The sequence below is a fragment of the Haliotis asinina genome, chromosome 14 (genome assembly GCF_037392515.1).
Source record: "Haliotis asinina isolate JCU_RB_2024 chromosome 14, JCU_Hal_asi_v2, whole genome shotgun sequence".
NCBI lineage: Eukaryota > Metazoa > Mollusca > Gastropoda > Lepetellida > Haliotidae > Haliotis > Haliotis asinina.
The window spans coordinates 44,163,710-44,452,067 of NC_090293.1; the positions used below are offsets into that span (position 1 = coordinate 44,163,710).

Sequence of the window (288,358 nt, forward strand, 5' to 3'; positions counted from 1 at the left end):
TCTTTCGTTACGACCGGCGGGAAGATAGATTATTCCCATCATACACTAAGTGGTTGCATTATTGTTCTTCAAGCCCGTGGCCTTTCAGTATGACATAAGGATTGATTACATGCATCAAAATGTACAATGCCGTGAAGAAGGGAGGATTATATGAGTTTAGTTTGTGGTGACGTTTTCAGCAAATGTTAGATGACAAAATATTGCGCCTATAACGACAACCATTGAAATGTCCTGTTTAAAAGAGTGCACACACAGTTTCTTCCGGGTGTGCATAAGCTATGTCCTGGTCTATGTTGAGACACCAGGATGTGAGGAAGATGAAAAGATCCGCCTTAACCAATATGGTTTTTCATTCCTCCTCGTATTGGTGCTGGGTTAATGCGGCATAAAACCAAACGCACTCACTCATATTTGACAGTAGGATGATAAAACACTAGACAAATACCGATAACTTCCGCGTCATCTTTCCATTTTAATTTAGACTGAAGTTTACAGGATGAAACTTGTCTTCAGGCATTTCAATAACGTTGCACCGAGTCACACATGTACAGAATAGAGAATCGACCCTCGCATGTCGAGCTCCAGACAGCGACGTTTTCTTCTCAGTTGTATATCACAGTATTGCAGCGCAGTGACGCGGAGCTTGTTGCGCTGCGTTGCAATACTGCTTTACAAACAACCCACAATAAACAAAAGTAAAAGAGCCATTTCTACATCCATTAGAAATCTCTGCTAAAGGTTGTCGTTTATGCGGTTGCAACTACATTGTGAGCATATGTTTGTTTGTTTGTTTAACCCCTCACTCAGCAATAATACACCTGTACGATGTAGGTCTAAACAACTGCACCTGGACCAGATAATCCAGTGATGATTTCAGCTGTTTTCGAAACAGTGATCGAATCCGGCATCACTGTCGTTTGCTAGGCAACTGATTGCTTGTGAAAATCCGTCAATGGGGAATTGAATCCAGTGTCATTTTAATTATCACTCACGACTCCCTGAACTTCACTGAGACCGTTTTGTGACAGCTTTGTGAAAAGAGCCTACCCCGAAAGTTGTGAAATGTACACACCAGAAACTGGAACTATTAGAGTATTGCTCGCCATTAAGGTAAAGTTGGCTGTTAGAAACAGAAATAGACCCATGTGTCTTACAGGCTTGTGGAGAGTGTGTTGCAAGTCGTTGTGAATCTTTATATATGTTTAGATTTCAGAATGAAACATATGAGTTTGTCTCGTGTGTTTCCTCTATTTCAACCCGTACAGATCCGGGTTAGAATTGCAAGGACTTCAGCAACCCATGCTTGTCGTAAGAGGCGACTGAAGGGATCGGATGGTCAGGTTCTCTGACTTTGTTGAAACGTAATCGTCTCCCATTTGCTGATGCTGTGTATAACTTAAAATATAAAAAAAATCAAACCTAATTTAAACAAAGTTATCAATTATTCATGATATAAAAAATGCATTGCTGATAACGAAAATACAAATAAACAAAGTAGTAAGAGTATAATGGCAAATCAAAAGTGCAATACCGAACCCAGTCAGAGCCGGTGGGTGTGCTGTCAAGCGTAACGAACCTTTTTCGTTGGCCACTGGTTCACTTCCAGATACGATCTTTGTTTATGGCTTTTAAGCCCTATAGATGTAAACTGCATATGGCCAGCTATTGCATATTGCAACTAGCAGACAGGCAGACAGGCAGACAGGCAGACATACAAGTGCCAATAAACCAGACACTGAGTATTCTCTGTGACAGAGGTTGCCTATCACAATCAACATGTTTTGTTTTTTTCATATAACGAGTTGATTATTTACTTGTTTGTGTACACAACCAAGATTAGATTACTGCTCATGACCTCATACTCCGGACAGGCATACTGTTTCAAGTTCCGCGAATTTAACGCATGCGTTATGAGCGCAGCATAGCTGTTGAAACCACTTCTTGACTGATCAGCGCTGGGGGAAATTTAGTGAATCGTTTGAACTCCCATTTCGCTGGCTTTTTATTCATCTCGTTTCATTACAACTTTATTGGTTGAATTGGCATTTTTGATGATTTAATGTTGCGGTAAGTGTATACCGAAAGATATTCGAATTTGCAAAGTTGTATTTTACGTTGCATGTGACTTTTAACATTCGCTAACGCTGTTGTAGAGTTCGGGCGTCCCGACGAATTATCATACGCAAGCCAGTTTTGTTAGCTGAGTAGAGTACGCAGGGTATTATAGACCTACTGGGTTTTCAGTAATTCTCATGCGTTTTTTGTACTCCCAGATTTTTAATTAATTGAGTAAATGTGATTTTTATTGTGTAAAATACGCAAATACTCGCCTTATCTGGACCTCTGTGTCTAATATATGATGACCGACAATAATTTATGTTGTGTTTCTCCAGAATTATCAATCAAATAAATTCAATGTCTGTTTGACTTGATAGGTATTCAAATGATTTTGTGTTGTGCGTATTACTCAGATACACTTAGAGTAAAGCTGAGTCCGTCCCTGAATATATGTTATGTGGATAATTTTTTACAAGAAGTGTCATGAAATTCAAAAGAAATTGGTACGTGTGGGGATTGAGTGTGATTTCAATGGAGATGCACATATTTATAATATAGTTTAGGAACTGCATAGCACTGGTGCTTTCTCATACGCTGAATAGTAAATTAGTTAATTAGTTAATTAGTTAATTAGGTAATTAGTGTACTTAGTTTACAGACATTTTTAAGTCGAAGGAGTGATTATTCACAGTTTGTTTAACCACGTTTTGTCCTGAAAATATGCATTCAGGAATCTAAGTGTATAGAATGTCTACACGCACGGGCTTCTTTCAACTACATAATACCACTTATTAGTGTGACCCTCTCTGGTCCTGACAACAAATAAAGTGTTTTGAAATTGGGGATAGATAAATGCCCCTTCCCTTGCCTTCTAGTCTGGAACCGAGCGCTTTAACAGCCGAACCAAATATCGATAAAGTTCCGATATTGAACGTAATTATAAGCATTGCTGACAGGTCACTGACAACCATTGTTGAATGTAGGTTATCACTCGATCGATTCATGTTGGATTTTTGTCAGAAGGCTTGTAAACATAGACGTACCAAACTGGCCATTCCAAGAATCTGTGTCAAAACGCCACACTCAGTAAATATAAGAAGTCATTGAAAATACAAATTGTTTGCTTAGTATAAGATCCCGATTGACCGCAATGCCGTATCGATGAATCGTATGCGAAAAGGCGGGAAGACTCAAAATGTCATTATATGTGACTGGTCGAGTCATCGCGCATGTAACCTGGGCCCTGTTTCACTAAGTTGTCGCAGCTACGACTGTCATAAGTCTATGTTAAAGTATCGGGGTTATGGAGGGGTAACGCTGCGACAGCTTTGTGAAAAGGGGTCTCGTGTTCCATTACCCGATTCAGGAGATGTAAATAGGTCACGGCACTTTGCGAGACCGATGACACACAACGTGAACTTGGTCCAGTCTATTAATAAAGTCATATTTGGCGGTTGTGCAATTTGGAACTAGAAATGTTTCTTGAATATACGCTTGTCACCGGAAATTTGATACAGGAAGTAAGCTAGGGGTGGGATTGTTTGTCTGTATATTTCGTATGTTGCTTTACGCCGCACTCAGCAATATTCCAGCTATGTGGCGGGGGTCTGTAAATAATCCAGTCTGGGCCAGACAACCCAGTGATCAACAGCATGAGCATCGATCTATGCAAATGGGTCACGGGTACGTTTCAACAAAGTCAGAGAACCTGACCATCCGATCCCATAAGTCTTCTCTTACAACAAGAATGGGTTATTGAAGACCAATTCTAACCCGGATCTTCGCGGGTAAGGAAGTATTATGTGTAAGTTTACGAGAGAGTAGCAGCGATGCTATTTTCGAACTGACCATTTACTATTTTGGGGACAGGATCTGCTAATCCGGATCTTTAAGGTATAAATTGAAAACAGCATATGCTGCAGATATTTAAGCATTATTCACCGAGGTAGAATCCTTGTAGACACGATGCCTTGATTCAGGCAACAAGAGGTCTGTAAGTGCGGTCGTGTCCGCAGCTTAAAGAGCTACCTTGCTAATTACGACCACGGGACATCACACTAGTCCATCGCACAAATACCACAAATGTAAATATAGAAACGATTGGACACGCACATATGCCCGCACAGGCGTATAGTAATCGCAATGCAAGCTTTGCATGAGAGGTTTTTTTTAGGACCTCAATAAGCCCATACTGAGACAAATCAATGTCCTATCATGCTGCATAGAGTTGAATGAGCGAATTTGATCCTAGCTGCTTTTAGCAATGTTCCTGCAGTGCCACTGCAGGGACACCAGAAATGGGTTTCGCACATGTATCCGTGTCGTAAATCGAACCGGGTCTTCTTCGCGACGAGCCAACGCTTGAATTGGAAATATTGAGAACAATTAGCCCATGCCCGTTCATTGGGTATATAGTGATGCGTTGAAGCGATCGATCATTCGTTAGTGTGAACAATGGCCTTTTTAGTAAACATAGCTCTGGCCAGATAAGGCTGGACTTCATTTACTCACCCGCTGTGACCACAGCTGTTCACTTTCTCCTCCCTTTTGTAATAATACAGTTATTAAGCCTATTAGCAAACTCGCGCATGTCAGGCAGAAAGATTTCGTCAAGACTTATACTCTTCTCTCGGAAAGATTGCAAACTTAACGCTCAGAGGATAAGGCAAAACGGGGGTTAACGGACGTATGAAAAGTATACTGAACAGCAAAAGAAACGCAAGTTTCGAAAAAATAAAATCTCATAAAAGTAAACGTTCATGAGTATGTCTTCTGTTTGAAAACTTGATGAAACGCCAGTGTTGTGTTTCCTTTACTGTTCAGTATATTGTTGTGTATGGATCAGCGGGGTACAAAGCATGCAAGAGTGCGAAACATATGCTAATTACTGACTCGCGTATTTTTGTTTGTTCTTTTGTTTGCATAACGGTGCATTCAACAATATACAAGCAACATTGACGTCATGAGCATCTATCTAGGCACTGGAATACGTCGCCCTGCATCAGCCAAGTGAGGGAGTCGCAACCCAGCGTTCGAAATGATCTCCGCCCTGTATTAGGTCGGTATTTCCAAATATTTGCAGGTCTTTGTGGCCTGCTGAGAATTATTTGTCTTTTTTGCTAACTGGAATCGTTCCCTTTTTTATCATTAATAACGTTCGGCAATCATCCATGATCCGCAATGTTACGATAACTTACACTATCGTTTCGGGGTATTTCAGCACTAAAATAAGGCGCATAGGAATGTCCATTCTCTTTCAACAGAGGTTTCTTGACATACCTTTCATAGGAAGATCTTTCGTAGGAAGATATGACAAGAAGTCTGTGGGAAGAGAGTGAAGAATGTCAACACCAGTGTTTGATAAAGGAAAACGTCTCTCTGCGCAATGGGCCGCGCTAATTGATTTTCCAGAAACGTGTGAAACTGTGTACAGCTTTGTCTATTTTTGTATCACCTTTACAAAATGAGCCTGCTGATTTCATTCATGGCCTGTAGACTTTAAAGTCTGCAGGGGACAACAGGGGCCCGTTCCACAAAAACTCTCGTAAGCCTAAGATCTCGTAACTTTTCTCGTAGCATGTTGCACCTCTTGTGTTACAGTATGCCAGGTACAAGAGCTACGAGAAAAGTTACGAGATCTTAGGCTTGCAAGAGTTTTGTGAAACAGGCCCCAGGCCCTGATGATTAATTGATAAATTAAAGAACTGCAAACAGTGCCCCGGTCCCCGGGCCAATTACAAGTATGGGCTGCTCAAGACCAGGTTTAATCCGAATCTTATAATGGTGTGTCGGGGTTTTATTGATCTTTTTTCTAATATATTCAATTGGGGTATCGAGGAATTAACAATATACATATGCTTATGATATTGTTAATTCTGGTACAAGAATCAGCTGAATAGCGAGAACAGACATACTGGCACGCCTTGTCTTCAGAGATGTGCACGCACAAATGCATACTGAAAGGAAGGCACAAAGTTACCATGCACGGTCATGTCCACACACAGATTGTGCGCAAGCAAGCCCTCACGCACGCACGCACAGGCACACATGCATGCACAATGCTGAGAATAGAAACTTCCAATATTTTCTGTTATGAAGGCACTTTCATGCATTATATCAACTGGTGTTTCCATGGAAATACTGACGATGAAAGTCTGAAATTCGATATAGCCCTCAAACGGTTGAAATTGCACATTGACACTGAACTAGTCAAAATTATACGTTCTTTCTTGACGGTGCCTCATCCTACAACGACTGCTATTGGTTCCGATTTCTTTTCGTTTTTGAAATACTGTCAGTCGTCAAATCAGTGTGACCGTTTTAGACGCCACTTCTGACAAAGAACATGAAATGTTCAGCTTCTTATTATGATGGGCCATGTCACGCTGCCAAGCTTTCTACACAAAACCAGTGCAGATACAAATGTTTAAAACAGTCGTTGTTGAGACTAAACCGACGTACAAAAGAAAGAATACATCTGGTGCTTTGGAAATATTTCCTAAAGTGTGAGATTTGAAACCTTCGCACGTATAGTTTCAGAGGAGGAGATTTTGGCAGACAAGAACCGTTGAAAAACTGATGTGAAAAAAATGGATGTCCATGAATTGTTAAGACATGTCCTTGAGATATTACCACATGCGTTTTGAAATAAGAGGTGTGGATTAACACCGATTTATATATAGAGTTATGTCCAAGTCTCGAAGAAGGTCTTTCATCGTCGACAATTAAGTACGGACTCTTTATCGTTGTCGGGTAATATACCAAGCTGGAGATGTATAGTCTGTTCCGCTCCGCATTATTTCCCCGTCTATCAGTTTCTTTCGGAAATGCAAAAGCACTAAAAATGTAGTAAGTCCAGACTTCAGGGTTCCGATCCACAAAGCCTTCGTAATGTTACGACCTGTCGTAACTAACTGTTTACCGTAGGCTTGCAAATGTCGTACCCACTACGAACGCTTTGCGGATAGTGACCCTGAAAAAGAGCCTACTGGGTCTCTCCTCGCAACTACCGTGCCTGTCGTAAGAGGCGACTAACGGGATCGGGTGGTCAGTCTCGCTGACTTGGTTGACACATGTCAAGGTATCCCAGTTGCGAAGATCGATGCTTATGATGTCTGGTCCACACTCGATTAATTATTTACATACCGCCTTATAGCTGGAACTCTTATGAGCACAGTGTTGAACAACGAACCAACCAAATCTTTCCAATTTATTGTAGTTGTTTGTTTCTATGAAAATATATATTTTCAGAAACTAATCTTTTGTGTATATTTTTAGCCGCTTTTACATGAACACGTTAACTTACAGGAGTATATTTGCTTGTGCAAGTAAATTTACCATGTAAACATCATAAAACGAATTTACTCACGGACGCACGTATTTATGCGCTTGGACTAAATTTACACCTGTTCCGGGGGTAAAGAAAAAGTATATTTACTCCTGGAGTATTTTACCCTGCTTGCTTAAAACAATTCAGCCTCTGCCGTAAGGGTTTTAATGCATATCTACCACGTTCCATACATAAAATATCGCACATCAGTAGGTACTAGTCGCTTATATATCATATCCGCGCTTTGTGCATGCACAAGTTGCAACGTACATTTCTACCCCTGTCACTGGACACCATTGTACAATCCGATTCTCTTTTCTATACTTCTTGAGGACCATAGAGCCTCGCTACATATAAGGTGCTTAGAGAACTAATGGCTCACGTTGTCAGTGTTATGACTATCTATTTCACAGCTGGGTTCTCAGCGGACGGAGATGCCTTGTTCGTGGATATCACTCAAATGTTTCCGCCCGGGAGTCAAACCCCGGTCTTGATGGGCCGTATCCACTTCACTATTGCTTGAAGATGTAACTGGGAAAATGATGTTCATAAACAACAAGTATACCAATGTAAAGATACGATGATATTGGTGCTTTAGTATGTGGCAAAGAACTTGTCGTAGATAGGTATATGTTCTAATTTCCACGACACATCGTTAGCTACTTTTCAAATCGTCAAAAGGTTAACAAGTTTTAATATTGAACTGATTCAGGTTCGTGCTACACGTCCTTCATAATTAGGGTCCCTGTTTTAACAAACGTTTTTTAATTATCCGAAAATGCTATACGCACTGGTCATCATCACAGGTGCATGCCTTGCAACTATATCTCTCAGCCAGGTTCTTGAACGGGTCCTTGCCCAATCATTCTTGTCCTTTGTCAGACCTAGGACAAATCCTGTTGTAAAGGAATGCTGCAGATGACCTCTGCGTTTAAAATCAACAGCTCGCTCTTTTTATGCCTGATGATTAAATGACCGAAGTTCTTCAAAACCAGATGCCTACCTTCGCACCCTACCCCACCCTGTGTTTCTTTATGCATTCTGACTGATTGATTGAAAGCATAGTTTGTCTAGATTTTTTCCTGACCAACAAGTCAGGGTTTCCCCATGCCATTATAAGTTACAGGGAACAGATGACATTAAGTATCATAGTCACAACTATGTTCACCACGATGCTTTATCATATAACCAAGGGCGGGTCGACATCTTCATTATCATGAAGTCAGTGTTACAACAAGAGACGGTTGTTATTCCACACAACCCAATCATGACACCTTCATCGTGCAAATGGGCTTCTTTCTCCTGTTAAGCCTAATTTCATTGGCTTCGTTACCGTCTATGGTTAGTTGTGTTAGTACATTGCTCCTGCCGCGTGGAAACTGATCACGCTGCGCATGCGTGCGTGTGTGTGCGTGCGTGTGTGTGTGTGTGTGTGTGTGCGTGCGTGCGTGTGTGTGTGTGTGTGTGTGTGTGTGTGTGTGTGTGTGTGTGTGTGTGTGTTTTATGACTACCTGCCTGTATACAGTGTATTGTAGTAACATGTGCGCGCGTGTGTGTTTTGGTGCCATGTGGTATGACGGTTTGTGGAATGGTGAACATCGACACGCGTGGTGTGTGTGTGTGTGTGCGTGTGTGTGTGCGTGCGTGTGTGTGTGTGCGTGTGTGTGTGTGCGTGTGTGTGTGCGTGTGTGTGTGTGTGTGTGTGTGTGTGTGTGTGTGTGTGTGTGTGTGTGTGTGTGTGTGTGTGTGTGTGTGTGTGTGTTATGACTACCTGCCTGTATACAGTGTATTGTTGTAACATGTGCGCGCGTGTTTTGGTGCCATGTGGTATGACGGTTTGTGGAATGGTGAACATCGACGCGCATGGTGTGTGTGTGTGTGTGTGTGTGTGTGTGTGTGTGTGTGTGTGCGCGTGCGTGCGTGCGTACGTGTGTGTGTGTGTGTGTGTGTGTGTGTGTGTGTGTGTGTGTGTGTGTGTGTGTTATGACTACCTGCCTGTATACAGTGTATTGTTGTAACATGTGCGCGCGTGTGTGTTTTGGTGCCATGTGGTATGACGGTTTGTGGAATGGTGAACATCGACGCGCATGGTGTGTGTGTGTGTGTGTGTGTGTGTGTGTGTGTGTGTGTGTGTGTGTGTGTGTGTGTGTGTGTGTGTGTGTGTGTGTGTGTGTGTGTGTGTGTGTGTGTGTGTGTGTTATGATGTTATGTAATTAGGTTATGTAATATCTTATGTAATTGTCATGATGAGGTACCTAACACATTCGGCACTAAAGATACATCCATAATTTGAGAGCACACGCAGTTCCCACTGGTTACAGGTTGGTACATATTATCATAAAAGCTAAAGGATAGTCACTGAAATTAACATATTTTACAGGAATAAAAGGTTTATAATGATATAACGAAACGGAACCAGAGACTTTCTTTATTTTCCCTGAAGCTGTGGAAATCAGAGCTTACCACATATTCTAGACTTGAGCGGGCTTTCTTAGATACATTTGTTAGAGGGTCTGCACTTTGATATTTATATCATCATAAAGTTTTGCAAAGCTTCTTTTTGTAGATCTGCTTCCATTTATGAGAACTCCCAGTTGTGAGACACCCACTTTTGAGACAGTGGAGTGGGTAATTAACAACGAAAACACACCATACTGAATTCGAAAAGCATTTAGAACCAGAAAGAACATGAAGACGTGACACATTTTATGGACGACAACTTCGTTTTATTCTTTACACGACATTTCAGAGCTAATGACAAATCGGGGTGGGGTGTGTTGATAATAGGGGCGAGAACGTACAAAGGTGGCAATATAATTACGTAAGAGTCATATTATCATTTTTGTACAATCTCGCTCCTATCAACACACCTCACCCCTATTCTTGGCGTTGTCATTATAACATAGCGTTTTCTTTGTGCATTAATCCAGTCTCACTGGTGTCGTAATTCCATTACTATATATACTTTTTCTTTGTACTGACGCAGCGCTGCTTTCATCTGAAGAAGGGGCAAGAATTACCTCGGAAACGTTGTTTAAAGAATACAAAGAGTTTGCTTTCCATGAAACGTGTCATGTATTCAAGTACAGACATTGTATTCTCAAAAAGCACATAGTAACACAGCATACCGATACATATTAAAACACTGAAAACAAACTGTTACATTAGATAAACACATTTTCCCATATTAGGGTGTTTACAGAAATATTGGAAAAGAAATTGATGTCTACGGAAATTTAATTCCGGACAGAATAATAAAATGAGGAGTTCATCTCAGATGATGTATAAAATTGTCAGATCTTGTTACATCTTCCAATGTCGTAACACGATCCTGTTTCAATAGACAACCAGTGGTTTGAAATTCTAAATGTAGGTCAATGTAAGAAATACGGATCTAAAAATAGTGAATGCTCATACATTGTACATTATATCGTTATAACCCGATGACTTCGGGGTAGACTAACAACTAGTCTCTGAAATGAACATATTTTACTGAAAAAAAAAGTTCATAGTGAAAAAAATTAATATAACGAAATGGAGCCTGAAGACATTCTTCATTTTCAGTTGCCACATTGTCTAGACTTGCGTGGGCTTTCTTGGATATATTTACTTCAGGGTCTGTACGACAGATTGACTTCGGGGAGTCAGCTAAAGATGGCCACTATCATTGAGAATGACTTGCACAAAAAAGTGTTAGGTACAGCTAGAGTGAGCGAAATATAATACAATCCTGTTGGACGCGATACGCTCGACACTTGATTACAATTTTAGGTAAACTGTACATACATTCCAAAAATGGTATTTAATTTGGCCTTACAAAATATTATTTTCGTCCTATTTGATTTAATTCTTACTTCTACGGAAATAATTGATGAGGTATCTACCTAGTTCACCGTAATTGATAAACCTAATTGCAATAACTGGTTTAACTATAGTTAATATACAGTGGAAGCTGTCTAAACCGGTTAACCGGCACTCATTGGGAATGAAGAATCTGGTTTAGACAATGTGCCGGATTGTAGAGCTGATGATAAATGTACGAGCCACGAACGGGGCTGAGATTTTATGCCAGTGTTGACAACTTGCCGGATTGGACAGATGCCGGTTTTGACAGCTTCTACTGTAAGTATATTTATCAACTTTTGACTGCTCTTTTCGATCACCATACTATGACATACCTTCAGCAAATACCTGTGGCCTCGTCGCTCGAGATCCGTGTCTTTGATAATCGATTTCAGTATATCTGTGTCTATCGATGCTCTTTATTGAAAACAAGCAATGCTCTCTAACGAACAATGTCTTCTGTCAGTAAACTCATAAATGAACCATGCCCCCAGTGTGTACCCTTCAGCAACGGGGCTGTTCCCACTTTCAGTGTAGGGATATGGAAACACCACCGACGTGCACTCAACCATTAATTAATGTGTCTCACAAATGGGAGGACACGATTTTGGAAACTCGAGAAAAAATACAATGAAAACTATAAGCATGTTATAGTATTCACCTGAATATAAAGACTCACGCTAACATTCTCATATTAAAATTAGGTTCAATGTGTAAATTAAATGTAGGAGCAGGGTTTATAAACACATTAAATATACACACATTAAATTGTAATATTTATATTTGACATTTTTCAGCTGCAGCACGAAATTCTATCGTGTTATTGTGGCCGTTTATTTATTCAAATCTGAGAGATACTCTGTGAGTCCTATTAAAATGTTTAGACCTTTCAGCTAGCGTCACTAACGCTATCAGTGTTCACGTCGTGCTTGTGAAATCCCATGGAACACATGCAAGACGCACTTTGATTTCACCGATAGAAACTTTCTTGTCACTGAAGTGCACTGAATACTATTAAGACACGTAAGCAACAGTAATTCCTCTGGTGTCTTGCTCCTATATGAAATATGATACAAATTTGTTTTTCAATCTATTGTGCAAAGGTTACATAACATTCGTCTGAGGTCCTTGGTTCTTATAAAAACTAGTCGGAGGAAAGTACCACACGTAGAGTATGTACACAAACTAAAATGGTCTTTTCAAAACTGTGTCAAACGCATGATCTCTCATATGCACACACATCTAGCATGTGTTAACAAATCTCGTTTTAAAACTGGTCGAAATGGCGCATACACTATTCGAAAAGTAAAATCATGTTGACGCATGTTCGCGAACAGTTGAACAAGACACTGACACACCGATATGTATCGAGTTGTGAGTGAACTTGACCTAGACTCGTGCCTTGTGGTAAGGTCAAGGTCAGACCAGCTGTTTGTCACGAGAGGTTATGTTCGGGGGTTTTCACTGGTAACTGTCATTCGGCGAAGGAGTTGATATGTAATATTCGTCTTTTATGTGGAATATGTGAAATATGACGGACCGTTGTTACAATGTTTTCTTCATCGGACCTGGCTCGTAGAAATAGACAGGTAAGAAAGGGCACCTGTTGCCTTTGATGTCGCACATATATCTACATGTCGTCACAATTCTTCTCATTCTATTCGTGTTCGCATAAGCGCCAAGACCTTCCAGGTGAAATTATGACAGGGCTATGTAGTTATGGAGTATTATGCCGGAATTTTTACGCCCTATCCCACCGGTGAATTGATGTTCTTTGCTCGATCTCACACAAAACAGCGTTTTAAGTTAAAATTAGAACTAATTACAGTGCTGGGACACATGCACTGACTGACGTAATCAGCTGTTTAATAGATAGGTGAATGGGTCAGTGGGACCCGGCTGTCAAATCCTATTTCCTCAAGATGAAAAACGGTATTGGATTTTAATGTATGTATGTTTGCATGTATCGATGTATGTGTGTAGGTACGCAGTTCGACAGATATTGGTATATATATATATATGTTCCTGCATGTAAGTAGGTAAGTTTAGCTATGCATTGGTACATGTATACAGGTTTGTAATGTATGGGTGGATGACACATGAATGGATGTCTTGAAACAATTGATTAAGTTGATTATGCCATTAAATTTACTACCATTTTCACAATCTTTCATGACTTCCTATTTGTCATTTATATGCAACCATAAGCCAATGGGAAGGCATTAGGTATGAGCATTGCAGTACCCAACAGCTTCTGAAATCATCTGTATGCATACTTTAACATATTAACAGACTGACTGATATTGTTCAATGCTTTATGCACATATTTGATGTCATTGTTTATGTGATGCATAAATCGTAGAATGGAATATGAATGGAATGTGTCATGTTGTCTAATGTGTTTGTGGGAATGGGATATAGGCTAGAAAATTTTATGGAAACTGATATTTATGTGGGCAGTTGTAAGGTAACACGCATGGGCATTCGAAACATTTAGATTGTGCCATTTGTTGGATATTTATTTATATAAATTTGTGTGCTTCAGGATTTAACATTAACAATTTTTTTCCACTAGACTGGTCAAGTGTGTCTTGGAATATTCTAGATCTCATCTGATGTCAACAAGACCATATTGTTGGAAAACAAAATAAGGATAATTTTCATATCAGCAGGTTTATAGATACATAATAAAACAACAAACTATATTTATCAGAAAAGTATGTGATAATATTTTTTGTCAATTATGAATGCTATATACTTTTACTTACAATTTTTCTTAAGAATGTTTTTTTTTTCATTAAAGAGTAGCTTCTTAGGTATCTTTAGACTTAAATAAGTTCAATCACAGTCTTTATGATGCTCATTATAAATAGATGACTCATGCAAACTGAAAAAAACCCAAATAGTACCTACAGAGATTTGAAACAGCGTTCATTAAATAATGCATAAGGCAACCCTTAACTTTTGGTTTTTCTGAAGAATGTTTTTAGTTAAAGCTGTTATGGTCTTTTACATTTAAATAACCTCAATGACAGACTCTGTGATGCTCATAATAGATCACATTGTGCAAGGTGCTTATAAACAAATATGTTGATTTGAAACTGTGTACATGAGCAGTTGGGCTTGCAAGATATGATTTTAAATAGACCGGAGCAGCTATTTACCAGGCAATGTTTTTCAGACATGCCTTAGAGTTGAACCCTGGGGTCAACACAGGAGATGCTGCCCAAGATGAGACACACAGGAGTAATTTACTGTTGTTTAAAGCAGTGTCAGTTTTGTCCGTTAGCATGTTTCCAGGTTTTATTTATATTTGTATGTTTACCACCCATCAAACGTTTCAACTGTCTTGAAGCACTTACTATATGTTAATTTATGTATGTATGTGGTCACATTGAAAATGAATTTCTCCACACACTTGGGGAAACCAACTGCAGACTTTATGCAGATAAATTACTTGATGATCATGCATCAAATTGCAGAAAAGTATTTGTAAATATCATGCATGTGAATAGCCATGTCTTGGTGTAAACTGATGTCATGAATTCACCTATTTTCACCGAGTTTCATCGTTTAATGAATCTATTACAGTAATTTTTGCAATGTTACGACTTTGTTTTCCAATACATCAGTTCATGTGTAAACAGTGCCAGTTAACACTGTATGGTATTTTTAAGATATAGTTGAGAACAGTTGACAGAAGTAAGTGGCTATGTTTACACTAGTGAGTCTAGTGGGTGGTATATTTATATACAAGGGAAAACATTATTTGAGTGTAGCTATGGCTGAAGTGTACATTTTCATTCAGTGATATTGTATCCCTGCACATTTGAGTGAGTTTAGTTTTATGCTGCTTTTAGCAATATTCCAGCAATATCATGGCGGGGGACACCAGAAAATGGGCTTCACAAATTTAATGACATTAACGCTTTATATGATGCACGAATAGCACATGATGCACTCGTGTGCTTAAACCAAATAGAGTGTATCTGCACATGATCACTAATGCATATGAGATGAGCACATGCCTAAAATTCCTCAGAGAGAGTTTATTATTTTTCATTTAGCCAGTCAGTATTTCATTTACTAGTAACCAGTTAATATTTCATTCACCCAGTTAGTATTTCATTTAACCATCAGCATTTTAATCAACAAGTCAGTTTTTCATTTAATTCGTCAGTATTTCATTTATACAGTTAGTACATAATCAAACATGTCAGTATTTCATTTAATCTTCCTGTATTTCACTTAACTAGCTGGTATTTCATTGAATGAAAAGGACAGTCACCAACCTAGCTGCTAGCAAATTCATGTTTCCCTCGAGCAAAAATTTTAAGCATGAGTGACACCAAGCCATTACTGTCTTTACGAGAGTTTGAAATCACCAACTTGTCAAAATAACTCTTCTAAAACATGAAAGTGGCACAGATCAAATTTCAAATTCGCTTCATGCATAGTCTCTGGTTCTTGTAAATCATTCACTTGGTGAAGGAGTAAGGATATTCTATGAAATGTCATGTTTCTTAAATTACAGAAGTTCACATCTATAAATTTTCCTTTATGGGCATGCCTTCTAAATGCCATTCAAAGACTTTAAACACTTGTTTGTTTGGACCATATTTTATTAAAATCTCATTGTTTAGCATTTTGAATCAGATTCAGAAGAAAGATGTGGTAGGAACTTGTTCCAGAGGTATTCAAAGCATGGTGCCATGGCCCAAGACTCACTGACTACTGAAAGATCAAGTAGGATCTGTTTGTTTGTTTGTCTAGCTATATGGCAATGGTAAAAACGTTTCTTGATCATGCCGATGACCAAGGTTCAATTTTGCACACAGATATAACATGTGAAGCCCATTTCTGGTGTCCCCTGCCGTAATATTGAATGAATATTGATTTCTAAGGGGGTGTAAAACCAAACTCACTCAAACACTGTATATGGTGTATATGACAATCCAGTGATCAATGGTATGATCATTGATCTACCCATTGGGAACAGATGACATAGGTCAACTAAGTCAGCAAGCCTGACAGCTCAATCCCTTTGGTCATTGTGGGATTGGGGGGAGGAGGTGGGGGCGGGTTTAAAATATATACTTGCCATATTTGGAAACAAGCCATCGCTGATTACTTTGCCACACTGAATCATGCCCAATTTTACCACTTGCCCAGATTTGATGGCACTGTATGTGATGTTAATGTTTACTGGACTATTTATGGAAGAGTGATAATTTCACTCTCTACTAGTTCTACTTTATTATTATTGTGAACTTCAGTATGAGCAATTATGAAATGAAATCCTAGATTATTTTCAGTTTGAAACCATAAGTGGAAAAATTATATGGCAGTCCATGGACAAGTAACATACCATCATTTGATTGCCTGAAATGAAAACTGACTTGTCCCATGCATCGGGTGATGGTTCTTTGAACCCTAGAAAATTGCTCGCTCACTTAAACCAGCACTAGTCATTCTGGTTTAGATGTAACAGAAAATCTGTAAAGTTAGACAAAGGATTAAATTTTTCTGACACATTTACTACCTAGAACAGTTTAGATGTGAAGGATCAAAACAGACTCTGAGGTTTTGATCTAACTTATGAAACGACCAAAAGTATATATTTAATGTTTGGTATTCACTCTCGAAATCAAATGGGATGCAACTAGCAGCTGATACCTTGTCTTGCATGCTCAGTGCACGTGTTTTGTACATGCTGTGCATGTCCCTTGCACATGAGCTGTCTTGTGAACACTTGGTTCTTTCTTCACAGCAATCCTTCGTAGCCTAGTGGATAAAACCACCTTACTCAATAGCGAAGGGTTGCAGGTGTGAAACCAGGCATTGATTCAGTACAATATATTGGATGTTTTAAAAAATGTGATGTGTACGATTGTATTCAGTAACTACAAGACTAACTTTATCAATCTGCAAATGTTGTACCGGTAACATGATTCAAAGTCAAGAACCCTATTCCCCAGGAAACCTCGGGCAATTCCTCAGTAAATTCCCTGGCATTTCTTCAGAAAATCCCCAGGACCTGGTCTTTTCTGCAGAAAACCCCCGTGATTTCTTAGAGAATGCCCATGATACTGCCCGGCAGGACATTGGATTGATGTCCCTTGAGATGTATAAAATATGATTGTAAATCTTCAGAAGTTTGTTTCAATTTTTGACATGAGTCACAAACATCTTGTTTTTCAACAATTCCATTTTATAAGAAACAGTTTTACTTTATTTGTCATGAAGTTATTTATGATAACGTTATCAGATTCCAAAGGAAGGTGTGGTCTGTTTATCTTTATTTCCTGTAGATTCAGGTTACCATGGCAACAAAGCCTGTCAAGTGGTCAGACAGAGTTATTGTTCATGGAACAAGATAGCATGTGCTGATTATAGATAATGATATTTTGACTATATGTTCGTGAAGGACATGTAAAGGACCCCTATGTTTTGAGGATTTGATTGTACAGTCAGGCCGCGTTAGTCCGGACCCCGACAATCTGATTCCCGCGATATTCAACCAGTAGCTGGCTGTAACCAATCTTGTTTACTATATAAACTCATTACCTGTTGATTCATTAATCCGATGCTTCAGTCTCCGTGTCCGAACGTTAATTAGCGGTAACAGATTGGCTAATTACACACGGTTTTGCTTCATTAATCCGGCGGTACATCAAAAAGGTTCAAATAATAGTCTTACCTCGTGCGCGCCTGTGATTAGCGCTGGTCTACATCGGCTGACTTCAATTGTAATTGTTAACTGAGGTGACACCTTTGAGTTGAGCATGTCATTAGTTTGTGATTTTAATCAGTTAATAGGTTTCACTTTTGTTTAGTTTTGTTTAGTTTGATACATGTATACGTTCATGTGTTCTTGTCTCAGTATGTCAAAGGGAAGTAACTCTCCTGAAGTGGCGTTTGCTTCAGTAGTCCCTATGTTTCACTATCCGAACGTTTTTGATGAAAAACAGGGCCCCGTTTCACAAAACTCTCGTAGCCTAAAATCACGTAAGTTTTCTCGTAGCCATAGTACCTCCTATACTGTAACATAGGAGCTATGGATGCTACGAGAAAAGTTACGAGATCTTAGGCTTACGAGAGTTTTGTGGAACGGGACCCAGAAGTGTTCGGATTAACGCGGTTTGACTGTATTTTGATATTCTGTGTACTGTCTCAAATCATGAAGTTAGTCTCACCAAAATCTGATGTGCGTTCTCACTGGTGTTCCACAATGATATGATGGCATCCAAGGTTCGATACAAATATCACAATATCAAGAAATTGCTAAATTTGGGATCATTTTGTAGAAAAATGTGTCCTGAATTATGTAATAAAAATAGCAAATCACCCCTTTATTTGTTTATGTCATGTCATGTCATTAGTTTGTGATTTTAATCAGTTAATAGGTTTCACTTTTGTTTAGTTTTGTTTAGTTTGATACATGTATACGTTCATGTGTTCTTGTCTCAGTATGTCAAAGGGAAGTAACTCTCCTGAAGTGGCGTTTGCTTCAGTAGTCCCTATGTTTCACTATCCGAACGTTTTTGATGAAAAACAGAAGTGTTCGGATTAACGCGGTTTGACTGTATTTTGATATTCTGTGTACTGTCTCAAATCATGAAGTTAGTCTCACCAAAATCTGATGTGCGTTCTCACTGGTGTTCCACAATGATATGATGGCATCCAAGGTTCGATACAAATATCACAATATCAAGAAATTGCTAAATTTGGGATCATTTTGTAGAAAAATGTGTCCTGAATTATGTAATAAAAATAGCAAATCACCCCTTTATTTGTTTGACAAGTGGCACTGTCTGTAAAAAGTACTATGTCAGCACAAGTTCTCTTAAAACTAACTTTCAGGGATTTACAGGATGCAAATACCTGCATCCTATACGTTTAAAAATTGACAACGGGCAGTATGAAAAAGATTAGAGCATCCACATGGACGCAGAAAAAGTCAGTACACCTACAGAATGCTGGATACCTGTCAACCATATTGTTTAGTGTCATGTCATCCCAACCCTAATGCTAACAGTACCCTAAACTTTACCCCAGAGACCCTATGGAAGATTGCTACAGATCTGTTATATGGTCTCTGGTTACCTTAATGCTAGCCCTTACCAAAAGTTGCTTCCAAACATGATGGAATGTAGCCGGTATTCTGTAGTTTTACCAAAAAGTCCAAATACCTTTTTTCAAAATATTGATCAAGTGACAATAAGTTATCACTGAGTCTGCTACTAGTTGGGTTATGATGTTATTTTCAGTTTAAATGCTATGATGATCATGATTCGCAATGCAATAACAGTAACTGAACTGCAACAGTATTGTAAAGTAGTATACTGATAATATTTAAGTGTCTCGGACCCCTATTTTTGTAATCCTGAAAATTAAGAGCATTAGTCCGAGGAACCCTCAAATACAGGGCTCAAGGTAAATTCCTGTAAATTGTTTACTTTTATTGTTCAGTATGTGTTTTTTATAAATAATTTTGGTATTGATATAAAATAATCAGGAAAATCAATTTCCAAGGCATCAGATAGGATTTCACACATTAATTAACTTCTCTAGAAACAGGAGTTGGAAAAACATAATTGATTCATCAATGAAATTTTAAAAATATTTTTATATTGTAAATTCACACTAGATTAATTTTCAAAAATAGAAAATAAATGTTACGAGAGAGTAACCAATATCATCTCCAATTTAAGACAGCCTACCCAAATTAAATTTGATAAGGGGAGATCATTTTTGCCCAGGTTTAACTCAGGATAAATGCTTGTGTAGCTAAAATATCACAGAGTATGATTAGAAACAAGACAAAGGGAAATAACTGCATAACATAAATACTCACTACTTCTATCACATCCTGTCACATACAGTATATGCACAAATCGGGGTATCCAACCTCTTTAAGTATATATCAGTGAACATTCTTCCATTAAACATTTGAAACGTTCCATGGTAGGAAGAACTGATGTACAATCTCATCTAGCCATTAAATAATGTTGTATTCGTTCAGTTTTCAATTTCTGAATCGAAATCTTCGTCGAAAATCTTTGCAGAAAGAACGCTGAAATAGATATAGTTTTTTTGAAACCACAAAGACTGAGATTGAGAAATTGTTACAATCATGTCATGTTGTGGACGTCATGTTTGCCTTCACGTAGGTTGTGAAAAGTTTGTAACATTTTGCTAAAGGTCGTTCTTACAAGAAGGCTGAAAGAGAACTGACGTTTGTGTGTCTAGTGCCATAAAGACGGAGAAATCTGTCTGGATGATATTGACTTCACATTCCATCAGTTGCTGAAAGATTGTAAAAGGTCGTTTATATGTGTCCTGTAATTTGATATCCCCAGAACTTTGGGTGTTTGTAATATCATTGAGTCGATTTGTTTCATAAATAATTCTGCTTGGAATGGCGTTTCAGATGACTTCCAGTGAGCAACTATTCATGAACAGGAATAAGTCTTCAGTGATTTATACTATATGTTATAGAAATTTTTATTCTGCACATATATATAACTTCAGTTTCAGCTATTTCATGAAATGGCTAAGAGGGTCAGCCATTTTGCTTCATTTTGTGAAACAACAATGAACATACTTCAGTCATATCTTTAAATTCCACTTAATAACTTAATATACAAAAATGGATCACAATTTCAACATTACCTATTGCCACTAACAGTTAAAACTATTGTGGCAGCAGCTGTTGCATTTCAGCTTGGCTTTGAAGCATTTTTACCTGTGTGTTTGACACTTGCTGTGTCCAGAGAAGCTACCACCTCACAAACCCCTGTCCACCACATATAGATGAAATGTGGTCAGACTCTCTGACTTTGTTGACACCAGTCACCTGTCAGTTGCGTTGATGGAGGTTCATGCTATCGATCTCTAGATTGTCTGGTCCAGTCCAGACTTGATTATCTACTAACTACCACCATATAGCCAGAATATTGCTGAGTGCCATGTGAAACACTAAACAAACAAACTTCTCTGACACATGTTGTGTTCCAGTGGCATGAATATATGCTCATGATTTCAGTCACTGGATGGTCAACTTGTACCCAGATGTTTGAAAACCTGTTTTCACTCTTTACTAAGTAACTGGAGAACTTGTGACCCAAGAATATATCGAATCCTTTTCAAGTGAAAAAATATGTAATTTGAAACATTTGAAGCCATTTAAGTTGTTTGGTTATTATATCAAGGATAGGAGTTAACGGTTAGTTTTGCATCGCTTTAGAAGTATTCTAGCTGACTAAGTATCATGGCAGGGGACACCAGAAATGGGCTTCACACACTGTACTCATAGGGAATCAAACCCAGGTCTTCGGCGTGTTGAGCAAATGCTTTAACCACTAACCTACCCCACTGCACCTCATCTGTAAGAGTGAGTGAGTGAGTTTAAGTTTTTCTGCACTTTAGAACTATTTTAGCAATATCATGGCGAGGGGCACCAGAAATGGGCTTCACACACTTCACTGTGATGGGCGAGCGCTTTAACTACTAGACCTCCATCCCTCACGAATAAGACCTTGGAGTGAGATATCGGGTTGATGGCACAGCTAATGATGCTCTCAAGTGACTGGGTCACTTGTGGGCAAATCATGGACATTGACTGATTTGGCAGTTGAGGTCACTGGAGGACAACAACAAGGCACTGACACAGTTAGTTGATTGCTCATTCACTAACTATATATATGAAACTGTGACATGTTGATTCCAAAGTTGAATCCGAAATCTTTCCAGAAAGGCTGGCTCGTTAGTTTGTTGTTTAATGCAGCCCTCAGCAATATTCCAGCTACAGTATATGGCGGCAATCTGTAGATAATAAAGTGCAGACTACAGAATCCAGTGATCTGGAATATTATGCATCATCACCTTAACCACTCACAGTCCAACCAATCGAAGAAATCTTTGTATCTAAAGATACGACATGTGTATCAGCAACTCAAATGGCATATTGTTAACATGCAGGTGTTCGGCATTATCAACATCGCTTCCAATTGTAATAAATATCTGTTCATCCAGACATCTAACCCTTGATGAGATCTTCTTTATCCCATAAAGAGAATTTTAAAAAACGTTGCATAATGATTCATTATCTGGTACTGCATCAATAATAAAATGAAAAAACTTTTAATAAAACTACTTATGAGAAGTTTCAACCTCATCAACTAACATTGAAATACATTTGTATTTTCATACTTCTAAAGACCTGGAAAAAGGATAACGATTCCTTAGATCAATAGATATGTCTTTTTGCTGAGTGAAATAACACCCTTAGTTAATAGGTGAAGCGTGGGTTTGTTCTATAATAGAAACTTAAGTAAGTAGAGAATCTCTCCCTAGTGTCATTAATTTGAAAAAAATTATCTATTTAAGTACAACCCTCAAAAGCTTGAGGTGCTTTTGCATTTTTATCTAGAAGTCATATTTGTCAAAACTTTTGTTAATCATTATTTGGAAGAATAATGCATTAATTTAATGACCCAATTTACTTATAATTCTAGTATTTTGAGGATTACGGCAGATATTTGGGGAGTTAATGATTTTAATAGAGCAGCTTCTGGTGAATTGTTAACACATAAAATGCTTGCATTGTTAGTTTGTTCATCATCTCCAGGTTGAATCTGAATTGGTAGCGATGAAATCTAATGACCAATAGTAGCATGTAATCATAAGCAGCTGTTGTGTCATCGTCAGTGTGAAAAGAACCACTGTTTTATTTTTCTTAACTTTAATTTTATAGGTTACCAGACACATAAAGGAACAGGTCTTGAATAAATACATATTAATGAGAACAATACTTTAGGAAACTTTTGACCGGTTGTAGCTAAGGGAATACCCATTTGCTTTCAAGTAATGTATTTATTATTTGTAATCATAGTTAATTTATAAGTACAATTATTAATTGTATAATGTTCCTTCTTCGTATATAATACATGTACTGTTGTTTGTTTGAAACCAAATTCCTTTCTGAATGACCTGAGAAGATCTGGGTTAGACTAGTCGACAGTAACCCATGCTTGTCGTAAGAGGCCACTAACTGATCGGATGGTCAGGCTCGCTTACATGGTTGACATATGTCATCTTATCCCAATTGTGTACATATTGCTGAAATAGTGCTGAGTGTGGCATTAGACGAAAAACCAACCAACCAGCAAGACCTCTAAATATAGCAAGTATACATTTCACTGGGGACCCTTGCTTGTATCATAATTATATGTTTTCAGACACTATGTGTTAGCATAGATGTAAGTCAAAATATGTATCTGCGTGGGGTTGTTTTTCTTGTCATCACAGATGTATCACCATGTTGTAATGTGAAACCTTCACCGCTTCCTTGAGTGAGTGAGTTAGTTTTACGCCACTTTAACTGTTCTCCAGGACAGTGTTTGAAATAATCACCAGCCCGGAGACCCAGCGCTGGTTGTTTTTGCAGTTTCAAATGGCCATTGCAGGCCCTTGTGTCCTTCAGTAAATTATCTGTCTTTTTTCACAACTGGAATCTTTCCCTTGTTTTTTCCCTTTATTAACATCCAGGAAACATCCATGATCCATCATGTAATGATAACTTTTCACCTCCTGGTATCTCAGCACTTTTCACTTGTGAATGTCAACGCCATTCTTTAACAAATAAAAATGTCTGCGTCATAGGGTTCACTAACTGATTTTGTTGAAATGTAGTGAAACTGTGTACAGTCTAATGTTTTATTGGCCTGACTTCACGAATTGGGCCTGCAGATGTCATTCTGGGCCTGAAGATTTTAAAGCCTGCAGGCGGCTTTAGGCTCCGTGTTCTGGCAATATCATGGCAGGGGATACCAGAAGTGGACTTCATACTGCTCATTCTACCCAATATGGACAATCAAACCTGGGTCTACGGTGCCACGCTTTGACCACTGCAGCCCCACCACAACTGATACCTTCAATATTTAGTCTAAGATCAAATCTGTTTGAGGAAGTGTTGTATTGTAGTCATTGAGAAGTCTGGATTGTTCTAGAAAAATAGGATGGCGATGCTGGAATATTATTGACATAAGGAAAGCTGTATCATACCTGTCACCAGAGCATGAAGCTCCCCAAAATTTCAGCCAGACCACAGGGCTGGTGAGATAGTGAAATGTGAAACTTGCCAGCCTTGAGTGCATGAAGCTCCCCAAAATTTCAGCCAGACCACAGGGCTGGTGAGATAGTGAAATGTGAAACTTGCCAGCCCCCAGTGTGTGAAGCTCCCAAACATTTCAGCCAGACCACAGGGCTGGTGAGATAGTGAAACGTGAAACTTGCCAGCCCTCAGTGTATGAAGCTCCCAAACATTTCAGCCAGACCACAGGGCTGGTGAGATAGTGAAACGTGAAACTTGCCAGCCTTGAGTGCATGAAGCTCCCCAAAATTTCAGCCAGACCACAGGGCTGGTGAGATAGTGAAACTTGCCAGCCCTGAGTGTATGAACATCTCAAAATTTTCAGCCAGTCCACAGGGCTGGTAAGACAGTGAAATGGTTAAATGAAGCTTGCCAGTCCTGAGCAAAACTTACCTGCATGCAAATAATTTAGGTTTGACAAGCAACATAGTTTATCATCCAATTGGAATTCATCATATATTTTTACGATTGAATTAATAATGATTTACTATCCTGAAATATGATGAATATCTTCATAAACATGAAATTTTAACCCGACCGATGGGCAGGTGAATTTGAGAATCTGTGGGTTTGTGTTGAAAACAACTTGTCCCCTGCAGTCAGCAAGCAGATATTCCAAATGCTGCTGTATCTTGTCCAACAGTGGAGAGATATTTTGTTTCTGTTAATTATCGCGCTTTGATCTGTATATGAAACAGTCGAGATGGTATTACATGTCCCTGTTTCACATGTCTGATGGTGTCTCCGTTGTTTCTGTCAACAGTTTTAATGAATAAAAGTGGGATTGAATTTAATAATGTTTTCTGACATCATACGTTCTAGGATGACTCTGTTTAATCATGCATTAGTGTGGTGTGTTGCATTGCAGCCGACATTGTAAGTACTTGTCATAACTGAACTGATGGGATGTCTTGTCATAAGTTACAACTACGATGTTGGTACGATTATTATTGAGAAAACCCTGCATGTTTTAAGCATCTGAAACACAATGGATATATACGATAAACACTGTCAGTTGCCATCTGCACTGAATTTCACTAGTTTATGTTATTTACCAGAGTAAACGGATTTGTTGATGAGCTATTTTCGATTTCATGAAGGGGTGTGATCACAGTTCAACTTTTTTATCAGAGCAACGGATTACCCAATGGTTTAACTGAATCCACGGTATCTCGAAGTGCGTTATTGCAAGGGATTAGTTCCAGCTCAAGGAATATGTTGATGGAAGGGATCAAGACTCACACACTATTTCAGAAAGGTTTTAGGTCTTTGTGATGCCATTAACTGTTATGTCCAAAAGAGGAGTATTCTATATCCATGAAATTGGCATGGAGCAGATAAATTCTGTGTAATTGTAATCTTTCATCAGTATTACATCGTTAGTATTGTCATTAGGGGAATTTTGAACAAACATGAGACCCAAGGTGTTTATTTGGCATTAGGTTGTATATCTCGTTTGAATTGGGGTTGCCTTGGTTACTGATTCATCCTCGATGAAAACACCCTAAAACCATCCGCACTGTTTGGCATCTGATGTTGTTAAGGTGCACAGTATGCCTGTGACCTGTGACCTGTGACCCAGTATCCATAAAATCGTAAAAAAATCGGGAGAACTAAAAGTTAGCACGGCAAGACCTTGAATAAGGTGATCACAAAACTTTCTAGTTATCTAGGTCATTTAATTTCATGCTGACAGGATAGATGAAAAGGAAATGAACTGAATTATTGCATTGAGTGCAGAGAAAAGCTACCTCCTTATTTATGTGTTAGGATAATATTGTCCTTCTTAGTGTCTTGCCCATTTTCCTTGGAAGAAGCACACACTAGAAAAGGTTGGATAAATCCCTTGTATAGAGTTTTGGATGTTATAACTCATTTTTTTCTCAGCTGATCTGACAAGTTTGTTTCAGGATCCACTCGCACAAAGCAATCTAAAGGGTGATCATAACTTTATCTTAGACTTACAATTATCATAGCACGAAGATCGCTTTGTGTGGGTTTGTCTCAAATGTTGGGTGTAGGTATCAAGTCATGTTGATCCCTGAAATAGCACACATGACAATTTTTTTCTTGATGTCCACAGTTCTTGAACACATTCCATTAACTTTGATAACAGTGAGCAGTCAATTAACATTTGTAATTTTAACAAAGCGTGTAGTATTTTTAGTTTCTTTAGTCTCAGCTGCTTCATGTCTAGTCTGTCATACAGACCCTGAAACATAAATATACATGTCTAGTCGGTCATACAGACCCTGAAGCATATATATCGATGTCTAGTACAGATCCTGAAGCATATATATTCAGGAAAGCCCATGCAAGTCTAGAATTCCACACCTTCTAAAATTGAAGAAAGTCTCTGGACTCCTTTTTAATGTATTTATGATTTTAATTTAAAAACTTTTTTTGTGCAAAGTATGTTCATTGCAGAGACTAGCTGTTGGTCTGCTTCATGTCCGGTAGCCCAATATATGTCAACTTCTACTGACAAATCTTCTGTGCAGGATAACATTGATTACCAACTACCAGTTAACCCTTAATTGATGTGTCTTGCAGCTCAGCTGATCATATCTGTCTTAGTGAGCGGCTATGTACATATTACATAACATACAATACATTAACATGTAATACCTGAATATTAAACCCTGTTAGACTGAATAATTACCCCAGATATGAGAAATATAAACCACTAATTGATCACCGCCAGGGAAGAATGGTATTTACTTGGATTTCTGGTCTTTCTTAATTAAATTGGGACTACTTCAGATCATATCTGTAATAAACTTGTAAACTGAGCGTCATGTTCTTGTTAGCGATTACAGAGGTGTAGGCTTGCATGAAGCGTAGATGACAAGGCAGTTGTGACTGTTGGATCATTTATACATGAAGGGTTAAATGCAGCTTTCCTAAAACTCAAGAGCTGATTCTGTTGTGAGTATGTGAAGTAAACTGATTTTTAACATAAACTAAACGATGTTGGTTTGGAGAAAATACAAAACGTATATATAAACGTAACTGCAGTACATGCTCATTTACTTTGTTTATTATGCCTTGCAACAGATATTTCAGCTGGATTAAAATGGACTCTCTCCATCCATGCAAATTCATATTTTCTGGAGCAGAACATGAAAAAACATTTCTTTGACAAACTTTGCACATAAGTCAGGTGGTGAACTGGTACCTTTTGATAGTTTTAGATTTCTGAATAAAATAAATTTCGTGTTTCCATGGCAACAAGTTTGACTGAAATTGGTTGCAGAACTTTAAAACCCTTAAATGTCGGCACATATATCTGTGGTCTGATGGTGAAACCTTTCAATACTCTCCTTCCACTTTGTGGGTATCCAAGAACCAACAAGTTCAACTATATTCATGCAGAGTAATTTACAACTGCAGGGGAAATTGGTGACTTTGTCTCATTTTTCACAATGCCTTGACCAAAGCAAAGTTTTTGTGGGGAAGGAAAAACATGTTCCATGACCTCCTTCCTGGATATTGTTCATGGAGCATTCAATTTATTTCTAATGTATTTCAACTGAATGCACATAAAGCACAGACTTGGCACCTTGTGACTGCTGGGAATTTCTAAACCACTGAAACCACAGCGAAAAAACTTCCAATGAGTTTTTTTCTTCTGAGTATTGCTCATAAATAATTATTAATTATTTGTATACTGAAAGTGTTGAAGCTTAGTTGTTGAGTTGTTTTTTTAGAAGTTTTGCTTTGAAAAGTTGTGTTGAGTTTCAAATGAGAGTTGCTTCTTGATGTAAGTCATCATTATGTTGTTATGTGAATGTATTTTCTGTAATTTGTATTATCACTGATTAAGTGATAGTTATCATTGGGTCACAATGTTAAGAGTTTTGTGTGTGAATTGTGGGCCACTTTTCATATCATGTATGTTTGATGACAAAGGTATTTTCATACCACTCCAGTTACCTGCCCTTGGCAGTATATTGTTTACTTCCTGTGCATGAACATTCTGACATGAACATGACTGGCAATAAGACCATGGTTTGCTGGAATATTCTCGAATGTGTGTCGCATATATAAAGGCTGGTTGTTGTATTGAGGGACACACACACGGACCTACACTCAGAATTATTCCGGAGTTCTGCCTCTGCCTGTCAATGCCTTCTTGTCAATAACATCATCTGATCTACATCACCATCGTTTGACATGGTCTGTCAGACTACTGACTTTGTAGATAAGCATGATTTAGAATTTCTGCACTTTCTGTCTGTAATGCCAATATTCAGGTTAGTTAATATTTGATATTTATGACCCATTATGTTAGATTTGTGACTCAGTTGCATTGTACTAGATATCTGTATTGTGATTCATTGTAACTTGCTCATTGTATTCTCAATATGTTATTGAATATTTTAGACTTGTCTGTGTTATATTTTGCTGGTTCAAAGGGGATTTCTTATACCTTTTGTCGTGGCAGTTTATTAACTGAAACAACGTTAATATGTTAATTGTATCTGCAAACCGGTTAGGAAAGATGAAGCATAGTGTATGTACTTTGTTTGATTAATGCATATATTTGATATATACACTGTATAAAAATGCATTCACCTTTTTTTTAATTAACATCTGATATTTGTATGCATGAACCATGCACTGGCAAAGAAACAGGTTATATAAAAAGTAAAATAAGTAAAATGTTTATTTTTTATATCTTTGAGTATAAAGATATCACATCTTTACACGATAACTGATATCAAAATATGAAACACAGGATCAAAATTAATCTTAAACATCCTGATATCAGTGCTTTCAGAAATGATTATCTGACTGAACAGGCTTCCTCAGAAGGGATTCTTTTTAGCTTTCACCATTGTTGTTGTTGGTTCTAATTATTTTGAAGAAATGAATGAACATGTGCTCTTTGTGATATCTCAGTGTACGTATATAGATCATGGAAAGCCAATGAAGGCTCAGTAATGGGAACAGATATTGCCTTGAAGATTCTATTTCAGTTGTATTGTTCATTTGCTAATGACTTCAAGCTGCTCAGTATAATACGCTCATGGTGACAGTGAAGGACAGAGGGCAAGTTCTAGATGCAGACTACCTACTGTTCTACCCAAAATCAAATTGTTTATGAAAATGAAACAAAACAATACAGGTATTCTTTGGGTAGTGACTAAGAGCCATTATTTTTATTATATACAATCTTTTTTATTATACTAGACATTTGTGTAGCGCCGATATCCAGTTCGCCAGTTCAACTGCTGGAGGGTGCTTGTTTTTCCCATGATCATTGGATGTCCATCACAACGGGACATCAGATTTTCTGTCTCAACTCCCTGGGGAGCATACAAGTATCATTTATTTAAGTGATGATGTTAACCAAGATATTTCCAAATGAACAAATATTTGATAATAATGAAACATACTGTTTTATGGATACCAAATTCTGTTTTATTGCACAGAGTGACATTTTGGTGTAGATCTTACACCAATATCTCTCAGTGCAATAAACAAGAGCTTGTTATCAATGAAGTTGTGGTCTTAATTGTTGACTCCTCATCTTTCAGAAAGACCAAACAAAAAAAAAATCAGCTGAGATGGATGTTTTTTCTCAATATTTTTTTTGTTTTGGTGTGAAAGCCTGTCTGTTGAAAATTAAAAGGATAGTGCATTATGATAGTCAAAGTGTAGGATTTGGGGCTATAATGTAACAGAGATAGTATTGCTAGGATTACACACTATGATATTTACTGTTGGTATGATGTTCATCATTTGTTTGAATATATCATGAAGATCCAGATGAGAATTGATCTTCAGTAACCCATGCTTGTTGTAAGAGGCAACTAAGGGGATTGGGTGGTCAGGCTCGCTGACTTGGTTGACGTGTCATCATGTCCCAGTTGTGTTGATTGATGCTCATTCTGTTGATCACTGGATTGTCTAGTATAGACCTGATTATTTACAGACTGGTGCCATATAGTTGGACTATTGTTGAGTATGGTGTTAAACAGCAAGCAAACAAACTGACAACAAGCTGAAATATTTTTTTGAAATGCATGTACTGTAATAGGTTTTACAAATACACTAATACTTTGTCTACTATATGCCATATAAGTAAAGTAATTCAAGTTTAATTGAAAAGTAGCCCCATTGAGGGAAATTCTGAACCTGAAGAATAAAAACTTGCTTCATTTAGGACTTAAAACATTACCAAAAGGGTGGAAGGAAAATAATGTGCTGTGGGGACTGTGAGACAGACTAAAGTAGGAAAACTACAGTTGGTTCAAGGTTTCTCTTTTTATTTCACACGTCCTATAAACTGAGTGAAATCTTGTGCTTTGTTCATACAGTTCATGTTTTTTGAGATTGTTGTCTTACTCTGGCGTAACTGTGAAATTATATATATAATCTTTTTTTAATTACTAATTATTATTTGGGATATCTATATAGCATACATATCCATGCAATTATTGCTTGCTCAAGGCGCTAGTATTTGTTTCCTTCGATCATTGGATGTCTGTCTTAGTGTCACATTGTATTATCCGTCTCAGCTCCCTGGGGAGTATACAACTCTTGCTACCACTAGGCGCACTGAGTTTATTGTGGCTCTCTCATCCTAACGAGGTACCCAATTCACAGCTGGGTGGACTAGGACACATAGTCACAGTACTTTGTCCAAGTTTACAGCACGTTGGTGTACCCGCAACTAGGTGTATACAAGTATTCATGTGGCCATATACCAAGGGATTCGTGGGTTCTTTTAAGTGCACACTAGGGGTTCTGACAACATGGAAAGAGTCTGCACAAAAAGGTGACTCCAAGGTTTTTTACTCTCGGTCACAGGTGGGTTTGACCCTGACATTACTCTACCTTGCTGGATCACTAGCCTGGCGCTTTAGCCAGCTCGCCCACCACACCCCTATATATAATCTACATAGAGACTGGGAAAGATATTTACTTAATCATGTTAATGAGTCTATAGTCCAATAATTACATTTTTGTGGGGATTTTCATCATAAATATAACATGAATAAGACATTTTATCCTTTATGACCATGAATGGAAGCATGTCAGATAATCAACAGAGGCTCTTTTAACTTACAGAACTACAAACCAGTGAATGGCACCTTTCATGGCTCTACAAATTTGCTTGAACAACAGGTTTTAATGGCTTCTATGAATTTCAGTATTTTTTTCCACAGTTATCAAGGCATCAGGAATCATGTATCAACAAATCTTTATTAAATACTGAAATTTGATCTCTTCTGTGTGCAGATCTGTAGAATATATGGTCATGTCAGAACTGTATCAGCTAGCTATTATTTATAGCAAACATGATCAGATTACTTCTGTTGCCTTGAAAGTCACAATTGTCATACTGTTACATGGTATTAGTGATAGTAGTAATTGTCATACTGTTACGCAGTATTAGTGATAATAATAATTGTCATATTGTTACACAGCATTAGTGACAATAATAATTGTCATATTGTTACACAGCATTAGTGACAATAATAATTGTCATGCTGTTACGCAGTATTAGTGATAATAATAATTGTCATATTGTTACACAGCATTAGTGACAATAATAATTGTCATATTGTTACACAGCATTAGTGATAATAATAATTGTCATACTGTTACACAGCATTAGTGATAATAATAATTGTCATACTGTTACACAGCATTAGTGATAATAATAATTGTCATACTGTTGCGCAGTATTAGTGATAATAATAATTGTCATACTGTTACGCAGTATTAGTGATAATAATAATTGTCATACTGTTACGCAGTATTAGTGATAATAATAATTGTCATACTGTTACGCAGTATTAGTGATAATAATAATTGTCATACTGTTACGCAGTATTAGTGATAATGATAATTGTCATACTGTTACGCAGTATTAGGGATATTTATTGCTGTTTGACTGGAATTTGCTAAGATGATGATTTTTTAAGAAATAGCAAAAGAACTTAAATCAAGTGGTGACTTTAAATGTTAATGTGAAAATTATCTTCTTGTATCTTCTTGAATATTGTTCAACACCAACACGTCATCTAGCAATGTCATGTCATGTTTTGGAAATTTGAGATGTTAACAAATAATGATATGGTATTATCAAACCTATTCCTTACAAGTAGTATCACTGAGCAAAGAATGTCTGTGACAATCCAGTGATCAACAGTATTAGCATCAAGCTATGAATTCGGATATAATGACATATGTCAACCAAGTCAGCGAGCCTGCCCCCCCCTGATCTCGTTATTTGCCTCATAAGACTAGCATGCTGGTCTTCAGCAACGCATGTGTAGATTGCCCTTCTTCACTGGGGGCTTTTACTTTGTTAGCACCTTTTACCGTACTCAAATACTGTAGTTTTGTTGTAAAGCAAGTCTCATTTCATTGGGATGTACAGCTTGTTAGAATTGATTAGTCTGCCAACACAAATACAAATACGGTACTGAAAACATCAAAGGCTAGATTTAAATTCTTAATATCTGTATTTCAGTCACTTGTATCAAATTCAGTGACAGAGGAAGCAAAGCCCTCATATGTAAATGTTTCTTTTATGGTCTGGGAAACAAGTCTTCCACATTCACACACTTGATCGTGCAAGCTTGTCCTTGATTCTCATCCAAGCATGAAAGCCTCTGTTTCCTATCATGATCGACTGCTCACATTATCGGCAATACAAACCTTTTCTTTTCCCTTTATAACCTGCAAGTGTTATGCCATCCATAATTAAACAATGGCCATCAATACACTTTCCTTTTCCATCATATATATCAGGTTAAAGGTTTTAAGTATTCTGTTCTTCCTTCAACAAAGGCAATTTAACAAAGGCCATTTTGACCTATGACAAGATGATGTTCATGATATGATATTTTTTATTCTACATTTTTTGTGTTCATCTACTCATCAGAGTATTTTGTGGTGAAGCATCATTTACATCAAATAATTCAAGTCAGCAAAACTTGCCAACATATCTAACATGGTTCTTGAGTAAGTCAGCAACGAAGTGAGGTTTTACACTGCTTTTAGCAATATTCCAGCTATGTCCAAACAGGGGACACAAGAAATGGGCTTCACACATTGTACCCGTGTGGAGAATCAAACCTAGGTCCTCTGTGTCACAATCAGATGATAAAACCACTAGGCCACCCACCCACGTCATCAGTTCCCAGTTGTGTAGATCAGTGCTCATCATGTTGACCACTGGTTTGTCTGGTCCAGACTTAATTATTTATGGACCACCATCATATGCTGGAATATTGCTGTGTGTGTCATTAAACAACAACCAGTCAATCGAAAAACCATGAACTGACAGGTCATTTCCACGCTGCATGGCTTGGTAGTTCAATGATCTCCAGACTTACTGGTGGCATGAATTATTTATCATCTTCAGCATGTGGTACCTGTTTTGTTTTATGATTTAACATAGTGGTCTTTAGTCATGGTGTCAACAACACCAGATCAATTAAGGTTCATCTTTGGTTTGTTTGTTTGTTGTTTATCACTGCGCTTAGCAATATTCCAACTATATGGCGAGGGTCTGTAAATAATCAAGTTTAGACCAGACAATCCAGTGCCCAGAATTTGGGGCCCATTTTGCGAAGCCTCCTCAGTTATATGTGGCACTGTCACTATTTTGTCTTTTCACAAAATATCATTGAAATGTTTCAACCCAGTTACATGATGTTACATATTGACCTTTTTTCATATTCCACATCAAGGGACGTAACTCTAAAACATAAAGCTCTATCTATTAAAGTTTCGAGTGTTGGTGTTTGTTCATTTCTTATCAGCTTAGTAACCGGGCAATATGGTTCATATGGATATTCAGCCCTTGAGCTGATTCGGCTGGTTTGCATTTTCAGCCTGACTGGTCAATATGGACATATGCAGATGACCAGTATTGTAATGAGAAATGGTCCATTATTATTCTTAAGCATATGATAAATATTTGTACTCATTACCATATATTTTTTAAGCATATCATATTTGCCACAAACAGTATTTGTTATTTGTTGCAGTGATACTGACTAAACAATGATAAAGAAGCATTGATTTGACTTTTAATGATACTTGCATTTTCATTAAGGGGACCCGTGAAGGTCCCGGCATAGAATAGGCCTTCAGCAACCCATGCTTGTCGTAAAAGGCGTCTAACGGGATTGGGTGGTCAGACTCGCTGACTTGGTTGACACATGTCATCGGTTCCCAATTGTACAGATCGATGCTCGTCCTGTTGATCACTGGATTGTCTGGTCCAGACTCGATTATGTACGGACCGCCGCCATATAGCTGGAATATTGCTGAGTGCAGCGTAAAACTAAACTCACTCACTCGCTAATTAAGGGACAGGTGATTGCTTTGTGATCCGTTGACAAAGGCTTTGTAGTTTCTATGAGTTTTGTTGGACAAACGATTGTGTTGATAACTAAATCATATGATATGTTTTCTTGATTACAAAATCAGTGGAATCTTTTCAGATTTAATGTGGAAGACCAAAGTAATTCTTCTTTCATATAAATAAGTTACTAAAAATGACAAAATTCCCAAAAGATCAGTCACTTTTGGAAACAGCTATTGAGACTCCTGAACTCCTTAGATTTGAGACTGATAGAACAGATCACAGCCCAGATATACATAACAGAATTAGCTTGCATAATTCATTATGGAATGGTTAATTTCTATTCCTGACAACAGATGGCATCTTGAAAATAGGTCATTGGGATAAGTACCTAAATTTATGGGAGTCATTGATTTTGTCACAGTTTATGGTTGTCTTGAGGGTAAAATAATGATCTTACCGAGGTTCCATTTTTGCTTCCTGCAAATTGTATGTAGGTGGTTCCTCACAGTGTACTGATCACAAATAATTCTTACAAATACTTCCATCTAATACTGTGATAAGTCAGGATTATTGTCAAAAAAAGCCATTTACTTGATCCTTTACGTCCGTATCAGTCTGGAACATAATCAACAATGATATTACAGTCGAGAACTGTTTTGTCAAACTCGGATAACTTGATATCTTGATGGTGTTGACATAACATCTCAGTCCTGGCAAAATCCTTTATAATTTATCATTATTCCAGCTTTTTTAACTCGATACTGATGCCTCGATATTTCAGACATCTCAATATCGTTTCATGGCCCCAACTACAAAATCGCCCTTTCAACTCAGTATTTGCAAAGAAACTTCATATTCACTCACTTTTCACCTACAAAATGATATCAAATGATATCAAAAGATATCAAATGATTTGCAGTACAGTTATCATCATGCCTGAACAATCAAGGGACTCACCTGTGGTTATGGTAGGGGGATAACTAATTAAAGTTAAGAACTGAAGTTTTGGAATTCCTTTTTTTCGTATGTTGAAAAAATCCAACTTTTGTGTCATTCAAGATAGACAGTTTAGCATAAGCTGTATTGTGTGTTATTGCAATCCCTGTGAGTACTGAATATGAAAATTAATATGCATGAAATCTTCTTTTTGTTTTGTTTCCTTTTTTAATGTTTTGTGAGGATATGCTCCCGTCGGATGTCTTGAAGTTCTGATAGCTCTATATTTTTTCTTGGTCCCACGAATATTGAGACAACGGTGCTTGACTGTAATTCTTAATATTCCACAACTAACGCTTGAGTGAGTGAGTTTAGTTTTATGCTGCTTTTAGCAATATTCCAGCTATATAGTTGCAGGGTAGACCAGAAGTGGGCTTCAGCCATAGTACCCAAGTGGGGAATCGAACCCGCTCTTCAGCATGACAAGCAAACACTTCAACCACTAGACTGCCCCACCATCCCAGAAGAGTAATGGTACAGGTGATGAAAGATGAGGATGAGTAGAGATAGTTACTTAAACATCATTGAGTTGTGATACATGTTATGAGAGAGTATTTTCCGTGATTTGAGTTGTTATTTCAGGTGTCCCCGCCGTGATATTGCTAGAATATTGCCAAAAGCTGCGTAAAACTAAACTCACTCACTCTGAATGTCCCTTCTCATTGGAGATCCTTTCCAATTCAAAAGGAATTATTTTCTCTATCACAATTATATTCTTCAGAGGCATTTAGAAGTTGGTGAATAAATAGTGTTACGAGAGTGTATTTTCCGTGATTTGACTTATTATTAATTACTATTGCTATAGTTGTAATTAGGTCACAATATTTAAGGTTTTAGTGTTAATTATTATGGGTCACATTTCCTACAGAGAATTATTCAAGCGGCATGCCTCTAAGGTAGTACTTTAGAGTTACCTCCCTTTCAAAAAACATATAAACATGACTTCTGGTGCTTTCCACGTGAGTGGCGATGGTCGTATGTGCTTGAACTTTGGGGAAATGACAGAATGTAAATATAAATGCTAGCTGCCATGTTGGAGATGGACACATTCACATTACTGGAGTATACTTCATCAATCGCTGCCAACACTTTATCTTCATTAAAGCTGCCGTCAGACTGCTCACTGTGTTACATTCTGCACAACTGTTTCTCTTTTGCACTAAGACTTTGGTGAGTTTGCTATATATTTTGTGGCCCACTGCCTTAGATTTTGTCTCACTTGTATTGTATTTGAAATCGGTATTGTGAAATTGACTTGTGACTTTGTATAACTTGCTCTCTTTGCTAAATAATAATATTTGAATGTTTTAGACTTGTCTTTGTTCTGTTTTGCTGGTTCTCAGGGAATTTCTTACACCTTTTGTCATGACAAATTTTTAACTATAACATACACTACAGTCAGTCGGTATCACATGTTCCTGTTTTCCAGTTATTAAAACTGAACTGGGTGGATACGTGCACATCTGAATTTCTGCTATATGATTAAAGGGATACTATTTGCCAAGGATGGGGCAGTAGGTTAGCGTAGTGGTTACAGCGTTCATACGTTACACAAAAGACCAGGGTTCGATATCCCACATGAGCACAATTTGTGAAGCCCAGTTCTAGAGTCCCCCACCATGATCTTGCGGGCATGTTGCTAAAAGTAGGGTAAAACTAGACTTCCTCACTCACATTTATTTATCATTTGTCTAATGGGATTGGGTGGTCAGGCTCGCTGACTTGATTGACACATGTCATTGGTTCCCAATTTCTCAGATTGATGCTCATGTTGTTGATCACTGGATTGTCTGGTCCAGACTTGATTATTTACAGACCGCTGCCATATAGCTGTAATATTCCTGAGTGAGGCATAAAACTAAACTCACTCACTACTTATCATTTGTGAATAGTGCCCCGACACGTCACAAAGTCATGTCACAAAGGAACATTGTGACAAGGAAGGGCAAGCTTTCATTGTAAAAGAATACTTTCAACATGCTTGCTGGGAGTGAGACTGCCCCACTTTAATGTCGGGTATGAACTCAAATTAATAACCTTTGTAACCTCTAATTAATACCCTTTATTAATGCTAATTAATCACCTATTTTACCTCTAATCAATAATTGTTTTAGCTGAAGAAATTAAATGTTAATTTACAATGCAAACTCAATTGGAGATGCTGGACTGTCTTTTTATGCATATTGTATGCATGTATACAGTTTTATTTCAGAAGAAATGCAACTCAACCTGACATGCTGGACTGTCTTTAATATGCATACTGTATTAATTATTTTGTTGCAGAAAAAATGTCACTCCAACCTTGTACCATGAAGGCACGAGGAACTTTCTTGGAAAGGTAAGTGTATTAACTCTCTATTAACTTTGTTTTCCTCTTGACAGTGTTAGTCAAGGCAGGTACTGTTAGTGAAAATTCTGCAAACTGTGTGTGCTTTGATATATTCATCATCCGCTTGTGGATTTGAATTATTACTGACATACTTCTAAAGGAAAAAAGAAATTGTTTCTGCTTCATATCTTAATTATATCTTATGCGTATGCTGGTTTTATCCAAGGGCAGGTAACCAGCATTCCTTACCGGGATTTATGGGAAGCAAGTTCCTGCCTTCTATACTCCTAAATATTGACAAAAGACACTGCGAAATTTAATAGCACATCTACAGGGTTGCATAAAAAGACCAAATACTTTTTGTAAATATTTTGATAAAGTAACAATAACTGTGTGCTACTCACCAGTTATCATTTGTTGTTAAATTGCTGTGACAATGTGATGATCAAATATAGGATTCAAGATATAGACCATGCCAGTAATATTGGACCACTTGATGTCATTTTCACAGACTTACATGTTATTTCAGAGTAGAAGTAATTTTTCATTTAAGTGAGTTTAGGGTGGATCTTTGTAAACACGACAAATGTGAAATCATCTCTGCTCTGTGTCCGTAATTTCAGTTTTCTGACAACTTTTTAAGAAATGATGTCACATTAATCAGCTTTTGTATTGTTCCACAATACACAATCCAATAGGCCACCATGTTAAAGGTCACATGCAACCAAACAATCAAATATAATTCAAACAGTTATCACTTGTTCGTGACGTATAAAGTGCATTGGTGATTGTGAAAAAACAAATAAACAAAATTGTAAGTGCATAATCCCTCGAAACGAAGCAGCCGTGATACCAAAGTGCACTCAAGTGTAACGATGCTTTGTCATTCGCCATTTGTTCATTTGCTGATACGCTTGCCGGCTCCTTGTTTATGGCTTATAAGACTGGTAGGTCTTAATTTCAAATTGCAGATGGTCAGTAAATGAAGTTGTGCATTGCATATTGTCATTAGAAGACAGGCAGGCAGACGTGTAGGTGTCAATAAACCAGACATTGAGTTTTCTCTGTGACAGAGTGTGCTTATCACAATCAACATGTTTCATATGTAACAAGTAGATTATTTACTCGTTTATGTACACAACCAAGATTAGACTAGTGTTCATGACCTCATACCCCGGGCAGGCATACTGTTTCAAGCTCCGCGAACCTACTCACTGCGCATGTATTATGGGCGCAGCGCAGTATAACTGCAGAAAACCATGTTTCCCCCAACGCTAGGGGACAATTTGTGAATCGTTTGAACTTTGATTGTAGGGGCTTTTTCCATCGTGTTTTTTTGTTTTTTTGTTCAACTTTATAGGTTGAATTGGCATTTTCGATGAGTTGTTTTGGTAAGCGCATGCTGAAATTTATCAGAATCTGCAAAGTTGTGTTTTATGTTGTATGTGACCTTTAAAAGAGTTATTGGAACTACATATGTTAAATAACTTGTTGCCATTTGATAAATAAACAACGGAAAATTAAACAGAAGTTATGTGATGTAGGTAAGATGATTCCTCACAAATATGCCAAATTTGACCTTGCTCTTCAGAGCTCCAGATGATTTTTCAAGCAACTGAGTATTTACTCCCATATCTGTTTATGTTTGAATCATTGCATTTTTGAGGAGTAACTAGCATTTTGTATATTCCTGTTAGTTCAAAGAATTGAGTACTTTTACATAGGGTTTTTTATCCTTTATGGGTAATTAGCACTTTTAAGTATTTAATAAAATGTTTCTCAGTAGATCAACGTTTTTAATAACTCTAACATTGCCAAATAGTTGAAAGATATTTTTAAACGCTTAACATGGAAGAGACATGACTGTTATAGTAAACTCCGGACAGTTGCTTTGGCTGTAATAGCATATGCATATATAAGCATTGCTTAACATTCGCTAACGCTGTTGTAGAGTTCAGGCGAATTATCATACACAAGTCAGTTTAGTTAATTGAGTAAAATACACAAGGTATTATAGACCTGTTGGGTTTTCAGTAATTCTCATGCATTTTATGTACTTCCAGATTTTTTATTAATTGAATAAATGTGATTTATATTGAGTAAAATACGCAAAAACTCGCCTTATCTGGACCTCCGGCTCTTATGGTCACTATGAAATTCACATTTTGATACAGAGGGTAACTACTTTTTGTTCAATCATGCAAATCAGCTTGCCCCAAAAATATATTAAAAAATATATTAAAAAAATATGTTACATTATTTATCCGCCAACACAAAAAGTCCAGAAGCACAATGCTTTTGGGAAGGCCTTTTGACCCACAGCTTGTCGGAACAAAACCAGTACTTGTAGGTTCATCAAAGTTTTAGCATCCGTGAAATGTCATTCTTCAAATGTTAAGCTACCTGGAAATAATATCTATGGAGCACTGTTGGCAACAGCTTTAAATCAGGATGTTACAAGTATAATTTGGCAATCTGTGAAAATGTCTATGGTAGAGATAGCTCTGGCGCTTTTCAGGTTCCACGTAAATCTGAAAAATGCATTAGCTGTGATAGTGATAAGACATGGGACCTTTGTGTCCATGAAGCCAAAAGTCAGCACAGGTCTTGCGGTTATCTTTGACATCAGGCAACACAGATATTCTTCTATGTTGTTTCAGAGTAAGTACCGTACTACTTCTGATAAGCGCTTGGGTTTGTAGTTTTTCAATATTCTTCCAGACCTGATACTTATTAGAGACCCAGCACTTACTACACTTACTGGGTGTACTGTCATTAATTGTTAGTGAGTCTTTTGTCTAAGTTCTGGACCATTCATTAATAAATGAATTTTTTTATCAATGAAGTGTACATTTATGAAAAAAAGTCCTGGCACATATTTCTGAAACTGCTGCTTTATCCCTGTGCTTAGTAGAGACTCGGCTCGTATTACAGGAAATACGGTACATGTATATTGGAAAAATGTAGTAAAAGTAATAAAACCGTTGCCGCTAGAATAGGGGAGCAACCTCTTGATATTCTGATCAGAGCTAGGCCTTTGTACGTGTTGTGTGGTGCCTGGATATTTTTTCATGGAGCTGCGATATCAGGTATTTATTTTAATGAGTCTAAATATTTTTTCGAAAAAAGTCATGACTAATATGTTTTTTGGTCTCAAGCATTTATGGGACATTATTAGTGTTTTCATTAATTGTCTGCTACAAATAATTATCTTCAATAAAATATGAACTCGCACCATTTCTGATTGGTGAAAATAAAACTTGAAATTAATATGTATGAAAGGGGAAGTGTGCATGAACAAATCATGTTTTTTCTTATGTGAAATACAACTACATTTTGGAACTAGTTAATATTTATGTTTGGAAAAATAAGAACATTATCTCACATTGATAGTAAAATGCTCTTTGTAAGTGTTATTATAACATAACAGTCGTGTATGTTGCATGAGTGTATAAACAGTGTGCATGATAGCAGAAAGTTTGCATCAGGTTTCACATTTGCCAGGATCCATTAAGTTCCGTGTTACAGTGTTCTTTAGTAACCCATTCTTGTCATAAAAGGTGACTAACGGGATCAGGTGGCCAGACTCATTGACTTGGATGACACATGTCATAGAATCCTAAATGTGTACACTCATTCTGATTAAAAGGACGCATTTGTGTCACAGTGTGCTGTGTTTTTAGTGGATTCTTTTGTATTTTGCAACATGTCACCACCCCTAGTAATGATTTAAACATTACATGTCTGCCACATGTCAGGAATAAATGAAATATATCTAATCGATTGTTAAAATTGAAATGTAAATGTCCTGTCACGCAACTACTGTGCAGACCTCAAAGGATAATCAGTATGTTATTTTGAGTACAGATAACCCATGAAAAAAGACCGTAGTATGTTACTATGGTAGACATTTCATTTGCCTAACAAAGAAACTAAGCAGGTACTGGTAGTTAAAAAACTCTATCGTCAGATTTAAACCGTCTGTCGCCCGTTTGTAATTTTCAAACATTTGTTAGTGCTTTCTTTAGTTTATAATGGATTTGGGGGACTGTGTAACTTATATGTGAGAATAATACATCCATTTTGAGGCAGCCATGTGAAAGAGCTGTGGAAATATGTCTCACCAATCCTAAAAGTTTGCATGTTTCTGCTGTCCCTGTTTGTACTGGGCCTGTCAAAAGCATATGGTTAAGAATGTAACGTACCTGACTATTATAATATCAAAGTAAACAAGACATATCCAAATTTAACTTGCATGGTGACTGTAACATTTATAGTGTTATCATGATATCAACATTTTGTGATCAATACATAACAAATTTGAACAGATATGGGGAAATTGTTTACCGAAAGAAATGTACGTTACTGAAATAACGATACCAGTAAATTCAAATGTAGTATTCCAACATTGTCCAGCCAACTATTTTTGCATACGTCACTATTTTGACCCACCAAGTGCCACAGAGTCTTTAGACAGCAGAACAATGAATAAACATTTTCAGAATCGCTCAGAATATGATCAACTATTGCAGGAAACCTTGGTACTAATATGCTTCTGTGTCTGACATAAGGGAAACACAGAAACCTGCTTGTTCACATAATCCATTCCTCTGGGGTCAGTTAATTTCCGTATCTTGGTTGTGGCTGTTTGTGAACTATGGTTGATGAACTATTGATGTAAACTGATAGAGAACTGTATATTACACTTGGTAACGTTTATTTCACCATAGTTATCCAGTTGTTTATGGACATTTAAAGAAGACATCCCTTAATCTTTACTATTATGAAATGCTTTTGCTGTTTGAGTAGTATGCTGATTGGATTAAGCAGAAGTGTCCATGCATTTATCATCTTATGTCTGGAATTCAAATGAAAACAATTTTGCTGAAACATATTGATTTTTAGGCTTTTTGAATTTTGGAAATTGCCACTGATACTTGCATAATCATACCAGGTCGTTGGCGGAATTGTTTGTAAATAACATATAAATGTAACTACAGATACCTAGAGAGCATTTGGGGTCAAACATGAGAATATGTATGATGGTAACACACATTTCAAATGTGTTTCAAGCAGAGGATAATGAAGTGGACATATCCTTTATAGGAGAAGTGAGGTAGTGAGTGAGTTGGGCTTTACCCTGCCTTTTGGAATATTTCAGCCGTATCATGGCTGGGCATGCCAGAAATAGGTTTCACACATTGTGGCAATGAAGAGAATCAAACTGAGGCCCTTGGCGTAACAAGCTAAAGCTTTATTAGCTGGTAGACCCTACTTCCCCTTTTTGGCGAGGAAAAAGCTGATTTTTTAGTGGCCTAAACGAGATAATGTCACATGGATTCTGATGTCATGTGCAAGATAGATGAACCTTTAGTCAAATTTCAAAGAATACTGAAATTGGATACTATTGAAAGGCAGAGAATGTTGTGTTTGTCGTAAATATTTCAAGTAAGTAAAAGAGTTTTTGCTTGTTTCTCGGTCAACCCTTACCGATCATATGGAGTATAACAGTTCATAGCGCCATAGTCGTATAGGATCCATTTAAGAAACAAATGTTTCATTTTGAAATACAGTCGAACCCCGTTTACCCAGACCCCACGTATCCGGAAACCCTGCCTTCCGGACGATATTTATGTGAAACGAAACTTACGTTCATTAATTGTACTCGCTTAACCGGACCCTGCGCTTCCGGACCCGGACGGCGAATTTTAAAAGCATTCCCACACATTTCCATTGAAAAATGATCCAGTTATCCGGACGGAGAGATCTGTGCAACGTGCATGTGTATGTGTCACGTCAATACCGTTTACCACACGACTATGTGATTTCTTAATCTATCACAAGGCATTTGGTCTGAATTGATTAATTAGCCATCAGAACACTAGTGACGCGTGTCACTCGACTTGTCCATTAGGATTGGCGCGTGTGAGAACATCTCATCAGTAACGAAAACACATGTTAAGTAGGATTAAGGGAAACTACACTAATTGTACTGTATATAAAACTTATAAATCGACCCCTGCTATCTGTCATGATGCAAGTTAAAAATAACCTGCCACATGATAAAGTCATGTGATCCTGTCAGGAAGTTTGCTTTCTGCAGACAGCATAAATTCGATATGATGTTGTATGTTTTTAGGGCATTTAAAATTAACAAAAGAATATGCAATTTCCAAAATGCAAAACACTTATATGTTATGATGATTTACTGTTATTACTACTGACTGTTGATTTATTGATAGACGTATGTGAATATTTTCTGCTATCACTTAATTTTCACGTTTTTGATGTTTGATCAAGTTAACCGGACGTCTCGCTATCCGGATTTTCGAGTGAAACCAAAACGTCCGGATAAACGGGGTTCAACTGTAATTGCATAGATTATACTTTAAGTATGTACTTCTAAAAATGTTTTTGTCTCCAAACATTTGTATTAAGTAAATATCACACAAACCAAATGATGAAGTTTGAAATTAAACGGATATTTTTGTAGGCTGAAAAGATAAGTGCCCTTTGCAGATCTCAACTGCAACTCATTTTTTATATTCATGACAGTTATATGGGCTTTTTGTCACCACAACATTCTCCACTACTGAAAGGAAGACAAAAATACATCTTTAATGCCTTCTGTTTAATACTAAGCCTTACAAGGAAGAATCGATTTCATTTTAACATGCATTTTTGGAAACTCAAAGCATTACTTCAAGTCACAAAATAATATGTTTAAAACAAAAATTACTTGACAAGTCTTGTTGTATATTATGTTCCGAAAACTACACTCTGAAATAAACTTATAGTAAATGTATATATATTAATTTTATTTTTCGACTTTTGATATAGTCAGTTGGGCCCATTTATTGAGACAGTGCTTAGCAGATGCTGGATCACTGGATTGTGTGGTCCAAAATCAATGAGTTGATCACTGAGGAGCGAATCTTTCAATGCCAAACGTATGCTTGGTAGATAGGTCGGTACAAATGGCTTTCAGATTTTCACAATGATTTTCATAAGATGTTGTCAGTAACGTAAGTGAGTGAGTGAGTTTAGTTTTACGCTTTTAGCAATATTCCAGCAATATCACGGTGGGGGACACTGTGAATCTTAAATAATTTGATATTACACAATATATAAGAAGAATGTAACAATGTACCATATTACCTTGAATAAGTGTCCAGGAGCATTTTTCTTTTTTTGAGACCTGGTGCTTATTTCAAAATTTCCAGTGCCGTATGGAGGACAGGAAATAATGACTAAAGAGACCATTCTTTAATAAATCTATTTTTGAATCAAGGAAATATACGTTGATATCTTGCACTTATTTCTTAAACATCTGGTACATATTAAAGACCTGGCTGTTTTCAGAGACTTGGGGCTTATTAGAGGAAATATGGTATTGGTTTTAATACCACAACCTTATCACAGGGTGTCACTAATTGGTTAGTCTGTCGTACAGACCCTGAAGTATAAATATCCAAGAAAGCCCACGCAAGTCTAGAAAATGTGGCAAGTCTAGAAAATGAAGAAAGTCTCAGGGCTCCATTTCATTATATTATTTTTTTTTCACTATGGACGTTTTATCAGTAAAATATGTTCATATCAGAGACTAGCTGTTAGTCTACTAATTGGTATACTGAGGTAGCTTACAGACAGTGAAAGGAGTGTTAGAAAGTTCTCAGTTCATCGAGACACAATACCTGTACCTTTAACAGGTGAAAGGAGTATGATAAGGTTGAATGACGTCATTTGTTACCAGTTGGCATAGTGCTGTCGTATTGCAATGGCCATTTTTTTTAAATCTCAGTAAATGTGTAAGAGGTAATTAGTTACATATCTTTGTTGTTTTGGTGATGAAAGTTCAAGATTTTAATGTTGAATAGTGAAGGACCAAAAAGGTATTTACGTATAAACAAGCGCTCAGTGTGCTGGTTCTGTATGTCAAACACAAAATAAAGCGTATGAGTCATTGCCATGGCAACAGACACCTGTATCAGATGGGTTAAACTCATATGACAAAGACACATAATGATGGAATCCTATCAGTGCTTGTGTCCAAAGGACTGAGATGTCCGGCAAGTGACCGGCAAGTGAACTTCGTGGATAATTGCGTGTACTTGTCTTGTTTCACTTGTGTTGAAGCATCACTGATTGTACAGTAGTGTGAATGCTGATTGAATTTGACTCAGCTCATTATCTTGTTTTCTTGCTAGGTCTGGAAAATTTCAAAACAATATTTTGCAATATATTCTGAGACAACAGTATGTATTGTGACTAGTCTACTTGTAAATAGCCATTATTATTAATTATAGATTTTCATAAGAATTGTGTATTAAAAGTTAGAGAGTTTGATAGGGTGAAACGGTTCACTAGTACAGTCTGTTTGATTTCATTTGAGACCTATGAATTGCACACTAACACAAACCTAGATAATTGCCACAAAAACAAATTTTGCAGTCACAAGAATTTGACAGACTACCTTTCATGATTTGTCTCTTAACTTTGGACACCTGGATAAAAAACTTCTTTAACAACCTACCATTGTTATGTTGTCACTTTTTGCCATTTCTTTCAAGGGGGACCACTTGTTGGTAGAATAACCAGGTATCAACAGGCACATAAATTTCACACATAAGTCTCGCACGTCAGGCTTTTCTAACGGCAAGTCTTCCTCATAATAATAATAGCAAACAATATTTCTCAGTGAAGTCTGCTGGAAGTAAGAGGTGACAAAGAGGATTGGGTGGTCAGTATCGTTGACCCAGTTGATAACATATCACCTTCTCCAACAACATAGATATTCACCCATGATATCAATCACTATACTATATAGTCAAGACATAAATACTAACAGGCAGCAATAAACAAAAAAATAAACAATCGGGGACACTTTTCTAAACACCAAAATGCTCAAAAGGTATTCTGAAAGTTGGATATTTCATTAGGTCACGTTTGAAAAATGTCAAAATGTATTTCAATTCTGCTATTTAAACTTGATGTATAAAGAGAAGTCGTTTGTCGAATTGCTTCAAGCTTTGTCGGTATCACAGATGCTAATATCAACTCTGAAAAGCATTGATCAAATATGGCTCCCTGCATTGTAGTGACTGATATAGCTACCGTTCTCTTATTTTCTTGACATCATCTCGCCGCTTACCAACACGCCCACGGGTGTCGGGAACTATAAGATACTGCCTACGCATGTTTCAAGTCGGATGTTTTAAAGCTGTATTGATTTTCAAGTCTGTTTTGCAAATTGGCCAGATGATTACTGAAGTGAGCAGTATTTTACTGTGAATCTTGAAACAGAACGTTTGTTGTGAGTGGACAGAAATATTAGAATGATTATTAGTTACAAGTGATTTGAATTAATGTCAATTTGCTTGAAACAGAAACAACCTTCATTAGCTGGGCGACATGGAACTAGTTAAATTTTCGGAAAAACTATGCAAATTGTGTATTATGATACTCGCAACTTTGTGATTTAGGCTAACAGTCAGGGCATGTCATGTCCCTCTAAATGATGTGTATTTGCCCGTTAAAGGAAAAGTTTATTTGCCTATTGCAAATTCATTCTTTGCTTGCCGTCTGTAGCCATGTTTACTTGTGCATATCTGACTTTTCAGTCACCCCATGAATCAGATATTTTTATTACATGTGTTGAACACTTACAGAACTGTCTAGAACAATGAATTTACTTCTACTCATCATATTATATCACGTACGTAAGTTCATTTGAAGTGTTGGAGAATTTTCGTGATAATGGCAGAATCAGGTCTCAGATCACCACCAACATTCAACATGAACACTCGTGACTTGAGTATTGAATTCAAGTCGTGGCTGGAATCTTTCACATTGTTTTAAATGTCCAGTGGAGCTGATGAAAAAGAAGATGAAGTGAGAAGAGCAACATCAATTCATTGTTTAGTACTTCCATGTCAACCTATATATCACACGTTACCTGGTGAAAAAGACTCATAAGCTTCAGCTGTAATGGCTTGGGAGGATTGTTTCTTTCCAAAGAAGAACATTGTTTCAGAATGTTATAGCTTTAGATCACAGAGCACAGAGTTCTGATGAAAGCATTGCTGACAGATTTACCTTAACTTGTTAAAGCATGTGACTTTGGAACTTTGAGTGATGAAATGCTTCATGATCAGATAGAAAGGTATTATTCCAAACGTTTGACAGAGAAACTTTCATTACAAGATAATTTGACCTTGGAGTCAACTTTGAAGATAGTTGGGTTATATAAGAGCCATGGAGAATTCAAAAACATTTCCTGGAAGTACTTTTGTGAATAAGGTTATAGGTTTTTTTTTCTGATCATGATCCAGTGGCATGTGGATCTATTTGTGCAACTTGTCAATCTTGTTAAAAGAAACACTGAACTGGTTCAGAGATTAAGAAAGATTTTTCAGAAGCGTAGAGACTACAGTTTGAGGTTGAATAACACGAAGTGTAAACTTGGACTAACAGAGATGGAAGTGTTGGGATATGTTGTATCACCTTCAGTAATTAAGCCTTACAAAAAGAAAGTACAAGAAGTAAAAATAGCTTACTAACCAACTTGCACAGTTATGTGAGTGAGTGAGTGAGTATAGTTTTACGTCGCACTTAGCAATATTCCAGCTATATGGCGACGGTCTGTAAATAATCGAGTCTGGACCAGACAATCCAGTGATCAACAACATGAGCATCGATCTGCGCAATGGGGAACCGATGACATGTGTCAACCAAGTCAGCTAGTCTGACCACCCGATCCCGTTAGTCGCCTCTTACGACAAGCATAGTCACCTTTTATGGCAAGCATGGGTTGCTGAAGGCCTATTCTACCCCGGGACCTTCACGGGTCTGCACAGTTATGTGAGCCATTGAGAAAGCTGACCAGATCCAGTATTCCATGGAAGTGGGATGCTTATGTTGAAACTGCATTCAATACTTTGAAGAGAGCTACTAGTGAAAATGCTTTTTTAGCATACTATGATTGGAATGCTACTACAGCTCTCATTACTGAAGCTAGTCCAGTTGGTCTTGGTTCTAACTCGTTACAAGATCAGTCAAATAACCCCATGAATCTGATACGCTTTTGCAAGTCGTTCTCTCAGTGAAACAGAGAGGAGGCATTTACAGATTGAACATGAAGCGCAAGGATATGTGTGGTCAATTGAACAAAATTCTAAACATAGGAAACCCATCAAGGAATAGTCAGGACAAAACAGTTTCTTCAATCAAGATTCTCCTGGCTGAAGATGTATTCAGATGTTGAACATTGAATCAATAACTGTACATCATGTGCATTGAATCAACCACTACAGGACAATACTCTGTTACAGCCTGTTGAACAGGCGCCTGAAATTTGGTCAAAGGTTGCCATTGACATTGTTGGACCTATTGGATCAGATTATTTATTAACTGTTATTTGTCTTAGCCGCATGCAGTGGTGATTAGAGACATTACATCATCTCTAGTGATTGAGAAGCTTGATAGCATATTTTCAGATCATGGATTTCCTGAAAACATTGTTACTGCCAATAGCCCACTATTTTTTAGTTCAGAGTTTTGTAAATATATCAGGATGGCAGATATTTCTCACATCAAATCTTTTCCATATTTCCTTTAAAAGCAGTGGGAAAATAAAACGTTTTCACAGATACCTTAAGAAGTTTTTCCGAACTGGAACCATTGATGGAAAGGACCAAAAAGTACATCTTCCAAGAATTCTGCAAACTTACTTTTAAGTTACAGAGCAACTCATCGTGCAAGTGGAGAAACTCCAGCTATATTGTTTCTTAACAGAGACATTAAGACAAAATTACCTGTCTTGTTTGAGTGGCATTTTAAAAGTTGAGGAGTACAAATAGAACAAATTGTTATGGATAACAACTTCTTTATTACGTGATTACGACGTTTCGATACAGATTCTTGTACCGTTGTCAAGCAGGAATGATGCATAAATCCAGAACTTGTATATATGTATACTAATTAAAACAATGAGATAATATAGTATACAAAGAAAACACAATTGACAACTGGAGCAACATAATGCCATGATTGGAGAAGCAGAAAGCTGGAGGAGCCAGTTAGTACACAAAGGATAGGGATTGGAAGCCAGCCATGTACAAATAAAGGGGGTTACAATGAATGAATTACAATGGAGGATGAGATGTTTATACAACTGATTGGGCTTGGTAGAGGAGTGCATCATAAGCAGATGGAATGAAATATCCTTGGTCACGGTTGATGGCGGGCTTGTGGCGTTTGATGTGAATGGCTTCGGTGAGCTTGCGTTTGGTGGAGTCTGTTTGGTTGTTGGCTAGGATTGTGATGTTCAGACCACTCTATTTGATGATCAGGGTTTTCTTTGATGTGGTCCGAGATGTCTGAATTGCTGTCCGAATTAGTAATGGAGGTGCGATGTTCTTTGACTCAAGTTTTGATGGGTCGTGATGTTTCACCAATGTAGCTTTGTCCACAATCACAGTTTATTTTATATATAACACATTTCAGGTTGTTGTTGTTGACTGTGGGTTGTTTTCTTCCGTTAGAATGGAGAAGGTTGTTGAGGCTGGGGGACGCTGAGAAGGTTGTGTCAATGTTAGCTTGTTGTTTCAAGAGCCGGCTTATCTGATGCGATATTTTGCCAACGTAGGGAATGGATATCTTGATTGGGACTGATTCTGGTTTAGGTCTTTTGGTAGGGGTTGACAGTGTGGCTTCAATGGTTTGGTTGACTATTTCGGGCGGGAAGTGGTTACGTTCTACAAAGACTTTCCTCAGGTGTTCAATTTCCTCATGTAGATTGGTTGAGATGTTTTTGGCTCTTCTGGTCAATGTAGAGATGACGCCGGTCTTGACTTTGGAGGGATGGTTGGACTTGTAGTGGATGTATTGATTCGTATGGGTAGGTTTTCTGTACACAGAGGTCTGGGGTTGGTTACAGGAGGTGCGGGATACAAGGACATTGAGGAAAGGTTGTTGTGCTCTGGTTCAATGGCAAATTTGATGTGGGGATGTAGTTTGTTGAGAAGGGCGAGAAGCTGGATAGGATCTTGCTCAGGTAGAAAGACAACGAAGGTGTCATCCACTTTGCGGTACCAGCAGGAAGGTTTGGAGGGTGCTGTTTCTAGAGCTTCATCTTCAAGGTCAGTCATATAAATCTCCGTTAGGATGGGGGATAGTGGGGAGCCCATAGGTAGTCCATGGATTTGCTCATAGATGGCATCACCCCAGGTGAAATAGGTGGAGTTGATGCAGGCAGAGGTGAGGCATATGACAGAGTCGGTAGAGAAGCTGGTGTTGAGGGGTTGTTGAAGATTGTCAATTAGTGCCCGGCTTCTTCACGAGGTACATTGGTGAATAGATCCACGTCATAACTGGTCATGGGACCTGGGTTGGTGATGTCACGGATCTTGGTACAGAAGTTGGTTGAGTCGCTGATGAAGGAGTTGGCAGATTTACCTAGTGGGGAGAGTACTTGGGTAAGGTGCTGGGCAGTACTGTAGAATACAGTGTCGCGGGAACAGACTACTAGACGAGTTTTGATGGGGACCTGTGTTGAAATCTACAAAGACTGATCCTCTATTATCTAGATATTTGGAGTATGCAGAGAAAATGAAGACCTATACTGAGGGAGAGATATCAGAAGAGACCATCCAGGAACTGGTGCCCTGAGCTCCAAATATACATGTAGCATTAGCTGTTCCACAGCAACCTAAACCTGCTGACACTTCATTATAGTGAAACAGAACATTCAGATGTCAAGACGAACCAATATCGAGAGAATCAGAGAAACAGAAAGCAACCAGAACAATTTCATGGCTATGTCTGGAAATAAACTTTGAACTGTCATCAGATATATCTGAATGACAGAAAAAATTGAGAATGAGTTTATTCTTACACTTTCTGTACAATATGTATACAACATATCAGGAAGTGAGTTCTTGGATATTGGGCTGATATTTGTAAATTGACTGTTTGGTGTCACTTGATATTACATATTGTGTAATTATTTTGTCTTGGTAAATAGAACGAAAGTATGTTCAGTTCACTGTTTCAGGTATCTGAAATAAAACACAACAGTATATATTGGTGCAACATTATTAATATGCTCTACAAATGTAATATATATTCTTTCATATGGACATTTTACAGTTGTTGAGAGAATGATGAGGACCAGCTCATTTGTGCAGCGTGTATATGATTAAATGTGACAGGAATGTAGCATAGTGAGATTATACGTCATGTGATGCAGTGCGTATTCGGGAAGTAAAGGTTGTATCATCAACATTTAGTTATGTTTTCTCTCCTCCTAGGAACAACTAGTCATGAAATGAAGAGCCCCTCACAGAATACTACATTGATATATATTCCAATCTGTAGCAAAACAATTCATTCTTAAACTGCAGTAATAAGTGTTTAGGCTGTTAAGTGACAAAGTTTCATTCTAGGACTGAAGCGAAACAATTCTTTCTAGAACTGTAGGATATCAGTTAATTCTTTGGCTGCAGTAATACAGTTAGTTCTTAAGCTGTTGAGCGACACAATTCATTCTGAACAGTAGCAAAACAGTTCATTCTTTGGCTACAACAACAATGTTAGTTCTGGGACTGTTAAGCGACACAATTCATTCTAGAGTTGTAACTAAACAGTTCAGTTTGGGGCTGCAGCAATAGAGTTCTTGGGCTGTTTATATGACACCATTCGCTCTAGGACTGAAGCGAAACAGTTCATTGTTTAGCTGCAGCAATAGAGTTGTTGGGCTGTTAGGACTGAAGCGAAACAGTTCATTGTTTAGCTGCAGCAATAGAGTTCTTGGGCTGTTTATATGACACCATTCTCCCTAGGACTGAAGCGAAATAGTTCATTGTTTAGCTGCAGCAATAGAGTACTTGGGCTGTTTATATGACACCATTCTCTCTAGGACTGAAGCGAAACAGTTCATTGTTTGGCTGCAGCAATAGAGTTCTTGGGCTGTTTATATGACACTTTTCTCTAGGACTGAAGCGAAATAGTTCATTGTTTAGCTGCAGCAATAGAGTCCTTGGGCTGTTATGTGATACAATTCTTTCTGGGACTGAAGCAAAACAATTCACTCTTTGGCTGCAGTGACACAATTAATTCTTGGGTTGTTGAGCAACAGAATTCACTCTTAAGAACTGTAGCAAAACAGTTAATTCTTTGGTTGAAGTGATGTCACAATTCATTCTAGAACTGTACAAAAACAATTTGTTCTTTGATTGCATGCTTCTTGGACTACCACATGACACAGTTAATTCTAGAACTGTATCAAAATAGTTCAGTCTTCGACTGTAGCAACCTAATTCATTCTTTGGCTACAGGGATCACAATTCATTCTGTATTCTACAACTTTCGAATATGATAGAAATGATTTAGAGGTACTATAGAGGTGAGTATTGGTTTATCTCCAAAGATCCTCTTGCAAATAGAACATCAAATATGGTAAAATAAGGATGACCAATATGGTTATTTTCTCTATTGTGATTCTGTGACAATAGTATCTCACACTACTGCTTCAGTATTGCAGTAAGCCAGAATGATGATAAGGCTTGATAAGTACAAAAATCAATACAATAAAAAGCAATGAAGAGTTGCTAACAACGTCACTGTCGGTCCAGATCCTCTCTGCAGCTGCTCGAATTGAAGCAACTTGAATCTAAAGATGTCATAACCCACATTTGAAATTTGCATAATATATGATTTATTTATTACTATTTGCAACTATTGAACTATTATGCATACTATCAACAAAACTGTTGATAATTATACATTTCTCTCAGTGCCCTATTTAAGGCAAACAGTTGATAGCTCTCTATGTCAATATCTTCTCTGCACGTTTACTACAATGAAGGAAGCTATTGATTTTAATGGCTGGTAAGAACTTACTGAAGCCTTAACTTCATAGTTTATGGCCAGGAGGTGGTGATGATTTTAATGAACCACGCACACACCTTTCTCATCATTTTGAATTTTTTTAATATAATTTGTAAAAAATTTCTGACATCCAAGTACACATGTACAAAATGGATGACTTTCATTTGTATCCAGAATAAAATGGGCAACCCCCACCCTCCATGCATTAAGATCATCCTCACACAACCCCCACACCCATAGTCATAAGTTATGGGTGGTCCCTTATCGCTCGTTCAAGGACAGAATACTTTGCATCCATGAATGTATCATTCAGTTTGGTAGGACATATCAGTGATATTTGCTTGTGTATCCACCTGTTTTAGACGACAGATCTGCCACTGTACCTGAAATGATGCGGGTTTAAGACCTTTTGCCATCAACCAGCACAGATATAATGCTGACAAACCATGAAACACACCTGGTGGAAACTGAGATTCAAACCGACTTTGAAAGGATGTTGGTGTTCCAGGGGAAACAACTCTGAATAATGAGTTCTCTATGTATGAACTGGCTACTAGTATCACCTTAAAGTGAGTGAGTGAGTTTACTCTCAACAATTATGCTGCTATATGGCGATGGTTTGTAAGCAATTCGAGTCTGGGCAATCCAGTTATCAACAACATGAGCATCAATCTATGGAGGGATGGGCTTCGTTTCTGGAGCACAACTCGAAAACCATTTCATATCTCTCAACAGGTCTGGCAGATATATCAGACAGATTGTGAAATAGTGCCTTTTGCTGTTTACAGATATATGGCATTTATATTTTTCATGATTTCCATGGAAATGATTCAAACTTAGCCTGAAACAAACATCAAGTAACTGTCAGATGATTTGTCCTTTAAAATGTGTGGGGGTTACTCACTCACTCACCCACTCACACACTCACTCACTCACTCACTTCCTATAGAATCATAGTTGAAACATCAATCTGAACAGAAAAATCATATTGTTTGTAAGTGAACATATAATTCAGAATCACAGTTTTTTATGTTGCCATGGTAAAATCTTTCCTTTAGCCATGCATTGCAAAAAGGCTAAACTGTCTGGCTGCTATCTCAGGTGCTTCCATCCACACTTAACAGCAGTTATCTCCCTTTTCAGTTTTATCTAGCACTGCTGCAAAAGGAGTGTCACATGATGAGATTATTTAAGTTGAAACTAAAAACAGGTGAAAACAGCAGGTATTTAATAATTTGAAGTTATTTATTAAATATGGAATGCCCTGAAATGTTATCTAGAGAAAACAGCTTTACCAGGATATTTCAACCATTCCAGTGTTTTAGTGTAAACTTTCTGTTTATTTCTTGTAATCTAGTCAATATGTACATGTTTTGACTGACATGTTGTATATATATTTATTATATTTTGTTGTAATTTTCAGTGTACATTTTAGTGACCAATGGCATAAACAGTTTTTCAGTATGGAACAAGAAAATTCATGTTTGTGTATTTTGTACATATATGGCAGAAAACATTAGATGTTTCAGCAGCATTTAGAACTGGAGGGGTATTCCCCTGATGATGAGGCAAGAAGTGTCTCAGAAATGTTGTGTTGTAAATATTAAAGAAGTTGTAAATCCATACCATTGGTTGTCAGAAAACATTAGACTTTTGATAAATGTTTGTCAGTTTCAAGAAGTGTGTGATATTGATTTTCTTTCAGATCACAAGTTACATTGCTGAAAACTGGAACTTGAAAATTATCAGTGTTGCCAGCTTACTGTGAATAGTAATCCAGATTGTGAATATTGTTCAGAAGATGGAGTGTTTATTCTTGACTTGAAGTGAACTTCATTTGTGGTGACGACATTGCAGCATAGAATTCGGTTTGACTTCATTTCAATGGCTGAAGCCATCTTTGAAGTACACTTTCCCGGAAGACATATTACAAGCAAATTACAGGTTAGCATTCTTATACCTTTATATGCATTTTTACATGTCTGTATTTGTGGGATATTAAAACAATTTATTGGTCTGGAATATTTAATAATATGTTATTAAGCCAAATGATTCTAATCATAAAGATATGTTGTGTTTATATGGGCATAACAGCAGGAAGTTGTTGTGTTAATGGTTTCTATTAATGAATGTGTTGAAAGCATGAAATTACAAACAGTTTGCTTTCAGGGAAATACTCTGACTCCTAATCTGTGTACAAGCTTGAGTCACATGATGTAATGTTGTCTCACTGGAACATAACGCTATATTATTGTAAAATTTGAAAGTGAGGCTGAAATGTGCTATTGCTGCCACCTACTCCCATTGGCATCATGGAACTTCACAAAATTGTTTTCAAAGGTAGTATTAAAGGTTTAATTACCACAAGTATTTAAAAACACTTGATTTGACTTAAAAACAATCACTTTCAGGGATTTACGGGATGCAAATTCCTGTGTCCCATACACAATAAAATTGACAAAGGACACTACAAAATTTATTAACACATCCTCAGGGATGCAGCAAAAGTCCAAATACTTTTGTGAAAAAATTCAAATCAACCAGCAATTACTTATCACTGAGTTTGCTATTAGCTGGGTTATGATATTATTTTCAACCCATTCAACACCGTAGACTGGAAAACCAGTCAAGACAAGTCACGAGCCCCCTGACACCATAATAATAATAATTAAACAAATCAAATGGACTGAAGACTAAAATCAACAATAGTACTCATAAAAGTTATTGAACGAACATTATAACTTACCATTTCTATCTTTATTATTCGTCACTTTGAACTTAATGCTCGGACACAATGTTTCATGGTAAAATATATTCATAAAAGTTTCTCGTCAGAGGTCATAACCTAGATCGATACGTCCTGGAAGTTCTGTATTGGTATTGAGTTTTTGTACTTTTGCCTGAATCAACAGGTTTTGGTTTATGATCCAGTTGATGTTTTCTGATTGGCTGACTTAGGTCACATGTTTGATTTTGACCAATCACGATCCTTATTGCAGGCAAAAAAGCGTCATTAGAAACCAATCTTTATCCAACAAAATTCCTCCTTACAACTGTGAAAATAAATACTCTTGGTAAGGGTGCAGGGTACTGTGGATGATGAGCTTTCAAATGATACCCGCCATCTGACGAATCGCACCACATGTTATTCATATGTAGCTTTGAAAACGGATATATTTCACACTGTTGTATCATGTTACCGAGTAAAATGCCACTGATTAAGTTAAAATGAAAAATCAATAGAAAAGGTACAGGGATATTATAGCAATGTTACAATCGAAAGAAATTTTTCTCCCTGCGCAGTGTATCTGGACATTGTAAATGTGTAAGCGTGAGTTTTCCATTAAATATTAAATTACTTACATAAATAGGATAAAAAATAAGTTCCATAATAAAAGTAGAATTATACCTTTTAAAAAGTGTATGTAATGTAGTAGCACTAATGTTTTACAACCTGATATTTTCCTCGATAAACATGGGTTTCATCAATGACCTCAGAGTCTCTGGGAACTCAGTGTCATGGTAGTGAATGCTGGTTGTGAAAGAGTTTACTTACGAGGGCTGGCTGAAAAGTTCTCAGCCTGAGTGGTTTTTCCCCACCAGGTGGAGACAGGTGTTTGCCACCAATGAGGACAATCATTTAGTGAATCATAGACACAAGAACTACAAACGTACTAATAGTTTTATCTCAACTACAGCTCTTTTGGTAAACCTACCCTCTGAAATCATCAGAAATGGACAAAACTGAATACAGGAAAGTCATCAAGTACTTGCAAAAGAAAGGGATGTCCCCAACACAGATACATGCTGACATGGTCTCCACTCTAGGGGATGATGCTCCTTCATTTTCCACAGTAAAGAAGTGGGCTGCAGAATTTAAGCGTGGCAGACAAAGCCTTGATGATGACCCACGCTCAGGAAAGCCTTCAACAGCAACCACTCCAGAAAACATCACGCGAGTGCTCGATATGTTGATGGATGATCGACGATTGACTACTTGACATATTGCTAGTGTAGTGGGCATCTCTCATGAGAGGGTTGAGCATATTATCACCAACGAATTAGGAATGACGAAAGTTTCTGCAAGATGGGTGCCCAAGCTCTTGACAGCAGAGCATAAACGTGTCAGGTTCCAGACGTCCCTTGACAATTTGCGTCGTTTTGAAGCAGGTTTAAACAGTGGAAGCATCCTGATTCACCAGCTCCGAAGAAAGCCAAGTCTGTTCCTTCAGCTGGAAAGGTGATGGCATCAGTCTTTTGGGATTCCAGGGGTATTCTGCTCATTGATTATCTTGAAAAAGGTCAAACTATCAACGGCAGATACTATGCTGATCTACTGAACCAGTTGCGAGAAGCAATCAAAGCCAAACGACGAGGGATGATCGCTAAAGGTGTCCTCTTCCACCAAGACAATGCGCCTGTTCACAAATCAGTGGTGGCCATGTCAACAATCCGTGATTGTGGCTTTGAACTCATTGACCATCCTCCTTATTCACCTGATTTGGCTCCTTCTGACTTCCACCTGTTCCCCAAAATGAAAAAGGAACTCGCCGGTCGCCATTTTGCAAGTAATGATGACGTCATTTCCGCTGTGAGTGATTTTTTTAGGGTAGCTGAAGAAGATTTCTGACCGGGATTCGGGCCTTGCAGCATCGCTGGCAAAAGTGTGTGAACTTGGAAGGGAACGTGGACTTTGTAACTTTTTTTCACAGTGAGGCTTAGAACTTTTCAGCCAACCCTCGTAAAGGTCACTTGCAACCAAAAAATCAAACACAATTAAAACACAGATATCACTTGTTCATGATATATAAAATGCATTTCTGATTATGAAAATACAAATAAACAAAATTTTAAGCATATAATTGCAAATCAAAAGTGTAGTATTTTGTTTACCTCCCTCAAAACAAAGCAGCCACAGTACCAAACTCAGTCACAGCTGGTGGGTGTGCTCTCAAGTGTAACAAAGCCTTTTTATTGGCCACTGGTTTATTTGCTGATACACTTAGCCAGGTCTTTGTTTATGCCTTAAAAGCCCGATAGGTGTTAATTTCAAATTGCTTGTGGTCAGTGATTGAAGTTGTGCATTGCATATTGTCATTAGCAGACAGGCAGGCTGACATATGGGTTTCAATAAACCAGACCTTGAGTTTTCTCTGTCACAATCAACATTTTTTTTATGTAACAGGTAGATTATTTACTTGTTTGTATACACAGCCAAGATTAGACTACTGCTCATGACCTCAAACTCCGGGCAGGCATACTGATTTAAGCTGTGCGAACCTATTCTCTACGCATACGTTATGAGCGCAGCGCAGTGTAGCTGGTGAAGCTGGGTTTTACCCCAACGCTGTGGGAATATTAGTAAATCCGATTTTGCGGACTTTTTCTCATTGCATGTTTTTCAACTTAATAGGTTGAATTGGCATTTTTGATGATTTGGTAAGTGCATACCGAAAGGTATCAGAATCTCCACAGCTGTATTTTACAACTCATGTGACCTTTAACGACTAATGTGTTGATCATGATACACACTACAATAACAGTGTCGGGGACCCTCATTTTGTAGTCCAGGACCCCTGAAAATTATAAACATGAGTCCAAGGGACCATCAAATAGAGGACTTGCTGTAAATCTGTGCGCTTTAATAACATTTATCAACTAAAATAGACGCTAGTAGATTGATTTAAAATGTTTGTTCCTTGATGTAATCAGCAGTTAAGTGTAGTCACCAGTCATGTGTCATGGGCAGATGCAGAGTGGGGTTGCAGGGTGCACACCTCCACAAACACACATCCCACCCCACCCCTCCCCACCCCCTGAAATTTTGTTAAGCGACTATTGAGACTTGGTTAACTGTGAAGTGTGCATGGAATCTTCATTTTTTGCTGACTGTAATTAAACTATAAATAACACTTATGAAATGCAAAAACTGTTGTGGGACAGATATTCAGTTTAGTCAATTGGGCCTGCTGTCTAATTGGCCAGGACAGGTAATGGAATATTACAGGTAATGGAAGTGCTATGTGTTGCTTAATTGCCCTTACAAAGTAGTTATTTAGATAAACTCAGTTTATTTGAATAACAATTGTAGTATGCTCTTGGCATGTAAGATGTTGAATCACTCTTGCTATCATAGTTATTTAAATAAATTCTGCACGGGTTAAAGGGCTAAAGCCCTCACAGCATTTATTTAATTAACTGCCTCAGTGGGGGTGATTAATGGCGTACACCACGGGCCTATTTATTTAGTACCCATGTAATGTATTAGACATGATGAAGATTATCAAAATATGTATAATTTTATGTTTTTTAAATAGAAATATTTGCCCAAGGTCAGTTAATGCTAATAGAACACTGGCCATAACTCGTACAACGTTGGATGAAATTTCATTTTCATTAAATGTAACCTGCACACGGGTTTTCATTAGCTGAGGTTACAAGACACAAGACACTCACATCCTCATTGTTAACATGATTGGAAACACTGAAGGAAGCACCAGTAAAATCTTCTCTCAGCAAGTGTTTCAATGGTTACTGAGTGAGTGAGTGAGTTTAGTTTTACGCGGCTTTTAGCAATATTCCAGCAATATCATGGCAGGGGGACACCAGAAATGGGCTTCACACATTGTACCCATGTGGGGAATCGAACCTGGGTCTCTGGCGTGACAAGCAAATGCTTTAATGACTAGGCTACTCCACACCCCTAAATGGCTACTGAAAGCATACAAATATGATGCACTGTGTAAGAAATAAGGCCCGTCCAACCATCTGATATGGGCTAGATATCTGACAGATAGTCTGAATTTACAATGGTCCAGTAAAACATTTAGATAACATGTTTCATCAGAGTAATTTTCTTTGGACTGTCTGGTTTGATTAAATCCATTTGCAGCTGATAACATTTTGAAGTTACCTGCCCAGATGTCTTATTGGTTGGGGGCTTATTTCATGCACTGATGATGGACCTATATCATGAAAAATATACTGGGTAATGTGCCTTTTAGATTTTTTTCCATATGATAGTCATTCCTGTCTCAAAATATATATTTGACTTTCAAGAAAATTGTGAAAGACCTGGGCCTAGATTTTCGACGCAGTCTTCGCACTGAGATAGTCAAGTGCCATACATCAACATTAACTTATGACTATCTTAGCGCTAAGAGAGCTTTGAAAATCTACGCCCTGTAATATCCAAGTTTCTTTGAGAGTGATTCTATACCTCTGAAGCATATTCTGATATAGGCTTATGAAAATGAGACAGCACAGGGTTGGTTTATTTGATGTAAATATTTAATGGTTTTAGCAAACAAATCATTTCTTCACTGAGGAAAACAATGTTATTAGCATATATTTCTTATCTTGAGGTGGATTAACACTGAGATTTTTTAAAAGTAATAGATGCATTAAGAGATGTGCCATCATAATTCATGTGTTCAGAATTCTCCTTACAATGACTGAAATAATATGAATCTTGTTTTTTTCTGAGTCTTTCTTGAGTAGCCATCTATTAGCCCAATTACAGAGAAGTTCTAAGTCACTGTTTATTCTATGTCCTGTCATTTGTATATATAAAGCTGATGTATGACTTGAATGATTGATGACCAGTAGAATTCTCTAAATTATATGCAGGATCATTAATGGAAGTCAAAAATAAGAAGGGGCCTGGGATTGAACCCTGTGGGACGCCAACTTCAGAAAATTTTAAAGACGAAGAACTACCATTTACAAATATGTCTGTGATTTATTTTGAGGGATATTAGTGAGTGAGTGAGTGAGTGAGTGAGTGAGTGAGTGAGTGAGTGAGGTAGTGAGTGAGTGAGTGAGTGAGTGAGTGAGTAAGTGAGTATGGTATTCCAGCAACATCGCGGTGGGGCACACGAGAAAAGGGCTTCACACATCGTTGCCATGTGGGGAATCAAACCTGGGTCTACACTAGCAAGCGAACGTTTCAACCACTAGGCTACCCCACTGGGGGATAATAGCTCAGAGTAACAGCTTTTGTGTTATACCATATTTTACTAGTTTCTCAAAACGTTTACGCCAAACTCAAAGCTTTGCATACATCACAAAATACCATACAATAATGTTTGTGCTCACCAACAGATAAGACATTTTTGTTGTAATTTTATTTAATTGGGAAGTTGAAAGAGTGTCATGGAACAAAACCTGACATATTAGTAGTTATGTAAGTGTTGAAGGCGAATCTCTCCTGTAATTTTCAAGGACTTGTACAAGAATGGGATTTAGAAGTAATATTTTATCACTTTCTTCAATAAAGACATGACTTGAGATCGTTTCCAGTATGTAAAGATCAATTCATTTAGTGATTGATTATAAATTATGCATCGTTGAAGAACAATACTATCCAAATCCGTTCGATTTATGGAAGGTAGTAAATTTATGAGATCACTTGTTCTGATCTATAATGAAATAATATCAAGGAGAAAGCTGATCAAATCTGGCAAGGATTGATTACCACAATCAATGTTCTAAAAGTCATTACTGAGTGTAAGTTTACAGTGTCAATAAATGCTGTAGGGGTCAGTGACGCTTTGGTAATGTTTTACTAATTTTTAGTATTTTTTGTGTTGAGCCCAGATATAATTCTTATTATAGCTACTGGCTAACAAGGGTAAGTTGAAAACTGACCTGGTAGTTGACATATATTTGTATGGTGCCACCCACTGGCCCTTGCCATTGTAAGCAAAGAGGACCCAGGTTAAAATGTTTGAGACTTGCTCCACCGACCACATGAGAGTACTAGTCTTATGAGCAAGGCGTGTGCAGCTATGCAGAATCAATTTCATTGTCATGCACTGCTTATGCACTATCCTACATCTGCTCACCCTTTCACAATCCATGGCCAGCTGGGTTTTCTCATTGCTGCGCACTGCCTACTTCATGTAAACGCATCCTTTGTGCAAATCCAACTTATCCTTGTTTGCCAGTAAAACGATATTCCTCTGTCAATTTTTTCATATTGTTAAGTGATGCTTCTTTGCCTTTCGTAAGGGTCAAAATCACTTAAGTTACCACTTCATAATGCCTTTTTTCCCATAACAATCCCCAGAGTTTGAATATTCATATATATAAATTAGGCCTTATTGAAGCACCATATTTGTTGCTGACTTGGTTGGCACATGTCATCGTATCCCAATTGCACAGATTGATGCTCATGCTGTTAATCACATGATTGTCTGGTCCAGACTTGATTATGTAATGACTGCTGCTGTATAGCTGGAATATTACTGCTGTGTTAAACTTATTAAAATTATTAAACCCACACTTTTATGTTATTATGTCACATAAGTGATAGCCTTGTTAAAGCGTCCGCCTATCAAACTGAAGACCTGGGTTTGATTCCACACATGGGTACTATGTGTGAAGTCAATTTCAATTTTCCCTGGTGTGATATTGCTGGAGTGTTGCTAAAACTCATCCTCACTCACTCACATATGTGATGAATGTTCATATGGAAAAGAGTTCACAAATACTGTTTCTGAAATGTGATCTGGACCAGTCCAGTATTCTTCAGGGGTGTCAGGTGTGTGACAAAGGTGACAGAAGAACATTTTTCTGTGGTAGGTTAATATGAAATCACACAATTTCCAAATTAAATACTTCGAAGTCGTTCAATACTTGACTCATACTAATCTGTAAAATATTCAGTTATACCACATCAGACATGGGCTTGACATTGCAAGACATGTAACCATGGCAGTTTAAACTCTACTGTCATCTAAGTTTAAACACACGATGGAACCCATGGCTACCAAATGTCTTTTGGGTGAAAATGCATCCCACAAATGGTGAAAAAAGCACAATACAAACCAGGTATCTTGTAAATGTTTATTTTCACTTAACAATATATGGACGTCCATGTAATATCATGTTTGTCTCACCTTAGAACTTATCTGCTTTTTTTAAAAATATTTAATAAAAATCTATTGAATAAACCTGCATTTCTCTTATTCATAAAGGTCAAGGATATTGATATTTTTCAAAGATTTTTTATTGCTATGATTGAAGTTTCCATTATTGTGCCAGACATTATGGCAAGATGCACCTGAACTTTGTGAGAACCTGTCTAAAGAATAACATAATAATTTGATTCTGGAAAGATTCCATGTTCAAACGTCGTCTCACAGCATGAACATGTCAGGTCCTGAACAGCTCAGGGAAACCATGGTCCAAGTGAACCTTCAGTTCCAAAGGGTAGAGGTCTTGGGGTAGCCTAGTTTTTAAAGCATTAGCTTCCCTGAGGCCCGGGTTCAATTCCCCACAAAGGTATAATGTGTGAAGCCCATTTCTGGATTTCCCTGGCTTGATTTTGCCTGAACATTGCTAAAAGCTGCATAAAAAGCATACTCACTCGCTACTTAAGTATGTAATTTACAAAAAAGATCAGACAATCAGATTGCTGACATGATAAGCATTAATGAATACGACTAGAATACAATCACACCCATCAACCAAGTCAGTGAGTCTGACCATCCCTTTAACTGCCTCCTACAAAGAGCAGGTTTGCTGAAGACAGAACACAGTTTTGACATTATAAAAGACCGCTGAATTCAGAAAATCACATATTTAGTTTTCGGACAGTGTTGAAAATTGCCACACGGTTGATTTGCAACTGTCATCCATATAATTTGAGAAAAAAGCGGCATAAACTAAACTCATTCACTCACTGCAAAGGGTAATAACGAGGATTGCACCTTGATATCGCTATATCGCTATATGCCATATGCCTTTCAAAGGATACGTAATCCATAGCTCTCTCGTCAGATTATCTGTATGGTTTAAAGAGGCTGAAGCTTCAGTTCTAATTGATTGACAAAACATAATTTTACATAGTGCATACAGCTTCAACAAGAAAACCTAATATACGTACTTCAAAACTAAGTCTAAATTTGAGATGTTGAACAAATTTTATGAATATTAGCTCTTTTTTTTTGTGAGTGCGACATTTCGAAACAGATTCTGGTACTGCTGTGAAGCAGAAATTTTGAACTAGTCTTAACTTTCAAAATGCCACTCAGAGAAGTTAAGCCTGAGATTTCTGTGATCACAGTAATATAACACATATTTTGTAAGTTCAAGATTTCTGTTATCACAGTAATATAACACATATTTTGAGGCCATGGGAAATAGGCTGTGCATGTACAACCATTTTTCAATACACAGACCTAGTAATTACTACTGCATGCAGTCTTGATTTATTGAAGTCTCAAGTTCTTTAATTCCACTCCTAGTATGATGCAGAGTCTCCCTTGTTAATACTTATCAGTAATTCATTGTTAGACTAACATCTGGTCTCCAAAATGCTCCTAAATATAACTGTAAAATGTAATGAAAAAGAATGCAGAGACTTTCTTCATTTTTAGAAACTATGGAAATTATCATAGAATTATTATTTATAAAAAAAATCATTATTATTTATTACCACTCTAAGTATTATATATTAGGATTCAGATGTTAGAAAAATATGCAATATTAATTTCATCATGATAAGTAATGGCTTTGAGAAAGACTCCTGTCAAAAGTGATAGAACCCATGTCACAGACATGCTATTGAAAAAGGTATTAGTTACAACTCACAAATTCACAGATCTGCTAGACAGACATTAGCCTGAGGTATTCAGAACTCTGCTGTTAGATGAACCATTCAGTAAGACAAGAGTTATAACTAGACAATTTAATAAACTGCTTTGATGAAGTAAACATGTCATAACATTAGAATGATATGGTGCAAACACTTCAAATTAGGGTTATTAAGCGCATCTATAGTATTCCAAGTCATAGTCTACACATCAAATTAAATTTGTTAAGATCTGACCCAAGCATACAGTAAGTGTGCCAGCGGGATTAGTGCCACTTGAGATAGAATTAGCAGGATTAAGAGCACTCCCTCTGCCTGGTTATTCCAGTAGGTCACACCCCTCTCTGTATATTCAGTAGTTCATTGGCTATTATAAGGCACACCCATTTTGTATCATTTAATGAATTGTAATCTTTTTATTGTTTCAAGTTTAGATAAGTAAGTCACCAGTTCCAAGTATTGGACATTAGGGTTTAGACTTCCAACACCTGTCAGCTCGTGTCCTCAGCCCAAGTGTACCAACTCTCTGCGGCCACCCATGTCATTGTATTTCTTGTTAATGAAATTGTAATTGTGACTTTGGACTCTCTGCTGAGCTTACTCCCCATAAGTAGGAATTTGCCATATCTAGTTTGAGACATCAGGGTAAAAATGATGATTAATATCAGGAAATCAGCAAGTCTTTTTAAATGGCATTGTGTAATCAATCATACAGCGAGATGAGTTTGACAAACTGGGAATTTTTTTCAACCAAGTTTGAGACATGGTGGTGCGATTGTAGTTTAGAGCTGAAACTGAGACAAATTCTGTTTGGGTTCAAAAGAAAGCGTATAGAACTGGAACACACAGCAGAATGCCATCAACTGAAATCATTTACTCCTAAATTCCAGACAATGGAAGACCTACATTGCCAATATTCTCATAAGTTTGTGTCATTTCAGTTTTGGCAAAAGATAGTTATCTACCAGTCTGTTAACTGTAGGTGTGTGGAGTTCCAGTATTACTTTTGCTTCAGTAAATGAATTTACATAAACTATCTGTAAGTCCTCTCTTGAAACTGGTTGGTGAAAATGAAATACTTAAAATTCCTGGAAAATCATAAGTGAGCAAGAGTTACCTCCCTTCCTACATTTCTTCTGATCGGCTGAGCCAGTGTCATTGACATTGGACCTACAGGGAACAGGACATGGGCTTTTAATACAGAATCTCCCATGTGATATTTTCCATTGCTTCCATGTATATGGGAAGCCTTTTTATGTCACCCCCTACCCACTATAATTATTGTATTTTAAAAATTATAATGTTTCATCTTTTCATACCCCTATCAAGTTGTGATAAATTTAACACCCATGTCTTTAACTGGTATCCTCACATCACCCAACTTTAAGCCGACTCCATATAATAACTGACCAATCCCTTAGTTTATTTTGTTAAAATAATGTAATTAGTTCTTTCAGAAGAAGATCTAAAGTAAAATAGATCTTCAGCAACCCATGCTTGCCACAGAGGGCCACCATGCTAGTAAGAGGTAACTAACAGGACTGGGTGGTCAGGCTCCCTGACTTAGTTACACATACCATCGGTTCCCAGTTGCACAGATCCATGCTCATGCTGTTGATCATTGGATCGTCTCTGTGTTGTCTGGTTGGTCAATACTCAGTTATCTTACTGTTGGTTAACTCCTAACAGCATTCGCCATGAACACCATTTTGCAATTTGATGACACTTTTAAAACATTAGTGGCGGTCCCAAGGTGCATTGACTTTATGTCACATTAACATCCCGTTAACGGTTAACAGAGTTTTCAACACCAAGGTAACCATCTCTTACTGGTTATCAGTCGGTTAAATGTTCTTAACGGCTGCTTAAAAGATAACCAAGTTTTGAACAACCAGGCCAAGACTTGATTATTTACAGACCATCGCCATATAGCTGGAATATTGCATGAAATTAAACTCACTCACTCACTCTTTTCGATTGATTTTGTAGTAAATGACTTGTCAATTGAAGAGTAGTCAGCCAAACTAGTATATATTCTTGAACCATGAAGTTACAATACAGACAGGCCACCCAGATGTTTTCATGCAATCTGTGATACTACTGTCATTAAAACTACTCTCAGTTCACATTTGCTTATTGTACACAGCATCATATAGTATCATATCTAAATTCTACAGATCTGTTGAACAAATTCATTTGTTGTCTCCGATATTGCATGTCTAAGATATTAGTGAAACAATTTCACCTTCTCAAAATTCAATTTCTATATTTAAACAAATCTGATCATCGATATTTACTGCGTTGTTGTAATTTTCGTGTACAGAAAGGTGACACTATAGAATGGACACAGAGATACAGTATTACATCTGACATACAGTATGATTCACTGTAAAAGAAATCTAGAGATTTGAAGTGAATAGCCCCCAGCAAAATATGTGGGTTTTATGTTGAAAATTAACTGATCATCTCTGTGTTCATCAAAGCTTTCTTACTATCAGTCACTCGGATGTCAAGATACATGATTAGGTCGTTCTCATCAAACGGAGAAGTAAGTCTAGGTTTACATTGCTTTCAGCAATATGCCAGCAACATCATGGTAAGACACACCAGAAACGGACTTCACACATTGTTGCCATGTTGGAACTGAACCTGGGTCTTTGGAGTGACAAGTAAATACTTTAACCACTTGGTTCCCAGTTGTGCAGATTGATGCTCATGCTGTTGATCACTGGATTGTTGGGTCCAGACTCGATTATTTGCAGACAGTTCCCATGATAGTTTGAATATTAGGTAATATTGTGTGGCGTAAAACTAAACTCACTCTCAGAAATTTTGAAGTTTGTGGTGCTGATGAATATGATCCTGGTGTATGTGGATAAGAAATTCTGTTGCATCAGCAGGATTTTGATGAAAATTCTTCTCTGATCTCGTCCTCTGAGGTCACTGATCACTGCTCGTTGTGGCAAATTCGAGCAGACGTTGCTACTACGGGTATACTCGAGGTGTCAGTCAACGTGTTAAACATGTCACTGGTTCTCTAAAAACATCTGAATTTCTAACTGGGGTTGTCTTTAAGCAAATCTATTCTGTTATTTGAATAAATCTCCAATCATGTCGACTAAGTTATTTAATGCCTGTTTAAGTATCTTTTTAAAGAGTACCCCTGACCCAGGATCCTGTCAGCTAACAATGAAAATTGATAATCAATGTTTGGAAGCTCACAGTATTACAGTACAACTGATAGGCAGAGTTGATATGTATCAAAGGGATGCATCGGAAAAGTGGGCTACACTATTGAAACGTGTTCCAAGGTCAAGTGTGTTAACTGCAGAATATTGCTAGTATAAGGAGAGCTACCTCCCTTTAAGGGTGGATTATCTCCCATTCTCAGACAGCAGCAGTTCAACCAAGTTGCTAACACCCGTCTGCAAACTCAGTGTATGATTTTCTGAATTCAGCTGTCTTATATGATGTCAAAACTGTGAAATCTCTGGCTGGGATTGGTCTTCGGAAACACTTGTGTTTTGAAGCAGGTGGTCAAAGGGATGGTCAGATTCACTGACTTGGTTGACGCATGTCATTGTCCTCCGGTCATACTGATCAATCCTTTTAATAACTGGATTGTCTGATCTTTTCTTAATTGTATGCAGACTGCAGTAGTGAGTGACTGAGTATGGTGTTACACTGTTTATAGCAATATTTCAGCAATATTATACTGAGGGCAGCAGAAATGGGCATCACACGTGAGGAGAATTGAACCCAGTTGGTCATAATGAGCATACGCTTTAACCACTAGCCTAGCTACCACAGGGGTTAAATAATGCCATCACCCTACGCCTGGGACAAGTCAGTTTTCATTTTGGACAGTCAATAATTTCCGCTTACTGTTTCAAACTTGAAATGAACTTGGATTACATTTAACATGTGCCCTAAATGTAGCTATTAAATTTCGCAGTGATAATAAAATAGGGTTATCTTTCTTTGTTATTTATCAGTTTTCAATAAACAGACCAGTAAAAATTAACATCAAATACCTGTTGATTTTTCTTTCGTAATTTCACCATCATGAATGTCATAAAAACAAAACAATGGAAAATTCATCCGCACAAGTTACCTTCTTAAAGTTGCTTGCCCTGTGGCAAGTGGCCTTTAAAACAATTTTTGAAGCCAAGCACCACACAGCCTTAAAGACAGCCGTTACTGTGTAACTTGAATATCCAGAATGGAACATTAAACAATAAACGTATAAACAAACAAGCCAACAAACAAACTTTAATGATTTACAGTCACTTGGTGTCATTTACTCGAGTACTCAACGAGTAATTGCTAATGAGTACGTAAATATTGACTTTTCTGTGTACTTTCCCCAAGTAGGTTGTGACTTTTTCTGCACTTAAAAACATTGAGGAACTGTTTAATAAGTAATGAAAGCATCTAAACAGTTCAGTGCATTAAAAAGACTTATGGAAGATCCATTGATCTTCTTCTTTTGAATGAGAAACAGTTCACAGTCAGTTGTTGGGAATCAGTCTACAATTGATTTTTTGAGGACTTGACGTGAACTATTATTGGTTTTAATTGAAATACTTAACTTTTTAAATTAATAACCAATTTTATGAGTTTTCCCCCAGTTTTTTTTTTAATTAATATTTTTTTATAACTAATACTGTCTTTCTGTCTATTTATACAACAAATTTTTATCTGTATAACACATTACACTCACAATAGATGTAAATTTATTCATAGACAGGTTACAGTAATCTTTACCATTGTGATGAATACAAAACTAACAATACAGTGCATTATGGCTTTTCGCTGTTGTTCTTGAATATTCATCATATGGTTAGTTAACTTCATTCAAGTGTGTCATACTAAAACAAAATTCTGATTAATCGAAAATATGTTTTTTAACAATGGCTGATTGCTTTTAATCTTTCATTCAACTGATTTTCGATCATTTTCCATCATCAGAACCCCACTATCACAGTCCAACCTCAAATGTCATGTATTTGATTCTCTCTATACTGACTGAACCAAACAACTTTAACTAAAATGAAAATATATCTGCATATCTGATCTGTAGTGATATATTGCTATAAACAAGAATACTCTTTTACCAAAGATGCTTCCTACAGATCCGTAATCTATTAAAGTTTAAGTATTCGAAGTGATGCACAAAAGGCAAGAATTTTATGGATGTCAGTCTCTTTAAATTGAGGAGCGTGACATTTCAGAGTACAATGAAACCTGCCAACACAGGCACCTGTCTAATCTGGAACACTGTCGAAACCAGCATAAAAATTAGGTCCCGCCGTTTTACAACAATGTTCTGACCATTAAAGCATTGCGTAATCTGGTTCCAGTCTATTGCATATTCCGGCTTAACTTTCCGGTCCCAAGAAACAATATTTACTGTAATTAACACTGTCTGTACAGTCCAATCAACTTTTTAGGACCAATAATCCGGTGTGAGGATAAATCCTCTTGGCACTCGAGATAATTAGAAAGTAGTGATTATGATAGGAGTCAATGAGTAGGGGAGCTAAGCGGGCATGTTTGGAATTTACACTTGTTACCAAAATTTGATCAAAGGCAGTGTAGAAATAAAGAGATTGAGGTGTGTAAATGGCAGCCATTTTTGAAAATGACTGTCACTCTACGTTCTGGCACCCTGTCAAAACCAGCTTTATTCCCCCCATCTCGGTCCATGGGGTGCAGGTTTAGACAGGTTTCACTGTCCATATGAAACAACAACAGAAATATGACAACAGCAACTAGGAAGCCACTAGTTAATTGGTGCTGATTAGTAATTGCAGTGGACAATTAGAAGCCATGGAATTTTAGATGTATGGTTTTCCCTTACCTTACAGGAAACCTTTCATGTAAAATACTTGATACCAGTATGTTTTCTTCATCCTTTTGTGCCCTCTGTAATGAAATGATAAATATATAATTTTGAAATGATTTGCTTATGCAGTGGTGGAACTTGTTGTCATTCATCTGTTTTACACACTAAACAGTGTTTGTTCACTCTCTCATTCACTTTCTCTCTCTTTCTCTCTCACTCACTCACTCACAGCAGGATGCATAAAGTCTGTGTGATGCCAGTATCTTTTATCATGTTTTGGATGCTATTTTGAAAGCACTTCCAGTTTCTTGCATAAAGACAGACCACAAATGAAAATATACGCCATGAAGCTGTGCCTGATGTGTTGTCTTATTGGAGAGAGACAGTCAACAGCGTGGCCTTGTTCAAATATTTCATATCTGTGTACTGAGGTTGAAAGTGTTTCTAAGTATCATGATGTTTGCAGTATTCAAATATTTCACCCTACTATCTAGCATGGCTACAACACCTGCATTCAGGATTGAATTAAAAAAACATTAAAAATATTATTTTATGGAAAGGACATGGTACCTACAAATCCTTCCTTACCAGTTTCCATATTTTACTTATCTTGGTGTTTGTTTGTTTGATAAAAGGCTAAGTAAAATCAGGGGTAAGCAATTTGAAATGAAAGAACCTCAGAAATGCATTCAGAAGTTTGGGATTTCTGAACTCACCTAGTGGTACACATGCACCCAAATTCATCTTGCGTTCATGTTCAGTGTAAAGTAATGTACTGGAGAGAAATAAATTCTTTTTTAATGGAAAATAAATTGTTGCTATATTTGGGATTTATGAACTCACTTAGTGGTACACATGTACCCAAATTCATCTTGCATTCGTGTTCGGTATAAAGTAATGTACTGGAGAGAAATAAATTCTTTTTTGATGGAAAATAAATTATTGCTATATTGAAAGTATCATGATGATGCAAATATTTCCATTATGACTGAAATTAACTGAGTGAGGTAAGTTTTATGCCGCTTTTAGCAATATTCACGCAATATCATGACAAAGACACCAGAAATGTGCTTCATGCATTGTACCCATGTGGGGAATCGAACTTCTGTCTTTGGCATGATGAGCTAACACTTTAATAACTGGGCTACCCCACTGCCCCACCAGTTATAAGAGATCTTGTCCAAATAAGAATAAAATAGTTATTGAATAATTGCTTCTTCCTTACCTATATTAATCTAAACATCATTATATTTAGTTTTGGTGAACTACCTGCCATATGTTGATGTCATCGATATGATATTTTGTCAAAATAAAAGTCAAAATAATTGTATAATTACTGTGACATTATATCCAAGCTTCTTTAACAAAGTAAAATTTCTCAAGTGTACCTATATTGATCTAAATGTCTAAATGCAGGTTCAGTGAACTTGGTTGATGTTATGGCATGTCGGTTCTGAGACTATGTACCTGGTAACTACCTGCCATTTGTTGATGTCATCGATAAGTCCTAGTTGCTTGCTACTTCAGCCAAGATGAAATGTAAATATGCAGTCAAGGTCGTTCCCCGTGGATAGGTACAACATTGTTTCTGTTTAATTATTAAGATTTCGAAGTTTAATGGAAGTGCCACAAAGCGGAGAGATATTGGTCTTGTATCGACATTACTGTCGCTGTTACGCTGTTTGACAACCTCTTGGGGGTATAGAGCTTTGTAAACACAGCTTGAATTTGCTTGTTGCTATTCCTGATTTGTGTTTTAAGCAAAGTATCTGTCTAAATCCTTGGAGGTTTGACCATGAGCTTGACGCCATGGTGTTACCTCCCCCTAGTGGTCCGATTCTTTACATCGTTTCCAAACTTTGTTTCAAAGGAGACGCGGAAGACATTCACAAATATGCGCACGGTTTCTGTGTTTATGGGGTGGGGCCTGCCACTGGTATCTGATCGCAACCCTGTGTTCCCTCGAGTCCCAAAGCGTTTATCTTGCGTTTCGGCCTTGGCTTGTTTTGGCAACAGTTCTGTTTACTCTTTGGGTTTTCTTCCCAAAACTTTGTGTGACAGGCCTGTGTGTGTTGTGTACACAAGTGTTGAAAATTCGATAAGCAAAACAATGCCCACATTGCTTTTGATGTGGCCACTGGAGCTCTTGCTCAAGCCGAACCTGCCAATAAGACAATATCTCAGTGGTGATCCAATCGTCAAGATGGGAGCAAGGGTTAAGAACACGGATTTTCATTTCTAAACCGACCGGAAAATAGTAACTTTTGGATTTAAGAATTTTCTGCAGATGTGAAGTCATTTTGGTCACATGGGAAAAAAGTGGCATTGATGACTCTTCTCAGGTGTGAGGAAGCAGGATTACTGATGCGTGCCGTAGTGAGGGGCCAAGTTCAATTATGTGTGTTTTCGACAGACAAGTGGAACATACTTGATTTCATTGTGTTTTTTCACGTTAATCAATAATGATTTTACTGAATGTCATCCACAGTGGATGCTAAGTAACCAAGTTCAGATACAAATATCGGTGAAAATGTATCGAAATGACTATTACCCTGAACACTTTCACAGTGGTATTCACCCCCATCATTTCATGTTCCCTGCAGCAGAGGATTATGGGTACTCCCCACCAAGTATGCATATGCATGAGGAGAACATGCATGTTCCATTGTACATGAATGATCATTATGGTGAGTAATTACAATTCTTATAGAACAAAATTTATGGCACTTTTGTTGGACTTACATGTACGATTGTATATGCTCTAGATCTCTAAACCGATATCCTAGACGAGCTTAGGTCATAACTTGACCCTTAAAATCATGATCAAAATGGTTTGCTCCATGATGCAACTCCCCAACTTTCACATATCTTTTCGTGTGATCAGTCTTCAGAAAAAGTGTGAACAAATGCATATTGAATTTGAGCAAGATTTTTTCATCGATATTTGTAGGTTAAGTACTCATTATTCACAGGAATCACTGTCATATCGCAGCTAAACAACTGTAGTTGACAGGAAATGGTTACGTATACATATATTATTTCACTAAAAGTCATATTTCTTGTAGCTGGATGGTCAGATGTCGACAAACTGTTTTTGTGATGGAAATGGTGAGATCATGCGAAACCTCATCATCGCCAGGTCATTGTTCCATGCCTAAAAACATTAACAAAACCTGTAACTAAAACTTTAGAATTCATTTCGTACAAGTTCTCTACATCCTTGCATTCCATGACCCATTATACCCTGAAGCATTGTGTTGCTTACGTTAATTTAGATACCCATGAAGATCCATGCTATAAATGATCTTCAGCAACCCACGCCTGTTGCATTATATATATAAAGGCAGCTAACATAATCAGGCTGTCAGATTCACCGTGTGCAAGTTGATGCAAGTCATTGTTTTCCAATGTCAGTGATGCTTATGTCCATCAATGGATTGATTTTTAATATTTCATAATGATGTAGTATTGAATATTGTAAACAATAATAATGAAAATAATAACTAAACAATAAATGCTTCAACATTCACAAATCAGTTAAAGTAATGCAATGTAAAGTAATAATGTTTAACCATGCTTATTTCCATTTTATGACACAACTGGGTTGTGGGTGTAGGGCCTTATGTGGTATGTATGCTATTTAGAACATGACAGGATTCACACCATTAACATGACATTCAAAAGCATCGCACCATAGCTATTTCACGACAAGAGTCAATTCTAACAGGTAATTTGATTTATGGCACTGTTAAAACCCGTCTCATTGAAATCACAATCAGAGAGCATGTCACAAATCAGTTTAGGTAAAGTAATGTTTAGTCTGTGGTACAGACCCTGAAGCAAATATATAAAAAAAACCACATAAGTCTAGAAAATGTGATAAGTCTAGATTTTCTTAGCATCTGAAAATGAAGAAAGTCTCAGATCTATGTTTCATTTTATTATTTTGTTTACTATGAACTTTTTTCAGTAAAATGTGTTCATTTCAGAGACTAGTTGTTAGTTTAAGTATTGCTGGATGCAGAAAGTTCTTAGATGGTGACCTTGTTTAGCAGCTTGACTCCTGAGAGTTTGTAGGACTTTTGTCCTGCCCCACAATGAAGTACATGTGATACATGTGGTCTCACCATAAGCAACTGAGCTTGTTCGAAACTACCTCTCATCGATCAGCAGAAAAAATGGGTACCCGGTGGGATGTCTTTTGACTATCAACCTTCTAGTGCCTTACAGGCAACTTGGGTTATCCTGGGTAATAATAATCAAATTATGTGTTTAATCGCTTTGTGCGTGTACCTTGTTCATGGAAAAGGCTCATTATAAATTCACAGTTATTATCATAATTATTACTTATCATTGGTAAGCATCTGATAACACTGATCTTCCTTCGTTATGTGGGTTAGAATTCTTACAAACACAATCATTCATTTGAAAGATTTTACAAGAAAGGAACCATATGCTACTCTAGTATCGCTAAAATAATTTGTCACACTGAATCTGTTTCAGTGAATCAGGGCATTCAAGAGATCAAATTTAAAATGTGCCTTGTTATGAAAGCCTTATGAGAGTGTCCAAGTGCTCCTTTTGATGCAGAATCTGAACAATGACTACCTCCAAGAGCATGTTTGACATGTCACATAGGAACAAATGTATAATCAACCCATGCTAATGGCTTTGTCGTGTGTTTGTACCATATATCATCCAGTATAAATGATAATGGTTTTCGATTTCATCTTTTCCTTTGCATCCTGTCAGAGAATAAGTCATCGCTTTTGCGCTGATCAGTTGATTACAGATTTATGGGCAGATAAAAGATCACAAATGATTTAAGGTTTCAAATATCGATGTTACATTGTGCTTCGGTTTTGTGTGAAAAATTAGATAACATAGTTTCTTTAAAAAATCTGGATCAAAACATCCTTGATTTTACCTTGTGTGTCTTCCGAAATCCTAGAAATGTAGATAAACTTCCTCATTAAAGTATCCAGTTAACAGGCAGGTATGGGTGTCAAGACATTTACCAATTTGAAATGTACTGGGAGTTATGTCCTCTTCACGTGCCAGGATCCACTGTTTTTATATTCCAGCATTTGACATGATTTTGGTCTTTGGTTTGTCAGTGCTAAATGTGGTCCCATGTTTTGGGGTATGACAACAGTGGAAACTATGAATGTACAGTGCCATTTTGAAAGTGGTCAGATGTAATGTATGTTATATTAATTTGGATCACACGTTCTCAGTAAACTACAGATTCTAGTACTTTTGTTGGGTTGAGTCCTACCTTGGATTCGAACCCACACCCTTAGAGTCAGGCACCTAATCGCCAGCGCTTAAAGTCTGACACCTATCCTGTTTAGCCACCACATATTCCACTTGGCAGACATACTATAATATTCAGGCTCTCACATGAATCTGTTTTTAAAGGTGACATTTTAGACTATTCATTGTTAAATTTCCAGTTTGAAAATTGAAAGATTGTATTGACACAAAATGTATTGACACAGTCTTGACTTAAAATTCCTTTGCTTAACTACAGCCATGAAGCTGAAATGTTTAATATTGTGTCAAAAGCTGTAAACATGACCACTTTACTGTTATTATTTTTCACATCAAGAAAGTTTGGGTTTTCTTGATTTCATAAAAAAACTTTGGTAATTGACATTTTTATGTATGTCTTCCTAAATGTTACCTAGGAGACTCTAGAAAGAGAGGACTACAAAGTCAGGAAATGAATATTTAAATGGAATACTTTTTTAGCAATAAGAGTGGAAACAAGAAACATCTGAGGAAACGTACGTATAAAAACTGTTGTCTTGGTTACAGGATGTAATAAGTTTTATGCCAAAATTATATACATTATTCACACACATCTTCACACCTTTGTTAAGACCAGCAGAAGTTTAAAAAACATCTAATAATAAACTAAAAATATGTACCCTGCCGTTATATTGATGGAATATTGCTAAACGTGGCAGAAAACTCACTCACTCACTCACTCACTCACTCACTCACTCACTCACTCACTCACTCACTCACTCACTCACTCACTCACTCACTCAACAATAACAACTGTAACAACTAATATCTTTTAAATTTAAAAGTTTTCTATATGAAGCATCTTTCTTCTTTTTGGTAGATGCTTTCTCCAAAGTACTGCACCTTTATACCATGAATTTTGGATGTTAAAAATCCCAACTTTTTAAACAAGATGTCAAAGTCATGAACATACCCCTATTGATAATGTTCTGTGGCAGTTTATCTGTTGAGTAACAGTGTTCTGAGAGCATTACATTATACCTTAGTAAGGGAGAGTGATGTATGCGATAATTTAGACGTGCTAGATTTAGAGCCAAGTTCTGGAAGATATTAAAACTATGGGTCTTTTCACTATATTCTGACCCAGAGTCTGTCACAATCTTCTTGAGTCTCTTTTGTAGGTGGAACATCACAAAAAGCTTAATTAATCGCCCTTGTGTTTTTGCAAGGATAGGTTTTCAACACAAGGTGACCATGGTTGAAAAGCATTTTTTCTTACCCATATGATCCCTCCACTCATAAGAAAATGACAAATGACTGGGATCCTTGTTATCCCCCACAACACGTTTTGCAGGGGATATTAAAATGCACCCATCCATCTGTCCATGCACATTTATCTTTTCCAGAGCAGAACTTTAAACCCATTCAGTATTTCTTCACCAAACTTGGCACATAGCTAGATCTGGTGGGGTATTAATGCCTTTTGGTAGTTTGGGTATTCTTTATTAAATATTTTTCACGTTTCCATTGCAAGAAACTGGACGTAATGGTCTTTTCTGTAGCAGAAATCTAAAACCGTTCACTATTTCTTCACCCAACTTCATAGATTGGTCAAGAGGAGTATTTTGCCGTTGCGGGGGATATTGATGAAGTAGTATAGGGAATGATAGTTCTGGACCACTTTACATATAGGTGTGCTAAAGCTAAGCAAAGCTAAGCAAAGCTAAATTGCTTAGCTTTGCTTAGCTTTGCTTAGCTTTAGCACACCTATATGTAAAGTGGTCCAGAACTATCATTCCCTATACTACTGATGACTATGTCTTCTTGTTAATTTTATTATGGTAATACCTCATTTTAAAAAAATCACTGACTTTCATACAAAACCAGGTATGTTTAATGCTGCATTTATTGGTGAATGTGAGCATTCAAAATGTCATTTTGCGTATTTTACTGGATTCAAGGTCAATACAGAGTGTATCCTCCATGTGACTGTATGACAGCCAGCAATCTCCTCCTCATACCCACAATCAACCTCCTGATCCTGTTAAAGGCCAGTCTGTTCGATCTGGGACAGGTTCTGTACAGGAGAATCCCTTAGTTGCACAGGACGGCCAATCATGTCTCTGATATGCTTCAATGTGTTAAGATCATGACTCTGAGATATGTCAGGGGATGCTTAACTAGATTTTCTGTGCATACTTAGTTGAAAGTGACATAAAGAACTTTAGTAAGTTCTCGTCAAAAAGAGAATGACACATCATAGTCTTGTTATTTAATTTATTTGAGGGATTGCTACAATAATGAATAATCTTTTCAATAATATATCAAAATTTCAATTTCATATTTACTATTTTTGCGACTATATTCTGTTATATTCATGATGTTTTAATGTATATTATTATCACAAGATATATTCATATTTAATGCTTGGCTAATGTTCGAAAAAAGATCTTACACAGTGAAAATGTTCCCTTTAAATTCCAAAATTACCAGTTTATGTTGTACGTGCAAGTTATATTTGAGTACATTCATTAGTTGTCATGCCAAGGAATTTATTCCAAACATTCTGAATGTTGTCACATTTCTATAAAAGATGGAATGTGGTCTCTCACTGCTCATTACAAAACTGCAATTTGTATGGCCTGAAGATTTCAATTCACTTTTGGAATTCAGGCAATAATTTTCAATGAACTCAATACTGTCGTGCATAATGCATAAAAGCATTGTGCACTTGTGTGACACATGGAACATAAATTTGTCATATAAAGCCACAGTGCGTGGCTTGTTTGGATGATTTTAATTTTATGTCCCTTGATATTAGGTGCCCTCATTTCACAATTTATTACGGCATGTTTGATGATCATGTGTTTTCCCTGTATGTCTCAAGGCTTGCCATATGACTCTCAAAAGTTTCTTGACGAGGATGACAGTATTCAAGGCCTCTTCGAAGTTTTTAAATTGTTGTATGGTGTCGATATAGAGAAAAATTTCAAATTTGTTGCATCTCCAACAAGCGTTATGTTTGATGCAGTCACCTATTGACCAGAATATTCTATTCCAAGAGAACAATCTCAAATTTGATGCATTGTTCACAAAAATTATATAAATGGATGCTGTTTTGATTTTTCAATCTAGTCATAGTGTATTTATATTTATATTATATGATATTTTGTTGTATGTATTGTTATTGTACCTCCTTTATGGGCTTGCTTTTACTGTAGGTTTCAACATGCAGTCAAGGAAACTGTCACCTTGTCATAAATACCTGGTAACAACTTAAATGATTTTTTTCAATGATTCTTATATGATTCTTTGATGACACACATGGCAAAGTCAGAATTATTTTGTTTACTCCCCATGTAGCTCAGCTTTCTTATCTCCCCACAAGGGTACAATATGTAAAGCCCATTTCTCGTGTTTTCCCCCGCCATGACATTGTTAAAAGCAACTTAAAACTAAACTCACTCACTAGATTTGTTGTCATGGAAAGGTTTTGTAACTTGTGAAATCTGCATATATAATTATTAATATCATTGTAGCATGTTTATTACTAATGTGCCTTTTTTAGTTAAATTATAAGAAAAAAAAAAGATCAATAATTTGGTTAGTAAATTTTGTTTCCATCACAGAATATTGGTTTGCAAGGAGAGACTATTTTGAGTAATAGCTGTGAAACATGATAAAAATTTTAAGTCTCAATAACATCATACAAAAACCCAAACTCAAAACTACATAAGCGGGAAAGTTCACAGTTTGTAGAACACAAATAATAAATGATTTCAGAATGTCATACCTGTATTCTGGAACAGGTGCTCTCCTCTTGTGCATAGAACACCTTATTTGGTAAGAGCCCTCTCCCTCTTTGACTGTACTGGAATCCAAATTCGGCCTTCTTTATCAATACACACAGTTTACATGTACTTCTCTTCCACACTTATAGAATCCTCTATTTGATACATATTGTTATGGAAAAATATTAACTAGAACTGAAAAAACTTCATTGCAGATTCTTGGAAACTACTTCATCGACAACTAGTTATGTATGGTTTTGGTATTTTTAGATCAGATCCAAAACAGCAAGGTAATTACGATATACAGATATATTTAATACAATGAGTATTTAAATTTTTAATTTAAAAGCACACCAAAATTGATAGATGAGTTCTTAAAAATATTTCCGTGATCAATAATCTTGTCACTTACAGTTTTATATGAAACCAACACATATGTACTAATTTACAAAACTGAAACGAGATCATTGTATGACCAGATAGTTTGACAAAAGTCAGTCTGTAAGCGAGAGTCTGTTGCACGAACATTCCATACACACTGTAGAAAAATCAATGATTGTCAGTAATTTGTCACACCAAACCCCTGCTGCACATCTCACAGGAAATTACTCGGAGAAGTCACCCACAGAACATGTTCAGTGCAGTTGAACTGCACATTTTGTGACCAAAACATGTCACTGTTGCCTTTTGGAACCAAACTGTCATATATCAAGCTTTGGAGCTTGAAGGATAGACAAGACACCGACGACCATCCCTGAAGAAGTCCAGTCAAGAAGTTATTAATAGGGAAAACAATGTTCTCACTACGTTCAGAAACCATGTGATCGTGTTAAGACTGTTGGACTAGAGCTGTTGTCATGCAGCATGGCATTGTCATGAATGGTCATGTGGCGGCATATTTTACTAGAAAGACAACCAAACACCAGCAGGTATTTGTGGAAATGACTTGTGTACGTAGATGTGAATTTACTGCAACCAATAGCTCCTTGAGTTGACTCTCATGCGGAAGGATAGGACCACTTTGAAAGTCTCCCAAGCAGACGTAAATGACAGGGTTACAGTTTTCTAGCCTGATTTGCTCATGTCTGTTTCTTCATCAGATTCACAATGTGTTGTTGACGTCAAACATTCACACATGTGGATATGCTGATTAAATTCTCAGGTGTTCAGTACATTTGGATATATCAAGTTCTCAGCATGAATCTTGACGTGTTTCTTGGTCCACTTACGGTTGGTAACGATATGGTCATGAATGTTCTCAGTGACCAGTTCGATGATAAATCTACAGGTAAGTCTTAAATACTGTCACACGCCCCTTGAGAAGAAATTACTGTAAAAGGACTGCTAAATATAATTTGAAATTTGCAAATTTCTGAATTTCCTTTCATGTATCTCAACACAAAAATGTCTCTTTGCAAATGGTGTTTATTTCACAATGCATGTGTGGCCAAAGGCCCAAATGCATAATACAGTCCTATGGGTGATATTGAACAATCATTTTCACAACATGAATAAATGCTGTCTATTTTGTAAGTGCAGAATGTATAGTTGTTGACATAAGTTCTGAGAACATCTGTACTGATGGGTTTCTGATCACACAACATGGTAGAACAACTTTTCTGATTTTGTCAGGGGAAGGCTTATCAAAGTAAAATGATAGAGGTCTTTGATTTCATAGCTATCACAGTGTGAACAGATACATTGTTCAAGAGGTATACATGTAATAGATATCCAGCCTTTGTCAATCTGTAGATATATATGTCCAACTCTTGCTAGAGCAAACTGGAGTATAAGAGTATAGCTTGTAATTTTCAGCATCATGAGTTGTTTTGTATGTTGATCATACATCATATTTTGAACTGCTGGTTAAATGGTTTTCATGCACCTTAAATAATTCTGATTTTTCCAAATTTTCAAAAGACTTTAACATTTCCTTCAGATGATGGAAGAGTCAGTGTAAGTCAATTCTGATTGTATTGTAAAAATGTTTGCAATACCACAACCAGCAGAGACATCAGCTTTCACATAATTCATCAACGTAGGGACTTGTCCTGTGTGTCATAATGACAGAAAAAGCCTTTTGACCTCATAACACTGGGATATAGGGTACTGTTACATAGAGCGTAATATATATTAAAGATAAGACTTAAGTTTGCCTGAATGCTGATGTTGAACCACATGACAACATAGAACATGGGTAATCCCCCAGTAAACCTTAGATCTGTTATAGAAAGACAAAGACTGTGGAAATATTTTCCCAGATGTATAACTGAAAGACAGTGTAGGTCTACAGATCAGACTTTTAATCAACAAACACCACACAGACAGTGACAGCATGGAAAAGTAATCCGGGATTAGTGAAACTATCAAGAGATATTGCCAGGTAATTCATGTGATAGTATTAGTGGCCAGCAGTTATACATCAGCTTATTTGACCAGGAGAAATAGTAATGGTATTGGAAGGAAATGGGATTGCTTACTGTGAAGAAAGGCTGATTGCGTCTGATTAGGAGATGGGATTGTTTGTCATTTGAGAGAGAGAGAGAGAAAGAGAGAGAGAGAGAGAGAGAGAGAGAGCATGTTTTCTAAAGGAGAGTCAACATATTAGTTAATCATTTCATTTCACTAAAGGAACTTTTATCTATCTTACAAGAGAGACAGAGAGTATGATCATGTTTTGTAAAGGAGAGTCAACATATTAGTTCATCATTTGAATTCTCAAAAGGAACTTTTATCTATCTTACAAGAGAGAGAGAGAGAGAGAGAGAGAGTCTGTTTTCTGAGTTTTAGGTTCGAGAGAGAGAGAGAGATCATGTTTTGTAAAGGAGAGTCAACATATTAGTTAATCATTTCATTTTACTAAAGGAACTTTTATCTATCTTACAAGAGAGACAGAGAGTATGATCATGTTTTGTAAAGGAGAGTCAACATATTAGTTCATCTTTTGAATTCTCAAAAGGAACTTTTATCTATCTTGCAAGAGAGAGAGAGTCTGTTTTCTGAGTTTTAGGTTCTAGAGAGCATCTATTTATCAGTATGAGTATGCTCGTCAGAACACACATCATATGCAACATGGATAGAAGGAAGGAAAAAAGAGTGTACCATTAGAGAGTAAAGGACAATAAAAGTATGAAAGTATGATCATGTGTTCTAATGGAGAGACAACATATTGGTTGTTCTTTTGATTTGACGAAAGGAACTTCCATTAGAGACAGACAGAGAGAGAATTGGAAAGAAAGTGCATCCTCATAGTATTGTTTTCTGTCTGATTGACGGACAGGGTGTTTTTTCCTTTGTTGTGAAGAATAGAGAATATATAAAAAGATAGCATAAGAATAAACTAGTGTTAAAAGTATAATCATGTTAACTGATAGAGAGAATATATTAGGTTTTTACTGATTTTTTAGTGTTCTGCAATCAAGTGAAAGAGTAGACTATCGTCTCTAATTGATAAAGGAGTTCTTCCTCTCGGTATATAGAAGTATCTTCTTCTCCAGATGACAAGGGAATCTGATATTTTAGTATAAAATGGTATTGTCTGATTCCTTTTTATAGGAATGATTGTAACGTCCTCCATGTATGTGGAGTCAGTTGCAGTTAAGCAATGTAGGGCAAGGAGAGTACTGTGATGGGTGGCTGAGTTTGGCAACTTCTGTTTCAGTTCTGCCCCCATAACAAAGCACATGTGATACATGTGGTTTCACCTTAGGCATTTGCGATCGAGTTTGTTAAAAATTGCCTCTCTTCGCCCAGACCAAAAAGAGTACCCGGTAGGATAAGTCATGTGACTATTAACCTTCTAGCACAGGCTGTGTTATCTAATAATGTGTTACGGCTACAAGCGTGTGTGGAAAGGGTGTGTTATAAATGGTCAGAAAGGATAGGACAGCAGGATTTTGTTTATCCCATCCCATCCGACACTTTTTCTGATCATCGCACTGTCCCATTTTCTTCTTATTTGGACAGAGAAAGATTATTTGGTCTTCTCATCTTGAAAGGAAGAGAAAAAAAGAATTTTCTTCCTCTGATGAGGAGAAAAATTCTGTATCTCTCTCTGATGGTGGATTATCATGCACACACTCACTGACTTACTTACTCATCCACCCACCCAGTCAGATGTATAGATGTTGCCAATTTTGTAACCATATTTTACATGCACCTCTTTTATCCCTATGGGTATTTTGCTCCAAGGGTAAATTTACCCACAAAGGCAAAAAAGGGTAAAATTGTGTCTGTGTTTACATAGCAAGTATGGGGACAGGGTAATGATACTTCCTGTCATTTTTCTCTAAGAAGGGATACGTATTGATGCCTGTCCAAAGCTCGAAAATGGAACAGATTCGTCCACAATTTGATTTGGTGCGTGGGTTCATTACAACTTAGAGGAGACCTTGTTTTAGAAAAGGAAAGAAGTAGATATTGGTTCAAACCTGACGGTTGGATGAGGTTGAGGTACATGATGGTGACCAGTTCAAGGACAACAAGATCAAGATGTGCTGTGGATCTGCGGTGTGGAATGCGCTTGCATCACAGTTTTCTGGGGAGCAATAAACTAAGATGCTTCTCTTCTTTTATATCTATATAGTAAACACAGCAGTGTGTACAGTGTTACCTGTTCCTTGTGCTGAAACAAGGCAAAACAAGACCAAGAATGTTCAGTGATTTTATTTCCAGAAAAATTGAATTGGTATTGGTGGATACTGGATGGATGCTGGCTTGGCATATGGCTGACGAGTGTTATTACGAAGCTTTCTGTCTTTCTTCTTTGTCCAGTTCAAACTGGCATTTTTCAATCTCATCATCTATTTTCCTCCTTTTTAGCTCAATTTGTTTCTTTTCCATTTCAGTCTCCCTTGCTCCAATATCTTCGTAAACTTGTCCACGTCAGTTTCCGAAGTTGTTGGCAGTTTGGTTTTTCTTCCTTTTCCTTTTTGTTTCTTCTGAGTTTCCTGTATTGTTCTGTCTGCTTTCATGTGAATGATCATTTTGCTGGCATTTTTAACATTTGAAGCATATTTCTCATCCCCTGGATCAGCAGGTTTGACATCTTCAGCAATGTTTCAGTAACATGGTTACTTCATCAGTTCAAGATCAGATGTATCTGATCCAGGTAATGTCGCAGGACTTTTAGCCAATGTTTTATTTAGTGTTCATTCCATCCTTTGCACTGTACGGCCGTTTTTTTCTGAAACCTCAGATAATCATTGCCTTAATGTCCTCATTTGAATAAGCAGATTTGGAGGAACTGTCCAGGTGATATCTCCCTAGATACTAAGTTGGAGGAACTGTCAAGGTGATATCTCCCTAGCTACTAAGTTGGAGGAACTGTCAAGGTGATATCTCCCTAGCTACTAAGTTGGAGGAACTGTCAAGGTGATATCTCCCTAGCTACTAAGTTGGAGGAACTGTCAAGGTGATATCTCCCTAGCTACTAAGTTCGAGGAACTGTCAAAGTGATATCTCCCTAGCTACTAAGTTCGAGGAACTGTCAAAGTGATATCTCCCTAGCTACTAAACAGATGCTTTGTTTCATCATCTGTCCAATCACAACCACATCATAGACGCTGTTTTTTAGAGACATGTTGTTTCCAGTGTAGAGCTGCAGACTGATGGCAGGGGGGATAGTGCATAGAAACAGACTGCATCATAGCTATGTTTGAATTACCTGGAAAACCATTTCATTATAAGCAGGAGTGGATGGGTCTGCAAATGTATTCCTGGTTGGATTTAGCTTGATAGACCGTTTACGTGACATCTTTACCCTCTGGAGGTAGAATAACCCCTAGGGTAACCAAATTTGCTCCACCTCTTGACCAGGGGCAGAATACACCCCCACCCCCCAACAGTATTATTTACCCTCATGTAAGACCTGTTTGCCCCTCAGAGGTAGTTTTACCCCCCTGGGTATGTTACACCGACCCACCCCTTTCCTTGGAGCAAACAAACCCTCAAGATCAGTATCTGTCTGCAGTATATATTAGTCATCTGTCTGGGGATTCTGTGGGTGAGTCACCACAGATACTAGAGTAATGTAAAACTGGAGTAATGTAAACTTAATGTAAAACTATACTCCCCATCAAAAGTTCAAACTCATTCGTGTAAATATAGCCACTTACTCCAGGCAAAGGTTTGACACTAAACTTTGCAAACTATTCCATACTATGCTGTTTGAAAGGTACTGTTTGCATATGATGTATTGTGAAACAAATCTGCAGTGGTGAAAAGTGAGTGAGTGAGTTAAAATTAAAAGTCAAACCGTGACTTTAATATAGATTAACAATAATTAAAGACAGATTATACAATCCTGTCAACGAAGACTATTATCACTGTCAATGAAGGACAGTAAAATAACTAGCATATCACAGATATACCTTTAAAACGGATAATTAAATCTAAAACATTTTAGCTATAAAGGACAACACAATATAGAAACAGGCTATAGATCACCAACAACTGAAGGTAGATAATGATAATGATAATAATGATAATAATGATAATAATTCACTTATATAGCGCCTAGTATCCACCTGACTAGTTGCTCACTGGACGCTCTAATCAGAATCTGATTATCATTACTCTGGATAACCCAAGCTGCCTCTTAGGCGCTAGAAGGTTATAGTCACAGGACTCTATCTCACTGGGTACCCATATTAGGGACCATGGGGAGCAATGGTGAAAAGATTATTGTTATGAATTTTAGAATCATTGAAAACTGGTGAGTTTGTAACAATTTAAGCTTTCCACCAAAACACAGCTGTGCACGATATTTGCACATACTGTGCAACGATTTGATTTGATTGCTTTCATTAATTATCGTGTATATTTTTGTGAATTTTGTATATATATACATATATATATATATATACATGAAGAATTTCCTCTGGGATAGTAAAGTTACACCTCACCTCACCTCACCTCACCTCACCTCACCTCACCTCACCTCACCTCACCTCACCTCACCTCACCTCACCTCACCTCACCTCACCTCACCCCACCTCACCCCACCTCACCCCACCTCACCCCACCTGATTTGATGCATAATCCTTGTGCAATTTATCTGCAGAAAGTTTGCAGTTGGTTCCCCCAAATTAGTGGAGAAATCCATCTTTGATGTAACCATATGTGTGTACATAACACATAGTGAGTGTTTTATGTGAGTCTAAACTTTTGATGGGAAGTACATATATTGGTTTGGTATTTGTATGATGATATACAAAATTCTTTATGTCCATTATTTTTCATAACCTTTACATTATAATTTTACAAATGGAAGGCATTGCCTCAAAGACAAAAGAGAATCTAACAAACCCTGGAGCAAAAGATGCCTCTGAAAGATACTTGAAAACAGATTTCAAAATATCCTTGTGACGTCAGAATATTTCCAGAAGTATACATGATGCAAAAACATGTTTGGCACCAAGATCAGCCCAGATTATTATACTCAAGTATTCTACGTCATGTCCAGGCTGAATTCGGCAAAGTGGAACACATGTCAGCATTCTCTTCACAATAAACTGAAATAAGGTACAATAGTGTTGACAATGGCTTCAACATCAATGTAGGCAATCCTGGCTCCCTTAATGCATTCTTGAATTAATGTGGATGCCTTCTAGACCATTAATACCTTGAAATTGGGAAGCATTGTCTACTTTATGGGCAAACCAATTGGACGAAGACTGTAGACTTGTGTAGACCATACCACCATACACAGGGTTTAAGAGATAGTGTTACGCATACATATTTTCAGGATTTATCTTGAGAGGATGATATTTGACTCAAAGTCTGCAGCAAATGACTAAAAAAATCCTATATTTAACTCAATTTTTAAAATTTGTCTGAATTTATGAAAATAGATATTAAAATTATCGAATTTTAAACAATGTATTATGTTTGACAAATTTTAAATCTATTGCTGCATAGTTTTAAGATCCATAGAGGCTCTGCGAATTTTATAAGAATAACATGAAATGCCCAAAAAATGAATTTAAATTTGAAATTCCTCTGAATTTATGAAAATAGATATTAAAATTATCAAATTTTAAACAATGTAATTTTGTCCAGATTTTCCAACCATTGTAACATTTTTGAAAGTTCTAGATACACTTTACTTATTGTGTAAGAATAGCATGAAATGCCCAAAAATTAAATTCCATCCTGCCCAAACTCATTAGGTTGTAAGTGCTGCAAGCATGAGAATTTATTGGATTATTTGACATAAGCAAAGACAAAGACAGTGCAGTACAAGACTTGCTACGGTCACAGTTACCTGTGAAACTATTTGTACCTGTTGTACATGATGTGTTCTGACAAATATACACATAGATAGATGCTCTCTACTTTATCTTGTGTCCTGCTCTGTTGGTATACTTCAAAACAAGTAAGAATATTCTATCCCTGAACCTAAACCTCCAAAAACAGGATTTTCTCTGTTTGTCTGTCTGTTCTTCTGTATCTTTCTCTTTCTTTCTATCTCTTCCTGTCTAAACCTCAGAAAACAGGATTTTCTTTGTCTGTCTTTCTGTCTGTTTCTCTGTATCTATCTCTTTCTTTCTGTCTTTCTCTCTCTCTCTCTCTCTCTCTCTCTCTCTCTCTCTCTCTCTCTCTCTTTCTCTCTCTCTCTCTCTCTCTCTCTCTCTCTCTATCACACACACACACACACACATCTTTTCATTCCCCCTGTCATGATTAAAACATGGAACCCACTAAGGGTCACTGGCATCTGGTCTATGAGGCTACAAATATTGCCCTATCTCCAACCATCAGTCATATGAGGTCACCGAATGTTTGCTTCATGAGCGTCTGTCCTTATGGCTTCTTTTAGGGAAGTAGTGCATTAATACCACTCTGCATGCCATTTCGGCATAAGGCCTTCAGGAGGCGTACAGGGACTAATTTCCCTTTGTGCTTGTGCCATGTTTTTACATCACCAGCTGGTTCCGAAGATGAAATCGTGACAGGAGGCATATTGATGATGCAACTCGCCACACCTCATGTGTGCAGTGTCATTTGATTTAAGGGGATGAAAGCTTGTATTTCTTATGATGCACTAAAGCAAATTCCTCAAATTTTTTCTTTTTTCTTTTGATATTTTACCCGATGAATTCAGTTTTTTCATTAATGTGAAATAATTCTTCATTTTTTATTTTTTATTTATATTTAACAAATGAATTATGATTTTTCATTAGAGTTCAAAACCATCCTCATGTTTTAGATGTTAATGGTTTTTTTATCAAATGAATTCATTTGTTTCCTTAATAGGAGGAATGAATGTTAAGACCTTAAAGTATAATGTGTAAATATACCGTTTCAGTCAACATAAATTTATTTATTTTTAACATCTGATAAATTTAAGGTCAGTACAATGCTTCACCTTAAGGACTTTCTAAATAATTGTTACCTCAGCAATGATTTGGTTGTCCAAAGTATATTTCTGATATTGGTTACCATGGAAACAATATCTTGTATACAGTCATGACGATCATTGGAATTTCAGCATAATAGCAATGATGTAAAGTGAAAATTATATTATATTTATCCTCCTTCAAACTACTGTTTTGTTTTAAAACATTATTTTTTTCACTAATTATTTACATGTATAACTCATGACAATGTCCAAAATGTTAGTGCATCATTTTACAGCAAGCTTATTCAGGCAAATGAACACCTCACCTTCATTAGAAGGTGAAATGTTGAAATATCCTTAACTCAGTGATAGAAGACTACCTGTCATGATTTTAAACATTGTGGGATTGGTGTGGCAGTTTAATGATTACCACGTTTGCTTGTCACTCTGGGTTCGCGTACCCACATGGGTATAATATGTGAAGCATATTTCTGGTGTCCCCCACCATGATATTGCTGGAATATTTTTAGAAAGTGGCATAAAACCATACTCAATCACTCACTTACTCAGTCAGTCACTCACTCCAACTGTGTAACCCATTAAGGTCTTGGGTAGAACAGGCCTTCAGCAACCCATGCTTGCCCTAAAAGGCGATTATGCTTGCTGTAGCAGGCAACTAACAAGACTGAGTGGTCAGGTTTGCTGATTTGGTTGACGCTTATCATCTGTTTTCAATTGTGCAGATCGATGCTCATGCTGTTCATCACTGGATTGTCTGGTCCAGACTCATGATCAATTCTTTACAGACCGCCACTGTATAGCTGGAATATTGCTGAGTATAAAGCTAAACTCACTCACTCTCTCGAAATGTGTAGATGGGAGATCTTGGTTGTTGGTTATCACAGTCACTCTGAAGGAATGTAAGAAAAATAACCCTGAAGAGGTTCAATATTTTAAAGATTTACTTCAATAGAAATGAGAAATACAACACACTGCAGGAGTACAGATGGACCTCCAATCAAACACCTGTTTTAGAAGTCATTATATTCAGCACAGGCTGATTGTTAAAAATATAAGTGTTAACATTTTGTTAAAAATATAAGAGTTAACAGTTTTGCCTAACTTAAATATTTTAGCAGATGTTGGTTCAGAATATGTACACAGTCCTAGAATAAGACTGAAAGGATGGGTGTGAAAATGATGGACAATGTTTATTACTATAATAAGACTTGGATTTCTTACTCATGTGCAATCAAAACGTTACCACTTTTTTGCCATTTTTTTCCTTTTGGAAACCACAAGATTGTGGAATCTGAAACATTTGTTGCAACACCGTGGAAGTCATATTTGTTGAAAAACAAACACCTGCTGAAGCAAATGGCAAAAATTCTAAATCTTCAAAACCTTTTCACAAACATCAACAACCTGGAAGCTAAAACATTGAGAAAAGGTGCAAAACAATAACGTGTCTTGAATTTATTCTTGGCAAAAGTTGTTTTTGTTTAGATGGAAAAGATAAACTTCATTTTGGGAGAACTGTTGAAGCATTGTGTACTCAGAAACTAAAAACTGATGTCATATGTGTAGTATGTTATATAAACATAGGGCATAGACAGTCTCAAAGACAAATGGGCAAAATGCATCGAGGTTCAGGGAGACTATACTGAAAAATAAAACCAATATCACAACCATTGTGTTCTGTTTTATATCGAGTTCTATGAACATATTGACTTCCCCTCGTATCACATAGATGAAACTGATATTGTTTCAAAAACATAATCAGCTAAACTGAAAAAGGTGGTGATGAAATGTGATATTGATTATCATGTTCATACCATTATAAGCAATACCAAAGTTGAAGCTATAGAGACATTGACATCAATATTGACAGTATATATCCTGTTAAATCCACGTTATTGATCTTCATTATTGTTTACCAAACTAATTTCCAGTTTTATTAACTTACAGTGAACATGAGAGAGATTGACATTTTAACAATTTTACAAATAATATGTGTTTAACTAAACAGTAAGTTGTATTTTTACATAGTTTTTCTTGTTTTTTTCTTTTTGAAGAAAGTGATGTCAAACCAAACAGACAACATTGTACATGAAATGACACTTTTCTGGAATGCATGCTAAAAAAATGTGATGTTTCTTAGAAGAAAGTCAGCACCAGCAAGATCTGCGTTTCTTCCATGTTTTCTACTTGTTTTAATCATAGTTTTCATTGATCACTGGATTGTCTGGTTTCGGCTCCAATATTTTCAGACTGCTGCGATGGAGCTGGAATATTGCAAAGTGTGGTGTTGAACACCAAAAAACCAGCCAAACAACCATATTCATTAAATTGCCAGCATATTTAAATTGTATACATGTGTTTTTTTCAGAGTACTTGCCTCACTCCCTCCAGGGGGCTCCCATGTACCCCTGTCCTGTTCCTACTTTCGCCTCCCCAGACACAAAGCGTGGTAAGAGCAGCCAATCAAAGAAAATGGATCAAAGGAAAAGAAAAGGATCTATGATTGAGTAAGTGTGCTGGTAGACTGTTGGTATTTAGGAGTGCCACACTTGTTGTTAAGGGGGGCATTACATTTGTTGTTGAGGGGCACCACCATTGTTGTTTAGGGGGCATCACACTTGTAAAGGGTGCACTGCTCATGTCGAGGGGGCACTACATTTGTTGTTGAGGGGCACCACCATTGTTGTTTAGGGGGCATCACACTTGTAAAGGGTGCACTGCTCATGTCGAGGGGGCACTACATTTGTTGTTGAGGGGCACCACCATTGTTGTTTAGGGGGCATCACACTTGTAAAGGGTGCACTGCTCATGTCGAGGGGGCACTACATTTGTTGTTTAGGGGACACTTGTCTTCAGGGTGTATTATTTTTCTTGCACCACTTTAGTTGTTGAGGGGGCACTACATTTGTTGTTTAAGGAGCACCACTGTCCACTTTTGGTGTTAAGGGGCACCACATTTGTTGAGGAGAAACCACATTTGTTGTTAAGGGGACACCAAACATGTTGTTGAGGTGGCACCACATTTAAGAGTACCTCATTTGTTGTCAAGGGGCACCACATTTGTTGTTAAGGGGAAACCACATTTGTTGTCAAGGAACACCACATTTGTTGTTGAGGGGACACCACACTTGTTAGAGGGGCACCTCATTTGTTGCTAAGGAGACGCCATGCTTGCTGTTAACGGGGCACCACACTTGTTGTAAGGGGTATGCTACATCTGTTTAGGGAACTCTACACTTGTTGCTAAGGAGGCACCACACTTATTGTTAGGGGTACACTGCACCTGTTAAGGGACCTCTACACTTGTTGCTAAGGAGGCACCACACTTGTTGTTAGGGGTTCACTACATCTGTTTACTGACCTCTACACTTGTTGCTAAGGAGGCACTGCACTTGTAAGGGTTACACTACATCTGTTTAGGGACCTCTACACTTGTTGCTAAGGAGGCACCACACTTGTTGTTAGGGGTTCACTACATCTGTTTAGGGACCTCTACACTTGTTGCTAAGGAGGCACCACACTTGTTGTTAGGGGTTCACTACATCTGTTTACTGACCTCTACACTTGTTGCTAAGGAGGCACTGCACTTGTAAGGGTTACACTACATCTGTTTAGGGACCTCTACACTTGATGCTAAGGAGGCACCACACTTGTTGTTAGGGATACACTACATCTGATTGGGGACCTCTACACTTGTTGCTAAGGAGGCACCACACTTGTTGTTAGGGGTACACTACATCTGTTTAGGGACCTCTTCAATTCTTTTTAGATTGCTTTTTGCCACATGTACAATCCATACCTTGCCAAAAGTTAAAAACTCGTAGTTTGTACTTAAAATATTACTTTGACTGGTAATTAGTTTTTGCTACAGCCATGTTTTCAGAGGACAAAATCCGTAAAACAAGAAATGAAACTGGTCTGGCCAAAGATGTTAATTTGATTTTGATCATCTACTCCTCACAGCCGCCTTGCATTGTCCGTCCTCGGCCATCAGTCACTTGACATGGACAGTTCTCATTAGTAAGGGTCACGTTCTGTATCTTTGATTGATGGGGACACAGCCGTAATATGTCCCATAGTCCAGTCTTAATTGGGTGGCAGAAAAACAGAATTATTTGTAAGAGGAAAACATCTGCCTGTGTGATAAAATGAATGTATCTGTTCAAGACCAATGTGTAGTTTATGTGTAAAATATTAAGAGCAATCATTTTATTGATGTTTTTTCTTATTTCTTGACAATTATTTTTTCATATTTTTTTGAGATATGGTCAAATGTTCTTGTATATCAAACTTAATGTGCAGAACTTGAGTGTGTCTTGAAGTTTACGATTGGTCCTTCTATATTTCTTCTATACATATGGGCGGTGGGGTAGCCTAGTGGTTAAAGCATTGGCTCGTGATGTTGAAGAACCGGGTTTGAATCCCTACATGGGAACAATGTGTGAACCCCAATTCTTGTGTCCCCCACCATGATGTTGCTGGAATATTGCTAAAAGCGGAGTAAAACCAAACTCAGTCAGTCAGTCAGTCCGTCAGTCCGTCTGTCCCTCCGTCAGTCTTCCACAGATAATGGAATACTGAGTTGTATTTTAGTTTTGCGCAGCTTTTTGCAGTATTCCAGCAATATCATGGCAGGAGGTCACCAGAAATGGACGTCACACATTGTATCCATATTCCAGGGAATCAAACCTCTATCTCCAGTATGACGAGCAAATGCTTTAACCGCAAGACTACCCCAATTTGTAGTTGGATAATGTATAAGTCTTTTCTAAGAGGTGATTTGAGGTAAATCTGTTGACATTGTATATGCTGAGAAAGATATTGCACATTTATAGAAATTCTGACTACATTGCCATGAAATGTTCCTGGAAATGTCATCATCCTGAACTTATCTTGTTCAGTATAGCAAGATTCTAAACTAAAAATATTCAAGCACACATACTCACAGTATCACACAAAATCTTGACATCATTCTATGACAAATTGATTCAGGATCCTTGGCCTGGTTTACCAGATTTGTTATATATCTTAAGTGACATTGAAAGACGACTGCCGAGTTATATATTATTAGCCACACTAGAGAGGGCAGATGGCTAAAGGCAATGTTTATGGTCATCAAGGTTCTGACATTTCCAGTTGTCTTGATATGCCTCTGGTAATTGCAAGAAAATCTGTTTCAAATGTTTTTATTCGTCAGATGAGGATGAAATTGATCTGATGTTTCTCTGGTAACATTTGTCATGCTTTGAGTGATTCTTAGATTGCTTGCTGTTTTGTATTGTAAATGATATGCTGTGCTGTTCTCTCCTTGGCTTTGGAATTTGTCAAACTGGTATTTCCTTCAGTGAAACATGGCTTTGGTATATGAGATCCTAAAGCTTTAATTGTCATTTTATCAAAGGTTTAAGAAAGGGAACTGCAATAATTACCATTGTCTTATTTCATTATGCCAAGGATGATGATAGCTACTAATATGTAAATTTTCTGTCACCCATCATGTATGACAGCAGCTGTTATATAACTGTATTGTTCCATCATCCAGCATGTATGACAGCAGCTGTTATATACCTGTATTGTTCCATCATCCAACATGTATGACAGCAGCTGTTATATAACTGTATTGTTCCATCATCCAGCATGTATGACAGCAGCTGTTATATACCTGTATTGTTCCATCATCCAACATGTATGACAGCAGCTGTTATATAACTGTATTGTTCCATCATCCAGCATGTATGACAGCAGCTGTTATATACCTGTATTGTTCCATCATCCAACATGTATGACAGCAGCTGTTATATAACTGTATTGTTCCATCATCCAGCATGTATGACAGCAGCTGTGATATAACTATTCATCCATCATCCAACATGTATGACAGCAGCTGTGATATAACTATTCATCCATCATCCAACATGTATGACAGCAGCTGTGATATAACTATTCATCCATCATCCAGCATGTATGACAGCAGCTGATATAACTATTCATCCATCATCCAACATGTATGACAGCAGCTGTGATACAACTATTCATCCATCATCCAACATGTATGACAGCAGCTGTGATGTAACTATTCATCGATCATCCAGCATGTATGACAGCAGCTGTCATGTAACTATTTATCCAGCCTCATGTAGTAGAGTGTGGAGTTTTGAGTGGTTCATGTGACAAGTATTAATACAACCTTACTCTGATTTCCCTCAATACCTTGTGGTAACTTATATTATCCATCATACAGCATGTATGACACTAGATGTGATATAACTATTGTTTCATCACCCAGCATGTGACAGGAGCTGTGATAATATTAACGCTCAAGTTGTGATACAACTGTGTTGTTCCATCATCCAACATGTATGACTGCAGCTGTGATATATCTGTATTGTTCCATCTTCCAGCATGTATGACAGCAGCTGTGATGAAGACAATGACTCCCAAGATATGTACTCCAGCAGTGATGCTGGGAGCTCACGGAAATATCAAAGGTACTGCTTCCCTAAAACACTTTATCACCACGACCTGCTCTTGTTCCAGCTGTTCCAAACACAACTGTCTTTTTACAATTATAACCTCTAGATCTTCCATCAAGCAACTGGTTCCTGGTTTAAGTGGTACCGCAACTATCAACCAAATGTGTACATATTTGTGGACACATACATGTTTGGATCTGAAGAAGATATCAGGATTTAATGAGAATATTTCTAATATATCCTGCTCAAAGCACACACTCATTTTTACCCTGGATAATCCAAGCTGCCTGTTTAAAGCGCTATGAATTAGATATTACTATATCTATCATAAGTATTTGCCCTTTCATTTTCATTATAATTTATTTCCCATGATTTTGCTAAAACATTTTATCACAAGGTATAAAAGGATGTCAAAAGCATTATTTTCTGTGATTTTTTCAATAAGAAAGGTTATTGAAAAGCAAGCTGGATGTTTCTTTTAAGAAGGTCCAATAAAGGTACCAGAAAGTCTTGGATTGTAAGGAAGCAGGGTACTATTCAAAAATGGCCTTTTCACCTTGTGTTACTATTCTAACTTATGCTCTATCTCTTGATTGATGCTGGAAAGAACAGTGTAGCTTTTCGATCAGATTTTTCCATAATGATTCATGTTTATTCACTTTCTTAATATTTCAGACAAAACCACAGCGAGATTGAGAAACGTAGACGTGATAAGATGAACTCCTATATCACCGAGCTGTCCTCCATGATTCCAATGTGCAGTGCCATGAACCGAAAACTGGACAAACTTACAGTTCTTCGAATGGCAGTCCAGCATATGAAGTCATTGCGGGGTACGAAGCATTTTGTCATCAAAGTGATGTTTTAGTGTAGCTGGTTTAGCTACAATTTTTATATCACCGTTTGTTTATCACCATTGTTTATTACCTCCCCAACAATATTCCAGCTATATGGCATCGGTCTGTAAAAAGATCGAGTCGGGACAAAGGACTTGTTTCATGAAGTGATCCTACCTCTACAGCTGTCGTAACTCAGTGTTAAAGTACCTGAGTTACAATAGTCATACAGCTATGCTTGTTTGTAAAATGTGCCCCGACAGTGCAGTGATCAACTTCATGAGCATCGATCCACATAAATGGGATATGATGACATGTCAACCAAGTCATTAAGCCTTATTAGTGGCCATGTACTGAGATATACAGAGGGGGAAAATGAGGCATCACAGGAAAGGACAAGACTTTAGTCTTCCATTTTGTTTTCCAGGTTTCTTCACGGCTTTGTATTGCATAGCTTGTGAAAAAAAAAACATGTGTGATTGCATGTGATCCCTTATTTTTCCCCCTCAGTATAGTACATCCAGGATTGAAGAAGAAGAAATCCTTGGACCTTTGTTGTCCATCAGGCCCCGATTTCTCGAAACAAACTTAAGTCTGAGTTTTGACTTAAGTTCAAGTTTTTGCTCAAATCTGAGAAAATGCAAGAACACCCATTTTCCAGAATGAAAGGAAATTGGTATCCAGCTCAAACATAGTAGACAATCTGAATTTGGGGGACAGATTTCTTTAGTTGTTTGAACTTTTTTAGTCTAAAAAATGCAATTGAGTTAAAATTTCAGCTGTTTCATATTGTCAAACTCAGTTTGAGATTTGAGTTAAAACTTAAGTTTGTTTCGAGAAATTGGGCCCTGATCATCAAGGAAATCAGCACATGAAAAATGTATTCAACATATATAAGGCCCCTTCCCAAATAAGTGAGTGAGTTTAAAGACCTTTTCTGCCTCGGATATTCACGGGTCCTTCCCAAATAAGAACTCCAATCAGAAACACCATGTAGAGCACCACCTAACTCTTTCTCCTTCTCTGAGATGTTATGGAATATGTTCTTGTCATGGAATCTTAATATAATGATAACAAAATAATATGTACTTCACAAGTCCTAAATGCATCATTTGAACCACAATCCAGCCCCTTATCTCTAGAACTACAATCTAACCCACTCAGCTGCCTTGACTCCCACAAAATTGTAAGTCAGACAGCTTGTTGTTGCTTGTGTCAGACTCTGAGAATGTGGGTTTAAATCACGGACAGGACTCAGTGTACAAAAGCAATGATAAAGAATAATAATGAGAATATATTTTGCGCTATAATCCACATACTAGTGCATGCTCAAAGCATTGACAGTGCAAGTGTTTGACGTCTCTGATAAAGTGTAATAACAATATAACATATGTTGCATCCCAGATGCTCATGATGTCAGTCACTGGATTTTCTGGTTTTCCTATCTTGTTTTGAATTTGAAAGATAGTAACAAACTAATAAACAGGCAAACAAACAAACAAAAAAGAAACATGTCTTTTTATAATGATCTCTAAATGATGATTAGAGGTTCCAGTTTGTCAACGAGCTTACTGTGTGAGATTTAACTATTTACAGCATGGATCATTGCTATAAATGGTATGCTCTAATTGAAATCATCTGATGATTTGGGACTTGCAGCTATTTCTTGACCATCACATTTGGAAAACTACCTGTGTTCTTTCATCGTTGGATGAGAATGGTTATTAAAGAACAGATTATAGGCGTTCCCTGTGAGCCTGGCCGTGCGTGGCTGCTAATTCTGATCTTCAGAGCCACCTGTCGTGTACGACAGTAAGCTACTTAATGGAACTATGTCAGATGGATCCAAAGACTTACCTCTCCAACTTGATCAATTAAACTTGAGTTTTAGTGGAGACACGTGTCATGAAAGCTACGCTGACCTTGTGACTCAGAGCTCAGTATTGTCCTTGAGGTGATAGTGGGTAAACCTACAAAGCACCATTTACATATCAACCATATGCTTTAGTGTCCAGTGCACTTCCTATTATACAGCAACGTGAGCTATAGAATTCGGAAAAATACAAAGTAACCATTAAAATTGGATTATGTGGGACAACTACCAGCTGGTAAAACTAAGCAACGATTTTGAAAATGAAAAGTATGTTATTATCTAAAAAATGTATGCATCTTTGAAAAGAACGGAGATACAGAATTCTAGAAGTTGGAGTGAATGAGCATTGGAAAGTTACCTAACCTTAACATAACTGAACCATAACCATATTTGTTAAAGTTCCCCGAAAGAACATAGCAACAGGTATCCCAGGTCTAAAAAAGTAAATACACTAAGACAGCAAAGTACTGAAAACTCAGGTTGCATTGTGCATATATTTTGCACAGATTTTTTTGTCTAAAGTTTTCAAAGATGGCAGAAGGTATCTAGCATTCTGTAGTCTTTCCTGACTGATTCATTTAAGGATTATAGTTTGTCAAATGACATTGTATCTCAGTAGTGTTGATTGATGCTCATGACATCAGTCACTGGACTGGTGAGTGCATATGTACTTGGTCTGGTTTATGGATGACACAGTCTTAAGTGCAATGTTTTACTGTGCAGAGTTACCTACTTTGGGCATGCTTAAAACATTATTCAGGGTTTGAATCCCATTGGTCCCAACTACCAACTATGGATAATGGTTTGTCAACACCAGTCTTGTGCACATGGGTTTTATCAGAGTGTTAAGTTCTGAGACCATAGAGTTTGTCATTCCTCCACACGTTTATTTTTTTTGGGGGGTGGGGGGGGAGTTATTAAAATGCACCCCGTCTGTCCATCAGTCCATCCATGCACATTTATCTTTTCTGGAGCAATTCCATATTTCTTCACCAAACTTAGCACATAAATAGATCTGGTGGTGTATTAGTGCCTTTTGTTATTTTTTTTAATAAAATATTTTTTGCGTTTCCATGGCAACAAGTATGACTTAGACTGAAATTGGTGGTAATATTGATGACTGTGTCTTCTTGTTTTCAAAGAATTACACTCACTCACTCACTCACTGGGCTGTACTTCATCCTTGTACTTCGTATAATATTCATACTCCACATTGTCATGTGAGACTTTTTTTGAGAATTTGGTAAAATCTGACTCAGTCAACCATTAGAAGTGAACATAAGTAATTTCAAAGCAGTATTACACTCACTCACTCACTCACTCACTCACTCAAAATATGGCTGAAAATATTACTTTCGGTGTGACTTAAATGAAAGTCACTCACCCACTCTCTCACTCACAGTGACACAACATAATTTTAGAAATTCAATTTCCAATTCCAATTCCAATTTGAACCATTAGTAATGGCTCCAGACACAATAAGTCCCTTCTATTTTCAAATCTATAAAAATTGTAATTCTCCACGGGAAAATATTGTGAAATATAGAAGCTGCAGCCATTGTTTCCACATCTTGTATTTTGCAACAACAAACGTCTCCTTTGACAAACATTCCAACTCAGTTAATCAAAATCAGCTCAAAACGTGTATCACCAACAAACTGATCATACTGACCTTACAACTACTCATGTCATCTAATATCAAATAAATTATTCTATGTACAAGCAATCTGAGACAAGAGATTTTATCTAACATGTGTGTCAAGGATCTTATATGTCAAAGACGTTACACAACTACAATCTGCCTTCCAAATATAGCCTTGGAATCGTTATACGAACATTCTGATCATTCTATGCCTCATGGGATACAGAGAAAATGGCTGCTCTAAGTACTTTTATTTCTTGTGAAAAGATTTTTTGTCCATCACATACTTCTCTAAATAACACAGGCCTTGGTATTGTTGACCTCATAAGCAGCTTTTGAAATCCTAGATTACATATTTTCAAACTAGTCGAATACTGATATGTGTGAAAAATTTTAATCATGTGTTGTGGAAATTTTATTTTGTGCAGTGACTCTTTCATCAGATTTATCAAGAGTTATTATTATTGTGATAAACAGAAAATATATTATTTAGTGCAAGTGACAATTTAGTCTTTCTTTCTTTCAGAGACGAATATCATGTGTTATTTAAAAGTGATGCATATATCAATTTAAGAAAAGATCATATTCCTGGAAAATATTTGTGTTACCCTACTCGAAAATTCATATCAGATTATTATCATAAAAAAATAAATGTCTCCATGTAAAATTATCCCTGTTTAACACATTCATTGACATTTAAAGGAACATGTTTGATTTCTTCTTGCAACTAATTTACATAATGTCATGATGCATTAAATATTTGCATTGTCCACCCTAGGGATGGGACAGGTCCAAATTTCCTACCTGGGTACCCCACTATTACCTGGCCTTGCCTGGGTACCCCACTATTACCTGGCCTTGCCTGGGTACCCCACTATTACCTGGCCTTGCCTGGGTACCCCACTATTACCTGGCCTTGCCTGGGTACCCCACTATTTACTTCACCTGGGTACCAATAATTGCGAGTTATTCCACTTCGATAAGATCAGTCATGGCTGAGATTAAAGGTGCACTATCACGCCACACTTCTCTAAAAGTCAATACTGCATTTTTCTCATTAATGCTAACTATCAGCCCCCATCAAAGCTACCATATTATTTATTCTGAAAAAGAATAAGTTTTAAGAATACAATATGATATTAAATAGTTCTAAAGAATTCATGCAATGTTCCATTAAATCAGCTCTAACACCCTCTACCAACCAAACTGTATTAAAAGCAAACCCCATAGAGTTATGTCCCATGGAACGCACTTTACAAATATCCTATAACACAACATGTGATTTTGACCATTTCAAAAAACACCAACACCACCACATGTGACAGTTTTCGATGTATGGAACAATCGTTTACATTCCATATATGGCATGTGTTATCGGTTTGGTAGCTGTTCACCTCAAAGTTTCAATTATCAATTTCACGCAAGTCAATAGGGATAATAAATCTTTAATTATTTTAATAGGTAACTAAGAAGTGAGTGCATATGCCCTGATATATATTTTATAGGCCAAAATATTGTTAAAAAATGTGACATTGTGCCTTTAAGAGCGATATGACACAAACATCCCTAAATGCCGATAGATCTATATGGAAACCATGAATGTGATCAAAATGGCAAACATAAACAATATCAACTGTTTATGCTCATGAAAACAAAAAAGGGATCACATGGAAGTACAAGTGTTCCTCTGTTCTTTTCATGTTTCTTCACAAGTTATGTATTGCACTGTGGGTGAAATTCTGTACATAGATAAAGGCAAACTTGTACTTTCATGTGTTTCCTTACCTGTTTCTGTGAGTATATATAAGTGAAATATCATTTTTTTTGCATTTATTGCTGTTTGTAAATAATCAACTCCAGACAATCCTATGATCAATGGCATGAGCTTGGATCTATGCTTTGGAGATAACATTACACATGTCATTCAAATCATCAAGTCTGATCACCCAATCCGGTTAGTTGCCTCTTATGAAAAGCATGGATTACTGCAGATCAGTTTTAAGTCAGATCTTCCGATTTTAGTGAATTGTGACATATTTTAGACTTATTTTCATTTTGAAGTTAAGTATATGAACTACATATATGACCTTACAAATGTCTCATAAAATTGATAATATAGATTAACATTTTGAAATAAGCATTTGCCAGTCAATTTGTGTTGAAGAATGTCTTTATTCAACATATTTGAAAGGGAAATAATTTGTTCGGCTTGAGTATCATATATGTTATCATATTTCATTGCATATTAGCTGGCAATGTAAACAAATGCGGAAAAATTGCTTCAAGTCTTGTTTGAAAAAAAACAGGGAATTCAGGATTTGTGCTAGGTTCTTTATCATCATAATGTTCAGTTTGGTCACTTGATGTTATTGATGCATTCATAGTAAAAAACCTGTTAAAGGTCACCTACAGCCATGAGGATAGTATTGTTACATCTGAAAGGTCAGAAGATTGTGTTTTTCTTTTAAGTTGGCATAAGTATTTTTTTTTAAACATATATCTTTAAAATTTCCTATTTATTTTCAAGATGTGGAAATTATTTAGATTTAGGAAGGTATTTTATTGATCTGAAAGAGTCTGAAAGAGAAAACGGTAATTTTAGAAATATCAAGGTGCAAGTATCTGTCAAGACTCGGTTAAGCACCATCATTCCACTTGGAATCTGAGTGAGTGAGTGAGTGAATAAGTGAGTGAGTGCGTGAGTGAGTGAGTGCCTCGTACAGCAATATCCTAGCAATATCATGGCGGGGACACCAGAAATGGGCTTCAAACATTGTACCAACGTGAGGAATTGAGCCCAGAATGTTGTCATGACAAGCGAGTACTGTATCCATTAGGCCACCCGACCTCTCTACTTGGAATAAGAGTGAAATAAGAACCTTCTGAGATATTTTCCCCAAAAACACATGTGTTTTTCATCATAATTGTACCATTCAACTTGATGGAATCTTCGTGAAGTTTTCTTTATTTCAAACTTTAAACTCTCAGACGATCATATGTTTTAAGGATAAATGTAGCAAGGTATGCCTATGGTTTTAAAATATTATAGGTTTAGGGTTGTATTCCTTCACTGTGGCAGGATCTGCTGATCTTTGTTTTACTCCAGTGTTTGTACTGGTTATCTTCTGTTGGATTTACAAAATATGTGAACATCTGTCAGTTCTTTTACTTGAAACAAACACTCGCTGTAACTCAGAATCTATATTTATAACCAGCAGTGTCCAGTATATCATACTAACAGCAGTGACCAGCAGTGTCCAATATATCATACTCACTGACTTTAAACAGCAGTGCCCAGTTTGTCATTCTCACAGACTACACGAGCAATGTACAGTAGGATCACCTTAGGATAAAAGTCTTATCATCTTATCATCTTAGGATAACAATCAGTTTCTAATCATATGACAGCAGCCTATGTCATGAAACAAAACACAAAGAACAACTAGGGCTTGTCTAAGTCTATAACGCTCATCACGTTCCGTTTTGTTTTTCTGTTCGAACTACTGCACTTACCACATTATAATACAAACAGGTAATAACGATTTGAATCTATGATCGTTTGCTAATCAACTTTTATCCCTAAGCTGAATAAAATTCTGAGGCTTAATTTTCAATTGTCAAGGCATATTTGCAATCTTAATATGACTTTATTTGGTTTACATGTTTGTTGAAAGTGAAATTCATTGGTAAGTTTTCACTACAAACAGACTGTACAACCAGCAGTATCTGTTATATGCTACTCACTTATTAATTGGATGCTCTTCACTTCCAGGTTCCAACGATATGTACTCTGAAGTTAGCCTAAAACCCTCCTTCATCTCTGACAATGAACTCAAGCATCTCATACTAAAGGTAATATTAACACCGGTGCTGTGTCATTGGAAGAACCAGCTGGGTCCCGGATACAGCATTTGTATGAAATAAGTCAAACCCCAGCCAAACTTCAGGGCTGGCAACTTCAAGATGTTACCAGCCCAAACTGGATTTAATGAGAACGGACAATCCAAGGAAAATAACTCAATTTTTAGTTTCTGTTTAGTTGCTGTTTTGGAGATAATATATATGTCAATGTAGTGCTTTGAGCTTGAGATACGATAGTTTTGAGTTCAAACGGTAATTGTCAAGTCTGTATGTAATGCCCAATTTGAAAAATACATTTTACGATATGATGAATTTACTGAGATGTGGAACATAGTATCTACCAGTTTTTCCAGACAAGCTGGCTAGCTGTAAATTTAGACTGTCTGACCGAAATCTAGCCGTCTCAGGCGGTCCAGTGAGCCTTATTTCATACCCTGATACAACATGGTCGTTTGTATTTTAGGCCAGACCAATTTTATTTCTATTATTTTAAGGATTTGTGTCCTCAGAAACCTGAAAGCTGGAGAAGAAAAATAGAAATCACCAGTCAAAGCAAAACCCCACATTTTTTCAGAGGCATTGTTTTTTAAGTTCACAATCTCTGAGGTGCTCAAAGCACTCATTTTTATCAGAAATATTGTTAGATAATTCAGTTTGAAATCTCTGAGAACAGATATCTGTGTTTTATTGTCCAACAAACTGCCTTGCATAGTCAAAGTTTTGTTCCCATATATATATCTTGATATTATGAATTTAATTTTTGAGTAGGGAAAATTTATTTTCATTATTTTTCTTCTTGAAAAAAATATGACAGGCAAATCTGTAAATCAATAAATAAAATTGGTTTGGCCTTGTCTGAGTTTACAAAACTTAGGAAAGTTAGCTAAGATACAAAAACCTCATTTAGTATGTTTTTAACAGTTGGTGAAATAATGATTTTTGATAAAAAAAAATGTCACTTCCCATACATCAGATGTGTGTCTTTTAATCATTGTGATTTGCTGGTGATATTGAAGAACTGACTGGACGATTGCAAGTGTCATCTATTCAGGCTTTGCTTATGGAGGGATTGGCGTCTGATTACCGATTACTGGTCCTAAGTAATTACTTTTCATTGAACCAAATAGCCTTGTAATTAAATGAAATTTGCAAAGCTTTCTGTCAGTGACAATGTCATTTATATCAATTAGGTTGGAGTGTTTCCTGTGTAGGGCAGTCCATTTATTTTATCGCATTGGTGAAAATGAGATTTTCTCACTGCAATATGCTGAACTATATCATATATTTTTGCTTTGTGATTTATTTTTTGGAAAAACACAAATTTTAGACTAAAAACTAGTCCCTGAAATGAAAATATAATATATTCAACAGCAAAATGATTACACAGTGCCATTTAGAAAGTGGTCAAATGCAACATGTCATATTGGGGATTTTACTTTCTTGGCAAAGTACAAATTCTAGTACTTTTTTTGGTTGAGTCCCATCCGGGATTCGAACCTGCACCCTCAGAGTAATCGCCAGCACACAACTTTACCAAGAAAGTGATTTCCTCAACAGCTTCAGAAAATGAAATCTCATGAAACTTTCGTCATTTTCAGACTTACCACATTTTCTAGACTTTGTGGGCATTCTTGGATATATATGCTTCAGGGCCTGTATGACAGACAACGTGCATTGCTGAATTTGTTTTTGTTGTTTTTATTTTGCAGGTGGCTGAAGGGTTTCTGTTTGTGATAGGCTGTGATCGAGGAAGGCTGTTGTATGTGTCAGAGTCTGTCAAAGAAGTCCTCAACTACTCACAAGTAAGTGGCCATTATGTCTCCGGCTACTGAACAGTCTGGCTGAATATTGTTGGAGCTTAGATCGTTAGCTCCATGACACACAGCTTTGACAAAAACGTATCTGGTGTGGTGAGGTGGCGTTTGCTGGGGGTTTGGAATTGAGTTGGGTTGGGGGTTAAGTTGGGGTTCAAATTGACAGGGGGAAAGGGAGTCGAGTTAGTCTAGAAGTGGGATTTGCGGATGAGTTTGGTTTTGCTTGGGGATTCCGGATAAGTTAAGAGTTGAGGGGTGACTGGGTTTAGGTGAAAGTTGGGTGTAGGGTGTTGAGTTGGTTTTGGTGGGGTTTAGGGTTGAGTTACAGTTTGGGGTTAATGGTTGGTATAGTCTGAGTAAGGCTTAGATGGTGAGTTGGGCTATAGTTGAGGTTACGGATAGTGAGTGGAGTTGTGGTAAGGGGGTTGAGTTCAGTTAGGAGTGGGCTTTGCAACATTTAGCATTGGGTTTAAGGCTGTTTAATTAATCAGCACAAGAGTGAGGATGGTTCACACAATGTACGCATGTGGAAACTCAAGCCCAGTTCTTCAGTGTAACAAACAGATGCTTTGACCATTGAGCTACTGCAACCACCCGCTTTCAATTCAAGTTCGGCCTTCTTTATGCACATTGTACTGAATGTACATTTGTTAGATCATTCATTTTATGAAAATGAATAGAAAAACAGACTGACATTTTTTTTAAATGTTTATGATCACAATTTCTTTTAATTTCTGCTTGAATAATGTGAAATTCAGTCACTTCAGCAGGAGACCCGAATCCTTCCATCTTCAAATTCATGTCAACAAATCTTGATTCAGATCATCTCAAAATATGTAAACTATGTTAACAAAGGAAAAACTGACATAGGTAAATCATAAATAAGTACAGAAGCATATGTCAAGCAGCCTTTGTTTAATGGACCCACCAAACCAAACAGAACATGGCCTATACGAGTTGTCGCAATCACTGCAGGAAACATGGGTGTTCGTTTTCCTGTTTTTTCAATCCTTGCGTGTAATGCTTCATTTTCAAAAGGAAGTATCATGTATTCATTGCAAACGTTTAGGGACTTCGCAAAGACCCATCTAAACAGTGACCTTAGAGCTTTTGTTTGTCAGACCAAACCCTGTACTGATGGTTGCAGATTGTTACCAGTCAGAGTGCTGTTTGCTGCAAGCTTTACCTAATCAATGCCATATTTGTCCAGGTTGGGCGGTGGCTTTCGAGGTCACCGTTGTATTGACTATAATGGATTTCTCACTTCTCTGTTTCTTCTTGACAGGCAGACAATCTTGACCCACTTTTAACAAACGATTCAATTTCAAATTTGAATTAAACTTCACACTAGCAACTTTAAAGGTGAGGTAAACTTGTTAGTTGTTAGGATAATGTTACGATGTGTCCCCTATTTCACAAAATGGTTGCTACATCTCATAGAAACTGCTTGCTTCACGTTGAGAAATATTTATATTTTTTCAAACTTTATGAATAGTTGAATTGAGGCTGAACAGATCTTGATTTGAAAAAATATTGCTGTTTCAGTTTTTGTCATGTTTTAGATAATATTATGTTTCCTTTGTCAAATTTTCTTCATCATTTATATAAGATATAGCTGAGATTCGTATTTTTAGACACGAGATAAACATGCAGAGATTGTGAAATGGATGAAAAAATAATGATGGATGGTTAATTGGAGTTTAGTGTTTTTCAACTAAAATGACTAATGACTTCAGAAAAAATATGCAAGAACTATTTGGAAATTTTTAGCTGGGAAAAAATACAACATTTTTTCTCTGATGATTACCTTAGTTAGTATCAGTACTTAGGAAGACACCAGCACAATGATAAAATGTCAGAAAGCGGACGATGGATGAGAAATCTGTATATATTTCGTGTTATTTCATGTGAATGATCCTGACATTTCCTGAAAGTCTGTAATCCAATGATGGACGTTCTGTAGACTCTGTCAATAAGATCAGGGATTTAGAAATAAACATGACCTCTGTGCAGTTGTTGATGTGGAAATGGCATGCAACACTAATTATTTTGTCTAACTGTCTTGTTGGAATGGCAGACTCTTCCAAAATGTTCCTGTCTTGTGATTTGCTTTTGTTCATTGCCAGTATGCAGAAATAGTCATGGAATTTTATTTCTTGTTTTATGGATCCACCAGTGATATTTTTGTCAAGAATTAGAAAAAAATATATGAAAATATGTAAATATAAGTAAATGCTCTAATAATGAAATGCTAATGTTAAGATATGATTGGGAGCAAGACTTTGATTATGCAAGGCAGTTTGTTAGGCAGTAAAACACTGGTATCTGTTCTCGTAGACTTAAACAGAATTATCGAACCACTTTCATTTGGAGTGAGAACTTGAAAAACAATGCCTTTGCAAAACTCATGTGGGTTTTTGCTTTGACTTTGTGATTTTTTTTTCTCCCCCGCATTTGAGTTTTCTGAGGATACAAATCCGTAAAACAGAAATAAAATGGGTCTGGCCTTATGTTAATAATAAATAATAATAATAACAATGATAGCATATAGAGTCATATGCAGTCACAGAGAATACTAAAAGACCTTCTTCGTAATACCATTTTTATTAAACAAGTTAATGATTTGGTATCAAACGAGCTAAAGCGAATTTGATGCTAAATATTTCATGTTTGATAAAAATGTTATTTTACATAAGACAGTTTAGTATTCTGTTTATGACTCTCCAACATAAACTGATTGAAACTGCTTATGGTCTGATGACTCAGTTTTCCATAAGTCAAGCATGGTCTAATATCAGTGTGATAGAGGTATTAGCATTGTGAGGTCATTATTGTTAACCATTATGGCATCATACATTCTGTCCATATTTCACTAGTTTCATATTGACATAAAAATATTATATTAATAAATCCTTGTAAAGAACTGCATAATTCATACAAAGTTGTTGTTTCGTTTTCTATGAATTACGTTTCACAAGCAGTCATACTTACAATGATTGTAGGTCAGTGGGCCTCTATCTTTATTTCAAGGACACCTCTAATTTATCCCGTTGCAGCCCCAAAGTAGTCCTTTCACTAAAAGTCTGTATAGCATTTATGGTGGCGATTTGAAAGCATTCCCTCCTTATGCCAAAGACCTGGGTTCAATTCCCCACATGGGTACAGTGTGTGAGGCCCATTTCTATTGTCTTCTGCCGTGATATTCCTGAAATATTGCTAAAAACTGTGTGAAACTAAACTCAGTAAAACTGTTCAGCATTTGTATCATGTAGCAGTCAGTGAGTGAGTTTAGTTCAACGCCGCTTTTAGCAATATTCCAGCAATATCACGGTGGGGGACACCAGAAATGGATTTCACACATTGTGCCCATGTGGAGAATCGAAAGTGGGTCTTTGGGGTGACTGGGTTGTATATCAACTGCAAAAATGATTTTTAAAATTTTTTTTCTCTGAATACATTTGATAGTGGAGTATGAGTTAGATACTGGACAGTTTCACCTTCCTCTCAAGCCATTGCTTTCGAGTCATATGTCACTGCTGAAGATTAACAGGTTGATCGATCATTTCACTTACACAGAAACCATCAGTGAGATTGAAACTAAGATGAAATGTCTTTTTTTTCAGTCTGAACTAATAGGCCAGAGCTTGTTTGACATCCTCCATCCAAAGGACATCGCCAAGGTGAAAGAGCAGCTGTCTGCGTCAGACTTAACGCCTCGAGAAAGGTTTATTGATGCTAAGAGTGAGTAAACTCACCCTTCATACACAACATAGTATCTGGCGCAAAACATTCAAAGATTTGATCCAATCTCGTAAAAATACTCAAATTTTAAGATTTTGAAGTAGCAAACATGCTTGTCCAAATTATCAAACATGCAAACTTGATGGTTCCAGCCAATAGAGAGTATACATTACAAATCGACATAGCAACTCAGTGGCGCCAGCAAGAAGTGGTGGAAACGAGAACTTTTTGTCCTTTTTTGTTCTATTTTTTATTTATTTGTTATATGTTTTGTTACAAATGAATATATTTTTTCAAAAACATACACAACAGACAGTGATATATATTCCAACTGCCATCAGAAATCATCTCATTATATTAGGGGGTATGAATTAACTAAAGCACTGGTAGATTGCCAAGAAATTTCCAGCTCTGTATGCATGGCAAATACACACGGTAATGATAAACCATGTATATCAAAAAGCACAGAACAGGACAGAATTTTTTCAGTAACAGGCCTCCAGCTCAAAGTACATTTACAAAAATTGATGGATATTTAGAGCACATATAAGATTTCGTTTAGATTTGTCTTTCTTGTCAACATGGTACAAAAATAGACATACATCCTTGACATTTTTACTCTGTAGCATAGATATAATATTAATAATTGATGGACATATAATAAAATATTTTGATATGTACTTATTTCTGTCATGAGAATATGCATCACAAATTTAAAATACATGCCATTCATCTTCAACAGCGGAGATGCCATTTAATTTACTAAATAGGCAATGGGGGAAGGGTGTGAAAAAACTAATCTATAAATCATGGTCAAGCTGTCTAAGGCTACAGGTGAGTGACCACCGAGCTTGAGTTAGGATCGAGCACACATGTGACTGTAACTATGTGTTCCAGTACACTCAATTATGAATGTGTACCTTGTTAGGATTAGAAAGTCACAATAAACTCAGTGCACCTAGTGGCAGCAAGAGTTATATCCTCCTCAAGGAGTTGAGATTGATAATCCGATGTACTGTTGAGTTTCACATCCAATGATCGAGGGAAATAATACCAGCTACTTGAGTGTGTATTAGTTGCAAGGACTAAGGTGAAACCTAGTATTGATATTTTGTTTAGCTCAGCAGGACTAACGCTATATGTATTTCTTGAAGCATTTAGCTTGATAGGAGGACAGTTTCACCATCTTGTATCTGGAACTGACTTAAACAAAACACCACCCAAAGTCATAAAAGATTTTTTAGCTTATTTAAGCAGAGGGGCTGACTGTTTATGTTCATCTGGCGCCAGGGATTTTTTTCAACAAAATTTTTTCATCTTTATCAGGAAGAGCCAAATATATTTTTTAACACACAGCATGATATTTTCAAAGACCCAGTTGTCGCTGGTGTGTGTGCAAGCCTCTTCCCCGGTACTGATTTTTTTATTGTTTACACACAAAGCTACAGCATTGCCCAAATTTAATCATGTTAGGAAATAAACGTATCATCCAAGGCCCATATGACCAACATTTGAAATGTACGTCTCATTTGGCTGCCAAATTTGCATTTCTTGCTTAGGCCTCTGCAGTTATATTTCCTATTTTTTTTCAAATTTTTTTCTTCAGAAAACCTAATGGCAGGGTGGACAAAAAAACTCCCAAAGTAATATTCCTTTCAGATACTAAAATATTTTACTTTTTGCAATTTAAGAAGTGTATATTTGACAAAAAAAAACCATCTAAACAAATTTTCTTGTAATCTTACAGTTTTGGCCAGCAGTTTATTTTTCTGAGCTGAGGGAAAATTCATTGTCATTTTTCTTTTGTCTTATTCTTGAAAAAATATGCAATCTGGTAAGCAAAAAATAATATTGGTCTGGCCCAAGGACCCATTTACACAAGGCAGTTTTAGCACTTTGACTATCATAAGTGTTAGAGTATCACTGTCACAATCATCATCATCATCGTCATCATCATCATCATCATCAAAATCACTTTGAACAAGTGTTTACCCAGGTATTATGAATGTTGAGTGGGTATTTCATTTTCTGTTACCCACTAATTTTAAATATGTGGGTATTTTGGTGATTTTACTCATCTAAGCATACATCATTGAGTAAGTTTATTAAACAGGTATGCACTGCCTTATATCATATCTAATCTAAATTAACGTAAATATAATGGAAATGATTTAATAAAATATCTCGCATCCTATACTTACAGTGCAACACTAGTACTAAACATACAACTTGATAGCAGTTGATGTATTTTTCATTATGAAAGCGATTTTTATGAATATGTTCAGTATGTCTATGGTTTAAACATTTTGCTAACATTTGAAATGCATAATTGGTACGCAATAATCATTTGGGTATGAGTACATGGAAATTTTCTTATTGTATCTTTCCCGGATACACAGCATTTCTGTTCCGCTGAGGTTACAAACAGAATAACAAATATGTCTGAATATATCAATTCGTTTTCACATATATTTATCTTGTCTGAAATAGCTGTAAATGTTCTTAATTTATTACACAGATTTAAATACCATGGAAATCATGTGTGGCCAGATTTAGAGTTATCCCACATGTCTTAAACTTTTAAGTGCTTCGCCAAATGTATTTGCATTTATTACCATGTTATCAGAACTTCACATTTATTTCAATGGTTTTGTGATGGAACCACATTGTATTGCTAGGAATGGCTCTTTAGCACACAGCATCCTTGTGATGTAATGGGGTAATTAGTAACGCATGGTGCGAACATCCGATTTTCTGTGATGTTTACAGTTTCCGGTGTTGGCTAAGTATAAGTTCCTGGGACTTCATGCACGAACAACACTAAATTGAAATTAGGTTTAAACTAACGTCACAGAGAGAATAGTGATATAAGTATTTGACAAGAATAGTGATATAAGTATTTGACATGAAATAACGATATAAGTATTGATATGAAATAGGGATATAGGTATTTGATATGAAATAACGATATAAGCATTTGACATGGCTAAAAATACTTAACTTGTCGGTACACCTCAGTATGTTTGTGTCCATGGGTGTTACATTCGAGGGTACCAGCCAAAGTCCTCTAGACAAAAGCTTAGGCCCCTTGGTTCAAAAGTCCCTCGACCAAAAGCCCCTTGACCAAAAGTCCCTCTGGACAAAAGCCTTTGCTATTTTGAGCACGCTTGTAAAAAGTTCATTGATTCATGAACTTCATAATGGAATGAACCTTTACCATTGCTCTGAAGTATTTTTTAACATATTTTAAGTATTTTATCGTATCAGTGGAAAGAAAATTAAGAAAATGTGATGATTGCTTACTTGGAAAGTATTAATTCATATCTTTTTAAGGTCATTGTATTATGAAGCACTAAAATATTTTATGTCATTTATCATTTCTTGTCTTTAATCTTATTTTCCCATTAATGCATGAAATTAATGGCTTTTGACAAATTATTTTGAGGGGATTTCATTTGAGGGGCTTTTGTCCTGAAGGGCTTTTGACCTAAACTCATAATTTGATACATTTCTTAAATAATGTAATGATTGTATGGTTGTATTATGTAGTATGATAGGAGTTGAGATTGATAATAGAATGTTTTCAATGAGATTGCTTTCCAGTGATCAAGGGAAAAATACCAGCGCCTTAAGCATGTACCAGTTTACGTGGATATGTGTACCGTATAAATATCCTATGATAAAAATATAAAAAATAATGAAAACGTTTAATAAATATCTGCTGTTTTGAGAACAGTGTGTAAGTTTCTTATGATCAGCATACAACTAATCCAAACTCCAACATCTGCCCCAGAGTTGTGTTTGAGTCAGTTACAGAGTAATTCTGACGGGTTTTTACTTTAAATCGAGGCAGACAAATCAGATTTTCAGTCCTACTCGTTTTTGTCGTCATTTCAAAGTCTTTGTATTTCACAGTCTGCAAGACTTAGATATGTTGCCATAAAGAAGACAATATTTCTTACTGTATTTTCATATAGTTTAGTGCTCCTATGAGCATTAGTGTGTGAGTGAGTGTGTATGGCTTTATACTGATTTAGCAATATTCCAACAACATCTTGGCAGTGAACACCAGAAATCGGCCTCACACATAACACCCATGTGAGAAATCGAACCCGGACTTTCGGAGTGATGAGTGAATGTCATAACCACTAGGCTACCCTACTGCCCCTGCCATCAGTTGAAGCCATGTCACATAGTTAAAGAGGGATTTGTGGCTTTCACTCCCCACAAACTCTGAGTAGTATACATAAGGGAGTTATGGGACCAGGGCCTTTAAAGGCGTAATTTTCAAATTTGTAAGAATCTCATTTTCACTAGGGCATAGCAAAAAACAAGCAAATTGCAGCAAAAAACAAGAAAACAATTCTTATAAATTTGAAAATTAAACCTTTGATAAGGACCTGATTTTCGATGTAAATTACTTTCTTTTGTTGTTGTTTTTTTATGTGGTTTAATCATCTGTAACTGTACAGATGCAGACAATTGTTCAGACTCAGTCATTCACTGACTGAAACAAATTCCTGGAAAATATTTTCGGAATACCAGGCATCAAACGACAAAGAAACACTCTGCTTAATGTCAAGAATGATGAGTGGAACCTAAAGGACCAGCTGCAGTAAACAGTGGTGGAATCACTGGATCTGCCATCCCTAGATTAGATTAACACATTTGATGTTTTAAGTATGAAAACTTTATTGTTGTGAAAAAGCATGATAATACTTTGTCGATTCAGTTCATATTATTCAAGTACCTGGTTACAAAGCTTGTATCATCTTGAAGAAAATAGTTTGGTTATAATTTGTCAAATTAGTCCAAATTATTCTACAGATTGATCATTTCCCTCTTATAGTGACTAAACGCCATAGGCCACCATTGATAAGACTTTTGACGTATTGAAATTGTCCACAAAGTGATGGCTCTACATCAGTGACAAGTAATAGTCCTTCAGCAACCCATGCTTGCCATAAAAGGCGACTCAGCTTGTCGTAAGAGGCGACTAACGGGATCGGGTGGTCAGCCTCGCTGACTTGGTTGGCACATGTCATCGGTTCCCAATTGCGCAGATCGATGCTCATGTTGCTGATCACTGGATTGTCTGGTCCAGACTCGATTATTTACAGACCGCCGCCATATAGCTAGAATATTGCTGAGTGCGGCGTAAAAGTAAACTCACTCACTCACTCACTCACTCCTTAGTTCACACTCATGCCAGCCAATGTTGTTGGTTAGGTTTAACAGGATGAAGCAGGCGGTCTTTGTCATTTCTATATTTAGGATCCAAAACTAACACTTTGTTTGAAAAGGCCAATTGATGGAAAACAGAAAACATCTGTTATATTTGCTTTATTTGCTTTAGAATCTCTGTTTACTTAGAAAGTGTCAAACCCTCTATTACAACCCCAGTCATTCAAATAGCTCTACTGTTACAACCCCAATCATTCAAATAGCTCTACTGTTACAACCCCGATCATTCAAACAGCTCTACTGTTACAACCCCAATCATTCAAATAGCTCTACTGTTACAACCCAATCATTCAAATAGCTCTACTGTTACAACCCCAATCATTCAAATAGCTCTACTGTTACAACCCCAGTCATTCAAATAGCTCTACTGTTACAACGCCAATCATTCAAATAGCTCTACTGTTACAACCCCAATCATTCAAATAGCTGTACTGTTGCAACCCCAGTCATTCAAATAGCTCTACTGTTACAACCCAATCATTCAAATAGCTCTACTGTTACAACCCCAATCATTCAAATAGCTCTACTGTTACAACCCCAGTCATTCAAATAGCTCTACTGTTACAACCCCAGTCATTCAAATAGCTCTACTGTTACAACCCCAGTCATTCAAACAGCTCTACTGTTACAACCCCAATCATTCAAATAGCTCTACTGTTACAACCCAATCATTCAAATAGCTCTACTGTTGCAACCCCAGTCATTCAAATAGCTCTACTGTTACAACCCCAATCATTCAAATAGCTCTACTGTTACAACCCCAGTCATTCAAACAGCTCTACTGTTACAACCCCAATCATTCAAATAGCTCTACTGTTACAACTCCAATCATTCAAATAGCTCTACTGTTACAACCCCAATCATTCAAATAGCTCTACTGTTACAACCCAATCATTCAAATAGCTCTACTGTTACAACCCCAGTCATTCAAATAGCTCTACTGTTACAACCCCAATCATTCAAATAGCTCTACTGTTACAACCCCAGTCATTCAAATAGCTCTACTGTTACAACCCCAATCATTCAAATAGCTCTACTGTTACAACCCCAGTCATTCAAACAGCTCTACTGTTACAACCCCAATCATTCAAATAGCTCTACTGTTACAACCCCAATCATTCAAATAGCTCTACTGTTACAACCCCAGTCATTCAAATAGCTCTACTGTTACAACGCCAATCATTCAAATAGCTCTACTGTTACAACCCCAATCATTCAAATAGCTCTACTGTTGCAACCCCAGTCATTCAAATAGCTCTACTGTTACAACCCCAATCATTCAAATAGCTGTACTGTTGCAACCCCAGTCATTCAAATAGCTCTACTGTTACAACCCCAGTCATTCAAACAGCTCTACTGTTACAACCCCAATCATTCAAATAGCTCTACTGTTACAACTCCAATCATTCAAATAGCTCTACTGTTACAACCCCAATCATTCAAATAGCTCTACTGTTACAACCCAATCATTCAAATAGCTCTACTGTTACAACCCCAGTCATTCAAATAGCTCTACTGTTACAACCCCAATCATTCAAATAGCTCTACTGTTACAACCCCAGTCATTCAAATAGCTCTACTGTTACAACCCCAATCATTCAAATAGCTCTACTGTTACAACCCCAGTCATTCAAACAGCTCTACTGTTACAACCCCAATCATTCAAATAGCTCTACTGTTACAACCCAATCATTCAAATAGCTCTACTGTTACAACCCCAGTCATTCAAATAGCTCTACTGTTACAACCCCAATCATTCAAATAGCTCTGACAGTAATCTTTTCAATGTTATAAATTGTGTTCCACATTACATCAGTACATCTGTAAACGTTACCTTTTTTCCGAAGTCTGGTTTAGAACAGTTGACTGAAGTAAGTGGCTACATTTACACTTCTATTGATGGCTAGTATATATTGCATTGTATCAAGCATGCTCTTAACTGTCAAAATGCTAAACAGTAGTTGTAACTGAATGGTATTTTTGTAACAGCAGTGTTGGTGACTATAGTATTGTTTTAGGAACTCACTGTAAGTCCTACATGGGGTGGTGGGTGAGCGCCAGGCTTGTGATCCAGCCCACATGTGACAAGGTGTAAAACTTTTGGAATTCAACTTTGTGTGCAGACACTTTCCGTGTTGTCACAGCTCCCTAATGTACAGTATACAGCCCTGTGCACTGAAAAGAACCTATGAATCCATTAGTATATGACCAGATGGTGGCAACGTTAATATGTGCAAACACATGCTGCTGCATAAAACTGGCACAAAGTGCTGTGACTGAGTGTCTCAGGCCACCAAGTTATGAATGGGTACCCAGTTAGGATGAGAAAGCTGTGTGGGCTTGTGCGTGTGTCCGTGCATGTGTGCCTGTGCGCAGACGAGAGAGAGAGAGATTGATATGTTGGTGCTATTCTTTGAGTTAACATATCTGCGCAGATTGGATTCAGAGTTGTCACCTATAGCTGACATTTAGCTGATTAAATCTGGTCTTGCAAATAGTTCATAGCCAAATCAGTTGCCAACAATGTTGCAATATCATACATGACAATCTGTCTTGAGGGTAACTGGAAATAGGGTATTGGATGTCTGCAACAATTTGTTTATATAAATGTAAATTACTTTGTGTTTCGGATAGAGAGATAAGTGTTTCACCAGATAAGAGCTCGAAATGTTACAAGAAGACTTTGACATTTGGGCTGCTATTGTTTCAGAAGCAAGTGTACGCCCACAGTCTCTGAGTGTGATATATTGATTTGAACATCCTTGAACCAGTTCAGCCAGCCTTGTGATACTGTTACATATGTCCCTTGATCGCCAATATTTGTTAAGAGCATTTCCATGGGGCTACACTGGATGCATCTGGTTGGTGCCTGGGAGCATCTGACTCAGCACTACGAGACAGGGAGAAAATGTCACTGGCTGTATTTCATAACATCTGAGCTGGGGTTAAGGGAACTCAGGCACCTTGAGGGTGTGACTGAGGGGAGGACTTCAGCCTAGGGATGAAAATCTGTACTAGTGGACTAGGGTTTGGTTTTAAGGTGGAGTGTTGCTGGAGAAAGACAATCATGGTTTGGTGCAGTGACTTGGGGGATTGCAGATCAAGTTGACAGAATGCACTGAGTAATGATTAGGGAATACTAGCAGATTGGTTTGTTGACAGTGCATTGACTTGAGATGGTGGGAAGGGTACCAGGTTAGTTTGAGGGCAGTGCATTGACTTGAGATGGTGGGAAGGGTACCAGGTTAGTTTGAGGGCAGTGCATTGACTTGAGATGGTGGGAAGGGTACCAGGTTAGTTTGGGGGCAGTGCATAATGAGTTAGATAGTGGGAAGGGTACCAGGTTGGTTTGGGAGCAGTGCATTGAGTTAGATAGTGGGAAGGGTACCAGGTTGGTTTGAGAGCAGTGCATTGAATTGAGATTGTGGGAAGGGTAGCAGATTGGTTTGGGAGCATTGCATTGAGTTAGACAGTGGGAAGGGTACCAGGTTGGTTTGGGAGCAGTGCATTGAATTGAAATTGTGGGAAGGGTAGCAGATTGGTTTGGGAGCAGTGCATTGAGTTAGATAGTGTGAAGGTTAGCAGGCTGGTTTCATGGTAACTGACCGATTTTGGGGCCAAGCAATATGGTTGAGATTGTGGAAAGAGTAACTGAGGGGCTCACATTGAACTTTGATAGGGAAAAGGGGTAGCAGATCAGATTATAGACAGTTGACATGAGAATGAGGAACAAGGATCAGTAACCGCCTAACATATGGTGTGTCATCTATTTGTTACTGTCAATATATCAGGCTATTTTTTGAATGGTAAACAACATCCCTGCAAACACTTTTTTTTCTTCTTGTTTGCATGTTTATTACAAAGTCTCTTGACCCATGTTTAGCTGTCTCTGAAGGATACATCTGTTTGATGAAGTGTTAGTGAACTAAGTGTATCCCCTTACTTTATGTGTAGAGTGGTGGCTGCCGTCACCTATTGTCAAGTCAGGGGATTATAACATGATGAAGAGTTTGTCAGCCATGTGTTCCTGAAGCTGAAGCCCATCTCATTAAAAATATTCATGTATATGTGCCTCTAGTGCCACCATCATCAGGTTAGATTGCCCTTAACTTTAATGCCACCATGGCTCTAAAGCCATCCTAGTTATTAAATGCCAGCTTGGTTTTTATGCCAGCCTGGATAGAAAGTCATCATGGTTATAATGCCCTCCAAGCTACAATGCTGGTGTGGTTACGTAGCCCCTGACTATAATGCTACCCTGGTTGAAATGCCCCCATGTCACAGTGTCTCCTTGGTTATAATGCCCTCCAAGCTACAATGCTGGCGTGGTTACGTAGCCCCTGACTATAATGCTACCCTGGTTGCAATGCCCCCATGTCACAGTGTGCCCTTGGTTGTAATGCCCCCATGTCACAGTGTGCCCTTGGTTATAATGCCGTCCAAACTACAATGCTGGTGTGGTTATAAAGCCCCTGACTATGATGCTACCCTGGTTTAATGCCCCCATGTCACAGTGCCCCCTTGGTTATAACGCCCTCCAAGCTACAATGCTGGTGTGATTATAAAGCCCGGGCTGACTATAATGCCCCCCCCCCCCCCCCCCCCCCCCCGGTTATAATTCCCTCCAATCTGCTTATGTTTCTGCAGTTATAAAGCCCCTGACTATAATGCCACCCTGGTTATAATGCTTCCTGTGTTTTTATGCCACCCTGATTATGATGCCCAGAACACAAAACTCTCAATGACATATCCTTTTTTTCCATATGCAAAATACTTTTTCAGCATCAAGACACTTAACTGATCTAACTTCAGTAAGCCGAGTGAACTTTCAGTGTGCTTTTGGTTTGTAAAGTCTTATATAAGGTTTACTCATCAACTGAAATCTTTATCCTATTGGTGCCATTATGAACAAATGATTATGCAAGTTCATCTCCTTAAATTAAATTATTTTGATGGCTTAATCTTCAGAAAATAGCACAGTATCTCTGCCACAGTAAATGATGTGAGAAAACATTTTCCTTCCAGTGAAAAGACTATTCAGATATCCTGTGCCAAGGCTTGTTAATACTACAATATTCACTTATATTATCTCTGCAACATGACGAAATGTTACTTTGGTTTCACACAAGGAATCCATTTATTGCCACTCTCAACTGTTGTCTTGGATTGTGGTGTTGTCTCTGTGATAAATAAGTTAATTCCAGGGAAGTAGGTTTCCTACTTGTCTCATAATGTGTCAATTTCCAAGATGGAGAGCACAACGTGGGCGTGTGGATGAACGTTTCTCTACAGATTTTATTTTTTGTTTTGTTGTCATTCAGAGAAGTTAGTTCGAACAATGTAACGGATGTCTGGAGATGAGTCATATTGAAGATGGCTGATTTCTTGAATAGATTTTATAGTGATTTAGAGTATGCGGAATATTATCTGTTTCATTTGCATTTTAGGTGGTAGATATTAAGAAAGTATGATACTTATCGGATGACAACATTATTGTATGTTAGGATTTTTACTCTTTCTGACGGAAGTTTTGAGATTTTACTTAAGTGTTTTTCATAATGCAGCTTAGGCTTAAGTTTTGGCTATTTCTGACTTAAATCTTAAGACTGGACAGGGGTAGGCTTAACTAGAAGGTGTTTGACTTAAGTCAGTAAACAACATGGCTGCCGTAGTGACGAAGCGCCGTTCACTTTACCAAAGAAGGCATAGTCTCGTTGAAAACAGTAATAAAGAACTAATTCGGCGATTCTGTCTCGAGTAATTCTTCTTTCCACTGCTTTTGACATTCTTCCACATTTTTTTCGATTTCTTCTTTGGTCCTTTTCACTGAGCCCACAGCGTTTAGGCTGTCAGTTATAAAAGGCCTAATTCAGTGTTCTTATTCCCATTGAATGCACTCACCTACCACGCCTCCTGAGTCCCTGTCTGTTTGCCAAGGTCAAAACTGGCCCAAATTTTCCCCCTATCACAGTCTTAACTTCCTTTGCTTCACAAGTTCTGATAACTGCAAGCATTCGTCTCTACTCCAGTTAGGTTTTCATTTCTTTGCTCTGTGCATGTCAGTTTCTGCCATTTTGACCGCAGTACTGTTGTCTGCGATACAATGACAGAAGGGAATCCCCACTTGACGTCACTTTATGTTTTCTTGCATAAGAGCGTTCCACCCGAAGTTTTCCATCGCTGGTATTTCCCATTAGCATTGATGCGCATACACATCGGCCAAGGCTTAACCTCTGACTAAGCTAAGTTTTTGAGTAAATCACTTTATGAATATGAACTTAAGTTTCTGACTTAATATTTGTAAGTCAATTTTTAAAAACTTAAGACAAAACTTAAGAAAAATCTTAGAATTTTTCAGAATATAGCCCCATTTCTGCAGCATAGAGCTGACTTTTATACATCTTATGCCAAAACATCACTTCACTTATGATAGTGAAGTTGTCATCCATGAAATGCTACTTTGATGAACGATTTCTTGAAGAGATTTCACAGTAATTTAGCTTTTGAGTAGGAGTAAAGTAGAAAATAACTGATTTCTTGTAGAGATATCACTGTAATTTTACTGTGTAATAATGGAGATGACTCATTTCTTCATGAGATGTCAGTTATTTTACAGTAGGAGTGATATGACTGATTTCTTGAACAATTTTGACAATTCATCTATCATGAAAGGCTAAATGTGAGATCTGTACATGCCACAGTGGTGCTGGTGGTGGTGATGAGGTGGTAGGGCACTTGATTATTGCCTTTTTTTTCGCCTAAACACGAGCAAAAACACTATCGTCTGAATTCTTATTGGCCTACATGATGATGCTTCAGTCTCGGCAACACTTCCCTATGTAGGGATTCATAGGACGCTAGTTCCTGCTGTGTATTTGATAATTTCATTGATCCAACTTTCCATCATAAATTGATTTGATTAACTTATTATATTAATTCATTTTTTTTTTTTTTTAATTTTATGCTGTTCGAGGCTGCAGTATTAAAACATACATTATAAAGCTATGTTCTGATTTTCATTTTGCAGGCCAGTAATTTAAATATGATTAATCACCTAACTAGTTTAAAGTTACTAAAGCATAATTTTGATGAAATATGTTAAGGTGACTGGAATTGTCATAATGTAAGGTTGTATTGTCTATATTGCCTGATCATCTCTGCTTGGAAGGGTCTGACAGACCAATCAGACAGCTAAATTGTTCAACTGATATTGATAATATCCTGTCTATAAATATAGAGAAATACAAAGTGATCATAGTGCTAAGGTAATCATTCGTAACTTCCATGCGTCAGTGTTTAGAGTTACCAAATTTCCAAGCCAGACAGTCAGACTCAGGAAGCTTAAAAAATATTACCTGTCCACATACAAACATGTCTGTCCATTTTTCAAAACTTAAAAAAAATATCAGGTTTCAGAATACTTCACTGCAGGAAGCCAGAAAAAGATTCAGGTAGTCTAAGGAAAGCAAGTGCCATTTCCAACTCATGCAGGCTCCATTCACTGTTTGTAGGCATCACAATGAACTACACATTACTAACAGGCAATGCACCAAGTTTAGATAAACTGAAAGTACATGTGTTGTGATTGGTGATCGTAACTTGAACTGTCCAATCATAATTAGAGTAACATAATTATCATTATAGCTTAAACATCTGAAACTGATGCCAAGAGAACCTGGCTGCAGGGTAAAAATATCTACCAGATCACCGGACAGGCTAGTCCTGAAATTTGACTGTTCAAGGACAGTAGACTGTTCTGGATGGTCAGGCAGGAGGGAATTAAAATAGCTGTATACAAAAACATTGACTTGTGACTGTCATAGCCCTACAATCACTTTCTTTTAGCATATTATGTATCACCGTAGATAAGTCAATCTCTTAGATAAGCCAAGGTCTTGACTTGACTCTTAAAATCAGTGTCAAAGTCGTATGTTCTGTACATAAACCGAACCACCAATCTTCGTTCATCTGCTCATCGCAATCAGTCACTGGAAATAGAGTATCAACAAATCCTTACTGAATTATGATACTAAGTCCTTTTGTGACACTTTCTAGTAATGATAGATGTTCTTTGTATATCTTTACTTTGCCTATCTAAATTTTGTGTAAGGGAGGTGGGGTAGACCAGTTGTTAAATCTTTGGCCCGTCACACAAATTTTAGTCCCCACATGAGTACTGAATGTGAAGACCATTTCTAGTGTACCTTGCCTTGATATTGTTGGAATAAAACGCAGCATAAAACTAAACTCACAAGTTTCTATGTTTTCTGGTTACAGCAATGATGCCTGTGAAAACAGAGGTTCCCCAGAAGATGTCCAAGCTGTGCTCTGGGGCACGAAGGTCATTCTTCTTTCGAATGAAATATGGATCAAAATCATCAGGAAATGTGCCGAGTAATAATGCAATGAAGAAAGATCCTGACTCATATCAGTATAACAGGAAAAAGAAATCAGGTCAGTTGAAGCACATCAGACATTCAATAAATTTTATTTTCATTATGTCATAATTTGCCGTTTGCAGATTCTGGATTGTTTTTACGGCCTTTGCTTCTTTTTTTCATAAGATGCGATATGTTATGCTGAGGGAAATACATAAGGGATTATAGTATGAAAGCACAAGTGTTTCTTTTATTTTTTTCAGGTTTCTTCACAAGATTTGTATCTCTTAGCTGGAAAAGTCCTGGAAAATCTTGGAACACTTGTGCTTCATATGATCCATTATGTTTTTTCATCAGTATAGATTAGTTTTAAGGCTTGTCGTCTTGTTTGATTTGGTGTCATCATGACCCAGTGGATTGGAATATTGCTCATAATATCAACCATTGGTTGGTTTGGTTATTTGAAGACCCATGTGGTATCTGGAATATGGCTGAGAGAAGGTTTAAACAACAAGCAGAAATTCACTCTGTTGTTATGTGCTGGTAAACAATCTAGATGCTGTTGTACAATTACCAATCTTAGCGCTAAGGTGATGTAACTCCCATACCATATCACAGACTTACGGCAGTCATGATAAGTGCTTAGGTTGTCTTGTACAACAGCACCCTAACTCATTTGCCACTGTAGCATGGATAGTCCAGCTTGAATGATATTACTCCCAAAATACCCAGCCAATCAAATTACCATTTTGTCCTTATTCAATCACACAGCCATAGTTCCATACTTGACTGTGTTATATTCCGGTATACAACACTGACAATATCAGCTTCTGATCCATGTTTGACCTTATTACAGGAATCTCATGGCAGAGTTTAAAAATAGTGTACAGTGGACCATTACCGTATTTTGATCACCTATACTAGGCGTTAAAACTAGCCCACTGACTTTTCAGATAAGAAGAACTACGTGATCATTCACTGCAGTGGCTATTTGAAATCATGGTCATCCAGCAAGATGGGCATCGATGATGATAATGAAAGTGATGAAAGCCCCAGCCTCAGTTGCCTTGTTGCCATTGGTCGAATCCAGCCTACCTGCCAGTCCCAACCCTCATCGTCGCCTAGCAACATAAACATTCGACCGATGGAGTACATGTCTCGTCTTAGTATAGATGGAAAATTTGCAAATGTTGATGAGCGGTGAGTATTTTTTGTGATAGTGGTGTTCTGATGATCAAAAATAAGAAAAAATCAATCAAAAGTAGAAGTAAAAATACTTATCAATATTAAAAATCATATTTTCAAATAGCTGGAAATTTGTTGTGTCAGCACTACACACTTGAATGAAGTAAACTAACCATTAAATTTGATGAATATTCAAAAACAAACGTACTCAACAGCTTAAGGTTATGCGCAGTGTAAATTTGAAACCACTTTTTTTGTTTGATTACAGTTCCAGTGTCTTTCTTGCATGTGTGCATTGTATTGCATGGCAGTGTTAGTTATAAAAATCTTTAATTAGAAAAAAAAAGTGGGGGAAAACCCTTAAGATTGGTGATAGCAATAAAAATGTGTATATTTCGATTATAATCAGTAATCATTCACCTCAAGTCCTTCAATAATCAATAGTGGATTATGTGTCCGATTCCCATCACTAGTCATGGTGTATCAGTTGACCTTGTTTGTAGGGTGTTTGCTTGTGACCATCAGAACACAAGGTTGGTTTTCATGTTAGGTACACTGAAACCTTTTCTGGGTGTCTGGTTCCACATCCATAGTTAGTGATTTATAGTCTGTCAATGGAGCAGGTCAGTGGTTTGAATCAAGTTAGGTTAAACAATGTTGAAAGATGTTAAAAGATGGCACTTGATGTTACCCTGCCTGGTTGTATATGTGTCACAGTTGGGCATCCACATTAAGCATCGAGTGAGTTTGGTTTTACAACACACTGGATCAGACAATCAGATGGCTGATATTGTGAACATCTAACGCTCCATCGACCATCTCACCGAGGTTGATCACTCAATCCAACATCCCATTTGAAACTAAACTGTAGTTTTGATTGAGTGATTGAGTTAAGTTTTATGCCACACTCAGCGATATTCCAGCTTTATGGCAACAATATGTAATTAAATTTAGTCTGGACCAGACAATCAAGTGATCTACAGATATGAGCATCCTCTACGCATGTCAACCAGGTCAGCAAGCATTTCCACCCAACCCTGTAAATCACCTCCTACGACAAGCATGGGTTACTGAAGATCAATTCTAACACGGATCTTCATGGGGGACAGAGATGTGTTACTGAAGATCAGTTCTAACCTGGGCCTTCACAGATATTAACCATAGACCAGTGATTTGTGTAATTGTGCCCATGACAAGCTGTAAATGCTAGTTTTGGGTATTATGCAGAAAATTTTTCATATTGCAACATATTGCGATGTGAACCATTTATTGTGATATGAATTGTGCTTTTTTTTGACAGAAACCCTACTCATAATTGAATCATTACTTCATTTTTAAAGCAAAAACCCCACGAAATCACTGTGCTTGGTTAACCTTTAATAAAAATGAACTTTTAATCATGACAAAATAAAAAAACTTTAACTTTTTCAACTTGCCACAGTATCGACCAGCACCTCATTAACAAGATCATTGTTGGGGCTGCCATTTTGCAACAAACGTTGTGAAAAACGGAAGTATCAAAAGATCTATGAGTGTTACAAAGGACCGGTGGGGTAGCTTAGTTGTTAATGCATTCATTTGTCATGGCGAAGACATGGGTTTGATTCCTAACACTGCAGAATGTCTGAAGACCATCCCTAGTGTCTCCTATGATGATATGGTTGGAATACTCACCCACTCACTCACTCACCCACTCACTCACTCACTCACTCGCTCACTATATAACTGATATCAGGCTGAAATCGGTTTTAATATATCCAACTCACTATTTGGAATACCTCCTTGGACTAACATGTGTGGTCTTGGACTGGTGTTTTCCTTGACTGACTTTGTCTTGGACTGAAATTGTCTCAGTGTACATTTGTCAGGATTTCCCTAATTTTGCTGGATAGTATTATTTCCATAAACACAAGTCGTAAACAACATTCATTCGCTCAGCTGTCCTTGACATTCTTTGATATGGAGCTGACTCAGACATTAATAATGTCACAAGTTCTGATCCTAAAGCTGAAATACGACTCTTTATAATGATGATTATAAATAAAACCTTCAGCCTGGTTTATATAACATATAATCTGATAGTCATGTTTGTTGTTAAAATAATGTCATGACGAATTTGCCATACATAGTTTCTTGTGACAACTGTTTTTATTCTCTAGGAGTTTCTGCATGAAACACTTTTCGATGGTAAAGACACATGTATTTGAAATTATGCAGAAAGGGAAAAAAGTATTATTGCATTATTGATCAGTTAAAAAGATCAAATGGGTGTGAAGAAAATTGTGTTTTCGGAGCCTACTTGTTCAGAGGTCTACATGGCCACTAGTCTGTTAGTCCAAGACCTATCATAATGAGTGACTTGTGTACTTGCTAAAGCAGTCTAGTTCTGTTGCCATGGTTACATAAGCATTTTTATCAGAAATGAGCTGACAGGAAATTGGATATCATTAATGGTGTCTAACACTGTTGTTCGAAAACACTATGTTCCTATTTTCAACTTTCCCTTCTTGTCCAACCATGTATTGTTATTAGTGTGCAAAATAGGCACTTGCCCACTAGCCTATGGCTACTAAAAATCCAGTTGGGCCAGTAAATCTGAACAGTCACTGGCCATGCTAGCTAGTGAATTTTCATGTCGTCATATTGTAAATATATCACTTTCTCCAACTGGTTATGTTGTAATGCACTTTAAAGCATGACAGATTATGGCCTGATGAAAATATCCATGATATTAGCATCTTAATGATGAAACACGTGTCATTAAGACCATGTCTTGGTCTGATCAGCTTTTGAAATCTTTTGCATTATAAAGTTCCTAGCTAAAAGTGTTTTCTAGCTACTGGTCTAGTGAGTTATTTTGTGGGTTTGTAACTTTCAGGCACAGTTACCCCGGACTGGCCAGCAAAATTTGGAAACTCATTCACACACTGTAATAATACAAGTATTTAGTGAACGTACACAAAATAGCTCCAGTTTTGATACACAAGCTTGAATGAAATTACCAGTGACATAAAAAAAAATTATTTCTGTTAGTCGTAAAATTCATGCATACTAGCAAACCCAAATTTCTTTTACTACTTCGACAAATATGTTATTCCAACATATACTGCATTTCAAGATGCTCCATCTTTGAAAAAATCTTGGCATATATTTCTCAGTTTTTCATAAATTTTGAAATACAGATGTTCTTTTCAGGGGTTTGTTTAACTAGTCTTGTTTCTAGGTCATTTTTTTCAATTTGATGTCTTAGTTTTAATATAGCTGCATATTTTTGGCAGTTTTAGGGAAAAGTTTAACTTCTATTTTGAATAAAGGTAGACAGTGCCTTGTTTATAAGTGCAATTTCCGCACCCAGCATGGAATAATTGAAAAGTTGAGATAAAACGCCTGGGCTTCTTTCAACGTTTTATTTTTTTTTAAAGTAAATCGGTGAAGAATTTTAAAATGTAATCTAAAACAGATATCTTTGTTTCTTACAGTCTCTACATGTGTTACACAAGGAATAGTCCTGTTTTTATTAGCACTGCAATGTTTAATTTCTTTCTCTGTGTATCTTTCTCACAGGACAATATACAGTTTTAAAACATTGAGTATGCTGTGTAGTGGTTTTTAATCCAGTACAAAATTGTTCTTACAGCATCATTAAATATTTTCTTAAGAAATAATAAAAATGGTTAGGAATTTAGTTCTTAAATAATTTCTTGTTGCCATGCATTAACTCATAGTTCAGCATCGTGAACATTGTCTTAGATCAGTTAAACGTGAAAAGTGGGAGACTGGCTTCAGCTCGTCTGTTTTCTTAGGGTGTTGGTCACATCCAAGCATGCTATTGTCAACAAGTCTCGCTGTGTTTACAACATAATGCTTCAGTGTCTCATACAGAGTTAGACAGTAAACATTAAGGAGTGTTTTACACCCTACATATTTAAGGAAATATTTCTGTATAAATATTGAAATATTGGATTTTGTCTATGAGAAAATCATCAGGAAAATTTTGTCTGTCTTATCATCTGTGCGCAAATACATGCAGGAAATGTGGATTTATTTGTTGCAAGAAATGATGATTGTCTTTGGCAGTATATCATGAGGAAAAAACGCTCTACGGTATGTCCTTATACTTTGGTCCATGTAGCCCTGACTCTTTGGCGTTGAAGTCAAAGTTGTGTTTGGGGGGGCTTTTTTCAAACTTCTGAATACACAAGGTTGAAACTGTTTAAAAAGTTGCCAAGGATTTAAATGGGAAGTACTTAATCACCGTCTGAAAAGAAAGAGAAAGATAACTGGCTAAAGCTGAAAGAAACCAGTTGTTTGTGTAAGTTTTGTAACATCTTGTATTCAATTAACTTGTGGTTTTAATTGTTTCTGTGCCTCCTGTCATATTCTGCTAAAGTGTTTTACTCAAATTTGAAAAAGACTTACCCTATTTCAAAGATGTAGAAAAAATGGAAAACATGTTAGGTTTAGCCTAAATACTGTCTGTTTATGAGTTCTGTGTATACATGCTGGAAGCATTTGGATAATTCTTTCACAAGCCTGTTTAAACCTATCTCTAATGCATAAACACCAACGACTTAAATCAAATTATAACAAAGGCCAACCCATTACATAGGTCTATATCACATATTAAGTACATGTAGATCACATTTTGAACCATTTCATATATTATGTAGATATTCACTTCAAATTCAACGTGTATCACTTGTGCTGTATATTATAATGTTGACATCAGTTTTTACCCTAAGTTCTCTCCATAATGCCATATATTTTGGGTCAGGGAGATCAAAAATCATTCACTCATAATCCTGCTGGTCACAGGTAGCAAAGAGGTGAAAATGTTGGCTCAAAATCTGGGTTCAAATCCATACTTTCGATCAATGTGTAAATCTCATTTCATGTAATATTCTCCCTCTTTGGTGATATTTCTGGAATATTGTTAAAAGCAGGATAGATCCTCACTCGGCTGGACACAGTCAAGCAACAAACCTCAGTACTGGTGATTGGATGGAATCTCAGATTTGATCATCTTGTGTTTCAAAATCTTTTTCATAATGTCATCATGATCTTCACCAAAGAGGTGAACATCAGACTTTAAGTAAACATGCTGATATGATTGAAACAATGTTCAAAGCAGCTTTAATCTCATGCATTCATTTCATGATGGACAGTCAGCACCAAGAAACATTTTGTTTTTGTGATTAGAATTTCTGTAACTAATGTCAGTATGAAGGGTGTTCATATGGGCTTGAGATCTGATACACAGTAAACTATGGTCTTGACAAACTCAAAAGGACCACTAAGTTTAGTTCATTGTAATTATAATTTGTGAAATGCATTTGGTTAATATCATTGGTATGTATATCAATATATGATTTGATATATATATTGACATATGAGTTGACATATTTTGATATATCACTGGAATGTATATCAATATATGATTTGATATATATTGACGTATGAGTTGACATATTTTGATATATCACTGGAATGTATATGAGTAGATGATTTGATGTATATCAACATATGATTTGATATATTTTGATGTATGTTTGGATGTATATCAACATATGATTTGATATATTTTGATATATGATTGGATGTATATCATTAGATGATTTGATATATATTTTATTACAGAGCTACAATTATCCTTGGTTATCTACCTCAAGAGCTCCTGGGGACCTCAGTGTACGAGTACTACCACTCAGACGACATAGAACATTTATCAGAAGTCCATCGGAAAGGTGATTGTATATTTGTATTGCATGATTTATCAGCTTATTGACAGACATGATGAGATTTTCTTCAGTCTTCCAGATGCTGATTGTCGGATGACATGCAACAGCTGTTGATTATTGTCAGGAACTGATCACAACTTTGGAGTAGTACATTTTATTGGGTGTGAGAGGGTGGTTTTGTTGTAGCCAAATATCTGATTAGATGCCTGATTCTTAGTATTTGCAAAACTGATTGATTATTGTTATCAGGGACTTTTTTAAAAATCATATGTGCTTTTAAAAAATTACCAGAAAAAATTAAATATTTCCCCTGTCGGTGATCTGTGGCCCTTCAGGTAATGTGAAATTACAAATCCAATTAGTACAACTTGTCATATTGCAATATTGCAGAAAGTAATTTCTAACTAACATGGTAAATTAATGATGATCACGACATAAGAAAATTGTTTTCGATATTCTGTTTCATAAATGTGATTGCGTTGTGTAAATATCTCCATGTTATAGAAAGCAGGAAAACAATCACAGTAACACATTTATTGTCTAACAATATACAGCTTAATCACACAGCAGTAGCAAGATTTGACATCTATATTAATAACCAACTTGCATGCACTTTATCAATTCCATCTTTTAGTTAGACCATTAGAGACTTTGCTTGACAACAGAAACATTTTCTGTTAAGAAACTGTACGCTCCTGATTTTGTTCAAGAAATATATAGAGAGCATGTATTCTCAGAAGATCTGAATCATTTACAAAATAAATGAATTTAGTATTTGTCTTGAAAATCACCAGATGTGTAGAAAGTTTGACATCACCTTAATGTAGAGATAATGCTAATTTATAAAGTGTCTTTACCACACAAACCAATTAAAAGAAATAAAAGTGAAAAATCACTCTACATCTTCCTAACACTACCTCTTCAAATGGATCTTTTTAAAAAGACATTTTTAACAACTTTTGTAATGAGTTAACTCAGAGGTTCCTGGTTGTTTCCAAAAATCTTTGTGACTTCAAGTAGTGAATAAGCATGGCCATTTAAGGCAAAATTGTTTACATGGTGAGTAAAATTTATCATTTCAAACATAGGTGATTGGTATTCATTTTTTATATTTTGTACTTTATATAAATACATAGATCCAACTTCTATGATTTTATCATAGCTGCTACGAAGTTCAAACTATGCCAGTACGATTCCACTAGAAATCCTACGAAACTTGAATAAAGCGCATTAGATTTTGGATATATAGACAAAAACGTATATTTTCAACGATGAAATACATTTTCTTACTTCACGTACCTTCCATTCATTATATTTAATGACATATTTGAACTGGAATAATTGCAACTAACAAACATAATGTTAATGAAACTGATTTTAATACCGTTGTGATTTGACACATTTAGTTCCAGCAGAAATAATTTAACCACGTGACCGTAATATCATTCATTCTTTTCCCAGAATCCATCATGATTTTGTTTATGTAGTTAACTACTAATTTTATGGTCAAACTACTAATTTTGAACGTTAAAACTATTATTTGCAACACTTTGAGGTTGGAATCTCTGCATCATCACATTTTTCATTTTCATAGACATCAGTGCTTGTCATAAGAGATAACTAATGGGATCTGGTAATAGTTGTGTAGATCGATGCTCATACTGTTGATCACTGGATTGTCTAGTCCAGACTCAATTATTTAAAGAGTGCCACCATATCAATGGAATATTGCTGAGTGATGTGTTAAACAACAACCAAACCAATCATCAGTACATGATCAATATGCATGTTCCACACGTAGTCGAGTTTTGTAATTGTAATACTAGTTATTATGATACTTGCATCTATATTTTTCAGTGTTAGATACAAAAGAGAAGGTTGAGACAAATGTGTATCGCTTTCAAGGGAAGAATGGGAAATATGTTCATCAGAAGTCAATTTGCTTTGCCTTCTCCAACCCGTGGACGAAAGAAGTTGAATGTATCGTGTCAACCAATATGGTGGTTCAGTAAGTTTCAAATATTTAGATTAAAAATTTCAATTGTTAAATTTGTTGTGGGATTTTTATGCCATTTGTCTGCAAACCTTGCAGTTATGTATTTTCTGGTTTCATGATGACCTGTTGGAGGTCTGGGTAGACGACTTGGTTGTCATCATACTGGTGTGGATTGTTTGCTCATTATATCAATCACTAAATTTGTATCAGTCACTTATTATGCCACTGAAAGAGTTTGGTTAACTTTAGTGAGAAACAAATAGTTGCAGATGATTAATGGTTGTAAAAGTTACAGATTTTACAGGTGCTTCAATTAATGTGTGTATATTTTCTTCTCCTGCCTGGAAGCTGAAGATGGAGGAGACCAGTATTAAGTTAATGATTGTGAAAGTCATTTAATGTTGTATGGCAGACACCAGCATATCTCTTTGATAATTTGCAAGTAAATGTGAAGGATTATACACGTTCTCTTGCAAATATTACAGGTAAGAGGTGACTAACAGGGTCAATTGGTCAGACTCACTGAGTGGGTTGACACATGTCATCGTGTCCAAGTTGCATAGACTGATGCTCATGCTGTTGATCACTGGATTGGTTCTGACTCGATTATTTACAGACCACCAACATATATATGGACTACTGCTGAGTGTGGCATAAAACTTAATTAAAAAAAATATTACAGTTTAGACAAAATTGGACAATGGATTTGGTGGTCAAGCTTGGGGTATTTTTAATGAAGTGTTTACAATATCAACCACCAGATTGTCTGATGCAGTTTTGATCTTGTCACGGTATTGCAGGACAGAGGCATAGTCCAGTTGTCAAAGCTTTTGCTCCTCACACCAAAGGCCTGTTTCAATTTCCCACATGTGTTAAGGAAGCCCATTTCTTGTGCCCCTCAACTGTGATATTGCTGGAATGTTGCTAAGGGCGGTGTGAAAACCAGCACATGCATTTACGAACAGTGATCATCAACTGTGATTCATCAATAGTTGATTCATCAATAGTTCATTCATCAAAAGTTCATTCATCAATAATCGATCAAATGCATCCCCCTATTTTTACAGTGTCCCTGAGGTGTCCAGTTCTGGTCAGGCAGCAGATGCCGGCGACACAGATATGTCTTCAAATTACAACTTTCCTATTGGTAAGTCAAATTTTTTTTACCTGTGAAAATCTGAAGAAGAAGTAATTTTCAGTAGCCCATGCTTGTTGTAAGAAGCGATTGACAGGATTCTTTGGTCAGGCTCACTGACTTGTTTGATACATGTGATTGTATCCTAATTGCATAGATTGATGCTCATGATGCTGATCACTGGATTGTCTGGTCTAGACTTGATTATTTACAGACCACTCCCATATATAGCTGTAATATTGCTGAGTGAGGTGTAAAGCTAATTGGGCTCCATCTGTGTCACATGTTACTTTAGATCTGCCTGCCTTTGAGTGTGACTCAATGACTGCCTCTAAGCAAAACCAGGGTCTTCTGAGTATAGCCAATGTATTTTGATGGTTGCTTTCCCCAGAATCTGAAAAGACTGGTAAAGAGGGTCTCACCCGTCTGGCAATGATGCGAGGAGTTGGCCAAATTGGGAAACAAATCGCAGAGCAAGCCACCGAACAGAGCAGGTAAGAACAATTGCTCATGCTGTATTTCCTTTAAATAAGATTTGTACCAAACATCAGTGGTTAAAGCGTTGACTCGTCATGCCAAAGCCCCGGGTTCAGTTCCCTACATGGGTACAAAGTGTGACCATTTCTGGGGTCCCCTGCCATGATTTGGCTGGAATATTGCTGAAAGTGGTGTAAAACTCACTCACTGTAACACATATATAGCTTCTGTAGAACCTGTTTTAAGTCTTGAAATGCTGTTTTATTTATATTTGGAAGACAGGCTAGATTTTGGCAGGGCTGTTAAAAAATGTGACCACCCAGTCCTGTGGACATGGTAGATTTTCTACATCTTTCCTCCAGTGCATTACCTCAGAAGACCTCGGTCAAACATTTGAATCAAACATCTGCAACAACTAATCAAATACAAGCAAATGGTTTCCCATAAGCCTTTCGAGCTGCAGTTATATTCATGTTGCCTCTTGATGGTCACACATGTTTTGAAAAGACAGCTTAAGAGGCATGTAGAGTGCCCTGTGGCTTAATGGCGCTGTTTCTGCCAAACTGACAACCCCATGGCTTAATGGCACTGTTTCAGCTTGAAAGACGAGATGCTCATAGTAACAGCAGGCCCAGGAATTGGCATTGAATCTCCCCAGCTCCATGGGTAATAACATGGCCCTCTCTCTCTGTCTGTATTGTCTTACAACACTCTCTAGCACAGCTCCTGATAATGACACCTGTTTTCACAGCACCTTTTTTTAAACAAATATGTTGGTGGTGGGCTTAGACCAAGAAGTCGTAAAGTATGAAGAGAAATAATTTTCAATAATTGTCAGTAAAATAATGGGATATACATCAAACATGTTGCTATGGGTTACAGAGCATACTGGTCATGGTGTGGACTGGCAGTGGATTAAGTTGTGATTGTAACAAAGCTACTTTCAAATGGTTTCTGGTTCCAGCTAGCCATTTTCATATTTATCTATATCATGTTTACAATATTCTTAGTATTTAATAAAACCCGAAGTGTTATCATCTTCATTATGAAAATTAATGGTAAGAATTGTTAAGCATTTTTATCCCCCCGGCATGTAATGCAGGGGGATATAGTGGACGCCTCTTCTGTCTGTCCGTCCGTCCGTCCATCCGTCATCATTTTGTTTCCGGAGCATAACTCAGAAACCGTTCAATATTTTTAGACCAAACTTGATAGATATAGTAATCTCAGCCTATGGTTGTGGATTTTGCTATTTACAGATTTTTGGCATTTATATTTTTTTTGTTTTTCCATGGAACATTTTGGTGTTAGTCTTATGGTGGGGTGAGCTTCATTTCCTGAGCATAACTCAAACCATTCAATATTTTTCTGCAAAACTTGGTAGATATATCAATCAGAACCTATAGTGGTGCTTTTCGCTCTTTACAGGTTTTTGTGATATATTATTTTCTCGGTTTCCATATAAACGATTTGGACATAGTCTCAAAAGTGAGAGGTGTGTTTCGTTTCTGGAGCGTAACTCAAAAACCATGCAATATTTTTCTGCAAAACTTGTTATACATGAGTCAGAACCTAAAGTGGTGCCTTTTGCTATGTACGCGTTTTTTGTGATTTATTATTTTCTCGGTTTCCACGGAAACATTTCGGACATAGTCTCAAAAGTGAGAGGTGTGTTTTGTTTCCGGAGCATAGCTCAAAAAACGTTCAATATTTTTCCACAAAACTTGGTAGATATATCAGTCAGAAGGTGAAGTGGTGCCTTTTTCCATTTGCCATTTACAGATTTTTGTGACTAATTATTTTGTCGGTTTCCATGGAAACGTTTCAGACTTAGTCTCAAAATGGAGGGATAGGCTTCGTTTCTAGAGCAAAACTCAAAAACTTCTCAGTATCTGTTAGTAAGACTTGGCAGATGTGTGTAGCAGTCCCCAAAGTGTTACCTTTTGCTATGTACAGTTTTTTGTGATTTATTATTTTCTTGATTTCCATGGAAACGCTTCGGACTTAGTCTCAAAATGGGGGGATGGGCTTTGTTCCCAGAGCACAACTCGAAAACCAGTTCATATCTTTCAACAGATCTTTTCAGATATATGAGACAGATCTTGAAATTGTGACTTTGCTGATTACAGATATATGGCATTTATATTTTTCTTGAAATCCATGGAAACAGTTCAAACTTATAATTAGTCTTAAAAAACAATGAGAAGCTGTCAGATGATTTGTCCTTTCAAACATTTGGGGGCCGGGGGGGATATGTCATCTTCTGATGACTCTTGTTTAACAGTAAGTTTTCAATTTTGAACCAGTCTGAGATTGTATGGGTCTTTTGGCTTTCAGGGATTTTTAAAAATATTTTTATCTTGGTAATATGTGGTAATTGAAGCATTTTTAACCAAGAGTTTTGGTTTTAGAATAATTTGAAAAAAAAAAAATCTACTGAATGTCAGTTTGCCTAACATTTCTCACATATAATGGTGACAGATCATGGCCTCTCTTTAAAAATAACTTTGACAAGATGAAGGAATTAATTTTGCATGTGTACACCATTTTCAGAAGCCCGTCTCCAGTTAGCGGCAACATTGTTCCATCTCCTGCCCTCCAGGTAAGAGTGTCATGGCAACAACTATTTTCTGTTTAAAGAATTGTTGTTAAATGCCACACTCAGCAATATTCCAGCTGTACTGGGGCATTCTTCCTGTCACTCACTCATGCAGCCAAATCCCACTTACCCTCTCATTCAATTACTCACTCCCCCGCTTAATCTAAAGTTGTGTGACATTGTATCAGTTGAGTTTGTGAATACAAGGGAAAATACTGTGAGTTGTCTCCCTTTGGTTTGCCAGAATCAGATAATCATGGATTGGACTCCCATGTTCTCCCTGAAGGTGACATCCACTGATAGCTGTTATATATGCTGTTCATGGTGGCATTACACCCCACCTATTCACTCACCCTCTAACTCTCTTTCGCTCTCTCTCTCTCACACACACACACTCACCCACCCACCCCTTTACTGAATTACCCAACCACAAATTCTTCCTGTCACTCACTCATGCAGCCAAATCCCACTTACCCTCTCATTCAATTACTCACTCCCCTGCTTAATCCCCGCCCTCCCTCCTCCTCCCCTATCCTCACTCACTCACTCACTCACTCACTCACTCACTCACTCACTCACTGTCTGTCTGTGTTTCAGAGTGACATGTCCCCCGGGACTGCCAGTAACACAGTGTCATCCACCAATGCCGCATCAGCAGCCACGAGTGCCCAACCTGAAGGTAAAACAAGCGTCATGTAGTCATTTCGTTTGTGGCAATCAAGTAAATATAAAGACATGTTCTTATACAAATCTTCATTGTAATACATCTTTGGCACCATGAAAAATGTACTGAAAAGCCCACCTTGCAAGTATTTTCCTATTCTTTGTCCCAGACTGTAGATTGTTTTGGCAAATAAAGATTGCCTGAATTCATGTTTCATAATGGACCAGAAGGGATTGATATTTTATGTTTGTCTGTGTATTGAGACTTATGTCATATGTTCTAGATGTGATTAGATGTGATAAGATGCCAACCTGGCTAATGAACTAATCAGAATTAGTCTGTATCTTCATGTCTAATCCTAATCTTCGTGTATCAGCTGTAAATACAACATGTACACTGATTTTTCAGTTTGTGTGCCAACTACATTGAATGGTCTGAGCACTCACACCCAGTCTCAGCCAGGTGAGGTTACCATCTTCTTTTATTATTCCCTGCCAATGTATTGCGCAAAGCAATACATATAGTTTTAGGCTCCGTCGCCATTTACCAATAACTAATTCACAGCCTCTGTGTCTCAATGTACAGGTGCAGAGCAATGTTTGGTTCAGGTTTTTTCATTGTGCCAATTTACATATTTGGGCATTGCCAAAAGCAGCGTAAAACCAAACTCACTCACTTTAGATGTGAACAAGAATTAAGCTCAGGGAATCCTTGTCGTAGATAGTCTCTATGAATTTGGTGGCTCTAGGGTTGATATTTCTCACACACTATTCATATCACACAAGCAGCTGCTAAAACACTATCCATATCACACAAACAGCTGCTCAAACACTATCCATATCACACAAGCAGCTGCTCAAACACTGTTCATATTACACAAGCAGCTGCTCAAACACTGTTCATATCACACAAGCAGCTGCTAAAACACTATCCATATCACACAAGCAGCTGCTCAAACATTATTCATATCACACAAGCAGCTGCTCAAACACTGTTCATATCACACAAGCAGCTGCTCAAACATTGTTCATATCACACAAGCAGCTGCTCAAACATTATTCATATCACACAAGCAGCTGCTCAGACACTGTTCATAGCAAATGTGCAGCTGTAACAATATCCATATCACACAAGCAGCTGCTCAAACACTGTTCATATCACACAAGCAGCTGCTCAAACACTATCCATATCACACAAGCAGCTGCTCAAACACTGTTCATATCACACAAGCAGCTGCTAAAACAATATCCATATCACACAAGCAGCTGCTCAAACATTATTCATATCACACAAGCAGCTGCTCAAACACTGTTCATATCACACAAGCAGCTGCTCAAACATTGTTCATATCACACAAGCAGCTGCTCAAACATTATTCATATCACACAAGCAGCTGCTCAAACACTGTTCATAGCAAATGTGCAGCTGTAACAATATCCATATCACACAAGCAGCTGCTCAAACACTGTTCATATCACACAAGCAGCTGCTCAAACACTATCCATATCACACAAGCAGCTGCTCAAACACTGTTCATATCACACAAGCAGCTGCTAAAACACTATCCATATCACACAAGCAGCTGCTCAAACATTATTCATATCACACAAGCAGCTGCTCAAACACTGTTCATATCACACAAGCAGCTGCTCAAACATCGTTCATATCACACAAGCAGCTGCTCAAACATTATTCATATCACACAAGCAGCTGCTCAAACACTGTTCATAGCAAATGTGCAGCTGTAACACTATCCATATCACACAAGCAGCTGCTCAAACACTGTTCATATCACACAAGCAGCTGCTAAAACACTATCCATATCACACAAGCAGCTGCTCAAACACTGTTCATATCACACAAGCAGCTGCTCAAACACTGTTCATATCACACAAGCAGCTGCTCAAACACTGTTCGCATCACACAAGCAGCTGCTCAAACACTGTTCATATCACACAAGCAGCTGCTCAAACACTATCCATATCACACAAGCAGCTGCTCAAACACTGTTCATATCACACAAGCAGCTGCTCAAACACTGTTTGCATCACACAAGCAGCTGCTCAAACACTGTTCATATTAAATGTGCAGCTGCAACAGTATCCATGTCAGAGAAGCAGCCTGGTCCAGGGATAATTATTTATTTGCTGTCTTCATAAGGTAAGAATATTTCTGATAGCAGCGTTAAACAACAAACACACTCACATGAAAACTTTATCATGCATGACATGGTGGTGTAGGAACTTGTGCAAATAGCCCAGGTCAAAAATCAGTAAGTTAAGTAGTGCTAGAGGGTTAACAGCCATGTGACGTATCCCAGGGTACCAATTCACTACTGTGTGAATAAAGGCAGTTTTGAACAACCTCACTTGCCAAGAGTGAGACCACATGTGTCACATTGCTTCATTGTGGGGAAGTCATCGAAACTCGAGGAGTCAATCTGTCACACACGGTCATCCATCCAAAGACTATCTGTGATCATAGTTGCTGAACTACAACTTATTTGTGACTTGGTCCTTAGGCAACAAACCATGCACCTCCACATATTGTGATTTTCACTCCACATTTGACTCCATGAAGATCTGGTCCATAAGTGGCACGAAACAAACATTAACATCACTCCTCAGTTGGACATTACTACTTCACACATTAAAGAAACCCATTTTTTTAGTGCTCATCTTCACAGCGGTAAGGGTCTCTACAATCACCAAAGATCTACATGACCCACATGACCTACGTGACCTTCATGACCCACTGACCTATGTGACCCACTGACCTATGTGACCTACATTGCATTTAGCATTCATCCAGCGTGATACTGCTAAATAGTCTGAATATTGTGTGACACACCTTGTCTTTGTTTCAGCCACATCCAATGACTCTGTGTTGTTTGCAAATGTCATCCAAGAACAGGATGAGGACAAGAGGCAGAATCCAAGCACAGACAACAATGATGAGGCAGCACTAGCCTTTCTCATGAGTTTACTAGAAGCAGATGCCGGGCTCGGGGGCCCAGTAGACTTTAACAACCTTCCCTGGCCATTGTGATGAAGTACTTGAATAGCTTTGACATGAAGACAAGAGGCCATCTTGGAAATGGAATTGTGGGTGATGATGCAAACAGGTGTTGTGTACCACTAATCATCATCCTGTAAGATAAAAGATTGTGCCTCTGGGCACTGTCATTCTGCAGATGGTCAGTGAAATTGGACATTGTGATTTTATTTGGTGCATCAGATGAAAAGGAAACACCTTTATTTTATTTAAACTTCAACATGTCCATTTCATTACTGAAGGACAGATTTAATTGCCACATCTGACTTGCAGAAGGTTGTGAAGAAATTATTCCCAAAGTGCCAGAGGATGATTTTCTGTTCTATTGTGACTGAGATTATGGTTCTGATTAGTTCTTGAAGAAGTGCTTAGGAAAATATTGTCTCTAACTTGAATCTGACTCAGTCATGGTTGTGAAGACACCGTTCAGACAGTCCTCTTCATTGTAGTAAGGCAACTGTAAGAAGGAACCATGTTTTCTGACTACAGTCAGATATCATGACACTTCTGACTGTCTTGTCTGACTGTGATAGGGCAGCAAGGGCACGTCTCAAGTTCAAGTCACATGGGTCTCTGGTCAAAGGAATGGCATGACATCATTTGCAATGGATTCTGAAATGAAAGAAGAGCATTCAGCATTAACTTGTACTAAGCACTAAGCTCTTGTTGTTTGGCAAGTGATTTAGAAGAAATGCCTGAATTCTTGTTGCAGTGTACCATTGTGAAACCACAGGCTACAGATATGGGGTTCATTTGCTGGATAGAGATTCTCATAAAATGAAATAAGGAACCACAGAGATAGATCGATGTTTGGCAAGTTTCCACTGAAACCTCATCCTTTTGACTGATCGACAATCTCCAAGAACGAATGGAAGCGCCAGTGGTTGTATCTATCATTCCAGACTGGATGTGTTGTGAGATAAGTGAATCAACGACTCTTGTAGGCACTGTGTACATTGAGAAGGAAATGCTTAGAAGATAGACACAGCTCCGTGATAAACTGTGATTAAATAAAGAACGGAGGACCACACAACCCTGAATTTTGCTTTCCTGTCATGTACGATGCCCAATTGGACAGATTACAGTCATCAGTGCACAGGTGATGGCATATGTCATTAGCTCTTGGATTTTTTAAATTATGACAAGATTTCTCAGGTTTTGTGTTATCTTATGACTGATGGAAGATGATAAGCTCATTCTCATGTGCAAAAATCAGCCTTATATAAACTCATCATATGTTAAGCCTTTATTCCTTTCTGTGTGATGAGTGCAGCCCATTGCTGGTGTCCCCCACCATGATATTGCTGGAATATTGCTAAAAGGATGTAGAACTTAACACCTGCACTCACTCTCTCCGTTGGGTGTGACTTCCAGTATGATGACACCGTTTTCCAGGTAAAGGATAAAAGCTGTAATAGTGAATATGCTCGCTATAGGATGAGCATGAATGGAATATGGGCCCCAGCTACAGTGTGTTTGGGTCTGTGCTGTTTGGATTATGTTGGTCAATTCTTAATGATGAGAAGAATCCAGGAGAGTCAAAAAGCACTTGTGTCTTGAGTTTGTTAAACTGTTTTGCCTTACGAAGGACTTGTTGACAAAGTGCTGCGATCATGATAGTCTGTTATGTTTCTAGTGTATATACAGGTCACATGAAGAGTTTGTATAGTATATTGTATGTTATAGGAGACTTCTATATTGTTAAAGATGTTATTGTGCCTGAATAGTTGTATTGCCTCCTTGTTCATAGTGTTCAGTTTGTTGATATGTGTTGCTTTGAAATCCTTGAGACACAAAAATGTTTTATTCATCCTTTTTCTGTTTGTTTTTGTAAACTGAATATATATTTATATGCTTCTGTAGAGACATATTCAAAGATAGTGTTATGTACAGATTTTAAAAATTTCCAGATTTTATTAACTTCAATTTTAAAATGGTGTCAGTAGGCCAGTAAAATATATTTTCTTACTTAAAAGGCATTTCTTGGAATGATTTTTAAAAAATAGATGTTTTTATAGTGGATTTGATTAAAGTTTCCTAAGTAAAATGTTTCAAAACATTTTTCAATTCATACATTTTTTGCAGATAAAATAGTATGAAAGTACATTGGTCTGGTTTATTTTCAACATATGCCAAATCAAATTTGTCATTTCATATCTAAATCACATTTTTCACTGGTTTAACCAGTCACAATGCAGTAAGACTATTTCCATGTACTGACAATATGATTTGGTTGTTCCCTGGGGTTCTATTTGAAATAAGATTCAACTAAATGGACTGGTTCATATTTTATAACAGAAATCCAAGCATTTTTTTCCTCCACATGCTTCTGAAGATTTCCTGTCCTTAATATATTTGACTAGTCTCTAACATCAAACACATTTCATACAGTATCCTAAACATCTGTGGTCCAGCTATTTGTTTGCAGGGTTACTTCCCTTACCCTTGCCAGGATCAGCTGGCCACAAGTTTGATCATCAGATTCAGTAATATCACAACTATATAGCAATATTATCATTGAAATGGTAGATTAAATAAATAAGTTAGGGATATTGGTATTTTTCAAAATTTGCACATATCCCTAACTATTTTTGTCCAGAATAGTAAATGTCCATGACCTGAACTACTTTTTTAGCTGACAGGCTGTGATATAACAGTAAAACTGTTCCATATGACATTAGCGGACATGAAGATTTCAGTGGAATGTCTACATCGTATGACGCAGCAGTGTTTAAAGTTCCCACCTGCCTGTTCGTCAGGAATGGTCTGTTTTCATCTTGGTTGCTCAAATGTAAAAAAATCTATCCTGTTAGATATTTTTACCCCTAACAGTAAATATTTCATAGTCTCAGACAGGTTCTCTTGTCAGTTTGAGATGTTTAAGGTATTATGAAAATCATGTTAAACTAATTGTGATTGGACCGTTCATGTTACGTTAACCAGTCACGTCATGTGTACTTTCAGTTTACCTAAAGTTGGTGCATTGCCGGTTAGTGATATGGAGTTCATTGTGATGCCTACAAACAGTGAATGGAGTAGAGTGCAAAATAGTTTCCAAATTTGCTTGCCCACCAGGCTAGCTATGCCTGAAAGTTGTCTACACAATAATTTAATTGCCCGAAACTTGAAAGAAGACAAGGTTATATAAGCTGTAATATGATGAAAATTTTATCAAACCATAATCTTGAATTGTTTTAATGTGTATATCGAGGGGGGTGATATACATGTATTTACAAAATGACCTCACAAAGATTCACTAGCCAATCAGCTTAGTGACTGAGGAGACTTATTTGCCGAACTGGATATTTACCGACCAAGGACAAGCAGGCCAATGGGTATTTCACACACTGACAATAAGTGACCAATAAAGAGAAAAAAGTTCTGTTCTTCAGTTGATTTATATTTAGAATACAGCATCAGTTAGTATGTAAATCAAGCATCAGTCTGTTTCGCATTTCGCACAAGGACCGCCCATTTGACTGTTTGCACAGTAATTAATGCTCTCTAAACTGGCATCCATTATCTCGGCTCTCCTGTTGACTGGTTGATTGGATGAGCATGTATTGACAACACTGTGGATTACCATCGGCATTAAGCTCACTGATGTTGCCTGATAAAAGGTATATGGATACGGATTAGGCAAACTGGTGAGTGATACATGTCACTTGTATTATAAATTCATTGTTGTGTCCGAAAAATAGAGTGTGATGTATTTCCTATTCTACTACTCAGAAAGATTACGCACTTAAGTACCAACATGGCAGGCAAACAATTTCGGACATTTTTAAAAAGCATCAAGTGTGTGAAAGTAAATTTGAACAAAACATCAATTCATAAACAAAACTTGTGAACAAAAACAGTAACACAATTAATACAATGACACATGATTGGTTTTTTGACTATCAACACATTGTTCAGTCATACTTCATTCTCAGGTTGAATAGGGGAAAATTGCTAAACTGGCCCTTCTCTATATCGGCATATTTTATTCCCAAATTCCCAACGAATCCTGGTTTAGAGGGCTTCCACTGTATTCAATAAAAGCATATGTTACCTTTGGATTAGGATTGCCTACTATCTGAGGGTACCACGAAGACGTACAAAATATCATTGATCTGTGCAATTGGGAACCAACATTTGTCAACCAAGTCAGCAAGCCAGACCAGCCAATCCCATCAGTCCTATTCTATCACAGATCTTTATGGGTGTCTGGGTTAGGATTGCCTTTTATCTGTGGGTAACACTGAGACAAAATATATCTTTATCATACTTCTGTTTTTTTAAAGAAAAACAAAGATTAGTAATAGTCATTAAGTGAGTGAGTATTGCGTATAGTTTTTATACTTACTGGGTTTTTTTATGAGCAATGTTGAAAGTATCACATGAAAATGTTGGAAAGGCAAGCATGTTTCTAATGGCCTCAAATGAGTTTTCTCGTCCTCAGGTCCCAATGTATATGTGATTGAAATAAACTTTTTCCAAAAATGTATGTTACAAATATAGAAAATACCAGGCCAGTTTTATTTATTGTTTTATGGATTTATCTCCTCGGAAAACCTAAAGGCAGGAGAGGGGGGTGGAGTGAATGAAATCACCAGTCAAAGCAAAATCTGTGATTTCAAGAGTATTTCACTCTTATCAAATTAACATTATTTTATTTTATTATATTTACTTTTGAGAAGGGAAAATTATGAGGTTTTTACTTATTCTAGAAAAAATATAACCACTGGATCCATAAAGCAAGAAAGTAAACTGGTCTGGCCTAAATGAGATTGAAAGTGCCTTAATCTGTCAATTAAATTGTTAATGTTTGGTTTGTTAAAATCAGTAGCTTGCTCTTTGAAGTCAGTTTTATGTTTATGGAGGTCAATAGCATGTATCTCAATGTCTACATTGAGGTCATTAGAATGTTTGTTGAGGTCAATATTGTCTTAAAGGCACAATTTCACACATTTTCAACAATATTTTGGGACATGTGCCCTCACTTTAGCTTCCCATTGATGCAATGCAAGATGTACCAACCCTTGCGACTTGCCTAAAATCTACAATTGAAAATTCAAACATCTCCCAAACAGAGAACACTTACCACATTTGGAATGTAAAGAATTGCATCATGCACCAAAAACTGTTGCACATGAAAGTAGATTTAATGAAATGTTGCATTAATTCATTCCAACGTTTTAATTAAATATTGTAATTGGAATACATAATTATTTGGGATAAATTATATGGTAACTTCCCTGAGGACTGATTGTATTGTTGACAGAAGAAACGCATTATTTATTTTTAATAAGAGTGAAATATGGCCTTCCAGCTGCATAAAAGTTCTGCATATTAAGGATATCAAATCACCTGTTATTCACGCCATAGAAATCCAGATCTCATGTATTATCCTTATTTGATACCTCTGTTTTCATGTACATTTGAACCTTCTTACATATAGCTTCATTCACCTGTTACATTGTTAAAGAAGAACTGAGGGGGTCAAAAGAATCTTCAGCGTCTTGATTATTAGTGCTTTAGGTTTGCAATCCATGTTTTGTACTTTGGACAGCTCAAACAAGGGCAACATTTTGATTTATTGATAAGTTCATGGAATTGAAACAAAAAGCAACCGAGAAAGAGAAATGGAATACTTTGAACATATTTTCTGTATCACTATTACTATATATCTGTTGGATTAGAAACAGTAACAGAATCTGAAAGAGTTTTCAAAATTAGAACCTTTTTAACTTTATTTCATGAATGAAATTGCATGTCAAACAGCATTGTGTCCAAAATGATTGGACCTGCTTCAGCACCTCAGGTTGTACTACGTTCCACACAACTATTTTTGACTAAAAAGAGATGAACAGGGACCAAGTTTTCCACTTCAAGACAACAGAAAGTTTGACACAAGCTTCAAAGAAAGTCTTGTTTCATGCCAAAAAGATTCCATAAATATTGAGCTGCAAAGAACGTGAGTTATGTCTACCCAATACCATTTGGTTACAGACAAATTTGATGTCAAAATGGAAAATAATGGTTCCTAACACGTGTTGACAAATTTCACCAAGCTTTGAGACAGTCTTAAACTCGATTCATCAAACGTCCTCAGAGGTTATTTTCCTCTCAAAGCTGTTTCTGACAACGATAAGTATGTATATGACAATCAGAGATCCTTAAAAGTATTTTACAGAATATGATATATGTTAACATTACAAGGATATTCTGGAGCACCCTTTTTATCTTGTCCCTGTCCCTTCCCCACCCCAGACTTATCATTGACAGAATATCCCAAGGTCACATGATAAAAGTGAGCAATGTACAGACTTGACTCTCTGTGTCTTAATGGAGATATTATTTTCTGTGTGATATATGTTTTCATGTGAGGCCTTAAGACTTTTCCAAGTATATATAAGTGTCTTGAGCAATGTATTGCTGATGTGTAAACAAATGTGTTGTTTATGACTGTTCGGGATGGGATAGTCTTGTCTCTGTTGTTGAAAAGAGACTTCACATTGGTTGGTCTATGTAAACTTTAGGTCAGGATTATTCGTTGCACTGCTATACTGAGTCCATCCTCAATATCTCCAGGGTATATGTTCCGATAAGTCTCCACTATACCCTGGACGCAACTATGGGTCGGCCGGATAATTTTATTACCTCCCTATCGAGGATGTACCGAGTCTAACAAACACCTAGTAGAAGGTCGTGTCAGCTGACCCTTGAGCAACCTATGACTGTCCAATCAAACAGACAAAGGAATCTAACCATTCACACAACAGCTACTATTTAGGGTTTGGCAGGACTTACAAAATGGCAACAAATGAAAATCTGCATAAAACACGGATATTTTACCTGCAGTATATACGTTTAGGGGTTTCTATGACATGGTTACTAATAGCTTTTATGTCTGCAAGATGACATCCTGGAATATTGACAAAAATGCTGTTTTCAGCAACTGTTTACTGTCTGAGGTAAATAATGGCAGAGGCATTCTTGTTGAAAGTAGATTTTGGATTCATTCAAGTACAAACATTTTCGAGATATAAGTACATACAGTATGTGTGAATGTTAACTTTCACAATTTGATAAGATGTGTTCTCATTGCTTAGCTAATGCGACCTTCTACTTGAGTTATTAAACTCATTACAGCAGTTTAACAAATAATATTGAGCTTAAGGTTACTTGACTGCAAATAGCTATGTTGTCTATATCATGATTTGTTGATGGCAATCTCCTCTCACCGTTTTTGTTGTTGTTTATGTGCACAATGGATTATCTGATTATTAGGGCATGTTTACATACACAATCATCTAACATCTGATAAGAAAAGTTTACAAGAATTTGAAATTCTACATTTTTTGTTTGAATGGGATATCATGTAGGTACCAAGTGCCTGGAACTCACATAAGGACATAAAAGCAGCGCTGGTTCATTTTGTTACAACTAGTCGAATATTTATGTGATGTTGATGGTTCCTGCTAAGTACTATAGCTGGCTAAGATGATTACTAATCAGAAATGTCATGATGGGATAAAATATTAGTGATTATCGTTATGAAAAATCTGTTATTGATAAGACTGTACATTAACTTTTGTGTTAGAAAAGTAGTTACCTGTTATTGATCTCTAAGGTCTATAAATAAGTATCGATAGTCAGCTCTACTAATTAAGGAAACATATTTGTACCAGTATAAAAATATTTTCATCTACCTAAATATTTTATCTGTGTAATTGATACTTTTATCTGCATAGAAGATACTTTCATCTACATGTAAGGTACAGTTATCTAAGTAGAAGATACATGCATTGTTATCGTTGACATTCAAACATGGTGCGTTTTAATGATTTGAACAATAAATATAGTAACTCTTTATTTAAGTCTGTTACGGTTTTGTCAAATGAATTTATTTCACTTTGTTTATATCCTCATGAAAGAACACATGAAAATACAAGTGTTCCTTTATTCTATTCCGGGATTCTTCACAAGGTATGTATTGCAGTGCTGTGAATGAAATTCTGGAAATAAATAAAGGAACACGTGTGCTTTCATGTGTTCCCTTATTTGTTTCTGAGTATATTTTAACACTGAAAGTTTGACAGCTTGAAATGATTTCAGAAGTTGTGAAAATACAGAAAAGGTCAAATTAAATAAGTGACATATGTGATGCCAACACTTCAACCACATGACTTGATATATTTATATAAATTTTGCCGTTAAAAAAAGTAGCGGATGTTCCATTTTGCGAGCTATGAGAAACAGTAATACTAATATATATCCATACTGATGAAACATTTTCAAAAGAAGAAATTGTCTCATTTTCCCCTAATTTCTCTTCATCATCTGTTTCCTCCTTGGCTTCATCATTTGAATTTTATCAATCTTCTAAATTCAATATTCCTTACATTTTTTTAATGGTATATATCTATCATTTGTATAAGCCGTATCTACCTACAGCTGCAGCCTCAGAAAATCACAGTCTGAGTAACAGTACACATAAATGAAGATGAGAAAGTATTTAGTAGATGAAGAAGTCATCTGTAGAATGTAGTATTTGTACGTAGTTACAAATACCACCCATGTAGATAAAAAATCTATTTTAGACGGCTTCCATAGCTAATATACATATATGAATGACGTCCATTGCTCAACATTTAACAATGTACAAGAGTACATCTTGTTGTACAATACATACATGACAACTGTTTGTTTAAGTCAAATAGAATATTAAAGGTTTTCTTGTAATGTTAAATACCATATGAAAGTTTTTATGTAAGATGCACCAGTGTTCCCATATTTGATTCCCTCAGTATATCTGAATGATTACGGTAAATAGATGTTCATGATCCACTGGTAAATATTTGATGTTGAAGAAAGGATTATTCTCTTGTTGTAGAAATGTTACAACAATAACACTTATATGCTGAATAAGACAACAAAGGCAGGTTTTTCTGTCATGATACAAATACCTCAATTTAAAAATATTTGTTCAAACATGTTGTTGCCTTTGGAAGATTATTGAAAAGAAGAAGAATTAGATTGTTTTTTTATTTAGAATTAGAAACACTAAATACAAGCCCTTTAATCTGCGGAATATGCAAATTTGCATTTGTATGCCGCCTGTGAGTATGTGTTGACGTCCAAGCTATCATCTCTGTACTCACTGGTTTGTTGATGAAAGTGCTGTCACGATTGTACTTAACCATTGTGATGCGTATTAATTATGCTCATTGAAAAAACATTTTGTTCATTATTCATGTGTTTGTGATGTTTTTAGCTGCATTTTTCTGTTATGTATGCAGTTTTATTAGCCTTTATTTACGTTCTTCACTTAAGCTATGGGATTGTATCATTAAACTGATCATGGGTGCAAAACTTCCTCAATACTTATACAGGCTTTGTTAATATGTTTTAATGATCGCATTTCAAAGTGAAAGTGTTATTTATTAAATATACTACCTTTAAAGTAAGGAATATGTTCTGAAAAAAAGTTCTCAATGTGGACATCAGCCTATGAAACAATCCTTGTGCCATTATGGTCTTACTGGCAAACAAGGATAAGTTTAGCACTGACCTGACAATTGTACTTTATTTGCATGTATGAGTTCTGCCCACAGGTGCTTGCCTTTGTAAGTGCAGGTGCCCCAGGTTGTCTCCAACCATGTGAGCGTCTTATAAGCAAATTGTGTGCAGCTACATGCCGAATCAATTTCATCGTCATGCACTGCACATGCACTAGCCTCCATCTGCTCTTCCTTTCACAAACCAAATGGGTTTTGCTCATTGCCATGCACCTACTACTTTTCATAAACACATTCTCTGCACCAATCCAACTGATCCTTGTTTACCAGTATGTTTTTAAGTATGAGAGTTTTAACCAACTTAATTCTAAGGTTGCTGTCTAGAATGGGCCCATTAGATGTTTTGTTAAGATTATCTGTCAGGAAACATTTCTTTTAGTTAATATGGTAGAGTAATCTATACATTTGTAGATGTGCAATCTTTTGTTTATCATGGTGACAAATACATGTAGAATAAGGTTGTGTGCAGTACCCTATCTGTGACACAGGGTCGGCCAAAGAGATTTCTCAGCAACCTGTCTGATCTGATAAGTTCTTATTTCTAACCAAAGTTGGTTTGGGTTATTTTCTTTTTTTGTCACTTTTTAGACTACATTTTGGCAAGAGACAAATCTAATTACAGGGATGAGATTTCCTGTGTCCTATACACATAAAAATCAACAAAGAAGGCAGCAAAATTTATTAGCCTGACCACAGGGACAAAGAAAAAGTCCAAATAATTTTTGTCAACATTTCAAACAAGTAACAATAAGGTATCACCGATTCTGCAACTAGCAGGTTTATATGGTATCATTTGTAATTAATTACTGTAGCAATGTGATGATCATGCTGCACAAAACAATAACAGTAACAACAATATTACCACATAGTATTAATAATAATATTAAGTGTCTGGGACTGCAATTTTGTATTTCTGGAAACCTGAAACTTAAGAGTAAAAGTCCCAAGGATCCTGAAATACAGGACTCAAGGTGACACCCTGTAATATGTTTGCTGTTTTTTAACAGTCAAAAACTATTATTAAAGCTAAGTACTTCAGAACAGGTTGTAGAGGTGTGATTAATATCAGTTTATCGTGCTCACTCTTACCGAGTTTGGTTAGGCTACATCCTTTTAATGGGTTGGAGGAACCAGTGGTGAAAACATTCACTCATCAAAGATTTGACTGAATCTGCCTCTAAATCTCTTAAAAGTAATAATAAATATGTTTTATGCTTTTCTTCAAATATTTACTTTTAAATATCATTTACACGGAATGTTTTAATTATCACAGTACTGACAGTGGAAAGGAAGATATTGTTTAATGTTTTATTAAAGATGCCAGCAGTTGTAGACACAAGAATATTTTAATGTATTTTATTGGTCACCAAAAATGAACTTGTGTAACATTCCAGTCTATTGGATGGACTTATGCTTACAACTATGGGGAGAAATTCAGAGCGGTGACCCAACAGTTTGGAAAGACAGCCTAATGCTAGGACGGACACTCACATGGGACCTACGTGGTGTTTGTTGTGAATATTGCCTGGCCAATGGTCAGCTTGACATTGTTACACAATAAATTATTTTAGAAAAAAAATATGTTTTTGTTGTGATGTGACATGGTGATTTGTGTGTGTAGCGTTCCAGCTATAAAACAGTGGTGTTAATTAATTGTTTGAGTGAGTTACTTTAGTTTTAGGCCACAATCAACAATATGGCAGCGGTCTGTAAATAATCAAGTCTGGACCAAACAATCCAGTGATCAGCATCATGAGAATCATTCGATCTACGCAATTGGGATATCATAGGTGAATCCAGGGGTGAGATGTGCATCCCATCTTTTGTCCTGAAAGATTATTAAATGACCATTGAAACTTAAAATGAAGTGTGCAGCCCCTGAGCAGAATCACATGGAAACAACTCAAACGGACAGAGGCCTGTGTCAGCTGTGATTGGATGAAATAGTGTAAGATGTTTATGTGTTTCAAAAGCACATCCATCCAGTAATTAAAACTGACCACAATTTTAAGCATTCAGTGCTGTCATTTTTTATCACCATGACTTATGCCTATGTGTGCACCGATATTTTCAAGTAGGTGACATTTGGTGCGGACTGGAGGGATGATGTGTTCTCCTTCCTGTTCTGGGAAAGGTCAGTGGACAAGTTGGACAGAATTTGTGTTTTATTGTAGTTTAAAAGCCAGACTGTACCCCTATCTATATGGATTGTCTAGGAATAGCCTGAATATTTTTTTAAAAAATATAAGGTTACTATAGAAGTCTATGGGAAAACATTTGGTGTTGTAACCAGCATTCACCGTGTTTAAACAACTGAAGGGACAGAGACTTGTGACAGCCATGACTGGATGAAATAATGTAAGATGTTTATGCCGTTTATAAGCACATGCTTCCAGTAATTATTACTGACCACAATTTTAAATATTTAGTGCTGTCATTTTTATCACAATGACTTATGCTTCTGTGCCTAAAGATATTTTCAGGTTGGTGACATTTGGTGCGAAACTGGGCTTGATGTGTTCCACTTCCTGTGCTTAGAAAACACTTGATGTTGTGTAACCCATGGCATAGACTGTGGCACTATGTAGCACAGGCGCTCGTGTCACTGTGAAGAGTTTTTCATTTAAATATGAATATTTTGAGGTGACCCCCGACTTGAAACCCTTCACACTATATTAAATGATACTGCCTAGGAACCTATATAGAGGGGGAGAAGAAACTCCTCGAAAAGCCGCTGAACGTATGTCTCGATTCGTTACGTAACCAGTGTAGCCAATATGGTGGCAGCGTAGTATTTAAGACTGAGTCCGGTTTATTTTCAACAGCTGGATAAGTTCGCTGAGTGTTGTAACAACTGAAATCCAACATGTAGAAGATCGGTTAACTATTTTGTCATTTCAGTTTAAGTCAAATAATTGATATTAGTGTCCGTATTAGGACAGTAGACTTGTAGCAAAGTTTCAAGTCGGTATGTTATAGATCACTGGCTTCTATTATCGATTCACAGCAAAGATAGACTAACTAGTGCCAGGGATACTCTATAACAGGGATTGGTCACTCGCTAGCTTTCCTTACCATTTGTACTAATTAACGTGTGCCTCGTCATGCTCCACTGCACACGTCGACTTGGTTTGTTCTCAGCGCAAATCGGCTGCGCTTAACAGTATTTCAACCAGTTTACTGTCGGAAACTATCGGCATCTCCCGGAGTAATACTCGGTAAATTGGAGTAGGCTCCCCTGAATGTTGTCACAACAAGCTGGTTACACTTCCAGTCGCCGAATGATGCATGTGTGGATTAATGAGAGGACTTGAGAATGTGTTTACACATTGCCTTGTTCAAAGACTCTCTGTTTATGTGACAATTTTGATACAGCGTTCGAAACGATCGCCAGCCCAGAGGCCCAGCGTGGGGTGTTAATGTATCAGGCCAAGAGTTTCAGTTATCTGCAGGCCCATGTGGTCTTCTGTCAATTAGATCTCATTTCTTTTCAACTAGCATCGTGCCCATAATTTGTATTAATGTTCAGGAATTATCCTTGATCCCTCATGTTAGGATAACTTCCAGTTTCACTTCATAGTATTATATATTCAGTGCCGCATAGGAATGTCAGCAGTCTATAACTAATGTAAACTTCTCTGTGCTCCATACACTTCACTAATGGATTTTGTAGGGACTGTGAAACTCTCTACAATGAAGACTATTTTGTTTTTATTGGTTTGATTTCAACAAAATGGGTATGCAGACTTTAAAGACTGCAAGTGGCAGCAAGCCCTGATGGCCAAATGGCAAACTAAAGGTTATTATGTTATTATATGTATTTGAAATGACCTGTTACACAATTAAAATGTCTCATTATGTTTCAGTGGTTTTCTGTTTGTGTGAAATGCTTAGGCTGCATAAAAATATGTTTCTCAGGCACATTCTTTTCAAAAGTGACGAGTAAGACTTTGATTTTTAATTTTTGATAGAAAAAATGTGACGAGGGAGGAACACATTTTTATTTCTTTTTCCTTCAGGAATACAGTTTGGAAAGTTAAGCACATGTTAATGAGTTGTAGATTCAGTCACTCTCATTCTTACAGACACTCAGTCTATAATGGACAAATGGACGGTCGTGGCAAAGTCGAAATTATTTTTTTTAAGAGGGCAGTTAATGAAGATGACCAGATGTCTTCCTGCATGTGCGCAATTGCATGGATACTGACAGAATGTCAACTGACACAGTCACTACCCCCCTAAAAAAACAGAAAGTTTAAAACCATCACAAAGCGTTAAAAAGTCCTTTGCAGTTTTGTCAAATATCATCAATAGTTTCAGAACTAAAACATTCAAGCATCAAAGGCATCCATGGCAGATTAGAACAGATCAGATATGTCATACCTCACACTTTCACCAGATAGAATATTCCCCTCTATACTTAGAGGTGTATTTGAAAGAAATGAATTTTAGGACGACTAAACACATTCAAACATTGGCTTGTAGTAATGAGTGATCAGATCAGATCAACGATATGTCATATTTTTCACACACATGAAATACTTGTGAATGTATACACCCTACCAATTATTTTTTTAATTCATAAAATCATCACTATTACTTCCAAACACCTCTCACCAGATGGAACTTTTTTCCCTAACAGAAATTAAAGGTGTGTGTGTGTGAAAGAAGTTTTTTGAGCAATAACTAGAAACACTCAAAAAATGCTGTGTAGTATTTCAATGGCGGATCAGAACAGATCAGTGAGATTACACGTTTTTCACACACCTCAAATAAATCCTAACAATATGTTTAGATTATCAAATTATAAATATTACCTGCAAACACCTTTCGGGTCATTGTATATTCACCTCATAAATATTTAAGGTGCATGTGAAAGAGGTTTTGGAGCAATAACTAGAAACACTCAAAGTTATACTATTTCAATGGCGGATCAGAACAGATCCGCGAGATGGCACATTTTTCAACACCTCAAAAACACCCTACCGATTTTTTTTAAATTATAAAATTAGCACTATTACTTCCAAACACCTTTCACTAGATGGTATGTTCCCCTAATGGAAATTAAAGGTGTATGTGAATGAAGTTTTTGAAGCTGAAACAAAAGCACTCAAACAACGCCGTGCAATATTTCAATGGCGGATCGGATCAGGTCGGCGAGATGGCACATATTTCACACACCTCAAGTACGTCCTAACAATTTATTTTAGATTATGAAACTATCACTATTACCAGCAAACACCTTTCGCTAGATGGTAAATTCCCCTCATAAAAATTAAAGGTGTATGTGAAAGACGGTGTTGAGCAATATCTAGACACACTTCAAACAACGGCGTGTAGTATTTCAATGGCGCATCAGATCAGATCGGCGATCTGCCACATTTTTCACACACCCCAATTAAACCCCAACATGTTTTTAAGTCACAAAACTATCACTATTGCTTGCAGATACCTTTCAACTAAAGGTATAATTTCCTGCTAAAACATAAAGGAATGTGTGAAAGAAGCTTTTATTGACGAAACTCAGTCTATCTTCGCTGTGTACCGATAACTGAAGCCAGAGAGTTACAAGATGCCGACTTGAAACTTTACTACAAACATACTTTCTTATACTGACACTAATTACAAATGTGTGACTAGAACTGAAGTAACAGAACAGGTGACTTATGTTCTACGTGTAGGATCCGAGTTGTCACAACACTCAGCGAATGTAATCAGCTGTTGAAAATGAACCGAGCTCAATCTTTAATACTAAGCTACCGCCATATTGTCTCCACTGGTCACGTGACAAAGCGAGACATACGTTCAGCGGTTTTTCGAGGAGTTTCCACTCCCCTCTCTATATAGGCTCCCTGCTAGTGCCGATGAAAACTTCTTTCACGCATTCGTGTAATTTTTAGAAGGAGAACATACCTATAGTTGAAATGGTATTTGCAAGTAATAGTGACAGTTTCATGACTTAAAAAATTGTTAGGATGTAATTGAGGTGTGTGAAAAATATGACATTTCGCCATTGAAATGCTATACGCCGTTGCTTGAGTATTCCTAGTTACTTCCTCAAAAACATCTTTCACACACACACAGTGTGACAGTGTCAGTTGACATTTTGTTAATGTTCATTCCCCACGTGCAGTAATATATCTGAATTAATTATTAATGTAAACAAAAATGTTTCAAAGTAGATTTTTTAAAAGGACAGCTGATGTTAACACGTGTTCTCGCGTTACTTCTTTAAATGTTTTGGCAGGGAAGACCGCGGTGTATCATAGATTCTTTCATTCATTCACACATGTACATCTTTCTTTTATTCTTTTTCTTTATTTCGTTCATTCATTCACATAATTCATGCTCTTAATTTTTACTATAATTTATTCATTCATTGTAACATTCCGACTGATATTATAAACTGGTTGAAGTTCTGTTAAACCTGGGATGATCTACAAAGTATAAACTCTATATAATAGTCTCCCTGGATAAATACAACTGACGTTGCACTGGGAACGAGCCAAGTCACTGTGCGCGTTGGAGTTTGACGAGGCACACGTTAATTAGTACAAATGGTAAAGAAAGCAAGCGAGTGACCTATCCCTGTTGTAGAGTATCCCTGATACTGTTAAGCGTTTCAAGTCGGGGGTCATCTCAAAATTTTCATATTTAAAAAAAACAACAATCTGTAATCCTCGCGATGACACGAGCGCCTGTGCTATGTAGAACAACGTTGCCTCCGTCCGTCACAAGTGCTTCCTTTCCAGACATGCGATAAGACACTGGAAAATCACTGGCTTGTTAGAAGAGATGGGTGTGCGAGTTGCGAGCGTGAAATTGAAATTTCACCGCACCCGCTCATTGATACCTGGCTGTCCTATACCAGCATTTCCCCTTGGTACAAAATTTTCAAATGAAATCAAACCGACTGCAGACTATTTCGGCACCCTGAAGTTTTGTTCGAACGGTTATCTTAATTCCTAAGTCCCACATATCCTATGACGACAGCCCACTTTCCCTCGGGTTTATAGGTTGTTCACTGACACGAGAGGAGTATGGGTTGAACCAGGGGAACATAAAAAAACATCGAGGGTACCTGAACCCATGGGCAATGAGGACCAATGAACAACATATTTATCTTACTGAACAACTCAATGTTAAATTTGAACTGTTTCCCTTACGATTCACAGGGACTACATTTGAACGTTTTGTTAAAAAAAATAATTAATGGAATGCTACGAAACTCTTTTAGTAGCCATCGCTGGATTTTGCAGACAACACAAGAAAAAGAAATTAATATCTTCCTTCCATCAATTTGCATTCGCAAAACATGGGTAATTTCCGTTCATACGTGATTCAATGTTATTCGAGTTCTACCATGAAGTACCAAATGCGTTGGCATTGGCACAATGCAATGTACCTCGCTTGTAAGTGGAGTACATTGAAAATAATAGAAAAACGCTTATAATTAGCCAATCAGAAAACGACATTTACGTGTAAGGTAAGATAAACGGCATTTACCCGTCTGGCACATATATATGCTCTCTGGTCAGGCATAATGAACTCATTCAAACGAGTTATTAACGTGTAGAGTAGGAATGCCTTTCATATTCTCATTCAAATACATTTAGAATGCAGGAAAAACAGTGAAATTGCATTTCAAATACCGTTCGATTTGTTTACACTTCGAACCTTGAAACAGGTATTATCTGCAACAAAATGACGCGAAACGGCTGACCATCTTAGTCACCTCATGAGGTGACCGAATTTTTTGGTCTGAATATAGTCTCCTTGCTTGAAAGTTTTCAACATGTTCAAAACATTCGGACATTTTACACAAATTGACATGAATAGCTGGAATGCATTCGGAAATATTTTCTCATTAGTTCACGCTTCTGACAGAAACGAAGTATCGCGAAAATAATCGAATGAACAGGAAGATCCTCTTATTAACGAGAAAATTATTGAAATTACGAGACAATGCTCGAAACAATCGAAATTATCGAAGCAACGAGACTTGAGAAAATATTTCACGCGTCAAGAGTGGCAGCACTGGGCTTCTGTTCTCATTCAACCGTAACGCCCAAATGCAGGGACCACAACGAAGCTAGGTCCATGCAATGAACGACATATGTGCTCTCTCTTATAATAAACTGCACTTAATTATTGCACAAAATGGCGCGAAATGGCTGACCATCTTAGTCATTTTACGAAATGACTGAAATTTTTAGTCATATTACGAAATGACTGATTTCGTAATCTGACTGTGGGATGTTTAAGTGGGCAATGGAGCGTCAATGGCTTTGTTCGAACACGACACGGGAGGAGAGGGGCGTTACTGCGCAGTATCCCTAAACTGACTCACTGATTTTGCTCAACATATTACGTGAAGCTCTCGCTCTGAGCGACTGTAGATCCATGTCCTATTCGATGTGTGCCCATTATATCTATATATAAGAGTTTGTTTTCCTGGAGTTTTGACGGCCATTTTAGTTGCACGTGGATCGGCCAGCATACAAATACGACTTATTTGCCGAAGTTGGAAATTCTCCGAAGAGCTTCAAGAACCAAGTCGAGACTAAACACCACAGCATAAACGGTAACTGTAATCTATATTTAGTTATATGTATTCTAAGCGATGGCGGTTTCATACTGCCCTATTAAAATCATTATATTTCGTTGTGCTACAAAACCTAGAAAGTTTGGAGATTTCACATTTTCATGTTCCCGCGAACTCCTGACGAAGTTAAACTGCGCCGATGGACAGGTTCATGAAACATGTATAAACCAAGGTAATCAAGTGATAACGCTCAGCCTCGTATGACCTTCCTCGCACAGTGTACGCTCGTGACGTTTAGAGTTGTGAATGAATGGATAATGCTTTTCGCCGGCAATATTTCAGCTATTCGCATTCTGTTTTTTTAATGTATCACTGCTACAGAACATGACTAATATTTCATTCAAATATTACATTTTACGGTAGGCAGGATCCCAACCCCCAACCCTCTCTCTCTCTCTCTCTCTCTCTCTCACACACACACACACACACACACACACACACACATACATACGTGCATACATACCCACTGGTCTGTGGTGAGGATGCGCCTAATTGGCCCTTCTTTCAATAAAACACAAATGCGTTTAGTACCTGGGTCCTATACGATATCTCTGCATTACCACTTCATCTTCATGAGCAATCCCGTTAATGGATATATTAGTATGATTTCTTTTTGTCAAATGGCTTTGCTCAGGTAATGATAACATAGAGAGTGTCAGCGTTGGTTCTTTTAATCTGACAGTATGCTGAGATCCAAAGACGTGTGGTTCGTGTACTTCCTGTGATACATACTTGGCATTTTGTCGACTGTTTGTCCGTAAAGATAGGCGTTAGAACTCATCATCGATAAGTAATCAGTGCCCGTTAGATGCGACTAACGGGATCCGGTGGTCAGGCTTATTGACTTGACTGACCCATATCATCGTATCCCAGTTGTGTAGATCGATGTTCATGCTGTTGATCACTGGGTTGTCTGGTCCAGACATGATTATTTACAGCGTGCCGCCATATAGCTAGGTATGGTTTACAACTAAACTCACTCACGCAAAGTGACATTTATCCGTCTCGGATAACCATACAGAATCACACTCATGCACGTCTACAGTAAAAGCTGTCTAAAGCGGTGCTCGCCGGGACTGAAGAAAAATAGTCCAGTTTAGCCAACATGCCGGGTTGTAGAGTTGATGATACATGCACAAGCCACAGGCGGAACTGATATTTTATGCCGATGTTGACAATTTGTCGGATTGGACAGATGCCATATATTAAACGCGGTGTGACATTAAATCACATATCTTCTGCAGTGTGATCTGAACACACGTCAGTAGGGTCTGCAACTAGATAACGGCACTTAGCGAGACTTTACGTTGCTTGATACTTCTGGTGACAAACAATGTTTCATACCTTTTTGATTGGTCTCATTGTTGACAGAAAGGAACTGATAACCCTTACAGGAATAACAAATTTCCGATATAACCATGCTCAAACCAGCCAACTACTACAACTGTCAACAGTTGTGACAGCTAATCATCCATACACATTTGGTTCAGTGAAGAAAAGTGATATTTGGCGGTCGCACAATTTTGTAAAACCAAACTCAACCACCCACCCACCCCAGTGACTTTTTGCGAAGTAAGCAGCCTCATGGGAACCCAAACATGGTTCAATATAAACGTGTATGCATATTGTCTGACAGTTGAGGCAGAGCGCTGCAAACGAGAGATTCTTCATGTATGGGACATGTCAGTAACTTGATTTCATTAGTATGACATGGATGTCCTAAAATGGACTTCATGTCTCATAAGCATTTTTATCTTATTGATGTTGGAACATTTATGAGTTCTCGTGGCATTTAGGAAGGAACAGCTCTCAAAGACGTTCAAACTCCCCTCCTCCTGCCAAGTCCTACTGTTGATGACTGCAACTCGGAGATGAGTATCTAAGCTGAAAAGGTTTTAAAATTAATAAGATTTTTAAAATACCCCGTAGCATTTTCGTTTCAATTATTGTCTATGTCAGTGAAAAAGTTTACCTGCAACCGAACTCGTCCTTTAGAGATAAACATTGTTATACGTATCTGAAAGATATGTGTTCGCTAAGCGTCGTCATGAAACCAGTCAGCGTGCTACGGCGTCACACGTCAAATGTTTCTTCAACATATGAAAGGCTATGAAAATCGCGTACGATTAAAAGGTGGGAAATATTTTCCGTATTGACCAATGAGAGTCGTTTTCATTCCTGACCAACTCATTATTCCGGGACTAGCCGAATACCGATTACGGAAAGGGGCAAGTAGTGGTGAGTGGGCCTTTTCCTGTTTCCGAGTCAGATTCATGGAAACGGAAACTATTGCTGGTTATCGAAGGGTCGCCAGACGTTCGTTTAAGGTCGAGATTTGTGCTTAAAAACAGTTTTTCTGACCCGTATGATCCTTTGACTCATAAAAATCGATGATTACAGTGAGTGAGTGAATAATACTCCAGCTATATGGCGGAGGTCTATAAGTAAACGAATCTGGACCAGACAATCCAGTGATCAACAACATGAGCATCGATTTGCACAATTGGGAACCGATGGCATGTGTCAACCAAGTCAGTGAACCTGACCACCCGACCCCGTTAGTCGCCTCTTACGACAAGCATCGTCGGCTTTTATGGCAAGCATGGGTTGCTGAAGACTTATTCTAACCTACACGGGTCTCGATGATTAGAATCCACGTTGATTTTATGATGATAACTGCTCTTGAAAAAGAACCCGGGATGTTAAATGTTGAATTCATTGGTGGTTGTGAACATTCAAAATGTTATTTTGTGTGTCTCACACAAGGTCTCTACAGAAAGTAACCTCCATGTGAGTGTGTGACAGAAAGCACTTTCCTCCTCATACCCACTGTCAGCCGCCTGATCCTTTGAAAGGGCAATCTGCTCCATGTAAAGCAGATTCCAACTGAGCCAGGTTATCTGCAGGGGACCTGTTTCGTATTCAGTCATTGCTTATTTCAGTGTGACTGCCTCCTTGGTGTAATGGTTAGGGTGTTCGACCAGATTGTTGGAAAGTCTCGAGTTGTTCGATCACCGGTAGGGTCCAGTATGTCAGTTTTGCGTATGACAGCCAGCACTTTCCTCCTCATACCCACAGTCAGCCGCCTGGTCCTTTGAAGGGATAGTCTAAGTCATTCCTCGTGTAAAGCGGCTTCCACTCAGATTCTAAAGGAGGATCCCTTTGTCGCACAAGACGACCAATCATGTCCCAGATATGCTCCACAAACTTAAGATCATTCAGTTGTGTTATATGTCATGAGATACTTAACTAAGTTCTTTGTGTATATGTTAAAGTCAGATTGTGAAATCAGTCATTTCATGAAATGGCTAAAGATTTCAACCATTTCGGGTCATTTTGTACAACAACAATAAATATATTTCAGTCATTTCATGAAATTTCATTCCATCGATAAGTAGTGGACATTGGTTTTTGAGGTGGCTGCTCTTGGCACAGCAAGTGTCATCTTAGTCGTTTCATGACATGACTGATTTCACAGTCTGGCTATAACATATGCACAAATACCTTAGATATATATAACCACCAATGATGTAAAGACGTGCTTTGACTTTTCGACTGTAATTGAACAATATCATATCGTGAATGTTTACTTTACTCACTTACTTTCACTCACAATTCTTCAATTGGGTCTCTTTATTTGTCTCTTTTGCATTTCTGTAAACAAATGAACGTACCATCCTTTGAAATAATTCTGCTGGAATGCTGTTACTGGACACTACATATAAGCGTCTGTCCATTTGTCAGTTAGTAGGTATTTTGGACATACTAACTCGCCTGGACATTTGACCGCAGAGGAGCGTATCCTCTGTCATAACCTGCCCACCTACGAGGGCACCGAATGACCCTTGGAAACCACTGCAGCTAGTAAACGCATTCTTATACGAAAATGCCGGAAGTATCAATTTGCAATAATTACCCTCTGCAAACTAGTTGATTAGATAAGTAGACATGTATGTATGCATGGTGAGAGCCAACCACCAAGTTCTGCAGCCATTAGCACGCTTGAACAGAACAGTGTCAGACTCTACTATCGTCAGTAGTGGTGAGTACGTGTAGACACCTAGCGCATTCCGTGACGTGACGTCAAACGGATCAGATTCACCGTCACTGCACAAAAAGGACATAGCCACTTCAGCATAGTAAGTGTTGATGTTGTATTGTTTTATTATTTTATTTACGTTTAACAGTGAGTGAGTGACTGAGTTGGGTTTCACGCCGCTTTTAGCAACATTCCAGCAATATCACGGCGGGGACGCCAAAAATGGGCTTCACACATTGTAGCCATGTTGGGAATCGAACCCGGGACTTCGGCGATTCGAGACGAACCACTGGGCTACTCCCCCGTTCCGTGTAGCAATGCATACTTCCACGTATATACACTGCGAAGTGAAACGTTACACGAACTGATGAATATTTAAATATTCATCAGTTCGTGTAACGTTTCACTGTTTCGATTTCTTGTGCTATTTTTATCCCCCGCAACGCGATTTGCGGGGAGTGTTAGAATGGACTCCGTCCGTCCGTCCGTCTGTCAACCCCTCCGTGTGTCCATCCGTCCTTGCACATTTGCCTTCTTAGGAGCATATCTTTCAAACCGTTCAAAAATATTTAATTCAGAATTCCAAAAGTATCAAAAGGCACAAGTACACCACCAGACCTATCTGTGTGTTATGTTTGGTGAAGAAACAGAGAACGGTTTTAGAGTTCTGCTTCCGAAAAAAGCACTACCACAAATTTCAGTCTCAGTCAAACTTAATATCCCCTGCAACGCGTTTTGCATTTAGCGTCCGTCCATGCGTTCGTGCGTCCCTTCGTCCCTGCGTCCGTGCACATTTGCCTGTCCAGATTTTGACTCAGATTGATGGTGATGTGCTTTTTTCTGGAGCAGAACCTTTAAACCGTTCACTGTATCCTTACCAAATTTCGTACATAAACATATCTAGTGTTGACCTGGTGCTTTTTGGAATTCTGATTAAAATATTTTATGTGTTTCCATGGCAACACGGTTGGCTTTAACTTAACTTTGTGGCATTGCTTCTTTATGTGGAAGAACGTAACCTTTCAATAGTCTCCTTTCAGTTTAATACATACACGCCAAATATTCGACATAATCATAACTCGTAGACATATTATTGATGAAGTGTATTTTGTCGTTGCGGGGAATATTGATAACTTGATGTTATGAACCCCCATTCTCCCACCATGATTTAAATATATCTATATTTAACCCCAGCAATTATATTTAGACATTTGACAAAGTTTTAAATATTTAAAACATGTAGCTATTTTATTCTGGAAAACCTGTGTAAAAACATTTATTTATAGGTGTAGCATCATATATTCACCACGCTGTATTTTTACGCCGTGCACCTCTTGACGAATTAACCATCCATACAAACACATGTCGTGTCACACTAAAATGATTTACCCGTATGATAAATGGTAAAGTCGCTGAGACTGTGGATCTTTCCAAGTCGAATGAACAATCTTTTCTTTTGTTTTAGACAATGGCGGGTTTAAGAGCATGGTTTGGACGTGGATTGGATCAGGATTTTGTCGACTCCATGAACAGCTTCTGGACAGTCCTTCTACTAATCGTGTTCTCTGTGGGATCATTCGTTGTACGCTACACAACCACACCCATAAGTTGTTGGAACCCTGCAGAATTCACACAGAACATGCACTCCTACACACAGGAATTGTGTTTTCTTAAGGAAATGTATCACGACAAACCAAAGCTTGATTATGACAGTGATGATCCACCTGCCTCTGTCCCCTCGTACCACCTGTGGATACCACTTATACTCTTCTTCCAAGCCCTGGCTTTCAAAGTACCAAACATCATCTGGAACAGTTGTAAGGACTTGTTTTTTTTCAATATGGAGGAAACAGTGGAATCACTGAAAAGTGTGCAGTTGACCAGTCCTGGGAACTACCAGGCCATGTTCAGTCATGCAGCACGGGTAATTGCAAGTCTGTTGAAAAGAAATCGGTTCACCCTGGCTCTTCTGTACCTGTTTGTGAAGCTCCTCTCGTGTGTCAATCTGATAGCACAGATTATGTTCCTGACAATATACTTCAGACAAAACCTGGCAATCAGGATCGGATCCTCTGCTGGTATTGATATGAACTCCATCATAAAGCCATTGCTAGTCAAAGATGTATTTTGCTATTTTCGAACTCATAGGATGCAGTCGGTTCATAGACATGCAGTACAGTGCACTCTGCCGATCACTGAAATCTATGAGAAGATGTTCATATTCCTGTGGTACTGGGTCTTCCTCCTAGCTGTCATCACCTTCCTTAATCTTGTCCTGTGGGCAGGATTTCTGTTCCTCCCATTCCTAAGAGATAGTAGGATAGCTGCCCATGTCAATGCCGCCAAAGGATCTCGCTCTGGGAAACACCCCATCGCTCGATTCATCAGCGGTTTTCTGGGAACTGATGGAGTACTCGTCTTGTCCATGATCTCTCGGAATTCCAGCGAATTGGTTGCAGCGGATCTCACCCAGCATTTGCACCAGGTGTTTCAGGAGGAAGAGGAATGTGAAAATCAGCGACATCTTTACACAGGAAAACCCGATGGAGGCGACGTCACTGAAGCAGCGAAAACGGAAGTGGCTCTACTGATGCATGATCTACCCTCTGGTGATGAAAATCCAGAGAAAAAAATGACTGTGTGACAGCAGAGCTGATGCTGCTTGCATTGAACTTACTCTGGAAAGTGGAGAATCTCAAACATATTTCGTGGTTATCTCTGGGTATTCAGTCTGTACGCCTCTGTCATTGAAACAGTGATGAAAATCTGTCTTTTTTATGTATTATAGGGATCATCCTATTAAGCCATGGGAATATGAACAGGAATGTCATTGTATATGGCCCTCTGATCACATGCAAGAGCGGATATAGTGTGGGGGTGGGTAGAGTGTAATCATTCTGTTTTTAGTATTTTACTGCTTTTCCTCTTCACTGTATTCACCATTCTCAAACGTCTACTGTGGGCAGGATATCTCTAAAGAATGGCAGGATAGCTGCCCACTTTAAAGCTGCCAAAGGATCTCGTCCCGACGAGCACTCAATAATTCGATTCATCAGCAGTTTGCTGGAAACGGATGTAGTGCTTGTCTTGTCCATGATCTCATGGAATTCCAGTGAGCTGGTTTCTCTGAAGCCCACTCAGAATTTGTTCCAGACGTTTCAGGAGGAAGAATATCATGCTCAGAAGGTGTCTCTGCTGTCTAACTGGAAAAACATGAATTGAAGCAGCTTTATCAATTAATGATCTGTGACTGAATTTCCGGAGAAATTGCAGATTACCAACATTGTATATTTGATTGTGCTAAGTAGTGTTTTAGTGAAGTACATAATGCTTTGGAGATGAACTTTTGAAACTAAGCTTCTTTTAAATTTGAAACACGGTTGAGAAACAGGTTGTTACAATTACCAAAAATTCTGCATTTACTTGTTTGAACTCTTCATCATTGCAAAGTAATTTGAAGTTCCTACTGGCAATATATTCCCTTCGGGTTCACTCTGTTTAGACAGCTAATACTCTCTTAAGGGAAATTGTGGTTTTACGGTAGCTCCGTTTAGCTGTCATAGTATAAATGTGGAGATACAGGTGGATGGGTGGGTCTGAGTGCATTCATCACCAGACCTCAACAGAGCGTTCCTGCACTCAAAGAGTACTTTCTGCAAATTCTGAACTGCATTTCATACTCTTCTACTTGTTCGCATCTACCCGAGGCAAGTGTGCTGACTAGCCCACGCCACTTTTATCTTTACCCCTTACCAATTGTTCTGTGCCATTATAGGATAGGATTACCACTGATATCAGAAGTCCTTTTAGAACTTCTAAATCAAGTAGTGCAATGTGGAAGCGTGGCAGCTGACATAGGTACAACCTTTGCAAATAGAATTTGCACGGTTTCCATTCCGGATTTTAGTGAATACAAATACGTTTTCACTCACCTTGCGTGCATTGCAAAGATTCGAGTTCAGAAGCCATCGTGATATAGTCACAATTGTAAGGTCGATATTTCAGATATTTGTTATTAGTGTGGAAAGAGGTTTGTTGCTGCTATTTCCCATTAGAACACATTCATGCATATTGTTATAAATTTGACTTTGTGGTACTATTTTCATACCAACCCTGATGAGCGTTTCATGTTACCTAATACTTATACTGCCTCTATTAGATAGAGCGACTAAGCAATGATCATGTTTGATGGGATAATTTTGACTTTGTGGAGTTCAACCTCTTCGTAATGCCTTGTTGTATTATTTATTGCCTTGTTTTGTCTGCGGGGCAATGGTGTTACGAATTCTGTCAAGGCGTTCGGTCTTGTGCTTAGTGCCTGGGTGCTTAGAGTGCTTAATGACTGATTCCTGAGTTTCTAGGACTTAGTCCTGCCCTACAGTGAAGCACACATGTTGTCTCATCTTAGGCAAGTGAGTTTGCTCAAACTTGCATCTGTTCACCCAGCAGTGAATGGCTACCCGGTGGGATAAGGTATATGAATGATAACCTTTTGGCGCTTGTCTGACAGCTTGGGTTATTCTGGGTTATGATGTCTTAGCGCTTTGAGCATGCCCATGTGCGTGGATACAAGCACCTAATAAATATTCATTATTATGTTTCATATATAGTATGCAGCAGAGTGGACTCAGGTGATCCTGGCACAGTCAGGTTGGTGAGACTCATCATCACCCTTTGCCATGTCAAAAGGGACAGGAAGTACAATGATCTGTATCAGCTTATACTCTTTATAAAAAATAAACAAGACCAGATTTGCTGGCTGAGACTCTTCTGAGGCAGTATATCGGCCTATTCAAAAGAAGTTTAAATGTCAGAGCCATGTCGGTGTCAACCTGCAGCTTTCATTACAAACATTTGCTAACAAATTTGCTAACCTGCAAATGCTAAAGTTGGTGCTTAAGCAATGGATTTTGATCACAATAAGTTAATAAAGACTATCTTGTCATGAATAAACCTTTCCTTTAAAAACCCCTCGTTTTGTCGTGTTTTGTTGTAGTTTGTTGTTTATAAGGAAATAACCGAATATGCCCCTGAGAGCTTTATAAACGTTGGGGTTTGTATGCAAAATAGGTGCTTTAATTTTATGTTGTTATCTTCTTGTGGAATATGTCACGAGTCAAAAGCATCCAATTACAAACGTGCTCTGTTTGGTCGATAAGACACCACGGAGTCTATTATTTAGACACGAGTTGAATCAACGTCTTCTGGACCTAGAGGCTGATGGGTACTAGAAGTCCAGTGTCTACCTGAGGCTAAGGGGAATAGATTTTCTGATGGGATTTGGGGAAGATTTCAGTAGTAAAACAGAAACCTCTTTTGGACTAGTCAGAATCAAACGATCGTCAATGTAGTATGTCTGGTTTGTGCTTATTTTACATCATTCAAAGTTTCTTTACTTGCACTAAACTACTTCCTTTCAGTACATTAGATTCACAAAAATAAATTAACAGTATTTGGAGTTATGGATCGGAAATGAAAGGTGAGTCAGATATGTCCTTTCCGTCTCCTTTTACGGGACTACCTACATGTTCCAGTGGAGAAAACGAAACGTAAGAGTGAAAGACTGGCTGTCATTCCCAGCTGTGTCCTACCAAAATGTTGTTAAATGTGTGACTTGCCTTTACCCTGGATGACCCATGGTCAGTTTGCTGTGTATGTGTAGTGTTGTCATGTTGAAGCTATGTAGACCTGGGTCAGATGTTGTCTTCAACAACTCATGCTTGTCACAAGAAGTAATGCATGAGATCGGGTAGTCAGGCAGGCAGATTTGGTTGATGGTCGGTCATTGCGTCTCGTAAAATGACGACGATGATGCCAGTAACTGGAACTACAGACTTCAGTGATCACAGAACAAAACCCAGGTTATTCTTGTCCTCTCAATAAACCCTGTTAAACAATCAGTCAATCTTTACAATAACTGGGTTAATTAATCAGGCAATGTACACAGTGCCTGAATATTTTCGACAATGTACACAATGACTTAGTGAATCTGGCAATGTACAAATTGACTGGTTATTTCAGTCATTGTACACATTTCCTAATTGTAGACATTGACTGTAACATAAAAAGTGGCTCATTTCTTCAAACGGGCAGTTGAATTAGTCGATATTCAATCTTTATGTAATCGGTGAAGATAGTGAAAGTTAGGCATGGAATTTGGGCAAACCATTCAAGACGGTTCAAAGAGACCTTCAGTCAAAGAGATCTTTTGATCTTCCATACCTCTTGTACCTTAAACCCAGTATACAGTAACTTGTGTTCAGCCATTCTGTATACGAGTTAGCGTCTGCAGTGCAATATATCAAATTGAATTGAATTGAATTGGTAATTCCTTTTGTAAAGGCGATGAAGAGACTCATTTGAGTCACTTGGGAGTAGCACAAGTAGATCACGGTTCTCACCTTCTAGAGAACATATGGTAATATCGCTGTTTTGTTGGTGATTCACAAATACACTCTCATGACATTGTCAGAATTATACTATCGACTGTTTTGAGCAGATTCTAATGGATGTGGAAAGGGCTTTGTTGGTTTTACATGCACATGATTGGTTTCTTGAACTTGTTGCTGAAAATCAACTTTTTGACTGGAGTAGTTTAAGGATCAAACTTAACTCGCTCGCACTTAACTTTAATGATTCTTGTTTTGTTCAGCCGTGGTCTGTGGAAACCCTGCGTCAGCATTCAAAACGTCCAAAATGGTTGATTTATGAGTCGACAGAGTTTGGCAATAGGATATTTTTAACGTGTTTGACTCAGTTTCCATATTCTACAAGAAACTTCAGTTTCTTGACTTTGTGCTGTTCATTATGACTGCAATATACAAGCAGGATTCGCATAAAGATAAAATCACATAGATCATGGACTGTGTCTTTGCTTGAGGACAGAAACACCTAATGCCACATAAAAGCAACAATGCGTGTGTTGAAAGGTTAAGAACTAGCAGTATCTCCACACAGAAGAGTCGAAAAGTGGTGCTGTCTTTGCTTAAGCACCAAGAGGCATTGTAGGATCTGTCCCCTAATGCCAGACCTCCGGAGAGAGCGCCAGTTAAGTGACACCAGAACTCGTGTGTACAGTGAAGTAGATTGCTCTAAAATTCTATATAAGTCAAATGCCAAAACCCAAGGCGTTTCTAGTGATTTTATACATATATCAGAATATGTCAGTGCAAGAATCTTTGGTTCCGACAATTTTGGACACATGTGACCAGAGAAACATTGTACTACTGACGCAGTCGACACCGACATGTTTGGGCACTGGAGTATAATTAGGAACTCTTAAACAAGCCCCTGCATGTAACTCCCATACATTCGATCACTTTGTTGATCAGCTGACCTGTTAAGGTCTTTTTGGATTAGTTGTCACAGTTACAACGCAGTTATTCGCTCATTTCCCTTCTCCCTCTCCCTCACCTTCTCTCAGACCCGTGAAGGTTCCGGGGTAGAATAGGCCTTCAGCAACCCATGCTTGTCATAATGGGCGACGTTGCTTGTCGTAAGAGGCGACTATCGGGTGGTGAGTTTACCGAGCTGCACTCGGCAATATTCTAGCTATATGGCGGCGGTCTGTAAATAATCGTGTCTTGACGAGACAATCCAGTGATCAACAGCATGAGCATCTATTTGCACAACTGGAAACCGATGTCAACGAAGTCCGCAAGTCTGACAACCCGATCCCGTTAGTCGCCTCTTACGACAAGCATCGTCGGCATCTCGTGGCAAGCATGGCTTGCTGAAACCTGTTCTACCCCGGATCTTCGCCGGTCTTTCGTTGCAATAGTTCGGTACGGTGAGGAGCAAGCGACCATTGCCAGCAGTCATGTAGGAATAGAAAGGCCATTACACCTGACCACTTGTACAAACCAACTTGTGGTCAAAACTCCGAATGGGTGCCATGGTCTCAATGTTCACCTTCAGTTTTACTCAAGGGAGGTAACGGAAATGAGTGGGTGAGTTTAGTATTACGCCGCACTCAGTAATATTCCAGCTATATGGCGGCGGTCTGTAAATAATCGTGTCTTGTAAAAAAAATAGGTATTATTTACCGATATCATATTTCCTGACTTTAAATTAAATTAATTTGTCTTGACTTCACTATATCGACCAGAAGCCATTTTGTTCATTAAAGAGTGACACGCAAACTTATTTTCCGCCTTTATATATACACTGCATTTTTTTCCAGTACATGTCGAGCTGACCGACATGCTGTAGAAGGTACATATACAGGAAATGAAAAAGGTGCACTTTTAGGTAGATTCTTCGAACTACTTCTGATTTGTACCAAACATGGTCCTCTTAAGGCGACTCTTGTTCCATGAAAAGTTCATATGCCCACCAAGTCATAGATACTCACATTGACGTCGGCAGAACGTGTGAAAACTTGGAAACACAAGAATCAAGTATTTCTGTCATCCAAAGTATACAAAAATGTTACTATAAACAACGTATTAACATAACATGGAGGCTGACATTATTATAACTCATTTCAATTACTCGGAATGCCCTATTAAATACTGACTAATTGTTAATAATACTAACTAATTAATTATAATGTCATCGTAAACACAGCTTAACAAGGCCACATGTGCTTTATTTCTCTTGGAGTGCACATTCCAAGTTTGATCACCTTATCCGTGTCTTTAAGGATGCCTCGCAGAGTTTTGAGCTAAATTTAGACGTGTCATATTTAACCCTTTCTTTGTGAAAGTTGTTCTGGCGAGTGAAGGGTCTAGAATAACAAGTGTTAAATATTTTATACGTTTATACTTAATTCTGCAACGAGTTTTGCCTTTAACAAATACGTTCAAATTGAAATCGTACTCCACAGATGATATTTCCCCCGAAACTATATAGCTAATTTGAGCTTCATTAGAGATGTGTGTATGTACATGCGCTATGTATTCCCACACATACTATGTTTATACGAAGTACACTGAAAACGCAACACCAAGTTCAAATTGAAATTACAAGAAAATGTGAACTATGTGAACTAAATATATTTTAAGGCCAATAAGAAATCGATGGTCCATGAAATGACACTCCAGTGTGAAATATCCCGTCACTTGTGTCATCGTAACCTTGCGTAAAAGACACAAACCCACCCAGCACCACACCACCCACCGCCCGCCTACGGCACAGACAGTAATTTAAGTGGCTACCATATGCACGTTCAGACACACGGACACCACGAGGCATGGACACACACAAGCGTCGTTACCGAACGTTGGCCTGGTCTGGGTCGATCCCGAACGCTTCCGGTCTGTTCATAGTGTTGACGCAACCACTGAATAGTGGATCGACTGACTCTGAACTGACGGGTAACCTTTCTCTGGGAACATCCCATCAACAGCATTCCTAAAGCAACCCCCCACCCTTCGGTACTGAACCAGGACGAAACGCCGCGGCTTTTGAGCGTCCCGTTGCAGGTTTTGCGCGTGATGCATCATTTGCATGCATCCTGGTCGGCGCTGCTAGACAATGTTGTGTTGGGTGCACATGTTCCACGGGTCGAAACAATTTGCGGGTTTGAACCCGGACTAGCAGAAAATCCAACCCAAAATCATGAAACCACACTGTACGTTAAAAAATACATGAATACATGAATTGAAAATAGCACAACCTGTCCTACATTACAGATATCTCTGCTGAGAGTTGATAGTAGGATTCAGGTTTTCATGTAAATGAGTTTCTGGAGCAGTTTCAAATAGCGCACCATGACATCTGTTTTCAGGAAGGCAAGTATACATTGCACCCCTGATGGAACCCATGCAGACTCATTCATTTCTTCACCTGAGCATTCATGGCAACGTATCTTAAAATATCGTAAAAGTCAAAATAGGGAAATGCATCAGACATTACTTTTGACACCAATGTCTGGACCCGTGGAGAGTAACGTGATCGGGTGGTCAGGCTCGCTGACTGGGTTGACACATGTTATCGTATCCCAGTTATGTAGATCGATGTTCAGGCTGTTGATCCCTGGATTGTCTGGTCCAGACTTGATTATTTACAGACTGCCACAATGTAGGTGGAATAATGAGTCAAATCTTAAATGTCACCCATCGGGTTCACCATAAAACGTTTTGAAAGCTATGTTGAGGCCTTTAAGATGATAAACAATTGCAAGTGGCAGCTGGGGACAATTATAGTGATTACTATCCATTAACAGGATAAGTAGATGAACGTTTAATACAACCAAAATCCTGTGTCAGCATGAAGCATGTTCTGGGCCTGATACTGACAGAGTGTGTTTTTCTGTGTATTTTTCTATATTGCAGTGTGGTTCTCTCGTTGGATAAGTTGGCGGAGTCCGTTGAGAACCGGGGCGAGAAGTTAAAAGCGGTAAGTCGTCATACTGCATTCATATTGTATTCCACTTTGACACGCTTGCAGAGTGAGTTGTGTACCAGGGCGAGAAGTTAAAAGCGGTAAGTCATCATATTGCATTCATACTGTATTCCATTTTGCTGAGTGAGTTGTGTACCAGGGCGAGAAGGTAAAAGTATTAAGTCGGCGCATTCATATCCTATTCCACTTTGTATTCCATTTTGACGAGGCTGGTTGAGTGAGTTGTGTACCAGGGTGAGGAGTTATAAGCGATAAGTCCATGCATTCAAATTGTAATAAGTGAGAACAACCTTTTCTGGTGATGAGCTCTTGAAAAAACCCTCATCATACCAAATTTAGGATTCCATTATGATTCTCCTTCTTTGTTAAAACAAAGTTGAAATGTGTACAGTTGTCTATATGAACGAAGGTGAAAAGAGTTTAGTAAACCGGTTAAGAGATCAGTACATTTTTGCTGTGCATGTCGTAAACTAATAAAAACTTGTGAGTTCCCCCGAACCATTTTTAGAATGTATTTTTTTTATATGGTTTATGTTAGAATGTTTTGTTTGTATACGATTGTATACAGATGTATTTGTCCAAAATTGGATAGCAGAGAGCAAGGAAGTGTATCTTTACTGCTACGTTAATGGATAAAACTGCTTTCTGGTTGACCCATATATAAAAATGCGTCCAGATGGAACTAACGTTTTTGCAATACCAAAACAGATGATCCACTGTTGACTATTACAAAAACCATATGAATTTCTGTCTACGTATCCCATTTAGTGAGTGAGTGAGTGAGTTGAATTTTACGCTGCACTCAGCAATATTCCGGCGGCGGTCTGTACATAATCGAGTCTGGACCAGACAATCCAGTGATCAACAACATGAGCATCGATCTGTGCAACTGGGAACCGATGACGTGTCAACAAGTCAGCGAGCCTGACCACGACAGTGACGAATTATGTACAATCGGATCTTGACAAACTCCATGTAAAATATGATACGCTAGAAAATGTTTTACTTATCAATCAATCAGTTTTATTCAGTAGAAAGACCCATGTAGAAAGAGATAACAATATATGCCATTTTCATAGCGTTGCTTGAAGTAATATAAAGGTGACAATTTCGCAATGAGGAAATACGCAATACAAGAGCTTCTGGACATAAACTGGAAATGGACATAAAATTGTTTAAATTGCTATTCTGTAAGATACTAATACATATTTCTTCATTGATGTACAGAGAAATAATATTCCTCTGTTTTAGTTAAATCCAATACTGTTGGAGAATTGACATGTCAAGCCATTAATTTGAGAAGTATATAAAAACACTCAGGCTATATTGGTGCTTTCAAAAGAAAAATGGACGAAAGTTCCAGAAAACCAACAATATATTTCCTTGGTCTGGAAACCAGATATTTTTTATAAATCTGTAACTAGAATAGAAGACAATTAAAAGAACATGGCTTCGTACAACATGAAGTAAAATCATGCTGTGAAAAATAGTACACTAAACAAGAAAATAGTGAAACCACTAAAACCATAAAGGACAATATAATGTGTCAGGATTAACAGGGGATATGTCAAATAAATTAGACGGCTTGTTACGTTTTGAACAAGTTCTTGCTGCAGAAAAAACAAACAAACGAAAAATGTAACCAATGGGTTCACAGCAGAACTGGTTAAAGAGATACTTCTGTGAAATAACTTGTCAAATGTATAATCTTATGGAATACACCAAAAACTATCAAATTTACCAGGTTTGCTATTACCTGTCGATTTTATAAAAAAGAAAGAAAAGAAAACAACCCATGGATGTGGCCTTAATGTTTTACATAGCAAGAGGGTGTCGCCAAGGCGAGCCTCTATCACCTTAAATATTCCTCCTTTGATCCGAAATACTTGCTACGCTCATCATGAATAAAGACATCATGTTAAAGGAGTAGCGAGAAGGAATAAAGATATTTCTTAATCAATTTGCAGATGATACTATTTGTGTTCTTTGGGGTTAAGAAAGATCTTTAGTTGCCAGTCTTTGCTCGGTTCTCTAGGATAAAACTAATACAAAGAAAACAAGACTAGTATGGATTAGCTCAAAGAAAAGATCATGAATGAAATTATGTCCCCAATAACGTTAAAGAGCCAGCAACCTTTTCACCGTACAGATATGACATTTGACGCTCATCTAACACAAATGACACATAACTTAAGAACATATTAACCATTAACGTCTATATGGTCAGTAAGAAGCGTTACACCTCTCGTGAGAAATACTATCCTTCAATCACCCACATTACTTGAGTTGAATCACCTCCCGATTTGATGTTCGGACCTTTCCAAAATAAATAAAAAATATTAAAATTCTTATGGGGCAATGTATTAAGCCTGACAGAACCATAAGAACATATGTTGCAAAACCAAAGGTGGTGGTATAAATTGTCCTAAAATAAAGAACTCATACAGGCTCTAAAGATTTCCATGTTACGGAGACATTACTAAATATTGAATATTCGAAAAGATATTTGGACGGCAAAAACGAACGACCAACAAATGTTGAAACCAAAAAGAAAATGTCGCTAGTTCTTACTTATCATAGGTTGCTTTTTGTTTGCTTCCATTTTGTAAACAAATACAGTGGAAGCTGTCGAAACCGGCACTCATCGTGACTGAAGAAATAATCAGCTTTAGACAACATGCCGGATTGTAGAGCTGATGATAAACGTGCATGCCACGGACGGGACAGATATCTAATGCTGGTGTTGACAACTTGCCGAACTGGACAGATGCCGGTTTAGACAGCTTCCACTGTAGATCACTCTGACATTAATATGACATCCAAAATCATTCGGTTGAATGACGATATTACAATTGCTAAACGCCTGTCATAATAAAGATATGGCAATGGAATGGATTTTATAAGTGATCTTATGAAAAATTGGGTATTTCTATATTTTTGAAGGGTTCATACAACGTTATGACATTCGTTAATTTTGATCACACCAAATGAATCATCTCCAATACAACGAGATTAGCAAATACATTCCTTCAAACTGACTCAGAAAATAAGCATTCTCTATCCAAAACATAGAGAAAACTCCAAATATGGGCTTAGCGGAAGGGAAAATAATTTGGTCCAGGGACTGTGAGACAGACTGCTTTGATATTTCTCTACACTACATTAAAAGGACAGTGACACACACTTTCGACAATATTTTCGACAGCTATTGTTTATATTGGGGCATATGCAGTCACTTTAGCTTCGTATGGATAATTGAATACTTCCAGTCGAACAGCACCAAAGTCCTCTTGCCATATATGGAATGTAAACAATTGCTCCCTACATCGAAATCTGTCGCACACGATGCAGTAAGTGTTTGTCCGGACTGGTTTCAACCACAAGTTGTACGTAGGGTATTCGTAAAGAGCACGTAACTCGACGGGGTTATGTCAGTCGGTTCCATATATTTGGAAATTCAAAATTTGATGTACCATGGCCCAAATTATGCCCGATGTCATTCACATGTTAACGTGAAGGGAGAGATGGATAGCATAGTAGTTACACCAGGAATGGGCTAGACACATTATACCAACATGGGGAATTTAACCCTGCAGTCCGTTTGTCAGAAACAGTACCGATGAATTGCAAATTTTATCATTGTACAAAACTGCCAAAACAATTGTACAAAACAGAATTGCCACATCAATAAAAATAGCACACATGTCTATCATTTACTGATACCCAGCAGGTTTCTAAAATTTGAAAATTTTCCAGACTCCACCATAAGGCTGTTTAAGAAACTTGCTTCAATGAAAATGCAAAAGTTGTTATCTGTCAGGGCGGGGTCAAACCTATTCCTCTATTGGTGTTTTTCACTGTTGCTAAAGTTGTTATCTGTCGCGGTGGGGTGAAACCTGTTCCTCTTTTGTTGTTTTTCGCTGTTGCTCAAGTTGTTATCTGTCGCGGTGGGGTGAAACCTGTTCCTCTATTGGTGCTTTCCGCTGTTGCTAAAGTTGTTATCTGTCGCGGTGGGGTGAAACCTATTCCTCTTTTGTTGTTTTCCGCCGTTGCTAAAGTTGTTATCTGTCGCGGCGGGGTGAAACCTATTCCTCTATTGGTGTTTTTCACTGTTGCTAAAGTTGTTATCTGTCGCGGCGAGGTGAAACCTATTCCTCTTTTGTTGTTTTCCACTGTTGCTAAAGTTGTTATCTGTCGCGGCGGGGTGAAACCTATTCCTCTATGGGTGTTTTCCGCTGTTGCTAAAGTGAAACAACGTTCTAAATAAGTTAAAGTCACTTATTCGCTCAGGTAGTTATTCATGAAGTCAAATTATTGCAATTTGATTGTAAGCGACCTGCCTTCGAACACCCAATGGGATTTAAAAAGTGATCAAATGTTATGTGTAATATAATTTATAAATTTAGTTTACATAACCAATACAGTGAAAACTGGCAACATTTTCTGTTTATGCATCATACTTAGATTTATTACACCTCGCTATAACGCTTTTGACATTATTAATGTGTTCTGCTTTTTTAATATTAAGTTCATTCTTCACATTTGTTTTGTATTTCCAGTACTATCGTTTCAGAATTTTTTGATACCCTGACACACTGAATTCAAACTTTGGTTTACACTCAAGAAATGAGAACTTCCGGCCTGCATGGTTTTGTGGGAATACATCATCCCAATGTGGGCCTTCCCTGGAGACGTGTGCATCACCACGCACTTTTTTCCCATCCATTCAGTGACAATGCTACAGTCGTCTCTGCAACAATAACAAAATCACAAGATGTTGTTTTTATTTACAACTCTATATTCGTCAATAAACCAATACATAATGTGAACGTGCTATGTGTTTGCAGACAACAATGGCTGCCTTCCTGTCAATATTCAGACGCACGTTGGATCAGGACATGGTGGACAATGTGAACGGATTCTGGTCGGTTCTCCTCTTGGCCCTGTGCTCGATAGGAGCATTTCTAGTACGGTATCTTGCTGATCCTATTAACTGCTGGCATCCTAAGGAGTATACTCCTTCACACAGTTCATACGCCGACCAGGTGTGCTTTCTCACAGACCGTTATTACGGGAATATTCCATTTATTAACCCACAGAAACGCGAACCTGTACCCTCCTACCACCTCTGGATACCACTCATTCTCTTCTTCCAAGCCCTTGGTTTCAAAGTACCAAACATCATCTGGAACGGCTGCAAGCATCTACTCAGTCTCAACTTGGACGAAACTGTATCGTCCATGAACAATGCACAAGTGACCAATGCTGAAAATCGCCAGGTCATATTCACTGATGCAGCCAGAGTGATTGGAAGTCTGCTGAGAAAAAACCGATGTCTTCTGGCTCTTCTGTACCTGTTTGTGAAACTCCTCTCATGTGTCAATCTGATAGCACAGTTTCTGTTCCTGACAATATACTTCAGGCAACACCTGGCAATCCGAGTTGCTTCCTCTGCAGGTTTTAATATGGACTCCATCGTCAAACCATTGCTTGCTAAGCATGTTATGTGTAACTTTGGAGTGCGTAAGATGTCAAACGTTCATGAATACCTAGTTCAGTGCACTCTGCCGATCACTGAAATCTATGAGAAGATGTTCACATTCCTTTGGTACTGGGTCTTCCTCCTGGCTCTCATCACCATCCTTAATCTTGTCCTGTGGGCAGGATTTCTGTTCGTGCCGTTCCTAAGAGATGGTAGGATAGCTGCCCACGTCAACGCTACCAAAGGATCTCGCCCAGATGAACACTCTGTAACTCGATTCACCAACAGTTTCCTGGGAATTGATGGAGTACTTGTGTTGAGCATGATATCCCAGAATTCCAGCGAGTTGGTTTCAGCAAATCTCACCCAGCATTTATACCAGGTGTTTCAGGAGAAGGAGGAAGAATTTCATGCTCAGAGAGAAATTCACACAGGACAACCAGAAGGTGGCGCTGTTGAACCAGAAGCAGAAGCTACCGAATTAAATTTCCCAATGAGTGATCAACCCCCTGGGACTGAAAATTCGGAAAAACCGCCCATTGTGTGACAGTACGACTGGTGCCATCCCGTGCATGTGTTTCACTAAAGGTTCAGGTGGTGTGACAACTTGTACTGAAAGCGATGCATTGTCGTGCATAAAGCCCTGGCTCCAGAAAATGCTACCGAGCAACGCGTAAAGACCATTTCTGATCTTCCCTGCACTTACATTGCTGACTTTTGCAATAGACCCTTCAAAACAATTATTACAATTTATTTCAGTATGTATCAGATACTCTTTACTAACTGTTCGGGTGTCTCAAAGGGCACGACAAAGAGAAAACCCATATGGGTGCGAGTGAGTTAGTTACAATTTATCGTCACATCGGCAATTTTTCAGCCATGTGTGGAGAACAATCAATTGTTATACACAGAATTTGGTTTGTGAAAGATAGACCAGATTAAGGTTAGTGCACGTGCATGATGATGAAATTGCTTACACACGTACCTGCACACGCCTTGCTCATAAGACTCTTAAAAACTTATCTGTTGCACTGCACTTGATCGCAGACAATCTGGGGCCCGTTTCAATCATAATAGCAAGTGCCAACAAGAATACTGGTACCTACTGACAATTGAGAAACCATTCGAAAAGATGTGAGTACTTGTCTTTACCCATGATTTAATTGTGACACTTGGTGCCGTTTTATCATCCAGACGTGTTTTTGGGTAAAGGTGAAATGCATTTCAGTAAACTGTCTTTACTGAAGGTTTTAGTATTGATATCTGTAGACCAGGTGTGTCACTAACTTCATGTTCTTTTTATATTGGGATATTTCCAAACGATTTCGTTTTGTCAAATGATATACAACACATTTTCAGTGCCATGATAAACAAAAACTGTTTTGGGGACAATATCCTTTACAATTTCTTTGAGAGGCATTTACAAGTTGAAGTGGTAAGGAAGGAAGACAACATATGGATGAACATATGGGTGAACATCATATCAAGAAAGAAGTGGTTCAGCTCTCATAGCAATAAAGAAGTTGTTCATCCATATATTGTCATCCTTCCATAATATCTTTTACACCTGTATGTCATGCTTTGTGTATTGTTGCTTTGTTAACCCAGTACACCGGATCTTCAAAAAAAGGTCTCTATTTGTGGCATGCTGTTCTAAATGTATTTGTCTCTGAATGATTAAAAAAAACCATATCATTGCAGCAAAAACACATTTGTACTCTTAGAATTATTATCCCAACACATCCAGGGTTGATCTACAGAACAGCATTATATCTTGTCAGCATTAGTGTGATGTTATTCCTTTCTTTGTTAAAATACTTTCAACCATGGTATTAATATCTGGATTTTCAAGCACAGTCTCAGGAGTACAAGACGTGGAACAGTTTTTGTATTGACTCTATAAAGATCAAAGACAAAATATGATAAGAAATTTTGTTTATACTTTTTCAGGAACCTGTTTTTTGCTTGTTTGAAAGTCATTAAAGCAATACACTATTTATATAAGTAACTTTGATAGATCTAATAAACCTCAGTTAACAATACATGTTTCTGCACATTGTCCTTGATCGTTATAAGTTATTATTTACATTATTTAGTAAAACTAATAGTAATGTATCTGGAAACAATAAATTAGGAATAATTCTTTGTACAAATGCGATCTCCTGCTAACTGGAGATCTGCTACAAAAAGCTAATGTCACAGTCAGTCTACCTATGGGACCTAGTATAAGGTATGACACAAATAACTGAAGATGTGGTACATCACTTTGGAATGCAGTGTAACCACGTCCATTCTAACTGTGTCAACCATTACAAGGATACGTGGACCTTTGATTAATGACTGACGTGATGGTCTAATTAGCAGTTCTCAGCTTCTCAACATGATTCATCGTATAATAGCCAGATTCCTGTTGTATTTGGATAGGGCTACAGATGTCAAAGGTCAGGTTGGTACATTCGTCAGAGTTGACAAACCAACATGGCGTTGCCCTTGTCTACTGACAACAGAGTCAAAGGAAATCGCAAATGAACAATTACTGGGTTGCCATTATCAAAATAATAGCCTAACATACGTATCAGTGATAACTTAGTCGTAGATGAGACAATTTTGCTAGTTTATTTCATATGAGTTGTACCCTTCTCTCGAGGGTAATATTGACTGATGCACGCGGTTTGTAGCACCTGAGCTGGTAGACGAGGAATGACACTGCTACAAAGAGGCGGACATGAGAGCGTCTTATCCGCGGGAGACGCATGCAACCTATTTATCTTACCTCCATGTCAAATGTACAAAATATATGATTACTGGAATAAATGTTCTCATCAAAATAATACACTAAGATACATATATCAGTTTTGTAACTTGGTCGCATGTGAGACAATTTTGATAGGTTTCCATAAATACATCGGAATATCAAGGACAATGACGGCTTCAGTATCTATTGTACTGATTCTTGTTTAGGGTCCTGTTCTTCAGTTTTAAAAACAGTGAGGTTTGCCTAAATATGGCCTTCAGTTACCTATGTTTACGACTAAAGTCATTCGGTGGACAGACTCCCTGAATTAGTTGACACATGTCATCGATTCCCAATAGATCGATGAGCATTCTGTGTTTTGATTGCACTGGGTTGTCTGGTCCAGACTCCATCACAGACCGCCACAAAACAGATGTAGTGTTGTAAGATGTGGTTGTAACAAAAACTAAACGAACCTAACCAAATACACAAAAAGAACTAATTCATTTCACAGTTACATTTTCTTCACTGATGATTATCCACTGGCAGATGGTGGTGAAAACCTTCACATAGATTTAGAGGGTATGGAACAGTGTTTAAGAAAGTGTTGGGTGAACGAAGTGCCATGTCGTCCCTGAGCATTCTTGTGTGAAATATCAGCCGTGGCAATTTGCAACAATTTTGTTATTTCTGTGACATTTTTATGGATAAGTTGTAAGTTCGGTCAAACCCAAGCACCGTGTTAACAGTACACATGTTCTGGGCTTCATGTTGACCTTTCGAACACCACAGAGCGTTCGTTTCATTTTCCATTTACATTGCATACTAGTTCTGTTGTTGGATGTAGAGGCTGACAAGTGCGTTGTGTACCAGAAACAGGAGCTGTAAGCGGCAAGACAGTGTAGGTATTTTGTATGTCGTTTTAAAGTATTAGTGACAACAGGTTTTGTCAGTGCAATTCCATATGGTCACAATATACATGTATTCAGTAATTCGTTGTTGGCTTAATATGTTTCATCATGGTCATTCCCAGTGATATTTACCACCAGAAAACACAGCAACGTGGAGAAAGTTATCCCAAGGTTCTTTCTGAACCAATCGACAGCAGTTTTCTATTGAAAGAGTCATATTTTCCCAACAATTATTACACATAGACCAGCTTTCTTTCTGAGGGTAATGCTTGGACGAAGAACTACAGGAATATTCAGAGTGATTGTACTTGTCATTATCAATATAATGCCTCGGATATTTTTACCCTTTACTACTATTTTTTTTTTTTTTTTTTTTTTTTTGATCGTCAAGACTGCCTACTCTCTTGCACGAGGAGATGGCAACTCTAAAGCGCTATCGTAAAGAAGTGCCGCTAAAACACAATTACCGATGATACGTAGTGTGACCCATAATACCTGTTACTCAAAACTCTAAACATTGTGACCGACTAGTAACTTAATCAATAACAATATAAATTACAGAAAATACACTCTTGTTATACAAATACATCTCTAATTCTCAGTAAACGATTGCAAAATTGAACGTTATCCAGAGGTTGAGTATGAGGGTGAGGTCTTGGAAATCATTTGAATGTATTGGGGGGGTATGGAATAATGTTGTGACATGTGATACCGTTCCTAAGGATACTTGTGTGAAATGTCAGCACTGGTAGAACTAATTATTTGCAAATTACCTCTGTTGACATTTCCTTAATCAGGCGATGAACTCTTTTAACATCACATAGTTCAACCAAATTACGGATTTGTTGATTTTGATAAGGTCAGTTGTTTATGGGGATAACCTAATGTTATTCTCTAAACTAACTAGTCTGAGAAAATATATGCAACAGAACACTATTAAAACAGAAAGGAAGCCCCAGTGAGATGGGAAATTCTCGACTTGCTTCATTTGGTGCTTTGGTGTTACAGAGGATTAGGCGGAAGGTCCGTCAACACAACTGATAATCTGATATATACACATTTACTGATTCTTGAATATTCGAGCACTTTTGACACCACATTGTCATCAACTTAGAACATTCCCGGAATTCAACACTTAATCAAAACAAAGGGAGGTAATTCTATAGCACTACCTTTAAAGGCCTGTCGCTAAAAATACTATTGGTACTGAAAATTTAAACAATGTGGCCCAATGATAAAAATCACTTAATCAATAATACAAACTACAATGAAAACACACTCTCGTAACAAAGGAAATCATAGGTTTTATGGAAGGTAAGTCTTAAAATGTTATACAATTCAATGTTTAATGTGAAACAAATGTCATCGTGTTTGTCTGTGGAAAAAATGACTTGACTTTGCATGTTTTTTAGACAAGCTCCTACGGTGAAGGAGGACATGCTTCAGAGCCATGACTTTGTCATTGATATCACTGTTATGAGATATTGTACGTCTTCTTTACTTTGTGTTACTTTTCAGTAACCTAAATGTGTTTGTATATGATGAAAGTCCAATAAATGCTATCTATACATATGGAAATTAATTAAGCAACACCAAATTCAAAGACACATAAAAACTTAACAAAGTTTAACGAAGTAATTTTGATGATTGATTATTCAATTTTGATGTATTGACATACAGCATGAGCTTTTCATGGGTTGATATGACGCGCGTGAAGCTTGCACAGCGCACGTGCATTGCTTTAACCTCAACTTTCGAAAAATGCACTTTTTCCCTGGGGTGTTTACAAGCGCAGGTTGTCGATTGCATTCGGTTTTTCATTCATTTCAATGTCATGGCACGTAGGAAATTATCAGAGGCCACTCGTTGGCAAATAATCGGCATGAGGAATGCTGGTATGTCTCTAAGACAAATCGGGACTCAAATCGGACGACATCATTCCATAATTTCAAAACTTTTGAAAAAATACCGGGCCACTAATGAAGTTAAAGACCTGCCTAGACCAGGAAGACCCAGGAAGACCACAGTCCGGGAGGACAGAGCTTTACTGAGACTTGTACGGTCCTTCGACTCGAGCTCTCGGTTGAGACAGGAGTGGCTTCCAGGGAGACCCATCTCGAACAGGACTGTTCGGAATCGTCTGAAAGCTGCAGGATACCGGGCAAGGAGGCCAATCAAGCGACCCAGACTGTCTCCAGCCCATAAGGCAGCCCGACTGGCCTGGTGTAATGACCGTTTGCACTGGAACATTGCCTCTTGGAGGAAGGTCCATTTCTCAGATGAGAGCCGGTTCTTGCTGCACATGGTGGACGGTCGTACTCGGGTCTGGAGGCAGAGGAACACAGCAATGGCTCCACGGAACATCCAGGAGACTGTGGCCTTTGGGGGAGGTTCCGTTATGGTATGGGGGTGCATTTCCATGAACTGCAAGTTGGATATCATTACCATCCGTGGCAACCTTAACGGTGTTCGTTACCAACAGGAGGTTCTTGACAGGGCTGTGGTACCTCATTTTGAGAACCATCCTCTGGCAACGAGACCCATATTTATGGACGACAATGCTAGACCTCACAGGGCGCATGCTGTAAATGATTTTTTGCGGCAAAATGCAATTGACAGAATTCCATGGCCTGCCATGAGCCCTGACCTCAACCCCATTGAACATTTGTGGGACTTTATTGGCCGTCGTGTGAGGCAGAGAGACCCACCAGTCCATAATCTCAACGAATTGACGGCTGCCCTGCATGAGGAGTGGAACAGGATCCCCCAGAATCAGATCCGGAGACTCATCCAAGGAATGAGGAGGCGTCTGGAATCGGTGGTGCGTGCGCAGGGAGGACACACTAGATATTGATGAAAGTCGGTGTGCAGACTCTCAGATGACTGTTCTTTCTTTCCATGTGACATTTGTGTTAATACACCTGACAACAACGTCTGTGGATGAATAGTAAATTGTGTCCATTTTTTCATGAATTTAAGACAGTTTTAAGAATTTGGATTTCGTTGCAATAAAGCAAAGTCTTGATACTTTTTCCCTTTAAGTTGTTTGTCAGAGATCGTCTGTTGAATAAAAAAGTGTCAAACTATATCAACCCGGCATATTTTGATTGTCAGAACACTTCAAAGTTGCTCCAATAGAAAAAATTGGGGTGTTGCTTGATTAATTTCCAGGTGTATATATCCATTAGCCAAAAAACGTTAGTCACAGAGTTTGCCATCCCAAACTAAAGATTTGTCCATCATTGCTATCATGTAATTTCACAACAATCCATGCATCCCCGTCATCAGGCTTTGCTGCGTTTTGCCGGATCAGAGGAGCATCCTGTTCATGTTCCCAAGTGCTGCTGTTTTGGCATACAAGGCCAACAAACTACACAAAGTAACATTTCATGGTAACGTGTACAGAGGGATAAAGAACATCTGAAAAAAGCAGATCACACAGAAAGGTGTCAGCCCCAGACGACCAGTTGGTGTCCTAATTGACTGAATGAGTGAGTTTGGTTTTACACCGTGTATAACAATATAATTAGGTTTCACAGATAGTTCCTATGTCAGGACTCGAACCTGGGTCTTCGGTGTGACCAGCTTCACCCACTACGCTAGCCTATGTGGTCCTTATACAGAAAACTAGAGTCTTGTTCTGTAAATTCCCCTGTACATTTCCCTGTATTTGATCTACACCACTCGTACAGAAACTGACTGACATAAATAGCTCAATTTGAAATAATGAGGGATAATTGTAGAAGTAACCATTATGGCCTCAGTCGGGCTACAAAACTGACATCGTTTTACACACCAGCGTTATTCTCCACCAACAATGCAGTGACACCACCGCTTGTTGAACGGTAAACCCAAGGACAAGACATATTTCAAACCTCACGGATCACTTTCAAATTTCCAGTTTCGGAGATCGCTTCATTGTAAGTTATTTGTTTGAGATGAATGTGTATTATTGAATACTGGTACTGATAAATTCACCAAAGTTCTGAACACCTCAAACCTGCGCATGCATGAAGTTTGGACTTGTTTGAAGACAAGTCGAAGGAAAACCAAGTTCTATGGATAGTCAACATTCTTATTGCAATGAGTGCAATGTTTCGGTTTCAAGTTAGTGCTTACACTCATTGCAACAGAGAATTTGAGTATCCACAGAACTTGGTTTTCCTTTACCTTCACAACTTCTAAGAAATTGTAGTTACTATTTTACTACTGAGACTGTAAATTTCCACCTGTTGAAACTGATACACCGTGACAAAAGTGACAAAATGTTCAGCAAGGGTTAAAACCTGTTCACTCACTCCCTTACTAACTCAGTAAGTCAAGATATTGCAATGAAATTGTTAACAGTATGCCTTTAATATAATTTCTTTAATGTAAATAATTAAACAAAAATTTGCTTAACTGGCATGCCACAGCCTCCTTTCATGCCTGAAATGTTCATATTTGTATGAAACATTAAAGTAATTCTATACATTCTGCTATTATCACATAGTATGTTGTTGTTTGATGTTTTTGGACAATTTCTTTCTTTCTTAAAAGGAGACATTGGATTTTGTTTGGTATTCCCCGAACCATCCTGTCAGGATATATAAATACCTTGTGATATTGGGAATGACAGTACTGCCCTGATTGAGCATATGGTGTAGCAAACCAGTCTCTGACACTCTGAAATCAGAATTGATCCTAATTATGTGCCTCAACTGACGTTTTTTTTTTTCGTCGTTGTTTCCACACAGTATGAAGTGGGAACATTTCCAGTATGCTTGAGACTGACGGCGTGGCAACGTTGTTTTCCTCATGCTGCTCTGTAACGAAGGTTTTGAACAAGGGAGGGTAGGAACTAGTCCTGACTGGATGATTCAAGTTAGGTTGCGGGGAATACACCCAACATGTCTGGGCCAACCCAGGAGAGGCGTTTTATTTTGACATTTATTCATTTATCCATCAATCAATCCATTGATTGTTGTTCGTGTAGTTGATGTGTTTGAGTAGGTGAGGTGAGTTACTGTGTTTGAGTAGGTGAGGTGAGTTGCTGTGTTTGAGTAGGTGAAGTGAGTTGCTGTGTTTGAGTAAGTGGGGTGAGATGAGGCGAGGTAGGGTTTAACGTTATGCTCTATATTTTGTCCCTTTACGATTTCACCTTAACATGAAGAATTTGGTCCAACCACAGCCCGTTTGCTATCTGGACAGCCTCTCCATCCCTGGAATATCGAGGTGATCCAAATTCCAATGGTGTACTGTTATGTCGAGAAATTATCTCCCTAAATTATTTACCATGCACAATAACACAATGGCAACATGTGGCATTCGATACTGTCAAAAAAGCAAACACAATAGCAATATGTTTATGTTCCTACATTCATTACACTAGATAGTAATTTAACATGAATATGCTATGTGTTTGCAGGCAACAATGGCTGCCTTCCTGTCAATATTCAGACGCACTTTGGATCAGGACATGGTGGACAATGCCAACGGATTCTGGTCGGTTCTCCTCTTGGCCCTGTGCTCCATAGGAGCATTCCTAGTACGATACCTTACTGATCCTATAAGATGCTGGTATCCTGTACAGTGGACGTCTTCACACAGTTCATACGCCGACCAAGTGTGCTTTCGTAAAGACCGTTTTTACGAACTGATCACATCTCGTATCCCACAGCATCGGGAAGCTGTACCCTCCTACCACCTCTGGATACCACTAATACTCGCCCTCCAAGCCTTTGCTTTCAAAGTACCAAACATCATCTGGAACGGCTGCAAACATCTACTCAGTCTCAATTTAGACGAAACTGTATCGTCCATGAACAATGCACAAGTGACCAATGCTGAAAATCGCCAGGTCATATTCACTGATGCAGCCAGAGTGATTGGAAGTCTGCTGAGAAAAAACCGATGTCTTCTGGCTCTTCTGTACCTGTTTGTGAAACTCCTCTCATGTGTCAATCTGATAGCACAGTTTCTGTTCCTGACAATATACTTCAGGCAACACCTGGCAATCCGAGTTGCTTCCTCTGCAGGTTTTAATATGGACTCCATCGTCAAACCATTGCTACTTAATCATGTTTTGTGCGACGTCACTGTGCGTGTGATTACTAACGTCCACATATTCTCAGTTCAGTGCACTCTGCCAATCACCGAAATCTATGAGAAGATGTTCACATTCCTTTGGTACTGGGTCTTCCTCCTGGCTCTCATCACCATCCTTAATCTTGTCCTGTGGGCAGGATTTCTCTTCCTCCCGTTCTTTAGAGATGGTAGGATAGCTGCCCACGTCAACGCTACCAAAGGATCTCGCCCTGACGAACACTCTGTAACTCGATTCATCAGCAGTTTCCTGGGAATTGATGGAGTACTTGTGTTGAGCATGATATCCCAGAATTCCAGCGAGTTGGTTTCAGCCAATCTCACCCAGCATTTGTACCAGGTGTTTCAGGAGAAGGAGGAAGAATTTCATGCTCAGAGAGAAATTCACACAGGACAACCAGAAGGTGGCGCTGTTGAACCAGAAGCAAAAGCTACCGAAGTATATTTGCCCCTGAGTGATCAGCCTGAAAATCCGGAAAAACCGCCCATTGTGTGACAGTACGACTGGTGCCATCCTGAGCATGTACTCCACTATATTGTTTGTTGAACAATAGTTTTACTATATAGTTGCCCTGTTAACCATGTACACAGGAACGTCAAAAATCTCTAAAAAAATCTACCCCAAACAATTTATGCTAACATTTGTATGCGCTGATATCCATCCACTTTCTTTTTCGTTCGATCATTGGATGTCCATCACAAGGACATTTTCAGTGTCAACTCTTGCTGACTACAAGGCGCACCGAGTTAATGTGATACACATTCACAGCTGGGTGGACTGGGACACATAGCCACAGTACTTTGTCCAAGTTCACTGCACATTGCTGTACCCGCAAGTAGGTGTCTGTGCGTATTCATGTGGCCACCATCTGGTTATGTGTCCTGTAAACCAGGGCTCGTGACAACACTGACAGAGACTAGTGACTCTTGATTTTACACCCAGTCACAGGTGGACTCGATCCCGGCACCTCAAACCACTGCTCCCCTTACGTTATTTTATCACCTGCATTTGACTCCATGATCATCAAAAACCCTTGTCACAATCCTTCTATAAACAGGGATCAGGGTATATTTCTACGTAACCAATTCGAAACTTTAATCAAGAAATATTAATCTCTGGCTTCCGTCACTAATCCTCCATTGATTGGTCCCCTGTAATGCCCCACCCCCAACCCCTAGCTTCACACAAATTATTGGTTATATCAACAACTCTAGTTATCTCATCTCCTCAATTATGTTGTTGTTATCGTTAATCTCCTCAGCAATATCTCATGTACCTGTATATAAATTGTTACACCTTGTCCTCCCATATGCTTGAAAATGGTATAAGAATCCATACCGAAACGTCGCCATTGTGAAAATAAAGAAGTTGATCATCCATAAAATTTGTTCCTTCACCTTTGTCAAGGTCTTGGTAATCCAAATAAGAGAAGAGATGTCTTTCACTTTTTATGCTCCAAACGTTTCTCAGTATACAATCATCATACTGTTCATAATTTAGACCTTAAACTGTCAATCAATGACCATTTATTTTTAGGAACTCTTCTAATGCAAAGAAGAGGAAAGATTATTCTTATTCCTCTTTAAAAAAAGAAAGAGTTAAACAAGAAAGAAGGAAGACTGAAATAGAAAATTTAGAAAATTACTTTGCAGAATCTATTGTTGAAGAATAAGAAACTAAAAAACAAGAAGTGCAACAACTGAGACAAAGAAAATCAGATGGAATATTGGTAAGATCTAAAGCTAAACGGATCGATGAAGTTGAACGTATCGGTAAATATCTCTGTAACCTAGAGACAAAAAATCTACATAAGTGAAAACATGAAGGAACTAGGGACAGCTAAAGGCAAACTACTTCCGAAAGCAAACCCCCCTCCTTTAGAAACCCATGGAGTACTATTCGGTAAATGTTCCCAAACAAATGCCCATGGGCTTCTATTTAATTCCAAAGTGTATCAAATGAGTGTAGCCTCCTCCTTCCACAATACAAATTGTCCATGTTATTCCTTCCTATATTTGACGTCACGAACATGTCTGTTTACGCTGTTGAGCGGTGTCGACTGTCATGTTCATTTGAGCGAAGGATTGACTCGACTGAACCCCATAGTTCTCATGACCAGTTTTTAAACATTTAAAAGTTTTCAAGAGTTATAGAAGAGTTTGTATGCGTTCCGTTTTACTGCGTAGTCATTGCAATGTTCGTGAAAGTAGAATTGAAAAGATTTCCTTAAATTACTGCCTTATGAGTTTTTATTCCACATAATTGTCACTTTCCAAATAAAATCCCATGCATCCGAATATAGCCCTCCATCTGGTGTCACATTTCACTTGTAGAAAGCTACGATGGGGATGTCAATAAGTTTTGAGCCTTGCAGAGAAAAACACCAAATATTGGTATGAACCACATTTATTCTTCAACATACTCCCCTTGTAAGTCAAGACACTTGTTCCATCTTTTCTGCCAGGCGCTGATGCCATCTCTGTAGAAGGCGCCATTTTGGTCCTCAGTAGCAGCAATAAGCTCATTATCATCCTGAAATCTACGACCACGCAAGTGTTTCTTGAGATTTGGGAACAGGTGGTAATCACTTGGTGCCAGGTCTGGAGAGTAGGAGAGATGCGGCAAGATTTCATACCCGCATTCCTGGACAGCAGCGGCTGCAACGCGAGAGGTGTGTACTGGAACATTGTCTTGATGTAGAAGAATACCACGTCTGATCTTGCCCCGGCGCTTCCCCTTGATTGACTGTCGCACTTGCCTCAACAAGTTAGCGTAACATTCCCCATTCATTGTTCTTCCTTTTGGTAAGTAATCTATGTGGATGACGCCTTTACTATCCCAGAAGACTGTCGCCATTACCTTCTGCACTGATCTGGAGGCTTTGAACTTTTTGGTCCTGGGAGAAGTGACATGTTTCCATTCCATGGATTCTTGTTTGCTCTCAGGATCATAGTGGTGGATCCAGGTTTCATCACAGGTTACTAGCCTAAAGTGAAAATCTTCTGGATTCTTGTTGTATCTGGTTGGAGTTGCTTATGGTGACCCTTGTTTGCTTCATTTCATCTGTAAGCATTCTTGGCACCCATCTTGCACACACCTTAGACATGACGAGATGTTCATGAAGAATTGTCACGATGGATCCGTGTGAAATGCCTGTGGTCTCCTCTAACTCGTGGAGTGTGATTCGACGATTTTCCAGCACAAGTCTATGCACGCTGTCAATGTTTTCTTGACTAGTGCTTGTTATTGGGCGACCTGGGCGGGGGTCATCTTCAAGACTCTCTCCACAGGCTGGAAAACCAAATGAACATACATTATCGACAACAGAAGCATAAAATCAACAATAGTAGCTTGTAAAAGTTGTCAAATGTATACTAGCCACATATGGAAGCTGTGCATTGTCAAAATATTATACCTGTTGATAAGTACGATAACAATGTCGAAGGTACTTTGATGGAGGGATAATGAGACCATAACAAGTCAATCAGGGGTCAAACGACCATGTCACAAGCTCAATAACGGGTACATCCACCATCGGCATGGAGGACAGCAGTGCATCGACAACGCATAGAGCCTATGAAAAGAAAAGGAGGTTTGTGGGATGTCACGCCAGATTCTTTCAAGTTTTGTTGTAAGGTCAAGGACGTTATCTGGAGGACGAGGAAGTCGGCGTAGACGTCGATCCATCTCGTCCCAAACATGCACTGTCGGGAAGACATTCGGTTAATTTGCAGGCCAAGGCAATAAGTCAACGTTGTTGTGTTGCAAGAAAGCAATAACATCCCTTGCCATATGAGGGCAGGCATTGTCCAGTTGGAATGTTAACCCAGAGCAGACAAGGAATTGCCACTGGTCGGAGAATCTGATCCCTGTAGCCCACACCAGTTAAGTTGCCCTGAACAATAAACCAAAGGAGTTCTTTGGCGTGTTGTTACTCCACCCCAAATCATCACGGAATTACCATGAAAGCGATTCCTCTCCAAGACACAGGCCAGTGCATAACGTTCTCTCACGCGTCTACGGGCACGTTGACGTCCATCACTACGGGGAATATTAAACCTGGTTTCTGTGAAAACACCATTTCTCCACCAAAACGAGGGTCTGCGGTCTGATTTTGGCACCACATTCGGCGAGCTAGTTGATGATGTTGTGTCAGGGTAACTCACGGGACGTCGTGGTCTGATCCCCTGATGACTCAAACGTTGTCGAACTGTGTTGGGGTGAACACTGCGAAGTCCTGGGATGCTCCGGGCAGTCACAACTGCAGTCTGAAACCTGTAGGGAAGTTGGGTCACGCTTCACCTGTCCTGTCTTGGCGTTGTTACACGTGGAGGCCCAGAGCGTGGTCGATCGATGGTAGCGTCTCACCAGTGCAGAAATGCTGTACCGGTGACAGTGGAAATGTGCAGTCACTTGTCGTTGACACCGTCCCACTGGCCTCATGACTTTGTGCAGAGGTTAGCCTTGGAATGCTGTGCGTTTAAATAACCGTTTAATTGTTTGAACGACCGCAAGAGCAGGGGTTGAGCTTTCCAAACTGATAGTATTGTGTGGCATTTAAAGTTTAAATTTTTGTGTGCAAAGTTTCTTCAAGTGCCTAGTATACATTATGACTTATTATTTCCATCTGTTTTGAGCGATCGTGTAATGGAACTCAAATGACATCTCGGCTTTCGTCGCGTCGAATGCACGGACACGATGTAAATACATGCATGAAGCAATTTTGTCAGAGGTCATAACCTAGCACGATATGTGCACTGACATCCATAATATACAGGTGGTGCTATTTTGCATAAGACGTCCACAAATGCATACATTTACCCCAAACATTTGTCTGAATCTGTGTTTTCGTTTGCAGGGACAGTATCCATTGCTGCTATCTGATTGGCTGCCTTAGGTCACGTGTATGACTTTGACCAGTCACTATTCTTTTGGAAGACTAGTAAATAAGCAGCATTAGAAACCAATAAAATCGATTCTTAGAAATCAGAAAATAAATACTCTTGGCAAGGGCAAAGTGATACTGATGATGTTCAGAGCTTTCGAACGATACCCGCCATCAAACGAGTTGCCTCACTTCTTCATACAAATCGAAAACATAGTCTGAAAAGTGGTCATTAATTTTGTCTAAACTCAAAAACAAGGAGTTATTAATTTCATCCCAAAGTAAAATAAACCAACACAATGTTTCAAAAACTGCCGCCCAATTACATCAAACAAACTTCTATAGTCAGTCATTGCAAAAAGATGTGCTCCCTAATATCATTAATAAAGATCAAACAGGATTCATGTCGGGCGGATACATTAGGAATAACAATCGTATGGTTTATGATGTTATCTTATATACAAATACCTGGTATGTTGTTACTTGACTCTGTCAAATGCTCTGTGATACTTGATAATTTTACAAAGAAAAATATATATATAATCTCATTTCATGTAAAAAAGGATCTAGGAACTATTATTTTAAAATTGCAGAAAGTGAAGAAACATTGAAGCTTCTTGAAAATGGGAAGATGAAACTTATAGAAATATTAATGGGAATAATATCTCACAAAACCCTTTAAAACCACCCATGATCCTAAATTAAGGCCGCCATATAGCTGGAATATCGCTGATTATGGCGTAAAACTTAACTCACTCACTCCCTCACTCACTCACCTAAATTAAGATGAATGAAATTCAGACTGCTTCACAGAATCTTTCCAGTCGATACAGGCCTCATTAAAATGCATATGGTCAAGACATATCTTTGCATATTTCGTAGTTCGTTTATATTTGGATTGGGTTGCAGATGTCAAAGGTCGGGTTGGTACTTGACCTCAGTGTTGACAAACAAACATCGTGTTGTCCTTGTCTTTCGTCAATACAGTCAAGGGAAACCACAGTTAAGTAGTTAAGTAGGTACAGGAATACATGTTGCCATTATCAAAATAATAGACTAACATACAAACATCGGTTTTGAGCCTTGGTCGTATGTGGTAAAATTTAGCTGGGTTTCCGTAAATACAGTTCAGTATCCACTTTAGAGTTTCAGGATTAGGGCCTTGTTCCCCAGTTTGAAAAAAGTTGGGTTTTACCTAATTATGGTCTTGAGCTACCCATGTTTGCGATTTATCATCGATTCCCAATTGCATAAATCGATGCGCATGTTGCTAATCACTGGATTGTCTGATCTACAGTCGCTTATTTACAGAAACACAAAACAGCTGACATATTGTAAATGTGGCTGAAGCAAGAAATGAACGAACCTAATGAAACACACAGGCAGAACTGGTTCATCGTAGTTGAAACAGGCGCAAGGTGGACACGTGCCAATCTATTCCAAAGCCAGATACCGTGTTTAGCATTTAGGATAATGTTTGGCGTGAGCAAAGTGCAATCAAATATCAGCAGTATCGATTTGCAACAATTTTGTTGTTTCTTTGACATTAACTGGATAAGCTGATGTCCGTTTGGTGAAACCCAAGCCCAGTGTTAGCATTGCACATGTTCTTAGCTTCATATTGACCTCTCTAACACGACAGAGTGTTTATTTTAGTAAATATTTTACACTGCAGTATGGTTCTGTTGTTGGATGTAGAGGATGCCAAGGGTGTTGTGTACCAGACACGGGAGTTTGTATGTCGTTTCAGGGAGCCTATATAGAGTGGGAGAAGAAACTCCTCGAAAAGCCGCTGAACGTATGTCTCGGGTCGTTACGTAACCAGTGTAGCCAATATGGTGGCAGCGTAGTATTTAAGATTGAGCCCGGTTTATTTTCAAAAGCTGATTAAATTCGTGGGGTGTTGTAACAAATGAAATCCTACACGTAGAAGATAAGTTAACTATTTTGTCACTTCAGTTTAAGTCAAATAATTGGTACTGGTGTCCGCATTAGGACAGTAGATTTGTAGTAAAGTTTCAAGTCGGTATGTTATAGCTCACTAGCTTCTATTACCGATTCACTGCAAAGATAGAATAAATTTTGCCGATACAAACTTCTTTCACACATTCGTTTAATTTTTAGAAAGAAAACATACCTTTAGTTGAAAGGTATTTGCAAGTAATAGTGACCGTTTTGTGAAAAATGTTAGGGTGTAATTGAGATGTGTGAAAAATGTGACATTTCGCCGATCTGCCACTGAAAAGCTACGTGCCATTGTTTGAGTGTTTCTGGTTATTTCTTCAAAAACATCTTTCACATACACCTTTAATTCATATGAGGGGAATATACTATCAGGTGAAATGTGTTTGCAAGTAATAGTGATAGTTTCATAATCTGAAAAAGAATGTTAGGGTGTATTTGAGGTGTGTGAAAATATGACATATTGCCGATCAGCTCTGATTCGCCATTGATGCTTGAGGGTTATAGTTCCATAACTTCTATCTTTCTTGTTGAACTTATTATTTGACAAAGTTGGAAAGGTATTTCAGAACGCTTTGTGACAGTTTTACGCATTATTGTTGAGGGCAGTGTGACAGTGTCAGCTAACATTTTGTTAATGTCCATTCCATTCCCCACATGCAATAAGATATCTGAATTAATTATTAAAGCCAACATAAAATGTCTCAAAGTAGATTCTATAAAAGGACAGCTGATGTTGACACGTGTTCTCGCGATACTTTTGCGTTCTTTAACATGTTTTGGGAGGGAAGGCATTCTTTCGTTCATTCACATATGTACGTCTTTCTTCTATTTTTCTTTATTTCTTTCATTCATTCACATAATTTTTGCTCTTAATTCTTACTGTAATTCATTCATTCATTCATTGTAAAATTCCGACTGATACAACAAACTGGCTGAAGTTCTGTTGAACACAACTGACGTTGCGTTGGGAACGAGCCAGGTCACTGTGTGCGTTGGAGCATGACGAGGCACACGTTAATTGGTAACAAATGGTAAAGAAAGCAAGCGAGTGACCTATCCCTGTTGTAGAGTATCCCTTGTCGTTTTAAAGAACGAATAAACTCACATGTTTAGGTACTTTTTTAACATGACATATGAAAAACTTGTGGTTAGTCTTATGTGGAACACCAATTTTTTTCTTTAAAAAAAGCGTGATTAATTAACACCGAGTGATTAAAAGTTGGCAAAAAGTGGCCTCCTTCCCTGCCAAAGAAACCACAGACAGGTTACGTAACTCTATCGCCAGAGCCCTGCAATGACGTTATGTGAGGAAGGATTTTCAGTTAGTTGTATATAAAATGTGTAACAAGCTCGTCAAGTTGCTGATTTTCTCGACATCAACAAAAAGCATCTAATCCAGAATGATGTTTCTAATTTTGTTTCAAAATGAACAAATTGTAATAATATAGTCCCAATCACAATCTAAATTCTATTTTCAGTAGATCCTAACTTTTAATGTTATTAAAATAATAATTAATAGTACATTCATTATTCTGTTGTTTGGTAGTCTGAAACCAAGGGCTTGAAAGAAGAGAATGAGTGGTATCCAGAGGTGGTAGGATGGTACAGGTTCACGTATCTGTGGGGTAAGACCTGTGTTTGGCTCGTAAAAACGGTCTGTGAGAAAGCATTCCTGGTCGGCGTATGAATTATGTGAAGACGTTCTCTGTAAAGGATGCCAGCAGTTAATAGGATCAGTAAGGTATCGTACTAGGAATGCTCCTATCGAGCACAGGGCCAAGAGGAGAACCGACCAGAATCCGTTCACAAAGTCCACCATGTCCTGATCCAAAGTGCGTCTGAATACTGACAGGAAGGCAGCCATTGTTGTCTGCAAACACATATCACATTCATATTAAGCTATTTTGTAGAATAATAAATTTATGAATGTGAACATAACACGCATTGATGTTTTGGTATTATAACGACTAACTAATGTCATTGTCATCATGTTGTTATCGAGGGCGAGGAATGTAGGAGTGTAAATATACCATACACCGTTATTTTGTTATTCTGTGGTGTAAAGAATTAAGGGAGATAATCTATTGACACAACACTGTACATGACGATTGATATTTCGACTGCCTCGGTAAGCTAGTGGAGGCTAGATGCCCCATGCTGTATGTTAAGGGTAAACCGTTGGGCATGACGTTAAGCCCTACCTCCCAATAAAATAGCAACTACACCAACATCAATGAGTGAGTTTAGTTTTACGCCACACATCCAGCTATAGGGCAGCGGTCTGTAAATAATCGAGTCTGGACCAGACAATCCAATGATCAACAGCATGAGATCCCTATAGTACAGTCTCAGAAGTAACTTGTTTGCAACTTTTTTGAGAGGCCTTTTAGAAGTTGTGAAGAAAGCCAAATTCTATGGATAATCATGTCCTGATTGCAATTTGACTGTAGGTGCCAGCTTGATAGCCGTGGTTGTAACTACACCAAAACGTCGCACTTATTCCAACAGGGAAGTTGACTATCCATAGAACTTGGTTTTCAACTTCAACATCTTCAGACAGCTTATGTTCGTGCCAAAGCAAGACATTTGCAACAATATAACTATACGGACCACTGAAAATCAGTTATGACACCTGGTTTTCACGACGGGGTGAGGAAAGCCAAAAATGAAAACCTGACGCATGCGGAGATTTGAGATGTTTACAACTTTGGTGAATTCATATAGAATTCATTAAAGAACTTACGCTGAAGCGATTTGTAAGTAGTCGGTGAGATTTGAAATACGTCTTGTCCTTGCGTATACTGTTCAACAAGCGGTGCGGTAGCTCTGATAGCTCAAGCTGTTGACGGAGAATAACGCTAGCATGTAAAACGATGTCAGTTTTGTAGACCAGTCGAGACCATAATGATCCCTTCTACAATTATCCCTCAATATTACAAACTGAGCTATTTATGTCAGTCAGTTTCGTGCAATTTGTAGATCAAATACAGGGAAATGTACATGGGACTTTACAGAACAAGAGGGTAGTTCTCTGTATAAGGACAGCATAGGGTAGCTTCGTAGATGGTGGCTCGGACGCATGGTCTGGTACATGAAATTACATGAAAGGACTGAAGGACAAATCTTTAGTTTGGGATGGCAAACTCAAAAACTAATGTTTTTTGTTTAAAGGATGTAAATGACATTCATTTACTTTCATCATATACAAACATATTTAGGTTACTGAAAACGTGATAAGGTACCTCAGAAAGTAAAGCAGGCATACAATATCTCATACCTCCAGTTATGATGTCATGTGCAATACGTGAGCATATTCTGCTTCACTAGAGAAACATTGTCACAAATACATGCAAAGTCAGGCCAATTTTTCACGGACAAATACGCTGACATCTGTTACACGTTATACATTGAATTGTAAAATTTTGGTTTTAGTCTTATCTTCCGTGAAACCTATGATTTTCCATTCCACACCCAATCCGTTCTATAACACAAACTCCCCAAATGAAACAAGTCTGGAATTTCGTCAGGTTCAGGAATTTCCCATTTCACTAGAGCCTTTTGTCTGTCTCAGTTGCGTTCTGTTGTATATCATCTGAGACTAGGGGTTAGTTTAGAGAATAACATTAGGTTATCCCGATAATAAACTGATGTTATCAAAATCAACAAATCCTGATTCAAGAATCAGTGAATGTGTATATATCAGACTGATTGTTGTGTTGACGGACCTTCCGCCTTTAAGGTAGCACTTTAGATTTACCTCCCTATGAGTATGTGTTTTGATTAATTGTTCACTTCCGGGAGATTACGAGAAAGTTCTAAGTTGGTGACGATGTGGTTGCACATTGCTCGAACATTCAAGAATCAGTGACCGTGTATATGTAAGGCTGGTTGTTGTGCTGACAGACCATCCGCCTAATCCCCTCTGTAACACCAAAGCACCAAATGAAACGAGTCGAGAATATTCCATATCACGGGACTTCTTTTCTGTTTTAATGGCGTTCTGTTGTATATTTTTTGAGAAAAGGATTTAGAGAATAACATAAGGTTATCCCGATAACAAACTGATGTTATCAAAATCAACAAATCCTTAATTTGGTGGAACTATGGGATGTTAAAAGAGTTCATCGCCTGGTTAAGGAAATGTCAACAGAGGTAATTTGCAACAATTATGTTAGTTCGTTTTACTAACACATAGAGATGTATGGTTTCAAATTGTAAGAGAGAGTCTAAAATGGACGTGGGGGTACTCTTTAAACGAAAAACGTCAGTGCAAGAGAATAGGCGGTCTTGACAATCTTCAAAAACACTTTCCGTTTGTAGTGAAGGGTAAAATAGCCGAGAAAATATGTTAGTAGAGACATGTACAATCACTCTGAATATTCATGTAGTTATCCTTTAAGAAAAGGTTTATGTGTAATAACTGTTGGAAAAAAAGGCTCCTTGTAGAAAAGAACCTTGGGACAACTTACCCCACATGGCTGTGTTTTCAGGTGGTAAATATCACTAGGAATGAACACGATGAAACATGAGACTTTCCGTTTGTAGTAAAGGGTAAAATAGCCGAGGAAATATATTAACAAAGACATGTACAATCTCTCTGAATATTCCTGTAGTTCTTCGTCCAAGCATTATCCTCAAAAAGAAAAACGGTTTATGTGTAATAATTGTTGGAAAATATGGCTCTTTCAATAGAAAGGATTGTGATTTGGTTCAGCAGGAATCTTGGGATAACTTTCTCCAATTTGCTTTGCTTGCGAATGAACACGATGAAACATACCACACCAACAAAGAATTGCTGCATACATGTATATTGTGAACATGTGGAATTGCAATAACACAACCGCTGTCACTAATACACTATAAAACGACATAGAAACCACCTACACTGTCTTGTCTTTACCGCTCCTGTTTCTGGCACACAACGCACTTGGCAGCCTCTACATCCAACAACAGAACTATTATGCAATGTAAATGTTCACTAAAAGCAACACTCTGTTGTGTTTGGAAGGTCAATATGAAGCACAGAACAGGTGTAGTGCTAACACGGGACTTGGGTTTGACCAATCTTACAACAACTTATCTAGTTAATGTCAAAGAAATAACATAACTGTGGCAATGTTTGGCCACTGCTGATATTTCACACAAGGTGCTTTGGAACGGCATTGTTTGTTTTGCTCACTCCAGGCATTATCCTAAATGGGCAATACGGTTCTTGTGTATCTGGGGTTGGGATGGATGGAGTCCTCTCACTTAGCCAGATTCGGTAAAAACGGGTTAGTCCCACCTGTCCCGTTTGCTTGATGTGCCTACAAATAATCCCGGACGGGGGGCTGCCGTCTTGTCTTTGATGTACCGACTATAACCTGAATTGGAAAGTCGAATACCGGACATGTGGAAGCAATATAAAGTTATATCTTTATAAGGGTTAATATGTTAAGAAGTTAGATTTTAACAACGTTTTAATACTGCATTTAATTACAATGCTCCATAACATGACATTTTGACATCCATAACAATATATATATACACAAATTTCTACATTAACACTATTTTACCAAATGGTAAACCATGTGGTTCCGGACTATCTTTGTGACTTTCCTCCATGGAATGTTTCTTATAACTGTAACTACGGTCTTAGGAATAATGAAAATCAGCAGACTATAATATGCAAATCTACCAACTATCCCAAATCGTTTTTCCCCGATACAATTTAACTGTGGAATGAATTACCTAGAAATGCGAAAAATACTTCCTGTGAAGGACATTTTAAGAATCCAATTCAGACCACAAGTTAATACCAACATTGTGTTCGATTTAAATTTTGGTAGTCGATTCTGTGAAATAATTCACCAATACCTATTCTTTCTTCTTGAATGGAATAAAATATGTTTAAACAATGTATACACAATAAGAATACGTATCAATATCTAGCAATAACCTGTAAGATGCGACTCTGCTTCGAGGTACTGTACAGAGCATTGAAGTTACAAGATGGTTATCTCTTCAAAGGCCTGTTCTTGCTCAGAGGAAAGTCCACCACTCTGGACAGACTGGGACTGGTTTCTGCAATCTGCAGTCTTAGTTTTCTGTACAAGCCTTTCGATCACAATACAAATGTCCCATCACAATACACCACATCGGCTGCAGACAGAAATGTCACGTTGGAGTCAGTCGCGAAGATGAGCATCTTGTGTACGTTTGCCATCCGATGTTAGAAGGGCGTTGTCGCCGGACGTAGCCTTGGTGTATATCTCTTGGATGGTCGATGTCGGAGCGACGGAGGTCTTGTCTTGGCACTCTCTCTGTACAGAGATGATTTGTCTGTGTGTACTGTCACTGTTCCTAGGCTTAATACAAAATTGGCAACCAAAGTAAAGTTAATATTGATCTCTGAGAACGTTAGGAACGAAAAGCTGGAACTTGTGCATTTGCCATAACTGCAATGACATAAAGCAAACCCATTTCTTGCTTACGCTCCAACTTAAGGAAAAAAAACATGTCACCTTATCAGTTGAATAGTGTTGGTTCTATGGGTAAGTGATATTAAATGACTGACACCTGAACTGAGCTCTGTGAAACTAACTATAACGGGCCAACAACCTAAGCGCAACACTCAATCTGGATTACATCGGATTACCTGACCGGACAAGTGGGACGATCCCGTATAGACAGGTCTCTCACATAGCCAGAGTGGGATTTGGCTGACTTAATCCAGATGAGCCATAGTCTGTATCAACAAAATGCTGCTCCAAAATGCTCAATTAGTGAGACTAACGACATTTGTATTAAAGTGAGTTGCATTCATATGGTTTTATGTGATTTTTTGAGGATTCAACGAAGTGTTCAGTTGGTGAGATTAACTTGATTTTTAACTTGATCTGCCACTCAGGAGGTATTACCAGTGTACATCCCAAACTTTAGTCAAATATTTTCATCACAATGGCGAATGCATGTGTAGAGATCAAGTTCGTAGACAACAACAGAAGCTGCCAGTATCTTGTTCACAACAACTACCACTTCAGTGTGAAGCTAGATGGAGGAATGACACCGTCTACTGACGTTGTCGACACCATGTTTTGGGATGCCTGCGACTGTTAACACAGAGAACAACATTCTGACAAAACTCGGCCAGCCACATAACCATCAAGGTTATAGGTTGGTTGAAGTGACAGAGTTTGTCAACAATCTGAAGATATGGCACATGACTTTGGAATGCAGTGCAACCACGTCCATTCTAACTGTGTCAACCATTACAATGATACTTCGGACCTCTGATTAATGACTGACGTGATGGTCTAATTAGCAGTTCTCACCTTCTCAACATGATTCATCGTATAACAGCCAGATTCCTGTTATATTTGGATATGCGTGCAGATGTCAAAGGTCAGGTTGGTACATTCCTCAGTGTTGACAAACCAACATGGCGTTGCCCTTGTCTTGCCATTATCAAGATAATAGACAAACATACAAACACCGGTTTTGAGCCTTGGTTGTATGTGATACAATTTTTGCTGGGTTTCCGTAAATACAGTTCCATTTTAGAGTTTCAGGACCAAGATCTTGTTCCCCAGTTTGAAAAGAGTTGGGTTTTATCTAAGTATGGTCTTCAGCTACTCATGTTTGCGACAGTGAGCTGGCTCCCTGACTCTACTGACACATATCATCGATCCCAAATTGCATAAATAGATGCGCATGTTCAGCACTGGATTGTCTGATGCATACTCGAGTGTTTCCAGAAACACATAACAGCTGGAATATTGTTAAATGTTGCTGAAACAAGAAATAAACGAACCTAATGAAACACGCAGACAGAACTAAATTTAGTTCATTGTGGTGCCTCTCAATCACTTGCCTCTCTATCCCGATGCCAGATACACCAGACCTGTGTTGCCCATTTAGGATTGGAGTGATTAAAACAACCAAAGCCGTTCCTAAGCACCTTGTGTGAAATATCAGCAGTGGCAAAAAGATTGTTATGTTATATCTTTGAAATTAACTGGATAAGTTAACTGGATAAGTTAATGTATGTTTGGTCAAGCCCAAGCTCAAGCTCTACATTACACATGTTCTGGGCTTCATATTGACCTTTCGAACATGACAGATTGCGCCTTTCAGTGAACATTTTCTGCTGTTGGATGTAGAGGCTGACAAGTGCATTGTGTACCAGAAACAGGAGCTATAAGCGGCAAGACAGTGTAGGTATTTTGTATGTCGTTTTAAAGTATTAGTGACAACAGGTTTTGTCAGTACAATTCCATATGGTCACAATATACATGTATTCAGTAATTCGTTGTTGGCTTAATATGTTTCATCATGGTCATTCCCAGTGATATTTACCACCAGAAATCACAGCAACGTGGAGAAAGTTATCCCAAGGTTCTTTCTGAACCAAACCACAGCAGTTTTCTCTTGAAAGAGTCATATTTTCCCAACAATTATTACACACAAAACGGCTTTCTTTTTAAGGATAATGCTTGGACGAAGAACTACAGGAATATTCAGAGTGATTGTACATATCTTTGTTAATATATTTTCTCGGCTATTTTTACCCTTTACTACAAACGGAAAGACTTAGTGTTTTTGAAGATTTGAAGACAGCCTATTCTCTTGCACTGGTGTTTTTCGTTTAATGAGTAATCTTCCATGTCCATTTAGGCTCTCTCTTACAATTTGAAACCAAATAAATCTCTGTATGTTAGTAAAACGATTGCAAATTTGAACATGATCCAGATGTTGTGTATTTATTATAGGAGTGGTCTTGAAAATCATTTAAAGGTATTGGGAGGTTGTGGGATAATGTTCCGACATGTGATGCCGTTCCTAAGGATACTTGTGTGAAATGTCAGCACTGGTAGAATTAACATAATTATTGCAAATTTCCTATGCTGACATTTCCTTATCCAGGCGATCAGCTCTTTTGACATCGATAGTTCCACCAAATTAAGGATTTGTTGATTTTGATAACATCAGCTGTTTATCGGGATAACCTAATGTTATTCTCTAAACTAACTCCTAGTCTCAGATGATATACAACAGAACGCAACTGAAACAGACAAAAGGCCCTAGTGAGATGTGAAATTCCCGAACCCGACGAAATTCCAGACTTGTTTCATTTGAGGCGTTTGTGTTACAGAAGGGAGTGGGTGCGGAATAGAAAGTCATAGGTTTCACGGACGGTCAGACTAAAACCAAAATTCTACAGATGTCAGCGTATTTGTCCGTGGAAAAATTGGCCTGACGTTGCATGTATTTGTGACATTTCTTCCTCCCCGGAAGAAGATTATCTCAAGAATAACTTATCGCACTTGACATCATAACTGTTGGTATGAGATATTGTATGCCTGCTTCACCTTCTGAGGCACCTTATCATGTTTTCAGTAACCTAAATATGTATATGATAAAAGTAAATAAACATCGTGTATATCCTTTAAACAACAACAACAAGAAACAACAATAGCTTTTGAGTTTTCCATCACAAACTAAAGATTTGTCCTTCATTGCGTTCATGTAATTTCGTAACAGAGCATCACCCACGAAGCTACCCTATGCTGTCCTTATACAGAGAACTACCTTCTTGTTCTGTAAATTCCCCTGTACATTTCCCTGTATTTGATCTACACATTGCACGAAACTGACTGACATAAATAGCTCAATTTGAATAATGAAGGGTCATTATGGTCTCGACTGGTGTACAAAACTGACACCGTTTTACACGCTAACGTTATTCTCCGTCAACAGCTTGAGCTACCAGAGCTACCGCACCGCTTGTTGAACAGTACACCCAAGGACAAGCCGCATTTCAAATCTCACGGACCACTTTCAAATTTCCAGTTTTCGGGATCGCTTCAGTGTAAGTTGTTTATTTTGAGATCAATGTACATTATTTAATACTGGTACTGATGAATTCACCAAAGTTGTAAACATCTCAAATCTTCGCATACGTCAGGTTTTCAATTTTGGCTTTGCTCACCCCTTCGGGAATACCAGGTGTCATCACTGATTTTCAGTGGTCCATATAATAATGTTGTTGCAAGGGTCTTGCTTTGGCACGAACATAAGCTGTCTGAAGAAGCTGAAATTGAAAACCAAGTTCTATGGATAGTCAACTTCCCTGTTGGAATGAGGTGTAGTTGCAACCACAGCTATTAAGCTAAAACACTACGGAGATGGCTATCCATTGAATTTTGGATTTCTTCACAACCTGCCTCCTAAAGAAGTTGGAAACAAGTTACTACTGAGACTGTAAATTTACACCCGCTCAAACTGATACACCGTGACAAAAGTGAACAAATACCCCGTAAGCATGAAAATCTACCCACTCACTAACTCATGCAGACAAGTTATTGCAATGAATTTCAAGCCGTATGCATTTAATATAACTCAGGGTTTACCTCATGCAGCCCTGTAAATGAGATTTTAATCAAGGGAAGATAGGAACTGGTCCTGGCTGAATGATGTTGTGCCATGTGGTTATTTATTGAATAATCAATCGGTCAAGTCATTGTCCTTGGGACTCGTGAAGGTCCAAGGTAGAATAGGCCATATTAACCCATGCTTGCCATAAAAGGCGACTATGCTATGAGGCGACTAACGGGAATAGGTTTATTTGGTCAGGCTCGATGACTTGGTTGACACATGTCATCGGTTCCCATTTGTGCAGATCGATGCTCATGCTGATCACTGGATTGTCTGGTCCAGACTCGATTGTTTACAGACCGCCGCCATATAGCTGGAACATGGCTGAGTGCGGCGTAAAACTAAACTCACTCACCCATTGTTGTTGGTGTAGATGCTGTTTAATTTGGGGGAGTGAGGTGAGGTAGGGCTTAACGTCATGCCCAACGGTTTACCCTTAACATACAGCATGGGGCATCTAGCCTCCACTAGCTTACCGAGACAGTCAAAATATCAAGCGTTCTAAGTCGTCATGTGCAGTATTGTGTCAATAGATAATCTCAATAAAAATAACGGTGTGTGGCATATTTACATTAGTACATTCCTCACTTTCTATATTAACATAATTACAATGAGTAGTGTGTTTACACTCTTACATTCCTCACCCTCGATAACAACATAATGACAATGTGTGGGATATTTAAACTCCAACATTAGTTACTCGGTACAGTAACAAAATATCAGTGCGTGATATGTTCATGTTCCTAAATTCATTATTCTACAAAAATAGCTTAAGAAGAATGTGACGTGTCTTTGCAGACAACAATGGCTGCCTTCCTGTCAATATTCAGACGCACTTTGGATCAGGACATGGTGGACAATGCCAACGGATTCTGGTCGGTTCTCCTCTTGGCCCTGTGCTCGATAGGAGCATTTCTAGTGAGATACCTTACTGATCCCATAAGTTGCTGGTATCCTGTACAGTGGACGTCTTCACACAGTTCATACGCCGACCAGGTGTGCTTTCTCACAGACCGTTTTTACGAACCAAACACAGATCTTATGCCACAGATACGTGAGCCTGTACCCTCCTACCACCTCTGGATACCACTCATTCTCTTCTTTCAAGCCCTTGGTTTCAGACTACCAAACATCATCTGGAACGGCTGCAAGCATCTACTCAGTCTCAACTTGGACGAAACTGCATCGTCCATGAACAATGCACAAGTGACCAATGCTGAAAATCGCCAAGTCATCTTCACTGATGCAGCCAGAGTGATTGGAAGTCTGCTGAGAAGAAACCGATGTCTTCTGGCTCTTCTGTACCTGTTTGTGAAACTCCTCTCGTGTGTCAATCTGATAGCACAGTTTCTGTTCCTGACAATATACTTCAGGCAACACCTGGCAATCCGAGGTGCTTCCTCTGCAGGTTTTAATATGGACTCCATCATTAAGCCATTGCTCGCTGAACATGTTTATTGCGATATCAGTGTGCGTAAAATGGCAAATATGGAAAGATTCACTGTTCAGTGCACTCTGCCGATCACCGAAATCTATGAGAAGATGTTCACATTCCTGTGGTACTGGGTCTTCCTCCTGGCTGTCATCACCATCCTTAATCTTGTCCTGTGGGCAGGGTTCCTCTTCCTCCCGTTCTTTAGAGATGGCAGGATAGCTGCCCACGTCAACGCTGCAAAAGGATCTCGCCCTGACGAACACTCTGTAACTCAATTCATCAGCAGTTTCCTCGGAATCGATGGTGTGCTTATCTTGTCCATGATCTCTCAGAACTCCAGCGAGCTGGCTGCAGCGAAACTCACCCAGCATTTGTACCAGGTGTTTCAGGAGAATGAAGAAAGACCAGAAGGTGGCGCTGTCGTACCGGGAGCAACAGGAACCGTGGAAACTTTACCAATGCGAGAACTATCTCCTGATGCCGAAAATCCGGAAAAACCGCCCATTGTGTAACAGCTTAACTAGCAGGTCATCCTAGACCTGTGTTTCACTAAAATGTTAGGTGGTGGGACAACCTTGAACTGAAAGCTCTCTCTTGCCAACCGTAAAGCCGAATTTCAATTTTATGGATTCAGTTAAATTTATTGTATAGTGTGTAAAAATCATTCCTGGTTGTCCTTGTCGTTGCATTGCTGGAGTATTTCAGAAGGCAGTGTAAAGCCATAATCATTCATTTAATTCATTCATTTATCTTTTTTTTAGTATTTGAGTATCAGCTACTGGTTATTTCAATTTCCACTATGGATTCTGTATTGAAATTACTGACTTGGCACTTTCACTAAAATTTAACGTGTTCTGTTGTTGTGTTATTTCTTCAGTTAAACACGATCATGACGTTGTATCTTATTTCAGTGAGATGATACTTCACTAGCAAACATTTCTGTGTCAGTGTCGGCGTTAGCATGTCAGTGTGTGAGTGTGTAAATGAGTGAGTGAGTGAGTGAGTGAGTGAGTGAGTGAGTTTGGTTTTACGCCACACTCAGTAATCTTCCAGGTATATGGCGGTAGTCTGTAAATAATCGAGTCGGGACCAGACATTACAATGATCAACAGCATGAACATCGATCTGAACAGCTGGGAACCGAGGACATGTGTCAACCAAGTCAGCAAGTCTGACCGATCCCGTTAGACGCCTCTGACGACAGGCATATTCATATGTATTGAAAAGTAAACGTAGTCAGAAGACTGGCATGAGCAACCCATCTGGGCAGCTACAGTGTGAGTGTACATGTGTGTTTTGTGTGTGTGTGTTTGTGTGTGTGTTGGTTTTTTTGTTGTTTTTGGTGTGTGTGTGTGTGTGTGTGTGTGTGTGTGTGTGTGTGTGTGTGTGTGTGTGTGTGTGTGTGTGTGTGTGTGTGTGTGTGTGTGTGTGTGTGATATTCATAAGGTACAGTACAGATATTTGTGCAAGCACTGGATCTTTCCTCATTCAACGGCTATTCATATACATTGAAAAGTAAGCGTAGTCAGAAGACTGCCATGAGCAACCCATTTGGGTTGTGAAAGGGAGAGCAGGTGGGGGCTAGTGCACGTGCAGTACATGACTCGTCCATCGCTTCACGCATTGCACCTAACTTGATCGTGGACAACCTGGTGTCCCAGTGGGCGGCAGTCATACATGCTAATACGGGTCAACTGTCAGGTCGGTGCTCAGCTTACCCTTGTTTGCCAGTAAACATACGCACAGAAATAAGGCAGAAAGACTTCGTTACGTCATATATCATAACCATAAAACATATACGATAGTTATGACAATCATCCATTATAGATGTGCAATGGAGCATCAAAAGGAAACACTCTTGTTCTGTTTACTTTCTCACCTTTCCAAAACATCCATCTGGACATGTATAAATAACTTTCTGGTGTCCCAGTGCTGGTGAATATTGCTAAAGGTTATGTTAAAATATGCTCACTAATGTTATTAGAGTGGTGGTCAAAAGAATGCATGCACATGAAAACAGAATTCGGCAACAACAAATATCAAAACGTTTCTTGGGTGAAAGCAGTGGCCGAAACTCCGTAGCCTTTCCCAAAACACAAGTAAGAGTGGGTGAGTTAAGTTTTACGCCGGCTTTAGCAATACTCAGCAGTCTCAATTGGGAGGACTCCAAAAATGGGCTTCACACATTGTACCCATGTTGGAAATCGAACCCGGTCTGCGGCGTGACGAGCGAACGCCTTAACCACAAGGCTAACCCACCGCACCACACACAACTAAGAGGCAAAGGAATGTATACAATTTCTTTTCAGTTTGATTGTGCCTTTTCATTCAAACATTCGTACAGCAATTTGCTATAAATGTAATCGAACGGGCTTTATTACGTCCAAGGGACGCAATCCACCACTACGATTTGCGGAGCCGAAGCGTACTTGCATGACCTCCTGTTATCACGAATAATGAAGTTACTATCCGAGATCAGGAATAAAAGTTCAGTTTGATCTTGATTTTTATTTGTTTTTTATTATCATTTGTTGTCTTTTGGGGTGTTTTATGAATTCTTTGGGATATTTTCCCTTTTGTAGGAGAATGTATACACCTGGATGTTGAACCACTTCAAACTTGAGACAGATGGTGTTTTCTCACCGCTGCATTCAAATTTTACGAGCGCTTCAAACATTTGGCAGCTACAGATTCACATAAATACGATATTATCTCTCGACCTTTTTGTTTTCATCATTCCATTGTGTTGTCGTATTTTTCAAAATAATTCGAGTCATAAAGGTCGTTGAATTTAGGAGTTTTATGAAAGAAATACGGATGAAGTTGCACTAACATACTAATAATTACGATAGGATGTATACGGTTTAACAAACGTTTCAAAGACAGACATCTTTTGAACACACCATCATTTCCATATATCACCACCCCTAGACGCAACACACATGATGCAAGTGCACAATGCAGTAGCACCATGCACATGCATGGAATATCATTCTTGAATTTAATGGTTTTCAGGGTCGATAAAACACTGTAGACCATTAATTTTTGACAACCATATTGCATCGCACATTAATTTTGTGTTTGTTCGTTTGTGGGTTTTTTGTTTGTTTGTTGTTCTTATTTTCATTTTGTCTATGTGTGTGTTGTGTGTGTGTGGGTTTTTTTGAGGAGGCGGAAGGAGGATGGTTGTATGTTTTGTTTATTTTGCTTTGCTTGGGTTTTTTGGTTGTTGTTCACTTCATACACAACCCTTCAAGAGCAATTACATTGCGCTGTAAAAACGGCGATGGTCAAAAGGAAGCGCGCGAAAGTCGTGCAAGTCTGTCAAACAGTTCTATCTCATCTGCACAGGTCGGACGCTTTAATCACGAGGCCACCTCATCGCTCCCGCTGGGTTATAAAGTTCGGTCGTTGACGTCATGAACAGCGGTCCCCGCAGTAAGTGTAGTGAGTTGACCAAATTCATAATGCGACTACGGGGTATTTGCTGATAACATTCATTTGTTTGTACAAATTAGAATGCTATGACACCGGCTATTACCCTTCAGTGGCGTTTTAAAAGATTTTCAAAGTATCGATTTTCATTGGTTAGAAACCCAGACCACCTCAATTTAACACGGAAATCAGAGCAGTCCAGAGAAACAGTCCTTTGTCCATTGTGATATTATTCGTATGTAGAATGCCCTTGGGAGTGAGTTTTACGCCACACTCAGCAATATTCCAGCCATATGGCGGCGGTCTGTAAATAATCGAGTCTGGACCAGACAATCCAGTGATCAACAACATGAGCATCGATCTGCGTAATTGGGAACCGATGACGTGTGTCAACCAAGTCAGCGAGTCTGAGCACCCGATCCCGTTAGTCGCCTCTTACGACAAGCAGAGTCACCTTTTATGGCAAGCATGGGTTACTGAAGGCCTATTCTACCCCGGGACCTTCACGGGTCGAATGCCCTTGTGGAGAAACATGAAATATATGCTTAGAAAATTACTTTTTCCTTCCCAAACCTACACATGTTCCAATTATTAGATTTAAATCAAACAACAATTTACTTATAGAAACAAGACGCCGATACAACATTCTTAGATGGGTGAGTGAGTTTAGCTTTACGCCGCATTCAGCATTATTCCAGCTATATGGCGGCGGTCTGTAAATAATCGAGTCTGGACCAGACAATCCAGTGATTAACAGAAATGGGCTTCACACATTGTACCCATATGGGGAATCGAACCCGGGTCCTCGGTGTGACGAGTGAACGCTTTAACCACTAATTAAGCTACCTCATCGCTTCAAGTTGTATGTGACAAGTTTAGAATCTACTTATCAGCCACTAATGCAAGTCAGCTATCACATGCAAAGTGTAGCGCAAATAAGGTTGCGCAACAGATAGAAAAATTACCAGCCTTAAAGCGTTCGCACGTCGTGCTGAAGAGTCGGGTTCGATTTCCGACATAGGTGTAATGTACGTAATTGCGAAGCGCATTTCTGGTGTCCCCCGCCGTGATATTGCTGCAATATCGATGAACGCGGCGTAAAACTAATATAATTCTTCGTTGCCTTCCCCAGATAGCATTTGCTAGCCGGACTCAAGTCAGTTGTCTGTGAGTCGTTCGCCCTACCCTAAGAGACCATATTACATGGGCTCTGGTTAAGGGTTGAATGGTGGTAGCCTAGGGGTTCGAACGTTTTCTCATCACACCGAAGAGTCGATTTTGATTTCCGACATTGGTACAATGTGTGAAACTAAAAGCGGCGTAAAACCGATATTTTTTTAACTCACCGATTGCGACATCTCTCTTTTCTCCAATCAGTGGTCCGAAAACTAAATCCACATAAAACTAAATCCACTAAATCCACGCAAGGCGTTTACTTGAAGATTAGTCTGTGTTTAGCACACAATAATAATCTAGTTACAATAAAAGTCCAAGTAATCCTTATCAATGATTAATCCGCACTGGCTCAGTTAACCGTTATTCCATTTATTTCCTGAATTAATAGGCCTGATTTAGTCAATCATGCATAGAAATTGAAATCACCGTCTATTCCGATGTTTTCGCCCATCCCGAGCACTGCCGGGTAGCACAATGTCCATTGCATATGCCACGATCTTTCAGCATGAATTAACACAGCAATGATGGTCATATCAAACGATGCCCTTTTCAAACGGGCTAGCGAAACTTGCGTCAGAAAATAGGGAATATCAGAGTTATCGATCGTTCCTGTCAGCAGGTGCTCGTTAACAGCCACGAGAGGGCGCTCTAACCGAAGGACGCTTCCTGTTAACAAATTAACAAGGATTCGTCTGCACGGAAGCATAATTTGGTTCATAAAATGGCTTTTTAGGAATTTACGGCTCCTTTGAATGCATTGAAATGAAGATTTTCTGATTACGTATGATCATTTAAGTTGAAAAACAAACCTTGTGTCTTTCTTTGCTGCCTCTCTGGAAATTCTTGGAAAAGACTGTAAACTGGTTGGTGATTGTTTTGATTGTCTGTCGACAAAAACATACACATCCCTGATTTTACCAGAACAGTTAAATATGGACAAGGCTGCAAGAGCTGTTAGAAGGTATGTATGAATGTATTGATATGTTTGTCACCCACAAGCTACATTTCTTACTGGTGCTTGTTTTCAGCTTTGTTTTTTGTGGGATATGTCTTTTTGGTTTAGAAGGACGCTTTCCGTTATTGACATACTTAGGTCACAGTTATGCTGATATTTTAAATACCTGTAGTCACAGGTGTTTTGCGAATCCTATCAACATGATAATTTCGTCAATTTTTCTGTTTGCAGTTGTAATAAGCGTTCATTGTTTATAGACAGCCAAAAATAACATGAACATTTTCGTTGAATTTGACAAATAATGCCTTTCAACCTTTATGCACGTCATTTAAGATATGTGTATTTTTGTGGGACTGTACTGAGCAGTAATGTCAGTGTTATTTTTGTTATTTTTCTGTGTAGTAAAACAAATCATGAAACCCAAAAGGGGGCAACAAAGTTCTTTTATTCTTCAAACCTGACCTGTGTATGCAGCTACTGCTTTTTTAAAATCTTGATCTGTTTCTCCTTTTGAAAAACATTATCTTTGTTTTTTATATATATTTGTTAATTTGTTGACATGTTTGTAAGTGAACTGATGTGACATTGCGAACATATGTTAAAGGGTGGATATATAGGGCGCAGTAATACAACACAGTAAGTCGGATGTGACACAATATACAAAACACATTGGATGTAACACAAGGCACATCGTGATATGTCACATGTGGCACTTTATGCAACATTTTTTTAGGCAAGACCTATATACAGTATATGTCAGATAAGACACTATGTTCAAACCGGTAGGTTGGATTATATTCATTATACATATATGTTGGATGTTTTGGCACCATGTCAGATGTGGCACTATGTACATGGTATGTGGGATGAGGCACAGTACACAATGTAATATATCAAGTGTTTTCACAATATATAGCATGACATGTTAGATGTGCTATATACAACATAATATGCCGGATGTGTATGCAATATACAACGTGATACATTGGTTGTGGTGCGTTATACAACATGTTCAATTAATTTATAAGGATGAAGCGCTTCGGTTAGCATGGTTAGTACCACAAAGTGCACTGTCTCGCGTACGCCTTATGTCTCGGATTGATGATAGACCAGATATGATGCAATATACAATAAGATGCGTTAGATACGATGCAGTATACAGTATCACATGTAAGATGTGGTGCTATCAACAATATGTCATGTGACGCTACATACAACAAGATATATCGGATATGACGACATATATATAACACGATATTTTGGATGTTGTGCTGTGTACAACATATGTGAGATGTAACCATATATGCAATATGATATGTCTGATATGGCTCTATATATGGTATAGGACTCAAGTGCAACTTAACTTCATCTTGATTTTATTCCTTTACTTTTACTTGGTACAGATTCATACAACTTCACAAAGCTTCCTACAGCTTGATACAGATTGACTGAAAAAATAAACAAAGATATTCTTACTTATGATGAACAATGTGTAAATACCAGTAATCTACATTAGAATGATAAATATGTAATTGCCTCATGCAATATTGCCGTGAAATGTAGAATTATTTGTGGCATAATACTTACAAAATATTGCTTTATGCAAACACTACAAATATATACATTAAACATTGAATAAAGTAATGATGTTGCCTTATGCAATTTTACCAATGAAGTTCTAATCGCCTTATGTAATATAGAAAATATAATGTAAAACTACAGTGGAATAAATATTTCAAAAGCTTTCCTAACCTTATGAGAGAAAAGAATGACACATTTAGATTATTTCATAGGAAAATAAAGATTGTATCAATTTATAGGATATTTACGGTAATCTTGGAATTTGTGACAAAAAGTATAAAATTTACAGAAAACTTTCACAAAATGCAAAGACATAAATGATATTATACCAAAAGGCTATGAAATATGTTACAAACATAATTTGAACCTTGAAAATGAACTTTACCAATTAACTGTAAACATTGTTTACACATCACGAACTTACAGCGATGCAATATATGATGAACAACCAGAAAAAGACTTATTCTGCTTAACTTACAGCATAAAAATATTAATGATAGAAATACTATTGCACGTATAATATTATAATAGTTACAGTTTGTATGAGACGTCATTTCTTGGGCATAATTTTATAACACAAAAAAAAGACATCAGCGAGCATGGGCGCAGCCATGACAGCAGGAAAATCTCGTCCGGGTAGGGAACGTAACTCTGCCATAGCACCTAGTCAATGCCAACAGCTAAAGAAAAGAGATTTTGGCCGTTACATATAGCATTGTATGTTGGGTGCTTTGTCATATACAGCTTGATATGTCGGATGTGGCGCAATATGCAATACAGTATGGTGGGTGTGATTCAGTGTACAGCTGGAAAGATCAGCTGTGGCCCTAGATACAGCATGTGAGGTCGGGTGATAGGCTATATACAATATGATATGTTAGACACTATGACACTACACACAATTTATTTCGGACTTGGCACTACATACAACATATATTGGATATGATCTTATATGCAACATACTTTGTCTAATATGACGCTATATTCAACACTTCATGTTGCGCTACATAAAACTGTGTATTCACCTTGATATTTCAAAGGTCTGACTATGTTACATCCTGGTATGTTGTATAGCTGAACTTTTTTGCTCTGGGGAGCATCAGTTTTGTACACATGTACTAGGGAGCTGGTCATCACCTACTTTGTACATAAATTTTAGTTGGGGGTCATTCAAATTGTACATGCTTCTCCATAAAAAATCATCATCACCCCTGCTAGCTATTTGTTATGAACAGTCTATTTGTTACTAACTCAGTAACTGCTCCTTGTGATTAACTGGTTGCGTATCAACACTTTTAGTTTGCTTGAATGGTAAAGCCTAGGTTTCCTTTCTGAGAGCACGAAGGTGATCGTAAGTCACTATGGTAGCCCTAGTGCTATGATAAACTTGAAGAATGGGAACTGACATTTACCTTAGTTAACATTAATAGCAATGTTGTTTCATGAAAAGAGCCCCTGGTAGTTTGATTTTGGTTATTTGTGCTTTAGATGTTTAGTCTTCTGAAATCTTCAGCTGCTTATGACTTACGTGTAGCAGTTACTGTGCTCAGAATTCAAACAAAAGCCTATGGCAAATGTAAATGTGTGAGAATTACCCAAACTGATGTTCCTGATCATTATACAAAGGTTCTACATACCTTTGAGTAATTTTTCAATTTTACAAACATGGAAAGGTTTCTTGTATATCACAGATTATAAGAACAGACTGTAACACCAAGTTTCATGTATTAAGAAGTAAAGGGATGGTAGGGTAGCCTGGTGCTTAAAACATTCGCTTGTCACACTAAAGGCCCGGGTTCGATTCCCTAGATGGGTACAGTATGTGAAGCCCATTTTGGGTGTCCCCTAGTGTTGGTGATTGGTTAAGATCTCACAATTAATAATTGCTTCATTTCATCATTCAACGAATTATTATAAAAAAAATCGGTTAGCATTTTTCAGATTTTCCTATCCAAGTTGCTATTGCAGATATCTAATAAAGTGATGCAACATAAAAGTGACCTTAAACATCATGGAGTCTTGAATAACTATTCAGTCGTGACATTGCAGTTGGTGAAGTGAGTTTTTAATGAAATGCACGTTTTCAGGCCTTGACAATGTCAAGGACATGTACCACCAAAAAGTGTTTCAAAGACTAAAACAGTAGTTCCAAAATCATTTGTGTCGGATTGTGTCGGATTTTGAGAAGATGTGTTCGATTGCTTGGTCGATTTGCTACTTCAACCAGTCTTTGATTATTTAAATTAATTGGAAAACCTTTAGTGTCCCTTGAGCTTATATTGCAGGAATATTGCTAAAAGCGGCTTAAAACCATACTCCCTCACTCACACTATTAGGAAGTAGAGGAAACTTAGTGTCTTGGAAATACTTGTGAGCGCTGATCAACAATGAAGTATGTATTCATTTCAGCAACCAAGTTTGTTTTGTCTGAAAGAAGTACATGTAGTATTATCTTGCATAGGTCATGTAAGATGCTGTTTACTTCTATGAAAACAGTTTTGTACATTCATTGTTAAAGAATTGGTCTTTCCTACACAGACTTGTTGTACGAGACAATTGACATGATCGGGTGGTCAGACTCTCTGACTTGGTTGACACTCGTCATCATATCCTTATTTGCATAGATCAATGATCATGATGTTAGTCACTAGATTGTTTCATCCAGACTTGATATTTACAGACAGCCATTACAAGGCTGGAAAACTGCAGAGTGCGATATTAAATTGCAAGCGTACTAAAAACATACATATACTCTTCATGTACGGGAACCTGAACCTGAACTTTCAATTTGCATAGGAAGTGTAAATGTTTACATTACAAACGTTTCAAAGACAGACATCTTATGAAAGCACCACCATTTCCCTCTATTACCACCCCTAACAAAATGATTTTCACTCAATTTTGACACTTATCTTGCATCACACATTTGTTAGTGTCTGTTTATAAAATGAAAATTGTATACATGCAAGTTACATGCCATGCACCAGTCATCTGTCAAAAGCGACTACATTCCAAATAACTATGCTTGTAAGGAAGTGCAAATGGTGAAATTATTCAAAATTATCATTTCAACATTGATTGACTCTGATAAATTTCCTAAATATTTTTAAGCGTAAATAAAAAAAAATGATCTTCCCCTACTTTTTTTGAAGAGTTTATTTTCAAATGTTAAAATATTTCTGAAGATACTCTATTAATTTAAATCAGTTTTTAAACATGTTGCTTTTTGACAATCTGTACTTGATAATTGTTATTTATTATTTCCAGGAGTAGTGTTAAGTTGCTTTCCCTGAATGGAGGTCATGGGGACCTTAATGTGCTTATATCAGAGGTGAAGGACATGAGGAACACAGCCAAAGCGTTCATGAACGCCCAGTCGGCAGGTATGTACACACAACAGTTCACATTGTTGAAAAATGCTTCAAGGTAATGTGTTTGAGTTGGCCTTTTTAACATAGAAGAGATAGTGTAGTTTTTCACCACTTTTAGCAATATTCCAGCAGTATTATGGCAAGAGACACAAGAAATTGGCTTCACACATTGTACCCACATAGGGAGTTGAACCCGGATCTTTGGCGTCATGAACGGACAATATGCTGAAGACCTGGGTTTGATTCCCCATGTGGATTCAATGTGGGAAGCCCATTGTGGGAGTCCTACTGGCATAATATTGCTGGAGTATTGCTAATAGCGGCGTAAAACCATGCTGACTCACTCTTTGCCATTATAAACAGATACTTTAACCTCTAGGTTAATTCATATTTGGACAAGTAGTATAGGGAATGGGGGTTTTAAAACACTTTCATAAAACCCCTCTACAAAGCCTTATTTACTAAATAAGGCTTTGGTGGGCCCATTAGCTCTTGCTACTATTACCCCTACTACAAAATTACTGTGCCTTGGTAGGAGGTAATACTGTGCCGTACGGTACGATCAATAATTCTTCTCTTACAAATCCCCTACCCGGCCCACCCCTCAAGTAGTACAAGTTAGGTTCGTCGGCTTTCATATCCACTTTATCTATGTTGTAAGTTTTGACTGACCATATAGGATCGGTGGCTCGCTTACGGCTATCGCCCTCGTGTTCCCCCGGCTGGTATAGATACCTCACTAGGGCCCTATCTGGTATCTGTTTCTCCTTCCCACGCAATGGAGCGGCCGACTCTGCAACTATTGATTTTAGTTTGATAGCGTCTGCCGGTTTCTTACCGGTGAGACAGGTGACTTCATGGTTGATTGCCGACACCACCTTGGGTAACCTCGTGACCCATTCAGTCGATCGTTTTCCAGGGGTGGCCATCTCCCTAGCATACTGATAGCCGAACAAGCGCTCAGCCAAAGTCCTATTAAATCTCTCAACTATGGCTTGACTGCGATGGGCTCCGGCCGTGCCACGCCTGACCTTTGTATCGTGTTTAGCTAGCAGTTGTGACACGGCACCCATGAACTCCCGTCCGGGGTCAACTTGCAGCTCTGTTGGCCACGTCAGCGGGCTGCGTTTGTATATGCGTTCGAATCCTCTGGCTACCTGGGCCGAATCTTTCGTGGTCAAGGGTTCGGCTTCCTTGTAACGACTGGCTACATCCACTACGGTTAAGGCATACTTGTACCTCTTATCGTGGGGTAGGAACAGTAGGTCTGCCTGGTGAATGCTATTAGGTATGTTAATACCGAACCTCCTTCTAGGCACGTAGCGTGGTGCCGGTAAATAGATCTGCCACAGGGCTTGTTTTTCAAGCCACGCTTTGGCTTCCTCCGGGGGTACTCGCGCTAGTTTAGCTAGCTTATCTACTGCGCTAGCTCCTTTCCAGTACCCACGCGGGCTGTAGTAAATAGCCTCAAATTTTTTCATGTCCATACGCGTATGTGTTTATTCCATCAATAGCTATCCAACGTTTCGTGTCCATAGGCGACAGGGACATCTTGTTTATAGTCAGTCCGTATATCTTATGCCCATCACTTCTAAGTGTGTTCATTTTATGTCTAAAGGTACGGGTCTTGAACAGGGCTTCCTTGAATCTGGCGTGTTTGATGTGTTGTTTCACCACATACTTCTTAACCCCCTTAGCCTTCCGGATCTCACTATTGTCGGCTTTCAGTATGGAGTACATCTTAGGTCTCAAACCTATGTACTCGGCTATGGGCGTGCCAGCACACTCGTCCTTCATCTTACCTAGGACCTTTTTATTTACCGTGCTGTGTAGGGTATGGGTCTTAGGGTAGTCGCTGGTGTCGTATAAATCGAGGTGTTTTTTCATGTCCTCGTACACGTCCTCGGTTCGAATCTCCATTAGTAGGGAATCCGTGTCAGTGTACAGTACTTCACACCTGTCGCCGTACTGTTTCTTGAGCTCGTTGTAGTAAAAGTCGTACATCAGGTGTTTGGATAAATCGAGGATGCTCATCCCCACGTAAACAGGCCGGTTGAATTTTATGTGGCTTTTCTTCATGTGTATGGCAACCAGGTTGTCTGTGAATATTTTATTACGGTTGAATGCCGGACTGGCTATCAATTTCCTGAGCTTGTCTTCCTCACTAGATCTAACCAGCTTCACGGTTACGCGTTTCCTCAGGTTTTCCATAGTCTTACCAAACACCGAGTTATTCATGAGCTTGTAGAGATTTTTCTCAAAATCACTGGTGGCTTTTTTTCGTAGGTCTGTGTTCATTCTGATGTAGGGCTCCATCCATGGGCTCTGGTCGAACATGAGCACCCTGTGTATTTTGGTCAGCTTCATACCCAACGACAGGTACAGCTGTAGGTTGCGATAGTGAACGATGTACTTGGTCTTATTCATTAAGTTAGGCACGAGTTTTTCAACGTCTGTCACACGCCCACCTGACAAGTTATGTTGGTACTCAGACATCCAGTCTGTGTTAACCCTCATACGTTCGGGTGCAAGGGGATAGCTGTTGTGCGATGTGTGTAATTCCTTGGGATACTCTAAGTCAACCTCGAGGATATACCCTTTGTTCGAATCTGGTGCAACCTCCATAACATCAACGTGGGGTACCCATTCGAATCCCCCTGTAGGTAGATACTGGCTCATGGCCCAGCCGTACAGGTTGTTTGCGTCGAGGTAGAGAATGTGATTGGTTGGTTTGTTAGGATCGTAACCTTTCACGTATTGATTATTTGCTTTCGCGTATCGTTTGGATGCCATGGAAATCCCACCTCGCAAGCCTTTCTCAATGAATAGGTGCATGTCGTAATCTGTGAGCAATTCCAAATTAACTCCAGTCTTTTTAAGCAAGGCGTCCCACGACAGACCTGGGCTGGTGTAATACCATGCGGGGTCGAGTTTATACTGCTTGAAACAGGTCCGCCTGAACCTCTCAAACACGTCGGCTAACAGCAGTACATCTGTCCTCAAGTACAGGTCGTGATAATCGCCCAGGTTCTTACAACCCAGTTTATTCCATACGTTAGTCGCGTGCGAGTAATCATCTCGTGAGACGGACGCCTCATTCAGCTTGCTATAAAAGCAGTCAATAGGGGGTAGTCTGGTCTCGGTGAACTTAGCCCAATTATCCATGTACTCATAGGGGTACACACCCTTCCTCATAAGCAGGGGTCTAGTCTCAGCGTCTGTGTATCGATCGGTGATAGGGAAGGTATTGTTGGCCTTGACCAGACTGTCGAGTGACGACAGGAGGAACTGAAACGAGTCAATGAACCTAAGTCCGTTTAAGCTGAAGGAGATGTATCTTTCCATGTTGTTGGGGATGCACGTTATATTACCATCGATTTTCGCGATGGCCTGCATGATCAAGTGTGAGTCGTACCCTCTCAAGTTGTGAAAGACAACGGGGATGTTTATTGTCTTAGGGTTGATTTTAAGCTTGAGGTTGCACGCGTTGTGAGCGGCGCCTCTATACTTACCAGTTATGTGGCAGTGATCTCTCACCGAATCACCGTTAAGTGGTGAGTCGCACACGTGGCAGTTAGTGCTACTAGCGTGAGCTAACCTGTCGGCTCGGGTCATACGCATGGGAGCGATTCTATACAATTCATTCCTAATAATTTTTTCTTCCTCCTGCAAACACTTTAGAAACCTTTCAGCCGCGTCAGGCCCCCTATACACTACCGGAGCTTTCGTTTCCCCGTCACAACGGACGACAATGTATCCAAACGAACAGGCTTTATGCTCTTGTGTCTTGTGGGTGAAGCTACCCCCACTAGGGGGTGTGGGGGAATCCCCACCCACAACTAAGGCTTCGAAGTCGGCGTATATAATATAAGGTACAGACATTTGGTTCTTGTGGTTACTGAATTTTAGGATATTTTCACCTTCCTTAGGCATGTCGACTCGTATGGCCGTCTGCCCCACACCTTGACAATCATCCCGGTGGGATTCTAATAAATCAGCTCGGGTGAAGCCATGTAGGCATCGTTCACAGAAGTGGGTCTTTTCTCTGTGTGCCGATTGGTCATACAACAGCCTGCTAAAGTGTTTTATCCACGTGTAGTGATACTTTTCACCTCGCTGGATCATGAATATATTGATAACTTGGCGATCCTTCACCGGGCTGACCCTGTGTATTATTGTTGTATTACCTTCGTGCCCAAAGACATTTATAGCCAGATTATTCTGTTTTTCTACTTTAGTGATCTGGGATATTGGGGTGGGTTCATCTATACCATCCCAGTTGAGCCCATCATCCTGAGGATAATTAGAAGGCCTGTTTGGATTAGTGTCAGCTGGAAATAAGGCTGACCTGATAGCTAACCTCAGGCAATCGTTTCCTCTATTCTTAACGTTTACTATGGCATGTTTGTTTCTATAGTAGGGAGGCAAGGCTAGGTATGACCCGCCTCTGAACGGCACGTAGTTAGCTATGTCTAGATAGACGTTATCGATTTTATCTACAGCCCACCCGGACCCCAAGTGTGTGTAGCGTTCTAGGTATTCTCGTATCTGCTGAAAACTGGTATCGATTGATGCGTCAATGGTCTCTGCATGTGTGACGACCTCTTGTTTACCTCGGAAGTAAGGCTGAACATATTCAGTGGTACTCCCAACTTGCTTATCGAGCGACATTTTCACTGTGATCTGAAACTTGATACTTCCTAGGTTATTTAGTTCCTGGTTGACCGTATCAGCTATCAGAGGCTTGATATCTGTAATGTCTATGTTTCTATCAACGCGCATACGCCAACCTCTCAAATAATTACCTACGGCGTGCTCAGTGCGCACGAACTGTAGGTCAATAGCTCTATTCTGTCGTAATAATTCTACAAGCTGTGGTTTTCTCATACGGGAATACCCGCCTAAACCCAAATCGTGTGCCTCGGCTTTCAGTTGTTTTACAGTGAGAGGTTTTGCTACGGGGGCATGTGATAACAATGCGGTTAACCCGGCTCTCCCCAGGTTTGAATAACCCGTGTGTCCAAGCTGTTTTGCTTGAGCTTTTAATTGTTTTACCGTAGGAGGGGCTTCTAAACCTAGTAATCTCAACAATTCTGACTTCCGCATTCTAGAATACCCGATAACACCTCTCTGTTTTGCGACCCTCTTGAGCTCGCTTACAGTAGACATCGTGTTTACACCTAAGAGAACTAATGTCTAATTGGTTCACAGTAAGGGGAGGTAACCCTTAAGTGGCTATCTTGAGCAGTCGCCTACGTTCTTTTATGTAGCCTTTTTTATTCTCGTATATGAGTTGATGTCTGACTACGTTAGCTCCGTGAGCTTTACATAAACAGTAGTGCCCTTTAACCCCGATACCACACACAGAACACGTGTAGTTAGGACTTCCCATATGGAAACAACAGAACCCCTGATTCCTGCATTTCCTACCACAGGCCTCGGTCTTCCCCATAAGTATATATTCGCATCGGTATGGAGCGGGTCTCATGTTTACTTATATAGGTATTTTAGTTTAATTGCTTAGCAACCAACGCAGTAGCTGCTATACCCAACACTATGAAGCCCAGTTCACGATTCATTTGCCCCTTGGATGGTGTGTAGTACTGAGCGAGTGTGGGTTCATTTAGCGGTTCCAATTGTTTACCAGTTAGTAGGTAGTATTCTTTCATTGCTTCATCGACATCGTAGAATGTTTTAATGGCATGGTTTTCACGCTTGAGTTGTTCGTTAATAAAATCGATCCTCTGGAGGCGTTTTTTAACGTACTCGTCCTGTGCTCTTTGTAATTTCTCAGTAGCGAGATCGTGTCGCTTCCTTTCTTCCTGTATTTCAGCCGCGTGATCATCTCGTAGTTTCGAGAAGAGGAAATTACTCCCGGAAAATGCCAGGGCATTCACTAACGCCCCACCGACCATCATAGCTATCGTGGCCATCCCTATATTTATTTCATTATATTATCAGGTATTATTCCTTGTTTTACTAGGATGTCTTTTGTGGCCATCGCCATACCAAGGTTCATTATGAGCATACCCATATCCTGCAGGTTGAAATCTAGCTTGATAGTTGGTTGTTTAAGCACCATTTTAGTTAACCGAGCGTACCCTACTGCTAGACTAGCTACCACTGTGGCGTGGTATGCGTCGTTGACGAACGTTTTCCCCTCAGACATTATGTATATGATATAAAATATTAAAATTATAACATGATATGCGGGTCGACGGTGGGGGTACCCCCCACAGTGGGGGTTACCACCTCAGGTACCACCTCACGGTGAGGGTTTCCATCACGTGTATATAACCATGTTATAACCACGGCAGCAGTTACACCTACAGCCAACAACAGTCGGGTTGGGTTGGTCACTTTATGTTGGTTACACCACCGTTTTTTACCGGCAGCTACTCTCTTAGGATTCTTCTGCCTGGTTACTGTTGAAGTGGTCTCCACCGTCACCTCGGGACTCACTGTTTGGGGTGTGGGGGGTACCACCACTGGGGTCTCCTCCTGTGCAGCATCCATCTATACTATTATTATTATTCTTTCTCTCAAATTGACAATGTTTTGCTGTGATAATAGCCGCCGTCACTGGAGCCAACAACATACCATATTTGTGGTACAGCCCGCAGCTGATAGAGCTCACGGCGTGTTCGATAAAAGGGTCTTTCTCGAGGTCCTCCCACAGGTAAAGTCGGCGCTCTGGTGGAATGGGAAGGAAATGTGACACAATACCGGTGTATATCTGGGTCATAGCCGATCCTATTGTCTTTGTCATTTCTGCTCCGAGCCGGGACTCGTATCTAGCGTACAGCTTATCGATTTCTTCGGCTGACATTTTGTGAATTTTATCCGGGGTGTAGTCTCCAAAGTAATGTTTGGCTTTGCCGCCAACAGCCAACGCCACCAGTTTCTCTCGCTTGGGGGAATCCCCAGTTGGGGAACCCTCCAACGACAATTGTTCGAGCAATTCCTCACACTCCATCTTATAATATAACAAGTAAGATTTAGTTTTAACTATATAATACCCGATACAAACAAAACACAGAGAAATGAAGGTTAAGTTGCACACGACAAATACTTCAAATATCATAGCTATATGCTTAGCTTTGCTTAGCTTTGCTTAGCTTTGCTTAGCTTTAGCATACTATATATGCTACTGGTTGGTCGGTCTTTAGAACGAGCTTAGCGTGTTTAGTTTCAGCGAGCTGTTTCTTCACCCGTTCCCGTTCTAATTTACTCATCACATCGTTCTCTCTCAAACACTCCTCAAACGAATCCCTATCCTTGCAGTGAAATAAGGCCACCCATCGCGTCTGCTCCCTGAGGTCTTTCAACACCGAGTTGAACTTCTGCGTTAGCACCCAGACGCTGTGATTTGCATGCCGGCCGGAGAAGGCCAGGTACGATAGCATGTCTCTCTTTTTTGTTATCTCGCGATTAGCGCTGCAGTCGTCCAGTATAAACAGCGTCGGTTCCCCTTTAAATTTCTCGTGAAGAGCTTTCAACCAGTCCTGCAGGCGTGTTCCAGGGTCGATTTTATGTACGTCCGGGTCAGTCATCACCCAAGGTCGCGCGTACGTTTTATTCATGCTCAGAGTAGGGCACATGATAACGATGTTATCGAACACATCCTTGTAGTAACCCTCCAACATATCCAATACGAAAACGGTCTTCCCACAGCCAGTCTGCCCGCATATGATAGCGCAGTGTGGGTCAGTGGGTAGTTGTGGGTACCCCCGGGGGGTGTGGGGGTCTCCCCCACTAGTAGATGGCTTGCACGAATCTCCCATTGTCTATATTAAGTTGCGCGTCCATAATAACGTACAGATATAATTTCAACTTACCAGCGGTTTGAGCCTTCTTAGTAATCTGGATAGTTATCCCTTCGCTACCGTTATCTATACGGCGCCCGCTACCGTGCAGTTTATCATCATCCGTGGATCGCATGTCCAACCATAGGGCGTACTTGGTGGTCAGGTATTCACCGATCTGCACGGAGCCGAGGTCCAGGTCCTTTGTTATGTAATCCCCCACTGGTAGCTTTTTTATCTCATCCCACTGCTGGTGTGGCCTCATACCATGACTGAACAGCTGGTTGGGCACGCCCTCGATGGTCACTTCCACCTTTTCAATCTCGGGGTTGAAAAACTTCTCGCTGTCCCTCCGGAATGGATCGTAATCCTCCACGGGGACAACAAGGATACCTTTCATCGATCGCGCCGGCACGTTCAGGTTGATATTCCACACAGTGTCGCTCTTATCTCGCACGACTGATCTATGCCTCAGTACGCGATCGTACAGGATAGCCATCTTCCCAGAGTACTGGCTTCGAACCTGCCTGGCCAGCTCCGGGCTAGTGACCATGTCGAACTCCAGAGAGATGTTGTCTATGGCATAACTGGCCTCGTCACCGTTCGGCGTACGCACTACTTTGCTATAGTCGTTAAACGTGAGCTCGTATTCGAGCCTATCACCCAGCGCGGCCTGGTAAAACGGCGCGTGTCCCGTGAGCAACTCGAAGTCGAGCGGCACGCAGAATCGATTCCCGTATGCTAGAGCGATGGCCTTTTCACCGTCCGATAGCTTGTCTTGCTGGTCTGTCGTGAAGACGTATCCTATGCGCGCCCGGGTTGATTTGCTGATACCCTGGTACACATCATTGACTCGTTCTCTCTCGCTTTTCCAGAGATCCTTGTAGCAGTGAAACACGTCGCTGTCGTCGATGCTCAGCACCTCGTTACCGCTGATCTTGACGGTCGTTTTCTTGATGATAGCTCGACCCACGTTCCGCACTAGCTCGCGTTTGTCGTTGTCGGAGGTCAACGTGATATTGAACGCCAGTCGAACAGTGCCTGGTACAATGAGGTCATTCTCACCAAGGTTTGGAAATCTAACCAGCAGAGTTTGGTTCTGGTCTATCTTGCTGGGATTGTTGGTGATGGTCACCGACTGTCGCACGGCTCTGGCTCCTAATGGCTCTCTCAATTTTCTGAAAGGATCTAATTTTCTACCGTACATTGTTATATAAAAGAAATATATTTTTAATACTAATGGATGAAGACATACCTATGGATGATATGTGGGACGATAGTGCCCAGGCATTCGATGATGACCAGGAGACCTCATTCTCGCAAAGTGACGAGCTCCTTAAGGGCGCCGTCGACGATTATTACAACGCAGTTGAAAATAAATCCAAACTCAAACCGTTGGGAAGGAACTATTCCGATTTTACCCTCAGCAATGGCACGCTGCGTTTGAAGTCTCGCCCGGAGATCGATCTCATGAATAAACGCACTAGAGAACCGCTTGCTTTATCAACATTGGCCGGTAAACATGGAAGTCAGTTGGTCCAAGATGAACTAGGCTTCACAGATTACGGTGGCGCGCGACCTAAGCAGTATCCTCCGAAGTTAGTTCAAGGTCTGGAAAGTATCAGGGACGCCATATCAGATCAAAACATGACTTATGATATTAAAAAGGTGTTGGCCGACTACGAGAACAAACCCTTCCCGGGGCTCGAATTTACCATTCGGGAACTGCGGGGGTTGGATCTGACGATGCAAACCATTCGCGGACATCTCGCGAAAAGCACGGCCAAAATAAGTGAGTTAGACAACAACATCGCCTATGAAAAGAAAAAACTCGGTGAAACTGATAACGAGGCTCTGAAAGCCCACATCGAGAAACAAATACGTAATTTGGAAGATGAAAAGCAGACCTGGTTGGAGACAGCATCCTCCTTCAAAGAAAAGCTTCGATCCCAGGTCAACCGTATACGGGAAACCATCAATCAAGTCCTCTACCGAGACACCACGTTAGCAGACAGGATTCGGATATTGTTCCGGGAGCAAGGGATCACCATCGCCAGCATTCTGACTGCATTGGGTTTCATCATATCAACCCTGGTGGTGTCACTGACGGGGGGAACCCCTGTGGGGCCTGCCGGTGGGGGAGTTACCCCCACACCCCCTGGCGGTGGGGGTGTTAAAGACTGGATTAAAAAACTCGGGGAAGGCCTAGCTAAACTGGCTGGTAAAGCCGCCGAAGCCCTTCCCGGCATCCTGGGTAGCATCGTCTCGTGGTTGTTGAGCGCTCTGTCTAAAACTGCCATGTGGCTCAGTCAAAACCTGTGGGCAGCCATCGTCGCCGTGGCGGGTCTGGTGTACGTAGCGGCTAAGAAATCTTTAACCAAATAAGTCCCAAAGTTACCCCACCAACCACCAGGGCCGTTTTATTATCAATATGCTGCTGTACCCCCACATGCACATGAGGGTGTGTGGTGGACACATGAACTTTAGGCTCCGGGGGCGGCGCAACTATACCCGTTTCACGTGGTTGGGTGTGTGGGATATGTGGGGTGTTAATATCGGGGTTGATACCCAACTTTTGATCCTTCGTGGCTATGACTATTTCGTTGTTATAACCCACCACTTTTTTTATTCTCAGTTGCATATCACTCGGAGACATGTACAGCCCCACGCCGAACACGTAGTTGACTTTCGATCTGGCGTATTCTAACACGTTTTGGTAGCGTTCGATGGCCCGCGGGAGATCAACTGGAGAATTAATAGCATCCTCAACGTTGGCAACGAACTGTTTCTGAGCGTCGTAAGCAGTTCCCTTACCGATGATGTTGGAACGCGTTTGCGACTGCGCACCCAACAGCGACCACACGTACGTTCGAATCGAGTCGTTCAAGCGTATTGTACCAGCACGAGTGAATCCTTTCGATGTGTCCAGCATGAACATTTTCCACCCGTCTGCGGTTGACTGCTCCACTTTCTGGACTGTGAAAGCAACACCACCTTTAAAGTTCATACGATCATCCCTCCATTCATTACTCGACAAAGCAAAGTCCGGGCGTAGTTTACCTTGTTTCAGTACAAGATCACTGAGTTCTTTCACTGATCGCACGCCATCAGAAGGAATACCCAACCCGTGGTTCGGGCCCGGCAAACGCCAATCCGTCTTCGGGTTTATTTCGAATTCATTACAAATACGTTCGTAGGCCCGTCTATCGTATGGGTTGTTTGTTGCGCCCCACGCTTTGTCCTGTGGGAGGGGGGCACTGATCTCTTTAAGGATACGTCTGACCTGGTAGTACACGTGGAACTTGAACACAGACTGACTCAGCGGTCCACGCTGAGAGTCGGACAATGCCACACCACACCCCGTTGTAGCGCACCACACAGCAAAGTTGAATTGATTCTGCCAGAACTGCATAGGGTTGTTGAACCACGCGTGGACTGCCTCAATGTTAGTCACCATAAGCTTATACTTATCGAACACATCTAAAAGCTGGGCATTGAAATACAACTCAGGAGCAACCACGATCTTCATGGGGGAGAAATCTACATCCAGTTTAGGGTAAAACACACCAGGGGAATACATTTTAAAACTATTATATAAATAAATATATATGTAATATGTACATAACACTTCCAGGAATAACGAGCGGTGAGGCCGTTCAGCTGACGCACGCGATCGATAACACGTCAGGTCAACTCGAAGTCGCACTCTGCGATATCACCTACCTACCGCAATGGACTAACATTAATATCAGCAACAATAAGCTGTTCGTCAGTGGAACTCGCAGCCAGATAACTGACGGCTACTACAGCGTGTGCTCTCTAAACGATGAGGTCTTCAAACCCCTGGGAGCCGAACTCAAGATGAACGACTCAAACGGCACAGTGGTGTTAATCAACAACGGAAGAACCTCCTTGAGGCTAGGCCGACCATTAGCGAGGATACTCGGTATGTCTCCTGACGAGATAAAACCAACAACAACCGTCACAGGCACGAAGTTACCCGACCTAGTACCGTACCGAGAGCTGTACATTCATCTCGGTCAGGTGAGCACAACGTATAACATTCAAGGAGGTCACCCTTCCACTATACTGAGAGCAGTGCCGGTGAAAACTGAGAAATTCAACGACGGTAGAACCGAGTCGTTTTCACCACGGCAGTATAAGAGATTAACCCAGGGCAACATACCTGAGCTGACAATATCGGTGTTAGATATAAATCATAATCCTGTAAATATAGGATACCTCAGCTTAACGCTTCACGTAACATGACCAGCGCACAAGGGCCCGGAGTGAAAAAATGCGTCAATATCGGGATCTCCGACCTCGGAGACACACGCGGTTTCGACGCTCCCGGAGTAGATGGTAAATCGTATGCCTTGCAACTGAAAAACAACATTTACAAACGCGTTGAAATCCCCTCCGGTGGAACCCTAAGTGATATGATAGATACCACAAGAGCAACAGTAAACACTAAGTACTCCCTTGTCAACACCGGTGATAATAGTTGGGTAATATACCCATCGTTCGGAGGTAAACTGTTCGACTTAGACGATGTTGAGAGCACTACCGTCGTCAAAAACAAACCATATATGCTCGTCTTCACCGAAGATGACAAGTGGGTGTTGTTACCCGATAACAAATGGTTTCTCAATATTAGACTCGTCTCCCCTTACGTGTTCACGGATAACAAAGACAACCACCTAAACAAAGTCGTGAACAATGGAACCCTGCTCGTGGCTTACGTCCCAACTCAGAGACGTAGCATAGTCGTCAGCCCAGTCAACACTATAGCAGCCCACATGCTATCGAGTAAACCGGCCATGCAAAACGTGAAATTGCAGTTGGTGTCTGAATTCGAAGGCGTGGTTAAGATACTAGAGAGTCTACCGGCAAACTCAACACTGTTCATCAAAGTCTACCTAGGGGAACCATCGGTGAATGATGTCGAGATCGTGAAGGGGATCAAACTCGGGTGGGTGAAACGACACCAGTATCAAGTTTGCAACGTTTACGTGCGGGTGGGTGTCGACTCCAAGACCAGTCTGCAGGGGGTCAACGTGATCGTGGAAAATAAGATATCACTAATCAATATCTTCCTGCCTGACAACATACACTTCATGGGTATTAAGTTAACCCCTGAATTATTATCAGAAAACCAGTTGGAAATTATATCATAATAGTATAATAATGACTAGTCATCGTCCCAACACTACACTTAACGACCTAGGAGATACGGAGGGATTCGATCAGCCTGGTGAGGAAGATGAATTATACATCCTACACTTCAAAGACAATGTGTACAGACGGGTGCCGTTACCAGATTTTAAAAAACCTAAATGGCTGATCAACTTAACACCCACCTCACCTAATATGATATTAAATAATGGGTATATCTCTAAGATTAGGAACAACGGTATCTGGCCCGGGGATTTCATTCCGGAGAATACATTAGTAAACACAGAATCTATTAGTTACGAAAAAAATGGGTTAAGGGCTCATCCAGACAATAAATTAAAATTTAGCAGTGATCTTGATAGAATATATTCCCCTTACACCCTCATCATAGAAGTCTTCTTTACGTCTTTCTATAGAACCATCCCAATATCACACCAAATTTTACCCGGGGTGTCAATACACTGGGCTAAAGAACACATAAACCAATATTGCCGTATTGTTATACAACAGGATACCCACGGGGGTCCTATAAACTACTTAATAAACCTCAGTGGGGTTTATGTTTCAACAAGAGATTTTATTTACCTCTCACCTATTTCCCTGACTAGTGGTCTAGAACTTGTAGACTTCAAATTCATTGATAGACTTTTAATTGAAACCCAATTAAAAAATCTTTCAAAATATATATTATAGGATGGGTCTGTACCCAGTCGTAGAGGAAGTAGCGAAGACGCTGGAAACCGTAGATGGGTTCCGTTTGAGGCAGTTATGTGATGTGAAACGCCAACTAGAACAAGACCGTGACACGCGGAAAGCACTATGTAAAAAATATAATAGAGCTTTCAATATCGTAGACGGGGCTGACACTATCCTTATTACAACCAGCATGGGACTAGGGGCGGCAGGCGTTGGGTTGTTAACCACCATCGTGGCTGCACCTATAGTGCTAGGTTTTGAAATAACAGCTGGGATAGCGGGGGTGTTAGGGTTGACGCTTAAGTTGGTATCACGCAGACTGCATCGTAAGGCATTGAAACACGACGAGATCAGGGTTCTGGCCGAAGCAAAGCTGAACACAGTTAGTGAGCGTATTTCCACGGCACTCTCTGACAGTAAAATCTCAGAAGAGGAGTTTCGTTCAATCCTATCTGAACTCAAAAAATATAACGAAATGAAACAAGATATTCGATCCAAGTCTCGTAAGTCTGCTATCAGCGAGGACGAGAAAAAAAAGTACATAGAACAGGGAATACAAAAAGCCCAGCAAGCCTTTATTATGAACACCAAAGAGATCGTAGGCGGTTCACGTTAAACTGTTTCATCGATATAAACGTGACATAGGGCGGTCAAAACTTACAACAAATTATTGATCGTACCGTACGGCACAGTGTTACCTCCTACCAAGGCACAGTAATTACCGCCAACTTTTTTATAGTAGGGGTAATAGTAGCAAGAGCTAATGGGCCCACCAAAGCCTTATTTAGTAAATAAGGCTTTGTAGAGGGGTTTTATGAAAGTGTTTTAAAACCCCCATTCCCTATACTACTGGACACATTCACTAATTTCCCAATCATCTGACCATGATAAGGCCATTTTATCTACATTTAGGAAACATAACAGGAGGATTTTACGGAGGAGAGATTCCTGCAGAAATGGGTAATGCTGACTTTTGTCAAAGTCAAGAGCAACATCATTGGGAGCGGCACAATGGCTTTATGCAAATTAATGTGCAATGATATTGTATTACAATTAATACAAAGGACAATTTTAAATGCCCATATTGAAATTAGACTCTGTCATTATAAACGATGGCTGATGTGAAAAATAATAACTTCCATGCTGATATTATTCAGGATGTAGCTACCATGGAGTCTCACTATCGCTATAAAAAGAAACAGGTTGGAGGGGGCATCTCAAAAGCAAAACCAGGACTGGTGTAGCAAACAGTGTTTGGGGTCTGGTCTGGGGATAGAGATATCAGCTAATATATGATATTCCCCTACGGACCAGCTGACATTAATCTGTGGAAGAACACGGCATGTAATAACAATTTATAACTAATATCCAGTCTTGTTGATCTTCGGGTGGTCATGCTACCTATATAATTATTTTGAGACATTTAATGCAATGCTTTTCTATGGGTATCATCCACATAGTGATATTAGTTTTTAATCTTTATTTACTAGTTTTAATGGTAATTGTGATATTCTAGTTGTTCTACTGTTCTTCGTTGACAGGTTTTTATAGTAGACATATATTTCATTTCAATATTAAATGTTCTCGTCACGATATGGCTGAAATATTGCCGATGTGACAATAAATCTTAACTCACTCACTTATATGGGTATCAGGTATCATACTCCTTTACATATCTCAAGAAAAGCTTTATGAAAAAAAGAAACATAAGATGTTAATCAATAGATGAGACATATTCAACACACATGAAAAAGCGAAAAATGTCCTTTAGAAGGCCCCTTGTGCCATGTGAGTTGACGGTCCGTCGTCATACCTGGCTGAGCGACCTTATTGCCATCTATAGTCTGATTTATTGTTTTCACAATTTCAGCAGCTAGTCATGCTTTTGCCAGGTTTAACGATTAAATATGCTTTTCTGGATAACCTCTGATACATCGTCCTGAATGCTCACTTAGACCAAAGTGAGTTATAGCAACAGGTCCTGTTTACTGTTGTGTAAATTTAAGGAATACAGATTATCATCCTAAAAACATTTTTTTCTGTCTCTGACACCACTTTAATATATTGATTTGTATTTACCATGATAATTATTCACAACGTTATCATTGTTTTTCATCACCTCTTTTATCAATACTAGTAAATATTGGGCACAATGTGTGAAGCACATTTTCTGGTGTCCCCCGCCGTGACATCGCTGGAATATTGCTAAAAGCAGCGAAAACTAAACTGACTCACTACTAGTAAATATTATAGGCACGGAAGCATATGACTATGAGCCCTGGTTTCAATATCAAATCCCATGGTTGTAGCTTGACTGAATTTTAGTGTGGTCATAGCTTGACTTGATCATTGCTTGACTTGACTGGAGCTTGACTGTCACAATTTATTAATATGAAATTACGTTCAGAATGACATGTATTTCTTTTTAGCTTCACAAGATCTCCTTAAATGGGCTGCACACGAAGACAATCGTGCTATTCAGGTAAGCCATCACACATGGGCAAGATAATCCACCTATAAATATATATACATGCCTCTGTAGGGCTTCTGCACTGTTGCCTAAGATGCCTTATTTTCAAAAACCTAAACCTCTTGACACCTATCCACAGTAGATCTTTTCCCTTAGGTTACAAATATAGATCTCAGAGGTCAATAACTAAATATCTCTCGATTACCGGTAAATATTGGAGATGTTTCTTTGAACAAACGTGAAAAAGTGTATGAAAGAAACTAATATATTTCACATCACTTGTTCGTGGTGCCATGTTTTTGCATGGATTATCAACAAAACAGTATCCAAACATAATACTGAAGAGGACCATGAATAAAGTCCTCAATTTTATTGTGGGAAGAAATCAAAATTTATTCTATGTTTCAAAATTTAATGTACGATGTTATACAATTTTCATATCAGTAATCCTTAAATAGTCTTTCTTATCAACAATATTTCAGATTATCAATTTTAGCCTGGCTGAGTAATAATGAATCATTTTCTGTTGCCAGGATGTTGCAAACCAGCTGGCTGAACTGAATCTTGTATGGACTGAAGTACAACGAGAATTTATTGGTGGGTACATGCTTCCAAAATGTCTGCCATTTGTTGCAATCATTTTCCATTCTAGCTCTCAATACTGCAACAGATTTTGTTCCTGGAAAGTATTTGGTGACCTTAAAGTCACAATGTCATGTTTATTTGACAACCTTTTTTTCTGCCTATAAAAACATGTTTATACTTTGGGGGCATATGATTATTGATGCAGTAAAACCCTTATTATCCCTTACGACTTGCCTAAAATCGATAATTGAAACTTCGAGGCAAACAACCTCAAGGCACAAGCACTTGCCATATATGGAATGGAAACAATTCCCCTGTCCTGGAAAAACTGTAGCAAGAGGTGTTGTCCAAGTTTGCCGAATTGGTTTCAATCATAAGTTATGTGCAGTATATTTGTAGAGAGCGCTCCAAGGGACATATCTCTATGGGCTTTGCTTGAAAGGTTGTTTGGCCAATCGATTTAATTCAACATTGCATTATTTTATTCAAATTTTTTTGCGTAAATATTGTAATCTGTAATTTTGGGCGGGCATAAACAAATTGTAGCTTCCCTGCAAACTGATAGTTAGTACTGGTATTGAGAGAAACACATTCAGTATTCTCATAATTGTGTAACTTCAGATGTGAACTGTATGTGGCATTAGAATATGAGTTAGGCAAGGAATAAAATGTGAAGATAGAAATGCATCAGCCCTTGCTTGTCATAAGCAGGGCTATGTGAATCGGGTTGTTGAATACTCCAACATATCATCACATTTCACACCCATGAAGATCCGGGTTAGAATTGATCTTCAGTAACCCATGCTTGTCAGAAGAGACGACTAACGACTGCTCGCTGACTTGGTTGACCAACATGTCTTTGTATCCCAACTGCCTTGATCGCTGCTCGTGGTGTTGATCACTGGAGAGTCTGGTCCAGACTGGCGCCATATGGCTCACTCGCACCCTCCCTCACTTACACACCTGCATATGATGTGATTTATAGGATTATCTGGTCCAGACTCAGTTGTTTACAGACCGGTGCTCTATGGCTCACTCGCACCCTCCCTCACTTACACCCCTGCATATGATGTGATTTATAGGATTATCTGGTCCAGACTCAGTTGTTTACAGACCGGTGCTATATGGCTCACTCGCACCCTCCCTCACTTACACACCTGCATATGATGTGATTTATAGGATTATCTGGTCCAGACTCAATTGTTTACAGACTGGCGCCATATGGCTCACTCACACCCTCCCTCACTTACACACCTGCATATGATGTGATTTATAGGATTATCTGGTCCAGGCATGAAACAGTTGGAATACAGTTAAATAATGTGTTTCACAGTGAACAGTTAATAAGTTTTTTGTGATGATATGTATTTTTCAGAGCACATCAAAGAATACAAACATATGTATGAGATGATCCTAGAGGGAGAGAAGCATGTCGCCCACGCCAAAACCAACTTTGTAAGTAACTTGTAACTACCATTAATATTTCTTGTCTGATAAATTCTTTATCTACAAATCTTGTGCCCCATTCTACATGGCAGTCTTCATGGTGACTAGATCCAAGCTGTCATGCTCTACATTGGCTTCAGCATGGCAACCAGTAGACTACCCCCATTGCCCCATTATTGAGCAGACGTCGTTTCAGCTCTGGTAGGCACTAGTATCTAAACATATCCAGATGTTCGGGTACCAGCAGCACACAAATGATCTCACAAACTCAGTGAATTAGGAAGCATCCATCATGGTTGACCAGTGCAGTTGGACCCCTAGTTCGGCTAATCCAAACTTCTAAAATGAAATCTTTACCAGGTAATTGCTGATTAAATACTTGACCTGCCTTACCTTGTTTTTTGTGATTATTAAACAGTCACAGTTGATGTCTTGAGGAAAGTTCAAAACTGAAGTTGACTCAAAAAACATGTCCAAGACTCCCTGTCATGGCACCAGGTAGTCTTGATTTTTATGCCTACAGCAAATACTGCAGTAGTTGGAAATATGTGATAAGCAGTTCAGTTCCTTGTGTTGTTGCATACAGTAAAAACTATACACACCTCTACCCTAGGCTTCCTGTGAGCAGCGTGAAGTGAAGATCAGAAAGGAGCTCAAGAAAGCCTTCAAGGTAGGAATGGCTACTTGACGATCATTATCAAGCCAACAAGTTCCTTCAACTGATTTAAGTCAATATTAGCACCAAGTATGTTATGCCATGACTTGCTTTTTTTTCTATGTAACCAGTTCCTTATTTCACAATGGAGAGTTATCACAAATGATAAATACAGTCAAGTCTCGTTGATCCGACTTCTGTTTTTCCAACAATCAGCATTATCCAAAGCTTTTGTTGGTAACAAATTGAATAAGCGTAATTTAGTCTCAATTATCTAGTCCGGCATACTTGTCAGTCTGACAATTTGCTGTGCAACGGACAGTGTCAGATTAACAAGACTTGATCTATTTAATGTCAAAACAGTTAAGGATCTTTTTGTAGTATTAATTATCTAACATATGTATATTCTACTACTGTAGAAGTGGAAACTTTTATTTCAAGTTGTGCTCAGGTCAAGTGTGGAAGTAATTACTGTATATCTGTATATGTTTTTAGAAAGCTACTTCGGCTGAGCTCCAGAGTTTGGAAGGAAGATTATCGCAAGCTGAAAGAGCCAAGGACTTGGCTCAGGTTGAAGGTAGGTTCTGACTATCAGCAGATGGTCATGATGATGATATGTGGTAGCAGATACCTCAGCCTTGAAGCCTGGTGCTCTTTAGGTTCAGCCATGTCTCTGCCACACTCAGCAATATTCCAACTATATGGCGGCAGTTTGTAATTAATCAACTCTGGACCATACAATCCAGTGATCATCAGCATGAGCATCGATCTGTGCAATTGGAAACCGGTGTTGTGTCAAGCAAGTAAACGAGCCTGACCACCCAATCCTTATCACCTGTTACAACAAGAATCTGCCATAGCGTAGACCCGTCCATAGATGTTTCACTGTCTACTACTGTGTTGTTGTAGGTGTTGGTTGTTCTTGTGTGTTGGCAGATATTTCTCAAAGTCACAACACAAGTTTGTCTGAAGGTCCACAACTTTTTATTGCGAGCTGTTTAACTAGGAGCTTAGAGCTCAGCTCCCATTTTCAAAACTGACCAACTCAAGTTCATTAGCTTGAATATATCTCAGTCTTGACTTTTTGAGTGCCTTCCTAAAATGGTAATATGGCAAAACCATGCAGAACCTCATCCACAACCCACATGCCTTTCATGCAATCATCATTAGTATCATCCTTCTCTTGACCTCGTAAAACCATGGCAGAAACCTGCAGCATTTCAAGAGTATGTTTAAATCCCGCACCCCATTATCAGGCCACCAGCCAAACTGCTGATCAGTGCATGCCTGGCATGTGACGTCGTTATATCCCCCATGCAGTGTTTGCTAAGGGGACAGAGGGAGGGTATGTGTTACTACCCAGCTGAAAATTCGCCGGGCACACACTACAGAAGGCACACGGTATAGTGTATGTGATATTCAGTATATTGCACTTGGTATAGTGTATGTGATATTCAGTATATTGCACACGGTATAGTGTATGTGATATTCAGTATATTGCACACGGTATAGTGTATGTGATATTCAGTATATTGCACTTGGTATAGTGTATGTGATATTCAGTATATTGCACTTGATATACTGTATACTGCATGTGATAATAGCATGGATTGCTGACGATCAATTCTAACCTGGATCTTCATGAGTCTGTGACAAGATGTATAACAAGTACCGGTATATTAATAACTGCTGATTTTGAAAGGTTTACGTTGCAGTTGCTGACAGAGTGCATGAAAATGAAGCAGTCAAGCTGATCAGAATCAAAGAGGGACTGTTGAAAGTGTCTGAAGCTTATTGTGATTTTTCCAAAAAATGTTCTGTGATATTTGATGCACAATCGGTAAGTATAACCATTCTGACCATTACTGTATTATATGTGTGAAGTCCATTTCTGGCGTCCCCACCGTGATATTGCTGACATATTGCTTAAAAGCTGCGTCAAACCCTACACACTCACTCATTATAGTATATATTATAGTCACATTGCTGACACTGTACTGTTTTCATTATCCTTTGAAACATGGCCAAAAAGATGTTTTATATATGTTTTACAAAATTACATATTTCATTACTGCAAGTTTTGAATTTGAAGAACAGATGCATATGTATAGCTTGTATCAGACCAACAACACATACAGTCTCACAGTCCCTGCACAACATTGTTTCCACCCAGGCATTACTGGCCAAATTTTCCTCCAACTCGGGTTCTGGGCCTAGATTTTCTAAGCTCTCTTAGTGCTAAGATAGTCGTAAGTTGATGACTTTTCCTTACCCTGGCTCATTATGCTTATCTCCTCCCTCTATGTGAAGATAGTGGAACACTTGAATGGATGTACAATACACTTGCCCATCAGAAACTTCCCTTTCCGGCCATTATGATCACATGACCAGCCATGCTTGCCATGCTCTCCTTAATTGCCTGACAAGGACAGTTTGAGGCACTTTGGTTCCTGATAGGGCAATAAGTTTTTTGCTTAATTTTCGGTCCTATAATCCAAATTGTGTCACATTCGGTATTGATGATGTTGCTTCCATCCATTCCGAGTGCTCACACTCATGAATCCCACTACGGCCACCAGTGTTCACTGTATACATCCGCCGTTCGATGATGCCATCAAGAAAACTCCAAGGAAAAGTTTTGATGTATATACAACATGAAGGAGTTCAACAAGGATTATATACTGACACCAGATCGGTTCAGAATGATCCATCTATCAGAACTGCGGCATCACATCTGTCCAGTGGATTATTTAGCCAACATCAATCTACAGGATACCTGCCTGTATGTTCCAATACATCCGGACTCCAGGAAAAATCTTCGCTTCCTATTCAACAGAGCCTGACCCTCCGCTATTTCCGTCGGATTCAGTAAGCATAATAAGCATGAGTCGGGATAAGGAAAAATATGTAATTTCTTAATAAAATTGATATTTCATAATTATCCTGACTCATGACATCAAGCTCTCCCAAGCGTTTGGAGTATCTTCAGCCCCATGACTATTTACTCGGGTCACCAAGCCAATAGTCACCTACCTACATCAACGGGGACATCGCAGTGCCTTTTACCTGGACGATGGCATTCAAGCTCATCACAAGACAAGTCAACTCAGACTACAGTGAGACTTCACCATCAGGCTGCTAATTCAACTCAGATGGCTTGTGAATCTAATGAAATCAGAAATAGAGTCGCAGCAAGACCCTCAACTCCTCGAGATTCGATTCATCACTCCGTTGAACTGCATTGTCGTCCCAGAGGGTCTGTGGGTCAAAATTCAAGCCATGATAGAAGTTTAGAACAAGCTCTACTCTCTCTGTTACCACTACAAAAGTGGCAATGTCTACTACTTGGTCTGCTCACATCAGCACAGGATTTGACCAGACAAGGACGTCTAAAACTACGCCTACAACTACAGTTCCTGATTCAGCACCTCAACACTTCAGATCGGATTGCTCTGACAGACAGCTTGAGACCATATCTACTATGGTGGACTCACCGATCGAATGTCTGCACAGGAACTTATTTGTTAGAGCTGGTCAACAACAACCATCTCTATGTAGATGGTCACCACAAGGTTGGCAGCAGGAATCTGAATGGGCAACGAATGCATTCAGGATATAAAAAGCTGTTAGCAATGCAGTTCATCATTGGTTGACACAAATTGAGGAACAAAATACTGATGGTTCATACTGACAACTCAACACTAGCGTTCCACATAAACAAGCAAGGATCAACACAATCTCATACACTGCTATGACTGGCCTTTCAACGCTTCAACATCGTCGACGACGTGACCTTTCACATAAAAGCTTATCACATCCCAGGTGCATGCAACATCATGGCTGACACGCTGTCATGCCCTCTACAACCATCATACTCTGATGGATGCTACATAAGAGGTGTTTTGACTCATCAGTCAGACATTCGGATCTCTTAAAATAATCCTATTTGCCACAAGGTTCAACAAGCAGACACCAACATTCGCAACTCCAGCGCCGGATCTGTTACAGATGCTCTCAGCATCTCTTGGGAAGGACTGAACACTTACGTGTTGCCCCTCCAGTACTACAACCGAAAGCTTTCAGGAAGATAACAGGCGATGCTGATTCAACTGATTTTGGTTGCACCTTACTGGCCAGCGAGAGATTGGTTCCCAGTAGTCATCAAGGAACTAGGACACCAACACTGCAACTACCACAGTGGAACAACCTACTCATCCATCCAAGCACACAGCAATCCAACATCTTTCCAACTTCTCGTATGGATTGTATCAAAGCGTGCTTAAAAAATCCAGGATATCCAGCTGCTGAGTATAATGGTTGAGAGTCCATGCACACATCTTGTACAGGCTAGCATGAGTGCATGATGACCCTGTACTCATCATGAAGATACTTGTACATGAAGAAGGGTCACGACTGGTCTTGATTGGAAATCTTGACATACAGTTGCATTAGACACTAGCAGGACACTAGCTAATCTATATATCATCACGTTCCAGTCATCGAATGCTTCCAAAGAAGACCAGTTCGACTGGATGTGATCCCCCCATTTCACAGATGAATACTGGAAGAACAGGACAGAACTATCGCTGTTACTGTTCCTGAAGTGGGGGAAAGTACTGGATGTACTTGTGACAGTCAACAGAATCCAGTCTGACCCTCCACTGTTTCTGTAAGCATAATATGCGTGAACGAGGTTAAGGGAAAATACGCAATTGTCTGAATGAATTGATATTTTATACTTATCCTGACACATGACGCCAGCCCTTCCAGCCACCCCTTTCAGACACGCTGAATTCCCATTAATTCTCGTGTCAGGCTTGAGAGATATGAAGAGAGTGAAAAGCATGGCTTGTCATTTGACCGTAATGGCAGGAAAGGGAGGCTTCTAATCGGTGAGTGTATTGTACATCTGTTTCATTTAGAAGTGAACTTCAAGGGATTTCAAGTGTTCCACTGTCTTTGCACAGAGGGAGGAGATAAGCATAATAAGCAGGAGTCAGGATAAGTATAAAATATCAAAATTATTCAGAAAATTACATTTAAGGTATGGCACTTACAACTGTCTTAGCACTAAGGAAGCTTCAAAGTATAAAATATCAATTTTATTCAGAAAATTACACTTAATGTATGGCACTATCTTAGCACTAAGAAAGCTTCGAAAATCTAGACCCTGATTATTGAAGCTCACAGGCTGCCTTTATTTTATAAATGTTGCCTGCAGACAGTGTATTTGCTGATGTTTTCCATTGCACTACTACAAGAACCATAAGACATTCGTTAAATTATAATTTCAGAGCATTTATGTTGTGATTGTTTAAAAAAAACTTGAGTAAATCTTTAAATGGCCTTTAATGTGATACATGTGAACTGGAAATTAATTTATGTCAAAATACCGTATCCCGAAACTGTAGTAACATTTAGAATTGATTTGAAAAGGAGCATGTTTTTGATTCAGTCTTTCACCTATTAAAACAAACTACAGAAGATGTCATATTTTGTTAACCTGTAATTTATATTTCTGTGTCTCTGCACTCTGATGCTCATCATTAAAAGACTCAGAAGGGTTTTTTAAACAACTATATCAGATAAAGACACTTTGCTGGAATACATTTGTAATCAAACATTGAAATTGTTTTGCAGCAAATAGCCCACCAACTACCAGATGTGCATGGCCAGGATCTAGGCGACATTAAATACACAGGTAAGCTGGAGATCCCATAGGATCCAATTTGTTGCCATAAGGTGAACTGGATGTGAATAGTAAGGTCTTAAGATTTGTCTCTATGTCAAACGTGATTTTGTGTCTCAGCCGCAACATAGAACTCGGGACTATGTATTCAGCAGCGTCTGTAAATATTTACGTACATCCCGATGCTTAATGCAATATCTCATGAAATGCTGTACCCAGTGTCTTCAAATTCAGTGACAGCCTACATTGGGAGATTACGCATACCCCTGTTGATTTGGATGGCCTTGACATTATATTCAAGGATTACCATGATTCTTTGTCCTTTTTCCTTGTTAATGTGCTATCTCATGAACTGTTGTTCCTATGGTCTTCATAGTGGGTGACAGCCTAAACTAGAGAATTACACAAACATCAGTTGATTTGGGTGACCATGACCTCATTTTCAAGGTGACCATGACTGTTTGACCACTTTTCAAACTTACGAAAATGCAGTATCTCATAAAGCCTAGCCCTCAATGTTTTCAGTTTAGGTCAGTAGCTTACATTGGGTATTCATGCAGCCTCCAGTCATTTCCGGCATCTTATGTGTGACCGAAAAGTAAAAAGTAGTGAATATGTCTTAAATATTTCATGCATGTCACTGCTGTGGAACCAGAGATTCCACAGATTTGTTTGGTTAACTTTCCATTGCTGCCGGGGCAGTAGGGTAGCCTACTGGTAAATCTAGTAAATCTACAAATATTATTTTGGACCAGTGAAGTGTAAATAGGACCAATAATTATTGTTCACCCGTTTGTTCTTGTCTTGTGGGAAAGTTTAAACAATTTCTTTCCCTGTATAACCTTGGCCACGTTGCCATATATGACATGGAGGTACGACAGTGATAAGTCTATGTTAGTGTGTACGAGGTATGACAGACGTAAGTCTATGTTAGAGTGTACAAGGTATGACGGTCGTAAGTCTCTGTTACAGTACAGGAGGTACAGCAGTCATAAGTCTGTGTTACAGTACAGGAGGTACGACAGTCGTAAGTCTGTGTTACAGTACAGGAGATACAGCAGTCGTAAGTCTGTGTTACAGTACAGGAGGTACGACAGTCGTAAGTCTGTTTTACAGTATAGGTGGTACAACAGTTGTTAGGCTATGTTACAATATAGGAGGTACGACAGTTGTTAGGCTATGCTACAATATAGGGGGTACGGCTGTCATACGTCTGTTACGGTATATGAGTCGTAAGTCTTTGTTGCAGTACAGAAAGAGTGACAAACATAAGTCTATGTTACAGTACAGAAAGAGTGACAAACATAAGTCTTTGTTACAGTACAGAAAGAGTGACAAACATAAGTCTATGTTACAGTACAGAAAGAGTGACAAACATAAGTCTATGTTACACTGCAGAAAGAGTGACAAACACAAGTCTATGTTACAGTACAGAAAGAGTGACAAACATAAGTCTTTGTTACAGTACAGAAAGAGTGACAAACACAAGTCTATGTTACAGTACAGAAAGAGTGACAAACATAAGTCTATGTTACAGTACAGAAAGAGTGACAAACATAAGTCTATGTTACACTGCAGAAAGAGTGACAAACACAAGTCTATGTTACAGTACAGAGTGACAAACATAAGTCTTTGTTACAGTACAGAAAGAGTGACAAACACAAGTCTATGTTACAGTACAGAAAGAGTGACAAACATAAGTCTTTGTTACAGTACAGAAAGAGTGACAAACATAAATCTATGTTACACTGCAGAAAGAGTGACAAACACAAGTCTATGTTACAGTACAGAAAGAGTGACAAACATAAGTCTATGTTACAGTACAGAAAGAGTGACAAACATAAGTCTTTGTTACAGTACAGAAAGAGTGACAAACACAAGTCTATGTTACAGTACAGATGGTGATGGTGTCACTATGCACAGATTTCCACCAGACCCCGTAATTTGTGCTTAAATTGGTTGTTAGTGTGTGCGAAGCGAGCGTTGTGGAAGCCTGTGGTATATACTTAATCGGATGGTTCACCCCCCTACCACGCCTCCAGGATAAAAAATGGAGTTCAAATTTCATCAAGTTTATAAAATCAAGACATGCTTACTACGCATTGCTTACCAAAAGGATTTTTCATGAATATAACACTTTCTTCCTCGGAAACGAGGTTGTGGTCGAAATGACAGTATTATCGTAAGTAATATCATATTGACCCCCGCCTCGCTTCCAAGAGTGAAATTGTTATGTTATAAGCAATGTCATGTAAAATCCTAATATCCATCAATAAAATAATTGTTTTACTACCAGTGAAAAGTAATTTTGATTTTGTTTGTCGGTGAAAACAGGCTTAAATAGCATTCATCCTCAGACAGGGCGCCGCCATTTTTGAAAATCATGAAGTCACGCCCTAAAGTCCGTGAGAATGATTAAGATTATGGTTTGTTCTCATCAAGTTGGAAAATCAAAACTACTTTCTGCTAGTAGTTAAATATGTATTTGAATCATAACCAAAAGGAGTTTGCATGACACAACCTATAACATAACCTAAGCGAGGTCGGTGTCAAAGTGAAAATACTTCGCGATAAATCAAAAATACTACACTTGCTAAATTTACTTTGTTTGTAACGTTCACTCACCAGTATGTAGACACTTGTCAATATGCGTCGTTATACTTGGTCTCATAATCCTAATTACTTTATAATTATACTTGTATGCATTTTGAAACTTATAACTTTTTAAAAAGAAGCAATCTGTGAATGTATAACAGGAATATAATATCTAGACATTTTATAGTTTGCTTATATGAATCATACTTCGGACGCACGCCCTAGCGTATGTCGTCTGCATCATTACACTTCACGACGAAAACAATGATTCTGTTGAAAGCTACAACAACTTAATAGAAACGAAATGCGAATATTAAAATTGAGAGTGTATTCAGTATAGATTCGTAAATGAACATACATAAACACTACCTTTTGACAAATCCCCAATTTAAATCTGCATAAAAGTAATTAATCAATCAGCGAGTTATCAGTTCATCCTTTGATCGATCCAGACACAAGAAATGCCAAATGGGGGCCTTTGTCGGGTAATCTAAGTGGCGTTACCACTAATTATACCTGTTATAAATTCATTAACAGAGCATCAAGTGAATGATGACAAATAATGTGTAGGTTTATACCACCTAACATGGGTTACAACCTAGTGACACCAAGTGATTTTGACAGAATCGTCTATGAAAACAAGGGTTGTAACTCAAAAACTAGGTAGAGCAGGAGATAAAACTAAATGATAGTAGATTGTGAGAACATATAGCTTTCATTTTTCACAACAGCTTTCACCATTTCAGGTTTGTACAAACCCGTAAACAAATTAGTTAACCCCCTGAAATGTGGATGAATTCTGCATAGACCCTCATATCTATAACTACTATTACGTCACAGAGACGCGCTGCTCTGATTGGTTGAAATTTCATTTGCGGTTGAGAATTGTGCACTGTTGTCAAAAAGGTCAATTTAAGGTAATTAAAGATCAAAATGAGCCATTTTAATGACGGGGTTTCATTTATAACAATGTCAATGAGTGATTTATGCATTTTCACCCCCTAGAGTATATGTGATCTTTAAAAGTCTGTTCCAGTATAGGAGGTACAACAGTCATAATTGTAGTGCTGTATGACATGACCAGATGGCTAGGTTTGATGACTTCTTGTTTGACCCTAACAGTATGAATTTTCAGTCACATTATCAGTCACGGGATTGTCTGGTTCAGACTCAATTATTTACTGTCTATATTCATATGGCTGGAATACTACTGAGTGTGGCAATAAGATCTTAACAAAATGGTTGATGTATTGGAAAATATCATTAAGGTGATGAAGTTTGTAACTACCAGAGTGCTGTTTATTATTTCCTAGGTTCTGGGACTACCAAGTTCTACGTACAGGAAGCCAAGGAGAAGATTCGCCAGTATAGGCGCCAGTCACACAACTTCCATTCACCTCAACAGCAGACTTATGGTAAGGGGTGATAGCTTATCTCTTCTACCCTTGTGTGGGGCAGTGGGGTTCTGTGGTGAAAGTGTTCACTCATCATGTCGAACACCTGGTTCAATTCCACATGGGTACAATGTTTGAAGCCCATTTTTAGTGTCCCTTGCCATGATATTGCTGGAATCTTGCAAAAACCAAAGTAAAACTAAGCTGACTCACTCACATCTTGTTTTCTCCACCTTTTATTTCCACTTTTTGGTTACATAACTGTATTGTTGCTATCAGTTGTGTTGAACACTTGCTCACCATTAAATGAAATTCGGTTATTTCAGCAGATCCGCCTCCACCCTACTCACCTAACGACCTGATTGATTGTGAGCATAGTCCGTACAGTCCCTCACGCACATCAGAGGAAGGGGTATCACCACGGCGACGCTCCAACCTGTCTTGGCAAGGTCGACAGGACACAATGGAAGAGGAGGTCGGTGCCGACAGCGACTATGAGGCAGATCTAACAGGAGCCATGGGAGGGGCACAGATATAAGACATCTCTTTGAGATCAGTGGTACAATGAAACTCTGTTAATCCTTCATCTAGAAAGTCCACCTACCACAAGATTTGTTTTTAACATGAAATACACATAAATGTCACTCTAGAGAATAATATGGATGGAAAGGCTATTGGATGATCTGTTCACCTCCATGACCGAAATTCTGGGTTTGATTCCCAACATGGAATATTGTGTAAAGTCCATTTCTGGTGTCCAACATTGTGATATTGCTAGAATAATGCTTAAATTGTTGTAAATGCTCACTGCAACAATGGTTCGTTTAGCTGTCAATCTGGGCCCTTAAATTCAAAACGTTCATAGCCCTGAGGATTTGTTACATTTATCATAGCAAGTGTGTTAAGATCGGGATTTTAGTTTGTAGAGCTACAAACATTTCAGATATCTAGGTCCTGACAATCTGGATGAGCCACAGAAATGATTACCATTCAGAGTTACATGGTTTCACTGTATTAGATTTGATGCAGAAAGATATTGGATGAATTTTAGCACTCGTTTTCCTCTAGAAGATGGGAATAAGAGGTACCAAGTGTATTTGAGATGTGGCAGTGCACCTACTTTGAAGAGATGCTTATATTTGCTCAAAATGATAAAATCCCCCACTTGTGACGGATATGTTATGCTTGATATCATCTTCCGTTCAGTTCAAGTCGATCAAGATACAATCACACGCCCTGAGAATTAGTGGTTTGCTACACTTCTGAATGTGTGAATGATATTCATCGTGTTCAGCCTGTGAATGCTAGGAATATTAAATGTTGTCATTCAGGCTTCATTTTTCACTTTTACAAATTATTTTACATGGATATGTACATGCCAGCCACCATATTACTTTGTAGATTTTACCATCACAGTGAAAGCAAGGCTTGTTATACAGTTTATTAGACACAGATTTTACTGTGCAAAATTGGTACTTCATGAAGTATTTATTATTATGCTATGGGGCTCTGGGGTAGCCTATGGGATAAAGCGCTCACTCATCACATGATGGCAGAGGTTCAGTGCATTACATTGGTACAGTGTGTGAAATCTAATGTCACAATACCAAATGGAAGATGTTGAGAAGTGTGAAACTACCAGAGAAGCCGGCCTCTATGATTTTTTTATAATCACCATGAATTTTAGCCTCAAACTATGCCAATACCATAGCACTAAAATTCTACAAATTTTTCAGGAAATTATTCAATAGAATTGAGACATACAGATAGAAACATATATTTTCATTGATAAAATAGATTTTCGCCAGGAGTGGACGCACGTAGAAATGTAATACTGATAATTTGGAAACATGCTTTTTGTGAAATTAGAGTTTCTGTCTTGATTAGTATCATATTATCATTTTCAGGTTCCATCATCATTTTAAGTATTTAGTGGACTACTATTTTTATAGTCAAACTACTAATTTCTGAACTACTCCATTAATGATGATTTGAAAATAGTGGTACATTTTGCTTATTTGCGCTTAAAGCTGTAGGTCTACCCTAAACATCTGATTCTCAATTTCAGTTGTATTTGTATTGGCAGTGTGTAATATGTACATTTAATTGGAGTGCTTAGAAACATATTTGTTAAACATTTATCAAGACACTACATATTGATGGAAAAACAAATTCTATGAATAGCAAATTTCTTTATGGCAATGGGTGTGACGTTTCGGCATAGGTACTAACACCGTTACGTGGAACTTGTTTTTCCTACATCTTTACAACTTCTAAAATGACTCTCAAAGAAATTCCATACTGAAGTATTTGCTTGCTATTTTTCAACATGATCATGTCGTTTTTTCTCATGTTCTACTCCATACACTTCAAGATGTGATATATATTTGATTGGCCCACAGACATGGTACAGACTGGCTGAAAAGAATCACATACATATGATATATACATACAGCGTGCCAGTTCTTTTATCACTAATTATTAGTTGTCAGGAGGATGTCATCAAACCCTTACAAACATGTAAATATATTGTTACCTGTGGGTCATCAAATCGTTGATGTAAATATCGATGATATAGATCTGATATGAGGAAAGATCTTCAGGAAATCAGCATTGCAGGAAGAGCCAGATGCTCTGGTTGCCATGGTTACATGGTTTACAATTTTGATGAAACTTGTTATTGTTGTTAATCTGAGCTGTGCTCAGCAACCTTGTATACAAGGCTTTGAATGTATAACAGTGTTGTCAGTTTCAGTGTAATAATGAGTATGGTGATTTCCACACTAACACATTGTACAGTTTGTGCCAAAAGCTGTTGACTTCTGCAGCCCTGAACATGTATGTTGGTATTAATTTCAGTAGACATAAGTCTTACAATATAGTCTAGTACAAACTGAATCTTTTGGATATGACATGGAATGCAGACTAGTGACTTCAGTACCAGACTGTGTATGTGTATGTAACAGAGTGTAACAATGTCTGTATTTGATTGTAGTAGTCCAGATGTGTCAAATGATTAATAATGATAATAATATGTAGTCTATTTATATTATGCTAAGTCCACACTGACAGCATGCTGATAGTGCAGATGGTTCATTATTACCCCAGATAACCCAACCCAGGCATTAGAAGGTTATGGTCACATCTCTGTGGGTGGTTAGGTTCAACCAGTGACATATCCCACCAGGTTCCCATTTCCTGCTCGCTGAACAGAGGCATTTTTTAACCAAGTCACTAGCCTAGGGTGAGACTTTATGTATCATATATGTGCTTCATTGTGGGATAAGTCCCAGAAACTATCGGGAGTCAAGCTGCCAAACATGGTCACCCTTTCAAGGATTCTCTGCACCAAACATTGGTTAATTTCCGCTGATTAACATGTACAGGACACACAGGACAAGTATATATCTTCAAGTATATCTAAACTTTATAAATTTTAAACAGGACAGTTTTAGCAGTAAGCAACAGCTGATTAATAAAGGCTGGTATATACTGTGAGCGAATTTTGTTTTAGGCCGCATTCAGCAATATTCCGGCTATATTGTAGTGGTCTGTAAGTAATCAGGTCTTGACCAGACAATCCAGTCATCAACAGCATGAGCATCGATCTACGCAACTGGGATATGATGACATGTCAACCAAGTCAGTGAGTCTGACCACCCAATCCCATTAGTCACCTCTTACAACAAGCATGGGTTACTGAAGATCAGTTCTAACCCAGATCTTCATGAATCTCATATCCCTTAACAAAACATAGACATGTTTTAGGGGACATACAGTTATGAGGTGCGATTCGTATGGTCGCCGATGTTTCACAATTTGATTAAATAAACCCTGCTGACATTTTAGTTTTCCTGTATAATTTTTTGTGTTCATATGTTGTTGTATTTTTTTTTTTTTTGGAGGAATTGATTTGTGATAAATTTTTTCATTCAGTAGTTTTAAGCGTCAAACCCTTCACAGGACTTGCCTGTCCTGTCAGATGTGTACAGGACCAAGAGGGATCAAGCCCTATGCTGACCTGTGCCTTAGGCATTAGGCTGTCTATATTTTCTGTGTTTATCATTACCGCTAAATCTTAATTTCATCCCTGCTTGAAAATATATGTGTTATTTATCTCAGTTTTTCCCTGCCAATGAGAAAATTACTTTTATGTGATAAATAAAATTACTCACTCATATAAACACTCAGTCAGCTTGATCTTTGTCTATTTTTAAACCGTTGTGTAATCAACATGGTTGACTTCATAAATAATAATGTAGACTATTAGAACTTATCTAAATATTACAATAGTAAGCTGGTTGGTTTAACGCTGCGCTCAGCAATATTCCAGCTATTTGGCTGTGATCTGTAAATAATTGAGTCTGGACCAGACAATCCAGTGATCAACAACATGAGCATCGATCTGTGCAATTAGTACCTGATGACATGTATCAGCCATGTCAGCAGGTATTTTTTGACGTGGATAATTTGGCATTAACATTCAATCACTCACCTGACTAATGGAATGCCAAAATCACTATACACTAATTCAAACATATGGTGTAGATGTATTCTGGTATGATGGTGCCTACAGATGAGTGTGCAGATAATTAGTATTAATTGATGTAGTTTTTTCCTCCTCTCAGGACCATTTGTCACAGTGTTGGGCATTAAAGTATGCTACGTAATAAGTATGGGATAAGTCATATATAAACTTAAAAGTGGTGAGGTCATTTACAACCTAAGGTAAATGCAACTTTTTGTGTTCTTTCTTAGCGACACGTTGGGACATGCAATGAAGCAACTGATTCCATATTCGTGGAGGTGCTTTTTAATGAAACGTCAAAAGCAGCTAAAAACATGGATGCTGAAACACACCAGCACCATGTTTGATTCAAATGCCCAAACACAACAGCGTAGTGGAAGACAGACTTGTTGGGAGTATATACAGACTTCCTAGTCAAGTCATAACTGAAAGGGCACGGGGTGGTGAGCTCTCTACGGCACCAGAGATCCAGTGAGGTTGGGGTGTCAGGATTGAGGCTACATGTGAAACGGGTGTAAGAACCTGAGTCAACTTTGTGTGCAGACTCTTTCAGTGTTGTCACAGCCCCTAGGTATACAGCACGCAACTCTGCACTTAAAAGAACCCATTGCAATATGACCAGATGGTGGCCATATGAATACATGCAAACACCTAGTTGCGGGTACAGGAAAGAGCAATGAACTTGGACATAGTACTGTGACTCTGAGTCCCAGTCCACCCAGCTGTGAATGGGTACCTCATTAGGATGAGAAAGTCACAATAAACTCAATGAGCCAAGTGGCAGCAAGAGTTGTATACTCCCCACATGAGCCGAGATTGATAAAACGACATAGACATCCAATGATCAAGGGAAACAAATACCAGCACCTTGAGTATGCACTATTTGCCTGGACATGTGCGCTATGTAAATATCCTGTAATAAAAAGGTTACCTACATACATCACCTGAGCCTGTCATGATGCCTCCTGCTTTAAGCTATATCAGAGACAAATGGAGGGTGGGTGGCCCAGTTGTTACAGTGTTCACTCATCATGCTAAAGACTTGGCTTAAAGTCACTCACTCACAAGGCAGTGTCTACTGTATCTCTCTCAACATCAACATCCTTCAAAGTACATATTCTATGTGTGCTCCATGTCAGTGGTCTTCACTTAGTTGTGACTGAAAGTCAGTTTGAACCTGCAAGCAGGATGAGGTCCTAGAGGAAGGCATATGTAGTAGAAGCTGCTTCAGTCTGTCTTAACTCAATTGTAGAGGTAGTAGCTAGTGCAGCATCTGTTTGTTTTGTACAGTAACGGTTAAATTAAAGGAAACCTCAGGTTTGGTAACAATTATGTGCCTTATGTTTTGCTTCTTTCCGGATCCCATAAAAGACAACTAGAGTGTGGAGGTCAGACTCGCTTATCAAATCCCAGTTGCACAGATTGATGTTCATAACATTGTTAGTTGGATGTTTAACGCAGCACTCAATAATATGGTGACAGTCTGTAAATAATCTAATCTGAACCAGACAATCCAGCAATCAACAGCGTGAGTATTAACCTACGCAACTAGGATACAGTAACAAGTCCACCAAATCAGCGAGCCTGACCACCCACATTTGTCGCCTCTAATGAAAAGCATGGGCTACTGAAGATCTCATCTGTCACCAGACTGATTGGCCCAAATGGTAATATTTAGGAACTGCATTCTAATACTGGAATAATGAAAAGATATGACAGACTACCAATGTCTCTACAATCATTGGCGTGCAGTTGTCAACCATCTTTAAAGGTTGACAGAAAATGAATACAAACAATCAAAGAATTTAATTTATTTACATACATTAATCCCACTGTAGAACATTTCTGTACAAATCAGCCAGACTGGCCATTGTGATTATATACACAGTACACCATGTATCTGACTTGTGTGTAATGTAGGGTATAAGATAGAAACTGATGCAACACAAACAACTGGAAGTATGTCTTGGCTGCAACATAACCACAAACTTCCCATCAATCACTCCTCCATCCTGATGTAAAACAAGATGACAGCCTTTGTCAATGTTATTGTGTAGCGATGAAACAGTATGGTATGTATTGCAGTACAAGCCCTTTGGTTCGGCATTTGAGGACTTGCTTCCAGGAAAATAGCAGCCATCTAGCCAAGATATGCACAGATTTTGACAAAATGATTAATTTTTCTGGATTGCATTATGGTATACTGAACTGAAAGCAAAATACTGCAGTTCTCCTAATACAGGGGTATATCATTTCATCCCTGGTAGTGTGCCACTTTACAGGGTTTGAAATTTATGTAGGCTCCAAGGCTCCAAATCACGGAGGCATTAATTCATGCATCTACATACAGATTCTATCCCATAAATGACAAGAATGTACAGAATGACTCATTTCTTACCAAATTTAGTTGTTTCAGAAACCAGTAGTCTGAAATGAGTTGGCAACCAATTCAATTTAACCAGAACTTTCAAACTCCATGAAGTAGCAAAATCTTTCATGTGAAAGATGGGTGTATTAACAATCACTCAAAGAACAACAAGAAGACTTTCATCCAGAATTTCAAACACTGCTGCAAGTCATACCATTACACGTTACTCATGGTAGGTCTTACCTGATAAACAACCCTATGTTGACAACAAAGATAATTAAAACAGACTGAATTTGACATCGGACCTCTTCCTGACGCTATATTTGGTAAAGTGACATTTGGGACTTGGGTTAATATTGCATTGTAAAAATCAGACCTAGAGGATCTTATCTTGAAAGAGAAAATATACACATTTTCTATACATGAATATACTGAAACACTTATCACAGCTACACATAACGTTTTGGGTTACTGAGTTACTTATTCGCTTGTGTTGAACTCAACAAGGTATAATAATTTTTCTTTCATTAATGAAATAAATTGTATCCACCTCACTCAAACTTAATTGGTTATTTGTCTCTTTCCATTAACTGCAAAATCCTATAAAGTTATAAACCTCTCACTATACTATCTATGCACCTGTACATAAGCTAAGATTTGACATTTTCTTGTGCACACATCAAGATCCTGATGTAGATGAAGATCCTAATTGCTGAGCAATTATAAAAATTCAAGCGTATAAGTATGCAATAAACTAAATACATATTGAATTTTTACAGAGATATTTGCATGCTTCACGCAGATATGCAGCATATCTGTACCTCTGACTTTTTCTTTGAGAGCGATGATCCAAAATCTGAATATACCAGTTATTATCCCAGATCAAATAAGCCAATCAAACAACACATGAATAATGTAACTGAATACTGGTGAAAAATATCAACACCCAACATTCAAACTCAAACAGGATCATATAAGTTATAACCATAGTGGTTAAGTGGTTATACTGAAAACAAGTCTATATATGGACATAAAACAGTCTTATAAACACGTTATAGTTATAATAATAAACCTCACATTTAGTGCACTGTCTGCAACCACTGAGTAACTGCTCTTTGCACTTTATGAGAACCTGATTAAAGAAGGCCCAGATAACCCAAGCAGCCTGTTAGGCACTAGAAGGTTTTAGTCACATGACCTATCCTACCGGGTACCCATCTTCAGGTGGGTGAACAGAAGCAATCTTGAACAAACTCACTTGCTAAAGGTGAGAGCATTTTATATGTCCGGTCCATCACAGATTATAAAATGTGATTTTGAGTTCCTCTGCTAATGCATCTATTTCCGCCTTAACAAATAATACAGTTAGTTGGATAAGTTGTTTTTCATCATCCTTATTGGAATCACTTGTATTCAATCATTGCCAAAAATGCTTTAGAACGAATATGAATACTCATGGAAAGAGTAGATTAGTGACTTACAGCAAAAGTACCAGAAAAATACTGTAGAAGAAATCGAAATATGTAAGCAGCCAATATAGACCCTGAAATAAATATAAATATATCCAATTCAGCCGGAGTCTATAACAGCTGTCAAATCTTCTTTACTTGACTTCCTGATAATGAACGGTTTCTGGGTTCCCTTGTATTATATGTCAACAAGGTAATATACTGACTGTTATCTTCTGTGAAATATTTTCATTCACAAGATGTTGATCTACGTATAGCCTTGCCTTATCTTCACAGAATCTCTCGGTTGCTTTAGCCTGTGTGTGAAATATGGAAAAAGGACACAAAATATCTCCAAATCAGCATCAGTTACTGAACCAAGATAATTCCATGCACCAAGGATAAAATAACTATCCAAATATGAAATGAACATATCAAAATGAATCTTATTTACTTTCAGATCTTTCACTGACAAACAAGGATAAGTTGACCACAGACTTGACAATTGACCCATATTGGCATGTATGAGTGCTTGCCATTGTGAGGGGAGGGGTCTCAGGCTCAAGTTGTCTGCGATCAAAAGTGATCAAATGTGAGTCTTAAGAGCAAGACGTGTGTGGCTACGTGCGGAACCAATTCATCATCCACTGCACATGCACTAGCCTACATCTGCTCTTCCTTGCAAAACAAAATTGGGTTTGCTCATTGCCAGGCACTGCCTACTTCTCATAGACGTTCTCTGTGCCAGTCAAACTTATCCTTGTTTGCCAGTAGAATTCAGCATACATGAGTTTGATGACATGTGGATATATGACAGATATTCAAGAATGAATTGGAATTAACACTGATCATATTATGTAAAACCTTTCTGAAGCACAATAACAAATTAATACATATGCTCACAACACAACACTGAGTCAGCAAAACTTACATGAAAATTTGAAATCAGCTTATCGTATGCACTACCCACAAAGGGAAAGACAGGTTTTCACCATACAGACCCATGGCCTGACTTGAACAATACCACAGTAAACATCACATCCATATATACATGTTGGACAATGACTCTGATCAAAATATTATAACAAAACAAAGCAACTTCAATAAAAATGCAGCTCAGGATAGACCAATTTTATTTCTTGTTCTTTGTCCTCAAGAAAGCCAAGGAGGAAAAAAATAAATTCTAAAAAAAATAACCAGTCAAAATAATAATCCTTCAAAATACTAAAAGTATTTTACTTTAGGCAATTTTTACAAAATGTCTGTGGGGTGTAAAATACAATCTAAAGAATTGTTCTCGTATCAATACATTACAAACACCAAGGTTCTATTTTTTGAGCAGGGAAAATTATTTTATTTATTATTATTATTGACAAAATACAACCGGCAGATCCGCAAAACAAGAAATAAAATTGGTCTGGCCTTGTTTGAAGATTTACCACATACAACCTCATATATTTGTTGGTGTCATGTTTTGTACATTCAGCATCAAAAACAGTCAAAACACTCTCAATGTTCTTACAAAGTTTAAACCTGAATCATAGGTTTACCTCAGGGATATGTATACCTTATTATGTGAAAGAACTAAATTAGAAAACCATTCAAATTCTAAATGCAGGATTTGCCTCACAGACAATACCTATCTTTGAAATAATAAATTATCTCTAAAAACAAGTTCTAGGTACAAGAAAGATTTATTAAAGATGCAGGAGAGTAACGATAAAAACCACATAAATACCCAGTTTGATCAACGAAAGGTTAGGATAATCATTTGCTTATGTAGTCCTTTACACATACTGTGCACCACTGAAAGTGACTAAACAAACGTAACCATGGCAAACAGTCATACATACAACATACTTCCTCTCCCATTGTGTTCATACAATTGTTTTCATATCTAAAAGCTGGAACGTTCTGATACTTTCTGAAACTGTGCACCTCATACCCTTAAATATTGACGGTAACAGACTAGCATGGCATGTTGTTTGTTGAGTCTTATCTATAGCTTTGTGGGCAATGAACATGTGATGTTACATTCTTTCAAATGTCTCTTTTGAGAAAATGTAACAACAATTAATCCTACAGCATCGTGGGCACAGCTTCATCACTGAGTCCTGACTGTCTTTTGTTTAAAAAAAAAGAAGGGATCATTTTGTCATATCCCTTACTCAGTGAGTTTGGCTTTACGCCTCTTTTAGCAGTATTCCAGCAAAATCACAGCAGAAGACACCATGATTGGGCTTCACACACTGTACCATGTGGGGAATCAAACCCTGGTCCTTGGCATGACAATGCCATAACCACAATGCCCCTCCCCCTACTCAAACTTGAGCAGGAATCATAACCCACAGCATGACATAAGCTATACCAGTCATATTCCTTAATATATAACTTAATGACAGGATCTTGATATCCAATCTGACAAATCAGAATCAGGAACATGATAATGGTGAACATGACACAGTTGCATTCCTTGATCCATACTAGCGTTCCTTTTCACGCACCACATTTGTACAATGTCACAACGATGTCCAGTGCTACTTCTGGTTCGTAACTGTATTTGACAACCTGAAAACAAAAACAGTCAGGCTAGAACCAGTCATTTAGACATGAATTGTATAATAAAGCAGCTTGTTCGCTAAGCTTTTGCATTATTTAATAACCTATATGAAGTACCTTTATTGCTATACCCTTTACTTCTGTGAATGTGATTGTACAGACTGTAGTGCACTACTGTTACCTCTGAACATTCAGAGCATGTTTCATAGTTATAAACTTTTCAAAAGTGCCAGCTGCGACTCTAGTTAATAGATGACATTTAATCGAACTAGTCAATAATAACAAAATTGGACATCGCATTATGGCAAGGCAGGCTATAATCATTGATAATCAAGAATATCGTCAATAGGAAAAGGACCAAAGATTATTGACATGAATGATACGAAAATTATGTTATCAATAATACCATACATTAACTTTTCTGATAAAGATTTAAACATTATACAAAGTGTGGTTTCACGGTTTCTTACGAGGGAGGAGTAAAGAGAAAAGGACAGCCAGGTGTTTGAGAAGCATGCTCACAAGTGCCTGCCTCACTGTCTCTTTGTCTGCATTCCTCCCTCGTAACAAACAGTGAACCGTGCCAATATTCTTATAGTTTGTTGAACAACTTTATTTTCAGAACAAAAAAACTGCAAAAACCTCAGAGAGTTGCTATGACATTTTAATTGTGATCAACGTTTCATTGAGTATTTTATGTCTATTAGCTTTCGAGTTAGAATGCAATACATCAGTCCACTTTTGAGCCAAATGGACTATAGTATAATACTAACAGGCTAATTTTGATCTCAAGAGGAGGATCCCTACATCTGCAAACTCTGACATGACAAAGGGACATAATTCTACACAAACGATAGCAGCAACCTGGCCACATGGCTATCAAAAGGATTTGAGTCCCAAAACAAGACAATCATTGAATCAAGCTTTTACCACTGCATGGCTTCATCCAGACCGTCTCCTTGGATTGCAGACGTTTTGAATATCTGATACTTTCTGTTCTTCAAGTTGCTGAGACCTAGTGCATTAGCCACCTCTGTCACTGTCATAGCTCCTTCTATGTCCTGTTTGTTAGCAAATACCAACAGCACTGCCTTCTTCAGCTCATCCTCCTAAACACACAGACAGCATTCATATGAAAATACATCCACTGAATAAATTCATAACAAGGGACCGTTCATAATTTATGGCTAGGAGAGTGATGATGATTGTAAGTGGGGGAGGGGTTGGTCAAGTTTCATGCCTATAAAACATTATCATATAGCATCAATTGAATTCAATTTATGTATTGTGTGTTTTTTGGCTGTTTGAGGTTTTGCAGTGACTGTGTCAATGAGTAAGCTTAGTTTAAAGCCGCACTCAGCAACACTCCAGCTGTAAGGCAAATAATCGAGTAATCGAATAATCGAGTCTGGACCAGACAATCCAGTGCTCAACAGCATGAGCATCAATCTGCACATTTACGAACCAGTGACATGTGTCAACCAAGTCAATGAGCCTGACCACGCTCACTGACCCCCCGATCCTGTTTGTTGGTCTTTCAACAAGCATGCTTTACTGAAGGCCAATTGTAACCCGTAACTTCATCGATGCACTGTGTCAAGATTCTTGCTCCTCAAACAAGATATTCAATATCAAAGGAAGTTGCGAGAAATTTGTTTTCAAAAGACTAATAACCAAAGTAGGGACAGAGTATAAACAAAGACAGTTACCTCCAACATAGATACAAGTTCCTGTTTGGAGATCCCAATGCGGTCACGATCCATACTGTCCACCACATAGATAATAGCGTCAGTGTTCGAGTAGTAACAGCGCCAGTAAGGTCTGAAACAGATGTAGTGTGTGAAAACTGTTTCAAGATATAGTCATGCAGGGCTCCAGATAAGGGCCGTATCAGTGTACGTACGGTAAAACATATGCACGACATGGCAGGAAAACTTGTAGAAAAACACAGCACATATGCACCACAGTCATGGTGTATGGTGTTAAAATCATTCACAGACGTATTTACCTGAAGAAAGTATTGTTATATTGTTTACTGACCTGTATACACCACAGTAGCAATGTTGTGGGGCATATATGAAACCATACACAAGATTACAGATGCGCCATTAAATTCCATTCAGTTCACTAAATGTACTTGTTTTTCCAGTACTCCTGAATTGAGTCTTTCGCAAGTGAAAGACTCCTGAATTGAGTCTTTCGCAAGTGAATGCTGTAACCACTGGACTACCCCACTTCCTGTGGCCAGAACTAAACTTGTCCATTGCTAAATTCAAACTGTAGGTTCATTAACAAATTAAATACAAAAAAGATTTTACTACAAAACAACTGGCACTAGACCATTTTCTCTTATCTCAGACTAGCAGACAGACAGCATGTCGCTGCGGCCTGTAATCAATAATGAGAACCAGTATACACACTAGACTGTTGCCTCATGTAAAGTTCAGACAGACATGCTCAACACCACTCAACACTTACCGTATGCTTGTTTGGCCTCCTAGATCCCAAACTTGAAACTTCAAATTCTTGTAAGTGACTGTTTCAACATTAAATCCGATAGCTGAAAATAAAAATCATTATTGAAATATCACGCCCTCACTGAAGTGATTTGGACAGTATTTCACCAATATTTTCCGAAAGACTTCCGCCTGTATCCCCCTTCAAATCATATCACCTGAATTATATTCATCTAATGTCTATGAACATATTGAAAGACAATCCTAACTTTCCAACTTACAAAAGTGCCACTCAAACAATTGTTCCTCATTGTTCAATTTTAGGGGGATATGTTCGGAAATCTGCTCAATGTGCAGAACAGTGACTTACTTGGTATTGTTGTGACAACTTCACCAACTTGTAGCCTATACAAGATAGTTGTCTTTCCAGCTCCGTCCAAGCCAAGGATGAGGATGCGGCGTTCTCGGCTCCCAAATAGACCTGACAACAAGCTGACAAGTCCTCCTGAAAACAAGCAAATACTCTATCCATGACACATCAGTCCACCCAAAGAATAATACTGTCAGTGAGCAGTACTCCAGTCACTCACTAAAGGTGTATCTGCACAGTTGTCAATACAACAACGAAATTTACTGGGCATACCTATCTTTCATGTAAAGCTTATGACTAGGAAAATAAGCACTTGTTATTTGTGATGGAATCAGCTGTACTGTGGAAAGGATGTTTGCTACAGTCCGTTTGATTCCATTTGAGACCAATGAATTGCTCACTAACACAAATTCTGATAATTGCAACAAAGCCAAATTTTGCACAGCCACATGAAATCGACAGGCCAACTCTGATGATGTGTCTCATATTTTGAGACACCCAAATAAAAAAGTTGTTTAACAAACGATCATCATTTTCTTGTCATCTTTCGCTATTTTGTACGAGGGGGAGCACATGCTGGTAGAACAGCCAGGTAATCAACAAGCGTGTGTTGTGAAGATGGGGTCATCTCAAAAGCTGTTATCTGGTTACCACTTGAGATGGTCAATGGGAGTCAGTGTTGCCACTTTCAGAAGACGCTGTTGTCCGAATCGGTGTCGCTGTTGTCAGAGTCCACCCTGATGACGACTGACTTGATGGTGGCATGGTCCAGTCCACTTTGTTCCCAATAATGTCTTTCTATTTCATTCTCAACTTTCTCAACGCACTTTTGCCATGTTTCCTGCGTGATGGTGTCTATTGACTGTTGAACAATCGTCTGTACATCTTGAAGTTTGAATGTTACATTTTGCCGGCCAACATCCGATTTCATGATACCCCAAATGAGTTCTGTTGGGTTTAAATCGCAATGATAGGGTGGCAATCGCAAAACTGAATGACTATGTTCTGTAAGGTACTCATCAATCTTAAAGACAGGTGTGGTTTTATTTGACTTTATGATGTCATACAGCACAGGTTTGGTTGCTTTTTCTGGATTCGATATTGTTTGTTTTGCAACCATTCTATCATGTCTCCATTCTTACTGTTAGATGTTGGGGCCTTTGCATTAGGTACTTGAACGCCATGATATGGAGCATTATCCAAGACAATCAGACTTTTGGGGGGCAGTGCTGGTACCAATTGATTTTGTACCCATTCTAAGAAAACCATCCCGTTCATTTCGGTATGATAGTCTCGGCTGTCTTTAGATTTTGCCTTGAAGACTAGGGAGCAGCCAGGTAGGAATCGCTGACTCTTGCAACCAGCATGGAGCACAATCAGTCGCTCTGCCTTGCCAAGTGGTAATATTCTGGCACAGGACTCTGAAGAGGAGCTAGCGAACCATTGTGTCCCTGTGGTATGGGAAGCATTTACCCATGTTTACCCATTTATCCAAATATACAAGCTCATAACCCCCTGTGCATTTCTTTTGAATTGTGCGTAAGTACTGGTTTCTTAGTCGATCAATATCATACCTCTCGCACAGTGCACGCCTATTTCCTGAGCCTACTTTTTTGTAAAGAAAACCAAATTTGTGAAGCAACTTCCATAACTGATATTTTGAAATGACCAAAGAATGATTTTCTGAATACGCAGAGAGACAAAGGTATTTTGTTTATATAGAGACTTAATGGCTTTTCTAACCAGCTGTTGTTGAAATGAATCAACATTCTCTCATCGTGTGGGCTTTGAGACGGTCCCCTCAGTTGTGTCCGTGGGGGTTGAATCGGTACAGTTTTTCAACTTTTTTTAACTTCTTCCGTCATCCCAACAGCACATGCAGTTCGTAAATTATACTTAGCCAAAGCATATTGAGGCCTACCCCTTCACCTTCGTTTTTAAAAAAGTTAAATACTTCGCAAATATTTAGCGTTGTGTGATAATTTCATTGTTTCAGGTACTGCAATCACGAATGTCTGGTTTTCCGAGCAAATCACATGTGTCAATTTCATCTTGCCCTCCTGGCTGTTCTACCAGCAAGAGACTCCCCTCGTACAAAATGATGATCGTTTGTTAAACAACTTTTTTATTCAGGTGTCCCAAATTATGAGACACATCATCAGAGTTGGTCTGTCATTTCATGTGGCTGTGAAAAATTTGACTTTGTTGCAATTATTAGATTTTGTGTTCGTGAGCAATTCATCTGTCTCAAATGGAACCAAACGGACTGGGGTAATTAGCTAATGACATTGTTGAGATACCATAATTTGTTATGAGGTCTCTGCTTTGCTTCAAGATGGAAACTTGAGTTTGATCCTCAATGGCATATTTATGGAACCAAACAAAAATGAACATGGGTATATCTTGTAATGAAATAAGGTAACCTTATTCTGCACCAATGATTCTTGCATTCTTAAATTCGTGAGTCATCTCTCTCTGATCACAGTGCATAGATCATTAATGATCAACCATACAAGTTACAAACTGTGACCCGATGACTTATTCTCATATGTTCTAAGCATCACTTATATAGTAACTTAATGACAACCTACTATGATTCAAATAATCCCATCCTTCAGAAACTTTCGTTGTATTAATAAAACAATAACATAAAGGAGTCCCAGGTTAACTGTCGTTTCAACGATTCCAAGTCAATGGCAAAGGGAATACCGTTAAGCGCAGGGCTGCTTCATTGTACGTTCAGATTTATGTAAAATGGGAACAAAAATAAATCTATTAGTCTACGGGATAAGAAATACAAACCCATAATGCGTGGCAATTCTGCGCTATTAAGCGATTTCCTCTAAAACCCGGTAGATCCGTCTGGTTCAGACGACGTGTCTCGTGTTTATGCGCATGCGAATGACATTCCCCATCGACTAATCATATAGGCTATATATTGTTGCATGCGTCTGTCGAACTCCATATGCAACGCGTAATACCTGTGTTTTAGTGTTTGGTCATTTAGCATTTGAAGGTTTGGTAGTGCAGGCAAGGGCTTGGTGTGATATCATTATTAGTGCCGTTCTTTCACAAGGCCAGATATTCTAGTAAAGTCTGACCAGGTAAAGTCAAATGGACCATATGTGTATTATACGATAACTCTCTCTCTCTCTCTCTCTCTCTCTCTCTCTCTCTCTCTCTCTCTCACACACACACACACACACACACACACACAAACACTCCATTTCTCTCTCATTCACTCGAACTTTCTTACTCGCTCTCTCTCTCACTCAAACTCTCGTTCTTTCTCTCACTCTAGGTGAGTGTGTCAGTTTGCTCTGACGTAACGCCGTTTAATGACGTCACTTTTGACAATAAATGGTGGGAACAACACATTTTCGGAAACAGCTACCAACTAACACATCGGCCTCTAAACATCTAACACTTAAACACTTTCCACTTAAACACCTTCCATATATTAACATCTTCCTCAAAACAGGTTCCGTTTATATAAATACCTACTTCTTGTAACCTACATCTGCATCCATCTTAGATATCTTCGTCTCCCTCTTAGAGTCTTTGTTGTACTAGAACATCTGTCTCTTAAATATCGTCCACTTAAACATCTGTCGCTTAGAGTACATGTACTAGAATTTGTACTTAACTAAGAAAGTGTAATTCCAAATATAACAGATGTTACATTTGACCACTTTCTAAAGGGAGACGGTGTTTTCGTAGACTGAACCAGTTCAGTGATTTCGTAACCCAGACTGTTTGTGTGCTAGCGATTAGGTGCTTGACTGAAAGGGTGTGGGTTCGAATCTCCCAAAAGTACTGGAAGTTGTATGTCACAGTGTAATCGAACCCTGTTTCGTTGTTAAGACGGGATTGTTTTAGAAAATAAAAAGTTACTTGTTTGCAAAGATCTCATGTGCTTCAATTGTCATTGAAATGACAGGCAATAGTTCAGGGAATGGTAAACAGGCGCAATCACATGAAAACAAATATGAATCATTTATTAAAACAGTTCTTTTTATATTTATGTAAAATGTGGCACAAATTAGACACAGTATTTGGTGTGATATTTAAATTTTAATGCTGATTTAAGCTGTCAAAATAAGTGTGTTTTAATGGCACCTGAGGGTGATGCACCTCTTGAATATCTTGTCATACGCCGTTCTAATAATAGTACGTTCGAAGCGTCTAATTTCAGTTTCGAATATGTACAGTTCTTATTTGACCATTCGAATTAAAAATAAACAAACAATAACTTCAATCTCGCTGCTCTAATTGTTCTTTTCTCCATTCATGAGCAAATTTAAAATTATACGAAACGAAAACTGGCGATTATTACAATCGGACTCTCCGTATTAGATCTCGTATATCTCGGGGTTTAACTATACTCCCGGTCGACGGCGTCATTACCCGACATTATCTGAATGCTCAGAATTGTTCAGCAGCCATGTCGAGACGTGCAGAAGGCCAGCTCTTTGTGGGTCGTCTCAGCAAGAGCACTCGAGTGCGAGATCTCGAGGACTTGTTTGAACCTTATGGCAGAATGTTAAGATGTGATGTTAAATATGGTAATATGTAGTTTAAGTTTGCACGTATTTTGGAAGAGTAGTGACCCCTTAACAATGTATGATAAATGTTCGGTTTTCGATCACCATCGACCCATCGACGTCAGTATCACAAAGTGAAAAGATCTCATTAACACGGAGCATGAATCACACTTCATTGATATTTTAACTAGATCAGTAATTATGTCACAGATCTGTTGAATGAACGTGGTAAATGTCAAGCGTGTATTCATGACGTGCGTCTTTGTCACCCCAAACCCATCGACTTGAGTGAGTGAGTGAGTTTAGTTTTACGCCGCACTCAGCAATATTACAGCTATATGGCGGCGGTCTGTAAATAATCGAGTCTGGACCAGACAATCCAGTGATCAACAACATGAGCATCGATCTGCGCAATTGGGAACCGATGACATGTGTCAACCAAGTCAGCGAGCCTGACCACCCGATCCCGTTAGTCGCCTCTTACGACCATCGACTTGAGAGTTAATAGAGGTTTTGAAGAAAGCATACATGTAATAACTGAATTGATAACATGTTATTTTAGGTAAGAGTTCCTCCTGTTCCCCAATCCCAAATATTATTTATAAATTGATATATAGTTTAATTTTTAACAAAACCTAACACAACACTTACTAGAGGACTCACAAAAATACTAAAAGCCACCAAATTACATGCATTATATAGGTTGCACATTTTTGAAATGACTAAATTGAAATTTCTTTGTATTATTCATATATGCCCCAGAAAAGCCAAACGCTGTACTTTTTGGAAATAGTTCAGTGAAACAGAAAATACTGCCACTTTTTTCATTCTGATCCAGTTTTGAGAAAACATGCCCAAGGTCAATATCTTGTGAGTTAAGGTGAAAATGATAAAAAAGTGTAAAAAGTCCACAAGTATTATGCATGTATATTCTTTTTATCTCAGCTTTCAAATTGCCCCATAATATGGGCAATACATTTATAAGTACTAACGTGTGAGGCAATAATAGAACATAATCTTAACAAATTTGTGACTCTACATCTAGTATCTAATACTTTTATTTGCAGTATTCATAACATTAAGCAAGTACTTACCTAACTTTTATGGGGAATGAATTTAGGTATGAAAACTATCCTTCAACTACCATTATTATGCAAAAAATTATTTTTATGAAACGCAAGGTACCATATCTCAAAGGCAAGCAAAATGTCATAATAGATGTGTTCTCACCAGTGTAGGCATCACTTGCAACTGGAATTGCCACTGCTACCTTTATTGAACAGTCTGCTTTTTTATAGCAAATGGTTGTTATGAACAAAGAAAAAAATAATAAAATTAAGGGAACAGAATGACTCAAGCTGTGCATGATTAACGCTTAAGACTCTGGTAGATATCTGTGTTACAAAAGTTACACAAGAACATATTGGCATACATAACATATATAGAACATAAATAAGGCATGATACGAAAATAATTGCCCATTTGCCCTTTAATCATCTCAATTCTGTTCAAGCAAGTACGTTAATCATAACAGATTATGTATTAAAGCATCTGGTGTAACATCTGTATTTTAAGTAACTTCATGAGTCGGTGGCCCAGAAGAGGAGGCGAAAAGAAAAACATGCATAATTACGTCTTTTTTCATGTCATACAGGAAACCATGTATTTCTTTTATTGCAGACAGAATTTAAATTCATCTTAAGTCGATTTACTTAAATAATCCTTGCATTTTCAGAGGAAATGTTTTTAAAGTTTGTATGCGTATGAAACATTACATTTAATCATCTCTGACATATTTAAAATGTAGGTAAGAAATGTAAGGGAACTAACATGTTCAAGGCAAAATGTTCAGTTAATGGTTTGTAGAAGCACAAAATATGTAAAATAGAGGCAGCTGGTTCATTAGGGTAACAGAAAGTGAACAACATAGCACAATGTTAAAAACATTTCTTACAATTATTCTTCACTCTGTTACTGTAGATGAGTATGACTGGATTTTAGTATGATGAATGTAATAATTGTTACATTTATCTATTACCAATGGAAGATTTACAAGTTTAATAATTCTTCATACATAGTATGGAAGGAGGAGAGTTTGTCCTTGACACGTTATTCCATTTGCAAAAGCGCTGAAATCAATAATGAATATGTGATGTTATTTTAACAAAGGGAATTTAATAATGTATTAATTGTAAATTTATGTATGATCCTCCCTTGAATAACTATTGTATTAAATGCATTACAACAGTAAACTTTATTCAGAACATAACCTGACAATAGGAATAGAAACGAAAAGTTCTAAGATTTTTTTTACAAGTATTTCTCTGTTAAGAAATATATTCTTTTAAAAGTGATGCACAGTATGATACTACAAATATCTAACAGTAAGTTGCTATTAGATCACCAATGTTTGTTCAGAGTACCTGACAGAGTTACTTGCCCTTTGCTGGGAGACTCCACTGCTGTTAAAAGAAATATTTTACAACTGTTCCGTTTCTCTAAAAAGTTTTAATTGATCTTAAAATGTTGCTGATCTTCAGTCAGCCAGTGTTTGACATGCAGGCAAATACCTATAAATGTGTTTCTGAGATCATAGAAAATTTCAAATTAGTGAAAGAAAAAAGTATACTGACCTAAAATTAATGTGACTGCTGATGGCGTCTGCTCCAAGCTATCAGGAACAGGCACCAGTCAGGAGCATGTAAAACAAGGGCCCCTCCCTCATGAAAAAACTGAAGTTTTACTCAAATTTATAACAATTTGAAACCGCTGAATTCTTTAAAAGTGAAAAAGGCCAAAAAACTTAAGTAATCTATCGACCAAACCGAAATTGTCTACTGTTTCACATTTCTATCAATTTCAGTCAATTCTAGGAAAAGCATTTTCTCAAATTTGAGTAAAAGTCAAAACTTACATGGCATGCTATTGCTGTTTGGAAATTGAATGAAATAACATAGGAAAATAGAATAACTACCATACATTTCGGTGGATAAGCTGGATTTTGAGGACAAAAGCTGACGAAAGCTGTCTGTAGCATGGGTTGGCCTGTCTACAAGTTAAACTTGCGTCAGACTTTGTTTCATGGTGTAACAGAATTATACAATATGTTAGTCATTAGAGACGACTAACAAGTTCGGATGGACAACCCTGCTGACTTGGTTGACACGTCATCAACACATGTCATGTTGTTAGTCACAGGATTGTCTGGTCCAGACTCGATTATTTACACACTGCCCCCATATAGCTGGAATATTGCAGAGATCAGTGTAAAACTAAACTCACTCCCTCCCTCACTATAATTGTGACTGAGACAGGTTATAAGGCAGCACTTGGTTGTATTGTTGGACAGTTTTTATGCATGGAACAGTTTGACCTGTCATTAATGAGGTTTTTCTCCACTGCCAAAAAACTTTGTAAACATGTGATTGTCCAGCTACAACAAATGACTTTTGGGGAAAGTAAATATGTCCATTTTCTCCCAGCTACACGTCATTTGGAACCATGAGTTGATGCAATATCATAGTGGTTGCTGTGCGTAATGCATTCTGAAGTTTATAAAGTTGGAGTGATGATTTCACTGCAGTTAATATAAACTTAATATAAATCTTTTTTGACATTTATCTATGGTAATATATGGTTGTTTCAAAAAGATCTGCTTATTAGTTAAAAAAACCCATTAGACTGAACCCATGGGAGGAAAAAAAGTGAACACACTAGATTCCCTTATTCAGCCCCTCAAAACACCAACAGACTTATCAACAGCAGATATGAATGATAAACATGTGAAAATACTCCATGATAAAATTAAAGATTATTCTGTAAAAGCATTTCCTTTTCCATAACCAAATTCTTTTTAACATAATAGACCAGAGTCAGTGAGTTTGTAGAAGATGGACCCTGACTAAACATCATGACCAAAATGGTTTGTTGTTATTGTTAAAGTGCAATTTGTCCATAAATGTACCCCAGCCTCTGTAGATACATGCTCATGTTGTCAGTCACTGGGTTGTCTGGTCCCATCTTGATAATATCACCATATACAGCTGCAATATTGAACACAGTAGTGTTCAACAAGATTCCAATGAGACTAAAATTAATATTGGCATCTAAGAAAGTACCACTGACCACTTTGTACTGAGCAGACCCTGCTCATTTTCAGTGCAGATATGAGTGTTTATGTTTAGCTGCATTTCAGGGGAGGTAGAGTTATAACATTCCTTTATCACTCTACTTACCCGGGGTCAATTCCTTACATGGGTACAGTTTGGTATGCTCATTTCAGGTGTACACACCATGATACTGCTGGCATATTGCTATAAGCGGCGTAAAGCCCACTCACTCAAGTGCTCACTCTTTTAACTTCATTTCAATCTTTGTTGATGCGATCAACTTACTGCTGCACTTTATTTTTCAGGTGCTGAAATGGGTGAGAATTCCTGTATTTTGGTAGGACTAAACAAACTAAATGAAAACATTTAGTTCATTAACTTTACTGTTCCCAAATTATTTAAAAGCCCTCTGGTGAGACCAACTCCAGTGACATTCAGTGTACATCCAGATTAGAATCTGTCATCATCAGTCTATGCATGTGATACAAGGTGAATGATTTGATTGTTTAGGAAGGCTCGCTGACATTGTTAATTCATGTCATGTTAGGTATCCCAGTTATAAGCTATTGACGGAAGTTGATGAGGGAAATCACTGCATTGACTTGTCAAGATTTGATTCAAAACAAGTTGTCTTCAAATGGCTGGAATATTGCTGAGTGAGGTTTTGAATAAGAAACTGTTGAATTGTTTCAGATGTATGATATGAACATAGTCCTGTTCATCCAATATGTGGACAAATCGCTGCAGAGACATATACTTGAATTGTGCAGAATATAGAATGTGTTAGTATAGTCATCTGCATTATGTGGTGTTCTTAAATTCTGTTGAGTAGTGTAGTCATATTGCCATGATTAATTCCAATATCCATGCCTGTGTTTCAGCTTATGCTTTTATTGATTTTGAAGACCGTCGAGACGGAGAGGTAAATACACACATCAGGCGGTTTGAATCTCTCATTTGCTAAGTTTAATGATAATGAATTAGCAGGTCATGATTTTTGTAGTTTCTTCGTCAGTACATAACAGTATATATTCTTCACTGGATTGACTATGACTGTAATAACATTTAATGATTGTCTCCATTCTGGTCCATTTTAACTTTGTAACAGTAAAAAGAAAAGTGATCATGATGTTTCCAGAGTCTTGTAATCAAATAGTTCTGATGAGATAAGTTTTGCACCTTTTATCTTGCTTTAAATGAACTCCATTTTCGATCTGTTTCAAAGTGATGAATAATTCTGTGTATTTGAATAAATTTCCAAACTGATGTGATGACTCTAATATTGAATGCAATGTACTATATAGCTACCCACCAAGCCAGCTCCCCCTGATCCTGTCACGGCAAAGCATGACCTTTAGCAAGGCAGCAATGACCATGACCTTTAGCCAGGCTCCAATGACCTTGACCTTGAGCCAGGCCAGTTCCTCCGTGGCCTTAGCCATAGTTCCCTGGGTACAACCCTTCCGCCAGAATCGTTCCTACCCCGATCATGTGACCAAAACTCTGACCATGAGACCTTGCCGTGGTTCTACACTTGCCGGCTACTCGCGCCAACATCTAGGCCTTGCCGCGCCCAGGCGGCTTGCCCTTGTTACCATGGTTACCAGTATGTGTATAAACAACAATTTGTATCTTCTTCTTACACTTTCCTGTTAGGTTAGCATTGTTTATGAAGGGTCTGGAGGCCAGGAAGCATGTCATGATGAACTGAGAAATTTCGGCATTTAAGACTGCAGTTGGCTTGATGAGACAGTGTATTACAATATGACGTTAGTGGATAACTGATCAGGTGATCAAACATTTTATCATAATTGTCGAATATTATGTCCATTACATTTTTTGAGGGAAAATCCTTTCATAATGGGCCATACCTCTGTTGGCAGTTGCAGTGTTTAAAGTTATTTTATCACATCCCCAGGGCTTTGGTGACTAGAGAAATTGAGACTCACAAAGATGGACTTTGTTAGAAATAAAATTACCAACACTACAAAATACATTGTGTCATTCAGCCAATTCCATAATGTGAATCTTTTTGGAAAATTATATATCAATATTGGCAATATGCCCAACAAAACAAAAGAATATTTACAGTATATTTACATATTTACATATTTATATATTTATATTCATGTTTAATATGAATGATACATTTTCCTGTACACGAAGAAGTAGTCATCTTTCTGGCCCCTTACCTGAAGTATATTCGCCATTCGTTATCATGTTGATGTTGACTGTTACTGTACTTTCATTCTTTTCTCACTTGTTTTCTATGTTCTGTGTTTGTGTAATGTTGTTTTTTCCTATTAGTTTGTCTGATATGAAGACCAGCTATTTGGTTAATTGTTACTATTGCTCTCCTGAGGTATTTTCATGGGTGTGTGGGTTAGCAACGCTTTGTTAGACTGTGTAGTGTAATTTTCCCTTGTTAAAGTACAATGTAGCTCTACGGCCACAATAAATTAATCATTAGATGTTCATCCAGATATTTTAGACATTTACTGTGTTCTAATCTTTGACAAGTGAACTGTTTAGGCAACTAGTAATACAGCTTGAATATATGACCTGTTTTGAGAGATAACATTTTATTCTCTATACAATGTTTCAGAGCTTGTTCTTGCTCCTTCATTAGGTGAATTGGCTCTGTAATGTTGTATAAAGAATAAGAAGAAATCAGTGAAAATGATGTCATGTGTTCATGTTTGTTCAACTTATACCATTTTAAGAACTTAGCTGTTGGTGGATGTACTTAACTAAGCATATGTCGCTATATTACTGGTATATGCAGGTTGGGCATCATGCATGTTGTAAGATCTGACAAATAGAATCAGGTTGTCAGACAGACTCGGTCGATGCATATCGATGCAGCCAAATGACTGATGCTCATGATGTCAGTCACTGGATTGCCTGTCCAGACTTGAACATTTGCAGACCTGGTATATTGCTGAGTGTGGCATTAAAAGAACAAAGACACTGATTCATGATATTTTATTTTTTTTTGTATTTCTGTTATGCGTGATGTGTTTGGTTATAAGTTCAAAGGGTGAAATACTGATGATTAATTTATGGTGGCCTTGTGTTTCATTATGATATCACAGATACATTTTGTGTCCAACACTGAAATGTAGAATGGTTTAGTTTTTCAGTAGAGGCAAATGCTTGTGGATTATTTCATGAAATAACTTTTACTATTAATATGCTTTTATAATGCATGAAGTCTATTTAAGCTTAAAAACTTCAAAAGTATGAAGTGCTTTGGTCACATATCTGAAACTGATGTTGATACTGATATTTTTCCGTTATTATGTCTGCTGGAAAGTATGAATTTCTTTTCAAGAGCAGATGTCAAAAAGAGCAGGCACGAGTTTGATTGCAAACATTTACAGATTAATTCTCTTCATCCTAAATCAATTCAATATGACAGTATTGACCCAGTTTGAGATATGTGAATTTAGGCTAGAGATTATTCTACATCTGTCAACATTTCAACTTGTATTTGGATAAATTTCAGACTGGAACCTTTAATGTTACAGTAAGATATGATTTTGAAGAAAGGTTGACAGGTCGTAGCAATGCCTCTACAATATGTGGGGGAATTAGGTGCAGAAATGACTTAAGGTTAGTGGAGATAGAGAAATAGGCAAGGGGATTTGTCGACTCAAACCAGGCATGTTATTTGTATGCTGTTTGTGACCCTGTTGTGGCTTTATTGGACAAGGACAGTGCCTCACACATGTTCACCAATTTCAGGATGCAGTCAAGTATGAGAATGGGCGGGAACTGTGTGGCTCAAGCATTATAGTGGAGTGGGCTAAAGGCAACCCAAGGCGACCTTTGGTAAGACAGCCATTCAACTGGGAGGTAGAGAAGCCGGTCCGTAGGGCAGATAATGTAAGAATAGATTGGTCCACACCTCTTACATTTCTCTATCCTCTTTGTTGCTGGATTGTACGTGACAACAGCTTTGATCTTTCAATGTTTTGATACAGTGTCTAATAGTGATTTGTTGTTATTATGTTGAAGGTGGTTGGACAGTGCAGAGTTATGTCCCTTTGGATTCGAGAATCGTGGGTTTGAGACAGCGATCCTTGTTTGTTCTCCTGTCAACCCATAACTGTAAATAGCTGCAATATTGCTGATGCCGCATTAAACAATATTCACTCACTGGCAGTGTTGACCCATCATAATTCCTGGTTACAATTTGTCTGAAGCATGTTCTCTGGAAGAGGTGACTTAGGTGATTCTCAAACTCCATTATCTTGTTGTTGGTATGTCAGTGTACCCCAAGGTCCTGAACCATGCTGCTGATATCAATCATTGGATTGTCGGGTCCAGAATTAGTTATTCTTTTGCCACTGGCTTGGTGTTAAACAACAAACACTCCATATGGAAACCTCTATTGTACACGTCATAGAGCCCAGGTGGTATGTCATAGAGCCCAGGTTACAATTCAGGTAAAGTTACACAATGTTGGTCACAGAGAGTTCTTGGATAGATGGCCATGTTAACTCCTGAAAGTTTCCAGGGCTTCAGTCCGGCCCCACAATGAAGCACATGTGACACATGAGCTCTTATGTGAGTTCGTTCAAATTTGCATCTTTCTACCATGCAAAAAATGGATACCCGGTGGTATTAGTCATGTGTGACTGTAACCCTGAGCTCTTCACAAGCAGCTTGGGTTAGCTTTTGTGCTCTTAGCGTTTTGAGAATGCCCATGCAGTATGGTGTTTGGTACTGTATGAGTCTTGACAATATTATGATGCATCTGACAGAAAAATGGCTCCATTCAATCAAACCTGTTTTAAATGATCCTTGGAAGTGATGGCATCTCTTGGTCATTTTATCAATAAACCTGTGAAGATCCCCTGGTTAGAATTTATGTTCAGTAACCAATTCTTGTTGTAAGAGGCAACCTACTGCTTATTGACATGTCATCATATCCCAACTGCGTAGATTGATGCTCATAGTATTAACCACTGGATTGTATAGTTCAGACTCGACTATACTCAGACCGCCACCATATGGATGAAATATTGCTGAGGGTGGCATGAAATGGCATTGCACGATGCACGCACCAACTCATTCACTTACACACTCTGTCAAGACAACAATATTGTGCAACTATATTTCTGAGCTGTTGTGCAGGTTTGGTTAAATGTTACTTCAGAACATCCTCAGTTGTATACAACTGCATAGAGGTGACTGCTGTACTCAAGTACTCAGGATAAACATATTACAGTTGTCCCTCGCAATAACGCGCTTCGCGATACCGCGGATTCGGTTAAACCACGGGGTAATCCGTGGCTCCCAAAAATTCATACCTCATACACATTGCGTAATGAGAGCAAAGCAATGACCTCGTAATATATCTCCACGTGTTCTCCATATCTAATTGAGGTCGTAAATTAATCCTTTAGTAACAATCATGTATTCTGTGACATTATGGAAGAAAGTCTACTGCGCAATCTGAAATTTCCCTTTATTTGGAAAAAAATGACAGCACCAGTTTGAGAGCGTCAGGTAAAACTACTGACCATAGCATACCACATTAGCAGATTTGCATATTAAAGATTGGTCTTACCGAAAGAAAACACAGAAACACTTTTGTAAGTTTTATTTTCTCCGTCACACGCTAGTTTCGTAACCATTCACAGATGCACATGCTGTACGTTTTGTATATACACACGCACATATATATACGCTCTTGTTGCTGGGTCTTTCAGTTGACCTATATTCATGTGAGCAATAACGCGGGTGTCTAATAACGCAGGGGGTTGTCCATGAACCCTGAGACCCGCGTTATTGCGAGGGACGACTGTACCTTCCTGCCAACTCTGTCTTGTCTTTTGGCAATTAAAACTTTGGAATTTTCTTCTTTGACCTCCTACCAATGGTTTATGAAACTAAATTCTGTACACTGACTTCAGACGGAAGATCTGTTTTCCTGTATTTCTTAAATGAGTAATATAGTTATTTTGCTGATTCCTTGCCAGGGATATGATGAGTGCTACCGCTGCCACCGTCCAGGACACTGGGCCCGAGATTGTCCAGATGACCGGTCCTTTGGACCTCGGAGGTCGAGTAGAAGCAGCCGATACAGGTCACCATCGCCAAGGAGGAGAAGGGGGAGGTAACTCTAGACGTTGTTTGTCTTATGTCATTGACAATACATCGATAGGGCCATTGTATTCAAGTCTGAATAAACATAGTGTCTCATGTTTACATAATATGCTATTCCAACATTAATCCTTCAGTAAAACAAAATCTGCATACATAATTCTAATTTAACACATTCCAGAGGCATTTATTTCATGTATTACGTAAACTATCTTTACACTGAACCATAAATGTTTGTAGTCATTTTGTTATGAAAAATCAGTTGAAAAGTTTGAGAACAATTAAAATTAATGGGCTCCTGGTTAAGAAAGCAAATTCAGCAATTTTCTTCATGTCTGCTAGTTAAATTTTCGTGAAGTCTCTCTATTATAGCAGAATTCATCTTGACTTAAGGAACATAGGGAAGGTACAATGTGCGACCTTGTTTTTGTGTCATTATATAATGGGGCAAAGCCCAAGTATCCTCTTTGTGTAGAATATGCTGTGCACTATTTCCTGTTTTGTACCAGTAGTGTTATGGCTGGAGTGTGAGTTGCTAGAACTCTGTTGTGTCACTTATCAGTGTTATGATACCACCATTCGCTCTATGGATCCCTTTTGAAGACGTGGGTCAGAAATAGTTTTCCACAACCCATGCTAGTTGGTGACTCACTATTATGTTAGTGAGTTATGAGTATTTCAAGCTGCTTGAGGTTGAACTCAGTTACTGACTAGAGTATTCTCCATCCAGCTACCGATCCAGATCCAGATCCAGATCTCGAAGAAGTCGGAGTCGAGACAGGAGGAAGAGGAGTCGAAGTCGCAGCCGAAGCCGTGATAGACGTAGTAAACGCAGTCGCCACAGCAGCAGAAGCAGAAGTCGTAGCAGGGACAAGAAGAGGAGGGCATCACGGAGTCGTTCTCGAAGCAGGTGAGGGACCTTACTTTCTGCGTATTCATCACAAGGACACTCTGCATCGTACGTCATGAGGCTCTTGAGTTAGAATGTGTCTCAAATAAAAGCTGCTATTTTCCATACGATTGCTTCTGGGTGATGCACTTGGGGGACATTGCAACACTGTCAACAGTGAATAAACAGTTGCAGAGAATAGTGGGTGTTTTTGTCAACATTCAGTAATGTCAGCTTGCAGAATTATTACCTAATGGTTGGTTGTCAAGTCCAGCATAATGCAGTAGTGTTGGGTTGGTGAACTAGCATCAATTGTCAGGAAGATCTATTGTTGTGTTTATCTGTCAGTTGGACTGTCATTTCCTCTATTTAGGCTGAGATAGGTAACGCTGACATCATTACTAATTATGATCCATTTCTTTTTCCAGGTCTGAAAAGAAATCAGTCAGCAAGTCTAAAAGTCGCTCTAAGTCCCGAAGTCGTTCAAAAAGTAAATCTGTAGAACAAACCAATGGTGAGCAAGAAGATCGTGGTGAGTCTGATGCCTCTCGAGCCTCATCCCCCGCAAGAAGTGAAAAAGAAAGGAGTGGTTCTCCAAGTCCTGCTGATGATTGAGTGTCCCAAAGTCTATTTACCTGCATTGTCCCAACCCTCCCGCTGTGAGGGGAACCAACATCTTTGAAGGAACTAGAGAGTTTCTGTAAGTCATGACAGTCAACATGAGTTACTTGTATTTCATTTGACAAGATGCCATCCATTTTAAAGGGTTTCTATTTGTTTTACCATAGAATGTATTTTTGCATCAAAGATAACTGAGAAATATCATGTTTTACTTCTTTACCCTAGAATACTAGAATTTTGTGAAAACATTTATCACCAGAAAACAGCATTCATTTCACGAAAACAGGATTTTGATCGGGTGATGATTGAATTAATGTTGTTTTCAAGTTGGTGTTGCTTGTCCACGGCAGAATTCACAAAGGCAGTGTTTGACAGTAAAGGGTCATGGTGGTTTGTTTTAGGCCCAGGGCAGATAAGATCTAATTTGCATGTGGGCATGACAGAATGACCAGCAAATATTGTTAAATACTATTTATGATCTATTTATGATTGACCACTGTATAGAGCAGAAAGAGAGCCATTGATCTGTGGGGTTCTTTTGTTGTGAGGGTGTTCTTTTTGGGGTTTTTGTTTGGGGGGTAGGGGAGAGAGTAGCTGCGTTGATACACAGTATATTAAATTTTAGTTCACCTAATCAATCAACCAATGTTGGCACACATCACTGTGAACATCTCTTTAAAGTGTGGATGGATGACAAAGGAACATAGCAAGCTATTTGTATCCTCTCATGATGGCAGTTTAGCATGATATGTAAAACAATATCCTTGCGATGAAGACCTCCTACATATTTTGATGAAGAGGTTTCATTCTGCGTGAGGAAGATTTAAAAAAACTAAGGCTGCATAAAAAAAATTAAATGTTTCTCAGGCACATTTTCTTCAAAAGTGGCGAGGGCAGGAGGACTTTTTTCATAATTTTTGATAGAAATAAAGTGATGAGGGAGGAACACATTTTTATTTAGTTGTAGATTCAGTCACACTCGTTCTTACAGACACTCATTCTTATAGTGGACAAATGGATGATCAGGACGTGGCCAAGTCAGAATTATTTTGTTAGAATGGCAATAAAAAATTGTTATACGCACAAATAAAAGTGACACGCCGATGCCTGAGAAACATTTCACTTTATTTATTTAGCCTATTTCCATGTTAGTTGAAAGTTCATTTAGCCTAATGTTAGTGTCCTTCACACTGGTTCTAGTTTGATGTGTTCAAACATGAAGTTTATGTAATCTTTGATTCATCTGTATCTGCTCAGCAATTTCAACAAAGTGTTTCGCATCTGTATCTGGGCCTTTCTGGCACCAGTGAGACATACACTCAGTGAAATACCGTTTAAAGTGGCATTAAATCCATCTCTATGCTGTCCTGTTGCATAGAATGATGTTCATCAGTCACAGAATGGTCTGGTCCAGATTCTGTTATTCACAGACTGCCATCATATAGCAAGAATATAGCTGAGGACAGTGTTAACAAGTTAAACCTCCCAGAGACAATTTTGAGATATATCGTGGTTGGTAGTAACTGTTGTCACTGTCTTTTGGGTTTTATTTTCAACCTGTACTTCATTTAAGCTTCATAGTGGCATTTGGCACTTGTTGAACTTTGATTGGTTGTGGAGTTTTACATGTTGTGTGTTATACAAATTTGGTCACATGATGCATCACAGCATTGTATGTGTGAATATTATGACACAAGACTGCGTTACAACATGTGCTGCAGACAGTGTGTCAGAACACATCACCTTGCATAAGCAAGCCATGTTAGCCGTGTGTCATCTTACTGCATTGTATGATGTCTAACATTTTATGCATCCTCATTGTCCCCCATATCATATATCTTTTATTTCAGTAAGCCTATACTAACTCTGAATCCCTTCAGTCTTATGAGGACATTTTTGCCTCTAACGTACCCAACAGAATGTGATTTACAAAAAGCCTTGCCTTGACGATATTACCAACATTTAGTCCATTCCCTTTGAGTATGTAGCTCTTTAGAAATTCCGTATTGAAAAACTGAAAATCAGTTGACGGAAAAGATGTCTCAATGTCAATTAACACTAGCTTGTGGCTTTGGTTTCTGGGTAATGAGTTGAGTTACCTCCCTTTCTCTTTTCTCAATGTCAAGGTTAAGTTGGTTGATAAAATGACCGTGAAAACCAAGGGTGGGTAATAAGGTCCATGGCATTGCTCCAGTGTAGGATTACTGAAAGGCAGTGCTGATATGGAGACTGTATTATCAGATGTTCTGTGCATTCAGTCATGTTTAAGTCAACATGCCTGATGTCTTGAATAATGTGTTGTCACAAAATGTCATGTTTTACGCCAGTTTGTTACATGATACTCCAGTGTGTGATGTAATGCTACTTTGATGGTTTTGACATAAATTACGCCATCAAAAAATGTCATGCATTGGTTCATGTTGTTAATCCAGTGTGCTAACTTGTATATTTAACATTGCCTGTTATCATTTGTGCTTATTAGTAACATGTTTGAGTTCTAGACTGTTTAATTCAAATAATTGTCAATGAAAACATGTCAAAGCAGGAAGAAGACATTGATTGAGGGCAGGAATATGTCAAATGATATGTCTCACTTCAATCTTGCTGTAAATGTCCACAAGCTGTCCTGTGTGTTTTCATTTGTATCACTAACTCTAGATCTCCACAGTTTTCTTTTGTTTGTCTGGCAGTGATGGAGACCCTTTTCCTTCAGTTGACAAACATGGTAGATGATCCAATAAGTTGCTTGAAATAACAGCTTCGTTTTCTTTGTTTCCATACGTTTTGAGACGGATCAAGGTTGACAACATTTTGAAATTATTAATCACAAAATGCCAGTTATTTTCAATGAAGTCAAAAGGTGCTTATCTCATATGACTGATGTTTTATCAACAATGCTTGTCAGTAAGTTTTATTATAAGAGATTGTTGTGAATAAAAGCCAACAAAAGATGTCTGTTTGCCTGTTTTGTGTTCATTTTCTAAGGTGTAACTTAACAAACCAGCAACACGGAAGTGTCAGGATTTTAAAGGTGATGGTGATTGACCTACTTTGTAAATTCAGACTCCCTTATCCTGTGTGATCCTGGATCAGACCATGCTGGTCAAAACTGTGTCCATGTTTTCTATCCAGGGGAGTCCATGAACAACACAGGTGATGATTTGGCAGCAGAGGTTGTGACATTACTGACGCATTAATTCATCACAACTGTACAGATCAATAGTCAGTCAGTGTATTCGTACCATGTCAGTGTTGGTCAGCACTGTGCTTATCAACATCAATATCTCTCAATGTTCCCACATCCGTCAACATATCCTTATGAACATCAGTATCTCATTACAACGTTACATGCACAAAAATATGTAAAATAGAACAAAGTGAACACACAAACACATAGTCCACATTCTAAGGTACAGTTGTGGCCATCTTTGTCAGGACTACGGCCATGTCAGTTTGTGCTGTGGTCACATTGTTAGTATCATGTCCGTGCTTCTCATCTGAATACATTATCGCATTGCAATGTTTTATATGCATAGACGTGTAAAATAAAAAAGTCCATGTTCCCATGATGGTCAGAAAAGGTTGAGACGCAAACACCCAGCACTGTCTTGACATATGACAGTATCTGTCCATGTTCAAAGCTACAGTGGTGGTCATGTTTGTCATTACCCGCCCATGTTATTTCATGCGGTGCTCACAATTTCAGTATCATGCCTGTGATCCCTATGTGAATACATCATCTCTTACAGCGTTATATACATAAACATGTGTAAAGTACAACATGTAAACACAGAATCTCTCCATGTTCATACAATGGTGGTCATGTTTGCCAGTACCTGACCACGGTGGGTCGTGCTGTGTTTACCATTGTCAGTACTTTGCCCATGCTTGTAATCTGAATACATTATCACATTACAACGTTACATGCATAAATATATACAAATATAAAAAGTAAATACATAAACACACAATCCGTCCATGTTCATAGGTACAATGGTGGTCATGTTTGTCAGGACTGTGCCCAGGAGACTTAGTGTCATTCGCACATGGAGACATTATCTTACAACAACATCAAATATACGGGATGAATAAACATATTGGAAATCCCAACTCATGTTCGTCAATACCATGCCAGGTGGGTCAACATGAAGCCCAGTGTGAACAGTACTATGCATATATTGGTCAGTACTCGGACCTTGTTCATCAGTACTGTGTTAGTCAGTACTGTGAACATGTTAGTCAGAACTGTGATCATGTTCGCCAGTACTGTGATCATGTTCGCCAGTACTGTGACATTGTTCATCAGTATTGTGACCATGTTCGCCAGTACCGTGACCATGTTCGCCAGTACTGTGACATTGTTCATCAGTATTGTGACCATATTCGTCATTACTGTGATCATGTTCATCAGTACTGTGACCATGCTTGTCAGAACTATTTACATGTTGGTTGGAAAGATGTAAAATACTGTTAAATTCCATAACATAATCAAAAATAATATCGATGAAAACCGTTCTCATAAACACATGACCTAACTGCTTAATGCTGAAGAAAGGTTAGCAGGTTGCCAAGGAGAAGTAGAAACAGGGAAAACAGCAAATCTGTACAACATCCATTGTAAAACATTAGCGTGTTTGGTTCTGTATTGTTTTACTACAGAGGGTTTTTACTCTCAAACCACTTTGTACAGAACTACAAACTAAACACAATCAGTTAAAATTGAACATGATACACTGAAACAAATAGGGAAATACAAATATATCTGGGTTAAGGACAATCCGGGATTCGAACCCACAACCAGGAGTCAGGCACCTTATGGTCAGCACACAAAGTCAGCCATCTAACCCACTCAGCCTCCGCGGCTCCCAAATACTCTGCTGATGGAAATTAGGTGTTCCTCGAACCTGTCAGGAATTTTGTTGTTCTCCAGTTGGCAAGTAGGTAATTCCAATCATTAAAAGCCTCACATTGCCATCCTGTCTCTGTTATACAGCCCACCATCTCCAAACTGACACATCATAAAATTCTCTGGAATGATCAAATCTTCTATGTAAGAGGATGTAACTCGAAATCACACCTCTGTTTGAGATCTGCCACACCAGCACTCAGTATTTCATGACCGTTTCAATCTGTTCCTGCCTCCAACAATCACTACAAATAAACCTACACAAATCTCAAAATTAAAAATAATCTTAGCAAAGTTTTGGGAGCGAATTTTTGGGAGCGAGGTAAAGCAATAATGAGTCATTCTCATTATCTTGCACACTCACATTTCTCATGTATGAAGGACTTACATCATTTCATTAAACATCCTATACAAATTGTTTGCAAATGGGGCCATTCAACTCATGATTGGTTCCCTGGAAAATCACTGGAATGACACCATTGTGTAAGCTCTGGATACAAATAGTTACATTATTAAATGTATGAAGTTGCCAAAAATGGCTTACTACAGAAATATAAAAACTGAAAATGGTGTTTTGAGTATTTCTGACATTCCCTGACATTTCTGAAAGAGAGTCCCCACATGGGCACAATGTGCGAAGTTCATTTGCCGTTGACCCCCGTCGTGATATTGCTGGAATAATGCTAAAAGCGGCGTAAAATTTAACCTCACTCACTCACTCACTCTGAAAGAGAGAATGCAGTTGAAATGTGGCCCTCGTCTGCCGAACTGAAATGTTGCTAAATGTCCATACCAGTTTATAAAAAATATATAATTTTTTAGATATTTCAACACGAGACACTGTGCATTTATTATTTCAGCTTCAGTGTTCAGTCTTGATTCCTTTCGAGATTATCATATGTGAAGATGAAGTTTCCATTCCATTACATCTCAGCAGTCTTTGCCCTTGTTTCATGTAAGAGACACATCAGCTCCCTCTGACACAAGAAGGTCATAAACATCAGAGTGTTGGGCTTGAACTGCCATCATGACAGGTGTTCTGTTAATGCCATCTCTCCTGTTGATGTCGATTGTTTTCAAGGACAGTAAGTGCTTAACTATAGACATGTTACCTTCCTTACACGCATACATCAGACAAGCCCATCGTATCTGTAAGAGACACATCAGCTCCCTCTGACACAAGAAGGTCATAAACATCAGAGTGTTGGGCTTGAACTGCCATCATGACAGGTGTTCTGTTGATGCCATCTCTCCTGTTGATGTCGATTCTTTTCAAGGACAGTAAGTGCCTAACTATAGACATGTCACCTTCCTTACACGCATACATCAGACAAGCCCATCGTATCTGTAAGAGACACATCAGCTCCCTCTGACACAAGAAGGTGATAAACATCAGAGTGCCCGCCCTCAGCTGCTATCATGACTGGTGTCATGTTGCTGCCATCTCTACAGTTGATGTTGATTGTTTTCAAGGACAGTAAGTGCTTAACTATAGACATGTTACCTCCCTCACATGCATACATCAGACAATCTCTACCCATCTTATCTGTAAGAGACACATCAGCTCCCTCTGACACAAGAAGGTGATAAACATCAGAGAGCCCGGCCTTAGCTGCTATCATGACTGGTGTCATGTTGCTGCCATCTCTACAGTTGATGTTGATTGTTTTCACAGATAGAAGGTGTCTAATAACAGGCATACAATCTCAGGTTTTGAAAAGCCATCTAAACTCACTGGCACTTTCAAATACACACATCAGACAGTTTCTCCCTCGTTATCTGTAAGAGACACATCAGCTCCCTCTGACACAAGAAGGTGATAAACATCAGAGTGCCCGGCCTCAGCTGCTATCATGACTGGTGTCATGTTGCTGCCATCTCTCCTGTTGATGTCGATTGTTTTCAAGGACAGTAAGTGCATAACTATAGACATGTTACCTTCCCTACACGCATACATCAGACAATCTCTACCCATCTCATCTGTAAGAGACACATCAGCTCCCTCTGACACAAGAAGGTGATAAACATCAGAGTGCCCGGTCTTAGCTGCTATCATGACTGGTGTCATGTTGCTGCCATCTCTCCTGTTGATGTCGATTCTTTTCAAGGACAGTAAGTGCCTAACTATAGACATGTTACTTCTCAGACATGCATACATCAGACAATCTCTGCCCATCTCATCTGTAAGAGACACATCAGCTCCCTCTGACACAAGAAGGTGATAAACATCAGAGTGCCTGGCCTTACTTGCTATCATGACTGGTGTCATGTTGCTGCCATCTCTCCTGTTGATGTCGATTCTTTTCAAGGACGGTAAGTGCCTAACTATAGACATGTTACCTTCCTCACATGCATACATCAGACAATCTCTGCCCATCTCATCTGTAAGAGACACATCAGCTCCCTCTGACACAAGAAGGTGATAAACATCAGAGTGCCTGGCCTCAGCTGCTATCATGAGTGGTGTCATGTTGCTGCCATCTCTCCTGTTGATGTTGATTGTTTTCAAGGACAGTAAGTGCTTAACTATAGACATGTTACCTCCCTCACATGCATACACTCTACCCATCTTATCTGTAAGAGACACATCAGCTCCCTCTGACACAAGAAGGTGATAAACATCAGAGAGCCCGGCCTTAGCTGCTATCATGACTGGTGTCATGTTGCTGCAATCTCTACAGTTGATGTTGATTGTTTTCACAGATAGAAGGTGTCTAATAACAGGCATACAATCTGAGGTTTTGAAAAGCCATCTAAACTCACTGGCTCTTTAAAATACACATATGAGACAGTTTCTGCCCTCGTTATCTGTAAGAGACACATCAGCTCCCTCTGACACAAGAAGGTGATAAACATCAGAGTGCCCGGCCTTAGCTGCTATCATGACTGGTGTCATGTTGCTGCCATCTCTCCTGTTGATGTCGATTGTTTTCAAGGACAGTAAGTGCCTAACTATAGACATGTTACCTTCCCTACACGCATACATCAGACAATCTCTGCCCATCTCATCTGTAAGAGACACATCAGCTCCCTCTGACACAAGAAGGTGATAAACATCAGAGTGCCTGGCCTCAGCTGCTATCATGACTGGTGTCATGTTGCTGCCATCTCTCCTGTTGATGTCGATTGTTTTCAAGGACAGTAAGTGCCTAACTGTAGACATGTTACCTTCCCTACACGCATACATCAGACAATCTCTACCCATCTCATCTGTAAGAGACACATCAGCTCCCTCTGACACAAGAAGGTGATAAACATCAGAGTGCCTGGCCTCAGCTGCTTTCATGACTGGTGTCATGTTGATGCCATCTCTCCTGTTGATGTCGATTCTTTTCAAGGACAGTAAGTGCCTAACTATAGACATGTTACCTTCCTTACACGCATACATCAGACAATCTCTGCCCATCGTATCTGTAAGAGACACATCAGCTCCCTCTGACACAAGAAGGTGATAAACATCAGAGTGCCTGGCCTCAGCTGCTATTATGACTGGTGTCATGTTGATGCCATCTCTCCTGTTGATGTCGATTGTTTTCAAGGACAGTAAGTGCCTAACTATAGACATGTTACCTTCCCTACACGCATACATCAGACAATCTCTACCCATCTCATCTGTAAGAGACACATCAGCTCCCTCTGACACAAGAAGGTGATAAACATCAGAGTGCCTGGCCTCAGCTGCTATCATGACTGGTGTCATGTTGCTGCCATCTCTCCTGTTGATGTCGATTGTTTTCAAGGACAGTAAGTGCCTAACTATAGACATGTTACTTCTCAGACATGCATACATCAGACAATCTCTACCCATCTCATCTGTAAGAGACACATCAGCTCCCTCTGACACAAGAAGGTGATAAACATCAGAGTGCCCGGTCCTAGCTGCTATCATGACTGGTGTCATGTTGCTGCCATCTCTCCTGTTGATGTCGATTGTTTTCAAGGACAGTAAGTGCATAACTATAGACATGTTACCTTCCCTACACGCATACATCAGACAATCTCTGCCCATCGTATCTGTAAGAGACACATCAGCTCCCTCTGACACAAGAAGGTGATAAACATCAGAGTGCCTGGCCTCAGCTGCTATCATGACTGGTGTCATGTTGCTGCCATCTCTCCTGTTGATGTCGATTGTTTTCAAGGACAGTAAGTGCATAACTATAGACATGTTACCTCCCCTACACGCATACATCAGACAATCTCTGCCCATCTTATCTGTAAGAGACACATCAGCTCCCTCTGACACAAGAAGGTGATAAACATCAGAGTGCCTGGCCTCAGCTGCTATCATGACTGGTGTCATGTTGATGCCATCTCTCCTGTTGATGTCGATTGTTTTCAAGGACAGTAAGTGCCTAACTATAGACATGTTTCTTCTCAGACATGCATACATCAGACAATCTCTGCCCATCTAATCTGTAAGAGACACATCAGCTCCCTCTGACACAAGAAGGTGATAAACATCAGAGTGCCCGGTCCTAGCTGCTATCATGACTGGTGTCATGTTGCTGCCATCTCTCCTGTTGATGTCGATTGTTTTCAAGGACAGTAAGTGCTTAACTATAGACATGTTACCTCCCCTACACGCATACATCAGACAATCTCTGCCCATCTCATCTGTAAGAGACACATCAGCTCCCTCTGACACAAGAAGGTGATAAACATCAGAGTGCCCGGTCCTAGCTGCTATCATGACTGGTGTCATGTTGCTGCCATCTCTCCTGTTGATGTCGATTGTTTTCAAGGACAGTAAGTGCATAACTATAGACATGTTACCTTCCCTACACGCATACATCAGACAATCTCTGCCCATCTCATCTGTAAGAGACACATCAGCTCCCTCTGACACAAGAAGGTGATAAACATCAGAGTGCCTGGCCTCAGCTGCTATCATGACTGGTGTCATGTTGATGCCATCTCTCCTGTTGATGTCGATTGTTTTCAAGGACAGTAAGTGCATAACTATAGACATGTTACTTCTCAGACATGCATACATCAGACAATCTCTGCCCTTCTTATCTGTAAGAGACACATCAGCTCCCTCTGACACAAGAAGGTGATAAACATCAGAGTGCCCGTTCATAGCTGCTATCATGACTGGTGTCATGTTGCTGCCATCTCTCCTGTTGATGTCGATTGTTTTCAAGGACAGTAAGTGCCTAACTATAGACATGTTACCTTCCTCACACGCATACATCAGACAATCTCTGCCCATCTTATCTGTAAGAGACACATCAGCTCCCTCTGACACAAGAAGGTGATAAACATCAGAGTGCCCGGCCTTAGCTGCTATCATGACTGGTGTCATGTTGCTGCCATCTCTCCTGTTGATGTCGATTGTTTTCAAGGACAGTAAGTGCTTAACTATAGACATGTTACCTCCCCTACACGCATACATCAGACAATCTCTGCCCATCTCATCTGTAAGAGACACATCAGCTCCCTCTGACACAAGAAGGTGATAAACATCAGAGTGCCCGGTCCTAGCTGCTATCATGACTGGTGTCATGTTGATGCCATCTCTCCTGTTGATGTCGATTGTTTTCAAGGACAGTAAGTGCATAACTATAGACATGTTACCTTCCCTACACGCATACATCAGACAATCTCTGCCCATCTCATCTGTAAGAGACACATCAGCTCCCTCTGACACAAGAAGGTGATAAACATCAGAGTGCCTGGCCTCAGCTGCTATCATGACTGGTGTCATGTTGATGCCATCTCTCCTGTTGATGTCGATTGTTTTCAAGGACAGTAAGTGCCTAACTATAGACATGTTACTTCTCAGACATGCATACATCAGACAATCTCTGCCCTTCTTATCTGTAAGAGACACATCAGCTCCCTCTGACACAAGAAGGTGATAAACATCAGAGTGCCCGTTCATAGCTGCTCTCATGACTGGTGTCATGTTGATGCCATCTCTCCTGTTGATGTCGATTGTTTTCAAGGACAGAAAGTGCCTAACTATAGACATGTTACCTTCCTGACACGCATACATCAGACAATCTCTACCCATCGTATCTGTAAGAGACACATCAGCTCCCTCTGACACAAGAAGGTGATAAACATCAGAGTGGTCGGCCTCAGCTGCTTTCATGACTGGTGTCATGTTGATGCCATCTCTCCTGTTGATGTCGATTGTTTTCAAGGACAGTAAGTGCCTAACTATGGACATGTTACCTTCCTCACACGCATACATCAGACAATCTCTGCCCATCGTATCTGTAAGAGACACATCAGCTCCCTCTGACACAAGAAGGTCATAAACATCAGAGTGCCCGGCCTTAGCTGCCATCATGACTGGTGTAATGTTGATGCCATCTCTCCTGTTGATGTCGATTCTTTTCAAGGACAGTAAGTGCCTAACTATAGACATGTTACCTTCCTCACACGCATACATCAGACAATCTCTGCCCATCTCATCTGTAAGAGACACATCAGCTCCCTCTGACACAAGAAGGTGATAAACATCAGAGTGCCCGGTCATAGCTGCTATCATGACTGGTGTCATGTTGATGCCATCTCTCCTGTTGATGTCGATTGTTTTCAAGGACAGTAAGTGCATAACTATAGACATGTTACTTCTCGGACATGCATACATCAGACAATCTCTGCCCATCTTATCTGTAAGAGACACATCAGCTCCCTCTGACACAAGAAGGTGATAAACATCAGAGTGCCCGGTCCTAGCTGCTATCATGACTGGTGTCATGTTGCTGCCATCTCTCCTGTTGATGTCGATTCTTTTCAAGGACAGTAAGTGCCTAACTATAGACATGTTACCTTCCTCACACGCATACATCAGACAATCTCTGCCCATCTTATCTGTAAGAGACACATCAGCTCCCTCTGACACAAGAAGGTGATAAACATCAGAGTGCCCGGCCTTAGCTGCTATCATGACTGGTGTCATGTTGCTGCCATCTCTCCTGTTGATGTCGATTGTTTTCAAGGACAGTAAGTGCTTAACTATAGACATGTTACCTCCCCTACACGCATACATCAGACAATCTCTGCCCATCGTATCTGTAAGAGACACATCAGCTCCCTCTGACACAAGAAGGTGATAAACATCAGAGTTTCCATTTTCAGTAACCATCATAATCGGGGTTCTCTTTGATAATGTTCCACCATTAATGTTGAAAATTTCACAAGACAACAAATATTGGACAGTTGAAAAATGACCGCTTGAACATGCCTTATGTAAACAACTGAAACCTTCAAATGTCTTAACAGAAAGAGAGGCGCCATGTGATATCAGGAACTTGAGGATCTCCTCCTGTCCTGTCTCAGAACACAACACTGCAGATGTGAATCCATTATGATTACAATCATCAATCATATCTGGAAACTTTTCAACAACAACTTTCACAATATCTCTTTTTCCTGAAATACACGCATGGTGGAGGCAACTGTTTCCTTTCCAGTCCGTCACTGAAACA

The 288,358-nt window shown here is 38.5% G+C and overlaps 7 protein-coding genes and 1 pseudogene across 13 annotated transcripts in view; 6 read left to right on the forward strand and 2 right to left on the reverse strand.

The window, feature by feature from the left end:
- The first annotated feature begins 80,983 nt into the window (after positions 1–80,983).
- On the forward strand, positions 80,984–140,707 carry LOC137261073 (protein cycle-like). Its single transcript, XM_067798741.1, has 18 exons — positions 80,984–81,717; positions 92,162–92,300; positions 96,195–96,281; positions 96,942–97,099; positions 104,390–104,469; positions 106,188–106,280; positions 109,916–110,033; positions 123,555–123,731; positions 124,609–124,855; positions 130,478–130,584; positions 132,436–132,586; positions 133,642–133,721; positions 134,101–134,203; positions 134,784–134,852; positions 136,740–136,788; positions 137,383–137,464; positions 137,858–137,911; positions 140,316–140,707. The coding sequence occupies exons 1-18, from the start codon at positions 81,573–81,575 to the stop codon at positions 140,495–140,497; spliced, it is 2,121 nt and encodes a 706-aa protein (XP_067654842.1). The 5' UTR covers positions 80,984–81,572; the 3' UTR covers positions 140,498–140,707.
- A 17,819-nt stretch (positions 140,708–158,526) lies between these two features.
- LOC137262200 (innexin unc-9-like) lies at positions 158,527–167,681 on the forward strand. 2 transcript variants are annotated; one of them, XM_067799995.1, is made up of 2 exons: positions 158,527–158,653; positions 164,179–167,681. In XM_067799995.1, the coding sequence occupies exon 2, from the start codon at positions 164,182–164,184 to the stop codon at positions 165,355–165,357; it is 1,176 nt and encodes a 391-aa protein (XP_067656096.1). In that variant the 5' UTR covers positions 158,527–158,653; positions 164,179–164,181; the 3' UTR covers positions 165,358–167,681. The 2 variants fall into 2 exon arrangements, with proteins under 2 accessions (XP_067656096.1, XP_067656097.1); XM_067799996.1 differs by lacking the exon at positions 158,527–158,653 and adding an exon at positions 162,702–162,813.
- Positions 167,682–173,017: 5,336 nt separating this feature from the next.
- On the forward strand, positions 173,018–189,656 carry LOC137260814 (uncharacterized). Its single transcript, XM_067798377.1, has 3 exons — positions 173,018–173,054; positions 177,908–179,083; positions 187,595–189,656. Exons 2-3 carry the CDS (start codon positions 177,914–177,916, stop codon positions 188,765–188,767), a joined length of 2,343 nt encoding a protein of 780 aa, XP_067654478.1. The 5' UTR covers positions 173,018–173,054; positions 177,908–177,913; the 3' UTR covers positions 188,768–189,656.
- Positions 189,657–203,252: 13,596 nt separating this feature from the next.
- On the forward strand, positions 203,253–207,827 carry LOC137261554 (innexin-19-like). Of its 2 annotated transcripts, XM_067799317.1 has the most exons (3): positions 203,253–203,317; positions 204,861–204,972; positions 206,337–207,827. In XM_067799317.1, exon 3 carries the CDS (start codon positions 206,343–206,345, stop codon positions 207,483–207,485), a length of 1,143 nt encoding a protein of 380 aa, XP_067655418.1. In that variant the 5' UTR covers positions 203,253–203,317; positions 204,861–204,972; positions 206,337–206,342; the 3' UTR covers positions 207,486–207,827. The 2 variants fall into 2 exon arrangements, with proteins under 2 accessions (XP_067655418.1, XP_067655417.1); XM_067799316.1 differs by lacking the exon at positions 203,253–203,317 and having other exon boundaries at positions 204,843–204,972.
- A 4,407-nt stretch (positions 207,828–212,234) lies between these two features.
- On the forward strand, positions 212,235–250,191 carry LOC137261518 (uncharacterized). Of its 2 annotated transcripts, none has more exons than XM_067799275.1 (11): positions 212,235–212,545; positions 217,388–217,503; positions 233,597–233,649; positions 234,171–234,234; positions 235,598–235,677; positions 236,282–236,338; positions 236,819–236,900; positions 238,039–238,163; positions 241,964–242,024; positions 245,921–246,022; positions 246,328–250,191. In XM_067799275.1, exons 1-11 carry the CDS (start codon positions 212,517–212,519, stop codon positions 246,537–246,539), a joined length of 981 nt encoding a protein of 326 aa, XP_067655376.1. In that variant the 5' UTR covers positions 212,235–212,516; the 3' UTR covers positions 246,540–250,191. The 2 variants fall into 2 exon arrangements, with proteins under 2 accessions (XP_067655376.1, XP_067655377.1); XM_067799276.1 differs by having other exon boundaries at positions 212,253–212,545; positions 246,331–247,741.
- A 2,138-nt stretch (positions 250,192–252,329) lies between these two features.
- The window catches only part of LOC137261071 (ADP-ribosylation factor-like protein 1), a 382,131-nt gene continuing 346,102 nt past the window's right edge, over positions 252,330–288,358 (reverse strand). Inside the window, exons 1-6 of one of the 2 annotated variants that reach the window (XM_067798739.1) lie at positions 262,533–262,627; positions 259,731–259,865; positions 259,383–259,464; positions 258,614–258,725; positions 257,835–258,013; positions 252,330–256,913 (exon numbers count right to left, since the gene is read on the reverse strand). In XM_067798739.1, coding sequence (XP_067654840.1) covers positions 256,883–256,913; positions 257,835–258,013; positions 258,614–258,725; positions 259,383–259,464; positions 259,731–259,865; positions 262,533–262,536 — 543 coding nt within the window. In that variant the 5' untranslated portion in view covers positions 262,537–262,627 and the 3' untranslated portion in view covers positions 252,330–256,882. Of the gene's footprint in view, positions 256,914–257,834; positions 258,014–258,613; positions 258,726–259,382; positions 259,465–259,730; positions 259,866–262,532; positions 262,628–288,358 lie in introns of those variants that run through there. The other variant, XM_067798740.1, reaches the window with a different exon arrangement.
- LOC137261068 (probable splicing factor, arginine/serine-rich 5) lies at positions 264,154–278,958 on the forward strand. Of its 3 annotated transcripts, none has more exons than XM_067798734.1 (7): positions 264,166–264,295; positions 268,689–268,700; positions 269,265–269,305; positions 272,131–272,271; positions 274,374–274,510; positions 275,228–275,407; positions 275,815–278,958. In XM_067798734.1, the coding sequence occupies exons 1-7, from the start codon at positions 264,175–264,177 to the stop codon at positions 275,999–276,001; spliced, it is 819 nt and encodes a 272-aa protein (XP_067654835.1). In that variant the 5' UTR covers positions 264,166–264,174; the 3' UTR covers positions 276,002–278,958. The 3 variants fall into 3 exon arrangements, with proteins under 3 accessions (XP_067654837.1, XP_067654835.1, XP_067654836.1); XM_067798735.1 differs by having other exon boundaries at positions 272,131–272,217; XM_067798736.1 differs by lacking the exon at positions 268,689–268,700 and having other exon boundaries at positions 264,154–264,302.
- The window catches only part of LOC137261061 (uncharacterized), a 20,933-nt pseudogene continuing 16,035 nt past the window's right edge, over positions 283,461–288,358 (reverse strand).

Coding starts and splice junctions, on each gene's coding strand:
- LOC137261073 (XM_067798741.1), top strand. CDS start 81,573: ATGCTGATTAAATTCTCAGGTGTTCAGTACATTTGGATATATCAAGTT. Junction 104,470..106,187: donor TCAAGCATCTCATACTAAAG/GTAATATTAACA, acceptor TTTATTTTGCAG/GTGGCTGAAGGGTTTCTGTT. Junction 137,912..140,315: donor TCACACCCAGTCTCAGCCAG/GTGAGGTTACCA, acceptor TCTTTGTTTCAG/CCACATCCAATGACTCTGTG.
- LOC137262200 (XM_067799995.1), top strand. CDS start 164,182: ATGGCGGGTTTAAGAGCATGGTTTGGACGTGGATTGGATCAGGATTTT.
- LOC137260814 (XM_067798377.1), top strand. CDS start 177,914: ATGGCTGCCTTCCTGTCAATATTCAGACGCACGTTGGATCAGGACATG. Junction 179,084..187,594: donor ATTCGGAAAAACCGCCCATT/GTGTGACAGTAC, acceptor ATGTGTTTGCAG/GCAACAATGGCTGCCTTCCT.
- LOC137261554 (XM_067799317.1), top strand. CDS start 206,343: ATGGCTGCCTTCCTGTCAATATTCAGACGCACTTTGGATCAGGACATG.
- LOC137261518 (XM_067799275.1), top strand. CDS start 212,517: ATGGACAAGGCTGCAAGAGCTGTTAGAAG. Junction 238,164..241,963: donor TGATATTTGATGCACAATCG/GTAAGTATAACC, acceptor ATTGTTTTGCAG/CAAATAGCCCACCAACTACC. Junction 246,023..246,327: donor ACCTCAACAGCAGACTTATG/GTAAGGGGTGAT, acceptor CGGTTATTTCAG/CAGATCCGCCTCCACCCTAC.
- LOC137261068 (XM_067798734.1), top strand. CDS start 264,175: ATGTCGAGACGTGCAGAAGGCCAGCTCTTTGTGGGTCGTCTCAGCAAG. Junction 269,306..272,130: donor AAGACCGTCGAGACGGAGAG/GTAAATACACAC, acceptor CACCAATTTCAG/GATGCAGTCAAGTATGAGAA. Junction 275,408..275,814: donor CGGAGTCGTTCTCGAAGCAG/GTGAGGGACCTT, acceptor TTCTTTTTCCAG/GTCTGAAAAGAAATCAGTCA.